The sequence below is a fragment of the Hyperolius riggenbachi genome, chromosome 8, assembly GCF_040937935.1.
Source record: "Hyperolius riggenbachi isolate aHypRig1 chromosome 8, aHypRig1.pri, whole genome shotgun sequence".
In the NCBI taxonomy this organism is placed as follows: Eukaryota; Metazoa; Chordata; class Amphibia; order Anura; family Hyperoliidae; genus Hyperolius; species Hyperolius riggenbachi.
In genome coordinates, this window is record NC_090653.1 from 263,507,207 (window position 1) to 263,794,103 (window position 286,897).

General features: G+C 46.6%; 1 protein-coding gene across 2 annotated transcripts; it reads left to right on the forward strand.

Moving 5' to 3' along the window:
* Positions 1-56,723: 56,723 nt before the first annotated feature.
* NPDC1 (neural proliferation, differentiation and control 1) lies at positions 56,724-236,151 on the forward strand. Of its 2 annotated transcripts, XM_068248766.1 has the most exons (9): positions 56,724-56,936; positions 160,278-160,403; positions 209,357-209,446; positions 213,316-213,441; positions 219,820-219,886; positions 221,660-221,744; positions 224,030-224,109; positions 226,479-226,578; positions 230,701-236,151. In XM_068248766.1, exons 1-9 carry the CDS (start codon positions 56,849-56,851, stop codon positions 230,773-230,775), a joined length of 837 nt encoding a protein of 278 aa, XP_068104867.1. In that variant the 5' UTR covers positions 56,724-56,848; the 3' UTR covers positions 230,776-236,151. The 2 variants fall into 2 exon arrangements, with proteins under 2 accessions (XP_068104867.1, XP_068104868.1); XM_068248767.1 differs by lacking the exons at positions 56,724-56,936; positions 160,278-160,403 and adding an exon at positions 169,938-170,091.
* The last annotated feature ends 50,746 nt before the right edge of the window (positions 236,152-286,897 follow it).

The window sequence follows — 286,897 nt, forward strand, 5'->3', positions numbered from 1 at the left end:
GTTCACTGAACAGTAAAGGTACTTAAGATGCAGTGAGGTGGGTTCTCACTCAAAACAACAGGTAGTTAGATGCAGTGAGGTGGCCAGGTGGGTTCTCACTCAACACAACAGGTAGTTAGATGCAGTGAGGTGGCCAGGTGGGTTCACACTCAACACAACAGGTAGTTAGATGCAGTGAGCTGGGTTCACTCAACACAATGCTAGGTATATGCAGTGATGAGGTGAGTTAGGTAAACACAACAGGTACTGGGTAGTTAGATGCAGTGAGCTGGGTTCACTGAACAGTAAAGGTACTTAAGATGCAGTGAGGTGGGTTCTCACTCAACACAACAGGTAGTTAGATGCAGTGAGGTGGCCAGGTGGGTTCTCACTCAACACAACAGGTAGTTAGATGCAGTGAGGTGGCCAGGTGGGTTCTCACTCAACACAACAGGTAGTTAGATGCAGTGAGGTGTCCAGGTGGGTTCACACTCAACACAACAGGTAGTTAGATGCAGTGAGCTGGTTTCACTCAACACAACGCTAGGTATATGCAGTGATGAGGTAGGTTAAGTAAACACAACAGGTACTGGGTAGTTAGATGCAGTGAGCTGGGTTCACTCAACACAAAGCTAGGTACATGCAGTGATGAGGTGGGTTAAGTAAACACAACAGGTACTGGGGTATATGCAGTACTGGGTAGTACAATGTGCAGCTCCCTGTCACACACACAGGTAGTCACTGAATGTGCTGGGCTGCTGGCAGTGGCACACACAATATCAATTAGCAAGGCTGTGCATGCAACAGAAGTGTCAGTTTGACACACAGAAAAAAAAAATGTACAGGTTGAGCCAGGGGGCAGCAGAGCATTCTTTTTAAAAAAAAAAATTTAAATCATGTAGCGCGCTGTGCAGCGGTATCCCCCTGCCCTCTTCCATCGCCTCCGGCGATCTCCGATCAGGAAATCCCGTTCAAGGAACGGGAATTCCTGGAGGGCTTCCCCCGTCATCGACGTTGTGACGTCATTGGGAGTCCCGATCTACCCCTCAGCGCTGCCTGCTCAGCACGGGCTTACCGCCAGGGAGGTTAACACTGCTACTGCCTACTGAGTGCGCTCTAGTGGCTGCCTCGCAAGCGCTTTGAGTCCAACAGGAGAAAGGTGCTATACAAATACTGCAATTATTAATTATTATTACTACTTACTATAGACTGTAAGCTCATAAGGGCAGGGCTCTCTCCCCTTTTGTGTCTTGGAATTCATTATGCATTTTATTTATCATGTTACTTTTTATCACTGGCATTACCAATTCTGTATTTTGTTCCCAATTCTGTATTTTGTATATTAGTGTACACCATTGTCTGTCTGTATTATTAAGTACCCCTTGTTTTTTATTACTTTGTACAGCGCCACAGAATATGTTGGTGCTTTATAAATCAATAATAATAATAATAATAATTCATAGTATTATTTTCACTACAGTTCCTTTTAAAACTGATGGGGCCCAACGCAGTACAAATCTACGTCCAGCAGGTGGTGCTGCCGCTCTGACTGGACGTAGATTCAAAGTAAATTAAGCGTCCCGCCGCGATCGTGTGCACCTGAGAGGGGAGATTAGGCTGTCATATGACAGCTGACATCTCCCCTCAGTGAGCCAGCGTGCTAGACTCCAGATCACGTGATCACTATGATTGCCAGCGGATCGTAGTGATCACTATTAGAGCTGCAGTGGTAGGAGGGGAAGAAATGGATCCACCCACCTTCCTGACGTTCCCCCGGCGATCGTCGCTCCCCTCCGCTCTGGCAGGCATCCCCGCTCGCTCTGACGTAAGTATCGGGTCCCGGCTTGATGACGTCAAGCGGCACTGAGTGGCAGTACGAGCGGGGATGTCGGGCAGAGCAGAGGGGTCCACAGCTGCTCATCGCTGGAGCCTGGGAGGGGAGTAAAGACTGCCTACAATATGGGAGACACCTGGCCACAGTGGGGACACCATGCCCAGCTTAACCCTACCAGGGATCCGGATGCCTGACCCCCCCAAATGCGCCCCGCCCGCCCATGCAAAATTGCCTGGTCCTTAAAGAGGAACTCCAGTGAAAATAATGTAATAAAAAAAGTGCTTCATTTTTACAATAATTATGTATAAATGATTTATTCAGTGTTTGCCTATTGTAAAATATTTTAAATCCCTGATTTATATTCTGACATTTATTACATGGTGACATTTTTACTGCTGGCAGGTGATGCAGCTGCTGCTTGCTGTTTTGGCAGTTAGAAACAGCTGTAAACAGCTATTTCCCGCAATGCAACAAGGTTCACAGACAGGAAACTGCCAGGAGTACCACAGTCCTCAGTTTCTTGTGGGAGGGGTTTCACCACAATATTAGTCATACAGCGCCCCCTGATGGTCTTTTTGTGAAAAGGAATCGATTTCTCATGTAAAAGGAGGTATCAGCTGCTGATTGGGATAAAGTTTAATTCTTGGTCGGAGTTTCTATTTAAGGGGGGTTAGGCAGCCGGTCCCGAAGGGGTTAAAATCTATAATTTCCTTTATGTAATAAGGCGGCTAGTTGCTGCTCTGGCATAATAAAGACTGGGAGACCCTTCTTCACACACTTTGATCTTCAGACAGGAGCATACGATGATACTATAAAGCTTTGAGGTAGCAGAGAGCTCTATAGACAGAGAGTTCTAGGCCTTGTAGGGTCATACTCTATACATTACTATGGAAACCTACATCAGTGTGATCTTCCTTACATGCAGCAGATTAAAGGAACACAATTTTCCCTCTGATAATTACAGCAGCACAAATTACAGAAATAGAACAAGACAATCTATAATGCCTCGGCCTTCAAAGCCATTCGAGGACTTGGCGACCGTCTCGCCGCGTCTAATCCAGGTAACCAGAGCCGGGTAATGACGCCCGTTACATGGAATCATTATCTTTTCCCATCTTCAGAGAAGCTCTCTGATAATTAATGAGAAAAGGTCATTGTGACTTCTACTGCTCCTAAGGGGATTGTAGTGCCATTATTTGTTGTTTTAGTTATTTATTTAAAGCGGACGTGACCTCAGAGCTTCCTGGATGCGCTAAAAGATAAGCAACAGCATAATCAGCTTTAAAGAAAAAACATGTATTTGTTACAGCTGATAGAAATCCTGACAATGAATCTGCAGTGTGACTAGTTCCTGCTTTCATGGATGCAGACATAGGGCTAACATCCTGTGTTTACGAGGTTGCCCGAGATTCCTGAGCTGACAATGCTGAGAGATCAAATTACAGTTCTGATTAGTCACAGATGAGGGGGAATTAGACAGGCTACATTCAACCCTCTAAATACATACAGGGTGCATTTCTCTGTGTTTTCCTTCCGTACTGTGCAAGAGTTCAGGTCCACTTTAAAGAGGATCGGTAGTGAAAAAAGCATAATAAAATTCCTTATATATATTTTTTTTTTACAATATTTATGAATAAATGATTAAGTCAGTGTTTGCCCATTGTAACATTTTTCCTTTTCCTGATTTACATTCTGATATTAATCACAGGTGCCGACATCTGTACTGCTGTCAGGTGCAGCTCTGCAGAATGTTTGTTTATGAGAATTCCAAAGCCAGTGAAAATAATGCCTGGTCTCCCAGAATGCTCTGGAAGGAGAATTCTGCATAGCTAAACAGCCTAGGCAAAGCGTCACTGGAAAGGCGGAGCTACATACCAAAACACAGCAATATATAGATCTAGGAAGTGTTTTTAATGCTGAAACCACGATAAATGATGAAAAAGTGGGTATCCTGAATCATTTACTACATTCTACTATATGTCACTACAGGGCCTCTTTAAGCCCTAGTTCAGGCCTGTGTTTTGAATGCATGTTGCGCTGAGTATATCATAATCAATTATTATAATAAGCAATATGTTTTCTGCATTGCATATAAACAATTTTTGTATTGTTTACATTTGTATTACCTGGCTGGCTGAGTTTGAAGCACACCATGATGATGCTGCTGGATAAATAAACAGCAGATACAGATGAGCTTGGGACACCGTAAGGGGAGCACAGTGACAGATTCAGGGCACCGGCCCCATCCACCCCTAAGCACGCACCTAATATAAAGCTTGGGTATATCTGGCAATAGGAATATTGATAGAGAGCGATCTGTGAGCCTATGGGAAGAGTCTACTTCCTGTAGAACAGTCCTGGGTAGAAAGACAGAAAGGAAAAAAGCTCACACTATGATGGGTGGTGTATAAAGGGCTTCTGCCCAATAGGGGAGGTCTCACCTATTTCTGGTGGCTGGGATGACCCTTACGGGTAAGCCAGCAATCTCGCTTGTGTCCCTTTTAAACCGGGTACCGGCTGTTGACTGCTGGGTCCTTGTGGAAGGTCGTCGTGCCCAGGGTAGTGCCAGATGGTAGCTATGGGCAGATAGGCAGTTTGAGACTTTCACACATAGCCGGGGAACCCGCCTATACTGGTCAGGAGCAATTGGTCCACACTCTCGCAGCGTATCTGCACATCCCTACCATCTGGCACCACCCTGGGATGATGACCTTCCACAAGGACCCACCAGTTGATAGAGTTGGGCCGAACGGTTCGCCTGCGAACGGTTCCATGCGAACTTCCGTGGTTCGCGTTCGCGTCCCGCAGGCGAACTTTTGCGGAAGTTCGGTTCGCCCCATAATGCACCATGAGGGTCAACTTTGACCCTCTACATCACAGTCAGCAGGCCCAGTGTAGCCAATTAGGCTACACTAGCCCCTGGAGCGCCACCCCCCTTATATAAGGCAGGCAGCGGCGGCCATTACGGTCACTCGTGTGCCACTGCCTGCCTGCATTAGTGAGAGTAGGGCGAGCTGCTGCACTGTCTCTCATAGGGAAAGATTAGTTAGGCTTAGCTTGTCCCTGACTGCATACCTGTTCTGTGAACCCACCACTGCATACCTGTTCTGTGAACCCACCACTGCATACCTGTTCTGTGAACCCACCACTGCATACCTGTTCTGTGAACCCACCACTGCATACCTGTTCTGTGAACCCACCACTGCATACCTGTTCAGTGAACCTGCCACTGCATACCTGTACTGTTCAGTGAACCCGCCACTGCATACCTGTTCTGTTCAGTGAACCCGCCACTGTATACCTGTTCTGTTCAGTGAACCCGCCACTGTATACCTGTTCTGTTCAGTGAACCCGCCACTGCATACCTGTTCTGTTCAGTGAACCCGCCACTGTATACTGTTCTGTTCAGTGAACCCGCCACTGTATACCTGTTCTGTTCAGTGAACCCGCCACTGCATACCTGTTCTGTTCAGTGAACCCGCCACTGCATACCTGTTCTGTTCAGTGAACCCGCCACTGTATACCTGTTCTGTTCAGTGAACCCGCCACTGTATACCTGTTCTGTTCAGTGAACCCGCCACTGCATACCTGTTCTGTTCAGTGAACCCGCCACTGTATACCTGTTCTGTTCAGTGAACCCGCCACTGTATACCTGTTCTGTTCAGTGAACCCGCCACTGCATACCTGTTCTGTTCAGTGAACCCGCCACTGCATACCTGTTCTGTTCAGTGAACAGTTTGGTGTGTCAGTGTGAAGCAGTACCTTAATTACACTACCTGATTGATGTATACACATGCAAGATGTTTTAAAGCACTTTAGGCCTGTCATTTAGCATTCAATATGATTTCTGCCCTTAAAACGCTGCTTTGCGTCAAATCCAGATTTTTCCCGGGGACTTTTGGCATGTATCCCACTCCGCCATGCCCCCCTCCAGGTGTTAGACCCCTTGAAACATCTTTTCCATCACTTTTGTGGCCAGCATAATTTTTTTTTTTTCAAAGTTCGCATCCCCATTGAAGTCTATTGCGGTTCGCGAACTTTAACGCAAACCGAACCTTCCGCGGAAGTTCGCGAACCCCGGTTCGCGAACCTAAAATCGGAGGTTCGGCCCAACTCTACCAGTTGACAGACCGGTGGTAAAAAGTCCCCAATTTAGACAGTGGCGTAGCTAAGGAGCTGTGGACCCCGATGCAAGTTTTACATTGGGGCCCCCCAAGTACTCTATACATAACAATTAATACGGCGCACCAAAACCTGCCAATGGCAACTACAGTATCAGAGGTGCAAGAAGGGGATGGGGAACAGCTTGTTAATGATTATTACTATTCAAAGTATCTATAGAAGTAATTATTATGATCACAGGACCAATAGAGAGCTAATACTGAAGTTAAGGGAGGGCCCTTTGGGGCCCCTCTGGCCCAAGGGCCCCAATGCGGTCGCTACCTCTGCACCCCCTATTGCTACGCCCCTGAATTTAGATCCTTAACGTAACCTCAGTAAAGGGAAGCCTCTGGACAATACAGAGGCTTCCCCCGTCCCCCCTTCACCTCGCCAATCCAGCCTCCACCACCAGGGCAGGATTTGTACTTTTTACCGCCCAAGGCCACTTTCACCAACCACCCTCTGGCAAACTGCAAACCCCGTACCATATACACACACTGTATTGGTCCCAGTAATCAATATAATTAAAGATGCTTATTAACAATTTTACTGAACGATCAACCTTCCGATTGATTGGATGGGACAGTGTTGATTACACAGTCGACTAAAAATGACCAATTTTTAAATCGTTTTATCAATCTGTTTTGTGGATCAATTACATGTGAAGTGATCATGGTTATAAATGTTATTCCATTTATGGGCTTTGCTTTGCGCTCTTGTAGGTTGGAGCTGGGTGGAGGGCAGAGTTGGACTCAACGAGAGGCCAACAGTGATAATTGAGTAACAGTTCAGGTCACAGGCAATAAGCTGCTTACATGTGCTGCCCCTTCATCCCCAGACACTTGCCCGACTGCTGCAGTTCACATGTTTGGCAGCTTTACTGCATGAGTCTGCCAGCCTGCTGCCCGCCCCTTGTTTCCTGGTGCCCTAGGCCATGGCCTATGTGGTCTTGCCAGAAATCCGGGCCATGTCCACCTCAGCAGTCTCAACTTCATCTAGAAGGGTTTGTTGATGAAGAACGGCCACAGTGCGCGGATGCAGATGACTTGCACCTGCACTGTTGCACAGAGCTAATCGGATTTGCCTTTTTTCACCGAGCCCGATGGGCTCTGTGCTACTGCACATGCGCAATCCATCCAGCTTTCAGAGGGTCCCGGTAAGAAATGGTGGTCTGCAGGGGTATCAGGTGAATAAGGCGCATGTGGTTTCTGGACAAATCCTGCACCCAATTTTCTATGGTGCCCCAAATTCACTTACGCGTCTGGAGGAGGACATGGGAAGTTTCTGGAGGATCAAGGTAAGTATCTAACTTTTCCTTTTGCTAAACTGACAGGTTTGCTTTAAAGAGCAGTACTGTATGTATGTTGGTGCTCTATAAATAATAATAAAAAGTAAAACCCATTTTCTGCCTCTGATAATAACAATGCTGAAACATGAGTAGGGTGCATTGATGCTGCTGTGTCACTAGAGAGCGCACAGAGTCAAGTGAAAGCTGAGACAGTTCCCAGTATATCGCTGAGATCATTGCTTCTCAATCAATCTCATGCACAGCAGATTTACGATGCAGCTATACACTGATCAGCCACCACATTAAAATATCTGACAGGTAAAGTGAATAACATAGATTATCTCATGCCAAGGGCACCTGTCAAGGTGTGAGATGCAAAAGGTGGCAAGTAAACAATCAGTTCATGGAAATTACATGTTGGAAGCAGGGAAAATGGGTAAGCGTAAAGACTTAAGCAGTTTTGACAAGGGCCAAACTGTGATGGACACAGTGGCATACCTAGGGTATTTGGCACCCGGTGCTCATTATCCACAGACACCCCCCCCCCCCCCCCAAATCAGGAAGACAACGTGCGGCGCGCCTAGCCGAAAAATGGGGCTACATTGTGCGGCTGCGCTGAAAAATGGGTGTGGTCATGGACCAAAATGTGGGTGTGGTCACAGGTGGAGACAAATTTACATGAACTTAGCAATGGTGGGACATTAGATTAGGACAGTGGTGGCGAACCTTTTGGAGGCTGAGTGCACAAACTGCAACCCAAAAGTCACTTATCTATTGCAAAGCGCCAACAGCAATTTAACCACTTGCCGCCGCGTGGCCGCGGCGGTAGCCCCAGGACCGCCTAACGCCGATTGGCGTAAAGTCCTGGGGCTTGCATTTGCAGGAGATCGCGCGCACGCTGCGCGCGCATCTCCTACTTGGTGGGCGGAGCAGAGCTCCGCCTTTAGTCTCCGAGTGGCGATCGCCGCTTGGGAGACTGTAACAGCGAAACCGCCGCTTAATTGCATTGTACAGCGCTGCGATCGGCAGCAGCGCTGTACTGGGGACAGCCGTGTGACACGGCTGTCCCCCTGGAGGGCAAGAGAGCGATCGGCTCTCATAGGCTGAAGCCTATGACAGCCGATCGCCGCTATTGGCTGCCTGGGGGGTGGGAGGGATGGAGGGAATAAGATACATTAAAAAATACAGAAATTTAATAAAAAAAAATAACATAAATATTTATATAAAAAAAAAAAAACACTGCAGGGGCGATCCGACCCCACCAATAGAGAGCTCTATTGGTGGGGACAAAAGGGGGGGGGGAAATCATTTGTGTGCTGTGTTGTGCGGTCCTGCAGCTTGGCCTTAAAGCTGCAGTGGCCAATTTTGAACAAACTTGCCTGGTCACTAGGGGGGTTAAAGCCCACGGTCCTCAAGAGGTTAAACTAAATACAAACATTTTAACTCATACGTGAACATTATGGAAAATCCAAGTTGAAAATAAACTGTGAAGATAAACAATTTCATCCATCCTATTCCTGAAAAATGTATTGTTTTAGAAACCCCCTCCCCCCAGTTTTAATTTTCTGTTTTAAAAAGATAAAAAAGTAGGTTTAAGGCTATTGTCTCATATGAATATGATTCAGCTTTTCCCATAGTCTCACAGTTAGCAATCATGAGGCCCCCAACAAGACAAATCCAGCAATCATGAGGCCCCCAACAAGACAAATCCAGCAATCATGAGGCCCCCAACAAGTCAAATTCAGAAATCTTGAGGCACCTAACAATATGAGGCCCCCAACAAGACAAATTCAGCAATCATGAGGCCACCAACAAGACAAATTCAGCAATCATGAGGCCCCCAACAAGTCAAATCCAGCAATCATGAGGCCACCAACAAGACAAATTCAGAAATCATGAGGCACATAAATAGACAGCATTTCACATAAATGGGCAGAATGCCCCCTTAATATGGTAGACACCTCTCACCTGGCTTCTGAATTCTCCTCTACTGGCTGCTGTGCCTGGCTGGCAATACTGTTTTTGGCTGGATTGGGGATGATGTGTGGACTGAAAGGCCTGGCAGTGATGCTGTGGCCTGACTGGCGGTGATGCTGTGGCTGGGCTGGCTGGCGGTGATGCTGTGGCTGGGCTGGCTGGCGGTGATGCTGTGGCTGTGCCTGGCTGGCGGTGATGCTGTGGCTGTGCCTGGCTGGTTGAAGTAAATGCTGGCCTGACTGGGGGTGATGCTGTGGCCTTTTTGCCAGTGATTCTGGGCTGGTTGGCTGGTGGTGATGTTGGGCTGGCTGGCCTAGATAGTTTAGGTAGTGTAGTGAGAGGTGCCCCCTAGTTTAGGTAGTGCCAGGAGCCAGTGTAGGTAGTAGAGTAGTCCCCAGTACAGCTAGTATAGTGGCCCCCAGCATAGGTAGTATAGTGGTCCCCAGTATAGCTAGTTTAGTGGGCCCCAGTATAGGTAGTATAATGGTCCCCAGTATAGCTAGCATAGTGGCCCCCAGCCAGTATAGCTAGTATAGTTTCCCCCAGCCAGTATAGCTAGTATAGTTTCCCCCAGCCAGTATAGCTAGTATAGTTGCCCCCAGCCAGTATAGCTAGTATAGTTGCCCCCAGCCAGTATAGCTAGTATAGTTGCCCCCAGCCAGTATAGCTAGTATAGTTGCCCCCAGCCAGTATAGTTGCCCCCAGTAAGTATAGTTGCCCCCAGCCAGTATAGCTAGTAGTTGCCCACAGCTGGTATAGTTGCCCCCAGTAAGTATAGCTAGTATAGTTGCCCCCAGCCAGTATAGCTAGTATAGTTGCCCCCAGCCAGTATAGCTAGTATAGTTGCCCTCAGCCAGTATAGTTGCCCCCCATAAGTATAGTTGCCCCCAGCCAGTATAGCTAGTAGTTACCCCCAGCCAGTATAGCTAGTATAGTTGCCCCCGGTAAGTATAGCTAGTATAGTTGCCCCCAGCCAGTATAGCTAGTATAGTTGCCCCCAGCCAGTATAGCTAGTATAGTTGCCCCCAGCCAGTATATTTGCCCCCAGTAAGTATAGTTTCCCCCAGCCAGTATAGCTAGTAGTTGCCCCCAGCCAGTATAGTTGCCCCCAGCCAGTATAGCTAGTATAGTTGCCCCCAGTAAGTATAGTTAGTATAGTTGCCCCCCGTAAGTATAGCTAGTATAGTTGCCCCCAGTAAGTATAGCTAGTATAGTTGCCCCCAGTATAGCTAGCTAGTATAGTTGCCCCCAGGAGGGTGAAAACAGCGCTAGAAGGAGGGGCTGTGGAGGCAGCGGTGGGGAGGGGGGTAATATCCCCCCCCCTCCCTCACCTGGGACCCCTCCTTCTGCCTCTCTCCCCCTCCATAGCTAACTGTCGGGCAGTTCAGGGGCGGCCGGAGGCGTGCTAAGAGTTACTCACCTCATTTCCGCGTTCCAAGCGTGGAGCCGGAGCGCAGCGTCATGTCGTCACAGGTCTGTCTTCAACGCCGCCCACTGTGCTTCCTAATTAGCGGAAGCACAGTGGGCGGCGTTGAAGACAAACCTGTGACGACATGACGCTGCGCTCCGGCTCCACGCTTGGAACACGGAAATGAGGTGAGTAACTCTTAGCACGCCTCCGGCCGCCCCTGCACTGCCCGACAGTTAGCTATGGAGGGGGAGAGAGGCAGAAGGAGGGGTCCCAGGTGCGGGACGATATTTCCCCCCTCCCCACCGCTGCCTCCACAGCCCCTCCTTCTAGCGCTGCTTTCACCCTCCTGCTGTGCTGCTATGGGGGGTCGTGGTGACACCCCCCTGGGTGTCTGTCACCCGGTGCACCACGCCCCCCTGCGCACTATGGTAGGGACGCCACTGGATGGACAAACTGTGATGGATAAACAAATGAGTTAGATCCATTACAAAATGGCTCATGTGGTAGGGCGAATACAAAAATCAACTTACCAGGTTGCAGGCTTGCTCTCCAGGACTCCCGAATGCGAATTTACCTGAATTATTCGGGTACATTTCAGCGTTCCCGAAGTCGAAGCTGAAGCCGAATGCGCCGGACCCGAAGCCGAAGGCGGGCGAATGTGCGCATTTGAATTCGGCCGGATGACGCGTTGGGTTCGGCTTCGGGATTCGGGAGTGACGCGGGCCAATCAGAATTCCTCCAGCCGAGTCCCTGGCAACGCTAGCAACCAATCAGAGGAGGGGAGCCTGGCCCTCCCCTCCTCTATATAAGGCGGCGGCCATTTTGCGGAGCTACGCACTTGTGTGACTGAGCTGGTACTGAGAGCATCTCCAGTGCTGTGCTGCGTGTCTGATCAAGTGTATTCTGTGGTAAACCTAGCGTTTTGCTTCCTAAACACCTCCTAAACATTGTACTGTTATATAGATAGATAGTAATTTGATTGTTTGTAGTCAGCTAGTGTGTACTGTATACTGTGCTAGGCCTGCTAGCCTAGGGCAGCATTAGCCTACTACTGGCGTAGGTAGGTTAGGGATTCTAGTTAGTTGTGTACTATAGTAGTTTAGTTAAATTGTACTGCTGCTGTTTGCTGTAGTCTGTTAGTTTATAGCTTCAGTACTGTTAGTTAATACTAGTTAGTTACTGATTGACTGTGTACAGGCCAGCATCCCTTGTTGTCACCTGCTGTGTGACTGACATTTGCCGACCCACCCTGTTGATTGCGTCTGACTGTGTGTGACCGACCGACTGTAATTTGTTACCCACTGTCTGGCAGTTAGTTATATTGTTTACTGTTTAGTACAGCAGGCATTTAATAGTTACTACCTGCGCATACAACCGTACTACTACTAGTTAGGTGGTAGTCTTCCACTACTACTACCACCACCCACCCCTTCATTTAATTTTTTTCATTTGTTACTGTGTGATTTATTACCTTTTTGTAGTAAATTGTTACATTCGCAGGCCAGCATCCCTTGTTGTCACCTGCTGTGACTGTCATTTGCCGGCGCACACTATTGATTGCGTCTGACCGTGTGTGACCGACCGTAATTGTCACCCACTGTCACACGAGTTAGTACTGTAGAGACTCACTGTTAGTAGTACTACTACTACTTAAAAAAATGTTTTCATTTTTTGTTGACACCACCAGTCAGTCGCTCACCACCACCACCAACCCAGACTTTATTAAAGTTTACACCCTTTCCCGCCGTTTTCTACACATTTGTTTATTCGTATATAAGTGCAAAATGACTGGCAGAGGTAGAGGACGAGGCACCACCAGGAGAGGCAGCGCCATTGCAGCAGCCACTGCCAGCAGCAGCAGCAGCAGGTCTGTGACTGGTCCGCCGCCAGCCCCTGACCGCAGAGTTGTGGAGGAGGGAGCAGAGGCGCAACAGCAGCACGTTGCGCCCATCTTTGAGACGGGTCATCGCCCCCGGCCCATTAAGGAGAGTCAGGCACAGGCTGTGGTGGAACTGATGGTGGAGCAGGATGCCACCGTTTCCAGCCAGGCCTCCAGCAGCAGCAAGACCAGTGCCACCAGCACTCCGGTCCGCAGCAGGCCTCCACCACCGCTTGAGGTCACGGTGACCCCATTGAGCAGCCTGCCCTCACTGAGCTCGGTCTTCACCCCAGTGACTGCAGCCATGTACAGGGATGTTGTGGAGAAGTTTGAGCAGGAGATAATGGGGATATCATCGTGCAAGGAGGAGGAGTTGGAGGTGGAGCAGTTTGTTGTTGGCGCTGATGAGGAGGGGCATGATGCAGGGGATTTTGGGCTACTGGATGTGGTTGAGGCGGGCTCAGAGGACATGTTTGGGGATGATGATGACGTGCTGGATCCTCCCTATGTGCCACCACCAGTACCACCAGCACACTTGCTTGAAGGCAGCTCGTCATCGGAGGAGGAGGCGTCTCTGGTGCAGAGGCATGGCAAGCACAGGGCATGGAAGGCAGGAGCCACAGCCTGCTGCTTCAGCCGCTACCACCACCCGCAGCAAACCTCCAACCAAACCAAAAAGGCACAAGCCTCAAAGGCCACCAAAAAAACCCAGCCCTCTGCCCTCAAGCTCAAAGGGCAGGTTGAAGTCCCCAGTCTGGAGGTTCTTCACTAAGTGCACAGAGGACCCAACGCGTGCAATTTGCAACAGTTGCAAGGTCAGTCTCAGCAGAGGTCGCGATCTCCTCAAGCTGAGTACCTCGTGCCTGTCGACCCACTTAGCGACCAGGCATTTTGAGGAATTTTGTGAGTATGAGAAGCTGAGTGGCGCAGGCAGTGGTGGTCAGAGCCAGAGAGCCACTGCACAGATTTCAGCAGCAGCAGCAACAGCATCCCACCCAGCAGCAGCAGCAGGAGCACAGCAGCAGCAACTCACTCCGCCCCCCCCCCCCCCCTTCCTTGGGCAGCCAGTCCTCAGTTGCCTCATCAGCTCCCTCCACAGTGGCCTCCTCATCCTCCCGCGCCACCAGACCCTGCTCAGCAAGTCCTTTCCCGGTGTGACCAAGGTGTTGCCTCCCGCTCACAGGCGCATCCGGGTGCTGAACGGGTTGCTTGCCCGGGCCATGTGCTCCCAGCTCCTGCCATATTCCTTCGTGCAGGAGGGGAGTGACATGAGAGCGCTGCTGCATTTTGGGATCCCGGAGTGGCAAGTCCCCAGCCGCCACTACTTCTCCTGCACGGCGATCCCAGCACTGCACCGGTTTGCCATGGCGAACGTGGGCCGCACACTCGATCACGCTGTGAGTGCGCGGATCCACATAACCATGGATTCATGGAGCAGCCGTTTTGGGACAGAACGCTATCTGTCCTTTACGGCACACTGGGTCAGCCTGGTGGAAAGCCCAAGCGAGGAAGCAGCAGGTCCACCCTCAAGCGCAGCAGCGGCACCAATCGCCCACTATGTGGTGCCACCACGCGGGGTCAGGGGAGAAGCAGCAGCTCCCGCCACCAAGTGACAACGCAACAGCAGCGTGAAGGCCCGCCACTGCCAAGCGCTGCTGGAGATGGTGAGCCTGGGGAAGAACAGTCTGACAGCAGACAATGTGCTCCGCTACCTGAGGGAGCAGGAGAAGACGTGGCTGACCCCCAGAGGCCTCCGAGTCGGATTGGTGGTGTCCGACAATGCCGCCAACCTGCTGGCTGCCATAAGCAGGGGACACTTATCCCACATCCCCTGCTTGGCCCACGTCCTGAACCTGGTGGTGCAGAAGTTCCTGCGCACCTACCAGGGGATGGAGGAGCTGTTGGAAGCGGGGCGGAAAAATGTGCGCACTTTAGGCCGCTCAGCTGCTGCTGCATCAAAGCTGGCAGAGATCCAGCAGCGCGAGGACCTGCCACCACACCGCCTTGTCATCGATGTGCCGACTCGCTGGAACTCCACTCTGGCGATGTTGGAGCGCCTGGTTGAGCAGAGGAGGGCTGTCAACCGGTACATCGTGGATTGCAATCTGTTTTTAACCACTTCAGCCTACAGGCCGTTCTACCCTTATGGCCAAGAGCCATTTTTCCCTGTCAGTGCTCCTCCCATTCATTTGGCCATAACTTTGTCACTGCTTCGGAAGGGACTCATTTTATTAATCTCTTATTAAAAATGTATGGTGACTGTACCATACTGGCGCTATAAACACTATTCTGGGTTACCAGGAAGTGTTCTTTTTTTTTACACTTTACTGTCATTATTATGAATGGACATGGCCCCTGATCGGGGTCAAGTCCATTCATTCCCAGCACTGCGATTGGCTCGGAGAACACTAGTCGCCCTTCACCAATCGCCACCATGTAAATGCTGCCAGCATTGAGTGGCATGCGTGTGCACCCTCCACAGTAACACTGGAGGCATATACGACTATAGTTGTCCAGATAGACGTAAGTAATTAAAGATGAACTCCAATAAAAAATAATGTAATAAAAAAAGCGCTTTATTTTTACAATAATTATGTATAAATGATTTAGTCAGTGTTTGCCCATTGTAACATCTTTCCTTTCTCTGATTTACATTCTGACATTTATCACATGGTGACATTTTTACTGCTGGCAGGTGATGTCAGTGGAAGGAGATGCTGCTTGCTGTTTTGGCAGTTGGAAACAGCTGTGATCAGCTGTTATTTCCCACAATGCAACAAGGCTCCCACAGCGTGATGTTTGAACCATGGTCCTGACACCACACTTTGGGAGGGGTTTCACCACAATTTCAGCCATGATGCTCCCTTTGTAAAAAGGAAAAGATTTCTCATGGGAAAGGGGGTATCAAGCAGCTACTAATTGGGATGAAGTGCAATTCTGGGTTACGGTTTCTCTTTAACCCAATCGCAAATGTAGTGCATGCTGTAGTTTTCCTGTGCTTGCGATTAGGTTACATGAATTGAAGAGCAAGAAAACACGGTGCTGTGCAATATGCTGTGCAATCTAATTAGGAAAACTTCCTGTAATTGCCACACCCATAATCCTGGCAAAATGCACTCTCAAAAACAAGTGAAAATATTGTTCGGAGCGCACAACAATTCTCAGCCTGGAAGGACCCTTATTATTAGCAATGGAATATCTCGCAGACACCCCGTCCCGCGCGTTTGTAAAACATTACATTTTTCTGCACCGCTGAATATGGGATTCCAGAAGCTTCAAATTAACAAAGAGCAGATGTAATACAATCAGGTCTAATTAGCAGCTGAATGTTACCTGTCACCCAATTATCACGCAAATCAGGTCATCGTTGTTATGGTAATCGGAGGTGTTAGCGAATCACTGAGCTGGGGACGCGTTTCACCACGCATGGGGACTTTTCATTGCTAAATCTACACTGAGGTTCCATCATAAATTACGAGGCTGAAAAATATTTAGGTTAGATAAACAGTGCAGTAACTGAAGTAACCCACTCCACCGAAATAGATTTATTGTAAGAATACAATCATTATACCGTTCTAAATGAAAGACTGGGCGATATGCCAAGTTACAGAAAGAGGCGACGGTGGGAGAAGCTTACATTAAAAAAGTGTAAGTTGAAGTAAGAGGAATATGTAGGCTGCCATATGTTTTCCTGTTTCCTGAAGTACTCCTGGGGCGCAGCTTAGCTTCCAATTGGAGGAAGATAGTGGAGGTGGGGAGTGTCAGGGGAAGCCACAGGGCTGTATTTACCATAAGGCACTGTAGGCACGTGCCTACAGGCGCCTGATGATGGAAAGGCGGCTCACTCCCCTCCGCAAGCTCCTCCCTCTCTCCTTCTCTATGCAGAGTCCTGAACGGAGTGTAAATGAGAGGTTACTCACCAAGGTCTCTGCATTCTATTGACTAGATCTCCCTTAAAGGGAACCAGAGAAGAACGAAGCTTAAAAATGAAAAAAAGATGTTATACATACCTGGGGCTTCCTCCAGCCCCATAAGCCTGGATCGCTCCCACGTCGCCGTCCTCCGCTGCCTCTAATGCCGGTACCGGGTCCCGTTACTTTCGCCAGACGCAGCCTGTCTTCCGCATGCACAGGGGCTCCCTCCGGCTCTGTACGCATGCGCCTGCACAGTACGGAGGGAGCGAACTGCGCTTGCATCGACTGGCTTGACTGGCCGAAATGACGGGACCCGGTACCGGCGGACAGAGGCAGCAGAGGACGGCGGCGTGGGAGCAATCCAGGCTGATGGGGCCAGAGGAAGCCCCAAGTATGTATAAATCTCTAATGTTCGTCCTCTCTGGTTCTCTTTAAGTCGGGGCACCTCTAGATACCTAATACTTGGGGGCACCTCTGGTTACTTAATACTGAGGATAGCTCTGGCCACCTAATACTAAGGGGCACCTGTAGCTACCTATGATGGGCAAAGGAAGTGAGGTAGAAGTGACAGCTGGGCCGGCCAGCACACTTGTGGTGCAGTTCGGCGGGTGTTTGTAGGTTCATAGAGAGCGAAGTGTAGGGTTCCAGGACATTTATAACTACAATCAGAGAAAGAACATGTGTGCATCAACCAAGTGAACCTGGCAAATCTGGCTTTGCAAATTTGGCCTATTGGCTAATCACGAGACATTGCTCATGCAAATAAGCATTTGCTTTCGCATGCCTAAATATGCAGGGTCAAAACCAAAAACCGCAAAACAATCGCCCTGCGGGAATTAGTTCATGCTACACAGCACTATCCAGGGGCGCCACGAGGAGGCTTCCCATTTGCGCCTGTCCGCCCCTTATGTGTCGCGCCCAGGTTATGCGCATATAGCAGAACGCAATGGACGTTGAGGTAAGTGCCTGTTTTTAATCCTGGGAGGTGTGTGCGGGCGGCTCTTCCCGGCACTGGCCACGCTGGGGAGATCGCCTGCACCCCCTGGCCTCCACCTCCGGGGTGCCGCTGTGTGGGTTCCAGGCGGTGAGAGTGCCTGGGACTAGTGTTGGGCGAACATCTAGATGTTCGGGTTCGGGCCGAACAGGCCGAACATGGCCGCGATGTTCGGGTGTTCGACCCGAACTCCGAACATAATGGAAGTCAATGGGGACCCGAACTTTTGTGGTTTGTAAAGCCTCCTTGCATGCTACATACCCCAAATTTACAGGGTATGTGCACCTTGGGAGTGGGTACAAGAGGGAAAAAAAATTAGCAAAAAGAGCTTATAGTTTTTGAGAAAATCGATTTTAAAGTTTCAAAGGGAAAACTGTCTTTTAAATGCGGGAAATGTCTGTTTTCTTTGCACAGGTAACATGTTTTTTGTCGGCATGCAGTCATAAATGTAATACATATAAGAGGTTCCAGGAAAAGGGACCGGTAACGCTAACCCAGCAGCAGCACACGTGATGGAACAGGAGGAGGGTGGCGCAGGAGGAGAAGAAGGCCACGCTTTGTGAGACACAACAACCCCGGCCTTGCATGAGGGCAAGAAGCGTGCGGATAGCAGGCTTTGTACCGCCATGCAGTCATAAATGTAATAAAGATAAGTGGTTCAATAAACAGGGACCACGCGGCAACGCTAACCCAGCAGCAGCAGACGTGATGGAACAGGAGCAGGCGCAGGAGGAGAAGGCCACGCTTTGTGAGACACAACAACCCAGGCCTTGCATGAGGGCAAGAAGCGTGCGGATAGCATGCTTTGTACCGCCATGCAGTCATAAATGTAATAAAGATAAGTGGTTCAATAAACAGGGACCACGCGGCAACGCTAACCCAGCAGCAGCAGACGTGATGGAACAGGAGGAGGCGCAGGAGGAGAAGGCCACGCTTTGTGAGACACAACAACCCAGGCCTTGCATGAGGGCAAGAAGCGTGCGGATAGCATGCTTTGTACCGCCATGCAGTCATAAATGTAATAAAGATAAGTGGTTCAATAAACAGGGACCACGCGGCAACGCTAACCCAGCAGCAGCAGACGTGATGGAACAGGAGCAGGCGCAGGAGGAGAAGGCCACGCTTTGTGAGACACAACAACCCAGGCCTTGCATGAGGGCAAGAAGCGTGCGGATAGCATGCTTTGTACCGCCATGCAGTCATAAATGTAATAAAGATAAGTGGTTCAATAAACAGGGACCACGCGGCAACGCTAACCCAGCAGCAGCAGACGTGATGGAACAGGAGGAGGCGCAGGAGGAGAAGGCCACGCTTTGTGAGACACAACAACCCAGGCCTTGCATGAGGGCAAGAAGCGTGCGGATAGCATGCTTTGTACCGCCATGCAGTCATAAATGTAATAAAGATAAGTGGTTCAATAAACAGGGACCACGCGGCAACGCTAACCCAGCAGCAGCAGACGTGATGGAACAGGAGCAGGCGCAGGAGGAGAAGGCCACGCTTTGTGAGACACAACAACCCAGGCCTTGCATGAGGGCAAGAAGCGTGCGGATAGCATGCTTTGTACCGCCATGCAGTCATAAATGTAATAAAGATAAGTGGTTCAATAAACAGGGACCACGCGGCAACGCTAACCCAGCAGCAGCAGACGTGATGGAACAGGAGCAGGCGCAGGAGGAGAAGGCCACGCTTTGTGAGACACAACAACCCAGGCCTTGCATGTGGACAAAAAGCGTGCGGATATAGCAGCAATGCTTTTTGCCGCCATGCAGTCATAAATGTAATACAGATGAGAGGTTCAATAAACAGGGCCCGGAAACGCAACACCATCCCAGATGTTCATTGGTCATGTTACTTGGTTGGGGTCCTGGAGTGTTGCGTAGTCATTTCCAATCCAGGATTGATTCATTTTAATTTGAGTCAGACGGTCTGCATTTTCTGTAGAGAGGCGGATACGCCGATCTGTGACGATGCCTCCGGCAGCACTGAAACAGCGTTCCGACATAACGCTGGCTGCCGGGCAAGCCAGCACCTCTATTGCGTACATTGCCAGTTCGTGCCAGGTGTCTAGCTTCGATACCCAATAGTTGAAGGGTGCAGATGGATGGTTCGACACAGCTACGCCATCTGACATGTAGTCCTTGACCATCTTCTCCAGGCGATCGGTGTTGGAGGTGGATCTGCACGCTTGCTGTTCAGTGGGCTGCGGCTGCATGGGTGTCAGAAAATTTTCCCACTCCAAGGACACTGCCGATACCATTCCCTTTTGGGTACTAGCTGCGGCTTGCGTTGTTTGCTGCCCTCCTGGTCGTCCTGGGTTTGCGGAAGTCAGTCTGTCTGCGTACAACTGGCTAGAGGAGGGGGAGGATGTCAATCTCCTCTCTAAAGTCTCCACAAGGGCCTGCTGGTATTCTTCCATTTTGACCTGTCTGACTCTTTCTTCAAGCAGTTTTGGAACATTGTGTTTGTACCGTGGATCCAGAAGGGTATAAACCCAGTAATTGGTGTTGTCCAGAATGCGCACAATGCGTGGGTCACGTTCAATGCAGTCTAGCATGAATTGAGCCATGTGTGCCAGAGTCCTACCAGAATCCTCATCATCCTCTTGTGAGCGTTGTGATAGTTGTTGTGATGCATCATAGTCGTCACCTTCCTCCTGGTCTGCTTCTGCTGACCATTCGCGTTGAATTGTGGAAGTCCAACGTGCACCGCTCTGGCCCTCGTCAGTGGTGGCATGAAATTCCTGCTCCAACTCCAGCTGTTCCTCCTCCTCTTCTTCGTCATAGCTGCTGGGGCCAGCGTTCCCTGAGGCGGATGGCCTGATGTTGGTACCATCACGCTGATCGTTTTCTCCTTCAGATTCCCCCAGTTGCATCATGACAGCTGTTTCCTTGATTTTTAACATCGACCTCTTCAGTAAACACAGCAGTGGTATGGTAATGCTGACTGAAGAGTTGTCACTGCTCACAAGCAACGTGGATTGCTCAAAATTTTGGAGGACTTGGCAGAGGTCCAACATGTTGGCCCAATCGGATCCACAGAAGCTTGGCAGCTGGCCGGATGCGCCTCGGTACTGCGCCGTCATGTACTGGACCACTGCACTCTTCTGCTCGCAAAAGCGGGCTAGCATGTGCAGCGTAGAATTCCAGCGCGTAGGGACATCACACAGCAAGCGATGGTGGGGGAGATTGAAGCGCTCCTGCATCTTGGCGAGTGCCCCCGAAGCAGTACTGGAATTTCTACAATGTTTGGACACTCGACGCACCTTCAACAGCAGATCGGGCACGCCTGGGTATGTCCTCAGGAACCGCTGAACTACTAGGTTCATCACGTGCGCCAGGCAAGGGATGTGTGTCAGCTTAGCCAACCTTAAAGCGCGAATGAGATTACTCCCATTATCACACACAACCATGCCCGGTTTCAGGTCCAGCGGTGCCAGCCACAAATCCGTCTGTTCCTTTATTCCCCTCCAAATTTCCTCCCCTGTGTGCTGCTTATCCCCAAGGCAGATTAGCTTCAGCAACGCTTGCTGACGCATGCCAACAGCTGTGCTGCACTGCTTCCACGATCCTACTGCTGCTGGGTTAGCGTTTCCGGATGAGGTACAGCTTTGAGATGCGTTGGAGGAGAAGGAGTCAGAGAGGTAGGTGCTGCTGTTATCCAGTGGGAGGGACGGCGGTGCAGCTGTTTGTGGCGTGGGCAACACCCGTGCCGTAGCAGGTGAGGAATCGCTGCCAGGCTCCACAAGGTTCACCCAGTGCGCGGTAAGGGAGATGTATCGACCCTGGCCGAACGCACTCGTCCAGGTGTCAGTGGTGAGGTGAACCTTGCAGGCAACGGCATTCTTCAAGCTTCGGGTTATTTTGCTGACCACGTGCTCATGCAACTCAGGCACTGCAGAGCGTGCAAAGTGGTAGCGGCTGGGAACCACGTAACGTGGGATGGCCACTGACATCATGCCCTTGAAGCTGTTTGTCTCCACCAATCGATATGGCAGCATTTCGCAGGCCAGAAGCTTGGCTATGCTGGCTGTTACTGCCACGGCCCGGGGGTCATTTGCTGGCAATTTCCTCTTGCGCTCAAACATCTCCGACACAGACAACTGAACCGTAGCGCTGCACACGGAAGGGCTGTTGGTTGTTGTGTTTGATGAACACTGGGAGACCTCAAGAGCACTACTCCGGAAAGTGACAGTGTCAGCGTCGTCTGATGTTTGTGAATGTTGTGAACCACGCAATGGCTGGGCTACTGCTGCTGCTGAGGCGGGTCTGGTGGTGAGTCTGGTGAACCCAAGGGAGGCAGTGTTGTTTCTGGTACCCTGTCCTGACGCGTTTGCCCAAAGAGTGGGATGTTTGGATAGCATGTGACGGCTCATGCTGGTGGTGGAGAGGTTGTTAATATTTTTCCCCCTGCTCAGGCGGGTCTTGCACACCTTGCAAATCGCCATGGTAACATCCTCAGTGCAGTCTTCAAAGAAAGCCCAGACTTTGGAGCACCTGCCTCCTTGCTGGCGATTTCTGTTTGCTCCTCTTTTGCCTCTCACTTGAACTTCCACGCTTGTGGTGCCTGAAATTGCGCGCCGCCTACCTTGTGGCACAAGGCGAACTCGTGCAGCAGTGTGTTCTTCAACAGACTCATCTGTGCTGCTGCTACGACGGCGATGTTCTCGTTCACAAACAAAATCTGGGTCTCTGTCCACATTGTCCATACCCTCCTCTTCCATCTCCTCAAACTCGTCATATGTCATTGTGGGCCACCGCCGTGGAGTAGAGCTCCCCACAACAACCTCTGCGCAGCACACTCCAACGTCGTCTTCCAGATCTTGTCGGCCGACCTCCTGCAATTGCAACCCCTCCTGCCCAAATTGCTCTGGGATTTGGGTTTCCGAGTCCTCTTCGGACTCGCCTTGTATTTCAGTGCGCGGTGCATTTCCCACAGTTAACGGTTGTGAATCCAGGCACAACATTTCTGGCTGTTCCTCCATTGACCTTTGAAAGGTGGAAGTTTGTTGGGCTGGGAATAGCTCCTGCGAATACCCCATTGTGTCCTGAGGTAATTCATCGGACTGGTTATCTGGCAGTTGTGTGCGTGGTGTCGCTGCCGGTTGTGTCAGCTTTGTGCCCACTGGCTCCTTGTAACTGGCTGAGGACTCGGACCTCGTGCGTGATGTGCTGGTGCTGCTTAACCCACTGCTGGACGCTTGAGAGGTCATCCAAGTAATTATCTGGTCCTGTTCTTTTGGATTTGTGAGGGTTGTTGTCCTGGACAACATGGGCGGTATTGAGTGGGTTTTCTTGGGTGCTCCCCTGTGGCCTGTACGTGAACCGTCAGGGGAAACACCTCTTCCCTTGCCCCTCCCTCTTTCACCGGATTTCTTCCTCATTTCACTTATCCTTACAGTACACGCTGACTGGCAGCAGTACAGTGGCAGTACAGAAATGCTATACAGTACCACTATTCCCAGCAGCGACACAGAGCACAATGCTATACAGTGACGGGTGAGCGGTGTACCACTATTCCCAGCAGCGACACAGAGCACAATGCTATACAGTGACGGGTGAGCGGTGTACCACTATTCCCAGCAGCGACACAGAGCACAATGCTATACAGTGGCGAACGAGCGGTGTACCACTATTCCCAGCAGACACAGAACAGTACACAGAATGCTATATAGTGTGGCTGAACGAGCGGTGTACCACTATTCCCAGCAGACACAGAACAGTACACAGAATGCTATATAGTGTGGCTGAACGAGCGGTGTACTACTGTTCCCAGCAGACACAGAACAGTACACAGAATGCTATATAGTGTGGCTGAACGAGCGGTGTACTACTGTTCCCAGCAGACACAGAACAGTACACAGAATGCTATATAGTGTGGCTGAACGAGCGGTGTACTACTGTTCCCAGCAGACACAGAACAGTACACAGAATGCTATATAGTGTGGCTGAACGAGCGGTGTACCACTGTTCCCAGCAGACACAGAACAGTACACAGAATGCTATATAGTGTGGCTGAACGAGCGGTGTACCACTATTCCCAGCAGACACAGAACAGTACACAGAATGCTATATAGTGTGGCTGAACGAGCGGTGTACTACTGTTCCCAGCAGACACAGAACAGTACACAGAATGCTATATAGTGTGGCTGAACGAGCGGTGTACTACTGTTCCCAGCAGACACAGAACAGTACACAGAATGCTATATAGTGTGGCTGAACGAGCGGTGTACCACTATTCCCAGCAGACACAGAACAGTACACAGAATGCTATATAGTGTGGCTGAACGAGCGGTGTACTACTGTTCCCAGCAGACACAGAACAGTACACAGAATGCTATATAGTGTGGCTGAACGAGCGGTGTACTACTGTTCCCAGCAGACACAGAACAGTACACAGAATGCTATATAGTGTGGCTGAACGAGCGGTGTACTACTGTTCCCAGCAGACACAGAACAGTACACAGAATGCTATATAGTGTGGCTGAACGAGCGGTGTACCACTGTTCCCAGCAGACACAGAACAGTACACAGAATGCTATATAGTGTGGCTGAACGAGCGGTGTACTACTGTTCCCAGCAGTGACACACAATGACTGGGGGGGACCCTGGCTAGCGTGGCTGGAGCGCGAACTACCCTGCCTGCCTACCCAAAGCTAAACCCACAGACAAATGGCGGAGATATGACGTGGTTCGGGTATTTATTTACCCGAACCACGTGACAGTTCGGCCAATCAGAGCGCGTTCGGGTCCGAACCACGTGACCCGTTCGGCCAATCACAGCGCTAGCCGAACGTTCGGGGAACGTTCGGCCATGCGCTCTTAGTTCGGCCATATGGCCGAACGGTTTGGCCGAGCACCGTCAGGTGTTCGGCCGAACTCGAACATCACCCGAACAGGGTGATGTTCTGCAGAACCTGAACAGTGGCGAACACTGTTCGCCCAACACTACCTGGGACCCCCGCGGCCCCCCGGGTGTATGGGGGCAATGGGAAGCCTCCTCGTGGCGCCCCTGGATAGTGCTGTATAGCATGAACTAATTCCCGCAGGGCGATTGTTTTGCGGTTTTTGGTTTTGACCCTGCATATTTAGGCATGCGAAAGCAAATGCTTATTTGCATGAGCAATGTCTCGTGATTAGCCAATAGGCCAAATTTGCAAAGCCAGATTTGTCAGGTTCACTTGGTTGATGCACACATGCTTTTTCTCTGATTATAGTTAGCATTGCATTTCTTTCTTCTGAGGGCAGGTAGTGAGTGGCTTGTTTTAGGAGGTGAGAGCCCTGGAGCAGGCTATTTGCGCCTGTCCGCCCCTTATGTGTCGCGCCCAGGTTATGCGCATATAGCAGAACGCAATGGACGTTGAGGTAAGTGCCTGTTTTTAATCCTGGGAGGTGTGTGCGGGCGGCTCTTCCCGGCACTGGCCACGCTGGGGAGATCGCCTGCACCCCCTGGCCTCCACCTCCGGGGTGCCGCTGTGTGGGTTCCAGGCGGTGAGAGTGCCTGGGACCCCCGCGGCCCCCCGGTTGTATGGGGGCAATGGGAAGCCTCCTCGTGGCGCCCCTGGATAGTGCTGTATAGCATGAACTAATTCCCGCAGGGCGATTGTTTTGCGGTTTTTGGTTTTGACCCTGCATATTTAGGCATGCGAAAGCAAATGCTTATTTGCATGAGCAATGTCTCGTGATTAGCCAATAGGCCAAATTTGCAAAGCCAGATTTGTCAGGTTCACTTGGTTGATGCACACATGCTTTTTCTCTGATTATAGTTAGCATTGCATTTCTTTCTTCTGAGGGCAGGTAGTGAGTGGCTTGTTTTAGGAGGTGAGAGCCCTGGAGCAGGCTATTTGCGCCTGTCCGCCCCTTATGTGTCGCGCCCAGGTTATGCGCATATAGCAGAACGCAATGGACGTTGAGGTAAGTGCCTGTTTTTAATCCTGGGAGGTGTGTGCGGGCGGCTCTTCCCGGCACTGGCCACGCTGGGGAGATCGCCTGCACCCCCTGGCCTCCACCTCCGGGGTGCCGCTGTGTGGGTTCCAGGCGGTGAGAGTGCCTGGGACCCCCGCGGCCCCCCGGTTGTATGGGGGCAATGGGAAGCCTCCTCGTGGCGCCCCTGGATAGTGCTGTATAGCATGAACTAATTCCCGCAGGGCGATTGTTTTGCGGTTTTTGGTTTTGACCCTGCATATTTAGGCATGCGAAAGCAAATGCTTATTTGCATGAGCAATGTCTCGTGATTAGCCAATAGGCCAAATTTGCAAAGCCAGATTTGCCAGGTTCACTTGGTTGATGCACACATGCTTTTTCTCTGATTATAGTTAGCATTGCATTTCTTTCTTCTGAGGGCAGGTAGTGAGTGGCTTGTTTTAGGAGGTGAGAGCCCTGGAGCAGGCTATTTGCGCCTGTCCGCCCCTTATGTGTCGCGCCCAGGTTATGCGCATATAGCAGAACGCAATGGACGTTGAGGTAAGTGCCTGTTTTTAATCCTGGGAGGTGTGTGCGGGCGGCTCTTCCCGGCACTGGCCACGCTGGGGAGATCGCCTGCACCCCCTGGCCTCCACCTCCGGGGTGCCGCTGTGTGGGTTCCAGGCGGTGAGTGTGCCTGGGACCCCCGCGGCCCCCCTTTGTATGGGGGCAATGGGAAGCCTCCTCGTGGCGCCCCTGGATAGTGCTGTATAGCATGAACTAATTCCCGCAGGGCGATTGTTTTGCGGTTTTTGGTTTTGACCCTGCATATTTAGGCATGCGAAAGCAAATGCTTATTTGCATGAGCAATGTCTCGTGATTAGCCAATAGGCCAAATTTGCAAAGCCAGATTTGTCAGGTTCACTTGGTTGATGCACACATGCTTTTTCTCTGATTATAGTTAGCATTGCATTTCTTTCTTCTGAGGGCAGGTAGTGAGTGGCTTGTTTTAGGAGGTGAGAGCCCTGGAGCAGGCTATTTGCGCCTGTCCGCCCCTTATGTGTCGCGCCCAGGTTATGCGCATATAGCAGAACGCAATGGACGTTGAGGTAAGTGCCTGTTTTTAATCCTGGGAGGTGTGTGCGGGCGGCTCTTCCCGGCACTGGCCACGCTGGGGAGATCGCCTGCACCCCCTGGCCTCCACCTCCTGGGTGCCGCTGTGTGGGTTCCAGGCGGTGAGAGTGCCTGGGACCCCCGCGGCCCCCCGGTTGTATGGGGGCAATGGGAAGCCTCCTCGTGGCGCCCCTGGATAGTGCTGTATAGCATGAACTAATTCCCGCAGGGCGATTGTTTTGCGGTTTTTGGTTTTGACCCTGCATATTTAGGCATGCGAAAGCAAATGCTTATTTGCATGAGCAATGTCTCGTGATTAGCCAATAGGCCAAATTTGCAAAGCCAGATTTGTCAGGTTCACTTGGTTGATGCACACATGCTTTTTCTCTGATTATAGTTTCCAGGACATTTATGCCTACAGGCTCCTGTGATGTACATCCAGGCCCGGGGAGCCATGTAATGGACGAGATACTGATTGACACACGGCAGGTAAACAGCAGGCTAGTGACCAGCAGACCAGTAGGGGGGGGGGGGTCAGCAGAGCCCAGGGGGACTAGCAGCAGCAGAAGGAAACAGAAGCATGTCATTGTGTACAGTACATGCCTCTGTGACCTAATAAGATTTTAAAAATCCACCTTGGATTCTCTTTAAGGTGCATACACAGCATTGATTAATGTTGGGATTGGGAACCGATCCCCTTGGGCGTTATCGAAGGGCCAGGCTGCACAGATGTGAGTCAGCTGTGTAGCTGGCAATGTGTACTGTTGCTATGCAGGGGGGAGGGGGAGGATTGGTGCGTGTGTGCGTGCATGAGTGCATGAGTGCATGCGTGCCATCGGCGGTCGCTGGGGGTGAGTTGATCCACCAGGTTGGGGATCGGGCGTCACGACATCATTATCGGCTACCTCAGCCGACTTTACTCAGGTGTGTGTACGAGGCTTAAAGCTAATGGGAATCGGTTATTAAATAAAAAAAAAGTCAGATACTCACCTAAGGAGAGGGAAGGCTCGGTCCTATTTAGTGTTGGGCGAACAGTGTTCGCCACTGTTCGGGTTCTGCAGAACATCACCCATGTTCCATCAGGTGTTCGGCCAAACTGTTCGGCCACATGGCCGAACTAAGAGCGCATGGCCGAACGTTCCCCGAACGTTCGGCTAGCGCTGTGATTGACCGAACGGGTCACGTGGTTCGGACCCGAACGCGCTCTGATTAGCCGAACGGTCACGTGGTTCGGGTAAATAAATACCCGAACCACGTCATATCTCCGCCATTTGTCTGTGGGTTTAGCTTTGGGTAGGCAGGCAGGGTAGTTCGCTCTCCAGCCACGCTAGCCAGGGTCCCCCCCAGTCATTGTGTGTCGCTGCTGGGAACAGTAGTACACCGCTCGCTCAGCCACACTATATATAGCATTGTTTACTGCCACTGTGTACCTCGCTCAGCCACACTATATATAGCATTGTGTTTACTGCCACTCTGTGTACACGGCTCAGCCAGACTATATAGCATTGTGTGTACTGCCACTGTGTACCTCGCTCAGCCACGCTATATATAGCATTGTGTTTACTGCCACTCTGTGTACACGGCTCAGCCAGACTATATAGCATTGTGTGTACTGCCACTGTGTACCTCGCTCAGCCACGCTATATATAGCATTGTGTGTACTGCCACTCTGTGTACACCGCTCAGCCAGACTATATAGCATTGTTTACTGCCACTCTGTGTACACCGCTCAGCCAGACTATATAGCATTGTGTGTACTGCCACTCTGTGTACACCGCTCAGCCAGACTATATAGCATTGCGTACTCTGCCAGTCAGTGTGTATATTGCTGGGATCAGTAATACTCCACTCACCGCCAACCACTATATGAGCTCACCATGAGTTCCTCAGAGACCTCCGCTGTGAGCAGCACTCCCAACAACAGCAACAGCCAACGCCCCACGCAAGCTATAAAATCCACCCCAGCAGCCAGTGGTCAGCAGCAGCCCTCCCCGGAGGAGAACGTTGTGTCCATCGGTCCGTCGCCAGAGCGATTAATGAGGGCTGCCATTGAGGAGATGATGGGGCCTGATGTGGAGGAGGAGGTCTGGCTCAGGCCAGCATCCCAAGTTAATGTTGAGGACGATGAGGGGTCTGTGTCTGGGGATGTTGGGGTGGCAGAGGTGGTGGGTGGGTCAGACTCAGGAGAAGAGTTGTATGATGAGGATGATGATCGGGACCATCTGTATGTGCCTCAGAGTCCGACCCCGGAAAACATGTTGTATCGTGTGTTTATGTACTAAAATCTGCGTTCCCACTTCCCAGTACTGCCCGCAGTGCCCGGGTCCACGGATCCATATAATTTTTTGGGCAGCACTATCAAACTGTGGTACTATGAGTGAGTTGCCATGGTCCTTCTGTGCTGCCTGTCACACTCACCGTCTGTCTGCAGATGGATTGTTCAACACAGCTACGCCATCTGACATGTAGTCCTGGACCTTGACCATCTTCTCCAGGCGATTGGTGTTGGAGGACGTGGAACTGCCCGATTGCTGTTCTGTGGGCTGCTGCATGGGTGTCAGAAAATGTTCCCACTCCAAGGACACTGCCAATACCATTCCCTTTTCGGCACTAGCAGCAGCTTGTGTTCTTTGCTGCCCTCCTGGTCCTCCTGGGTTTGCTGAAGTCAGTCTGTCGGCGTACAACTGGCTAGAGAAGGAGGAGGATATCAATCTCCTCTCTAAAGTCTCCATCCTCAAGGGCCTGCTGGAATTGTTCCATTTTTGACCTGTCTGACACTTTCTTCAATCAGTTTATTAACATTGTGTTTGTATAAACTGGGTATAAACCCAGTAATTGGTGTTGTCCAGATTCCAGAATAATGAATAATAATGAATAGTGAATAATGCGCGGGCCGTGTTCAATGCAGTCTAGCATGAATTGAGCCATGTGTGCCAGAGAGTCCTGCCAGACTCCTCTGTCTTCATGTTCTTGTGAGCGTTGTGATTGTTGTGATGCACCATATTCGTCACCAGCATCACTTTCTTCCTCTTCTGCTGTCCATTCCCGCTAAATTGTGGAAGTCCAACGTGCACCGCTCTGTCCCTCGGCAGTGGGGGCATCCAATTCCTGCTCCAACTCCAGCTGTTCCTCGTCCTGTTCTTTGTCATAGCTGGGACCAGCGTTTCCTGAGGCAGGTTGCCTGATGTTGGTATCATCACGCTGATCGTTTTCATCTTCAGAATCCCCCACTTGCATCATGCCAGCGGTTTCCACCTTCAACATTGATTTCTTCAGTAAACACAGCAGTGGTATTGTAATGCTGACTGTAGAGTTGTCACTGCTCAGTCACGCAACGTGGATTGCTCAAAATTTTGGACGACTTGGCAGAGATCCAACATGGTGGCCCAATCAGATCCACAGAAGCTTGGTAGCTAGCTGCTGGAATGCGCCTCGGCACTGCGCAAAAGCGTGCTAGCATGTGCAGCGTAGAATTCCAGCGCGTAGGGAGGGACATCACCCAGCGAGCGATGGTGCGCTAGATTAAAGCGCTCCTGCATCTCTTGGTGAGTCCTTCAGAAGCGGTACTGGACTTTTAACAATGTTTTTTTTTTTTTCCTTCAACAGAAGATCTGCCAGGTTGGAGTGAGGAGGACGCCGCCGACCCCGACACCAAGCTGAACCCCGGCGAACTCCAAGCAGAGGATCTTCAGGAACCCTCAAGGCTTTGAGCAAGCTGAGGAGGATCAGCAGTCCCGACGAGACCTCTCCTCATATGCGACTGAGTGCAGTGGAGCTCCCCAGAACAACCTCTCAATTGTCACTTTGTCACTGGTCACTTTGTCACTTTGTCATTTTGTCACTTGTCACTTTGTCACTTGTCACTTGTCACTTTGTCACTTGTCACTTTGTCATTTTGTCACTTTGTCACTTGTCACTTTGTCACTTGTCACTTTGTCATTTTGTCACTTTGTCACTTTGTCACTGGTCACTTTGTCACTTTTCACTTGGTCACTTGTCACTTGGTCACTTGGTCACTTGTCCAGATGATCTCGGTACACCTCCTGCGATTCAAATTCCTGCACACATTGCTCTGGGATTTGGGTGTGATGAATGATGCATCTAACTGGCCACCGGAGGCAATTAAGGCCTTCAAAACATTGAAAGCAGCTTTCTGTTCCGCCCCCATTTTGCGTCATGTTGAGTTGTTGACGTCATGTTCATCCTCGGCCTCGCCTTGCATTTCAGTGCGAGGTGCATTTTCCACAGAAAAAGGTTGTGAATCCGGGCACAACATTTGTGGCTGTTCCATTGACCTTTCACAGGTAGAAGATTGTGGGGGTGGGAATAGCTCCTCCGAATAGCCCATTGTGTCCTGAAAACTACTCATTGCATTGCTTTGCGCACACTTTTTTTGTCCTCATGCAAGGCCTGAGTTGCACCTGAAAGCGTGGCCTTCTCCTCCTGCGCCTCCTCCTGTTCCATCACGTCTGCTGCTGCTGGGTTAGCGTTGACGCCCGGTCCCTGTTTATTGAACCTCTTATCTTTATTACATTTATGACTGCATGGCGTTAAAAAGCATGCTATCCGCACGCTTCTTGTCCTCATGCAAGGCCTGGGTTGTTGTGTCTCAAAAAGCATGGCCTTCTCCTCCTGCGCCTGCTCCTGTTCCACCATCACGTGTGCTGCTGCTGCTGGGTTAGCGTTACCGGTCCCTTTTCCTGGAACCTCTTCTCTGTATTACATTTATGACTGCATGGCGACAAAAAGCATGTTACCTGTGCAAAGAAACATGACATTTTCCACATTTAAAAGACAGTTTTTCCTTTGAAACTTTACAATCAATTTTCTCAAAAACTATAAGCTCTTTTTCAAATATTTTTTTTCCTCTTGTACCCACTCCCAAGGTGCACATACCCTGCTAATTTGGGGTATGTAGCATGTAAGGAAGCTTTACAAAGCACGAAAGTTCGGGTCCCCATTGACTTCCATTATGTTCAGAGTTCGGCGCGAACACCCGAACATCGCGGCGATGTTCGGCGAATGTTCGCGAACCCGAACATCTAGGTGTTCGCCCAACACTAGTCCTATTGAGCCATCCCTCTCCTCTCCCGGTGCCCCCGGTGCTGCGCTGGTTCCTCCGTTCACATCCCCCGCCAAGGGGACTTCGGAAGTCTTCGGGAGCCGAGTCCTCCCGAAGACAGGCAGCGCACACCCGAGTGCGTCATAGCTCGCGAGTGCGCAGTGTAGAGCGGCCCGTCTTCGGGAGCACTCGGGCTCCCAAAGCATTTCCGAAGCCTCCCTTCGGCCGGAAGACAGCGGTATTGGACCGAAACGGTCCAATACCGCTGCGGGGGAGCCAGGAAAGCAGCAGGCACCAGGAGAGGAGAGGGAATGCTCTATGGGACCCAGAGCCTCCCTCTCCTTAGGTGAGAATCTTACTTTTTTTTTTAATACAGGTTCCCATTCACTTTAATAGTGTAAATAAAATCAAATTTTATACAAAGCATATGTATAAAAGACAGCTAGACAATCAATATAAAAGAACAAGCAATCATGGGCAGGTACAGCGGGGTAACTAGGGGGGAGCAGCCCGTGCGACTACAGGGGGCCCAGAGGGGTGTGTGTGTGGGGTGGGGGGCAACTACTATCCTTCCCTTTATCTGATACTCCAGGTCAGGTGTTTTTGTGGCTATACATGTTATGGGTGTGAAGGTCCTGATGGTCACACTTGTGTTCGGAGGGAGGGAGGCTTGTGATTGACACACTTCCCAAGGGGACACCCTCGCTTTCTCAAAATTTCACAGCAGTTGAATAGGGTCAAACTGGGTAATTGCCCAGGGCCTCACAAATTAGGGACAGTAGGGGTCATATTTATTGTCAGTACAGTATAAATGTTAGAGATTTAACATTACTACCTTAAAGAGGAACTTCAGCCTAAACAAACATACTGTCATTAAGTTACATTAGTTATGTTAATTAAAATAGATAGGTAATATCCTGTTTTAAAAGAACAGGCAAATGTTTGATTTCATGAGGGCAGCCATCATTTTGGTTGAAAGGAGGTGACAGGGAGCATGAGACACAGTTCCAACTGTCCTGTGTACTGATCACCCCTCCCAGTTGCTAGGCAACGTGAATAACAACATAGCAAATCCCATCATGCTGTGCACAGCATCAAGGAAAAAAAGCCCGGTCAGTTTTCTTTGATGGGCAGAGCTTAGCTAAAAATGCAGCTAAAAATGATGCTTTGGTAAGAAAAACAAAGTTCTGATGCTGTAAAACTGTTAAAGAAACACCAAGCCTTTTCAGTGCTGCTAAGTAGATGTTTAGTCCAGAGGTTCACTTTAAATGACAATATAGTAAACCAACCACAAGATGTCACTGTGTGTAAAATGTGATGATGATCTTTGTGGGATTGTTACTTTCTGTATTCTCTGTGATCCTCTCTGTTCTAAAAATAAAAAAAGATGCATTTCCTGATGGCGGTGTATGATTTATTTCTGTATGTTTCTCTTGAAGGACATCCGAGGTGACATGTGACATAATGAGATAGACATGTACAAATAACTATACTGCATTCCTTTTTTTCTTTGTTTGCCTGAAAGAGTTAAGAATCGGGTATGCAAGTGACAGTTTCTGTTCTGGTCAGGACTGGGTCAGACTATAGCGTAACCCTGATGAGGAATTATAGCCATAAAACATTTTCCTGGCAGTAAATGGTTTCTGAGAGCAGGAAAGAGATACAAAGGGTGAATAGTTAATAGATTTTAGCTCTGGCATATTTCAATGAATGTGTCATTGAGCAGATACAATGAAACAGTAATAACTTAAAAAGTAGATTTCATCTTAAAATAAAACCGTGGGATCAGGGCCGGCCCGCTCATGAGGCGGGGTGAAACATTTGCCTCAGGCGGCAGATCTGGGGGGCGGCACCCGCCTGTCCCTGGGTGGGGGGCCGCCCGCTGAGCTGGAGGGGTAGCGGGCAGAAAGGGGGTATTGGGCCTAGCGGCAGGGAGGGGGGTCGGACCCCCCCCTCCCTTGCCTGGGTCCCCCGATCTGCGCTCCTCCTCCAGCGTTAAGTACAAGCCTGCAAATGATGAAGAGGCAACGGGCGGGGGAATCACTCACCTCTTCCGCGTTCCATCGCGTGCTCGACTGACGTCACTTTCGGCAACGCCGCCCACTGTATTGTAAGTGGACGGCCTTGCAGGAAGTGACGTCAGTGGAGCGCACGATGGAACGCGGAAGAGGTGAGTGATTCCCCCGCCCGTTGCCTCTTCATCATATGCAGGCTTGTACTTAACGCTGGAGGAGGAGCGCAGATCGGGGGACCCAGGCGAGGGAGGGGGGGCCCGACCCCCCTCCCCGCCGCTAGGCCCATTACCCCCTTTCTGCCCGCTACCTCTGCAGCTCAGCACCTCCCCCCAACCCACGGCTGGGGGGGGGCGGCGATTTTTTCTAATTTTGCCTCAGGCGGCAAAAAGTCTAGGGCCGGCCCGGCGTGGGATGTCTTAAAAAGTAATTTTTAGGGGAAGGAAGATAGATTCAATTGATTATCTCATCAGTCTATTTTCACATCGGATATCCTTCAGTAAAGAGTTCTAACTTGTTATACTGGGTGCCTATCTGCGTGTACAGAACACTCTGCTCCATCAATAAAAATGTAAGGGCCCTCACATCAATTTTTACCCACGGCCATCTTTACCTAAAAGGTTTCTAAAGACTACAATTTGTCCCTGCAGGTTCATCCCAAGAGCCCACGCAAGAGGATGAAAGGGTAGCTCCTCCCACTACTGACATCAAAGTGTGCGAGGCTACCGTCAGAAAGCAGCTGCATAAGGGCCGGTTCACATTACAAACGCGGACGGTCACGCATGCGGAACGCAACGCGTACGAACGCACGCCATCCGCGTTTGTATGCGTTGCGTGGCTGATCCCATCACTGAAAAATGAATGGGACAGCCGCGCGTTTTTGCTAAATCTGCGTGCAGCATGCGTTCCCGGGCCGCACAGGTCCGGAACGCATGCAGTGTGAACATCAGACAGTGCACTCTATGCACTGTCTGATGTCGTGCGTGTTGGCCTTCTGCACGCGTTTCCAAAACACGGCTGGAAACGCGTGCAGTCTGAACGGGCCCTCAATTAGATGAGAGTTGTGCTATCAGGTAACCTTTGCTTGTAGAAATAAGAACATCAGGACAAGACAAAACTTTGCTTATGAACATCTAGGACTGGGACATTCTGGAACAATATGTTCTGAGCAGCCAAGGCAAATATACAGTAATACGTTTGCAGTACCAGAAAACACAGTTGACAAAACCAACAGACAGCATTTCAGCAAAGGAACCTGATACCAACTGTGAAACATGGCGGTGGAAATGTAGTGCTTTGGGTCTGATTTATTGTATCTGGGCCTGGATAGCTCACCATCATATAATCAGCTTTCTTTGTTGTACCAGAGGGTGTGTGAAGACGAGATAATCTGGAGGAAGACTGACACTGAACTGACAGAGGACCTGGCTTTGTAGCAGTGACTGTTCGAAACTGGGCCATGATAGTATCTGCCTGGAGTTTGTATGGGCTCCCTGTGTGCGAGTGGGTTTCCTCCGCAGGGCCCATTCAAGTAACAATTGGGCCCAGGGATGCTCAACTTCGGATTTGGGAGATACCCGGATAGTTGCTATCCGGATATCTCCCAGTAAACCTGTGCGGCTGGGGGGGGGTCAAGCTTACCTGTCTGACGTCTTCTTCGGTCCGTCCCTCGGCGCCTCCTACGATGCGTTCCACGCAGCGGTCCTGTGACTACAAACACTTCCTCCTTCCGGGTTGAAGGAGGAAGTGTCTGTAGTCACGTGACACGCGTGGAACGCATCGTAGGAGGCGCCGAGGGACGGACCGAAGAAGACGTCAGACAGGTAAGCTTGACCCCCCCCCCCCCCCCCTCAGCCGCACAGGTTTACTGGGAGATATCCGGATAGCAACTATCCGGGTATCTCCCGAATCTGAAGTTGAGCATCCCTGATTGGGCCCTAGGGAAAAATTAACCTGGGGGTCCCCCCAACAGACCCCCCCCCCCACAAAAAAGCATCATTAGAGGCCCTTTGTTGCAGCCAAATTTCCCTCCTGGGCCCCTGAGCTGGCTACTGACCCTCCCCCAATCACCTCCCAACTTAACAGACTCTGCAAAGTCCCTGGGGAGCAACAGTTAAGATGGGGGAAGGACACCTTGGGGGTCCCTACAGGCTCTGGGGCCCTGGGGCAATTGCCCATTTTTTCCTATGGTAGCTCCGGCCCTGTTCCTCCGGGCACTACAGGTTTCCTCCCACATATCAAAAACAAACATAAGTTATTTGGCTTCCCCAGATTTTTTCCCATGGTATGAGTCGATTGTGAGCTCCGAGCAGTAGCGTCACTAGGGGGGTGCGGTAGGTGCGGACCACACCAGGTGTCACCAGCAGAGGGGGTGACAAAAAAGCTCCAGGCTAAGTTAGAGTGCAGTAGGCTATGTAAATACAGACCAGGCTAGTACATGATGTACTTCTTGCTCCTGTTCTTTTCCCTTCTGACTGCTCCATGTTGAGCTGATAACGGAGTTCAGAGGCCACCAGAGCCAAATGGTGATCATCTTAACCTCTCCCTATAACAAGCAACGTTACTACCTGGTGTTGTTGAAGGTTCAGGGGGTGACACCATGAGTTTCTGCAGCGGGTGACACCAACCCTAGTGATGCCTTTGCCTCTGAGGACAGTCATTGATAAGGCTGAGCTCTCGGATTCCGAATTTCGAGTTTGCCATCGGAATTTGGCAGTTCCGAGTAAGCACTCAAAACTCGAAAATTCGGCAATTCCGAGTACCGAATTCGCGTTTACATTGAAGTCAATAGTGCTACATTCCGTGGCTAATTGTGATGCCCCCTTACATGCTATCATCACCAAATTTGGCATGTATTATAAAGAGACTCTGAAGCGAGAACAAATCAGAGCTCATAGTTAGCAGGGGCATGTGTGCCCCTGCTAAACCGCCGCTATAGCGCCGCTAAACGGGGGTCCCTTCACCCCCAAACCCCCCACTGCGACACTTGGTCGCAGACTTGGTCACTCCTGGAGGCAGGGCTAACGGCTGCAGCCCTGCCTCCAGTCGCGTCTATCAGTGGCGCATCGCCGCCTCTCCCCCGCCCCTCTCAGTGAAGGAAGACTGAGAGGGGCGGGGGAGAGGCGGAGATACACCCTGACAGACGCGCGTGGGGCAGGGCTGCGGCGGTTAGCCCTGCCCCAACCAGGAAGCGCTCCCCCGCTGCACCGAGGGAATTTGGGGGTGAAGGGACCCCCGTTTAGCGGCGCGATAGCACGTGCCCCTGCTATCTATGTTAAGCGATTTATTCTCGCTTCAGACTCTCTTTAAGCAGATGAGTAGGAACATGTTAAAAAAAAGACCTTATAGTTTTTGAAATAAACGATTTTAAAGTTTCATAGGAAAAATGGTTTTTAAACTGTGTAAAATTACACTGCTGCAGTACAGGTTATTGCATTCCGAGTTCTGTATACATATTGTATACATTTCATGAAAACAGACAGCGTGGGGTCCCCCATCCCAAGCCTCCTTAACCCCTTGTCCCCCATGCAGGCTGGGATAGCCAGAATGCGGAGTCCCGGCCATGTGGGTCTTCGCACCCTGAGCTATACCAGCCCGCATGGTCCATGGTATGGGGGAGCTCTGGAGGAGAGGGGCGGCCAACCTCCCCCTCTCCCCCAGAGCCCTTGTCCAATCCATGGATAAGGGGCTCTTCCCCACCTCCGGTGCCCCAGGAGGAGGTGGGGGCCGCCGATGTCCTGGGGGGTTCATGGTGCCATCCGGGGGTCCCGTTTAACAAGCAGACTCCGGAAGCCGTCCCCTCCCCAGGAGAAATGAGTATAGGGGTACACGGTACCCCTTACCCATTTCAGCAGAGAGTTAAAAAAAGAAATAAAAAGTCCTTTATTGCTCTGGATTAACCAGGGATAGTTACCTTGCAATAATCCCACACCAGTATCCTCAGGAGTGGTCCCAGGCACCCGCCCAACTCCCGAGGCTGAATGGCTATATAGACAGCCTCTGCAATCTGTATTGCATAAGCTAGAAACACGAAAATTGTTTGCTAAAACAAGAATTTTCGGCAACCAGTGTCATAAACAAAATGGCTGCTGGGGAATTCCCGTTCCCCGGAGGCCACCTCAGAGTGTCAGATTGAGAGTTATTTCACATAAATAGGTGGGTCCAGGGGACCAGGGCACCTCCTGCTCTGGTCACCTGGACCCACCATCTATGTGAAAAATGGCTGGTTTCGCCACTCTAGTGTGGCCTCCAGCGTTTTCCGGGATTTCCCAGTGGCCATTTTGATCGCATCACTGTTTGCCGAAATTTCTTGTTTCAAAGCAGTGGTGCTCACCGCCAGGTCGTGATCACGCTTACGCGTGGATTCACGACCATTTTGACGCATTCCGCCCCGGACAGGCTAAGCCGTGAATAGATTTTCAACCACGAAAATCTGCTTCAGCTTCGCGTGAATGCGGACAGAAATCCGCATTCACGCTCGTGAAACCCGGCGCTGAAGTCGTGGTTTGCGGAAATGAGTCAAACTATGCGGAAGTAACACATTGCAGGCCAATCAGAGTGCCCCAGCCAGGCCCTAGCAACCAATCACAGGAGGGGAGCTATGCCCTCCCCTCCTGAATATAAAGCGGCGGCCATGATGGAAAAGCTCTGTCCTTGCTAGACTGTGGTGCTGAGAGGATTATCTCCAGGCCATTGTTGTTTGAGCAAGTGCATTTATTGTGTTAAAAACAAAGCGTTTTTTTTTGCTAACACTGCTCTTATACTGTACACAGTTAGCTAGTCAGTGAGTGATTGCTGTAGTTAGTTGTAGTCAGTGTAGTGTAGTGGGAGTGTGGGAGTCTAGTGATTATTTAACTGTGTGTAGTGCAGGCAGGTTCAGTGCTGCAGTGTAGTCAGTGTAGTGGGAGTGGGGATTATCTGTGTGTAGTGCAGGCAGGCAGGTTAGTGCAGCTGCAGTGTTCACTTGTATATTCCAGTGACAGTTATACACTTGTACTATTTGCAGGCAGCCAGTCACACCGCCGGCGCCGCCACTCTCTGCCAGCGCTGTTCATTCATTCTGTCAGTGACCTTGTGCCGTGCCCAGTGCCCACTGCTCGCTCGCTGGCATATAAGCATCTCATTACACAGTGTGACATCCTTGTGTGCCCACTGCATCCTTCAGTGACCTAGTTGTATATCCAGTGCCCACTGCATCCTTCAGTGACCTTGTACTGTGCCCACTGCATCCTTCAGTGACCTAGTTGTATATCCAGTGCCCACTGCTGTGCCCACTGCATCCTTCAGTGACCTAGTTGTATACCCAGTGCCCACTGCTGTGCCTACTGCATCCTTCAGTGACCTTGTACTGTGCCCACTGCATCCTTCAGTGACCTTGTACTGTGCCCACTGCATCCTTCAGTGACCTAGTTGTATATCCAGTGCCCACTGCTGTGCCCACTGCATCCTTCAGTGACCTTGTACTGTGCCCACTGCATCCTTCAGTGACCTAGTTGTATATCCAGTGCCCACTGCTGTGCCCACTGCATCCTTCAGTGACCTTGTACTGTGCCCACTGCATCCTTCAGTGACCTAGTTGTATATCCAGTGCCCACTGCTGTTCCCACTGCATCCTTCAGTGACCTTGTACTGTGCCCACTGCATCCTTCAGTGACCTAGTTGTATATCCAGTGCCCACTGTTGTGCCCACTGCATCCTTCAGTGACCTTGTACTGTGCCCACTGCATCCAGTGATTCATTACTAGCAACATGTCTGGCAGGGTTTCGCGGGGTGAGAGGAAAGGGAGTTCAATTGCCTCGGCCACTTCTGGGACTGCTCCACGTCCAGGGAGAGGACGCCCATCTGTACGTGGTCGTGATGCAGCAGAAAGGGGGGAAGCAAAGCCTGGGCCGAGTCAGCGGACGCCATTGTCCAAATATTTTAAAGTTTCTGGTCCCCGTGTGGTGGTTGAGCAAATGGAACCTGACGTACTCATGGACATCATGACTTACTCCCAGACCTCTACTGTGAGCACCACTCCAAGCAGCAGCAGCAGCAGCCAACGTTACACGCTTGTTGTGACATCCACCCCAGCACCCACTGGTCAGCAGCCCTCCCAGGATGACAGCGTTCTGTCCCTCAGTCCGGCATCTGGGAACCTGCTGATGCAAGAAGCTCAGGACTTACTGGGGACTGATGTGGCAGAGATTGAGATCGGGCCACAATCACAAGCGTTGTTAAGTTCTGGTGATGAAGAAGATGGGTCTGTGTCTGGGGATGTAGGGACAGAAGAGGAGGCGGGGGAGTCAGAGGAAGAGCTGGATTATGATGATGCTGCTGATGATGACGACGTTGTGGACCCTAACTATGTGCAGCCTGCTGAGTCCGTGGAAGAATGGTCAGAGCAGGATGACGAGTCACCTCGGCCTAGGCAAGGATATCGCCATATGTCAGGCAGGGGCAGGGGCATCGGCAGCAGTGGGCGTGGAGGAAGTAGACAGGACACTGCTTCAGCCGGCACCACCACCATGCAACCCCCGGCACCTACTACCACACATTGTTCCGCTGCACCCTCTGCTAGTGGGGGCCGCAGTAAATTAAAGTCACCAGTGTGGGATTGCTTTGACGAATGTGCTGATGACAAAAGGTATGCGGTGTGCAGGTTATGCAGCAAAAGATTGAGCCGTGGGAAAAGTCTGAGCAAGATGGGTACCTCATCCCTCCAGGGCCACCTGAGAAGCTGCCACTGCCGCGAGTATGCGGACTTTAAGAGGAAGCAGGCACTGCTGTCAGGGGTTCCTGAGAGCAGAAGGCCCACCAGCGCAGCAGCATCATCCCTCCCTCAGGGTCGTGAATCCCCCACAGCAGCAGCAGTAGTAGCACGCAAGCGCTCTTCCACCTCGGCTACTCAGGACACAGACATTGAGGCTGGCAGCCAGTGTTCGTCTCTCTCCTCTGTCTCCCCTGCATTCCAGCGTCGTCAGACCCTGCTGAGCGACACCTTTCAGGGTCTGACCAAGCCTCTGCCTCTAAGCCACAGGCGGATCCGCAAACTAAATGGCTTGCTGGCCCGGGCCATGGCATCACAGCTGCTTCCCTACTCCCTGGTGCAGGAGGGGAGCGCTAGTGGTGCTCAAATACCCCTTTTCAAAATTCGAGTTAGGTCGAATTCGAATAGTAAATTATTCGAGATCAGTCGAATATTCGAGTCGAATAATTTTTACTATTCGATTCGACCTCGGAATTCGAGCTCACTATTCGAGTCGGTATTCGAGCTCATTATTCGAGCTGACTATTCGAAATGGCCTTAAATAGCTTCCAACACTTGTTTTGAGGGTGAATGATGCAAGAAACCTCTTTTTTTCCAAGTAACAACAGCAAGTGATTATGTGGGGATGTTCCTTTAAAAAAAAAAAGTTGAAAAGAGAAGTTGTGTCCAGAAATTTGTTCAGTACTGTATATACTTCTTCTTCTTCTTCTTTATCTTCTATATCTTCTTCTTCTTCTTCTATATCTTCTTCTTCTATATCTTCTTCTATATCTTCTTCTTTTATATTGTCTTCTTCTTCTTCATCTTCTTCATCATCATCTTCTTCTTCTTCATCTTCTTTTTCTTCATCTTCTTCATCTTCTTCTTCATCTTCTTCATCTTCTTCTTCATCTTCTTCATCTTCTTCATCTTCTTCTTCTTCTTCTTCTACATCTACTTCATCTTCAACTTCTTCATCTTCTTCTTCTTCTTCATCTTCTTCATCATCTTCATCTTCTTCATCTTCTTCATCTTCTTCATCTTCTTCTTCTTCTTCATCATCTTCATCTTCTTCTTCATCTTCTTCTGCTTCATCATCTTCATCTTCTTCTTCTTCATCTTCTTCATCTTCTTCATCTTCATCTTCTTCATCTTCTTCTTCTTCTTCTTCTTCATCTTCTTCATCTTCTTCTTCATCTTCTTCTTCTTCTTCATCATCTTCTTCTTCTTCATCTTCTTCATCTTCATCTTCTTCATCTTCTTCATCTTCTTCTTCTTCTTCATCATCTTCATCTTCTTCTTCATCTTCTTCTTCTTCATCATCTTCATCTTCTTCTTCTTCTTCTTCTTCTTCTTCTTCATCATCTTCATCTTCTTCTTCTTCATCTTCTTCTATATCGTCTTCTTCTTCACTTATTTCTCTTTTCAAATTTTTTTTTTTAAAGAAATGCAGCTATTTTTGAGCGTAACAAATAGCTGGTGGCGCACGCATGTTGGAAGCGCCATTGTATGTGCTCCCTGGCAGTGGAAACACACAGACAGCAGGAGGTAAATTCAGCAGCAGGAGGAGGAGGATGAGTGTGTGGCAGCAGGCAGTCAATGAGGCAGGCAGCGTGACATAATAGCCCTGGTACCTAGCGGTGATACCAGGGCTGTAAATAAACACAGCAGGCAGGAGGTCCCAGACAGCGGTCGTGCAGCCCACATTGTGTCCAATACACAACTGGGACAACACAGTTTTCAACCCGGGCACCTCAGAAAAATTAAACCTTTTTTTTTTTTTTATGGTTTTGTAGTTTTGGTTTTACAACCAATTACACAGATATAGCTATTTTTTGACGTAATAGCTGGTGGCAGAGTGGCAGCAGAAGGTAAATCTGTGTACCCTGGCGTTGGGAAACACAGACAGACAGACAGCAGCAGCAGGAGGAATGGAGGAGTAATGTGAGCAGCTATTGTTTGACGTAATAGCTGGTGGCAGAGTGGCAGCAGAAGGTAAATCTGTGTACCCTGGCGTTGGGAAACACAGACAGACAGCAGCATCAGCAGGAGGAATGGAGGAGTAGTGTGAGTGTGGCAGCAGGCAGGCAGCGTGACATAATAGCCCTGGTACCTAGCGGTGATACCAGGGCTGTAAATAAACACAGCAGGCAGGAGGTCCCAGACAGCGGTCGTGCAGCCCACATTGTGTCCAATACACAACTGGGACAACACAGTTTTCAACCCGGGCACCTCAGAAAAATTAAACCTTTTTTTTTTTTTTATGGTTTTGTAGTTTTGGTTTTACAACCAATTACACAGATATAGCTATTTTTTGACGTAATAGCTGGTGGCAGAGTGGCAGCAGAAGGTAAATCTGTGTACCCTGGCGTTGGGAAACACAGACAGACAGACAGCAGCAGCAGGAGGAATGGAGGAGTAATGTGAGCAGCTATTGTTTGACGTAATAGCTGGTGGCAGAGTGGCAGCAGAAGGTAAATCTGTGTACCCTGGCGTTGGGAAACACAGACAGACAGCAGCATCAGCAGGAGGAATGGAGGAGTAGTGTGAGTGTGGCAGCAGGCAGGCAGCGTGACATAATAGCCCTGGTACCTAGCGGTGATACCAGGGCTGTAAATAAACACAGCAGGCAGGAGGTCCCAGACAGCGGTCGTGCAGCCCACATTGTGTCCAATACACAACTGGGACAACACAGTTTTCAACCCGGGCACCTCAGAAAAATTAAACTTTTTTTTTTTTTTTATGGTTTTGTAGTTTTGGTTTTACAACCAATTACACAGATATAGCTATTTTTTGACGTAATAGCTGGTGGCAGAGTGGCAGCAGAAGGTAAATCTGTGTACCCTGGCGTTGGGAAACACAGACAGACAGACAGCAGCAGCAGGAGGAATGGAGGAGTAATGTGAGCAGCTATTGTTTGACGTAATAGCTGGTGGCAGAGTGGCAGCAGAAGGTAAATCTGTGTACCCTGGCGTTGGGAAACACAGACAGACAGACAGCAGCAGCAGCAGCAGGAGGAATGGAGGAGTAATGTGAGCAGCTATTGTTTGACGTAATAGCTGGTGGCAGAGTGGCAGCAGAAGGTAAATCTGTGTACCCTGGCGTTGGGAAACACAGACAGACAGCAGCATCAGCAGGAGGAATGGAGGAGTAGTGTGAGTGTGGCAGCAGGCAGGCAGCGTGACATAATAGCCCTGGTACCTAGCGGTGATACCAGGGCTGTAAATAAACACAGCAGGCAGGAGGTCCCAGACAGCGGTCGTGCAGCCCACATCGTGTCCAATACACAACTGGGACAACACAGTTTTCAACCCGGGCACCTCAGAAAAATTAAACCTTTTTTTTTTTTTTTTTATGGTTTTTTGGTTTTGTTTGTAAAACAAATTACACAGATATATAGCTATTGTTTGACGTAATAGCTGGTGGCAGAGTGGCAGCAGAAGGTAAATCTGTGTACCCTGGCAGTGGGAAACACAGACAGACAGCAGAAGGGCAGTACACAGCAGCCCACTGTAGGTGTAAAATGTGTGGCTGCAGGCGACGTAATAGTCAAAGTGAACCAGGCTGGCTTAGTGAGCAGGAGCCAGGAGGTGGTAAAGGGTGGTAAGGCACATTAACGATGGTTCTTAGCCAGTTCATGTCCCCCTCTCGCCGACAACAGGGGCCAGGAACTCGCCTTCCACCCACGCCTGGTTCATCTTGAGAAACGTCAGTCTGTCCACAGACTTGTGAGACAGACGTGAGCGTTTCTCGGTGACCACACCACCAGCTGCACTGAAGCAGCGCTCGGACAGCACGCTGGAAGGGGGGCAGGACAGCACTTCCAGGGCGTACTGCGCCAGCTCGCTCCAGATCTCCAGGCGCTTGACCCAATACTCCATGGGATCAACAGGGGCATCGCTGTCAAGCCCGCTGTAGGACCCCATGTAGTCAGCCACCATGCGGGTCAGGCGCTGGCTGTGACCGGTGGAGGATGCTGCTGCATGCACCTCCTCTCTAGTCACTGCTGCCGGAGCCTCTACAGTCCTGTAGAGCTCGTGGCTGAGAGACAGCAGGTCTGTGGGGCGCTTGCTGCTGGATGCAGGCACCTGCTGCTGCCTCTGTGTTGGCTGCTGGACAGTGGGGGTGGAAGGCTGGGGGAAGGCTGGGGGAAGGCCTACTCCAAGCGCTCAACAAGGGCCTGCTGCAAGCTCCTTATTTGTTGCGCTGGGTCTCCTCCTGCAGGCGGCAGGAACTGGCTCAACTTCCCCTTGAGGCGTGGGTCCAACATCATGCTGATCCAGATGTCCTCCCTCTGCTTCATCTGGATCACCCTGGGGTCTCTGCGCAGGCACGTCAGCATGTGCGCTGCCATTGGGAAGAGGCGGGCCACGTCTGCTGGCACATCGACGGCAGTGCTGCTGTCCTCATCCTCCTCCTCTGCCTCGTCAGCCTCATCCTCTCTCCACCCCCGCACCAACTCAGCTGCACTGTGCTGATCCCCCTCATCAGCAGCAAGGTCAGGGACCTCCACCAAGTCCTCCTCCTCCTCCCCCTCAGAGGTGGACTGTGCAGCTGCTTGCCGCTCCTGCTGGTCCAAGGCTGCCGCTCCCTGTTCCAGCAAAGCATCGAGGGCCCTGTTCAGCAGACAAACCAGGGGCACCCACTCGCAGACCATAGCATGGTCCCTGCTCACCATGTTAGTGGCCTGCAGAAAGGGAGCCAGCACTAAGCACACCTGCTGCATGTGCCTCCAGTCATCATCGGGGACGATGGACGGGATGTTGCTGGTCTTGTCCCTTCTCTGAGCGGCGGAAACAGTGGCCAGGGCAAGGTACTGTTTGACAGCGCGCTTCTGTTCAACCAGACGCTCCAACATCGCCAGGGTGGAGTTCCAGCGAGTCGGAACGTCAAGGATCAGCCGATGGCGTGGCAGATCCAGCTCCTTTTGCACGTCTTCCAGGCTCGCACAGGCTGCAGCCGAGCGCCGGAAGTGACGCACAACTTTCCTTGCCGTTTCCAGCAGTTCGCCCATCCCCTGGTAGGTGCGCAAGAACTTCTGCACCACCAGGTTCAGCACGTGGGCAAGACAGGGGATGTGGGTCAGGTTTCCCCTGTCTATTGCGGCAACCAGATTGGCCCCATTGTCGGCCACCACCTCTCCGACTCTGAGGCCTCTGGGGGTCAGCCAAATCCTCTCCTGCTCCTGGAGTTTGGCCAACACATGGGTTGCCGTCAGCTTGGTCTTCCCAAGGCTGACCAAGTGCAGCAGCGCTTGGCAGTGGCGGGCCTTCACGCTGCTGCTGAGGCGGGGGGTTTGGCCAGGTGTGCCGGAGGATGGCAGAGGATCTGAGGAACCTGCTGCAGTTTCCCTGACCCTGCGGGGTGGCACCACCCACTGTGTTGCTGCTGCTGCTGTGCCTGCTGCTGCTCTCCCATCCTCACCCCCTTCCACCAAGCTGACCCAGTGGACAGTGAAGGACAGGTAGCGGCCTGTCCCGAAGCGGCTGCTCCAGGAGTCCATGGTGACGTGGACCCTTTCACCAACCGCGTGCTCCAGCCCTCGCTGCACATTGGCCATCACAAAGCGGTGCAGTGCAGGAATGGCCTTGCGGGAGAAAAAGTGTCTGCTGGGGAGCTGCCAGTCTGGGGCTGCGCAAGCAAGCAGCGCACGAATGTCGCTCCCCTCCTGCACGAGCGTGTACGGCAGGAGTTGGGAGCACATGGCCCGTGCCAGCAAGCCGTTCAGCTGCCGCACGTGACGGCTGCTGGGAGGCAGAGCCCTAACCACCCCCTGGAAGGACTCGCTCAAAAGGCTCTGGCGTGGCCTTTTGCTGGCACGGGAATCAGCAGACACAGCGGAGGAGGCCACTGAGGACTGGCTGCCAGAACAGGCCTCAGTGTCGGCGGCAGGAGTTGCAGAGGGGGGAGGAGCAGTGCGTTTCCGCACTCCTGCTGGTGCTGCTGGAGGAGCAGGAGGGCGGGTGGCTGCTGTTGCTGCTGCTGCTGAAGGCTGTGCAGTGATGGGTGTGGTGCCACTGTCAGCACCAGATGCCTTCAGCCTCTGGAACTCCTGATGCTGGTGGAAATGTTTCGCAGCAAGGTGGTTGATGAGCGAGCTGGTGCAGAACTTTAAGGGGTCTGCACCTCTGCTCAGCTTCCGCTGACAGTGGTTGCAAGTGGCGTACTTGCTGTACACTGTGGGCATGGTGAAAAAGCGCCAGATTGGTGACAGAAACATCCCCCTACGGCATGGAAGCGCTGCTGCCTGTCTCCCTGTGGTGGTTTGGGGGGGGGCTTGGGGGGCTTGGGTGCGGCTGGTGGTGGTACTGGCAGATGCTGCTGCTGCTGCTGCTGAGCCTGAGACACCAGCAGGCTGTGGGACCTGCCTACTGCTGCTGCCAATGCTTGCAATGATGCGCCTCCTTGCAAGGCCCACAAGAGCATCCTCCTCCTCCTCCTCAGAGCTGCTGAGGACGACATCCCCTGGAGGTGGTGGCACCCAGTCTCTGTCTGTCACCGGGTCATCAACATCCTCCCCCTCCTGAAACATGTCCTGCTGGGATGAGGACCCCCCAAACTCCTCTCCTGATGCATGGATGGGCTGCTTGACTGTCGCCACAGTCTTGCTGTCCAATCCCTCATCCCCCAAAGTGCCCATCAGCATCTCCTCCTCAAGATCGCCAACAACAGCAGACAATTTACTCATGATGCCTGGGGTCAAAAGACTGCTGAATGACAGGTCGGCGAGTGACGGTGAACTGGCCTCCTCCCCAGACCCTGCTGGGCGGCTGCTGCGAACAGGGGTGGTGGTGGTGGTGGTGAGGGTGGAGGCCTCACCAGTAACAGTCAGTAAGTACAACTAACTAATTACAATAATCAATCAGTTATCAGAAGGAAATAGAGTGTGTGTAGTGTGTACACAGACAGTGAGTGCACACACGCAGGAGCTAGTAGCCTATGAACAGTGACTGAGTGTCCTAGACTCCTAGTACAGTAAGTAGTAACAGTAAGTACAACTAACTAATTACAATAATCAATCAGTTATCAGAAGGAAATAGAGTGTGTGTAGTGTGTACACAGACAGTGAGTGCACACACGCAGGAGCTAGTAGCCTATGAACAGTGACTGAGTGTCCTAGACTCCTAGTACAGTAAGTAGTAACAGTAAGTACAACTAACTAATTACAATAATCAATCAGTTATCAGAAGGAAATAGAGTGTGTGTAGTGTGTACACAGACAGTGAGTGCACACACGCAGGAGCTAGTAGCCTATGAACAGTGACTGAGTGTCCTAGACTCCTAGTACAGTAAGTAGTAACAGTAAGTACAACTAACTAATTACAATAATCAATCAGTTATCAGAAGGAAATAGAGTGTGTGTAGTGTGTACACAGACAGTGAGTGCACACACGCAGGAGCTAGTAGCCTATGAACAGTGACTGAGTGTCCTAGACTCCTAGTACAGTAAGTAGTAACAGTAAGTACAACTAACTAATTACAATAATCAATCAGTTATCAGAAGGAAATAGAGTGTGTGTAGTGTGTACACAGACAGTGAGTGCACACACGCAGGAGCTAGTAGCCTATGAACAGTGACTGAGTGTCCGAGACTCCTAGTACAGTAAGTAGTAACAGTGAGTACAACTAACTAATTACAATAATCAATCAGTTATCAGAAGGAAATAGAGTGTGTGTAGTGTGTACACAGACAGTGAGTGCACACACGCAGGAGCTAGTAGCCTATGAACAGTGACTGAGTGTCCTAGACTCCTAGTACAGTAAGTAGTAACAGTAAGTACAACTAACTAATTACAATAATCAATCAGTTATCAGAAGGAAATAGAGTGTGTGTAGTGTGTACACAGACAGTGAGTGCACACACGCAGGAGCTAGTAGCCTATGAACAGTGACTGAGTGTCCGAGACTCCTAGTACAGTAAGTAGTAACAGTGAGTACAACTAACTAATTACAATATTCAATTACAATAATCAATCAGTTATCAGAACTTGGAAATAGAGTGTGTGTAGTGTGTACACAGACAGTGAGTGCACACACGCAGGAGCAGCTAGTAGCCTATGAACAGTGACAGTGAGTGTCCTAGTACAGTTACAGTATATAACTACAATACTAATACAATCAGTAGTAAAGGACAGCAGAAATACTGGTATAGAATAGAGAGAAATAAACAGAGGACAGGAGGACAGCTGCCCACACAGGCAGGCCCTGAGGCCTAAAGCTGTAAGCCTGCAGCAGCTGGCCTGTCTCTATGTAACACAAAAGCTACTAACTAAAATACAATGTCTAACTAACTAACAACAATATAGGTGTGTATAGGAGGTGTATGTGAGCAAAAACGCTAGGTAAATGACCACAATAAAGCTCTTGCTAAGCCAAAGCACAAAGGAGCAACTCTCTCTCTATGCAAGTCTCAGGCAAGGACGGAGAAACGTAACATGGCGGCCGCTATTTATAGGGTAGGGGCTGGCCAGGGTCCCCCTCTGTGATTGGCTGCCGTCAGAGGGCCTGGGAGCCCTCTGATTGGCTCTAAGGACATCAATCTGGGCTATGACGCTATTCGAGCTCGGTACCGAGCTCGAATAGCGCCGTTTGCTCGAATAGCTCGAATAGTGAATGGGCTATTCGAGTGTACGCGAATAGCCCATTCGAATAGCTGCAGCTATTCGGAGCTCGAATACCGAGCTCGAATAGCTGAAAAAGAGCTCGAATATTCGAGCTACTCGAATATTCGAGCTCTGCTGAGCACCATTGGGGAGCGCCATGCGGACGCTGCTCCAATTTGACATCCCCGGGTGGCAAGTCCCCAGTCGCCACTATTTCAGCAGGAGCGCGATCCCAGCACTCCACAAGTTTGCGGTGGAAAACATGGCCCGTTCCCTGGACTACTCTGTGGGCAAGCGGGTCCACGTGACCATGGACTCGTGGAGTAGCAGATTTGGGACAGGTCGCTACCTGTCCTTTACGGACCACTGGGTGACACTGATGGTAGGGAGGGAGGACAAGAGCGCATCAGCCCAGCTAGTGGTGCCACCACGCGGGATCAGGGGGGATGCAGAAGGGTCCTGTCACGACACTCCCTCTGCACCCGGAAAGCAAGCCTGCCTCGGCAGCAGCAGCGCCAAGCCTCGGCACTGCCAAGCCCTTTTAAAATTGGTGACCCTGGGGAAGGAGAGGCTTACGGCCACCAACGTCCTGGCCGCCTTCAGGAAGCAGGAGCGGAGGTGGCTGACCCCCAGAGGCCTGGAAGTGGGGTATGTGGCAGCCGATAACGAGGCAAACCTGGTGGCAGCAGTGCAGCAGGGAAACCTCCAGCACATCCCCTGCTTGGCCCACTCAATCTTGTGGTGCAGCGCTTCTTGCGCACCTACCAGGGGATGAGCGAGCTGCTGCAGGATGCCCGGGCAGTGGTACGCTTTTTCCACCTGTCAGCCACTGCCTCTGCACTCTTGTCCACCTTACAGCAGCAGTATGGAAGGCCACAACACCGGCTGATCATCGACATGCCAGTTCGCTGGAATTCGACTCTGGCCATGTTGGAGCGGCTTTGTCAGCACAGGCTGGCTCTTAGGGCCTACATGCTAGACCTAAGTGTCCCCAGCAACCAGCAAGTCCCCATGATTACTGCCACTCAGTGGACACTGATGCAGCAAGTATGCCTGGTGCTGAGTCCCTTCCTGGAGGCAACCAAGATGGTCAGTGAGGAGCGGGCCTCTGTGTGCCAGTGGGTGCCCTTGGTTTGTCTACTGGAGCAGGCAATGGACAATTTAATTGAGCGTGGGGATGAAGCCCTGAGGCAGTTGGAAGAACAGGAGCAGATGGCAGCACAGTCCAGCTCAGAGGAGGGCTCACAGCAGGTAGTGGAAGAGTTGGCGGTCCCTAACCTGAATGAGGAGGAGGAGGAGGAGCAGAGTGCAGCAGGCGTTGTACGTGGATGGCGGTTTGAGGAGGACAACGACATGGCACAGGAAGAGGACAGGCATGCGTTATGGGACAATGGCGAGGACGAGGAAGATCTTGCTGGCAGGGCCTACTTGTTTCCCATGGCTGTGCACATGTTGCGCTGCCTTCGCAGGGACCCCCGGGTGATCCAGATGCGTTCAAGGGAGGACATCTGGATTACCTTGATGCTTGATCCCCGTCTGAAGGGGAAGCTGGGAGACTTAATGACGCCATCCACCACCGAGCAATGCACAAGGGAGTTGAAGGAGGCCCTTGTGCGCAGACTACTGGAAGCATTCCCCCAGCCTTCCACCCCCACTGTAACTGCTCTGCCAAGCCAGCAAGAGGTGCCTGCCATTGCCACTAGCAGCACAACAACAACCACCAGCACCAGCAGCAGCAGCAGCAACTGGCGCCCCGGAGACCTGAAGAGCCTAAGCAAGAGCCTGTATGCAGTGCAGCAGCCCAGAACAGAGGTGCCCGCAACAGCATCCACCACCAACCAGCACAAGCAACGACTGACCACCATGGTGTCTGACTATATGGGGTCATCCAGCGGGCTCAATGACACCGACAGCCCCGTGGACCCCTTGGAGTACTGGGTCAAGAGACTGGACATCTGGAGCGAGCTTTCCCAGTACGCCCTGGAACTCCTATCCTGCCCTCCTTCCAGTGTCCTCTCAGAGAGATGCTTTAGTGCGGACGGTGGTGTGGTCACAGAGAAGCGCTCTCGGCTCTCCCACGCCTCTGTGGACAAACTCACCTTCCTGAAAATCAACCAGGCTTGGGTGGAAGGTGAGTTCCTGGCCCCTATTGTCGGACACAGGGGGACATGAAGTGGCTGCTGCATGTGCTGTTGTTAACTATGCCTGCCTTTATAAAGACAGTTACTACCTGCCTAGTGCCTACCTTGGTTAATTTTTTGGTGTTATGGTACTACTACCAGTTTGTTGCCATGGTCCTCCTTCTGAGCTGCTGAAATGACCGCCCGCTTTGTCCTCCTGACTCAGTCGCTACTACACTCTGCGTTCACACTGCCCGGGTCACTGGGTGCATTTAATTTTTTGGCCAGCACTATGACGCTGTGCTACTACTACTACCACCAGTATGTTGCCATGGTCCTTCTGTGCTGCTGAACTGACCGCCCGCATTGTCCTCCTCCTCCTGACTCAGTCGCTTCCACCAATGTACTCTGTCTGCGTTATCACTGCCCGGGTCACCGGGTGCATTTAATTTTTTGGCCAGCACTATCACGCTGTGCTACTACTACTACCACCAGTATGTTGCCATGGTCCTTCTGTGCTGCTGAACTGACCGCCCGCATTGTCCTCCTCCTCCTGACTCAGTCGCTTCCACCAATGTACTCTGTCTGCGTTCACACTGCCCGGGTCACCGGGTGCATTTAATTTTTTTGCCAGCACTATGACGCTGTGCTGCTACTACTACCACCAGTATGTTGCCATGGTCCTTCTGTGCTGCTGCTGCTGCTGAACTGAACGCCCGCTTTGTCCTACTCCTCCTCCTGACTCAGTGGCTACCACGGTACCACCAATGTACTCTGTCTGCGTTATCACTGCCCGGGTCACCGGGTGCATTTAATTTTTTGGCCAGCACTATGACGCTGTGCTGCTACTACTACCACCAGTATGTTGCCATGGTCCTTCTGTGCTGCTGAATTGACTGCCCGCATTGTCCTCCTCCTCCTGACTCACTCGCTTCCACCAATGTACTCTGTCTGTGTTCACACTGCCCGGGTCACCGGGTGCATTTAATTTTTTGGCCAGCACTATGACGCTGTGCTGCTACTACTACTACCAGTATGCAGGCCCGTTTTTAGCGCCGTGCGGCCCGTGCCGCCGCCCGGGGCGCTGTTGGGAGGTGGGCGCTGAAATGGAGGGGGGAGCCGGAGCCGCTGGGAGGGCAGCCCTCCCTTTCCCTCCCTCTCCTGGGCCGCCCTCCGTGCTCCCCCCTCAGATGCAGAGCTCAGCAGCAGCAGCAGCAGCCAGGGAGGAAGCGCTGTAAACAACATACCTCCCTGCGTTCCAAGCGCTGCTCTCTCGCCGCCGGTCTCTTCCTCTCTGCCGCCTATACGATGATGCACACACTAGTTCCGGCTAACAGGAACCAGCGTGTGCATCATCGTATAGGCAGAGAGGAAGAGACCGGCGGCGAGAGAGCAGCGCTTGGAACGCAGGGAGGTATGTTGTTTACAGCGCTTCCTCCCTGGCTACTGCTGCTGCTGCGCTCTGCATCTGAGGGGGGAGCACGGAGGGCGGCCCAGGAGAGGGAGAGAGAGGTCGGGCTGCCCTCCCAGCGGCTCCGGCTCCCCCCTCCATTATGGGGGACAGCTACCTATCTAACCTACCCTGGGGGGCACCTACCTATCTATACTATACTGGGGGGCACCTACCTAATCTAACCTACACTGGGGGGCAGCTACCTATCTAACCTATACTGGGGGGCACCTGTCTAATCTAGCCTATACTGGAAGGGGGGGGGGGGGGGGCAGCTACCTAATCTAACCTACGCTGGGGGGCACCTACCTATCTATCCTATACTGGGGGGGCACCTACCTAATCTAACCTACCCTGGGGGGCACCTACCTAATGTAACCTACCCTGGGGGGCACCAGCCTAATCTAACCTATACTGGGGGGCAGCTACCTAATCTAACCTACGCTGGGGGGCACCTGCCAATCTAACCTACACTGGGGGGCACCTACCTAATCTAACCTACACTGGGGGGCACCTACCTAATCTAACCTACACTTAGGGGCACCTACTTAATCTAACCTACGCTGGGGGGCAGCTACCTAATCTAACCTATACTGGGGGCAGCTACCTAATCTAACCTACACTGGGGGGCACCTACCTAATCTAACCTACACTGGGGGGCACCTACTTAATCTAACCTACGCTGGGGGGCAGCTACCTAATCTAACCTATACTGGGGGGCAGCTACCTAATCTAACGTATGCTGGGGGGCAGCTACCTAATCTAACCTATACTGGGGGGCAGCTACCTAATCTCACCTACGCTGGGGGGCACCTACCTATCTAACCTATACTGGGGGGAACCTACCTAATCTAACCTACACTGGGGGGCACCTACTTAATCTAACCTACGCTGGGGGGCAGCTACCTAATCTAACCTATACTGGGGAGCAGCTACCTAATCTAACCTATACTGGGGGGCAGCTACCTAATCTAACCTATACTGGGGGGCAGCTACCCATCTAACCTATACTGGGGGGAACCTACCTATCTAACCTATGCTGGGGGCAACTATTCTGGCTACCTATATTAGAGGCACCCACCTAGCTAACCTGTACTGGGGCACCTACCTAACTAACTGCCTATCTAACCTATACTGGGGGCAACTATACTGGCTACCTATACTGGAGGCACCTACCTGGCTCACCTATAGCGGGGGCAACTATACTGTACTGCAACTATACTGTCTCACCTATGCCTGGCTACCTATACTGGGATACCTATTCTTGGCTACCTATACTGGGGGGACCTATACTAAGTGCAACTAGACCTGGCTAACCTATACTGCGGGCACCCATACCTTGCTTGGGGGGGGGCGCAATTTTTACACCCTCGCCCTGGGTGCATTTTAGCCTAGAAACTGCACTGCCAGTATGTTGCCGTGGTCCTTCTGTGCTGCTGAACTGACCGCCCGCATAGTCCTTCTCCTGACTCAGTCGCTACCACCACTGCACTCTGCGTTCACACTGCCCGTGTCCACTGACAACTCTGCTGCGATGTCACTGCTAATTGCTGCAAAAAAAAAAAAAAAAAAATTACAAAAACCTCTCTGAGGCCTTTTTGGCGTCAGCCACTCATTCTCCTCCAGCGGTACCTTCGCCGCCAAGTGCCATTGGAACTCGCCTTCACCTCTTTGATTGCTTAACGCGTATATCCCTTTTTAAAACCACGTATTACCAATTAATAGCCCCATTTACAGTGGTGATTTGTCTTTAAAAGCCATTAAAAAAAATAAAAAATGTTTTTGAATTTTTTATGTTGAAGTTATGTTGCCCCTTATCACCTCGATAATCCATGCAATTTGGGGGATTGTAGCATGTATGGGGGCTTTGTTATTAACGTTAAAAGAAAATCCGCCTCCGGGCGGGAATCCACTCGTGATTACGCCATTCACGGCAGAAAATCCGCGTGGTTGCGTGGACGCGAACGAAAATCCGCATGCGGTGGGGCCGAATGCGGATTTTTTTTGCAACCACGCGGATTGCCGAATTCGTGGATGAGGCACATCCGAGCATCACTATTTCAAAGGCAACATTTTCATGTTCATAGCCTCTGCTATACAGATGCAGAGGCTGACTGTGACCATTCAGTGGCGGGAGTTCGTCGGTGTGGGAGGGTGGTGAGATGTCCTAAGAGGATACTGGCGTGGGACCACTTCTAAGGATACTGGCGTGGGATTTTCACAAGGTAAGTATCTCTGATTAGTTTAGAACAATAAAGGACTTTTTTCGTTGTCGTGTTTTTATTTCTTTTTTTAACACTGCTGAAATGGGTAAGGGGTACCGTGTACCCCTATACTCATTTCTCCTGGGGAGGGGGCGGCTTCCAGGGGTCCGCTTGTTTAAGGGGAACGCCGGTTGGCACCATGAACCCCCCAGGACGTCGGCGGCCCCCACCTCCTCCTGGGGCACCGGAGGTGGGGAAGAGCCCCTTGTCCATGGATTGGACAAGGGCTCTGGGGGAGAGGGGGAGGTTGACAGCCCCTCTCCTCCAGAGCCCCCCCCCCGGAGCCCCCCATATCATGGACCATGCGGGCTGGTATAGCTCAGGGCAGGGGCGTAACTAGAAATCACTGGGCCCCCTGCAAAACTTTGGATGGGGCCCCCTTTGTATGATACCTTATCAGTGGCTGAGCAGATGCAGTCAATAGAATAATTGTGCAGAGAGCAGAAAGCTTTTTCTCTCTGTGCTCAGACTCCTCAAGCATCACTACAGTACACAACACTTGCAGAGGGGTTGGGCTGGGGGCAGAGCAGTGCTGAACACAAGAACCTGCTGCACACTGATACTGAATAGGGACTGTCTACAAATCATTGTCTGCAAAACTTTGTGGGATTCCTTATCAGTAGCTGAGTAGATGCAGTCATTAGAACAAATGTGCAGTGAGCAGAATGTTTTTTTCTCTCCATGCTGTTATTTGTCAGTCTCTCATGACAGGGAAAAGAAACTTCTCCCCCCACAGGGCCACCTATGGATACTGGGCCCCCCTGCAGCTGCATGCCTTGCAGGGTCTATTGTTACGCCCATGGCTCAGGGTGCGAAGCCCCACGTGGCCGGGACTCCGCATTCTGGCTATCCCAGCCTGCATGGGAGACAAGGAGTTAAGGAGGCTTGGGATGGGGGACCCCACGCTGTCTGTTTTCATGAAATGTATACAATATGTATACAGAACTCGGAATGCAGTAACCTGTACTGCAGCAGTGTCATTTTACACAGTTTAAAAACTATTTTTCCTATGAAACTTTGAAATCTATTTGCTCAAAAACTATAAGGTCTTTTCACAAAACTTTTTTTTTACCATGTTCATACTCATCTGCTTAATATACATGCCAAATTTGGTGATGATAGCATGTACAAGGGCTTTACAATTAACCGCAGAAGTTGGCACTATTGACTTCAATAGAAATGCACTCGGAACACGAAAATTCGGAACACAAAATTCGGTTTTCGCATGCGGTACACGAAATTTCTACAAAATCGGAATTCAGCTGTTCCAAACAGCCTTAGAAGCGATCACCTGCGCAGAAGCGTATTGCAAAAATACGCTTCCGCGCAATACATAAAACTTGCGTGGCTAACGTGACTTACGGTCCTCCGCAGGAACCGCGTGGTGACAAACGTATGCAGTCGCGTGAGGGATGCAGCAAAAACGTCACTTCCGTCACATAAAGCCGCACTTCGGCAGTATAAAAAAAACACTATGTGGGCGTAAGTCCCTTTTTTTTTTTTTTTTTTTTTTTTTTTTAATGGGACCTAGGGATTCACCTCTCCCCTCACACCCACATATTTAATTTTATGACGAGTCAATTGCTATTTATACCCCCATATTTCTGCAGTTTTCACCTTATGGCGAGATATTTAGTTTTACAACCCACACGTAGTTTTACAACCCCCAGGCTACACAGATTCATTAGGGAAGTCTTGATCCTGAATATGTAGCCTAAATCTAATTAAAATTAGAAACGATGGCCCTTAACAGGCAAAACTGGCCAGAGCAATGCACCTGTGACTAATTTGCATAACCCCGCCTCCTCCTGATGCTACCCTTCTGTGGATCTATATCAATACTTCATGTTTGTTTTCATGTTGCGTTGCTTGTCAGAATATATATATATATGGCAGGGTTTAGATTGTGATCCCCTCTGTGACACATAATATATAATTACATCAAGCAGCGCTGACATCACCGCGCAGACTGGGAGGTGCGCTCCCGTTCTCAGTGCGGGCCCCGCCCCGCCCCGCCTCCTGCTGCAAGCAGTGCGCGTCCCCGCCCCCCTCCTCCTACTGCTGGCAGAGCGCGCTCCCGGGCTGCGCTGTCACTGATTGCTCCGGCCGGGGACACGAATCACACGATGCAGTTTCTTCCCGGATCAGCCTGAGAGAGATGGGGGCGCCGAGAGGAGCGGGGGTCCCCCTGGGGGTCACTCTGTGCTGCTGTCTGCTGCTCCTCCGGCTGTGTGCTGCGAGCCCAGGTGAGGCAAGAGGGGGGGAGCTCAGGGGGGGTACAGGTGGAGGCTGGGAGGGAGGGACACTGTGCTGCCTGCAGTCTGTGTACTACAGGGCTCACATATACCCATCATCATCATCATCATCATCTCTATATGTATATATAGGCAGATCTGCCACTGTGATAAGGAGCAATCCATGCATGTGGGCGGGACTCTGATTATTATTATTATTGCAGATGTATTGATTGCTTTATTATGGAGCAGAAAGCAGCAGATAAAAATATGGATATGCAATGATATTGCTTTAGTGTGTTGTAGGGGTTATATATGTCTGTTTAGATACATAGATACTGTATGTGCATACATTGAGATATATATATATATATATATATATATATATATATATAATCTATCTCAATGTGCACACTGATTCCTATATCTGAGTTTAATATAATTATCTGAGTCTGATTCCGTCTATTATATTTATATGTTTATATTTATAAATGGTAAGTCCTCGCTGGCTCATGTATCACAAGATCTGTCGTACGTGATTTACCCGCTGATACAGAGCGCGCAGCCAACCCACCTCCTGACTTATGTTATGGTGGCGTAGTTTTGTATTTACTTGGGATGAGAGAGGGGGTAGCATGTGGCTCTGCATAGGCCTCAATTCACGGAGCTTTATCAAACACTTTATCAAACGTTTGATAAATGTTTGATAAATTACCTCATGGGTAAAATCTAATTTTGAATTCACTAAGGTGTTAAATATTTATTGAACGTTTTATCGGTAAAACATTCAATAAATATATAACACCTTAGTGAATTCAAAATTAGATTTTAGCCATGAGGTAATTTATCAAACGTTTGATAAAGTGTTTGATAAAGCTCCGTGAATTGAGGCCATAGAATCAGCTCAGCCATGCTTATGGATTAGTGATGTTCCGGGTAAAAGTGAAAGGACAACAGAACCAAGAGGTATATGGAGGCTGCCATATTTATTTCCTTGTTAACAATACAAGTTGCCTGGCAGTCCTGTTGGTCTTCTGGCATGCATACTGTTAGTCAAAACCCTGGATCAAGCATATGGTGAATCCAGTAAATGCATCAGAGTACCCGATCTGCTGCATGATTGTTCAGGGTTTATGGCTAAAAGTATTAGACATACAGGATCAGGAGGAATGCCAAGCAACTGGTATTGTTTAGAAGGAAATAAATATGGCAGCCTCCATATCCTTCTCCCCTCAGGTTCACTTACAATACCAGTTGCCTGGCTGTCCTGATGAATTCTTTGGCTGCAATAGTGTTTGAATCACATACCTGTAATAAGCATGGAGTTACTCTTGTCAGATTTGTGTCAGAAATGTCTGATTGGCATGTTTGTAGGATCTATGGCTAAAAGTCTATCACTTGATTGTGCGAGAGTGATTTTGTCACATTAGAACGTATTTTATGCAGTACAATGTTTTTGTGGCACAATGCTGATCGCTGGTCTACTTTAGGGCACCCAGCAGGAAACCTCATAGGGAACAGTCCAGCAATCACAATAGTGTGGGCGTAGTTTACTACAACCTATTGGAAACCTAGCAGTTTGAGAGGGTGCTGTCCACCCAATCACGTGACCTGAATTTCCCTATGAGGATTCCTGCCGGGTCCCCTAAACTGCACTAGCGCCCAATGCTGATGTCAGGTGTTGGTATAAAAATTGTAAATAAGGGCTATGTTCACAGCTGGCCTTTGCGGTGTGGCATACAGGGCGTATTGTGGCCTAACATGCGGGTTAACAGTGAAGCCTACTTTTCATTCACTTTATGCTTCACTGTATGCCACTCAACACATGGATAACGTGTGGCACAATTTTGTCGTTCTGTTTTGTTCTTGCTTTTACAGGGAGTGTGGGCGTTGTACCCACTAAGAACCTTTCGTTTCGTGGCCAAAGCTCACCCTTTCCTCAGTGTAGAATACAGTGCACGATACGCAATACAGGTGTACAGTATTTAGCACTGAGGAAGGGGTATGCATCGGCTCCGAAACAATGCTCAGGAATACAAATTTACAGCTGCTTGTAATGAACCTGCCTGGTTGAAATGGTGTGCGCACTTCATTTCAGGTGTTGGTATAAGTGACATATCAACAGAGAGTCGCGAATATTTTTGTATGCGAAATTTATATCTGTAATGCTGGGCATACACGGCCTCGATTATGCTGGCTTGATCCCGGCGCATCCCCGCTCGTCCCCGCCGGCTCCTCTATCGATCCCCGCTCGTCCCCGCGGGCGCTCCTTATCTTCCGCTCGATTCCCTGCTATTGTCCGCCCGCGGGGATCGAGCGGATCTATCTGGCGGGTCATCGGACCTGTCGGATATTATCAATCGAGCCATCAGCGGCTCGATTGATAAGGAGAAAACGCTCCGTGTATGCCCAGCATTAGGTTGGCCGGAAGTAAATATTGAAAGTGGTTACTGCACTCATTTACAGTGAGGATGTTTGTTTTTTGAGCGGGTGGCGGTTTTGGTTTATAGAAAGACACAAAAATGTGTTCATCTTTTTTAAATGCGCCATTGTAAAATAATCATATTTTATTATTGATTGTGCTGTTGTACAGTGTTTATGATGCTGTTATGGTTTGATTTGTGATTGTAGGTTTAACATAAGCCATTGTATTCCCAACAGCATTAGGAGATTACTTAAAAGCTGTAGCCAAATTATGTTACAGATTTGATCTCTCAACAACTGTGTAGATTGCGTAGTGCGAGCGCATATTTTACTTTGCACGGACCTTTTAAGAGAGACCTTCACACTGTTGGTCAATAAAGTTTCACAAAAATTCGGATTTGGAACAAGATTGGAGACAGCTGAAGTGAGAAGAATATGGAGGCTGCCATATTTATTTCCTTTTAAACAATACCAGTTGCCTGGCAGCCCTGCTGATCTATTTTGCCACAGTAGTGTCTGAATCACACCAGAAACAAGCATGCAGCTAATCTTGTCAGATCTGACAATCATGTCAGAAACACCTGAAATACTGTATGCTTGTTCAGGGTCTATGGCTAAAGGTATTAGAGGCAGAGGATCAGCAGGATAGCCAGGCATCTGGTATTGCTTAACCCCCTTGGCGGTATGAAACATTCCGCCAGGGGGCAGCGCAGCAGTTTTTTTTTTTGTTTTTTTTTAAATCATGTAGCGAGCCCAGGGCTCGCTACATGATAGCCGCTCCACAGCGGCATCCCCCCGCCCGCTTCGATCGCCTTCGGCCATCTCCGATCAGGAAATCCCGTTCAAAGAACGGGATTTCCTGGAGGGCTTCCGACGTCATTGGGACTCCAGATCCACCCCTCGGCGCTGCCTGGCACTGATTGGCCAGGCAGCGCACAGGGTCTGGGGGGGGGGGGGGTGGTGGTACGCGCCGCAACGAATAGCGGCGATCGGGCGCGCGGCAGCGGCGGCGATCGGGGTGCTTAAAATTATTTAAATCGGCCCAGCAGGGCCTGAGCGGCACCCTCCGGCGGCTTACCCCGTGTCACACACGGGGTTACCGCTAAGGAGGTTAATGGGCGCCGAACAGGGAAAAAAAGGCGCCAGAGATTATGCCGCGCAGGGGGAGATCTCAGCCCCTGGTGGGGCGATTTTCATTTTGTAAATTGCTGTGCGCGCAGCCAGCACTTTGCTAGCCGCGCGCACAGCTTGATCGCCGCCGCTCTGCGGCGATCGGCCGCACGCAGCGGCTGAAGAGGGCCCCCCCCCCTGCCAGAGCCCTGCGCTGCCCGGATCAATGAGTTCCGGGCAGCGCTATGGGCTGGATCGTGTGTCCCTGACGTCAGGACGTTGGCTGACGTCCATGACGTCATCCCGATCGTCGCCATGGCGACAGGAGAAGCCAAGCAGGGGAACGCGTTATATACGCGTTCCCCTGTTTGCTTTAGATGCCGGCGACGATCGGACTAGAGGGCCACATGCGCCCTCTAGTGGTGTTTCATGTAGCTACCACTCTGGTAGCTTTACATGAAACATTAAAAAAAAAATTAAAAAAAATTGGAATTCTGCAATTTTTGCAGAAAAAATTAACCGCCAAGGAGGTTAAAAGCAAAAATCAATATCCTTCTCACTTTAGGTTCCCTTTTAAAAGGAAACAAATATGGCAGCCTCCATACACTTCTCACTGTAGTTGCCCTTTATGCTGGGCACACACGATACATTTTTCCGCTCGATTGTTCGCTTGATTCTGCGCTCGATTCTGTTATCTCTTACTCGTTTTTCTTATTTTTATCCATTCACTTCTTTGAGAAATCAAGCCAAAAAAACGATTGTAAGGAATATTGGACATGTCGGAAATTATCTATCGAACCTATCTATCGGGAGTAAAAATATATGGTGTATTCCCAGCATTAATCTATTTATTGTAGTCAAATAGCATATGTCCATATAAGTAATGCTGCATACACACTTGAGATAAAAGTCTTTGGAAAAGGCAAGATCACAGACCAATTATACCCCGTTCCATGTAGTATGAGTGCCATACTCTACACAGTCTATTCTATTGAGCTGAACTCCCCATCAGATAAAATCTTTGCAAGATGCTGCACACACAGATGCTGTACACCAGGGGTGCCCACACTTTTTCGGTTCGCAAGCTACTTTAAAATTTGCCGAGGCCAGGAGATCTACCAACGTCCCAAATGCTAAGCACGCGCCCCCCCCCCCCCCCCGCGTTAGCCAGGTATATGTGCCTGCAGCATAGGTTACATGCCCTCAGTATAGGTTAGCCTGGTATTTGGGCCCTCAGTGTAGGTTAGCCAGGTATATGGGCCCTCAGTGTAGGTCAGCCAGGTATATGGGCCCTCAGTGTAGGTCAGCCAGGTATATGGGCCCTCAGTGTAGGTCAGCCAGGTATATGAGCCCTCAGTGTAGGTCAGCCAGGTATATGGGCCCTCAGTGTAGGTCAGCCAGGTATATGGGCCCTCAGTGTAGGTCAGCCAGGTATATGGGCCCTCAGTGTAGGTCAGCCAGGTATATGGGCCCTCAGTGTAGGTCAGCCAGGTATATGGGCCCTCAGTGTAGGTCAGCCAGGTATATGGGCCCTCAGTGTAGGTCAGCCAGGTATATGGGCCCTCAGTGTAGGTCAGCCAGGTATATGGGCCCTCAGTGTAGGTCAGCCAGGTATATGGGCCCTCAGTGTAGGTCAGCCAGGTATATGGGCCCTCAGTGTAGGTCAGCCAGGTATATGGGCCCTCAGTGTAGGTCAGCCAGGTATATGGGCCCTCAGTGTAGGTCAGCTAGGTATATGGGCCCTCAGTGTAGGTCAGCCAGGTATATGGGCCCTCAGTGTAGGTCAGCCAGGTATATGGGCCCTCAGTGTAGGTCAGCCAGGTATATGGGCCCTCAGTGTAGGTCAGCCAGGTATATGGGCCCTCAGTGTAGGTCAGCCAGGTATATGGGCCCTCAGTGTAGGTCAGCCAGGTATATGGGCCCTCAGTGTAGGTCTGCCAGGTATATGGGCCCTCAGTGTAGGTCTGCCAGGTATATGGGCCCTCAGTGTAGGTTTGCCAGGTATATGGGCCCTCAGTGTAGGTTTGCCAGGTATATGGGCCCTCAGTGTAGGTTTGCCAGGTATATGGGCCCTCAGTGTAGGTTTGCCAGGTATATGGGCCCTCAGTGTAGGTTTGCCAGGTATATGGGCCCCCAGTGTAGGTTAGCCTGGTATATGGGCCCCCAGTGTAGGTTAGCCAGGTATATGGGCCCCCAATTTAGGTTAGCCAGGTATATGGGCCCTCAGTGTAGGTTAGCCAGGTATATGGGCCCCCAGTGTGGGTTTGCCAGGTATATGGGCCCCCAATTTAGGTTAGCCAGGTATATGGGCCCCCAGTGTAGGTTAGCCAGGTATTGGTGCCCCCAGTGTAGCTTAGCCAGGTATTGGTGCCCTCAGTGTAGCTTAGCCAGGTATATGTACCTGCAGCGTATGTTAGCCAGGGTCCTCTGGACTCCTGGAACCTCCGGCAGGCAGGCCGCTGGCCAATATGAATGTCGGGGAGAAGACGGCAAGAGGCGGCGAGGAGAGAGGCGGCGCGGCCGCTACGTCATGGCTGGGGGCGGCGCCGGGCATGTTACCAGCACGCATGTTGCAGGCTGCCGGGCGCCGCCCCCAACCATGACGTAGCGGCCGCTCCGCCTCTCTGCTCGCCGCGTCTTCTCTCCCTGTCTCCCGTGCATTCTTATTGGCCAGCAGCTAAACATGATGAGCTGCTGGCCGCAAAATTTAATGAGACGCGGCCAAGAGGCCGTGATCTACCGAGGCGGTCGTCGCGATCTACCGGTAGATCGCGATCGACCTATTGGGCAGCCCTGCTGTACACATTCAAAAGATCATTATCTGCAAAAGATCTCTTCTTGCAATAGATCCATTCCTGCAAAATGCATTCATAGTCTATGAGATCTGCAGATCCTCATACACACCTTGTTTAACAGGCAATCATCTGCAGATCAGATCCACCAGGATGGATTTTCAGATCTACAGATGATTGCCAGATATGCAGATGAAGTCTGTTAAACAAGGTGTGTATGAGGATCTGCAGATCTCATAGACTATGAATGCATTTTGCAGGAATGGATCTATTGCAGGAAGAGATTTTTTGCAGATAATGATCTTTTGAATGTGTACGGGCATCTTTGTGTGCAGCATCTTGCAAAGATTTTATCTGATGGGGAGTGCAGCTCCATAGAATAGACTGTGTAGAGTATGGCTCTCATACTACATGGAAGGGGGTAAAATTGGTCTGTGATCTTGCCTTTTCCAAAGACTTTTATCTCAAGTGTGTATGCAGCATAAGGACTGCCAGTCCATTGACCTTTTTGCATTTAATTGTGTAATATTTATATCGGAGGCTGTTTGATATGTAAATATGGGAAGGGTTTAGGACTACAAGTTCATTCACTGGTGATCAGATTGTCAGTTAGATGCTAATATTTTCAGCATGAAAGGGATGTAAAGTGAATGCAGAATAGATCAGTGACAAGCAGAAGCACTTGTCATTGGTCCAGTTATAAGCAGAAAATGATTTGCATACAATTTACATGCTAGACGAACTTAACATTTCTTTGAAGGATTCATCTGGTAATGAAACAGAAACTTCAACAGAACTATCTTTATCGTCTTGAAAATATTACACAAAAATACCAGTTGCCTTGATATATATTTATAGACAGTAGAATGCCTTTATAGTAAACTTCTTAGGGACTTGGCCCTATATCTAGTGATTTTGGCGGCCGATAGACCAATAGACAGATCTCTCTCTGATCGAATTTATTCGGAGAGAGATCTGTTGTCCGCCATAAACCACAGGCTGATTCCCATTCCGATTTCAGCATGAAATCTCTTGGCAATCTGCTTCGTGACGCCGCCTTATTGCCTCGCTACCCCCAGCCACGTTCCCTAGTGTAAATGTACCCCCCCCCCCCAGTGCCCCTGCATTGAAGAGGAGCTGTCAGCCATACTATCTCAGGAAAAAACAGCACATATATAAGTAGATAAATACTTGCTGTACTTACATATGTATTGCATTGTCCACATTTTGATTTTAGTGATTTTTCTACAGAAATAAAAAGAGAAAATCCTTCTTAGCATTTCCCATTTTAAGGGTGGCTATTTTGAAGCTAATCCTGATGTCATTTCCTCCCTTAAAGAGAACCCGAGGTGGGATTTTATTGTGCTAGTGGGGCACAGAGGCTGGTTGTGCACACTAACACCAGCCTCTGTTGCCCCATGGTGTGCCTCTAAGACCCCCCTGCGCGCCGCTATACCCCCGCAGTGCTGGCGACACGCAGCATGTCGCCAGCACAATGTTTACCTAAGCGCTGTCTGTCAGCGCCGCTCCCCCGCCTCCTCCGTATCGGCGCTACCCGTCCGCGTCAGTTCCCTCCAATCAGCGGGAGGGAAGGGACACAGAACACTGCGGGGGTATAGCGGCGCGCAGGGGGTCTTGGCGGCACACCATGGGGCAACAGAGGCTGGTGTTAGTGTGCACAACCAGCCTCTGTGCCCCACTAGCATAATAAAATCCCACCTCGGGTTCTCTTTAAGGTCATACACCTGTCAGATTTTTCCAAACGACCCGTCAAAACCCGCCAAGCGGATCCGCCAAAACCAGCGTTATCAGCTGAACGACCGACTGTACACACACCGGATTTGACGTCCAAACGACTGGTCTTTTGGAAAAATCAGACGTGTGTATGTACCTTTACTCTCCTCTGCCTGATTGTGTACGCATAGCCTGCCCTTCACTATAGAAAGTGCATTGTCTCAGCATGAGAAATATTGGCCAATCAGAGAGGAACAGAGGTGTGGGACTCCAGATATTCCAAAATTTCTCCGACTCCAAAGCCTTGCTTGAAATGATCTAATCATTTGCTCCATCAAAGTAGGCTTTGAAGTGAAAATTGCGCGGTGTGAACTTGGCTGGTCAAAATTGCCAGGAAATGCCTGTGTTTGCCTCCATGTCAAGCTGCTAAAATCTGATCCCGACCTGTGTAATTCAATGTAACGGTAATTAATATTTATATTGATTCAGAAGCGGCAGCAGGTTCTGCTCTGCTGCATATTTATAAAAAGGCCATTGGGTTTATCATTGTGACGATCAGTCCTGTTTTGATTGTGTTGTGTTATAGGGTTTAATCCGTTATTGCGTTGTTCCATGCCATGCTTTATGCCAAGACTTAAAGAGACTCCGTAACAAATTGCATCCTGTTTTTTATCATCCTACAAGTTCCAAAAGCTATTCTAATGTGTTCTGGCTTACTGCAGCACTTTCTACTATAACAGTCTCTGTAATAAATCAATGTATCTTTCCCCTGTCAGACTTGTCGGCCTGTGTCTGGAAGGCTGCCAAGTTCTTCAGTGTTGTGGTTCTGCTATGAACTCCCCCTTCCAGGCCCCTCTATGCACACTGCCTGTGTATTATTTAGATTAGAGCAGCTTCTCTCTTCTCTCTTATCTTTTACAAGCTGGATAAATCGTCCTCTGAGCTGGCTGGGCTTTCACATACTGAGGAATTACAGACAAAGGCAAAGCTGTTTGCAGGAAGAAACGAGCAGCCTGAAACTTCAGTGCATGAGAACAGGGGGAAAGAAACACACAAATGATCTCTTGAGATTCAAAAGGAAGGCTGTATACAGCCTGCTTGTGTATGGATGTATTTTCTATGTGTGGACATACTGTAAATCAACCTACTTCCTGTTTTGGTGGCCATTTTGTTTGTTTATAAACAAACTTTTTAAAACTGTTTTTAACCACTTTTAATGCGGCGGGGAGCGGCGAAATTGTGACAGAGGGTAATAGGAGATGCCCCCTAACGCAATGGTATGTTTACTTTTATGCTATTTTAACAATACAGATTCTTTTTAAGGGTAATCTTAAAAAAATGAGTTTAACTTACCTATGGGTTTCTTGCAGCTCCCTGGAGTGATACTGTTCCCACAAATGTCCTTCTGCGTCTTTCTGGCCAGCAGCAGCGACCCCCCCCCCCCCCCAAACCTGGCCGGCTGCGCACCTCCTCACCGCTCCCCCGATGTTGGGTGCGCGAGGCTCGTGGCTGCACATGCGCAGTAGTCACTGTTTGGCGGGCATCGGCCAGCTTTGAGGGGGGTTGCTGCTGTTGGCCGGAGGGACTCAGGGCACAGGATCACTCCAGGGGCTGCAAGAAGCACCAGGTAAGTTAAAGGTAAGTTGTGTGTTTTTTTTTTTTTTTTGTTTTTTTTTTATTTGTTTTGCACTTAAAGAGAAACCGTAACCAAGAATTGAACTTCATCCCAATCTGATACCCCCTTTCCCATGAGAAATATTTTCCTTTTCACAAACGGATCATCAGGGGGCTCTGTATGGCGGACATTGTGGTGAAACCTCTCCCACAGTGTGATGTCAGGAGCATGGTATATGTTTTTTCTGCCTATGCCTTGACAAAGGGGACCCCTAATAGCCCCGAAACGATCGTCGACCAAAGCGGTCAGATGAACATTGCATGTGTGTAATGGAGCAATAAAAACTTGCACTTTTTGCTTCACTAAGGCCTAGTGCACACCAGAGCGTTTTAGCTGCGGTTTGCGATCCGCATGCGGGTGCGGATCCGCTAGGGTAATGTATTTCAATGGGCTGGTGCACACCAGAGTGGGAGGCGTTTTGCAGAAACGCATACTCCCGGGCTGCTGCAGATTTTGGATTGCGGATGCGTTTCTGCCTCCATGTTAAGTATAGGAAAAACGCAAACCGCTCTGAAAAACGGCACTTCAGAGCGGTTTGCCAGGCGTTTTTTGTTACAGTAGCTAGCTATTCAGTAACAGCTTTACTGTAACAATACATGAAATCTACTACACCAAAAACACTTCACAAAACCGCAAAATGCTAGCTGAAACGCTACATAAAAATAAGAAAAAGCGTTTCAAAATCTGCTAGCATTTTGCGTATCTGCTAGCGTTTTTTGGTGTGCACCAGGCCTAAGACTGTGCGCGGACCCGTCCTTTGAATACTTGCTTATGCTGCCTAGGAGTCCTGCACCAGCACTCGCACAATAAGGTGTGCGGTTCTTTTTCTACGTAGGACCATGGTCCTGACAGTTTCCTGTCTGTGAGCCTTGTTGCATTGTGGGAAATAAAAGCTGTTTACAACTGTCAAAAAAAGCAAGCAGCATCTCCTTCCACTGACATCACCTACCAGCAGTAAAAATGTCACCATGTGATAAGTCAGAATGTAAATCAGGGAGTGGAAAGATTTTACAATGGGCAAACACTGACTAAATGATTTATACATAATTATTATAAAAATGAAGCACTTTTTTATTACATTATTTTCAGTGGAGTTCCTCTTTAAGTCTTCCTTTTTAAGGTGCCCATACACTTATCAATTTTTCTATTCAATACACAACAGACTTGATTCATCTGTTGGGAAGCGATTCCCTAAAATGTCAGATCGATTTTTGAAAGATTTTCACCAAAAATGGATTGAAAGCATTACATAGTGTCGACATCTTCCGCAGCGCTGTACAGAGTATATTGTTTTGTCACTAACTGTCCATCAGAGGAGCTCACAATCTAATCCCTACCATAATCATATGTCTATGTATGTATCGTGTAGTGTGTATATCGTACTCTAGGGCCAATTTAGGGGGAAGCCAATTAACCTATTTGTATGTTTTTGGGATGAAAGGAAACCGGAGTGCCCGGGAGAACATACAAACTCCTTGCAGATGTTGACCTGGCTGGGATCTGAACCAGGAACCCAGCGCTGCAAGGCGAGAGCGCTAACCACTATGCACCGTGCTGCCCCCAGGTGGTGGTGGTGGTGGGGGGGGGGGTAGCACGGGGAAAGCGTCATTCAAACAGGATGGAAACATTTTGTTTGATTGGGGGCCAGCTGAGAGCGTGGGCAGATCAATGGCCTATAGCTTTGCACTGCATCGACCAGTGCAACGCCTCTATCTCGCCTGTTTTTCTACTCCACAGCGCCACCTACCAAATGGAGGCCATTCCATCCGTGCTATTGATGGTACATGCGCAATCTACACAACTATGCTACACATAGCGCCCTATGGAGTGGGTGCGGGGGAGGAAAAAACTGGGACAAGGTGGTTGGCCAAGGAATTCTTGTGAGACTGATTGCTTATCTCTTGTGTTTTGATGGGCAGCACAGAAGGCGAGAGATTCTTGTACAAACACCAAAATGTCCACTAACAATATTGCATCAACTGATTGCCGCAAGAAAAATAATTACTGAATAAGACACTGACAGCTGCTTACAGCGGACCTGAACTCAGAACTTCCTTTCTGCTCTTAAAGATAAGCAACAGCATAATAACCTTCAAAGAAAAACATTTCGTTTTTACTGTTGATGCAAGTCCTGCAATAAATCTGCAGTGTATCTACATCCTGCTTTTATGGAAGCAGACATAAGGTTGACATCCTTTGTTTACAAATGAACAGCTCTGCAGTGGCTGAGGAGATTCCTGAGCTGCCACAGCTGAAGAGATCAAATGACAACTTGTGATTAGTTAGAGATGAGGGGGAATTAGACAGGCTAAACTCTCTAAATACATACAGGGTGCATTTCTCTGTTTTCCTTCTGTCCTGTGCAGGAGTTCAGGTCCACTTTAAAGTGCACTGGACAAGGCAAAGATAAAAACCACACAGGCCCAATAAAGGCAGCTTATCCACATGGATGGGTGTCACCAACACATGCACCATACATACGCTAGATGAAATGCGGCCAATAATGACCGCATTTGACAAGAATCTATTGTGTGTGTACAGCAGCCCCCGACCCTCAGCCGCTCCAGTTCGGATCCCCGCTGGGCAACATCTAGCGGGGGTGTATGGCTTTACAGTTCCCTGAGAAGGTTGCCTTTGGTTATGAAACACATATAAGTATGTGTTTGGTTAACGTCTTTAAAGCAAACCTGAAAAAGAAATAGACTTATGAGATAATAAATTGTATGTGTACCTTATATACTTGCTTATACTGGTTGGCTGGTACTTAACACAGCAAAGACTGTCGAGCTAATTGTGGACTTCAGGAGGTCTGCTCCCACCCCACCTCCAATCTATATTGATGGCACCGAGGTGGCCAGAGTGCCCTGCGCCCGCCTTCTGGGCACTACTATCTCCAGCGATCTCAGCTGGAAGCCCAATATCGCGGCCATCCAACGGAAAGCACAGCAGAGACTTTACTTCCTTCGGCAGCTAAGGAAGGTCGGCATGACCCAAGAAATTATGACCAGCTTCTACTCCGCCACCACTGAGTCAATCCTCTGCTCTTCCATCTTGGTCTGGTATGCCGGCGCCATCGCCAGTGACAAGTCCAAACTACAGAGGGTCATCAGGTCGGCGGAGAGGGTTATCGGGTGCCCCCTCCCCTCACTTGCACTACTGCACAACAAGAGACTGAAATCCAGGGCATTGAGGATCGCCAATGATCCCTCGCACCCAGGCCACCGTTACTTCAGTTTGCTCCCTCTGGGCCGGAGACTTCGAGCCATCCCCACAAAGACCACAAGACACAGGAACTCCTTCTTCCCATCGGCTGTCAGCCACCTGAATTCCCTCCACTTACTCCCATCAGTGCAAGCCCAAACAAGCTGGGGGGCAGCGCCTTGCCCGATCAGTCAACTGAAGCAACCACCTCACAAGGCTAATGGCCCGTACTCACGGGCTGCAAATGTTGCCTGTCGCCAGCACACGTGAGCGTGTGGGCGACAGGCCGGCGACAGCTCCTCGCCAGGTCCCTCCGCGTACACACGCGGAAGAGGGACCAGCGGCGAGGCGGAAGCTGTCGCCGACGTTCCTCCTCCCTCCGCCGGAAGCTCCATATACTTTAATAGAGGTTGCTGTCGCTAGTCTGCGTACTCACGCGGACTAGCGACAGTTGCGGCGGAGGTGCGGCGGCGACTGTCGCCATGCGATTGAAACTTTCAATCGCATGGCGACATGAGCGACGGGCGACAGTTCGGGGTGCGCATGCAACGGCCCATACTCACGGGCGACCTGTCGCCGCAACACGCGCGCGCCGCGTGTTGAGGCGACAAAAGTCCCTCGTGAGTATGGGCCATAACTGCTGGCCATCTTTAGGCCACTCAATGAACTTTGATGTATGTATGATGTAAAACGCACAATGTAATGCAATCTATCTCTGTCGCTACGCATTCTTCTGTCTTCTTACTGAGCTATATGTATGTGCCAAAAATAATTCCGGGCATGATCGCTCATGCTTGGCGAAATAAATGATTCTGATTCTTATAAGCCTAATTTTTCAGCACAAAAAAAGTGCTGAGAAGTTACCCTCTCGGCTTATATGCGAGTCAGTGGAGCAGAACGGATGATGGAGCAGGTTTTGTTACTGGCAAAGGAGCGTAAAGATTGTGCACTACTGATCCTGCTCTTACCAGCTGTGTCCCTGCTGTGTCCCTGCTGTGTACGTGATGCAATGTTAAAAAATAAATAAATAAAAAAAAAGCGGTGTATCTGAAAATAAAAATATGAGACTCTTTTCTTTGCTACGAATGTTCTATTCATTATCCGTGCTACACATACAATTCATTATATCATAACCTTTCGCTTCAGTTTTGCTTTTTCATCTTCACATTGCTTCAGACTCATTTAGAACTTTTTAACCTACCCGCTTGTGACTATTCTTTTCATCTGTGTCAGTTACCTTTTGGTACCTCTATGTAGTCTTTTTATTTCAGAGTCTGTCATTTGAGATAAACCTTTTTAGAAAGAATCCCTGGATTGTGACTTTAATGAATTGCGTTCGTAGTGATTCTTGGAAAAGGCTATTGTTAGTATATATTGAACTATAAAGGTAGTTTATGTCTTCTTGTAATAGGAGGGATGGGTTTGATGTAATTTGTTTTTATGGAGCTGTCCGCAGTCTTGTCAGACATTTGATGGGACTTGTAAAGTGGAATCACTGTTCCGAACTGCCGCTATTATCATCATTATGCGTTTATATATAGCGCTGACACATTTTCCACAGCGCTGTACAGAGAACAATGAGCTATTAATGTCCCGACCGCTAAGCAGAGGCCGCATCATGTTTACCTTAAAAGTGGACCTGAACTCTTGCACGAGACACAAGGAAAGCACAGATTAATACACCCTGTATGTATTTAGAGAGTTTAGCAGGTCTAATTCTCTCTCCTCTATGACTAATCACAGATAAGTGTAATTTGATTCCTCAGCTGTCAGCTGGCTGCCTCAGCAGAGCAGCTATTTGGAACACACAGGATGTTAACCCGATGTCTGTTTCCATGAAAGCAGGAAGTAGGAACGCTGCAAATTTATTGCAGGATTTGTATCAGTTGTAACAGAAATGGTTTTTCTGTAAAGGCTATTATGCTGTTGCTTATTTTTTAGAGCAGAGAGGAAGTTCTGAGTTCAGGTCTGCCAGACATGGTTGTGTACAGGCAGCGATATGTCTGCAAAACCATGAGGTCTATTGTGAAAGGAAGGGGGGGGGGGGGGTATTGGTAGGAAAATGCCTGTTATTTTTAATAAAGCTGTAAACCTGTGACCTCGCCGTCCAGCACTGAGGCCCCCGAAGATCGTGGTTGCGTTCTCGTGTGAGTACAGCCACACTGCGCAGGACAGCTCGAACCGGGGCAGTAGCAAAGATCCACTGTTTGGGCTTGGTGGGAAAAGATGAGCCCGTTAGACCTCTGGGCTGGCGCACAGGCTTGAGGTGACTGTGCCTCTGCAGTGCTGCCGAGCTCCGCCCACAAGCCCTTGTCCACGGGTTTAGAGAATCCCAGCACTGGAATGGCAAGACGGAGGGGGGTCCAGAGGCTTCCCTCTACCAAGGTAAGTATGGCCATTTGTTTCCCTTTCGGTATACTTTTACAGAAAACCTGTAACGAAAAAATCCTCCCCTAGGGGGTACTCAACTCGGGTGGGGGAAGCCTCCGGATCCTATTGAGGCTTTCCCCATCCTCCTGTGTCCCACGGCGGTGGCGAAAAAGCTCCCCGAACAGCGGGAATGTAAATATTTACCTCCCCGACTCCAACGCAGGCGTGGTATCTGCTCTCCGCTCTGAGATAGGCGGAAATAGCCAATCGCTGTCGGTCCGCTGTGCGCAGGCACAAGTAGTAGAGCGGACCCAACAGAGATCTGCTATTTTCGCCTATCTCCATGCAGAGAGCCGCAACAGCGCCCCCGCTGGATCCTGGCAAGGTAAATAAATCAGCGCTTGTCAGGCTTGTCGGGGGAGGATTGTGGGACGGTTTGGGGGAGCCAGCGCTGGACTGACTGCAGCTACAGGGGAGGGGGAAGCCTCATTGGGATCCTGAGGCTTCCCCCTCCCAAGGTGAGTACCCCCCCAAGGTTCTCTTTAAGTCACATGTTTTCCAGTTTGCCACATTTATAAAAGCAGTGACAGGCTGTAAAGATCGAATATCTTTAGGTGGCCATACACTGGCAGATGGCCACTCGATTTGACCAACAGATCCCTCTCCGATCAGAATCTGATCTATTTTTGCAACACACTTCAAGGAGCGCCTCCTCTCATCCCCCCCAGCCCCTGGTGATGGCGGGGGTTGTTGGGGTTATTGTTAAAGGAAACCTAAAGTAATTTAAAAAAGCCAGTTTAACTTACCTGGGGCTTCTAACGCCTCCCCCCCCCCTGGTCGCTGCGGGGACCAGAGGATCAGTTTGTTCCAGCACGGGCTCTGGGCGGCTGCAGTGGGGTGGGGTGGTATAAACTCCAGGTAAGTTAAACTGGCTGTTTTTGAATGGATTTTGTTTTCTTTTAGTCAGTCCTCTTGATCCTCTGCCTCTAATACTTTTAGCCATAAACCCTGAAAAAGCATGCGGCAGATCAGGTACTCGGACTCCGCTGTCTCAGGTTTACTGGATTAGCCATACGCTTGTTCCAGGGTTTTGATTCAGAAACGACTTATGCCAGAAGATCAGCAGGGCTGCCAGGCAACTGGCATTGTTTACAAGAAAGTAAAGATGGCAGCCTCCATATGCTCCTCACCTCAGGATTACTCTTTATGTACCGGTAACCATTGTTATACCGTATTTATAGTGTGGTGGTGTTTGTTGTGTAGTTGCAAAGACTAATTCTTGACCGATCATAAACGAGTGTGATTGTGATGTATAGAGAATATCCAGGGGCGGGGCGTCGGGACATCCGCTCAGTGTGTGTTGTGTCACCTCCATCAAGGCGATTCGATTGCTGTGAAGTCTGAAGATGAAAGCCTCTGTCTGCTGCCGGGAAGATCTGATCTCTTGCAAACAATTCCTCAAGCTGCACTTCCTCCTCCTCATGTGTGGCGGAGGCCTGAGAGAGCCGCAGCCAGCCAGATGCCATCATGTCCTCAGTGTCAGCGCTATACTCCCCTCTGGGACTGCGGACTACAGCCGCGAATTACCCGATAAGCAGAAAGACGTTTGCCTTGTCATCCCGCTTTCTTGTGTGGACTAATCCTGGATTATCAGCGATTACCAAACACATTTATTAAAGAGGAAAAATTAGTAACATTGCTTATTTTTTTTACAATATTGATTTATAGATTATTTAGTCAGTGTTTGCATATTGTAAAATCTTTCTTCTCCCTGATTTACATTCTGAAATGTATCACTGGTGGTGACATCTTTAGTCCTGTCAGGTGATCTGTATCACTGTTCATTACTGAGAATTCTATGCACAGAGGGAGATAGTGCTTGCTTGGCAGTTGGAAAAAGCTGTTCTTTCCCACAATGCAACGAGGTTCAAAGACGGCAAACTGTCAGGACCATGGGCATGACATCACACTGTGGGAGGGGTTTCCCTACAATAATAGCCACACAGTCCCCCCCCCCCCCCCCCTCTCCCCCCGATGATATGTTTGAGAAAATGTTAAGGTTTCTCATGGAAAACTGGGCATCAGCTACAGATTGGGATAAAGTTTATTCTTGGTTAAAATTCCTCTTTAATTATATTTTTTGTCATATTTGTATTTTTATTATACTGCTAACCAAACACGCGTTGATTGCTGTTATTAATGCTTTGTTATTTAGCTCTGTTTTAAGGTGCCCATTAACGATCCAATTTAACGACCAACCTTCCGATCGTTGCGATTGATTGGAACTGACCATTTGGGCCCACCAATGGAGGGGGAAATGATAAGCAGTCCGATCAGACTAAAATAATTGTTCCTAAATTTGGATTGATGCAACAATCGATAGGACAATCATTCGTCGTCGATCTCCACTATTAGCAACACCTGATCTAATAGATCAACAGAGATTGGGCACCTTAATGCAGATCCAATCAGAATGTCTCGGTCTGGGACCTCATTTAGGGCTGGTTCAGACGGGCGCTTGGTGGCGTCGCGTTCGTTGGCGTGGCGGCGGCGGGCTTTCAGCAGCGTTCGGATGCAGTCGCATTTTTTCTTCCCCTAGGGGGACATTGGCCGTCGTAGTTAACCGACCCTGGAAGCTACATGTAGCTTCCAGGGGCTCCTTGTACGTCAGGAAAAATCGGGACCCGAACGCCGCGTTCGTGTAAACGCGTGTGAAAGCTTGGTACAAACGCTCCCATTCACTTGAATGGGAGCGTTTAACACCGAGCCCCGAACGCTGGCTGTAAACGCTCCGCAAGCGTCGGTCTGAACCAGCCCTTAGTAATGGACACAGCAGAAGGCCACTAATACGAGGGTATAAGGCCCCATTCTAACTTAGAAGCGCAAAACGCTGGCGTTTTGCGGGAGTGATTTTTACGTGGAAAAATTACTGGACAGTACAGTGATTTCTCCGCAATCGCGTTTAGCGCTTCTATAGCACTGAAACGCGATCGCCGAGAAATCGCCTGAAAATGGTGCAGGCTACGCGTTTGCGTTTCGCGATTTTGGGCGATTTGCGGCAAATCGCCCAAGTAAGAACGGGCCCACAGAGTTTTATTACACTTGCGCTTTCAAAAGTGCTAGCATTTGAGCGTTTAGCCGAAATTGCCAGCGTTTTGCTCGTGTGAATGGGGCCTAGAGGAATTTTTTTTTAGACCCTTGTAGTTGTCCATAATCATCATTATTATGTGGGAAAAATACTTTTAAAGCGGACCTGAACTCAGAACTTCCTGTCTGCGCTAAAAGATAAGCAACAGTATTATAACCTTTAAAGAAAAACAATTCTGTCACAGCTGATACAAATCCTGCAATAAATCTGCAGTGTGCCTACTTTCTGCTTTCATGGAAGCAGACACAGAGTTAACATCTTGTGTTTACAAATTAGCTGCTCTGCCGGGGGGTAAACAGCTAAAAGATCAAATTACAATTTGGGATTAATCAGAGATGAGGGGGAAATAGACAGGTAAACTCTCTAAAAACATACAGGGTGCATTTTTCTCTCTGTTTTCCTTCTGTCCTTTGCAAAGTTCAGGTCCACTTTAAATATGGTACCCGCGTGCGGGAGAAAAAACGTACTGCCTGCAGCATAATGTCGCACTCTGCGTGCGATTTCATATTTCCGCAGCTGCTGTCAGCTGACCGTGGATGACATGCGTGTAATATTGTGCGTTACAAACAGGAAAACGGCAGTTTTTCCGAGAATGTTAGCGATTCCCGCCCCTTAGGGGAGAGATTAGAGTTAGGCGTGGAGAATGGGGAGAAGTTATGTGGTCATCAGTTGCGAATGGCCCTCACGTGTCCACCCTTTGCACGCTCCCACTGGCATTTGTCTGAAGGTGCACATTAATGATACAAATTTAGCAAACAATCAACCTTTCGATCTGATAATTGCGAAGAAATCGATCGAAAAGAATCAGTCGGGCCCATAAACAGAATGAAAAATTTAACCAATCCAATAATTTCAAATGGAATCTCTCCCAAAAACGAATCCATGAAGCGAGAATGAATTGTTTGAATGACGATTGGCACAATCTGATCGGACAGTCGATCTTTCGCTAAATTGTATAGTTAAATGGAAACCGATGGTAAAGATGAGGGGATATGGAAGCTGACCTGTTCATTTCCTTTTTAAATAATGCATATTTCCTGGCTGTCCTGCTGATCCTCTGCCTCATCCTGGGTGTTTGGTAAAACGAGATCTGTGAAGAGGCTCTGAACCCACTTGAGTAAAACATTAAAACATCGCAGGAACCGAGAAAACAGCACTTCAACAGACAACAAGTGTGCGCCCTCTTATAAACCCTCGTGTCACGCGATGAAGAGGACCCATCAATGCCCTGCAGAGGCTGGAAAAGTGCCTGTTCTCGTAAAATAAAACGTCTATTCCTTGAAAATAACACTACAATAAAAAATACATTATTTCCCACAATGCAACGAGGTTCACAGGTGGGAAACTGTCAGGACCAGGGTCATGACATCACACTGTGGGAGGGGTTTCACCACAATATCAGCCATACAGAGCCCCCTGATGATCGGTTTGAGAAAAGGAATAGATTTCTCATGGCAAAGGGGATATCAGCTACTGATTGGGATGAAGTTCAATTCTTGGTTACGGTTTCTCTTTAAAGTTGCTATAAAAGAAAACTTGCCAGCATGACTTATCTGCAGAGATGAAGCGTATATCTTGTGAATATTGTCAGCAGTCAGAACGAGGTCTCCATGTGGAATCGCTGCGAGGGCTTCCTGTGAAGCGAGCGGGGAAACCCGGCTGTCTGCGGATCGCGGGAGAATAACCTGCTTTGATCAGGTGACAGAGGCAGCAGCTTCATCCTCAGGATTCAGGAAGGGCCTGCAGATTTGGCTGAACGCCGATTACGTCCTCAACACAAACAGGGAAAACGCTTCACTACTGAATACATTTCTGGAGCAACCGCACTTCCAAGCGGATCTGAACTCAGAACTTCCTCTCTGACGAAATTCCTGTGCTGCGACAGCTGAGAGATCAAATTGCAGTTCTGATTAGTCAGAGATGAGGGGGGATTAGACAGGCTAAACTCTCTAAAAACATACAGGGTGCATTTTTTCTCTGTTTTCCTTCTGTCCTGTGCAAAGTTCAGGTCCACGTTAAATATGGTACCCGCGTGCGGGAGAAAAAATGTACTGCCTGCAGCATAATGTCACACTCTGCGTGCGATTTCATATTTCCGCAGCCGCTGTCAGCTGACCGTGGATGACATGCGCGTAATATTGTGCGTTACAAACAAAAAATCGTCAGTGGAAAACAGTTTTTCCGAGAATGTTAGCGATAACCGGCCCTTAGGGGAGAGATTAGAGTTAGGCGTGGAGAATGGGGAGAAGTTATGTGGTCATCAATTGCGAATGGCCCTCACGTGTCTACCCCTTGCACGCTCCCACTGGCATTTATTGTCTTAAGGTGCACATTAATGATACAAATTTAGCGAACGATCAACCTTTCGATCTGATAATTGCGAAGAAATCAATCGAAAAGAATCAGTCGGGCCCATAAACAGAATGAAAACGTTAACCAATCCAATCATTTCAAATGGAATCTTTCCCAAAAACGAATCCATGAAGCGACAATGAATTGTTTGAATGACAATTTGCACAATCTGATCGGACGGCCGATCTTTCGCTACATTGTATAGTTAAATGGAACCCGATGGTAAAGATAGGCGGATATGGAAGCTGACCTGTTCATTCCCTTTTTAAATAATGCATATTTCCAGGCTGTCCTGCTGATCCTCGGCCTTTAATACTTTTAGCAATCATGAAGATCAAATGTCTATGACAAATCTGACAAGATTAGCTGCATGCTTGTTTCAGGTTAATGATTTAGACCCTACTGACCATAAAGATCAGCAGGACAGCCAGGCAACTGGTATTGCTTATGCTGGGCATACACTGCTCGATTTCGCCGCTCGAATCTCCCGCTCGATCGTTTCGCCACTCTATTCTGCAGGCGAGTCTCTTATCTTCTGCTCATTTTTCTTATCTTTTTGAATTGTGCTCAATGCGGAATCGAGCGGCGAAACGACCGGGCGGGAGATCGGACGTGTTGGAAATTATCTATCGAGCCATTTAAATGGCTCAGAAGCGAGCCGTGTATTCCCAGCATAAAAGGGGGATTTCAGCCTAAACAAACATACTGTCATTAAGTTACATTAGTTATGTTAATTCAAATAGATTGGTAACATAATCTCTTACCCACCCTGTTTTAAAAGACCAGGCACATTTTTGTGATTTCATGGGTCAGCCATCTTTTTGGTTGAAAGGAGGTGACAGGGAGCATGAGACACAGTTACATCTATCCTGTGTCCTGATCACCCCTCCCAGCTGCGCACGCTAGGCTTCAAATCTCAAATTCAAAAACATTTTTTGCACCAAAGCAGCAGAAGAACGTCATCAGAAATCCCATCATGCTTTGCACAGCATCAGGGAAAAAATGCCCGGGCAGTTTTCTTCTTTGCAGCTAAAAATGAGGCTTGTATAAGAGAAACAAAGTTCTGATGTTGTGAAACTGTTAAAGAAACACCAGGCATTTTCATTGCTGCTGAGTAGATTTTTATTCTAGAGGTTCACTTTAAAAGGAAATAAATATGGCAGCTTACATAGGTCTCACACCCTCGGGTTCCTTTTAATGGGCAACATTAGCAACTGACGCATCCAATCAACATTCAGATGAGATTTTGAACGAGTACTGCCCTACATTTCAACAGATTTTTTTTTTTCTAGCTTTGATGTTTAATTTTAATGATTTAATACAATAAAGAAATAAAATTGCACCGGTAGTGGGCAGCGTTAGGGCCTTTGTACGCTGTGCACCTTGTATAACGCACCTGTTATATTGTATGTGAACTGCAATGGAAACTGGAATTAGACTTTCAAGGGGACCTGAACTCTTGCACAGGACAGACGGAAAACAGAGAGAAATGCACTCTGTATGTAGTTAGAGAGTTTCGCCTGTCTAATTCCCCCTCATCTAATCACAAGTTGTCATTTGATCTCTTCAGCTTTGTAAGCTCGGGATTCTCCTCAGCCACTGCAGAGCTGTTAATTTGTAAACAAAGGATGTTAACCCTATGTCTGATTCCATAAAAGCAGGAAGTAGACGTACTGCAGATTTATTGCAGGATTTGTATCAGCTGTAACAAACGGTTTCTTTTTTTAAAGGTTATTATGCTGTTGCTTATCTTTAAGAGCAGAGAGGAAGTTCTGAGTTCAGGTGCGCTGTAAGCAGCTGTCGGTGGCTTATTCAGTAATTACTTTTCTTGTGGCAGCAGTTCAGTAAGTGGCACAAACAGAAATCTTTTCCTGATGCAATATTGTTAGTGGTTATTTTGGTGTTTGTACAAGAATCTCTCGCCTTCTGTGCTGCCCATCAAAACACAAGAGATAAGCAATCAGTCTCACAAGAATTCCTTGGCCAACCACCTTGTCCCAGTTTTTTCCTCCCCCACACCCACTCCATAGGGCGGTATGTGTAGCATAGTGGAGTAGATTGCACGTGTACCATCAATAGCACGGATGTATATATATAATTTATTGGCTTTATATAGCGCCAACATATTACGCAGCGCTGTACAATACATAGGTTACAAACAATGATAACAGGGGTGACAGCACAATACAGGTAATAGACAATAGATACAACAATACAGGTAATAAGCTATAAGATACACAACACAGTGCAGATAGTAGTACAATGCAGATCATAGGGAATTAGAGTATTAAAACAAAACCAGAAAAGTATTTGGCTTGAGGAATGCCCTATAAACAATAGGAAAGGAACACAATTATGTAATGAGTAAAACTTCATCTGGGATCCACTTTAACCTGTACGGGTGACCCTATAAGACCCTGGAAGCTTCCCTCACACCTTAGGCCAGCTTTCTCTGCAGATTGGCGGCTCCCGGAGGTGGCACAGGCCGTTCTCTCCACACACAGGCTGCAGTGTTTGTCATGGGAGGCAGCCATTGGCGTGTGGACAGCCATGACTGCTGGTGACTCACATGGGGAAAGGCGCAGAACCTGTTCTCTGCATGTTTTCCTGAACCATGTGTGTCTGTGTCTGTTTATTTAGCTTGTACAGTGACTCTGTGTTGGGTTTTCCTCCCTCCACAGCTTCAGCGACTCCAGCAGGAAGAGAGACTTCTCTTCGGCATTTCCTGCTATTCAGCCGCTCTCCTCCTCATGTTCTGTTCTTTATAAACAGAATATTAGCAGGGTCAGTCACGGGGGGGGGGGGGGGGGGGGGTGCCTGGGAACAATGGCCACAGTTATAGAGCAGGATGACTGGGAAAGTTACCATATAGTCCACACTATCCATGTACTAACCATGTATTCCACACACTACATGCCAGGTGATGTCTGCATCCACCAAGTGCTCGATAACATAAAAGCACATAGGACAACTGAAGCAAGAGGGATATGGAGGCTGCCATATTTATTACCTGGCTATCCTGCTGACCCTCTGACTCTATTTTTAGCCATAGCCCCTCAACAAGCATGCAGCAGATCAAGTGTTTACTGTCAGATCTGATAAGATTAGCTGCATGCTTGTTTCTGGTGTGATTCAGGCCCTACTGCAGCCAAATGGATCAGCAGGGCTGCCAGGCAACTGGTATTGTTTAAAAGGAAATCATATGGCAGCCTCCATATTCTTCTCACTTCAGTTGCCCTTTAAGATGTAACCATTGTATCTACAATACACTAAAGGTCTCGTGTAGAAAGGTAGACAGATGCCTAATCATCAGTTCCCGACCGGTTTCGGCATTCCACTATCGTCAGGGGCAACTAGAGACTGAGCTGAGGCAGTAAATGTAAGGGCAAATGTAAAGGCATATATTCCATGCTGGCTGGCCTATCGGATGTCAGCTTCCTTCTTTACACTAGAAGTGTGGCTGGAGGACTCTGATTGGCTGCTGTGCTCAGATGTAACAATTCCTGTTTTTTACATTAGCATTATCCCTTTCCATTCCTCTGGCAGACTTGTTCCGATAGTGGATTATTCCCCTCCTGCTCCGATGTAATGCCTAGTAGCATAAGGCACGTTGTCAATGCAGGGCAGAGCTACAGTGCGGAAGCTGGCGCTACCCCCCCCCCCAACCCCCACTGATGGATGGTTCACTGCCTGGCACTAATGCAAGGAACAGGGCAGGTCCTAGCTACAACGGGGCAAAATTCACCTGGGGGCCCCCCCCTGACAGATCTAACCCCACCCCCTCACCCCATCCCTAAAGTGGCATTAGGACCCTTTTGTTGATGCCAAATTGCCCCGACCATCTCCCTCCCCCACCTCACCACCTCCAGAGTTTGATGCTTGATGCTTGGCCTCCCCAGGTCTCCAGCAATTTAGCTGTTGCGCCTGTGCAAGAGTTTCTTCTGGGACCTTGCAGTATCTTCGGCAGAGTAGCATCTCCACCCGCCGCTGGCTGCATTTCTCTGTGTCCTGCGGCATGTTATCTCATAATAACATGCGCCAGGTCATGGAGGAGAAACGCCCCTGTGAGGATGAAGACGGGAGTGCACAGAGCCAGGACAGTTGAGCCGCTACTCTGGTGAGAACTCTCCAGCGGCTCTGCAGAGCACCAGTGAAGTTGGGGGTAGACCTGTGGGTGGGGGGCAGCAGCTGGCTTGGGGCCCTGGGGCAATTCTCCACGTTGCCCCTATAGTAGCTTAGGCCCTACAAGGAGGTAGAGACCCCACCGACACCCACTGCAACAGGCAGCACTGGCAGATTAAGAGGCACCCACTCTCACTGCTGCAGACTTAGGCACTTTGTTATTGACCTGAGGCAGCGGGCTAGCACCCGTCAAACGCGTTGTTTTTTTTGTGCATCATTAAATTTATTTTAACCCATGTGGTTTGTTCATAGAGTTAGGTAAGACCAATTTACTTCTATACTCTATGATTTAAAGTTCAATTTCCATCCTGGGCGCCTCCTACAAGTTTTTTTCACTGGCAGAGACGTCACCCTTGCGCAATGATGTAAAATTGAGTGCTGGGCAGTGGGGACGTGGGTCATCTGAAAATTGAATTATTAATGCCATGAAAATGGGGGAATCCTGAACCAAGGTACGCAGTGCTGCCCATACGTCCCTCGATAACTTTATTGAAACGGTGCTGCGACATGGCTACCCGATTTAGTGGTCATAAGTGCTTTATTGGGTACGCGATGGTAGCGACGTTCGATATCGCGACGGACGTACCCGATGGACACCCAGCTGGTGTCCCCAAGTTTAAGAGTATCCTCCCTGTGCCTGTGTGCTGTGTAAATGTCTCGCCGACGTGACTCCTGGCCTCCTCCGGTATAAACGAGTGTCTGTACTACGTGGCACCAGGCTCATGTGTGGCCTTACTACACCTACCTGGTGTCTGATGTAAGGAAGAGGCAAAGTGTTCAATAAAATCCCTTTATTCCGATTGGGAGAGCAAGGTACAAAGCAGTGGGGGTATTCAAGTGCCTGACAGCTGTTTCGCTGGTTAAACCAGCTTCCTCAGAGGCAGAATATGCACTGAACATTCATAAAGGCCTTCCCCGGAACTCGTACTGTCAGCGTTTTTGCACACATGCCAAATGGAGGGTGGAGCGGTAAGTGGCTATGACTGCTCTATTTAAGAAATGTTTTTATGAATGTTCAGTGTATATATTCTGCCTCTGAGGAAGCTGGTTTAGCCAGCGAAACAGCTGTCAGGCACTTGAATACCTCCACTGCTTTGCAGGGCTGTGGAGTCGGTCCAAAAATCCACCGACTCCGACTCCTCAGTTTAGGATTCCACCGACTCCACGACTCCGACTCTAATTTGCATATTACAATTTTGTTGATTAAAAGTATGTAACATGAAATTCGTCTCTTAACTGCCAACGCTTAGGAATTTTACAAGACAACTGAAGTGAGAAGGATATGTAGACTACTATATTTATTCCCTTTAGACTAAAACTAGTCCTTGGTAAGAGTACTTGTAAAAGGTACAAACCGGAACAAAGAACATCTATCAGGCCCTAGGCAATGTAAGTGTGGGTACATGTAAGAATGATGTGCAGGTACTCTGCAGGGGAATGAGGAGATTGTAAACAGACAACACCTCTGTGTTCAATGTGCACAGCATTCTCAGTGGATTCCCTGCAGCTCTGTTGGGAGTGCATATGTAGAGTATAGTACTACTGTGTAACAAAGTAAACCTGAGACAGATGAAATTCAAGTTTTATACATACCTGGGGCTTCCTCCAGCCGCCTTCAGGATAATCAGTCCCTCATTGTCCTCCACCACCTGGATCTTCTGCTATGAGTCCAGGTACTTGAGCCAGTCAGGCGTAGTGCGCATGCACACACTCTGCCGCCAGGAGCATACTACACCTGTGCAGCACTATTGCGCAGGTGCAGAATGTTCCTGGCTGTGGGAGCGGCATGCGGCCGGACAGCGCTGACTGGCTGAATTACCAGGACTCATAGCAGAAGATCCGGGTGGTGGAGGACAGCGAGGGACTGATTAGCCTGAAGGGGGCTGGAGGAAGCCCCAGGTATGTATAAAACTTTACTTTTCATCCGTCTCAGTTACCCTTTAATTTGTAGTCACCAAACCAAATTTTAATAACCTATCACATTATTTGATTTCATCAGCAAAGGGAGTGCATACATTTGCATAAATCAGCATCAACGCAGAATTATTTCCATCTCGTTGACCATCTCTATTAGTGACACAGCTACACATCAGGCTTTATTCTTACAGCATAGATGTTATTTAGTATAAATAAGAGATTCCTGTGTACACATCATATATACAGTCACAATCCGATGTGTATATCTGACCTTAAAAATACGGGGACTGCTTTATTGAAGCAGCACAAGTAACTAATTTTGATTAGTTTATTTCATTTTTGTGGACTAAGCACAGCTATTACTGTATATATACATTATTTTTAATGACTATTATCCGAGAAATAGAACATTTTATCATATTTTCTATTTTAATTACAGTTACAAATTCATTAGGAGTCGGAGTCGGTGCATTTTTTCCTGACTCCGACTCCGACTCCAGGCACCCAAAATTGCCCGACTCCACGACTCCGACTCCACAGCCCTGCTGCTTTGTACCTTGCTCTCCCAACCGGAATAAAGGGATTTTATTGAAGTGGTGCTCCGCTTTGCCTCTTCCTTGCATCAGATGTTCATAGTCGATTGGATGTGGATGCTTCCTGTCCCTGCTCTGGTTTTCCGCCCTGTAGCGTTTGGTGCCAGGTACTGCTTTTCTTCTCATTCTACCTACCTGGTTTCAGGTGATACAGACACTCACCGTGACGCTGAACACCAGAGAAGACTAGGAGTCAAGCCAGCAGACAGGTGAGACTGTACAGAGCATAGGGGCCTGGAGGGGACACTTGGGGTGCGGCCAGGCAGGTGGTGGCGCTAGGCCAGTTTCTGATAGATTTTATGTTGACAACAGATGTCAGATTAGATTTGATCAGGAGGGATCTGTCTCCTGATTGATCTGGCCACACACTAAGTGATCTATGGCTACCTTAAAGGGAACCTAAACTAAGAAGGATATGGTTTTTAAATGCCAGTTGCCTGACTCTCTTGCTGATCCTGTTTCTCTAATACTTTTAGCCACAGCCCCTGAACAAGCATGCAGATCAGGTGCTCTGACTGAAGTCCGACTGGATTAGCTGCATGCTTGTTTCAGGTGTGTGATTCAGCCATTACTGCAGCCAAGGAGACCAGCAGGACTGTCAGGCAACTGGTATTGGTTAAAAGGAAACATCCATATCCCTCCCAGTTTAGGTTCCCTATAAAAGGATCTCCAGGTGAGAGGGATGTGGAGGCTGCCATAATTATTTCCTTGTAAACAATGCCTTGCAGTCCTGTTGCTCTTCTGGCAAAAGTAGTCAAAACCCTGGAACAAGCATGTGGCTAATCCAGGAAAACCTGAGTCAGCTGAGTCAGAGTACCTGATCTGCTGCATGCTTGTTCAGGGTCTATGGCTAAAAGTATTAGAGACACAGGATCAGGTCAACCAGGTAACTGACATTGCTTAAAGGACAACTAAAGTGAGAGGTATATGGAGGTTGCCATATTTATTTTCTTTTAAACAATACTATTTGCCCGGCTATCCTGCGGGTCTATTTGGCTGCAGTAGTGCCCGAATCACACACCAGAAACAAGCATGCAGCTAATCTTGTCAGATCTGACAATGTCAGAAACACCTGATGTGCTGCATGCTTGTTCGGGGGCTTTGGCTAAAAGTATAAGAGGCAGAGAATCAGCAGGACAGCCAGGCAACTGGTATAGTTTAAAAGGAAATAAATATGGCAGGCTCACATGTCCCTCGCACTTCAGTTGTCCTTTAAGCCAGCAGAGCTCCTCCTCTTCCCGGTGGTCCCCCTCACCTCCTCCTCTAAACAATCTAGCTGTGGTTTTAGTCACGGCCCAGAGTTTGAAGGTTTTTGCTGTGAAATAATCAGCCTGGCTCTCCCAGGGCTGCTCTTCCTTCCACTGAATCATCACTCCACCCCCTCCCCCCAGCTTTCCTGTTACTTAGCATTGTGGTGAAATATTGCCATTTTCCTGAGAATCAGCCTCCGGCTGTATTAAGGCACCTGCGAGAGTAATTGAGGGGAAGAAACACTTTTAAATTATGTTTGGCAGATCAATGACCAATTTTACCACCTCCGTGTAGTATGAGGTAACCTACAAAACCTGCTTGTCGTACGGTATTTACCGGTAATCTCTTTTGACCATTATACTACATGGAGGTGGTAGAATACTACATGGAGGTGTACTGTTTAAGGGCTCTGCCTCTGACACAGGAGACCTTGGTTCGAATTTCGTCTCTTCCTGTTCAGGCGCCAGAACCTATTCAGTAAGGAGTCCTTGGGCAAGACTTCCTAACACTGCTACTGCCTACTGAGTACGCTTTAGTGGCTCCAGCGCTGACACTTTGGGTCTGGCAGGAGAAAAGCGCAATATACATGTTCTGTGTCTTGTCTTGTGTCATGTTTGAAAGTGTGTACCAAGTTTTAGGGTTAGTATTGGATTGGACTCTCTTAGAGGCTTATATATGCTTTTATTCCCATACGAAATGGCCTTTATCATGGATAGTCCCCGGTGGCCGGATACAGAACTAGAATGCGTTTTCGCTGTTGCCGGGCGATGGATATTGCCTTGTGGTGATGAGAAATTACTGAATGGAACAGTAACCCTGCAGGTCCCACCAGTGTCACCTCTGTCACCAAGTGCTCATTGCAGAGGGGCCTTCCTCTGTTAATACTTAATGAAGCAATAAACCTGTTCTCAGAGATGTCATCTATTATACGCCTGATGAAGGGATCTCCTGGTTTTAATTCTGCAGAAGCCACCTTAAAAAAATGGGGTAGGTGTGATTGAAAGTGCGTCTTCAAGGACAACTGAAGTGAAAGGGGTATGGAGGCTGCCATATTTATTTCCTCTTAAAGAGACTCTGAAGCGAGAATAAATCACGCTTCAGAGCTCATAGTTAGCAGGGGCATGTGTGCCCCTGCTAAACCGCCGCTATCCCGTGGCTAAACGAGGGTCCCTGACCCCCCGAAATACCCTCCGAGCAGCGGGGGATCTCTTCCGGATTGAGGCAGGGCTAACCGCCGCAGCCCTGCCCCACACACGTCTGTCAGCGCGTATCTCCGCCTCTCCCCCGCCCCTCTCAGTCTTCCTTCACTGAAAGGGGCGGGGGAGAGGCGGCGATGCGCCGCTGATAGACGCGCTGAGAGGCAGGGCTGCAGCCGTTAGCCCTGCCTCTAGGAGCAGCAAAATCCACGACCAATTTGGTAGTTGATTTTGCCGGGGGGGTTTGGGGGTGAAGGGACCCCCGTTTAGCCTCGGGATGGCGGCGTTTTAGCAGGGGTACACGTGCCCCTGCTAACTATGAGCTCTGAATCAAGAATTATTCTCGCTTCAGTGTCTCTTTAAGCAATACCGGTTGCCTGACAGCCCTGCTGATCCTCTGTCTTTAAAGAGACTCTGTAATATAAAAAACATCCCCTGGGGGGTACTCGCCTCGGGAGAGGGAAGCCTCAGGGTCCCAATGAGGCTTCCCCCATCCCTGTAGCTGCAGGCAGTCCAGCGCTGGCTCCCCCAAAGCCTCCCGCAATCCTCCCCCGCCAAGCCTGACAAGAGCTGACTTACTTACCTCTCCGGGATCCGGAGCACTGGCGGTTCTTCCTTCAGGTAAGGCGGAAATTGCCAAACCTGATTGTATCCGCTCTGCTGTGCAGGTGCTAAAGGACTCGCGCCTGTGCAGCAGAGCGGATCAGTCGGTTTGGCTATTTCCGCCTTACCTGAAGGAAGACCCGCTAGTGCGCCTGCGCAGGATCCCGGAGAGATAAATATTTACATCACTGCACTTTGGGGACCCGGGCAGGCTAGCGGAGGCACGGAGGAGGACAGGGGAAGCCTCCTTAGGATCCAGAGGCTTCACCCTTCCGAGGTAAGTACCCTCCAGAGGGATTTTTTCTTTTATTACAGTATTTCTTTAATACTTTAAAGGGAAGGTTCAGGGACTATCTAAAAAAAATAAAAATCCATTTCCACTTACCTGGGGCTTCCTCCAGCCCGTGGCAGGCAGGAGGTGCCCTCGGCGCTGCTCCGCAGGCTCCCGGTGGCCGACCCGACCTGGCCAGGCCGGCGGCCAGGTCGGGCCTCTTCTGCGCTCCATGGTGCGTTCCACGCCGGCGCGCTGACGTCATCGGACATCCTCCGGGTTGTACTGCGCAGGCTCTAGAACTACTGAGCCTGCGCAGTACAGCCCGGAGGACGTCCGATGACGTCAGCGCGCCGGCGTGGAACGCACCATGGAGCGCAGAAGAGGCCCGACCTGGCCGCCGGCCTGGCCAGGTCGGGTCGGCCACCGGAGACCACCGGGAGCCTGCGGAGCGGCGCCGAGGGCACCTCCTGCCTGCCACGGGCTGGAGGAAGCCCCAGGTAAGTGGAAATGGATTTGTATTTTTTTTAGATAGTCCCTGAACCTTCCCTTTAAGCCATAGACCCCGAACAAACATGCAGCAGATCAGGTGTTTCTGACATTACTGTCAGATCTGACAAGATTAATAATAATAATGGCAGTATTTGTATAGCGCCTTTCTCCTGTCGGACTCAAAGCGCTTGCGAGGCAGCCACTAGAGCGCACTCAGTAGGCAGTAGCAGTGTTGAGACTTGCCCAAGAAACTCCTTACTGAAATAGGTGCTGGCTTACTGAACAGGCAGAGCCGAGATTTGAACCCAGGTCTCCTGTGTCAGAGGCGGAGCCCTTAACCATTACACTATCCAGCCATTGCTTAGCTGCATGCTTGTTCCTGGTGTGATTCAGACACTACTGCAGCCACATAGGACTACTGCAGGCAACTGGTATTGTTGAAAAGGAAATGCATATAGCAGCCCCCATATCCCTCACACTTCAGTTGTCCTTTCCTGAGAAAATTACCCCAGGGGCTTTTTTTTTTTTTTAAACAGATTCTCTTTAATCTTAAAGGATACTTGAAGTGAGTGGGGGATGGAGGTTGTTATATTTATTTCCTTTTAAGCAATACCAGTTGCCTGGCTATCCTGCCCACCCTCGGCCTTTGATACTTTTAGCCATAAACCCTGAACAAGCATGCAGTGTTTGGCGAATGCGCCACTGTCAGCCGGCCATGAGTACCGGCCCATAGGGGTTCCCTTTAATAGGGACAGGTCAGCTTGAGGTTGTAACAACATGGCAGCAGTCAGGTCAGGGATATTCAGCTTCTGTGCGTCTTTTGCTCTTGTTGATTATTGTATATCTGCCATGTATTCTGTAGTGGACAGCAGGCTGATGGGAACACCACAGCTTTCTCCCTCTCTCTCCGCTCTGACCTCTCCCTTTCGGGATTCCGCTTCGTCACTAACTAGTCCAACCTGTCCGGCCCTCAGCGTGTCACACAAAGGCTTTTTTTTATGTTTGCTGCCGTGTTTATGTAGTTTTATATACAGTCTCCAAGGACAGTTTCAGCACGAGTTTGATGGGTGACATTTCTGACATTTTTCTCTTTGTGAGGTGGCGGCCCAGCCCGCTTCAGCCAATCGCTGGGGATCACAACGCGATGGGCTCTCCCCTTCTGCAAGCATTCCACTGATTTATGATCTGTCTCTGAGGAATTGTTCACACTGACATTCACGTCAAGGAATAGGGAAAAAGGGCCAAACAGGATTTTTTTTTTTTCCCTTAAAGTATTTTTTAACTCGTATGGTGCCCATACACTTACTCGATTTCCCGCAGATAGACAGCAGATTCGATCACTGTGATAGAATCTGCAGTGAAATCGATACGCAAACGCTGACCGATCGACTGATTTCCGTCCCAAACCGATCGATCCAGTTGATCTTTCCGCGCAGTAAATTTCACTCGATCGCCGGCGGGTCAGGAGTGCGTCGATATCGGTGTTCGAATGTCCGACGACCAACGCTAGCGGCAATACATTACCTGATCCGGCCGGTGCGTGTCCCTGAGGTCCCTTCTCCACGCTGGGCTCCAGCTGGCTTCACTTACTTCCTGTCGGGGGAAGTTCAAACAGTAGAGCGCCCTCTACTGTTAAAACTTCCTCCGACAGGAAGTAAAGTGAAGCCGGAGCCCAGAGCAGAGAAGAGACAGCGGAGACCAGGAAACTCGCGCCGGCCGGATCAGGTAATGTATGCTGGGGGCAGCGGCAACTCCACAGATTGTGAATCGATTTCATAGTGAAATCGATTCAAAATCTGTGTGCAGTGTAGGCAGCCAAGAGAGCCCTCTGTGATCAGATTAGATCACAGAGGGATCTATCTGCTGGTCGATGTGGTGGCAATCGACCAGTGTATGGCTGCCTTTAGTTAGCAACTGCTATTGCTGAATGCCGGTGTGACTTGTTCCATTAAAATGGGTGGGAATTTCATACCTGGGTGTCTGGCTTCTTCCAAGAAACCTAAAGCTGACCTGAACTCTTACACAGCACCCAATGAAAAGTATTTATTTCACACATAGTTGCTGAAGAAATTCACTGCACTGTGCTCCCTCAAAGTGTTTAATTAGGTCTCATCAGCAACTGTGGGTAGACTGCAGGCAGCTCTTCCAATACAGTAAAGGCTGAGCCTTAAAATCCTTTCAGCCCCCTCTCCTCTCCCCCCCCCCCCCCCAATGCTCCCCTTGTTTGTTTACGCATGCCATGGAGCAGTAGTATCTCTTAAGACAACAGAAGCGAGAGGGATATGGAGGCTGCCATATTTATTTCTTTTTAAGCTATTCCAGTTGCCTGGCTATCATGCTGATCCTCTGCCTCTAATACTTTTAGCCATAGCTCCTGAACAAGCATGCAGCAGATCAGATGTTTCTGACAGTATTGTCAGATCTGACAAGATTAGCTGCATGCTTGTTCCCGGTGTTATTCAGACACTACTACGGCCAAATAGATCAGCTAGGATGCCAGGCAACTGGTACTGTTTACCGGGAAATAAATATGGCAGCCTCCATATACCTTTAGTTTTCCTTTTAAGTCTTTATGTGAACCAAGTCAAGGAGTATCTGGAAGGTGGAGTTCTCCTTTAAAGGGAACCTAAACTGAGAAGGGATATGGATTTTTCCTTATAAAATAATACCAGTCGCCTGACTCTCCTGCTGATCCTGTATCTAATACTTTTAGCCACAGACCCTCAACAGGCATGCAGATCAGGTGCTCTGACTGAAGTCAGACTGGATTAGCTGCATGCTTGTTTCAGGTGTGTGATTCAGCCAATACTGCAGCAAAAGTGATCAGCAGGACTGCCAGGCAACTGGTATTGTTTTAAAAGGAAACATCCATATCCCTCTCAGTTTAAGGTTTCCTTTAATTCCTCTGTGTGGTCCAGTGAGTGATATACGCCTGTTTTTTTTTTTTTTTCCATATTTACTTTTCTGCTTGTTGACGTGTTTTTTTTGTTTCATAACCCGCCAGTCTTTTCCCATTTGTGGGCAGGAAATGGCCCTGTTTACTGGATCTGCTCAATCGCACAGGGAAAATGTCCGGATCCTGTTACATAAACCCATTAATGTCTATTAATCTCCTGCATCCATTCATGTGGTCTCCAGACTGCGGATACTGGTGTTCCCGGGGGGCTCAACATCCACAGCTAAGAGATGGGGGGTCCCTTCTGTAATGTTTGTAAAAGAGGAGGGGAGGGGGATGTGGTACCTGTTCACACCAGTTGCTTTACCCAGATATTTTTATTTAAGTATTTATATAGTGCCGACATATTACACAGCACTGTACAGAGTCCCTACCATAGTCCTATGTCTACGTATGTATTGTATGTATCATAGTCTAGGGCCAATTTTAGGGGGAAGCCAATTAGCTTATCTGTATGTTTTTGGGATGTGGGAGGAAACCGGAGTGCCCGGAAGAATCCCACACAGACACGGGGAGGACATACAAACTCCTTTTAGATGTTGACTTGGCTGGGATTCGAACCAGGGACCCAGCGCTGCAAGGTGAGAGCGCTAACCACTATGCCACCGTGCTGCCCACAACATTAACCCTCCTGGCGGTTTGGCAAAATCCGCCAGGGGGCAGCAAATACGTTTAAAAAAAAAAACAAAAAAAAAAAATTCATGTAGCGAGACGAGGTCTCGCTACATGATGGCCGCCGGCGATCGGAGATCAGGAGATCCCGTTCAAAGAACGGGATCTCCTGGAGGGCTTCCCCCGTCGCCATGGCGACGGGACGGGATGACGTCATCGACGTTGTGACATCAAAGGGGACTCCGATCCACCCCACAGCGCTGCCTGGCACTGATTGGCCAGGCAGCGCACGGGGTCTGGGGGGGGGGCGGCTGCGGCGACGCGTATAGCGGCGGCGATCGGGCACTGCACGTAGCTAGCAAAGTGCTAGCTGCGTGCAGCAAAAAAAATTATGCAAATCGGCCCAGCGGGGCCTGAGCGGTGCCTCCCGGCGGCATAGCCCGTGCTCAGCACGGGCTTACCGCCAGGGAGGTTAAAGGGGAACTTCACTAAATATAATTTAATCATTTTCTTACATTTTACATATTCATAAATTATTTAGTCTTAAAGTAAGCCTGTAACTTAATGGTGCCGATGGTCTCGCGGGTGGGACCACAGCACCATCATTGGGCCAATCATTGCACTCAAACAGCAGCAGTGACATCTGATAGGTCACTGCTACTGATCAAGTGCTGTGATTGGCCCAATGATAGTCCTGGTGGGGGGAGTTTCTGCATCCTCCAAAGTTTGCTTCAGACGACACCAGAAAGTCTAGAACTAGCCCTGCCAGACAGCGCTGTACAAGAGGGACGTAGCGAGACCGGGGAAGCTTCTGGACCATCCACAGGCTTCCCCCCCCCCCCCCCCCTACTGAGGTCATTTAAGTTTACAGGTACCTTTTATCACAGGTGGCGACATCTTTACTGCTGGCAGGTGCATCTCTGCAGAATGTTTGTTTGTTGCGAGTTCTAAAGTAAGCAGAAACACCTGGGCCCAGATGCAGTTCACTTTATGTCCCGAGTTTTCAGCTAGGTCTTCTCTTCACATCTTGCCATAAAATGCCTTTTACCCCCCTTGGCGTTATCCTTCTTTCTGGATTTTACAGTCTAAAAGCGGCCCATTTTTTTTCATGCTTTTTAGATCCTAAAACCTGGAAAAAATGCTGCTGCTAGGGAGATCTGCAGCAGCTCAGCACTGGCCTCCCTGGGATCCAGCGCCGCAGTTTTCCCTCCGTCCTCCGGGTGGCGCTGTAACCCTATAGTGAGATTGCTGGATGTTGTCATGACAACAGACAGCGATCTCACCAGGGGGAAGCAGAGCTTTGGAGGAGAGGAAGAAGAATGGCGGCCGACCTCGGGATCCCCCGGGAGGTGGGTAAAAACGCCCGCTGCGCACATTGCTCTGCACCGACCTCCCGGCGGCTTCCACGAGTTCAGCTCGGGATAACCGCTCCTTGTTTTTTCCACCCCGAGCTGAACTCGCAATTACTGCTAAGGAGGGTAAACCACCAGCATGCAAGAAAATACTCCAAATCATTTGGATGGTAGCTTTCCACCAACTCTTGGGTACTTTTTCAATTGTAAAATACTTGAAAGTTATTTTAAGGAGAATATAAAAATAATCTCCTAGGTCCAGGAGATAACTCAGGAGAAAAAGTTAATTGCATAGTGCTTTGGGAGAAGAGGTCTGCATAGCTAAACAGCCTAGGCTAATCATCTCTGGGAGGGCTGCGCTACAACCTATATACAGCAATGCTTAGATATAGGAAGTGTTTCTGATGCCGGGATAATTAGACTGCGGCAGGGGCATTGTACTAGGACTGAGGCAGCACGGTGGCGTAGCGGTTAGCGCTATCACCTTGCAGTGCTGGGTCCCCGGCTCAAATCCCAGCCAGGGCACCATCTGTACATTTGTATGTATGTTATCCCCGTGTCTGTGTGGGTTTCCCCCAGGCACTTCGGTTTCCTTCCCATCCTAAAAACATACAGATAAGTCAATTGGAATCCCCCTAAATTGGCCCTAGACTACAATACATACACTACACGATACAGACATAGGACTATGGTAGGGATTAGATTGTGAGCCCCTCTGAGGGACAGTTAGTGACAAGACAATATATACTCTGTACAGCGCTGCGGAAGATGTCAGTGCTATATAAATACTAAATAATAATAATAACTGTTTAATTCATCCTGTAAAATTCCTCAGAAAATGTGTCAGCTCTATATAGATATATAATGAATCTGTTTTTCTACATTAATTGTCCTTTCTGCAGAGGCTGGCATTGGATGTGACACAGATTTGCTCTTTTATGAGTGGCTGGGTGCTGCTGCTCTCTATGTATAATATGTATAATTACTGTTACAGAGGGTGTGTACACCTGGCTAGCCTCACTTTATCTGCAATGCCTGGCTGCTCTCTTACAGGAAGGGAAGAAGCAGCTATTGCAGCGCTGGATAAACCTGTATTGTTGTGAGTCAGGTTACCTTCAGCTGTGACTTTTTACTTACTGTATAAAATTACTGCAGTGACTGAAAACACAATAATCTATTGTAAACTCGGAAACGGGCAGTGTAAACCTTATTGTTCCACTGACAGATTGCTGTTTTTTCTGTGGAGCTTGTGGGAGTCCCTGGTGTGTATGAGATAATTAGATTTTCCTGATTTAAAGGGAACCTAAACTGAGACAGATATGTCTTTTTCCTTTTAAAATTATACCAGTTGCCTGACTCTCCTGCTGATCCTATGTCTCTAAAGCCCCATCTACACGATACGATTCTTTGTGCGATTAAATTACGATTCTATTTACGATCCGATTAAATCCGACATGTCCGATCGGGATTCAATTCGATTTGCCATTGTTTTGCAATTGCGAATCGAATCCCGATCGGACATGTCGGATTTAATCGGATCGTAAATATAATCGTAATCGAATCGTACAAAGAATCGTATCGTGTAGATTGGGCTTAATATTTTAAGCCACAGCCCCTCAACAAGCATGCAGATCAGGTGCGCTGACTGAAGTCAGACTGGATTAGCTGTATGCTTTTTTTAGGGGTGTGATTCAGCCACTACTGCTGCCAAAGAGATCAGCAGGACTGCCAGGCAACCGGTATTGTTTAAAGGCGTCATCAGGGAAAATTAATAAAATAAGTGCTACTTACGGGGGCTTCCTCCAGCCCCAAGCTCCCAGTATGTCCCTTGCCGCAGCTCTGCAGTCAGCCGTTCGCTGCAGCTTCCTCCCAGTCCCCGGCGATGACGTCAGGGCGGCCTCCAGGACGGCCTGTACTGCGCCTGCGCGAGCGGCGCTGTCAATCACCGCCACGTGGGCCGGAAGGACTGCGCAGGCGCAGAACTACTGGAGGTTGGCCTGACGTCATCGCCGGGGACCGGCTGCGGGGAGAACTGCGCCGAGGGACATGCTGGGAGCTTGGGGCTGGAGGAAGCCCCCGGTAAGTAGCATTTATTTTATTAATTTTTCCCTTGATGACTCCTTCAAAAGGAAACATCCATATCCCTCTGTTTAGGTTCCCTTTAAAGGAACAGGACGTGAGAGGGGATATGGAAGCTGCCATATTTATTTTCTTTTATATTATACCGGTTGCATTTTACTCTGGGAGAAATGTACATTTGTGTTTGTATTGTAACCTCCCTGGTGGGATGATTCCTTCCTGATTTTAGGGTATAAATGCAGTACAATTTTTTTCATTAGCTTTTAGACCAGGCATGGGCAAACTCGGCCCTCCAGGTGTTAAGGAACTACAAGTTCCACAATGCATTTGCCTTTGAGTCATGACTGTGGCTGTCAGACTCCTGCAATAATGCATTGGGACTTGTGGGACTTATAGTTTCTTAACAGCTGGAGGGCCAAGTTTGCCCATTCCTGTTTTAGACCCTAAAAGCAAGAACAAATCATACTCCCATAGAGCCTACAGCAGCCCCAACACTTACCTCCCTGGGATCCAGCGCTGCAGTTCTCCCTCCATCCTCCGGGTGGGGCTGTAACCCTATAGGGAGCGATCGAGACCCTCTGAAATCCTGAATAAGAATGGCTGCCGGCCTCTGGATCTTTGGGGAGGTGAGTTGAAACGCCCACTACGTGCAATGCTCTGCCTATACCTCCTGGAGGCTACCACAAGTCAGGCTCAGGGTTACCGCTCTGAGCTGCAGTTTTCCACCCCGAGCCTGACTTGGGGTTACCGCTAAGGTGTTAAAATGTTCTCTTTTAAGGTGCATACACACCGCAGACTATAGTCTTTGGAAAATGATAGATCACAGACCAATCTTACCCTCTTCCATGTAGTATGAGAGCCATACCTTCACAGTCTTTTCTATGGAGCTGAACTCCTCATCAGATAAAAATCTTTGCAAGATGCTGCACATACAGATACTGTAGAGACACAAAAGATCCATTTCTGCCAAAGATCCGTTCCTGCAAAATGCATTAATAGTCTATGAGATCTGCAGATCATCATACACACCTTGTTTAACTGACATTCATCTGCAGATCAGATCCACCAGAATGGATTTTCAGATCTGCAGATGAATGTCTGATCTGCAGATGCATGTCTGTTAAACAAGGTGTGTATGAGATCTGCAGATATCATAGACTCTGAATGCAGCTTGCAGGAACGGATCTTTTGCAGGAACAGATCTTTTGCAGATACTGATCTTTTGTGTCTGTACAGCATCTGTGTGTGCAGCATCTTGCAAAGATTTGTATCTGATGGGGAGTTCAGCTCCATAGAATAGACGGTGTAGAGTATGGCTCTAATACTACATGGATGGGGGTAACATTGGTCTGTGATCTTTCATTTTCCAAAGACTTTTATCTGACGTGTGTACCCACCTTAAGTTGTACTCTAAGTTGCATAATAACTATCACTAATGAGAAGTACACTTGTCCTATAGTTACATAGTTACCTTGGTTGAAAAAAGACATACGTCCATAGAGTTCAACCAGTATAAAGTACAACACCAGCCTGCTCCCTCACATATCCCTGTTGATCCAGAGGAAGGCGAAAAACCCCACAAGGCATGGTCCAATTAGCCCCTAAAGGGAAAAATTCCTTCCCGACTCCGGATGGCAATCGGATAAAATCCCTGGATCAACATCATTAGGCATTACCTAGTAATTGTAGCCATGGATGTCTTTCAACGCAAGGAAAGCATCTAAGCCTCCTTTAAATGCAGGTATAGAGTTTGCCATAACGACTTCCTGTGGCAATGCATTCCACATCTTAATCACTCTTACTGTAAAGAACCCTTTCCTAAATAAATGGCTAAACATTTTTTCCTCCATGCGCAGATCATGTCCTCTAGTCCTTTGAGAAGGCCTAGGGACAAAAAGCTCATCCACCAAGCTATTATATTGCCCTCTGATGTATTTATACATGTTAATTAGATCCCTTCTAAGGCTTCTTTTCTCTAGACTAAATAAACCCAGTTTATCTAACCTTTCTTGGTAAGCGAGACCTTCCATCCTACGTATCAATTTTGTAGCTCGTCTCTGCACCTGCTCTAAAACTGCAATATCTTTTTTGTAATGTGGTGCCCAGAACTGAATTCTATATTCCAGATGTGGCCTTACTAGAGAGTTAAACAGGGGCAATATTATGCTCGCATCTCGAGTTTTTATTTCCCTTTTAATGCATCCCAAAATTTTGTTAGCTGCAGCGGCTTGGCATTGAGTACGATTATTTAACTTGTTGTCGATGAGTACTCCTAAGTCCTTCTCCAAGTTTGATGTCCCCAACTGTATCCCATTTATTTTGTATGGTGCTAGACCATTAGTACGTCCAAAATGCATGACTTTACATTTGTCAACATTGAATTTCATCTGCCATGTATGTGCCCATATAGCCATCCTATCCAGATCCTGTTGCAATATGACACTATCTTCCTGAGAGTTGATGATTCTGCACAATTTTGTATCATCTGCAAAAATAGCAACATTGCTCACTACTGCATCTACTAGGTCATTAATAAATAAATTGAAGAGCACTGGACCCAGTACAGACCCCTGTGGGACCCCACTGCTAACAGTCTCCCATTTTGAGTACGATCCATTGACCACAACTCTGTTTTCTGTCCATTAGCCAGTTCCCTATCCATGCACACAGATTCTATAACCGGGGTATAATGTGAACACTGATTTCGGTGGGTTTGCTGCTATAAAGTGTATGGAATACTGTGGCGGACCCTTTTACCAGCCTTGCTGTAAGGCAGCCCATTGTTCACACAGATTACTGAGGCAGTACCTGGGAGCGTTGTGCGCGGCGTCCCTTTATTCGCACGCTCAGAGATGTACGGCTGGTTACATAAGCGACACAATGGAGGATGCTTTCCATTAGCTCAGTCTTTTGTCTCCTGATCCGCAGATAATCTAAAAGACCTCTGAAATATTTATTGTTCCAGCTGCCTCCGCTTGTTCGACGGTGACAGCGACTGAGGCGGCATGATCCGCTAATAACCGATTTAAACGCCTGGCTAATTGTTGTCTTTTAGTGTGTTGTGTTTATTGTCTAATTAGCCGTTCAGCCCTCTCAATTACAGATGTAGGTGGGAAAGGGGGCTGTAGATCTGTGAATAGCATCCCTTGTTGTGCATCAACTAGTGTTGGTCATGTCTAGGAGAACTCATGGAGAAGCAAGTGATTTGTTTGATCAGCTGATAGATTTGCAAAGCTCTGATTTGCTGTGATAACATCCTGCTTTAGCACATGATCATGACTAGCGAATCAGAGCCTTGCATACAGTATCTATCACCTGACCAAACTGATCACATGCCTCTCCATGAATTCTCCTACAAATGACCATCACTGGTATCAACAGGTACAAGACAGAAGACTTCTTCATATCTGGGGTAGCCAAAGGCTCTACAGGATTTGTAACATAAATGCTTCCCTTCTTATATCATTAGTGTAATGCTAGGTACACACGATGCGATTTCCTGTCAGTTTTCCATCATGTCCAATCTGCTCCCGATTATATGATAACAGGTCAATTTTGTGCAATAGTGATCTGAAAATTGATCCCGTTGTCAATCAGGAGCAGATCGGACGTGTTGGAAATTAATTCTGCGAGACGGCTGGCGGCGGAGCGTTCAGCCAAAGATAAACGATACGGTGCAGCTTAGCAGAAAAACGTTTAGCATTGGTTCGGCATTTTATTGTCCGGTTTGGAATCCTAAAGGGGGCACAGAACCGCGCCAACGCATCCGACACTGGCCGCTACACATGGTGTCCAGACCGAGACGAGATGCTGAGGTCTACTGTGATGTTTTCGCAAACGACACCAAAACCTCTTCCATTTATTTGAATGGAGTGGCTGTTGCTGATGGCGCTTTCGTTGCCTGCCAAAATTTTAAAAATAGTCTAGTCACAAGCCAAATGGTTAAGATTTAAAATTTATTGAACAGTCTGACGCCTCTTGCACACTACAAGCGATTCTGATATTTAAGATGATCCGATTTTTGATTCAGATTAAAAAAAGTACTGCATGCTGCTACTTCTTTTAATCATAATCAAAAATTGGATTGCACTAAAAATTGTGTGTAGTGTGCATGAGGCCTAAAACAAAGTGACATAACTATAGCAACCGCGAGGGGCCCGCTTCTTTCCCTTTTGCAGTGGAGCAGTTTAATATTTGCCTGCTCCAGTGCTGCTTCGTGTCTCCTCTGATCCTCCTGACAGGCACACACTCTATGCTGCATGCCTCTGGCTCCTGAGACGTGTCACGTGATCAGGAGAAGGTCGTATGGAAGCACAGAGTGTGCAACTGCCAGGAACAACAGAAGAGACACAATGCTGGAGCAGGTAAATATTACACTGTTAATGGATCTAACCCTATGTCTGCTCCCATGAAAATCAGGAAGTAGACACACTGTACAATTATTGCAGGATTTTTATCAGCTGTAACTAAGAAATGTTTTTCTTTAAAGGTTACTATGCTATTGCTTAGCATTTAAAGCAGAGAGGAAGTTCTGGATTCTGGTCTACTTTAACCTCTTAAGTGGTTATAGACGGTATATCTACGACCCGCAGTACTTCAGTTCCTACCCAGGGACGTAGATCTTCGTCTGTTGCAGCAGTTATCCGCTCGCTCCTGCATGGGTAGTCCAACGCAGTTCCCATTCATTAATCTAAGTCCCAATATCAATGATCGCTGGCATCAATGAGATGTTCTTCTGGAGTGACACGGGAGCGCATTACTTACTGTTTAGCGTACTTATAGTAATAATGCACAAGGACATCTTGTGGCCAAATAGTAAAATTACATCTATTTTTTTTTATTTATTTATTTTAATAAAAAGACCCATATATACATTTAAAGTTAACTCCTTCCCTCTCACCCTCTCACACTCTACCATTGTACATTAATAAATTATATACATATAAAGTGAAAAAAAAATGACAAAAAAATAAATACATAGTTACCCTCGGGACTGAACATTTTTAATATGCATGTCAAAAGGGTACATATTATATTATTTATAAAATTATGGGCTTGTAAATAGTGATGGACACAAAATTGAAAAAAGGCATCTTTGTTTCCAAATAAAATAATGGCGGCACACATTGTACTTTCCCATTAAAATGCATTTAGAATAAAATAATTTTTAGAAAAATGTAGTACCCAAAGAAAGCCTAATTGGTGGTGAAAAAAACAAGATATAGATTGTTTTGTTGTGATAAGTAGTAATAAAGTTATTGGCGAATGAATGGAATGAGCGCCGGAAGGTTAAAATTTCTCTGGTACAGGAGGAGAAAAACCTCTCAGTAGTGAAGTGGTTAAAATGACTGTAGTGGCAAATTGTAGAATGTAGTAAATTAGTGGTTGGTATTGAATGGCTGAGTCCAGTGTGTGTCTCACAGCAGGGCCACACATGTCACACCACCCACCAGGGCACAGCAGGTCAGTGTGCCCAATCCACGCAGGCAGCTGTGTGTGCCAGAGTATAAGACCCATAATCCGCTTACAGATCAGTCCTGGAAGACACAGAAATACATACAAGCCAGCTGGAGCTGCCTACCTTCAGTGTGTATGTGTGTGTCTGTTATTCCACCGGCCCACATAGCAGGACAGAAAGGTTGGGGTTTCCTAGTCTCATACAATACAATACAATAACATTTCTATTGCGCTTTTCTCCCATAGGACTCGAAGCCGATTTATTGGCCGAGCTTTTTATATGTATAGAAACATCTTAATAGATTGCCGATTTTAAACAATTAACTTTTTGTTTTCAAAACATTTTTATTAAGGTGCCCATTAACTGTACAATTTTTTTCACCAAATGTGAGCTTTTGATGCGATTTTAATGATCTAATTGTACAGAAAACTTCCCATTTATGAAGGCAATGTACAGTCTAAGGAACGATTCTTTGGTTGTTAAATAGGATAAAATCGATCTGAAAGTTGGATTTTATGATCGCATTGAAGAAAGAATAGTTCAGTAAGCGCTTATTCACACTATGGGCGCTTTTGGAGTTTTATAAGCGCAGGCAATTTTCAAAATCGCCCTAAAAGCGCTTGTGCAATGATTCCCTATGAAAGTGTTCACATCTGAGCGATTCGATTCCGATCCGCTCACCAAAGCGCTGCCTGTACTATTTTTCGGGGCGATTTACCTCAATGGGTGGTATAGGGAAATCGCAAAGCACTTGAAAAAGCGCTTTGTATAGCGATTTCCCCCGCGCTTTCATGAATAAAAACAGTATTCATTACCGGGTGAAAGAGTTCACTGACGTCAGGAAGTGAAAAAACAGAATCACTCTGCAAAAGTGCTTAGAAAAGTGTTTTATAAAAAACCGCAGTGCGCAGGTAAGCGCCGGGAGGGGCTATAAAAAAATTGCTCACAAAATCGCAAAACGCTGGCGCCAGCAATTGCGATTTATGATGTGAACAAGGCCTAAATGTGAACAATTGATAATTGCCTACCGATTAGTTATGATTATTTAAATCACGTGGAAAGATTGCATTTGGTGAAGAAATTTTACTGTTAATGGGCATCTTAAAGGATACCTGAAATGACATGATAAGATAGACATGTGTATGTACAGTACCAATTACACAAATAACTATGCTATGTTCCTTTTTTTCTTAATCTGCCTGAAAGAGTTAAATATCAGGTATTTAAGTGGCTGACTCAGTCCTGACTCAGACAGGAAGTGACTGCAGTGTGACCCTCACTGGTTACAAAACAAAGTTCTGATGCAGTGAAACACCAAGTCTTTTCAGTGCGGCTGAGTAGATTTTTAGTCTGGAAGTTCACTTTAAAAAAAGCATTTTATTTACAAGGTGAGAAAATATCACCTAGGTCCAGGAGAAAGCTCAGACATCTGATCTGCTTGCCTGTTCAGGGTATATGGCTTAAAGTATTAAAGGACCACTATTGCGATAAAAGCTAAAATTTAAAATACATGGAAACACAAACAAATAAGAAGTACGTTTCTCCCAGAGTAAAATGAGCTTTAAATGACTTTTCTCCTATGTTGCTGTCACTTACAGTAGGTAGTAGAAATCTGACAGAACTGACAGGTTTTGGATTTGTCCATCTCTTCATGGGGGATTCTCAGCATGGCCTTTGTTATAAAGACACTCCCTGAAAAGGATTTATACAAAGATGCTGACCAGCCTCCCTGCTCGCTGGGCACTTTTTGGGTAGTTGAGCAGAGCAACTGCCATTCACTAAGTGCTTTTTGAAAGTAAAAAAAACCTTGAGTCTCCCCCATGAGGACATGGGGTAGTTTGAAAACCTGTCAGTTTTGTCAGATTTCTACTACCTACTGTAAGTGACAGCAACATGCAATATAAGTAATTTATGGCTCATTTTACTGTGAAAGAAACTTCTTATTTGTATGTCTACTTTTTGTATGTGTCTAATTTAATTTTCAATTGTAAGATTTTCATGATAGTGGTCCTAAAGGTGGCCACACACACGATACAATAAAATGATCCGATTTTACAGCAATTCGATAAAAACGATCGTATCTCCCGAAAAAATCGAAAGCTTTTTTTTTTCATTCGACTGAAAAATCCGATCAGATTTCCTGTTTTCTTCGATTTTTATCGATCCGGAATGCCAGATATTTTTCTTCAAACTTTCTAAAGATTGTATGGTGTGTGTTGGATTGTCAATTTATTAATATACACACCCAAGCAATTTTGTCAGAGTTTCCAATCATTTTTTATCATAATTGGGGAAAAATGGAACACAGGTGTGTGGTACATTGGTCATATTTTTGAAATGTTACAATCAGTCAGAAAAAGTGATTGCAATTCTTAAATTGAACAGATATTTAAAAAATTATATGGCGTGTGGCCACCTTTAAAGAGACACTGAAGCGAAAAAAAAATTGATATAATGGTTTGTAGGTGTCGAACAGGTAAGAAATAAACATTAGGAGCAGAGACATAAGTCTAATATTGTTTCCAGTACAGGAAGAGTTAAGAAATATGAGAATATTTTCTTTGCTACTAATGTTCTAGTAATTATCCGTGCTACACAACCAATTCATTATATCGTATATTTTTTTTTCGCTTCAGTGTCTTTAAAAGAAAATCTAATGTGATTTAAAAATTAAAAAAAACAAAACAGATCCCTATCTGGGTCCTATAGAGCCTTCCCATTTCTCTCATGGTCCCGGCATTCCAGCGCTAGATACTCTGTTCAAATCTTCCTCCATGGGAGGCTTTGAGAGCCTGAGTGCGGGTGTATGCGAGAAAAAAATTGACAGCATTTTACCATGTTTTTGTGGGGTTTTTTATTTTTATTTTTTTGCGTGTCTTTTCTTACTGAGGCTCCCTATGCTAGATGATCTTTATTTGGCACTTTTACTGGCCTGATGAAGCGGGCTGAAACCCGCGAAACGCGTTGTCTGTGCTAAAAAAAATCCCTTGTATTAACTACAGAGGTTTCGTCATTGAGGTAAGCTCTCCTATTACTTTTCAATATTAAGCTGATTTTAGATGCTTTTATTACACCAGGGCGCCTCTTTCCCTCTTTCGAACTTGTCATATTGTCACCGGTTAGAGCATGTAAATTGGGACAATTGCGAGAAATCGCACTTGAAAATGTGCATAAATGGCAAATAAAATACCATTTTTTCTTTTTTTACCACTCTCAGAAACCTTGCATGTGATTTTCCTAATGTGAAAATGCAACACTACATTGGAAACGTAGCCTAAGATGTAAGAGTGTTGCATCAGGAATGTGAAATGGAGAATTTAGTGCTTTCGGGTGGCAAGATTGGTTCCTCTGTGTGACACCTTTATGTGCGAGGCGACGATGAGGTTGTTAACATCACTCTGCGGTCTTTATAGTCCATATGAGAAGTTCTGGAAGGACAGCGACACGCCACTTACGGATTAATGGCTTGATACGGCCGAGCGGAGATGTATTTAGCCCGCCGGTGCTGCAGGAGGTTAAAGAGAAAGTCGGCAGAGGATAATTGAGATATTTTCGGTCACTAGACAAAAACATCCTTTTGCAGCTATTTTTAATATTCCTTGTTTGCAAGCCCATGTGTCACGGTGTGCCTACAGGCTTCTCTACATGTGAGAGATGTTTACCTCATACATATGCAGCTTTATAGTTCAGATTCCTCCTTTTTCGTTTTTATTCCCCCTGAGGTTTGCATCTGTCATATCACTGTGCTGCATTGTGGCTGGAGATTAGCGTGAGGGCGGCCATTTTGTTTGCTGCTATGTGGTCTTAGTGACTACAGTTAGGTAGTTGATGGTTGGTATTATTTCTTGTTATTTTTTTCTACTTCCCCAGTTCAATTATATTTTCAGTACGCTTCCATGTACGGTAGTAATAGATGTGGAGAAGTCTGACCGTGAATTGGCCATTTTAGCTGCAGAAATTTTGATACAAGGAGTATCCTTAAAGAGAATCTGTATTGTTAAAATCGCTCAAAAGTAAACATACCAGTGCGTTAGGGGACATCTCCTATTACCCTCTGTCACAATTTCGCCGCTCCTCGCCGCATTAAAAGTGGTTAAAAACAGTTTTAAAAAGTTTGTTTGTAAACAAACAAAATGGCCACCAAAACAGGAAGTAGGTTGATGTACAGTATGTCCACACATAGAAAATACATCCATACATAAGCAGGCTGTATACAGCATTCCTTTTGAATCTCAAGAGATCATTTGTGTGTTTCTTTCCCCCATACACTGAAGTTTCAGGCTGCTCTTTTCTTCCTGCAAACAGCTTTGCCCTTGTTTGTAATTCCTCAGTATGTGAAAGCCCAGCCAGCTCAGAGGACGATTTATCCAGCTGATTAGAGCAGCTTCTCTCTTCTCTCTTATCTAAATAACACACAGGCAGTGTGCATAGAGGGGCCAGGAAGGGTGAGTTCATAGCAGAACCACAACACTGAAGAACTTGGCAGCCTTCCAGACACAGGCCGACAAGTCTGACAGGGGAAAGATACATTGATTTATTACAGAGACTGTCATAGTAGAAAGTGCTGCAGTTAGCCAGAACACATTAGAATAGCTTTTGGAACATGTAGGATGATAAAAAAACAGGATGCAATTTTTGTTACGGAGTCTCTTTAAAGTGTACCAGAGACGAAACGTAAAAAAAAATTCACACATACCTGGGGCTTCCTCCAGCCCCCTCCGGCCTGATTGCTCTCACGGCACTGTCCTCCGCCTCCTGGATCTTTGGTAAGGGGTCCCCGGTATCTTCTGCCAGTCAGGGAAAGTCGGTGCGTGCGCAGTGTGGCTGCGTGTACTCCCGCAGCCAGGAGAGTTCAGTGCCTGAGCAGCAGTACTGCGCAGGCGAAGAAAGCTCCAGGCAACGGGAGCGCGGTGTGGCAGGTGCGCGTGGCCGGGGCTGCGTATGCCCAGTAAGCCCTGACTGGCCGAAGATACGGGGACCCCGTACCGAAGATCCAGGAGGCGGAGGACAGTGCCGAGGGGGCTGGAAGAAGCCCCAGGTATGTATGTATTTTTTTTTTTTTTTTTGTGCTAGTCTGTTTTTTTTTCAAAAAGAAACCCAATGTGAGAGGAATATTTTGGCTGCCATATTGATTTTCTTTTAACCAATACCATTTGCCTGGCAGTCCTGTGGATCTTTCAAGCATCAGCAGTGTTTGAATCACACACCTTAATCTAGTCAGATCATCTGGGCTCTCTTTCTCTCTCTACCATCTTGTGTGCTCTTCCTCCTCTCTCTCTCTTTGTCTGGGCTCTCTTTCTCTCTCTAACATCACCTGGGCTCTTCCTTCTCTCATTCACTCTCTCTCTCGGCTCTTTCTCTCTCTCTCTCTGGGCTCTTTCTCTCTTTACCATCGTATGTCTTCTTCTCTCTCTAACATCGCCTGGGCTCTCTATCTACCATTGTATGTCTTCTTCTCTCTCTACCATTGTCTGGGCTCTCTATCTACCATCCTATGTCTTCTCTCTCTAACATCGCATGGGCTCTCTATCTACCATCGTATGTCTTCTTCTCTCTCTACCATTGTCTGGGCTCTCTATCTACCATCCTATGTCTTCTCTCTCTAACATCGCATGGGCTCTCTATCTACCATCGTATGTCTTCTTCTCTCTCTACCATTGTCTGGGCTCTGTATCTACCATCCTATGTCTTCTCTCTCTAACATCGCCTGGGCTCTCTATCTACCATCGTATGTCTTCTTCTCTCTCTAACATCGCCTGGGCTCTCTATCTACCATCTTATGTCATCTCTCTCTACCATTGTCTGGGCTCTGTATCTACCATCTTATGTCTTCTTCTCTCTCTAACATCGCCTGGGCTCTCTTTTTCTCTCCCCAACGTCTGGGCTCTTTTTCTCTCTCTACCATTTTGTGTGCTTGTACGCAGTGAAGATAATTTTTTTTCAATTTTGGGAAGCAGACGGTTGACTTTAATACATGCAGTACGTCCGTGCTGTGTGCCGTGTCCTGAATTTTAGCCCTGCAGATTTCAGCAGACAGTACTGTGTTTCCTCCTTGCCTCGGCTGTGCGTGTGGTGCGCAGGCGGGCGTTGGGAACCCGGCTCGCTGAATAATGTACGACCCACCAGATGAACATTCTGTCCCCGATGAGCGGCCGCTGGAAGCTGCACGTAGCAGCCGGCTGACAAGAATCTAGCTCAGCATCCCCACGCATACTCCTTCAGCAGGTTTTAATATAGCCGATCTGGATGAATGAAGCACCGGGACTTCTGGGAATTCCCATCAGCCTCTGGGATCGCTCTACTGAAGGGAAGGCGTCATACACAGCGTAGGCCAGACTGACGATGAATGTATAGATCTGCTCCTGTGGTGGGGAAACAGCTTTTTAGCCGGTTACGATAAGCTGGTTAATTGGATTCATGGATAATTAAATGGTGTGTTAAATTGGAGCGCTATGGAAGTATGAAGAATACAATGCTAATCTGTGGAGAGGGGTGGGCTAAGGCAATCTGTGGACTAAGAAGACACAAGAGAGAGACAGAATACCAGGAGCCGATAGTACAGTATAGTAAAATACCATGATAATGTAAAGTGAGTTACTCACAGTTTTCTGATTGCAAAAGAACTGCTACCACCAACGAGGCTTACGCAGGAATTCACCTCCCCCCCCCCCCCCTTTTGGGTGACCCAATCCTGGTAGTTAGTTTGGTCCTGGGAACAAGAGATCGAAGCAGGTTACTTCGGAGCTCAGCACCGTCATGGCACTAGTGCTATGATGCGCACCCTGCGCAAGAGTAATTTGGGGTACAACACGTACACACAAGAGATACACTAAAAATACAACTTCCCAATAAGTAACAATTGGTAGATAGAGACACCCAAAACTTATAAAACTATTAAAAATTGTGTAAAAAGGACAGGTATAGTTGGCTTACCTCTCCTATGGATTTCAAAGCAGTTAATGTAACTCGTTTGAGATTAAAGAGTTTATTACACAAAGACAGTCAGACAACGCATTACACAGGCATTTCCCGCTTCATCAGGTTAATAATAACAAAAAGTGTCTTTTAGCCTCCGTAGGTTTTTTCTTTTTAAGCAATGCAAATTGCCTGGCTGTCCCACTGATCCTCTGCCTTTAATACTTGTAGCCACAGCCCCTGAACAGGCGTGCAGATCAAACTCTGACTGGATTATCTGCATGCTTGCTTCAGGGTTGTCACTCAGACACTACTGCAGCTATGAAGATCAGCAGGACTGAAAAGTAAATAAATATGGCAGCCTCCATATATTTTTAACTTAAGGTGTCCTTTAAGAGTAGATTTCAAGCATGGTAGTGCATCACCTTAAGTATTATGATAACTGATGTTTAGTTGCTAGGGGCAACATAGTCACATTTGCGCATGAGACCCGGGAAATGCACCTCCTGTTTGCCTTTCAGCTGCAGTGCTTCAATCGGTAAAGAAGTATTTTCACAAAAGTGACATTTACCAGCTAACAAGACCAGTAACGTCTTCACCCCCCAGGGGGCTTGTTGGATAACAGGTGAGATCAGAGGGTAATGTTTTCAGGTTGATTCATCTGCGTCTGATAGGATTCTGATAGTAAATACAGCTTTGGTTCCTCCTTAGTCTCTGTAGTACAAAGAAATATCCTGGGGTGTAATTCAGATAATAGCATTTTTTTCGCACTTAAAAATAGACAGAAGAGGGCAAAGCCTCATCATGTATAGATACGACCCAACCTTCTGCTTTGCTTATAGCTGAACGTGATTGGTAACTTGATCATTTTAATCGTGTGATCGAGAACGTAGAAAGAATTTCTGTTACATTTATTCTCATTTGATTGTTATGGACGGCACCGAAAAAAAGTACAGAAAAAAAACCACACAGGGCTGATAATTCTCTAGATACGAAAACAAATACTTGTGACATTTTGATGACAGATCTGTTTCCTCAATCGATGGCAAGCATGCGGTGTAAAAAGATGTCATCGCCGAAATCGTCAGGATGGTTTTTATAACCCAAACCTGTAAAAGTTTGAGTCTGAAGGCTGTAGCTGTATTAGGCTGGGCTTTTGCTTTATTAAAGTGTAAAACCCTCAAAAAAGTGATGCTGGGAATCCACCCTTTTTTAGGCAGATAAATGGCTCAATAGATAATTTCCAACAAGTCCAATCTGATTTCGAAGTCGATCAGAAAATCGACTGGTCAGTAAATCTGTTAAAAAAATTAACACAGGCAGTGGTGGACTTACCTCCTCTAAGTAGACACAGGATACTGTTGATAATGTTCAACAAAAGTATTTATTTACATACCCCAAAAGTGCAGTGCAATACGTTTTGCAGGTATATCCTGCTTCATCAGGCAATAAAAGGAACATATAACTATTGCAGGTCTAGTTCAAAGCCAAGATCCTCTGTCAGAGTCCACCCTTGGGGAGGGGTGTAACCCCTTTCCTCCGATCTACAGAGAGCAACTTCTTAACCTGAGTGGGGTCAGATCTAATCTCCCCACCTGCCCTTACAGTGGTTGCTTGTATGGTAACCCTGGTTTGTGAGTATAATTGTATACTTGCTCTATCATAGGGGTGCCCATTAGGTAGATCACGAAGGCCTTCATGGTAGATCCCGACCCCACTACAGTTTCCATTCTGTATATATGTTACGGCCCGAAGTTTGACCACTTCGCGTTCTTGCTGGCCACTTCGGGTTCTGGCCGGTCAATGTGCGAAATGGCAGCTGCGCTGCGGCCAACGATGGAAATGAAATGATTCCTGAGAGTTTAATGTATTTTCCGCACGTCTTGCTGCGGCCAAATGTATGAAAAGTGCATTAATTTAATGAAGTGAAGCCGCCGGCAATGTAGCAGATGAAGCCGCCGGCTTCAGCTCTCTCTCCTCCCCCTGCCTCTCTCTCTCTCCTATGGACAGCCGGCGGGGATATGCATGTCCCCGAGAGTCGTTTGTCGCGCCAGGGAAGCAGAGCGGGGAGGCTGCAGACATTGCTTCTGCCAGCACCCGCTCTGCAGGAATGAACGGCAGGATTCCCCTGCCGCGACAAACGACTCTGGGAGGACACGCATGTCCCCGCCGGCTGCCAGGAGAGAGAGCTAAAGCCGGCGGCTTCATCTGCTACATTGCCGCCGGCTTCATTTCATTAAATTAACGCACTTTTCATACATTCAGCCGCAGCAAGACGGACGGAAAATACATTAAACTTTCAGGAATAATTTCATTTCTAACATTGGCCGCAGCGCAGCGGCCACTTCGCACATTGGCCGGCCAGAACCCGAAGTGGCCAAACTTCTGGTTCTGGCCGTAACGTATACAAATGTGCTCCTAAAATTGTACATAGGTAGATCATTTTGACTTGCTAATTTTTAAAGTAGCTCACAAGCAGAAAAAGTGTGGGCACCTCTGCTCTATCACATCCAATTGCCAGTACATACTACACTATATTGGGCTCTCGGTGTCCTCTTTTTGTGAAATTTAACAAAGGTGTCTATTAGCTCAAAGGACCTTTATTTTGAAATCTATCAAATATCCGTTTGCAGTGTATGGGCAGGCAACAGGTCCCTCTCTGATTGGATGAGAGAGAGAGATCTGTGTTATGGTCAATCTGCCCAAACATCGCTCTATGTATGGGCACCTTAAAGAAATCATCAATCAAATCATGCCACCCTTAAATCTACTTACCGGGGCTTCCTCCAGCCCCTAGAAGCTGCTATGTCCCTTGCAGCAGCTCCACACTCAGCTGCTGGCTCACGGTCCCCGACCGTGCGCAGGCCGGCCTCCAGGTCATCTTCTACTGCACCTGCGTAAGCGCCGCTGCAATCAGTGATTGTCAATCACTCGCACGTGGTGTGGAGTGTACTGCGCAGTAGTAGTTGTGCGCCTGCGCAGTACACTCCGTACCACGTTGAGGTGATTGACAGCGGCGCAGGCGCAGTAGAGGACGACCTGGTGAGGCACCGTCGCAGAACGGAAGCCAGCGGCGGAGAGCGGAGCTTTGGGGAGGGAAATAGCGGCTGCCAGGGGCTGGAGGAAGCCCCGGGTAAGTAGATCTAATGATTTGTAGCATGATTTGATTGACGATTCCTGCTGTATTCCCACTTGTGACGGACCTGGTGCGGCCAGCGGGGGGGGGGGGGGGGGGGGTGGACAGTGTAGGGTCCGCTACAGTGGTCCGGAGCAGATGCGTTACTTCCATAGGCTTCAAGGAGAACACATCCGTCTGTCTGGGATTATCACGGGCTGCTCAGATCCCATAGATCCATTGCAGAGCGAAAAGTGTCAACTGCTCCCAAATATAAAATATTAGCTGTTCACTGTCAGTTTAGCAATGAGCTGAGAACAGACAAAAAAATGTCCGTCCTCCACTAAAGTGAGAACACAGCCTGACTCTCCCATCCCAGGTAATGCCTCCATATGTCACACAGATCTACTTATCCTTGTGTTGAGTAACTTCTCCTGAGCATCTCCAAAGGTCCAGGTGGCCTCCAGGGCAATGTCTCGCCCAGGTAGGGTTTGGCAGAAGAAGCTACTAATTAACATTGATTAAATGGTTTGTAAACAAATCAGAACATCAGTTTTATGTAATGCCAAATAACAACTACTGCTTCTCATTAAACCTCCACACCTATTCAGAGATGAGATAGCCTTGGTTAGTGTAATCTTGATGAGTCACGTTTAAAGTAAACCCAACAACAAATTGCAGAGAGCATATTTTATCCATCCGTTCCGTGATTAAGTTTGCTGCTGATTTGCATATTTTTGAAGTTCTCTGGGCGAATGGAATTCCAACCATTGATATTGGACCGTAAAGCATGTTGACACCTCTGTGCCATACCCGTCAAAAATAAATCGGTAGGTGCTGTCACCATAGAGGAGCAGCAATGGCTGCTCTACCTGCTTCTCAGGGCTCCTATAAGAATTGATCTTTTGAATTCCAGACCCAGCCCACTAACATACCTCCCAACTTTTTGAGATGAGAAAAAGGGACGCTTAAGCCATGCCCCTGCCACAACCGTGGCCACGCCCTCACCACGCCTCTAGTCATGCATACCATAAAGATTTCATAAGAAAAATATGTTGTTTTATAATTCAAAATACACTGGTCCTTTCTATCCTGGTTCATTTTCCTTCATATTAACATTTTAAAATTAGTAATATATCAATTTAAAGGATGGGAATAAAGTTTAGAGTCAATCAAACACATTTTTAGTATAGAAATATATATATTTACATAGAAAGAGGGACAAAGTCCTGAAAGAGGGACAAATGAGGGGGAAAGAGGGACAGAGGGACAAAAAGGGACTGTCCCTCCCAAAAAGGGACAGTTGGGAGCTATGCCACTAACAAGTGCAGTGCATTAGGGGAAATGCAGTCCTCTCGATGTCACTCAACTCCTCCCAGCTTCAAACAAACCCCGCCCATTCTTTCCTTCTGTGACAGATTTCCTATGGAAACAGAGGTAGGAAGTGGTCATGTGATCTTCTCTTGTCAACAAAATCGGCTCTGCTGTGGAATTTGTGGTAATGTGTGGGATTAGCAGAAAACACTTCCTTTTTAGTTGTAACAGCCACTTCCTTCCCCAGTTCCATGTCCTCCTTCAGGTGATTTGAGTTACACCTCCTACACACTGTGTAGACCATTGTTGTGTGAAGCAATTGTTCATGTTCCTTCAAGGGTTGCCTTAGCAAACCAGTTTGTCCTTTCTGTTGGTACTTTATCCCTTTAAGCACAGAAATGAGACTGCATGGCTTTCAGTATAGCCAAACTAGAAACCAACAGCCTGTTATTATGTCATTGTTTGTATAACATCATGTAGCTATGCTCCCTGACCCCGAATTACAGCTTCCATAGCTGTAGATAGAGCAGGTCTTAGAATCTCTCCACCCATATTTTTCCTGAACGGAGGGAGGAGCCTGAGCTGGGTTTAGCTCTCTTCTTGCCCCGCCCTAAGAGCCAACCACACGGCTAAGCCTTGTACATATGTACGAGGCATGTCACCTGGATGGGACCAGTGGCATTGCAGGGCCGGAGTAGTATTGCTAGCCTATAGGCTAGTGACGAGTTGTGTTTCTATGTAGGGGGGCCGAAGGCAGACAGAGGGGCATGCGAGTGAGGTCATGCAGCAGGCACGGTGAGTGGAGAGAACAATGCTCTCGGATATCGCTTGGTCAAATCGATCTGCTAAGCTGGTCGCTGGCTGAGGCATCGAGTGGCATCCAGGGCGGGGCAGGTGAGCCTTCAAACTCACCTTGGGTAGGGGCGGGGGGAGACACGGGACACATACATTTGGGGGGGACACCGGCCAGGGATCTGTCAGGCATCAGGAAATCGATAGTAGTTACCGCCGCACACCTGATCATTCACATGCGACGGAGATTTTCCAGCATGTCCGATTGATCCATACAAGTCATTTCAGCCAGAAACCGATCAAAACGATCGGTCTGGTGCCCATGTTGTGGCATCAGTATTTGCCAGATTCGATCATTATGGATGAATCTGCCAGAAATCAATGCCAGAAATAGAGTATGGTCACCCTTAGTGACCTGGACCCGCCTAGTCCTACTGGTCTGACCTTGTCTATCTTTCGGCTTGAAGAGAGCGTTCTCAAGTAACTTAAACAACAAATTTGGACATCGGTATTTCTTTTAAAAAATGAAAGGAATTCAAATATGTTGACTTCCTCGTCCTTCTGCCCCTCTGTTTTAAAGTTATTTCCTCCATTCCTGAAACTTGATGTTGTGGATTGAAGTCCTACTACAAAAGTGCATCAAAAGCCTCATATGAGGCTCAGCCAAAAACTTTCATGCCCCCCCCCTTGTCACGTGAGGTCATACCTGCAAAGAAGACCTCACATCAAAGTTACTGCATGTTGTTTCAAAATGAGCAGCTGTTGCGAAAAGGAATTAACATGTACTTTACTTTCCTGGGAGACGGGACAGCTGGTGGTTGTGGCAAATAATACCCTGGATTAGGCTGTGTCTTTGGCTGCCACCTCAGCAATCTGCTGCTGAATATACAGATTTGGGGCCTGGTCACATTATCTCCGCTGCCTGTCTCGATGTGCTTTGTGGCGTGGCAGCATTCAGCACAAGCAAAAAGGACGGCTGACACACGAGTCATACCTAAATTCCTTACAGTTACATCGAAGTGAAAAAGTATGATATAATGAATTGTATGTATAGTTCGGATAATTACTAGAACATTGGTAGCAAAGAAAAGTCATTTTTATTTTCAGTTTTTATATATAACATTTTATCATTCTTTAACCTGCTGGGCGTTACGGACGAGCTCAGCTCGTCCAGTAACGCCGCAGTGGATTGCTCAGGCCCTGGTGGGCCGATTTGTATAATTTTTTTTAATACACACGTAGCTAGTACTTTGCCGCCGCTACCCGCCGTGATACAGGCCCCCCCCCCCCCGCATACCCCTTGTGCAGCCTGGCCAATCGCAGCCAGGCTGAGCTATGGGGTGGATCGGGACTCCCTGTGACGTCATGGCAACGGGGGAAGCCCTCAAGGAAATCCCGTTCAGAATGGGGTTTCCTGATGGGGATGATCGCCGGCAGCGATCGGAAGGGTGGGAGGGATACCGCAGGGAGGGGGAATCATTTAGCTAACGCTAGGCTAGCTACATGATAAAAAAAAATAGCTGCAAAAAAACGGCCGCGGGTAATCAGAACGATAGGGAGGCTAATATTTGCAGTTTACAAATTACACTCTGTGTTTTAAATGATGAAACAGAGCAGAGCTAATGACACTTTGAACTTCCCTGCAGTAAAACCTTCAACAAACAAGAAACAGTGAGAGGCAGGTTGAGATAAATGCAGATAAGTGCTTCAGAAAACAGCACTGTAGTTGACTAAATAAGTCAGAGAGCTCAGAGAAACTCTTTTGCATAGATAAATGGTGGGGCTGATTGGGGCTCGTTGGAAAGACCCTACTGCACCTGCGTGCATTGCTGACAAGCCCTTTGTAGGCAGATCTTCAGGGGTTCCAGCCACGGATCCCCTCTGGTGAGGATGAGGGAAGGATCCAGAGGCTTCCCTCTCACACGGGTAAGTACTTTTTTTCCCCTTCAGGTTCACTTTGAAGAGACACTGAAATGGAAGAAAAATGATGATATAATGAATTGGTTGTGTATTACGGATAATTACTAGAACATTAGTAGCAAAGAAAATATTCTCATTTTTATTTGCAGTTATATAATTGTTTTTTTTTTATAATATTGCATCATTCTCTAATGTTTGCAGTTTACACACTACTCAGCATTCTAAATGATTTTACAGAGCAGTCTTGTGAACTTTTGACCTGTCCTCTGTAGAAAAAAAACCAATACAGTTAGAGACACTTGAGATAATAGGCTTAAGAAGACAGAGCTCTCTGTGACTTTGAAAGTCGTGGCGCTCAATGGCTCTTTTGCATAGATAGAAGTTTTTTAACTCTCCCTGTACTGGAAACAATATGAGACTCATATCTGTGCTATTTATGTTCTAGTTCTTCGCTGTACTACACATACAATTCATTATTTCATACGTTTTTTTAATCACTTCAGATTCCCTTCATAAGATACCAGAGCCGAATAAACGTAGAGAAACGGGGAGACAATATATGGTCACCTGTCCTGATGCCCTCCCCGTTCTCCTCTCTGCCCCCCCAGGATGCTCTTCCAGGTTGCCAGAGCCAGGCTTTCCTGCACAGACGCTGGCCGGGAGCACTCTGTGAATGTGTATGATGTCACTACGTCATGCACGTGACATCACATGTGCAGTGCGCTCCCGGCATGGTGTAGGACCCGCGACCCAGAAGAGGATCCCGGGGGCTTTTAGGTAAGATACAGGGGAGCAGAGAGAACGGAGGGAGCCGTAGACATCAGGACAGGTGACATTATGTGCCTGCTCCCCCCCCCCCCCCCCCTTTCTCTAGCTTTATACGGCTCTGGTACCCTTCAACTTATAGCTGGGGATCGGGGTGCCTTCTTCTGTTAGCTCCGGCTTAACCCCCCTCCCCACTCACTCTCCTTCTCCTCCTTACATTGACCTGACTTTAGAACTTTAAGAACTCCCCATCCTCCCGGCCGCCCGGTTGCCCCCCTGCCCTTCCCTCACCCTCCGTGTGCCATGCATGGAGGCAGAGTGTGAAAGCAGCGGAGCGGACACACGTTACCTAGTCCACCGCTGGGCTCTGTGTCCTTTATTCTCCTCTTCCACGTGTCGCTGAGCGTGCAATACCGTCACCACGGAGTCTGGCTCCTGGTGTCACGTGACATTAAAAGTCACGTGACACCACTGTATTGCACGCTCAGCGGCATGTGCAGGAGGAGATCGGAGGACACAGAGCCCAGAGGTGGACTAGGTAATGTATGTCCGCTCCGCTGCTTTCACACTCTGCATCCATGCATGGCAGGCAGGTGGATGGCCGGGAGGTTGGGGAGATCTTAAAGTGGACCTGAACTCAGAACTTCCTCTCTGCTTTAAAAGATACACAACAGTATAATAACCTTTAAAAAAAATTCTGTGTTACAGTTGATACAAATCCTGCAATAAATCTGCAGTGTCTACTTCCCGCTTCGCTTCCAAGAAGCAGACATATTGTTAACACCCTGTGTTTACCAATTACCTTCTCTGCCATGGCAGCCAGCTGATACAAGTGAGAGATCAAATTACAGCTTGTGTTAAGTCACAGATGAGGGGGATTAGACAGGCTTAACTCTCTAAATACATACCCCTCCTGGTCCACAGGTTAAGCCAGTATCCCTCATGGCCCCCAGTTGTAGGCATTCATTTTCTTGGGCTGACTTAGGCCACATACACACATCAGACCATAGTCTTTGGAAAATGAAAGATCACAGACCAATCTTACCACCCTTCCTGTAGTATAAGAGCCATACTCTACACAGTCTTTTCTATGGAGCTGAACTCCACATCAGGAAAAAAAATCTTGGAAAGATGCTGCACACACAGATTCTGTACAGACACAAAAGATCAGTATCTGCAAAAGATCGGTTCCTGCCAAAAATCCATTCCTGCAAATTGCAATGATAGTCTATGAGATCTGCAGGTCATCATACACACATGATTTAACTGACATTCATCTGCAGATCCGCAGATCTGAAAATCCATCCTGGTGGATCTGATCTGCAGATGAATGTCAGTTAAATCATGTGTGTATGATGATCTGCAGATCTCATAGGCTATCATTGCAATTTGCAGGAATGGATTTTTGGCAGGAAGAGATCTTTTGCAGATACTGATCTGTTGTGTCTGTACAGCATCTGTGTGTGCAGTATCTTGCAAAGATTTTTTTCTGATGTGGAGTTCAGCTCCATAGAAAAGACCGTGTAGAGTATGGCTCTCATACTACATGAAGGGTGGTAAGATTGGTCTGTGATCTTTCATTTTCAAAAGACTATGGTCTGATGTGTGTATGTGGCCTTATACTTGAGTCTTTAACCTCCCTGGCGGTAATCCCGACCTACACTCGGGGTAGCCGCCGCAGAGGATTACATGGCCCCAGGAGAAATTTTTTGAATAAAACTTGTTGTAAGGCTCCCTGCACACTGCAAATCCGTTTTCCGATTCCGTTTCCGATTCCGATTCCGTTTCCGATTTTCCTTGAATACATTCAACAGAAAAACGGATCAAAAAACGCAGCATGCAGTTAAGATTAAAAATCGGAATCGGAATCGGATGTAAAAACAGATTAAAAATCTGAATCTGAATCTGATTTGCTTGCAGTGTGCAAGAGGCCTAAACCTTGTAGCTAGCTACCTTTGTCCCCAAAGTCCCTCCGCTCTGCTCCGATCCCCCTGATCGCCGCCGTTATAAGTACCACCCCCCGGATCCCATAATAGCGCAGCCTCTCCAATCACCTCCAGGCTTCGCTATGGGGAGGATCGGGACTGGGCATGACGGTGATGACGTCATGTCCCATCATCGCCATAGCGACGACTGAAGCTGATTGGGGAGGCTGCGGCTCTCGCGGGATCGCGGCTGGGTAAATATAAGCCCCGGCGATCGGGGGGATCAGAGAGGTGCGGGGGGACTTGGGGGGACAGGTAGCTAGTCTTGTGCTAGCTACAAGGCTTACAACAAGTATTCAAAAAATTACTCCAGCGGGTGCAACCACCGAAACTGCGTACCGCCAGGAGGGTTAAATAATAATTCCAGCTTAAGTGGGTCAACTTTTGTGGTTGACTTATATTTGAGTATATGTGGTGTGTATAATTTCGCCAACACAACTTTATACAGCTCCAAAACCATCTACACACCACAGCACTATATGCCACTAAATTAGCATCGGATAGAAGGGAAAAGAGCTTTCTTGTGGTGATTGGGACGTATTCCACACAAATTAAACCATCCATGCATAGGTTAAAACATTTAAAGAGAACCTGAACTGAAAATAAAAAAGTCAAAACAACCATACACAGGTCATACTTGCCTCCCGTGTAGTTTACTCCTCAATTTCTTTCTCCTCTCCGGTCGTCCCATTTGTCCACTGTGATCAATGGAATTCTCCGTCCTCCATTTTGAAAATGGCCTTTACCCCATAACAGCTTCCTGATCAGCACACTGTTACACTGTAATATTACCCACTTGAGCCATAGGGAAACATGGACGTTACCTTGTAAATTCAGTTGTAACTGACAGCAGCTGGTATATTTCAGTTCTGACAAAGGCCTCAATTCACTAAACTTATCTCCTGTCTTTAATAACTCTTCTAGAGTTGTTACCATGGTGATAAGGCATGTAGTATTCAGGAAACATTTTACCTCAGGCAAGCCTAAAGTTAACTCTTCTGTCTTTAAATTAACTCTCCAATCCTTAAAATAACTCCAGAGTTAAAGACAGGCTGTTAATTAGCTGCATGTGAAAATAACTACAGAGGAGGTAAAATAACTACAGAGGAGGTAAAATAACTACAGAGGAGGTAAAATAACTACAGAGGAGGTAAATTAACTACAGGAGAGGTAACTTAAGGAATGAAGAGGTAAGATAACTCTCTCACGTGTGGAGGTAAGTTTTCTCTTGCCTTATTATCTCCAGCATGATCTTAGTGAATTGAGGCCAAAGTATTGTTAGAACTGGAAAGGGATCACTGTAAGAAGAAAATGGTGAGCTTCTGAGAGGAACTGACAGTGAGGTAAGGATGTAATATTTGCAGCTACATCATGTGTTTATTTTAAATAATTTTACTCACTTCAGGTTCCCTTTAACATTGACAGAATTTCGGTACAAAATACACATACAGTACATGACATAGGAGTGAGGAGACGAGCGGCTCTGTCGAGTGTTTTTTTTCTTTTTGATGCAAAAACAAACACACAGGGGACGGCTGTGGGTCCTATAGAACCTCCCCTCTCCTGTCCCAGTCCCCGAGTTCCAGCTCTGTCTCCCCGGTAACAGTATTCGGGCTGGTGTTCACCAGAGCGGTTCTGGAGCGTTTTTTAAAAATGCTAGCAGGTTAAAAACTGCTTGGGTAATATATGTCAATGGGCTGATGCACACCAGAGCAGTTTGTTTTTCAACAAACGCAAACTCAGGGGCTGCAGCATTTTTTTAGATTTCTGAGGCATTTCTGCCTCAATGTTAAAGTATAGGAAAGTGGAAAACCGCTCTGGAAAACGCTAGATCAGAGCGGTATTCCAGGCGTTTTTGTTACAGAAGCTGTTCAGTAACAGCTTTACTGTAACCATGGGCGTCCACACATACGGCAAAACCGGGCATCTGCCCGAGCCTGGCCGCCCGCTGCCCCCCCCCCCCCCCCCCCCGGCCACGTGCCCGTGCAGCCAGAAGGAGGGGAGCAGCGCAGAGAAGAGAGAGAGCTATGGGCACAGTGGGGAAGGGCGGACGTCCCCCCCCCCCCCTTCCCTCACCTTAGGGGGCTCTCTCTCCCTCGCTGTCCCCTCCGGAATGAAGTGTGCAGCGGCTGGCAGCGGGCGGAACTTACCTCGTCTCGCTCCTGCGCCGGAAGTTGTGGTGCCGCACTCTGGTTTGGATCAGACCAGAGTAGCGGCTAATCCATCCGGCGCGTGTGACGAGAGGAGGTAAGTTCCGCCCGCTGCCAGCCGCTGCACACTTCATTCCGGACTCAGGCGGCTCTCCCTCCCTCTCTCGCTCTCCCCTCCGAAGGTGAGTGCCCATAGCTCTCCCTCTTCTCTGCGCTGCTCCCCTCCTGCTGGGGCACACATGGCCACTTTTTCTGGGGACATATACCCCTGGCTACATATACTGGGACATATCCCCCTGCCTACATATACTGGGACATATACCCCTGCCTACATATACTGGGACATATACCCCTGCCTACATATACTGGGACATATCCCCCTGGCTACATATACTGGGACATATCCCCCTGGCTACATATACTGGGACATATACCCCCTGCCTACATATACTGGGACATATACCCCCCTGCCTACATATGCTGGGACATATACCCCCTGCCTACATATACTGGGACATATACCCCTGCCTACATATACTGGGACATATCCCCCTGGCTACATATACTGGGACATATACCCCCTGCCTACATATACTGGGACATATACCCCTGCCTACATATACTGGGACATATACCCCTGCCTACATATACTGGGACATATCCCCCTGGCTACTTTTTCTGGGGACATATCCCCCTGGCTACATATACTGGGACATATACCCCTGCCCACATATACTGGGACATATACCCCTGCCTACATATACTGGGACATATCCCCCTGGCTACATATACTGGGACATATCCCCCTGGCTACATATACTGGGACATATACCCCCTGCCTACATATACTGGGACATATACCCCCTGCCTACATATACTGGGACATATACCCCCTGCCTACATATACTGGGACTTATCCCCCTGGCTACATATACTGGGACATATACCCCCTGCCTACATATACTGGGACATATACCCCCTGCCTACATATACTGGGACATATACCCCCTGCCTACATATACTGGGACTTATCCCCCTGGCTACATATACTGGGACATATACCCCCTGCCTACATATACTGGGACATATCCCCCTGGCTACATATACTGGGACATATTCCCCTGGCTACATATACTGGGAGATATACCCCCCTGGCTACATATACTGGGACATATACCCCCTGCCTACATATACTGGGACATATACCCCCTGCCTACATATACTGGGACATGTACCCCCTGCCTACATATACTGGGACATATACCCCCTGCCTACATATACTGGGACATATACCCCCTGCCTACATATACTGGGACATATCCCCCTGCCTACATATACTGGGACATATCCCCCTGCCTACATATACTGGGACATATCCCCCTGCCTACATATACTGGGACATATCCCCCTGGCTACATATACTGGGACATATCCCCCTGGCTACATATACTGGGACATATCCACCTGCCTACATATACTGGGGACATATATCCCTGCCTACATATACTGGGCACATATATCCCTGCCTACATATACTGGGCACATATACCCCTGCCTACATATACTGGGCACATATACCCCTGACTACCTGTTCTGGGGACATCTCTACCTCTGGCTACCAGTTCTGGGGACATCTATACCGCTGGCCACCTATTCTGGGGACACCTATAGACCTGGGGCTACCTATTTTTGGGGAACCACTGCTGTCAGATTGAGTGTATTTTGGGGAACTGCTGCCAGGTGAGAGGTGTCTACATATTAAGGGGGCATTCTGCCTATTTATGTGAAAAGCTGTCTATTTATGTGCCTCATGACTGCTGAATTCGTCTTGTTGCGGGCCTCATGGTTACTGACTTTGTCTTGTTGGGGGCCTCAAGATTGCTGAATTTGTCTTGTTGGGGGCCTCATGATTGCTGAATTTGTCTTGTTGGGGGCCTCATGATTTCTGAATTTGTCTTGTTGGGGGTCACATGATTGCTAACTGCGAGACTATGGGAAAAGCTGAATCCTTATCATATGAGACAATAGCATTAAACCTACTTTTTCCGCTTTTTAAAACAGAAAATGAAACTGGGAGGTTCTAAAAAAAATGAATACATTTTTCAGGAGTACGATAAATGAAATTGTTTATCTTCACAGTTTATTTTCAACTTAATTTTCCATAATGTTCATGTATGAGTTAAAACGTTTGTATTTAGTTTAAATTGCTGTTGGCACTTTGTGATAGTAAAGTGACTTTGCAGTTTGGACACTCGACCTCCAAAAGGTTCGCCCCCACTGTCCTAATCTAATGTCCCACCATTGCTTAGTTCATGTAAACTTGTCTCCACCCACGACCACACCCACATTCTGGTTCATGACCACACCCATTTTTCGGCGCGGCGCGCTATGCGTGCTGCATGACGTAGCTCCACACCAACCCAGATTTGCGCTGCCCCGCTTTTTGCTCCTCACTTTTTGCCCCCCCCCCCCCCCCCCCTTGAAAATTTTCTGCGGACGCCCATGACTGTAACAATATTTGTAATCTGCTACACAAAATGCTTTAAAAACGCTAGGCATGTTTAGAATACCTCTCTAAACATGCCTAGAATCGCTCTGAAATCTGCTTCAAAAACCTCTAGCGTTTTGCGGATCTGCTAGCGGTTTTTGGTTGGCTTTAAAGGGAAATAAATATGGCAGCCTCCATATCCCTCTCACTTCAAATATCCATTAACTTAATGTAACAGAGGTATATTACTGTGTAAGGAAGTGTAAAAGTAGATTTATGCATCCTTCAAGGCCAAAATTATTTTTTAGTTACTTGAAACTTCTAGTTATGCGAGTTCTGGGTAGGTTAAAGTACCCCGTATGAAATATTTTTTATAAATGTTTCTTTGCGGAATGAATTATTGCATTAATTCTTATGGGGAAATTCTCTTTGATATGAGTGCTTTGGGTTACAAGCAAGTTTCCGCAACATATTACGATTACAAATTCAGGCCCCACCCCACCCCCACCTCCCCAAAAAAATGATTGAAAAAAAAGGCCTGATTTTAACAATATAGCTTCTGCAGCAGCTCATAGAAGGCCTTGACCGCCAGCAGCGTCCGTCTCTTCCCCACCGCTGATGTTGGTCTGCAAGCAGCTGTACACACGCTGGATGCTGATATGGCTCATAATGCTAAACTCTGCCAAGGATGATGCAGTGTTTGCAGAAGGCTGAAGTCAGACACCAGCACCAGAGCTCTATCATATCCAAACAGCTTTCCCTGCCTCTTATCTTAACCTTCCTGGCGGTAAGCCCGAGCTGAGCTCGGGCTATGCCGCGCAGGAAGATATCTCAGCCCCTGGTGGAGCGATTTGCTCCATTTAAAATGCTGTACGCGCAGCTAGCACTTTGCTAGCCGCGCGTACAGCTCGATCGCCGCCGCTCTGCGGTGATCGCCCGTACGCAGCGGCGCAAGAGGCCCCTGCCAGAGCCCTGCGCTGCCCGGGCCAATGAGTTCCGGGCAGCGCTATGGGCTGGATCGGAGGTGTCTGACGTCAAGACGTCGGCTGACGTCCATGACGTCATTCCGATCGTCGCCATGGCGACAGGAGAAGCCAAACAGGGGAGCGCGTTATATACGCGTTCCCCTGTTTGCTATTGATGCCGGTGACTATCGCACTAGAGGGACACATGCGCCCTCTAGTGGTGTTTCATGTAGCTACCACTCTGGTAGCTTTACATGAAACACAAAAAAAAAATTTAAAAAAAGGATTTTTGCCAATTTGGCAAAAAAAAAAAAATTAACCGCCAGGAGGGTTAAAGAGAACCTGAGATGAAAAGAAATTAAAAAAACATACCTGGGGCTTCCTCCAGCCCCCTCCGGCCTGATCACAGATAAAAAAAAAAGCCCCCCAAAACAAGCAATCTTATTCATCACGTTATTTCTACTATAGTCCCTCTTTAAAGGATACCTGAGGTGACATGTGACATGATGAGATAGACATGGGTATGTACAGTGCCTAGCACACAAATAACTATGCTGTGTTCATTTTTTTCTTTCTCTGCCTGAAAGAGGTAAATATCACGTATGGAAGTGGCTGACTCAGTCCTGACTCAGACAGGAAGTGACTACAGTGTGACCCTCACTGATAAGAAATTCCAACTATCAAACACTTTCCTAGCAGAAAATGGCTTCTGAGAGCAGAAAAAGAGATAAAAAGGGTCAATAGTTCATAGATTTTAGCTCTGGCATACTTCAATGAATGTGTCATTGAGCAAAAACAATAAAACAGTAAAAACTTAAAGTAGATATAAATATAAAATAAAACTGTGGAATATCTTAAAAGGTCATTTTTAGGAGAAGGAAGATAGATGCAATTGTTTATTCATTAGTTTACTTTCACCTCGGGTGTCCTTTAAAGGGAACCTGAAGGGAAAAAAAAGTACTTACCTTGTGAGGGGAAAGCTTCTGGATCCTTCTCTCGTCCTCACCAGAGGGGATCCATGGCTGGGACCACTGAAGATCCGCCGACAAGAGCTTGTCAGCGGTGCGCACAGGTGAAGTAGTAGCTTTCCGGTGGGCACCAATCATTCCGCTCTACTTTGTGCAGTAAAGCAATCCTGATCGGGCTGAGCTATTTCCGCAGGAAGCTGCTACTGTAAAGATTGTAAATGCTGGCTGATGAGGATGCTGGTAGCCTTATTAGGATACAGAGGCTTACCTCTTCTCAGGTAAGCATGCATTTCATACCCAAGGTTGCCTCCTGTACACTTTAAAGTGGAACTGCGCTCTTGCACAGGACAGAAGGAAAACAGAGAGAAATACACGCTGTATGTATTTAGAGAGTTTAGCCCAGGCATTGGCAAACTTGGCCCTCCAGCTGTTAAGGAACTACAAGTCCCACAATGCATTGCAGGAGTCCGACAGCCACAGTCATGACTCATAAAGGCAAATGCATTGTGGGACTTGTAGTTCCGTAACAGCTGGAGGGCCGAGTTTGCCCATGCCTGGTTTAGCCTGTCTAATTCCCCCTCATCTCTGACTAATCAGAACTGTAGTTTGATCTCTCAGCTGTGTCAGCACAGGAATTTCGGCATAGTCAGCTAATTTGTAAACACAGGATGTTAACCTTCCGTCTGCTTCAATGAAAGCAGGAAGTAGACACACTGCAGATTGATTGCAGGATTTGCATCAACCGTAACAAAGAAATGTTTTTCTTTGAAGGTTATTATGTTATTGCTTATCTTTTAGAACAGAGAGGAAGTTCTGAGTTCAGATCCGCTTGAAAGTTAGTGCGGTTGCTCCAGAAATGTATTCAGTAGTGAAGTTTTCCCTGCTTGTGTTGAGGACGTAGTCCTGAATCCTGAGGATGAAGCTGCTGCCTCTGTCACCTGATCAAAGCGGGTTATCCTCCCGCGATCCGCAGACAGCCGGGTTTCCCCGCTCGCTTCACAGGAAGCCCTCGCAGCGATTCCACATGGAGACCTCGTTCTGACTGCTGACACGGCAGTTCAGTATTCACAAGATATACGCTTCATCTCTGCAGATAAGTCATGCTTGCAAGGTTTTTTTTATAGCAACTTTAAAGAGAAACCGTAACCAAGAATTGAACTTCATCCCAATCAGTAGCTGACACCCCTTTGCCCGTGAGAAATCTATTTCTTTTCTCAAACGGATCATCATGGGGCTCTGCATGGCTGATATTGTGGTGAAACCCCTCCCACAGTGTGATGTCATGACCCTGGTCCTGACAGTTTCCCGTCTGTGAACCTTGTTGCATTGTGGGAAATAATGGCTTTTTCTAGCTGCCAAGCAAGCAGTTTCTCCTTCTGTGCATAGAACTCTCAGTAACAAATAATCTATAAATGAATATTGTAAAAAAATAAGCAATTTTATTCCGTATGTTACTTTTACTACAGTTCCTCTTTAAAGAATAAATAGCCTGCTGATCTCTTCCGGTCCTCTGCAGTTCTTGGCGTCTGATAATGTATTTTTTATTGTAGTGTTATTTTCAAGGAATAGACGTTTTATTTTACGAGCACAGGCACTTTTCCAGCCTCTGCAGGGCATTGATGGGTCCTCTTCATCGCGTGACACGAGGGTTTATAAGAGGGCGCACACTTGTTGCCTGTTGAAGTGCTGTTTTCTCGGTTCCTGCGATGTTTTAATGTTTTACTCAAGTGGGTTCAGAGCCTCTTCACAGATCTCGTTTTACCAAACACCCAGGATGAGGAGTTCCACTCTCTGTGCCAGCCAAGTTTTACTGCAGACTTACAGTCATAGCCCTGCTTCAGTAGATTTTCCTTTATTTAGGCAGAGCATGGGATGAGATTGATCAACAAACAGAGCAGGGAGCTTATTTAGGTGGCTAAGCACACACTCTAGAAGTTGTTGTCTGTGTACAGTTACGGATGAATGATGAACATTTGTGGAAGATGATGCGCAGTGGGTGGCAATGTTGGCGTAGTCGGCAGAACTCTCGCTTTGAACCTCCTTTTTTCCATAGATGCAGATGCATAGCCGAGGGACATGCCTGTGTACCGCAGTGCCGCCAGAAGGGTCAAGCTCGTTTCTGACAGGTGACACTTATTGAGTGTGTGTACATAACTTAATGGACCACTATCGCGCAAAATTAAAAAAATACATGAAAACCTATAAAAAGTATATTTCTCCCAGTGTAAATGAGCTATAAATTACTTTTTTCCTATGTTATTGTCACTTACAGTAGGTAGTAGAAATGTGACAGAACTGACAGGTTATGGACTAGCCCATCTCCTCATGGGGGTAGGATGAATAACTTACCCGTTGGCCTAGTATTCATTAACCACTTCCCATCCACAGGTTTTTTCCCCCCTAACCATTTAATGGCATTCTAACATATTAAAACGTCATCCCCTGACAGGTGAAAATTGCTCTGGTCCGTTAGGGTAAAAAACCCTTGGGGGTTAACTGTTTAAAAAAAATTTTCACATCTTGCTCCTCCCATTCAATTGCCAATATCTTTAGTTACTGCACCGAAATGAGCTATATATTTTTTTACCACAAATTAGGCTTTCTTTGGGTGGTACTTTGTGCTAATAATTTTTATTTTATATGCATTTTAAAGAGAATAAGAAAAAAAATCGTTATTTCTCAGTTTTCAGTCATTATCGTTTTAAAATAAAATGTGCTACATTAGATAAAACCCACACGTTTTATTTGCTCATTTGTCCTGGTTATTACAATCTTTAAATTGTACCTAGCACAATGTTTGGCAATAATATTTTATCTGGAAAAAAAGGTGTATTTTTTCGTTTACTTATTTTTTAATACTATATCAATAATTACAAGCCTTTGTTTGCAAAAATAACAGTATTCTACACGCATGTCATACATATTAAAAAGTCCATAAGGTAAACAGTACACGGAAAGTATTACGCATATCTGTTTACTTTCACTTTAACGAATGCCGGCGTCTCGCTGAGGCCGGCTTTCATTCATCACAGGCACTGTGATCGGGTTTGGTAACAAGTTATTCCCATTCACCAATCATGGAATTGCGACGGAAACGAACGGCATCGATGTGGCGATCGGGAACGTCAAGGTAAATAAACAAATCTGTATATCTATGCCCTTGGTGCGGAAGTGAAGTCCACAAGGGCCTATATATGCATAGCTAAGTGCTAAAGTCTTCCGAAGCTCTGGGGCCACCCCCACCTGCTAGCCACTGCCCGCCCCGCAACAGCAAGCGGGTAGGAGTGGCCACAGAACTTTGGAAGACTTTGGGAAAAACGGCTGCAGCTTTCTTACAACTGAAGGGGGTGGTGTTTCTGTTAATGAGGAATTGCAGGCAAGTGGGTGAGTGGCTGTCATGGCAGGGCAGCTAGTTTGTGAATACAGGATGTTAACCCTATGTCTGCTTCCAGGACATTTTTTATTGTAGGATTTGTATCAGCTGTAACAAAAATGTTTTTCTTGAAAGGTTGTTATGCTGTTGCGTATCTTTTATAGCGTGGAGTGGAAGTTCTGAGTTCAGGTCCGCTTTATTGCTAGCATTAGATACCCACATCTGTGGGGGAGAGCGATCTGGTACCCGAGAACACAGTAAAAATAAAGATTTAGTGTAATAGCAGAGCAGCCTGCATAGTGTAATTTTGCTCCGCAGATGCAGTTTGTAGCTTGAGTAATTGGCGTCTTCATAATGAGCGTGAATTAAGCTAGGCCTTCTTGTTCCGTTGAGTAAGAGAATTATCCATATATGTAAATAGGTACTGCTTCACCTCACTTGCACCCATGAAATCACGCGGAGTAGTCTCTAGGATACGAAAATAAAATGGTTCAGTGGAAGCTGCCTTCTGTTCCTTAGGATATAGTCAACAATGCCTTGAAGCTCGGCTTGCAACAGGCAGTTTCGCCTGTTGTGAGCCGAGCTTCAAGGCATTGTTGACTATAATTTGGGCGCTGGAGGCGGTGGGAAGGTTTGGGGACCGCCATAGGCGCCCATGTTAATAGCCACGATTACCAGCTATTATTGGAAATTTGGCCGCTTCAGGCTCCTGATAAAATAGTAGGCCCCTGGGCCACCCGCTATACAAACTGCGGCTTCAAATTAGCTAGCTATTTATTTATATAGCGGCGACATATTATGCTGCGCTGTACAGAGTGTAGTCACGTAACTGTCCCTCAGAGGAGCTCACAATCTAATTCTTACCAAAGTCCTATGTCTATGTATGTGTCGCGTAGTGTATGTTTCATTGTCTAGGGCCAATTTTAGGGGAAGCCAATTAACTTATTTGTATGTTTTTGAGATGTGGGAGGAAACCGGAGTGCCCAGAGGAAACCCACACAGACATGGGGAAGAACATACAAACTCCTTGCAGATCTTACAGACCGGGGTCCCAGTGCTGCAAGGCGAGAGTGCTAACCACTACGCCACCGTGCTGCCCATAATGGGCCCTTCCGGCGACCACATTTCCAGTTAGAGCTGATTATCCGCTGGGACCTCGTATGTGCAGTAATCCCCAACTGGTTCAGTGGAGAGCAATGGTGAGGGAGCAGATGGACTATAAGTGGCTGGTGGAAGCCTCAGGCAAGTATAAATCCTTTTGTTTGGAAATGTCAGGTACACTTTAAAGCAGGGGTCTCAAACTCGCGGCCCGCGGGCCATTTGCGGCCCGCGATACAATATTTTGTGGCCCCAGGGCCCCAGAGCTTGTAGGGGCCCCCAGTGGCTACAAGAGGAAAAAAAATTTTTTCAAATCGGCCTTATAGTTTTTGAGAAAATCGATTTTAAAGTTGCAAAGGAAAAAAATACACATTTAAAAACCCGCCGACTTTAATGGTTAATAGCAAATCCACCTTAAATGCTAGAAACCCTAAATTTGCAGGATATGTTAAGGAGATCATTAGGAATAAGAGGAAAAAACAATTTTTCAAAAAGACCTTATAGTTCTTGAGAAAATCGATTTTAAAGTTTCGAAGGAAAATAGTATACTTTTAAATGCGGTAAATGTCACTTTTAGTAGCAAGCCTAACGGTAGTGTAATTTTACATGTATCAAAAGAAAGAGCAATACATTTCCTGACAGAGTTTCCAGGGGGTCCATATGCAGCCGCAGCGCTTTGGCCAGGGATCGCTATACAGCCGTAATATGGCTGTATGAAGATTCCGGGCATTTTTTCCTATTTTCCCAATTTTTTTTTTTATGTTTAGAGTGGGCGGGCAGAGGCGGCGATCCGCCGCGATTGACGTCAGGAGGGGCAGAGCTGAAGCTGAAAGCTCTGCCCCTTCCAGTAAATGCCGGCGGATTGCCCCCGGGGCGATTTGGGGGCTCTGCAGCCCTCGTTTTGCGGCGGGGACACGTGAACTCCCTTATGCGGCCCAGCCTCATCCTGACTTTGCCTCCTGCGGCCCCCGGGTAAATTGAGTTTGAGACCCCTGCTTTAAAGTCATAAGTTGTGGAATAGATCAGTTTTATAGATAGGTCAGGAATAAAGATTAGGGTGAGGCTAGGGTCAGGGTAAATAAAAATGATATTTTTACAGATATCAACGTAAAAGTGAACCCGAGGTGAGAGTTATATGGAGGCTGCCATATTTGTTTCCTGTTAAACAATACCAGTTGCCTGGCAGCCCTATTTGGCTGCAGTAGTGTCTGAATCGTGCCATAAACAAGCATGCAGCTAATCTTGTCAGATCTGACAATAATGTCAAAAACACCAGCTGCATGCTTGTTCAGGGGCTGTGGCTTAAAGTATTGAAGGCAGAGGATCATCGGCAGGACTGCCAGGCAAGTTGTATTGCTTAACCAGCCGGGCGGTATGGACGAGCTCAGCTCGTCCATCACCGCCGGAGGCTGCCGCTCAGGCCCTGCTGGGCCGATTTTCATCAAATAAAAAGCAGCACACGCAGCCGGCACTTTGCCAGCCGGGTGTGCTGCCTGATCGCCGCCGCTCTGCGGCGATCCGCCGCGAGCAGCGGCGAAAGAGGGTCCCCCCAGCCGCCTGAGCCCTGCGCAGCCGGAACAAATAGTTCCGGCCAGCGCTAAGGGCTGGATCGGAGGCGGCTGACGTCAGGACGTCGGATGACGTCACTCCGCTCGTCGCCATGGCGACGAAGTAAGCAAAACACGGAAGGCCGCTCATTGCGGCCTTCCGTGTCACTTTTGGCCGCCGGAGGCGATCAGAAGAACGCCTCCGGAGCGCCCTCTAGTGGGCTTTCATGCAGCCAACTTTCAGTTGGCTGCATGAAATAGTTTTTTTTTTTATTTAAAAAAAAAACCTCCCGCAGCCACCCTGGCGATCTTAATAGAACGCCAGGGTGGTTAAAAGGAAAAATAAATATGGCAGCCTCCATATATAACTCTCACCTCGGGTTCACTTTAAATCTTGAAGTTGATTCTACTATATACAGTACTGTGATATCGACATAATAAGGAAAAACACCGAAATGCGTGAGCAGAGCCAGCAAAGACTGGATGGTAAAGCTAATCAGAGGAACAGAAGCCAGTTGTTTAGCATGTTGGTCTCTATCAGGTGACTAGGCTGTTATAAATGTGAATGCCTGTCATTTCTTAGTAGATTTGAGCGGTAATGGTTCATACGTCACATCACCCACAGCATTGCTGCCCCATTATAAGTCTCTGACTGATCGCTGAGTCATGTTACAGCTGGCGCTCATCACAATTTTGTTAATTTTCATTCAGTAAATGATATTCTGGGAGGTACAGGAGAGTGCTTTGCATTTTTACAGGATTTATCAGTGAGCTCAGTGTGAAGGCGTGGTGTATCCATGTGTAGTGAGAACATCCTGCCACGTGCAGGCGCATTTCCCCTCCCCGTGCAGGGAACACCCCACCCCCTGCAGATGGCCACCCCCCTTTTCCTGCAGGCGTGCACCTCCTCACCACACTGATGCACACCCCTCCTCGCCCCGCCCCTCTTGCAGGGACTTACCTCATCCTCTTGCAGGCACACATCTCCTCCTCCTCTTACAGGTGCACACCCCCCGCCTCATGTAGCCCCACCCTGTGCAGGCGCACATCTCCTCCTGCCCCGCTCCGTGCATCCCCCCCACCACACCCCTGTGGCTTTGCACACCCCTGCCCTGCACAGGCACACACCCCCTTGCCTGTTCAGACTCTCACCCCAGCCTCATGCAGGCGGACAACCCCGCCCCGTGCAGGTGGTCATCCCCCTCCACCCGCATTCCCACTTCCCCTCATCCTACAGGTGCACACACATTCCCCCCTGTAGGTGCACTCCTACTTTTGTTTTGTATGGTATTTTGACATGCATGACCAGGCCCAGATTTACCTCACAGGAGCCTGTAGGCACAGATGTCCTTGTACCTTATACTTCCCCCTTAGACTTCTCCCTCGGTGAACCTACAAACCCCTACCGAACTGCACCACAAGTGTGCTGGCTGGCCCAGCTGTCACTTCCCCCTTACTTCCCTTGCCCGTCATAGGGGAGCTACAGGTGCCCTTTAGCATTAGGTACTGAGAAGAACCCTTACTATTAAGTAGCTACAGGTGTCCCTCAGTATTAGGTAGCCAGAGGCACCCTCAGTATTTAGCTACAAACGCCCCTTTGTATTAGATAGCCAGAGGTGCCCCCGAGTATTAGGTAGCTAGAGGTACCCCTCACTGAAGGGAGATCTGGTCAGTGGAATGCCAAGACCCGGGTGAGTAACCTCTGATTTACACTCATCGGGATTGCATAGGGAAGGAGAGAGAGAGGCACTTGGGGAGGGAAGTGCGCTGCCTTTAACTCATCAGGCGCCTGTAGACATTTGCCTACTGTGCCTTATAGTAAATATAGCCCTGTGTATGACCAGTTTAAAATGTTGGTTCTAGTAAATGCTTAAAAAGGGGTCTAAAAATCAGCTTTGAGGCCTCTGTGTCTGAATGTTGTGAGTGGCGGCCATGTTTGTTGTGCTGTCAGTGACCATGGATGTATTGCTGCCCACACGTGCAGGTTCCGGGAATGCTGACATTTCTGAAGAACAACACCAGCCTTTCTTTATTTCATAATACATTGTTACCGTTGGCAGGGAACTCTTATTTGTACCGGTCAGGGCTGTACCTCAGCGGCCAGCTGGCACGTACCGGCAGAGCGGGACGCGGATCTGGCTGCCATGCCATAGGATTAAAAGAAAAAATAATGAACTATTGTGTATTGTCCGCTTGAAATAATGTTCTATGCAGCGTGGGAACGTTCCTTCCTGTTTGTTACGTCTCTTATCTATATATTAATATCGTCTCCGCACATGTTTGTCCCGGTTGTGTGATTCTGACCGCAAGTTTCCCCAATCCCATCATGGAGTCTGAGGATTTTCCCTCAAAACACAAATCTGCCGCTGTCAGAATTAAAGTGTACCTGTTGTGCATGATGCGTGGAGGCTGACATTACTGACCTGCTTTTGTAAGTCATGTCATGGTTTCCTGGCTGCTATGCGAATACTTTGGCTGTAATACGTTTGAAGTTTCTCACGTGGAACCAGTATAGTGATGAGGGAAGGGGAACCTCTGACCATTGTGTTGTAACCTTGTTCCACCCATCATGTGGTAATGTTCCCCTCGCTTTGTGATTGTGCAGCCATAATGTCCTCCCCCCTCTAGTAAAGCATCCCTGCTATAGCAGCTCAGCTGTATTTTTCCACATATAACAAGCTCTGTTTCCCATAGAATAACCTTTGACTCGTTTGTAAGATACAGGGAGGCAACACCCGTAATGTGCAATAGCATCTGTTACTCTGTGCCTGTACTGATAGCAAACTAGCTGCAGTGTGTGCTGATCTCTGCTACCTCCAGTATGTAAGGTGTAAGCTGTTACTCTGTGCCTGTACTAAGGCTACGTTCACAGTGGGACGTTGCGGTTTGATGCGACATTATCGCAACGCAAACTAACAGCACAAACTCCCAAGAATGTCACAACGCAACTCTATGCCCGTTATCGTGGCATACAGTAGGCATACAGGCAATAAAAAGTATGTCTCCAAATCATTACTGAGCATGTGCAAACAGTCCAACGCACTGGTATAACACACAGTATGCAGAACTTTCTAATAATGTTACACACAAACGCAACGTGTGCACTGTGAATGTTGCACAGACTTTAGTATTGCTGTGCGTTAGTACACGTTAAAACTTTTTCTAACGTGCAACTTTAACGTCGCTCTGTGAAAGAGGCGTTATAGGAAAGTAGCTGCGGTGTCTGCTGACACCTGCTTAAAGTGAACCTCCAGACTAAAAATTGACTCAGCAGCACTGAAAAGGCCTGGTGTTTCTTTAACTGTTTCACAGCATCAGAACTTTGTTTCTCTTATACAAGCCTCATTTTTAGATGCACAAAAGAAAACTGCTTGGGCATTTTTCCCCTGATGCTGTGCAAAGCATGATGGGATTTCTGATGTTGTTCTCCTCCTGCTGTTTTGGTGCAATTGTTTTTTTTACATTTTGAATTTGACATTTGAAGCCTAGTGTGTGCAGCTGGGAGGGGTTATCAGGACACAGGACAGTTGGAATTGTCTCATGCTCCCTGTCACCTCCTTTCAACCAAAAATATGGCTGCCCCATGACAAAGATGGCTGCCCCCATGAATCAAAAACATTTGCCTGTTCTTTTAAAACAGGGTGGGTAAAAAATTATATTACCTATCTATTCTAATTAACATAACTAATGTAACTTAATGACAGTATGTTTGTTTAGGCTGAAGTTCCCCTTTAACCTCTGAAGGACCACAGGCTCCCCCTACCCAGTGACCAGGCTATTTTTTGCAAATTAGGGTTCTTCAGCTTTAACTGTGTGCTGCAGAGCCGTACATGTCAGCACACATATGATACCCCCCGCCACCACCACTTTTCTGCCCACCAACACAGATTTCTGTTGGTGGGCTCTGATCACTGCTGTGTTGTTAGTTTATTTATTTGTCTTTTTTTAAATACATTTTACTATTTTTTACTTATTTTTACAGCGATCACTCTCTGAGCCTCCCAAGGGGACAGCCGAGTGACACGGCTGTTCCCAGTACAGCGCTGCCGTAGATCGCAGCGCTGTACAGTGTAAATGGCAGTTTCGCCGTCTAATGGTCTCCTAGCAGTGATCACGCTGTCAGACTGATGACGGAGCTCTGCGGGGATGCGCGCACATCAGCGCACGCGATCCTCTGCACTCTCCGCCCCCAGGAATTTATGCCAATTGGCGTTGAGCAATCCTAGGGAGCCGCAGCGTTAATGCCAATTGGGTGGGGCGGTCGGCAAGTAGTTAAAGAGGAACTGTAGTGAACATAAACATAATGAGTAAAATGGCTTATTTTTACACTGTTACATTATAAATGTTTTATTTAATTTCCCCATTGTAAAATCTTTCCTCATCCCAATATACATTGTAAAATGCATCACAGGTGGTGACATCATTAGTCCCACCAGGTGATCTATGCATAGAATACTCAGTGAACAACATTCCGTAAAGGGAGATACTGTATGCTGGGCAGTTGGAAACAGTTATTAATGGCCTCAATTCACTAAGCAGTTTAGACTAGTCTACAGATGGTTTTTAGTCTACTGATGGTTTGGTGTAATGTTTTAGACCTGTTTTTAGACCTGGTGTAACATTCAGTAATTACACAGTTCACAAAGGCAAACAAGGAGTAACCACGCCCACTTTTTCTGACTGAGATTAGACCAGCTGATTTCTTGTAGGTAAAGTAATTCTGTGAGGTATTTTAGATGTGAGGATGGAACCTTTTGAATTAATTATGCAGGAGTTTAATTGTATGCAAAGGAGAGCTCATCAGAGAAGGATGTCAGTCATAGCTACCCGTTTGTGAATTGCATCTTTTGATCATTTCCCCCGCTTTACCCACCTAATTACCAAATGGTTTAGGCCAGGTCTAAAAACAGGTCTAATGCTACGTACACACTTACGATAACTATTGTTTGCAAGGAACGATAGTTACCAGACGAACGATATTGGAAAGATTGGAATGCAACGATGGGATGCAGCGATCATCATACACATTTTAACGATCGTTCTCGCAGAAAAGAACGATCAGAAGGAAATGTTGCGTACATATTTATATACAATAAAAAAAATCCCACTGACATGGAGCTACAATAGATACAAATATATGATTGTTAACTTGAACACAAAGTTTAATTGAAACGAGCAATGTAACAATCTTTACGGCCGCGCTACAAAGGAAGTACTGAAGCTGGGCAGAATTCAACGCAGGCGCATTGGCCCTTGTAACGATCGTTCTCGGCCGATGTCTGTACACACTATAGTTTTGTAACGATTGTCGGGAGATACGATCCGTCAGGTTGGATATTTCCATCTTCCCGATGTCGTTCTTTTGTCGTTCGTGTTAATGATCGTTGGGTAAAGTTCTTTCCCCGATTGTCGGCGGAACGATCGTTAATGAGCTGTTTCAAACGACCATAGTCACCAGTGTGTACGCAGCATAAAACATTTGGTAATAATGAATTCCCCTTTGATGCAACTGACCAAACCATCAGTAGACTAAAAACCATCAGTAGACTAGTGTAAACTGCTTAGTGAATTGAGGCCATTGCAATGAGGTTCACAGACAGCAAGCTCCTGACATCACACTGTTTCACCACAATATCAGCCATACAGAGGACCCTGATCTATTTGAGAAAAGGGAACGATTTCTCATGGAAATGGGGTATCTACCAATTGGGAAGAAGTTCAATACAAAATTATATTTCCTCTTTAAAGCACACCTGAACTAGTTATAAAAAAGTGGATTTCCACTTACCTGGAGCTACGTCCAGCCCCCTGTAGTGTGTCAGGTCCCTTGATGCGTCCCACTCTACTGAGACGTGCCAGCTGACGTGCCTATCTGCGTCCGGAACTCCAGTCGCGCCGACTGCACATGTGCAGTCCAATCCATGTGACTTCACGATCAGCTCCCATCGCGGAGAAAGACCGGTAATGCAAGTCAGGGCCAGTGCACACCTAAAAGCCCTAGTGCAATCGCAAACGCTAAGCGTTGTTTGAAGCTATTTTTCAAAGCGATTTCAGGCATGCGCCTAGCGATTATCTAGGTATGCCGAGCGTTTTGGTGTAGATATTCATTTTTTTTTTGTACAGTAGAGTTGGAAGTGAACAGCTTTTGTAAAAAAAAAGCGGTTGGAAAATTGCTCTGTTAGGCCTGGTGCACACCAAAAACCGCTAGCAGATCCGCAAAATGCTAGCAGATTTTGAAACGCTTTTTCTTCTTTTTCTGTAGCGTTTCAGCTAGCATTTTGCGGTTTTGTGAAGCGTTTTTGGTGTAGTAGATTTCATGTATTGTTACAGTAAAGCTGTTACTGAACAGCTACTGTAACAAAAAACGCCTGGCAAACCGCTCTGAAGTGCTGTTTTTCAGAGCGGTTTGCGTTTTTCCTATACTTAAAATTGAGGCAGAAACGCATTCGCAATCCAAAATCTGCCTCACCCCGGGAGTATGCGTTTCTGCAAAACGCCTCCCGCTCTGGTGTGCACCAGCCCATTGAAATACATTACCCTAGCGGATCCGCACCCGCAAGCGGATCGCAAACCGCAGCAGAACCGCTCTGGTGTGCACTAGGCCTCAAAGTATTTTTAGAGTGATTTTCCACTTTCCTATACTTAACCCTCAATGTTAAGTATAGGAAAGTGGAAAATCACTCTAAAAAATGCTTTAACAGAGCAATTTTCCAACCGCTTTTTTTCTCAATCGCCTCAGAAATGCTGCAGGACGAGCGTTTGCGATTGGGAAAAAATTCCTATCGCTCTGGTGTGATCCATCTTATTGAAATACATTAGCCAAGCGCTTTTCAAAGCGCTAGCGTTTTAAAAAGCGTTCAGATGCGCTCTTGGTGTGCACCTGCCCTCAGTTAGTCAGTGCCTCATTCAACGGTTTTAAAAAACAATTACATATAAAAATGTTAGTTTTCTTTTTTTAAAGAAAGATTAATTACAGTGAGTGGAAGGTCATGTAGAATTTTTGCTCAATGTCAAAGCAAGTGAGATAAAGCAGTTTTGGAACAGCTGCAGTGTCTGTCCTTCTCGCTGGAATCACCGCAGCCCCGAGGTCACACTCCATCTGGAGCCGCCGTCATCAGAGCCGCTAATTTAACAAATAGCAGAAGAATATTCTGGAGTGCTTGAAAAACAATGGAAAGTGCTGCAGGGGAGCGCTGTAATAACCAGGGAAGTGGAGTCAGTACAAAAATCATCCAACTCAGACTCCTCAGTTTATGAAACCTCCGACTCCAGGTACCCAGAATTGCTCCGCCTCCTCGGCTCCACAGCCCTGGTAATAGCGCAGGAGATTTGAGTGCAGCTGGTGCCATCATAGGCCGTAATAGGAATTTCGGCTATAGCGGAGCTCAGTGAGGGATTTGGGCGCCGTCAAAAGCGCAAAATGCCATAAAACACTGTAATTCGGCCGCCAGCAATAGCAGGAAGTGACCACAAGCGAGCATCCGTCACTTCCTGTTTGGATCCCGCCCAGAAGGGAATTACCGCATACTGACGCGGTGATCCCCCGAAGGCCTGTTTTTGGCGGTGCAACGCTTCTGCCAATACACAGTATGAAGCCGGCCTCAATCCTGCCTTGCCAAATCAGACTAATTACATTTAGGCAGTGCGAACACCAGTGGAGGTATTTCTGTGGCCGGGTCACGCTGGTTTCCAGTCCTATTTGTGTGTTGTGGTGAAGGCTGAATACTATCTGGGAATAAGATACACACATCCGCCTTCTCAAACACTGGGACAGCGCAGCAGCCACGTCAGCTGCGTAAAGAAACAGAGATCAGACCGCCCTGCGCAAACATTGCAGCAGCACCTGGGAGTAGTGTCTGAGATGGTTGCGCACACACGCCCAGTCTCCGGAGGTGGCCGCGCTGTACCGAACTGTCATCGTCAGGACCGCTCAGCAGAGTTTGTAGCCCTTGTCTCTCCGCCCCTTATCTGCATTGTGTTTTTGCCACAATTATTCTATAATAATAGCTTTTCCCAAACGCCCAAATCATCAATCAGCTGCCTAAGGGCTGGGACCTATTACAGTGAATTTGGCAGCATTTTTGAATCGCTGGTGAATCTAAAAAGTGCTTTGCCAATGTACAGTATTTAAATGTATGGAAACCCACTGGTACTATTGCAATTGGGGTTACTTGCCTTCGCAGGACATGCAGCATGTAGAGTGCATGTTCGCTCACTGCTATGTATAGAATAGATAGATTTGGGGGCCAAGCATTTGATTTTTAAATAAAGTTAATTTATACTAAGGCATCGTTCACATTAGGCAACGCGTATGGACGTGTGTTCAGGAAGCAAGCACACCCGATCGCACGCCATCTGCGTTGAGCTGCTGATCCCATTACGGTGAATTAGATCAGCGATGCGCTTTGCCAAAAACGTGTGCAGCGCGCATGTTAAAGGATAGATTGGGGAACGATTGTCGGTGGAGTTCTCCGATCTCCCCTTTCCCTGGGTATTTAGCTCTACATGTAAATTGTATGCAACGTGTTGCTGGAATAATCAAACGCACTCCCTGCTGATTTTGATTGGCCTAATTCCAAGTTCAGACAATTTAAATTAAAGCAAATCTGTACGAGAAAATTCTGATACTTACCTGGGAAGAGGCTTCCGACGTCATCCTCAGACCGCTGCCTCCCGCCGGGACTCGTTGAGCGGTTGCCGTGCACAGACGCAGGACCGCTCACGTCTGCATATTAGCATGGCACAAAAAGCCTAGCCGGAGCGGCTCTGTGCTAATGAATAAAAATGTAACTCGATCAGGCATGCATTGGATACGGCGTTCGATATTGCAACACTATGCCCCCCAAGTGTATGTTTGCCCCCCCCCCCCCCATTATGCGGCTCACCTATCCGCCAACGCATCTCCTGGCCTCTTCCGGTGTCACCCCGAGCACCTCTTCCTCGTGACGCTGGCGTTGTGCCGTCACTATATGCCCCGAGTTTTGTGGTATGGGGCCCGCACAGCCTGTAGCAATGATAAACTGTAATTCAAGTGAATCTGAAATCTTGCTCAGGACACAAGGAAAAATGCACCCTTATTGTATTTAGAGAGTTTAGCCTTTCTGCTTCCCCCTCATCTGTGACTAATCACAACTGTAATTTGATCTCTCCCCTGTGTCAGCTGGCTGCCTCAGCAGAGCAGCTAATTTGTAAACACAAGATGTTAAAGGGGTTCTCTTGCACCTGTTAAAAAACAAAAACTGACACTTACCTGGGGCTTCTATCGCCCCCTGCAGCTGGAATGTCCCGCGCCGTCCTCCTCCGATGCTCCATTTCCCGCCGCTGGCACTGCCGGTGTAATTATTTTTTTCTCTAACTAGACGAATAGAACTGTGGCCGTGGAAGAAGTCCCAGGCAAGTCATTTTTTTTTTCTTAAGATTCCCTTTAACCACTTCACAGCTTCTGTACAGTATATCTACTCCCCTTTAAACTAAACGCCCAGGGGAGTAAATATACGTACCCCCGCTGTCCGCGCTCCCGCTCACTTGTGCGCTCGTTCACGTTGCCGTCCGTTTGCCAGGAGATCAATGAATGGGAAAACAATTCCCATTTATTGATCTATGTCCCCCGTAGCAATGACCGGCGGCTTCTACGGGAAGCTGCGCGATCATTCTAATAAATAAAAGCTTCTCATCCTCAGTACACTTCCTGTAAGCGTACATATTTCATTTACAGAACCCAATAAAAAAAAGACTGAGGCCATTGTGGACAAATAGTAAAACTACATCTAAAAGCATTTTTTTTTTAAATGCAAAGACCTATTTTTACATTTGTTTTTTGTAAAAAAAATAAATAAAAAAAAATTACTATTTAAAAAAAAATACATAGTTTTCTTAGGGACTGAACTTTTTTTTTTTTTTATTATGTATGACAAGAGGGTATATTACTGTTACTTTATAAATGATGGGCTTGTTATTAGTGATGGACACAAAACTGAAAAAAATGCATCCAAATAAAATATTGGCGCCAGACATGGTGATAGGGACATCATTTAAACGGTGTAATAACCAGTACTAGTGGGCAAATGATGTGGATTTTAATTACGGTAGCATGCATTATTTAAAAACTATAATGGCTGAAAACTGAAAATATGGATTTTTTTCTTACTTTCCCATTAAAAAACATTCAGAATAAAATAATTCTTGGCATAATGTACCACCCAAAAAGCCTAATTAGTGACAAAAAAAACAAGATATGGTTAATTTCATTGTGATAAGTAGAGATAAAGTTATAGGCAAATGAATGGAAGGAGAGCTGAAAGGTGAAAATTGCTCAGATGCTGAAGGGGTAAAACCCCTCAGTTGTGAAGTGGTTAATGCAGCTTGGAAATAGACCCATCGAATGCAGCAGCTGCCCTTACATTTGATTGGTCCATTTCTAAGCTGTATGATTGCTGGCCTCTCATTGGCCCTCCCTGCTCATGTCTGGTGACCTCACTGTGACAGTGTGAGGTGGGGAAGGTCAGGGATTGTCATGCAGCGCACATCATCAGTCTGTGTCATGCTGACCTCGGGCTCCTGTGCTTCCTGTGTGCAGATGGCAGATGTGACCTCGGGTGTCCTCTGTGCTGTCCTCTCCTCCTATTCCTTCTCGTCAATTCACAGCAGCGTCTCCACAGCTCAGAGCTGAAGAGAAACTTGCTATTTACATAGTCCATGTGCTTTTATTTGAATACATCTCTGGTCAATAATGCAATAAACTTGCTTCATTGATTTTTTTTTTCTTATTTTATAATAGGTCAACCAGTATGAACATCATAAGCTGCTGCTTCTTGCTTGTACCAGTAGTAAACTAGCCAAAGTGTGTGCTACCTCCAGTATGTACAGTATAAGCTGTTACTCTGTGTCTATACTGATAGTAAATCAGCTGCAGTGTCTGCAGATATCTGCTACTTCCACTTTGTACTATACAAACTGTTACTCTGACCTTATACTGTTAGTAAATCAGCTGCAGTGTGTGCTGATCTCTGCTACCTCCAGTATAAACTGTTACTCTGCGCCTGTACTGATAGTAAATCAGCTGCAGTGTGTAATGTCCTTAGCTACCTTCAGTATGTACAGGATAAGTTGCTACTCTGTCCTTATACTGATAGTAAATCAGCTGCAGTGTGTGCTAATCTCTGCTGTCTTCAGAATGTACAGTATAAGCTTGTACTAATAGTAAACTAGCTGCAATGTGTGGATTCAGTGTGTGCTGATCCCTGCTACTTCCAGTATGCACAGGATAAGCACAGGACACACACTGAGCACTTTCTGAGTGCTTTTCTGACCATCAGTGCTGTCTGAGAATTACAAAAACAAAAAAATGCTCCCATCGACTTAAATTAAAATCACAGCGATCATAATGTCATATGTCATAATGTCAGAAAGTCAGTGGGAGCGGGCTTTTTTTTTTAACCGCTTAGCCGACACTGATGGTCAGAAAAGCGCTCACATTGTGCCTCAGTTTTACTCGGTCCTTATTCTGATTGTAAACTAGCTGCAGTGTGTTCTTATCTCTGCTACCTCTAGTATGTACAGTATAAGCTGTTACTCAGACTTATGCTGGGAATACACGGGTCGACCGGCGGCTCGATTAGCCGCCGGATCGACCCCAGCCGCGTCCGTGCAGATCGATTACCGATCGTCCCCGCCGGCGCTTCCTTATCACCGCTCGATTCCCTGCCATTGTCCGCAGGCGGGAATCGAGCGGGCGCGGGTCGAGCTTTTTGATCGGGCCAGCTGAATATTATCAGCTCGCCGGATCAGCTGGTCGATACACGGTACAGAAACCTACCGTGTATCCCCAGCATGACACTGATAGTAAACTAGCTGCAGTGTGTGAGATACTTTCAGTGCATCTAGCTGCCAATTACTGGAAATGAATTAGCATTAAATAGTGAGAATAGGGATTGGAAACGGTGATATTTGTGTTGTCCATGAAGTGATGGCTCCTTACCTGGTATGGTCGATGGGATGCAAAGCACTCCAAGTTGATGTAAGTTTTATGTGACTTGAAAACAGTCAAATAGGACTGCTGCTGCACTCAATTGGTTCATATCCAAGTGGCATAAATTTGCTCAAAATATGCATAAAATCTAAATTATTTGCATCACTTTTACCATCTCTGGCCCTTAGGTAAGAGATGGTTAATGGTATTCCAATAGTTCTGTTGTATTGCAAATATTGTGCTAATTTTATTCAGCTTGGAAGAGGGTGGATCATACTCAACCATCGCCATATTGGATTGGTCCCTTTTCAAGTTGTGTAAATTTGCATACATTTTGCATGTACTCAGAATGACAGTATTTGCATCCCACGAACCATCCCTATACATCGTCAGTCTCTTTATCCTCTGGATAAATGAGGTGTCACAGAAATCTCTGCATGCTGCGTTTCCCCTCTATACACATCAGATAATCGGAATGATGATGTGTTCATCGCCGCTGTGGATTGGAGCAGCGTGTCGCTATATCACAGGCCGCAGACGTTGTACGGTTATCTTGACTTAGGCAGGGAGAACACTTATTGGATTTTTACGCAATTTGCCACGCAGGGCAAACGCAAACTGCCAGAATTATTATTATGTAGTGTTTATATAGCACCAACATCTTCTGCAGCACTGTACAAAGTATATTGTGACTAACTGTCCCTCAGCGGGACTCACAATCTAATCCCTACTAAAGTGATTTTCTATGTATGTATCGTGAAGTATTGTAGTCTAGGGCCAATTTAGGGGAAGCCAATTAGCTTATCTGTATGTTGGGGTGTGGGAGGAAACTGGAGTGCCCGGAGAAAACCCACGCAGACAGGAAGAACATACAAACTCCATGCAGATAGTGCTCTGGCTGGGATACCAACCTGGGACCCAGTGCTGCAAGGCAAGAGAGCTAACCTCTATGCCACCGTGCTGCCATTATAATCAATGACCCGCTCGACAGTCGCACTTTATTCGCATTTCCCCCGCAATTTTCAATCAAGCGGCTTTCTACTCCCCCCCCCCCCCCCCCCAACACATACGCTCGCAAATAGCATGGATTCCGCCACATCAAAAAATCACATGCAGGAAAATGCGAACGCAGAATGGTCGAAACCCGGTAATTGTGCGCAAAATGCATCGTCACATGTGCACCCTGCCTCTGGGCTCGTTTCCACTATGAAACGCGATGGCAATTGTGCTGCGATCCCCTTTTAAGCTAATTTATATTAGCTCAGTCACCTCCAAAACGCAGCAGGGTGACGTTTACGCTCAGGACAAAATCGTAGTGCAATTGGATCGCACTAACGGAAACCCTCGCTACCGTTTCCATTTGTTTTACTGTAGCCTGCATTTTGAGATCCATTAGCGGTTGGAATGTGATCGGGAAATGCAGGGCAGTGGAGAAGGGCCTTTAGTTTTATCAGCGGTGGACAGGTAAACCACGGGTTAATCCGTCAGTTATTGAAAACACTGTCGGCCCCTTCCCCCACCCCACGTAAAGTTAGATTAATGCCGCCTGACGATCCTGCATAGCAACACACAATCCCTGCAGGTTGTCATGGTTTCATTGATCCTTGTATGGCTCCAAAAGGTATAAACAAACAAGCATCTTCACTAAACCTGTATGAGGGTGCCTCCTGGTGTACAGAGCGGTGCACTACACCACAGTTTTTTGTTTTTATGAAAAATTCAAATTGCTCTCTCTGCAGTCCTGGAGGCTGAACTCAGGGCTGGTGCACACCAAGAGCGGTTCTGAGCGTTTTTAAAAACTGCTTGGCTAATGTATTGCAATGGGATGGTGCACACCAGGGCGGTTCGCTTTTTTTACCTCAACCGCAAACTCGGATCCTGCAGCATTTTTGCTGATTTCTGAGGCGATTCAGCCTCAATGTTAATTGTAGGAAAGTAGAAAACCGCTCTGAAAAATGCTAGATCAGAGCTGTTTTCCAGGTGTTTTTGTTACAGAAGCTGTTCCGTTACAGCTGTACTGTAACAAAATATAAAATCTGCTACACAAAAATGCTCCAAAAAACGCTAGACATGTGTATAAAATCGCTCTGCGCATGCCTAAAAAACCTCTACGAAAACCGCTAGCGTTTGCGGATCCGCTAGCGGTTTTTGGTGTGCACTGGCTCTTACTGTGTTGGGTGTATACTGCCCAGAATCTCCCTATCTTGCTGCAGACGTAATATTTCTATCTTTCTGCAGGAGTAAGCTGGACAGAGTAGGAGCCCTTTTTATTCATTTACGGCACCTGCATAAATGCAGCAATTGGCAGCAGGCTTGGACACTCCCTGCTGATCGAATCAGTAAAATAATTGCATGTGTACAATGTCACACAGTACACATGAATGCCTCATCCTCCTTCATATATTATTTCATTGCTTCCTCCCACCCTGTGACATAAGATAAGTTTTAACAATAGCAATGTGGTACAATGCCCTTAAAGGACCACTTCAGCAAAAAAAGTAAGCAGTTAAAATCTGACAGAACCATCAGGTTTTGGACTAGTCCATCTCGTCATGGGGGTACTCTGGGTTTTCTTTGTTTTCAACAGCATTTCCTGAACTGCAGTATAACTGCCACAATAGTAATATAACAGCCAGCCTCCTACTCACTTGCACACTATTTTGGCAGTTAGACTCAGCAACTGTCATTCAGAAAATGCTTTTGAACGCAAAAGAAAACCCTGAGAATCACCCATGATGAGATAAACTAGTACAAAACCTGTCAGTTCTGTCAGAAATTAACTGCTTAATTTTTTTTGCTGGAGTGCTCTATTAAAGCGGATCCGAGATGAAAAACTAACTATAACAAGTAACTTGTCTATATATCTTATCTAAAGTTTAGATTTAAGTTTAGTTTACAGAGCAAACCTAGCTGCAAACAGCTTCAACAGTTCATGATTATTTATTCCTGTGATACAATTAGAGCGGCCATGTTCTGTTTGTCACATTACACACAGGCAAGCTGATCTGTATCTCCAGCCCTCAGCCTGTGAAAACTTCACTCCCCTCTCCTCCTCCCCTCTGCCTCTGAAATCTTTGGATAGGAACCTCCTCCTTCTCCTGCCCAGTCTGAGCTCCCATAAGCCCTTGCTACATGGGTCTGAGAGTGCCAAGGCACTCTGGAGAAGCTGTGGACGAGGCTTGTTTAGTTTATAGGAAATTAGAGTATTAAAACAAAAAAAAGTATTTGGCTTGAGGAATGCCCTATAAACTATATGAAAGAAATACAATTATGCAATGAGTAAAAGTTTATCTCGGATCCACTTTAACCACCTTGCCGGTTATCCCGAGCTGAGCTCGGGGTAAGCCACCGCGGAGGTTTCCCCTAGTGGTCCGATTTGCATAACTTTTTTTTTCAAACGCGCAGCTAGCACTTTGCTAGCTGCGTGTTTGTTCTGCTCGCCGCAGATCCGCTGCTACCCGCCGCGAAAGAGGGCCCCCCCGCAGACCCGTTGCGCAGCCTTGTCAATCAGCGCCAGGCCGTGCTATGGGGTGGATCGGGACTCCCTCTGACGTCATGATGTCAGTCCGATCATCGCCATGGCGACGGGGGAAGACCATACAGGAAATCCCATTCAGAACGGGATTTCCTGTTGGGTATTTGCGCCGACGGGGATCGGAGGGGTGGGCTGGATACCGAAGGGAGGGGGGAAGCATGTAGCTAGCGCTAGGCTAGCTACGTGCTAAAAAAAAAAAAAAGAATAGCAAAAAAAACCCCTCCCGTGGCCGTGCGCCGCATAGAATCAGAACGGCAGGGAGGTTAAGGAAATATTGGCTGTCATGTGACCGGCGCAACCCCTAGTTGCTTCCTCACATAGTGCTAGATTGTATGCATGGGCTGGACAAACAGAATTGTAGTCATCCATTCAGAGCTGTAATTGCATTGAGAGCTGTAACTGTTTAGTTGTTGTTTTGTTTTGTTTTTCTTACTTGGTTATGCTATGGAGCTCTGCACGTTTTAACTATGAAAGCTGCTTTGCGTAGCTAGCTGTCTCTGAGAAGGAAGTGATTTTTTTTTTTCTCAAAACTTCCTTTGCAGAGCCAGCATCGCTGGGGAGGTGTAGAATTCATCCTTTTTGCAGAGGTTTTCAATGTTTTTTTAAATAACTTTTTTTATGGCTATTAAATCTGTGCAATGTGGAGTAAGTGGATTACCTGTGCTGCCCTGGGTATCTCCTTCACTCATTAGACCTACAAAACATGCTCTGTTCCAGTTCAAACTTCTTTAGGCTTGGAACCTACTACAAATCGCTATCGCTAATCGCAGTCGCTAGCGTTTTGTATGAGCGGTTTGTAAGCGATTCCATGAGTGATTGCGGTAGAGTTTTTAAAAAGTGTCAGCTTTTTGCCCGCAATTGTGTAGAGATTAGCGTTTTCAATTCTGATTGGTTCTTTCAGTTAATTTTAATTTTGTTACAGCATGCAGTCATTTCAAAACGCTAGCAAAATCGCTCTGTGTGGGTTTTGATGAGCGATTACACCAGCGTTTATATACTTTACATTGCAGAAACGCTAAAAATGCTGCATGCCGTGCGTTTGCGATTTTGGTAATCACAATCTTTCCAGTGGAATTTGGCCCATCCATTTACATTAGCTGAGCGTTTAGCAAAATCGCTATGGTGGGTTCCAACCCTTATTCTGTTTGTGGAGAAATGACAATGTTCACAGAAATGGCTGTGTGAAATGTAACCACTTTATCAGCAGTGTATATAGACATATAAACCATGACCAGGAATTGAACTTCAGCTGATACCCCCTTTCCCATGAGAAATCTATTCCTTTTCTCAAATGGATCATCAGGGGGCTCTGTATGGCTGATTTTGTGGTGAAACCCCTCCCACAGTGTGATGTCAGCGCCTCAAGCACTGAGGTACTGACATAAATAACAGCTGTTTACAGCTGGGTCCAAATGCCCAAAAAAAACCAAGCAGCATCTCCTTCCAGTGACATCACCCACCAGCAGTAAAAACGTCACCATGTTATAAATTATTATTATTTAGTATTTATATAGCGCCGACATATTACGCAGCGCTGTACAGTGTGTGTGTGTATATATATGTGTGTGTATATATATATGTATATATGTATGTATGTATGTATGTATGTATGTATGTATGTATGTATGTATGTATATATATATATATATATATATATATATATATATATATATATATATATATATATATATATATATATATATATATATATATATATATATATATATATATATATATATATATATATATATATATATATATATATATATATATATATATATATATATATATATATGTATATGTGTGTGTATGTGTATATATATATATGTATATGTATATGTATATATATATGTATATATATATATATGTGTGTGTGTATGTATATATGTATATATATATATGTATATATGTATATATATATATATATATATATATATATATATATATATATATCTATCTTGTCACTAACTGTCCTTCAAAGGAGCTCACAATCTAATCCCTACCATTGCCATATATCTATATTATGTAGTGTAAGTACTGTAGTCTAGGGCCAATTTTAGGGAAAGCCAATTAACTTATCCGTATGTTTTTGGAATGTGAGAGGAAACCGGAGCGCCCGGAGGAAACCCACGCAGACACGGAGAGAACATACAAACTCTTTGCAGATAGTGCCCTGGCTGGGATTCGAACCAGGGACCCATCGCTGCAAGGCGAGAGAGCTAACCACTACGCCACTATAAATGTCAGAATGTAAATCAGGGAGATGACAGAATTTACAACGGGCAACACTGACTAAATAATTTATACATAATTATTGTAAAAATGAAGCACTTCTTTTTATTACATTATTTTCACTGGCGTTCCTCTTTAATCTCGGTGATCAGAGCACATGGTGTCTGCTGCATGTGGAGCTACTTCCCACACAGGACTGCAGTTCTGTTCTCAGAGGGGCCTCCAGCTTCCCTCTCCATGGTCCTGATTCTGTGACGTCACACAGCCGGCCCAGAGATCAGATATTCTCCTCATAGAATCTTATGCAGCAGACAGAGTGGCTGTTCTCCTGTGGAAGGGGAGGCGGTGGACTTCTCACGATTAGGGCTGGCGCCCACTACGGAAGTGCTGCAATTTCTCAGCGATTTCTGAAGCAATCGCAATTTCGCTACCGTAGCTGACAGCTTATTTTTTTTTATTTCAGCCAATAAATGGTATCATCCTGATTCAAAATGTCTTGCTGCCCTGGAGGTAGCCACTGATGCGATTGCTCTGGAATTGCTCCCAAAATGCTGCAGTTTTGCGATCACTGCTAGTGAGACCACGCCCATAAGGTTCCACTGAAGCAACGCTTTGCCGATCGTCTGCGATCAAGAAGTGCAGCAAAAGTACTCCTATTGAGCCCAACTCCTTAAAGTGGACCTGAATTCTTGCACAGGACAGAATAAGTGTGACTAATCACCACTGTAATTTGATCTCTCATCTGTGTCCGCTCAGGAATCTCTGCTGCCTCAACAGAGCAGCTAATTTGTAAGCACGTGGTGTTAACCCTATGTCTGCTTCCATGAAAGCAGGAAGTACACACTGCAGATTTATTGCAGGATTTGTATCAGCTGTAACAAATAATTTTTTTTTGTTTTTTGAAAGGTTATTATGTTGTTGCGTATCTTTTAGAGCAGAGATGAAGTTCTGAGTTCAGATCCGCTTTAAAGTGAACCAGAGACGAAGTACCCTCATGTATTTTACCATATATAATAATAATAAATAATCCGAACATTTGTATAGCGCTTTTCTCCTGTCGGACTCAAAGCGCTCAAGAGCTGCAGCCACTGGGCGCGCTCACGAGGCCACCCTGCAGTGTTAGGGAGTCTTGCCTTGAACTCCTTACTGAATAGGTACAGACCCTAGCCAGGATTTGAACCCTGGTCTCCCATGTCAAAGGCAGAGCCCCTAACCAGTACACAATCCAGCCACTATCATCTATATATCAGTGGGAACATTAGAGAAAACACCTACCCTGCTCTCTGTTTCATCCTTCACTGCTCAGCTTGCTTCTTATCAGCCCTGATTAAAATCCCTGACTGAGCATTCAGTCTGGCTTTGCTCAGGAATCATTATAGCTGAGTCATTATAGCCGAGCCAGAAGGGGGCAGGCTTGGGCTTGAAAAGACATCAGAGAAGACAGACTCTGCTATAATGATTCCTGAGCAAAGCCTGACTGAATGCTCAGTTGGGGATTTTATCAGGGCTGATAACAAGCAGGCTGAGCAGTGAAGAATGAAACAGAGAGCAGGGTAGGTGTTTTCACTAATGTTCCCACTGATATATATGGTAAAATACATGAGGGTGCTTCGTCTCTGGTTCCCTTTAAAGGGAAGATCCGCGCTGAACATAAGAAAACCCCTGCACTTACCTGGGGCTTCCTCCAGCTCCTGGCAGTCGATCGGTGCCTTCGTAGCAGCTCCTCTCCCTCTCGGCGTCCAGTGGTGAAGAAGCCCACCTCGCCAGGTCGGTTTGCGGGTCGGCTTCGTGTACGCTCGACGGTGCAGACGTCATCGGGTCTCTAGGGACCCGAAGATGTCCCTACACCACGTGACCCCCCGCCGTGGAGCGCACATGAAGCCGACCTTCACCACTGGACGACGAGAGGGAGAGGAGCTGCTACGAGGGCATCGATCGACTGCCAGGAGCTGGAGGAAGCCCCAGGTAAGTGCAGGTTTTTTTTTAATGTTCAGGTTCTTCCCTTTAAGAGCTTATACTGGAGGAAGAGCAGAGATTGGCACACACTGCAGCTAGTTTACGATCAAGAGTAAAGGCCACCCATACATTTACCAATTGTGGCAAAAGATAGATCCCTCTCTGATCGGAATCTGATCACAGAGGGGGATCTATTCCTTTCACACACGCTGCCCATAGATATTCAGTAGATTTCAGCATGACCGCACAGAACGCTCTGATTTTGCAGTACAGAGCCATCTCACCCACACAGTTAGCCTTTATCCCCCATCTCCTCGGAGACCGGCGCACGTGTGTGTTCTGAGACGAGGCCACGTGAATGGCCGCTCTCAAGGTCGGCAGTTAGCTCGCACGCGTTCGCTCGCTCTCCGCATCCTCGTCATCTTCAGCTATTTGCAGCGATGAGAGCGGAGTTACAAGGTTAGGAGCTTGCGTCTGTTTACAGCAAAACACTCTCCTCCTAAACGGTTTTTCTGCCGGCATCCTAGACGGGAATGCGGCGTTTTGTGGTACAGCCTGGCTCAGCGAGGCCTCGCTTACATCACAGCGGCGAATATTTACAGGCGGTGCGCTGACGCACTTATTATTGAAGGAGGATTTGAAGGATCTTCTTAAACTTAAAGGAACTCTCAGTGGGTGGTGTTTCCCATTAGGGAATGGTTGAATCACAAATAATTTATGTTGTGGGCTACAAGTGACTAAAAGTCTCGAAAGGCACAAAAAATGCTGCAGAGTACTCAGAACAGGAAATTACTTCAAATTCTTTTGATTTTGGGTCTCTAGGCTTCAGTCTGTCTTTTAAGCTATAAACCAAAGCAGAAATAATGACCCTTTAAACCAGGGCTGTGGAGTCGGTACAAAAATCATCCGACTCCAACTCCCGACTCCTCAGTTTATGAAACCTCCGACTCCAGGTACCCAAAATGCCTCCGACTCCAACTCCACAGCCGTGCTTTGAACTTTCCTGCAGTAAAACCTCATCTCTATTAGCCTCTCAGGGGCGTAACAATAGACATTGCAATGGATGCCTCCGCAGGGGGGCCCAGAAGCTTCAGGGGGCCCCGTGGGGGAAAACTTTTGAGAGACTGACAAGCAACTAAGGGCATGGAGAGAAAATGTATTCTACTCTCGTACCATTGTTATATTGACTGCATGTGTCTACCAAACATATAAGGAATCATACACACTTTGGAATTTGTACACTGTCCCTGCTCAGTAGGGTTCGTAAAAAAAACATCTGTCTCACACTGCAGCAGTTCTGATGACTTCATGTACAACATTACAAACAAAGGAGTCACAGTTGGAAAAAGAAGTTGTAGACCTTCCCTCAGAAGAGATTCCTAGATTCTTATCACACACAGGCTAGTGATATGACCTTATGGTGTCTGATTACTGGACACAGTGGAATAGGAAGGATTGATGTCTGACTGTCGCTGCCTCATTGAGAGCTTGTTGTCTCATACAGAGTCCGAGATCCCCAGTATCAATCAGTGACATTCTAAATGTTTTGCCAAAGTTACAGTGAATACTATATGTTATGTTCAGAATGTCATTGTTGTTCCTCCATATAGCATGTGCTCTCATGTAGTAAAATAATACTGTGTGACTATGTATGTACTTAGAGCAAAGCTGCAACGAGGGACTTATTGGCTGCAAGGGGCTGGAGGAAGCCTCGGGTAAGTAGATCTGGGGGTAGCATAGATTGCCTGACATTTCCTTTGTCTAAGTGTTTTTATCTGTATGGGGAAAACACATTGGTCCTTTTCCTGTGCTTTGCTACTAATGTTCTGTTTTTTAGCTGTACTACACAGACTATTCATTAGATCATGAGTTTATTTTCTCTTCAGAGTCCCTTTAATAACTGTCACATATAAATACAGGTGCTCTTTACCAGTACAATATTTTCCTCACATGTGATCATTCCATCAGATTTGTGGGATTGTAAGTAATAGGAAGGAAATTATCGATTGTTCCCATAAATGGGTCGATTAGGGTGCTTTGTTCAGATACCATCATAAAATTCAACGCTCTGATTGTCAAAATTCTGTATTCCAATCGACCACAGAATCGTTTCACTGAATTCTCCACATACTTTGTGGTTTTTGTTGCAATTTGATCGTAAAAATCTGATCGAATGATCACATCTGTGGAAAATATTGTACTGTTAATGGGCACCTTTAGGGGGCGTGTACACATTCAATTTTGAGGGCTGTGGAGTCAAAGCAATATTTGGATACTCGGGGTCGGAGCCAGATGTTTTTTGTATGGAGTCGGAGTTGGGGTTGGAGCATTTTTGGGTACCTGCTGGAGTCGGAGTTGGAGAGTCGGTGGTTTCATAAACTAAGGGCCTCAGGGTTGGATGATTTTTGTACCGACTCCACAGCCTTGCCAAGTATGATGTCTCCCCATTCATGTGCAGCAGCCTCCCTTCCTTTACATTTGCAGCCCCCTCTTCCATAAATATCATCCGTGTACTATAGCCCCTCCCATTCCATGTGCTGCCCCCTCTTCCATGTGTATCATCCATGTGCAGCACCCCCCCATTCCATGTGCAGCCCTCTCTTCCATGTGCATCATCCATGTACAGCACCCCCCCTCCCATTCCATGTGCAGCCCTCTTCCATGTATATCATCCATGTACAGCAGCCCCCCTCCCATTCCATGTGCAGCCCCCTCTTCCATGTATATCATCCATGTACAGCAGCCCCCCTCCCATTCCATGGGCAGCCCCCTCTTCCATGTGTAACATCCATGTACAGCACCCCCCTCCCATTCCATGTGCCGCCCTCTCTTCCATTTGTATCATCCATGTACAGCAGCCCCTCCCATTCCATGTGCAGCCCCCTCTTCCAGGTGCATCATCCATGTACAGCACCCCCCTCCCATTCCATGTGCCGCCCCCTCTCTTCCATTTGTATCATCCATGTACAGCAGCCCCTCCCATTCCATGTGCAGCCCCCTCTTCCATGTGTATCATCCATGTACAGCACCCCCCCCCCTCCATTCCATGTGCCGCCCCCTCTTCCATGTGTATCAGTGTATCATCCATGTACAGCAGCCCCTCCTATTCCATGTACAGCCCCCTCTTCCCTGTGTAACATCTATGTACAAACCCCCCCTCCCAGTGCAGTCCCCTCTTCCATGTGTATCATCCATGTACAGCATCCCCCCCATTCCATGTGCCGCCCCCTCTTCCATGTGTATCATCCATGTACAGCATCCCCCCCCCCCATTCCATGCACCGCCCCCTCTTCCATGTGTATCAGTGTATCATCCATGTACAGCAGCCCCTCCTATTCCATGTGCAGCCCTCTCTTCCATGTGCATCATCCATGTACAGCAGCCTCCTCCTATTCCCTGTGCCGCCCCCTCTTCCATGTGTATCAGTGTATCATCCAATTACAGCAGCCCCTCCTATTCCATGTGCAGCCCCCTCTTCCATGTGTATCATCCATGTACAGCAGCCCCTCCTATTCCATGTGCAGCCCTCTCTTCCATGTATATCATCCATGTACAGCAGCCCCTCCTATTCTATGTGCTGCACCCTCTTCCATGTGAATCATCCATGTACAGCAGCCCCCTCCTATTCCATGTGCTGCGCCTTTTTCCATGTGCATCATCCATGTACAGCAGCCCCTCCTATTCCATGTGCTGCGCCCTCTTCCATGTGTATCATCCATCTATGCAGCCCCTCTCGTTCATGTACAGCTCCCTTGGTCATCAGCTTTCCTTTTTCAGTTGCTCCTTATTTTCAGCCTCCTCTTTCACATGTAGCAACCCCTATTTCATTTCCAGCTGGCCCCTTAAGTTTCAGCCGCCCAAGGCCTGGACCTTTGTGGCATTTCCAGAATTCCCGGCCCTGCATAGTACCGTATTCAAAATCTGTTGGGCCTCATACTACATGGGTCTCACAGGTGGCAACATCTTAACTGTAAAAGTGGAATGAATCATTTACTGCATTCTACTACCTGTCACTACAGGTTCTCTTTACTACTAAAATCAGGGAATTACGGATCAGCAATCCATGATAGTGTCAGAATATAGCATGTAAAACATGTATGTGATGTTACTGTGATGAATGGTAAACATGAGATTTTATTGTCTGAATTATGAAGAGTTTGTGTTGCTGAGCGCCGGCGAATGGCATTCCTACGTGACACTGACAGCGAAAGGGGGGGGGGGGGCGCTCTTGTGTTGAGTGTCTGAACATGCATTCAGTGTCACATGTCCGTGTCCCTCTCAGGAACGTGACAGGGAATGTGGGTGACTTGATGGTCTCCACAGCATATGGGCAGATAGGAACCGACTGATTTTACTAACATGTCCCTCTCAGGAACGTGACAGGGAATGTGGGTGACATGACAATATCAACAGCATATGGCAGATAGGGACCGACTCATTTTATTAACATGTCCCTCTCAGGAAAGTGACAGGGAATGTGGGTAACATGACAGTATCCACAGCATATGGGCAGATAGGGACCTGCTCATTTTACTAACATGTCCCTCTCAGGAACATGACAGGGAATACAGGTGACATGACTGTCTCCACAGCATATGGGCAGATAGGGACCGGCTCATTTTACTAACATGTCCCTCTCAGGAAAGTGACAGGGAATGTGGGTAACATGACTGTCTCCACAGCATATGGGCAGATAGGGACCTGCTCATTTTACTAACATGTCCCTCTCAGGAACATGACAGGGAATACAGGTGACATGACTGTCTCCACAGCATATGGGCAGATAGGGACCGGCTCATTTTACTAACATGTCCCTCTCAGGAACATGACCAGGAATACAGGTGGCATGATGGTCTCCACAGCATATGGGCAGATAGGGACCGGCTCATTTTACTAACATGTCCCTCTCAGGAAAGTGACAGGGAATGTGGGTGATATGACTGTCTCCACAGCATATGGGCAGATAGGGACCGGCTCATTTTACTAACATGTCCCTCTCAGGAACATGACCAGGAATACAGGTGGCATGATGGTCTCCACAGCATATGGGCAGATAGGGACCGGCTCATTTTACTAACATGTCCCTCTCAGGAAAGTGACAGGGAATGTGGGTGATATGACTGTCTCCACAGCATATGGGCAGATAGGGACCGGCTCATTTTACTAACATGTCCCTCTCAGGAACATGACCAGGAATACAGGTGGCATGATGGTCTCCACAGCATATGGGCAGATAGGGACCGGCTCATTTTACTAACATGTCCCTCTCAGGAAAGTGACAGGGAATGTGGGTGATATGACTGTCTCCACAGCATATGGGCAGATAGGGACCGGCTCATTTTACTAACATGTCCCTCTCAGGAACATGACCAGGAATACAGGTGGCATGATGGTCTCCACAGCATATGGGCAGATAGGGACCGGCTCATTTTACTAACATGTCCCTCTCAGGAAAGTGACAGGGAATGTGGGTGATATGACTGTCTCCACAGCATATGGGCAGATAGGGACCGGCTCATTTTACTAACATACTAATGACATGTCTGGGGAAGATTCTCATTTGTCGCCCCCGTTCTGTATATCTCTGGTAATTGTTTCTATGAGAGTCAAGCACTCACACACACGCTACCTAGCAATGACTAACCCTTTCCCATGCAATGTACGTGTGCAGCAGCCTACACGGCTTCTCTGAGAGAAAAATCAGATTTATACGCCATGCTCTTAAAGAGGCCCTGTAGTGACATACAGTAGAATGCAGGAAATTATTATTATTTTCCTGGTTTCAGCATCAGTAACATTTCCTACAGCTATATATTGCTATATGTTTGTATGTAGCTCTGCCCTCTCAGTGATGCTTAGCCTAGGCTGATTAGCTATGTGGAATTTTCCCCCACAGAGCATTCTGGGAAACCAGGCATAGTTTGCACTAGCTTTTTAACTCACTGCTCACAAATCTGCAGTGTCTATTTCCTGCTTCCATGGAAGCAGACATAGGGTTAATATTCTGTGTTTACAAATGAGCTCTCTGCCATGGCAGAGGAGAATTCTGAGCTGACACAGCTGAGATATCAAATTACACTTGTGATTTAGACACTGATGTCTAAAAAGCGCTAGTGCAAGCCTTAAAGAGACTCCGTAACAAAAATTGCATCCTGTTTTTTATCATCCTCAGTGTTCTCCCCAGAATTTTTTTCCAGCCGGGTGGCATGAAATAGTAGCCGGGTGGCATGAAAAAGTAGCCGGGTAGGTCAAGTTGAAAATGCAGGGCAACTCTGCTTACAGCATAGGAGGAGGTGAGGAAGTGAGCCGATGACAGCCGGGTGGTCATCAAATCTAGCCGGGTGGAGCACCCGGCTAAAAGAGCCTGGGGAGAACACTGATCCTACAAGTTCCAAAAGCTATTCTAATGTGTTCTGGCTAACTGCAGCACGTTCTACTATCACCATCTCTGTAATAAATCAACTTATCTCTCTCTTGTCAGACTTGTCAGCCTGTGTCTGGAAGGCTGCCAAGTTCTTCAGTGTTGTGGTTCTGTGATGCATCTCCCCCCTCCAGGCCCCTCTCTGCACACTGCCTGTGTATTATTTAGATTAGGGAAGCTTCTCTCTTCTCTCTTATCTTTTACAAGCTGGATAAATCGTCCTCTGAGCTGGCTGGGCTTTCACATACTGAGGAATTACATACAGGCAGAGCTGTCTGCACTCTGCAGGAAGAAACAGCCTGACACTTCAGTGGAAGATAGCTGCAGGGGGAAAGAAACACACAAATGATCTCTTGAGATTCAAAAGGAAGGCTGTATACAGCCTGCTTGTGTATGAATGTATTTTCTATGTGTGGACATACTGTACATCAACCTACTTCCTGTTTTGGTAGCCATTTTGTTTGTTTATAAACAAACTTTTTAAAACTGTTTTTAACCACTTTTAATGCGGCGAGGAGCGGCGAAATTGTGACAGAGGGTAAAAGGAGATGTCCCCTAACGCACTGGTATGTTTACTTTTGTGCGATTTTAACAATACAGATTCTCTTTAAAAGCGCTAGTGCAATGGTCGCTTAAGTGAGTGTTCTCACTTAAAGCAAAACTCCAACCAAGAATTGAACTTTATCAAAATCAGTAGCTGATACCCCCTTTTACATGAGAAATCTATTCCTTTTCACAAACAGACCATCAGGTGGCGCTGTATGACTGATATTGTGGTGAAACCCCTCCCACAAGAAACTCTGAGGACTGTGGTACTCTTGGCAGTTTCCTGTCTGTGAACCTTGTTGCATTGTGCGAAATAGCTGTTTACAGCTGCCAAAAAAGCATGCAGCAGCTACATTTCCTGCCAACAGTAAAAATGTCACCATGTGATAAATGTCAGAATGTAAATCAGGGAGAGGAAAGATTTTACAATGGACAAACACTGACTAAATCATTTATACATAATTATTGTAAAAATGAAGCACTTTTTTATTACATTATTTTCACTGGAGGTCCTCTTTAAGTGATGAGCTTTCTATCCAATTGCAAACGCGGCTCCTGCACCATTTTCTGAGCATTTGTATACAGAAATCGCTTAGCGCTTTGAAAAGCGATTTCCCGAGCGCTTTCATGAATAAATACATTGTATTTATTCATTTCCGGGTCAAAGAGTTCACTTCCTGACCGACGTGATGAAGTGGAAAAAAATCATCGCTGCACAAAAGCACTTTTCTAAGCGAAAATCTTTAGAAAGCGTTTGGAAAAGCGCTTTAAAAATAGCCCTATAAATCGCTCAGTGATTGCGATAATGTGCACAAGGCCTAAATACATACAGGGTGCTGAAGAGTTCAGGTCCACGTTAACAGACCGGGGGGTATTGGAGACGGCTGCCAATAACTCTGCTCCTTTGCCTGGCATTGAAAGACGAGAAGCTGCTGCTGAGCTCTCCATCTCTGGGAGACACAAGACAGATGCTGGCCATGTATCCGGGGCTAATGTACTGGCTTGGCTCTTGTGTCTGTGCGGAGCAGCAGCCTGCCGCAGGCGTGGGAGGAAGTACGGCGCCCAGAGCACATTTGTTTTCTTCAGGGACTGCACAGAACCAAGGAGGGAAATCTGACATCCTTTCCCCTTCCTGCCTTCACATCTAGATTTTTCTTATACTGTACCTGAATTCTAGCACAGGACAGAAGAAAAACACAGAGAAATGAACCCTGTATGTATTTAGAGAGTCTAGCCTGTTTAATCCCCACCTCATCTGTGACTAATCACAAGTTGTAATTTGATCTCTCAGCTGTGGCAGCCGGCAGAGCAGCTAATTTGTAATCACAGGATGTTAACCCTACGTCTGCATCCATGAAAGCAGGAAGTAGTCACACTGCAGATTTATTGCAGGATGTGTATCAGCTGTAACAAATATTTTTCTTTAAAGGTTATTATGCTGTTGTGTATCATTTTAGAGCTGCGAGGAAGTCCTTAGTTCAGGTCCGCATTAAAGGGAGCCTGAAGTGAGAGGTATGTGGAGGCTGCCATATTATTTTTCATGGTGCCTGGCTATCCTGCTGATCCTCTGCCTCGAACACTTTTGGCAATAGCTCCTGAACAAGCATGCAGCAGATCAGGTGTTTCTGGTGCAGCCAAATAGATCAGCAGCGTTGCCAGGCAACTGGTATTGTTTTGAAGGAAAGTGAATGTTTGCCTCCATATCCCTTTCACTTAATGTGTGCTTTAAAGGACCACAATCACTAAGAATTGTTAAAGAGACCCTTGGTATGTAGCCCCGACGTCCCAGTGATGCTTAGCCTAGGCTGTTTAGCTATGCAGAATTCCAATCCCAGAGCATTCTGGGAGATCCAGTATTTTCACTTGCTTTAGAATTCTCAGACATAGACATTCTGCGGTGCTGCACCTGACAGCAGTAAAGATGTCACCTGTGAAATTTTAGTATGCAACATAAAACCGCATTGTGCAGGCCAATCCCTATAGCCATGCATGGCCCGGCTAGAAGGATTCAACACCTGTCTCTGTCACATTCGCGGCCTTTCACTGCTGCTGCCACCGCCGCTCCGTATACAGATTACTTAGTGCTGGTGTACAGATTGGAGCACCAGCAGAAGCATTGAGGATTTGCATTCCATTGCAGCAGACCAATGGGAATCCTCACCCAAACCAGGGAGGATTCTGATTGGTCTGATGCAATCCAATGGGAGCCTGATGCTTCTGTTAGGGCTCGTATCTGTATGCTGGCGCTTCTCTGGTGCAGTGAACCTGAGGTTACCGCGGCGGAAGAAAATGTACGTGTTCTATGTTCTCGTAGGCTTTCCATCAGCATCCGCTTTGTCCAGCAGATCCGGAACAATCGCACAGGACTTGCATTTCGCTTTTTGGCACACATCCAACTGATCTTTTCCAAATGGACTGATGTGAATGGATTCTATTGCATTGTAGAAGCTCCCTTCGCATTTGTGCCGATCCAGTCTGTTAAGTTCCGCTAAAAACTGAACATTTCATATACAATGGGAACCCAGCCTTAAAGGATACCCGAAGTGACATGATGAGATAGACATGGGTATGTTCAGTGCCTAGCATACTAATAACTATGCTGTGTTGTTTTTTTTTTTTTCTTTCTCTACCTGAAAGAGTTAAATATCAGGTATGTAAGTGGCTGACTCAGACAGGAAGTGACTACAGTGTGACCCTCCCTGATAACAAATTCCAACTATAAAACACTTTCCTAGCAGAAAATGGCTTCTGAGAGCAGGAAAGAGGTAAAAATGGGAATTTCTTATCAGTGAGGGTCACACTGAGTCACTTCCTGTCTGAGTCAGGACTGAGTCAGCCACTTACATACCTGATATTTAACTCTTTCAGGCAGAGAAAGGAAAAAAAAGGAGCACAGCATAGTTGTGTTTGTACAGTGCCTAGCACACAAATATGTCTATCTCATCATGTCACATGTCACTTCAGGTATCCTTTAAGGTGGCCACACACCATACAATTTTTTAAATCTCTGTTCAGTACAAGAATAGCAATCCATTTTTCTTTCACATTGTAACCATTCAAAAATCTGTCCAGTGTACCACACACTATGTTCAATTTTTCCCCAATCATGAATAAAATAATTGAAAGCTCAGAAAAAATTGATAGGAACTGTACAACAAATAATTGACTATCCATCACACACCATACAATTCTTGATAAAGTTGGTCTGAAATTTCCAACATGTCCAATCTCTAAAAATCGGAAGAAAAAAAAACGGGAAATTCGATCGGGTTTATCGATTGAAAAACAAAGAAAAGCTTTCGATTTTTCGATCGAAATGATTGAACTGGTAAAAGATTTGGATCTTTTAATTCTATGGTGTGTGTTAGTATTTCTCAAAACATTTTGCAGGATGAAAATGAGCTTTTTGACTGTCAAAAAAAGGGAAACCTTCTGCCCCTCTTTATGATTCATGTATTATAATATCTTGCTTAGTAGCTGATTCGTGGCACATTGTTTGATTTATCGTGTTTTTTGTGTGTTTGTTTTTCAGGCATCCACAGATGTAATTCTGTAACTTGCGTCTTGAACAACAGAGCTTTCTGCCCGAAGGGTTCCACAGAATGTGGGCCATGTATCGCCAATTACAAGGATACTGGCGTCCCACGTTGTGTACCAGGTACTGATTCAATGCTGCTCTCTGATATAACTGTGTGTCTTTTCAGAGCAGCCAATCACATTCTTCCTTGTAATTTCCAAAGGATTCCGAATTTGGGGTTTTAAAGGATACCCGAAGTGACATGTGACATGATGATAGACATGTGTATGTACAGTGCCTAGCACATAAATAACTATGCGGTGTTCCTTTTTTCTTTCTCTGCCTGAAAGAGTTAAATATCAGGTATGCAAGTGGCTGACTCAGTCCTGACTCAGACAGGAAGTGACTACAGTGTGACCCTCACTGATAAGAAATTCCCTTTTTGTTACCTCTTTCTTGCTCTCTGAAGCCATTTTCTGCTAGGAAAGTGTTTTATAGTTGGAATTTCTTATCAGTGAGGGTCACACTGTAGTCACTTCCTGTCTGAGTCAGCCACTTACAGTGAGCAGCACGGTGGCGTAGTGGTTAGCTCTCTCGCCTTGCAGCGCTGGGTCCCTGGTTCGAATTCCAGCCAGGGCACTATCTGCAAAGAGTTTGTATGTTATCTCAGTGTCTGCGTGGGTTTCCTCCAGGCACTCCGGTTTCTTCCCACATTCCAAAAACATACGGATAAGTTAATTTGCTCCCCCTAAAATTGGCCCTAGACTACAGTACTTACACTACATAATATAGACATATGGCAATGGTAGGGATTAAATTGTGAGCTCCTTTGAGGGACAGTTAGTGACAAGTGTGTACTGTGTGTGTGTGTGTGTGTGTGTGTGTGTGTGTGTGTGTGTGTGTTCAGTGTGTGTGTGCAGTGTGTTCAGTGTGTTTGTGTGTGTGTGTACAGTGTGTGTACAGTGTGTGTACAGTGTGTGTTCAGTGTGTGTACAGTGTGTTCAGTGTGTTCAGTGTGTGTGTTTGTGTGTGTGTGTGTGTGTGTGTGTGTGTGTGTGTGTGTGTGTGTGTGTGTTCAGTGTGTACAGTGTGTGTGTGTTATACAGAGAATGGTGATGGAAGAGGATACTGATAGATGGACAGAGTGGTTGCATACCCCTGTAAGCAGAAATGTGGTATTCAGTGGTAATTGTAATGATAAACACAGAATCCGTGTTCTCCCCAGGCCCTTTTAGCCGGGTGCTCCACCCGGCTAGTTTTGGTGAGCACCTGGCTACCTCCTCCTATGCTGTGAGCAGAGTTGTGTACAGAATTCTCTCAAGGCCCTGCATTCTCTCATCTCGCCCCACCGGCTACTTTTTCATGCCACCTGGCTAGTAAAAAAATTCTGGGGAAAACACTGAGAATGATGATTGTACAGAGATGTTGCATTCCCCTGTGGTAATTGTAATGCTAAACAGAGAATGATAATGGCATGAGATATTGATACATGTACATAGATGTTACATCCCCTTGTAAGTAGCAGTGTGGTGTCAGTGGTAAGTGGAATGCTATACAGCAAATGATGATGGCAGGAGATACTGATAGATGTAACGAGATGGAATCTGGTGATAAATGCCACAGTGGAAAATGTAGTTCTATGAAATTGCAAAATGATCACAAGTTGATTGAGTGAAAGGTTGCCACCAACTGTTTCTGGTTTTTTTTGTCTTCAAAATTGCGGCAATCTCGAACACACATGTCTTAAATCTAATTATTTTTTTCAAAACTTGCATTGGTCGAATTGAATCAAATTAAAAAAATTAATGTGTGTGGCCACCTTTAAAGTTTTTTGTGATCGCAAAGGCAGACTGTGGGCTTAAATCTTACAATCTCTTCAAAACATATCAATCGAAAGATTGGATTGGTTTGGTTGAATTGAATCAAAATTTAAAGAAATTAACGTGTGGCCACCTTTAGAGTTCCTTGTGACTGCAGAGGCAGACTGCGGGCTTAAAGTGAACCAGAGACGAAGCACCCTCCTGTATTTTACCATGTATATCAGTGGGAGCATTAGAGAAAACACCTACCCTGCTCTCTGTTTCATTCTTCACTGCTCAGGCTGCTTGTTATCAGCCCTGATAAAATCCCCGACTGAGCATTCAGTCTGGCTTTGCTCAGGAATCATCATAGCTGAGTCTTTTTCTCTGATGTCTTTCCAAGCCTGGCCCCTTCTGGCTCTGCTTTCCTGTTATGTATAGTACTTGCAGCATCACAGAGAGCTGTGATGAGATGGGAGGAGCTGCTAATGTAAGGGTATATTGAAAAAGGTTTTTTTTAGTCTATATTTGTTAATCATAAGAGGTTTTTGTAAATGGCGATTTCGTCTTGCACACAGCCCACTAAATAATATGCTTTTCTGATGAACTGTGTCTTGCATGGAGTTTTAGTAAAAAAACACAAAAAGCGGCACACCAGAGCAGCAAAAATACCAGATATAGTATTTGTTTTGTAAAATCTATTGGGGGATCTGTTTATTTTGCGCCAAAGCGTTCATCTCTGGTTGCGCCAAAGCGTTCATCTCTGGTTGCGCCAAAGCGTTCATCTCTGGTTTCCTTTAAAGTTAATCTTGTGTCGAGGATTTGTACAACATAAAACAGCCGCGTATTCCCCAGCTACAAACAAGACTTGTCGCTGGCCTGAGAAAAGGGGCACGATTGCGTTTCTTATCCCAATCGCCGAACTGAAAGCTGCAGCAGGCGCTATGTTTGTGATTGGGCCAAAAACGGATCGCACCACTCTGTACAGAATACTACATTCCTCTGATAATCACGGTGCCCTTGCAATCGGCAAAACACGTGTGCTTTGAAAATCAACGAAGCACATGCAGTATGGAAGGGTCTTTGGGTGGAAAAAAACAGTACTGTGGAGTCGGAATCGTAGAGCCGAAGAAATTTTGGGTACTTGGAGTAGGTGGTTTCATAAACTGCGGAGTCGGGTGATTTTTGTACCGACTCCACAGCCCTGGAAGAAACGGGCAGGATTGTGCCAGCAAAGGGTTAAAAACTGCAGTTTACATTGTTTACCAACAATGTGTCTAGCTCTGTGCTGATGTGCTCTTCTACCAGTGCTGCAGTGCCACCTAGTGGCTGGCACAGCTCCCTACACGCTGCTTGGGATTGTGCCACCTCCCTGTACATTCGCAGTTGCAGCAGGTTCCAAACTGTTAACTGCCCGACAGATGCTGAGAGAAATTTGCAAACAAATTGTCAGGGGCTGGTGGGAGTCGTAGATCTAAAGATGGCGGCGGGGGCGGCATTTCACGTCTGCCGCAAGCCTGGGGGTTGCACTGTACTGCTCCGCGGCCACTTTAAAGAGGAGCCGTCGTGTAGTTTTGTCCATTGTAAAGTCTTTCTTCTCCCTGATTTACATTCTGAAATGTATCACTGGTGGTGACCTCTTTAGTCCTGGTCGGTGATTTGTACGGAATGTTCATTACTAAGAGCTCTATGCACAGAGGGAGAAACTGCTTGCTTGGCAGTTTGCAAAAGCTGTTATTTCACACAATGCAACCAGGTTCACAGACAGCAAACTGTCAGGACCATGGTCATGACCTCACACAGTGGGAGGGGTTTCACCACAACATCCGCCATACAGACTCCCCTGATGATCTATTCTAGAAAAGGTAAAGAGTTCTCATGGGAAAGGAGGTATCAACTGCTGATTGGAAGGATATTTAATCCTTGGTTACAGGTCCTCTTTAAGACTGTCAAGCTATGAGGACACATTAGTCATTGTCACTGCAGGGATTTTACTATACATCGCAGGCTGCTTGCTTCATTTGACTCTAGCTCTGCTGTGAAGGGTTAATCTTGCTGCCGGAGGCTGTTGTTCCACGTGGAGCTCTATCAGTGGCACTTAGCTTGATATGGAAGGTTTGGAGCCATTGTCGCCGGCTATGCATTATGGATTGATGGGATTGTTATGTTCCTGAGCGGCGGAGACCCACCGGGCGCATGAAACATTAATAAGAGCCTTGCCTTTGTTGTACATCTGTGGCCGGGGGGGAAGTGCGGAGGGGGACTCTGCCGCCATCCCATCAAAGAGTGTCGCTCTGGATAAACCTGCAGAGCTGCTGCTGTTTGGTAATGACGTCATCCCTTTGTATGGAGATTGTAGTGTTTGTGTACTTACAATTTAATATGCTTATTATATTATTTAAGTGTGTTTGTGGGTGGGAGGTGAAGTAGTAATTAAAAATGCAGTATACAGGTAGTCCCTGGTTAATAAATGAGATGGGGACTGTAGGTTCATTCTTACCCTGACTGTATCCCCCTCTGTATCACCTCTGTTCCCCTGTGCCTTCCTCCATCCTCCTGTGCCTCCACCGTGCCCCTCTGTGCCTTCAGTGTCCCACTCTGTACCACCTCTGCCCCCCTGTGTCCGTCTGTATCACCTCTGTCCTCCTGTACCTCCCTTCACCTCCTTGTGCCTCCACCGTGCCCCTCTGTGCCTTCAGTGTCCCACTCTGTACCACCTCTGCCCCCCTGTGTCCCTCTGTATCACCTCTGTCCTCCTGTACCTCCTTCCACCCCCTTGTTCCCTTACTGTGTCCCTCTGTGCCTTTAGTGTCCCCCTCTGTATCACCTCTGTCCCTCCTTCCACTTCCTTGTGCCTCCACTGTGTCCCTCTGTGTCTTCATTGCCCACTTCTGTCCCACCTCTGTCCCCTCTGCCTCCTTCCCAGCCCCTGTGCCTCCACTGTGTATCTCTGTGCCTTCATTGTCCCCCTCTGTATTGCCTCTGTCCCTCTGTGCCTCCTTCTATCCCACTGTGCCTTTACTGTGTCCCTCTGTGCCTTCATTGTCTCCTGTGCCTCCTTCTACCCTCTTGTGCCTCCACTGTGTGTCTCTGTGCTTTCATTGTGCCCCTTTGTATCACCTCTGTCCCTCTGTGCCTCCGTCCACCCCCCTGTGCCTCCACTGTGTGTCTCTGTGCCTTCAATGTCCCCCTCTGTGCCACCTCTGCCCCTCCATGTCCCTTTGGGACACCCCCCCCCCCCTCCCGTTCCTTCTTCCATCCCCCCTGTTCTGTTCCTCCTTCCATTCCCCCGTGCCTCCACTGTGTCCCTTTGTGCCTTCACTGTTCCCCTAATTTGCTTACTTTAGAGGGGACAGGTCAGGGGTTTTCGTTGCGTTCATTGCTCACGGTTACCACACGTCATTACTACCGTACACCCGATCGAGCCTGCTGGCCTGAGATTTTCCACCATGTCAATCAATACATGTGACCAATTTCAGAACCGCTGATCAAGCATGCTTTTGGCGGCACTGGTTTTCATCTGATTCAATAAATATCTGATTAGATGGTCAATCGGCCACCAAATCCACAGGTGTTTGACCACCTTTCAAGTATTACAGACAGAGAATCAGCAGGACAGCCGGGCAATGTGCATTGTTTAAAAGGAAGTAAATATGGCAGCCTCCCTATCCCTCTTGCTTCAGTTGTCCTTTAAAGCGGACCTAAACTCAGAATTTCCTCTCTGCTGTTAAAGATACACAACAGCATAATATCCTTTAAACAAAAAAACATTTCTATGTTACAGCTGATACAAATCCTAAAATAAGTCTGCACAGTTTCTACTTCCTGATTCATGGAAGCAGACATATAATTTACAGTATGTACTTTCAAATGAGCTGATCTGCCATAATCAGTCATGTGACACATGGGGAGAGATCAAATTACAACTTGTGATTAGACACAAATGAGGGGAAAATAAACAGGCTAAACTCTCTAAATACATACAGGGTGCATTTCTCTGTTTTCTTTCTGTCCTGTGCAAGAGTTCAGGTTCACTTTAAACTACACCCATTGCCTCTGATAAGGAGTTTTGTTGTGGTTCCTCAGGGACAGCGGTGGTACTCTTTAAATAAAGATTTGCTTAAAGGTAGCCATACACTGGTCGATTTGCCATCAGATTCGACCAACAGATAGATAACTCTCTGATCGAATCTGATCAGAGAGGGATCGTATGGCTGCCTTTACTGCAAACAGATTGTGAATCGATTTCAGCCTGAAACCGATTCACCATCTGCTGAGCTGCCGCTGTCGTCTGTGTCCTCTGCCCCCCCCCCCCGCATACATTACCTGAAGCCTGGTCCTGGGCATCTTCTCCGCATCACGGCATCCGCGTATAACTTTCTGTCACTCCAGTGACAGCGGAAGTTCAAATAGAGCGCCCTCTATTTGTACTTCCGCTGTCACTGCAGTGACACAGGAAGTTATACATGGATGCCGTGATGCGGAGAAGATGCCAGCCGGGAGCCGGCAGGTGATACGGAGAAGATGCCGGGAGCCATATACCTGCGTCGATCGTACGCCGCTAGCGATGCGCTCCCTACCCGCGGGCGATCTACGGTAATTTCGCACACGGAGCGATCGACGGGACCGATCTATTTCGGGGCGAAATCAATCGAAGTTTAGCATTAACGATTTGACAGCAGATTCGATCCCAGTGATCGAATCTGCTGTCGATCGGTGGGTAATCGGCCTAGTGTATGGCCGGCTTTAGGGCATGATGGCTGATCATCCAGAAACGTTACATTTGTCTCGGTGATGAGAGATGTGACATCTTTCAGGCTTGTGCGCCACGGGAGCCCCCACGAGCGAGTGACTCAGTCCACTCCTACCAGAGAGCCGCAGCCAAGTCTAGGCGGGAATGTGACTGCGATCTCTGTGTATCGGGACTCTGCACTCGCTGCGTGCTGCCTTCTTCACCACAACCAAGCTGTCTCCCAGAAGCTGCTCGCTGAGCAGAGCCAGGCATATATGAATAGGCGATGAGAGAGCTCTGAGTCACTGAGAGGACTAGAGTTCTAGAATATCTCTGATGTGTGATTGACGGGAGCTGAGTCAGCGGTCACAGCTGCTCCAATCTGAGCCCAAGGCCAGACAATAGTTTCTAGATGGAGTAGGTGTCGTGTTGTAGTGCTTTCATAAAACCTACGTTCAGAATTTTTTTTTCTTTTTTGGATGCATTTAAAGCGGATCTGAACTCAGAACTTTCTGCTCTACAAGATAAGCCACAGCATAATAACCTTTAAAGAAAAACATTTTTTTGTTAGAGTGGAGTACCAATCCTGCAATAAATCTGCAGTGTCTACATCCTGCTTTCATGGACGAAGACATAGGGTTAACATCCTGTTTACAAATTAGCTGCTCTGCTGAGGCAGTCAGCTGACACAGCTGATAGATCAAATTACACTTATTAGTCACAGATGAGGGTGAATTAGACAGGCTAATCTCTCTAAATACATACAGGGTGCATTTCTCAGTGTTTTCCTTCTGTCCTGTGCAAGAGTTCAGGTCCACTTTAACCACTTCCCGTTCCTGGGTTTTCCCCTCGTGCGTTCCTGACAATTTTGACACTTTAGCCGTCTCACTATTGAAACAGCAATAACTTTTTCGTAACTTATAACACCCAAGTGATGTATACTGTACAAATTGTTTTTTTTCAGGACAATCTAGGCTTTCTCTGGGAAATATTTATTTTTCCACAATTTTTTTTTGTTTTATAGTCATTTTTTACAGGGAAAAATTAGGTGTAAATACAGAAAATACACTTATTTTTTCAGTTTTCACTCTTCATGATTTTCACATGACCTACAGCTATTAAACCCATAACAATATATTATTTTGCCCTTCCCGATTAAAATACCACCTTTATATGCCTTATTTCACTACTAGCTGGGCATGCGGTGGACCATTATTCCCAGCCTGCACGTCAGTAGGGATAGGATACAACAGTTTGGGAGCCCCAGTGCTGTACAGATGCATCGCTAGGCAACGGCAGAACAATGCATCTCTGAAGCATTGGGGTCCTAAACTGGCCATCCCAACCGATCGCTACCGGCGGCAATCATTACAGGTGTAGTTACATGTATAGGTATTACAGGGGTTAAAAAGAGGGTTAATAGGCTAATTAGGAGTTAAAACTTTACTGAAAGGAAATGCTGCTATTTGCAATCGTAATTTCCCACAATGCCACAAGGTTTGCAGGCAGAAAACTGACAGGACCTAGGTCGTGACATCACACTGTGGGAGGGGTTTCACCACAATATCAGCCACAATAGTCCCCTGATGATCTATTTGAGAAAAGGTAAAGATTTCTCATGGGAAAGGGGGTATCAGCTACTGACCGAGACCTGAACTCAGAATGTCATCTCTGTTCTAAAAGATACGCAGCAGCATAATTCTTTGAAGAAAAAACATTTCTTTGTTGCAGCTGATACGAATCCTAAAATATATCTGCAGTGTTTCTACTTCCTGATACATGGAAGCAGCCTGTGCTTTCAAATGAGCTTATCTCCCATCTCTGCCACAGGCAGTCATGTGACACGGGAGAGATCAGATTACAATTAGTGATTAGACACGAGGGGGGATGAAACATGCTAAACTCTCTAAATACATACAGGGTGCATTTCTCTCTGTTTTCCTTCTGTCCTGTGCAAGAGTTCAGGTCCAGTTTAACCTCTTGAAGTGGTAAGCCCCCCTAAAGACCAGGGCAATTTTCAGTAAATTGGCCACTGCAGCTTTAAGGCCTAGCTGCAGGGCGGCACAACACAGCACACAAGTGATTTCCCCCCCCCCCCTTTTTCTCCCCACCAACAGAGCTCTCTGGTGCCCCAGGGGGACAGCCGTGTCACACGGCTGTCCCCAGTACAGCGTGCTGCAGATCGCAGCGCTGTACGGGTAAATAGACGGCGGTTACGCCATCTAACAGTCTCCCGAGCGGCAATCGCTGCTCGGAGACTGAAGGCTTCGCTCAGCCCACCGAGCAGGAGATGCGCGCGCAGCCGGCATGCGATCTCCTGCAAAACAGAGCCCCAGGACTTGACGCCAATTGGCGTTAGGCGGTCCTGGGGCTGCCACGGCGGCCACGCCCAGTGCCGTGGGGCAGTCGGCAGGTAGTTAAAAGATGCCTGAGGCGATATGTGACATTATAAGATAGACATGTGTATGTACCCTGATAAGCATACAGGAATATACTGAATTCAATTGTTGTTAGGGTTTGTTTTTTCGACCAGAGATATCTCATCAATTTTTCTGCTTGATCGAATAATTAGAAAAATCTATCCAATATACCATACACTTGTGATTGTTTTTTTTTTTTTTTTTTTCGAAAATATCCAACCATCAGTTATACTTTTTATAATCTTCTATCTGATTTTTCCAACACATCTGATCAGATTTTTGTAGAAAAAAAATTGTTTTCAATTTCTTATACACTCGGTCGATTTTATCATAAAAACTGTAAAATCGATTGATTTGATTGTATGGTGTATGGCCACCTTTAGGGAGCGATTTCTCAGCCTGGCAGGAGAGAGGCGTTTAGCGTTGCAGCGTCTGGAGGACAGACAAGTTGTCAGGCCGTCCTTGAACGGCGTGCCTCGGCACACAGCACACCCTGCGCGTACGCCTGGCTGCACTCTGACATCACAAATGCCACGTTACCGCTGCGAGCTGGAGACCTTCAGCTTTGTTGATGTATTGGAGCTGGTGTGCTCTCGTAGATGCTGTGAGCCGTGATTGGCTGCTGCAGAGGTTGCAGTGTGCGTGGGTAGCGAGAGTTCCCTGCTACCCACACAGTCTGTGCTCGCAGTCACATCTCTGGACGCTGATGCTGCTGCAGCACTGCCTGTGCCTTACCTCCATACACATCGCCTGTTCTTCCCCCCTGGGCACCATGAGAGCCTCGTCCATCACCTTCACCAGCTGCCTCTGCGCCCTCTGGTCACTGGGCACCGCCTACCACTTGCACTATAAGGAGCCCAGACTCAGACACCATCAGGGTAAGTGAGCACGGGGCAAGCTTGCACAAAGGGTCCCTGTCAAACTGCAGAAACCGTTCTGCCGGGCTGTCATTCTGTAGCCGTGGTTACTTGGACTAAACTGAAGGGCTGTCGATTGCTGGACTTGTGCATGTTTCTTAACGCATGCAAATTATTACCAATTAGTGCAGACCTGAACTCACAACTTCCTCTCTGCTGTAATGCTGGGGATACAGAATTAGTTTTTTTGGGGCAGATTTGTTTTCCAATCATTTTTCTGAACGATTATCCGATCGTTTTGCATTTACTTCTATGAGAAAATCGATCAGAAAAACTATAGAAATTTGATCTGTTCTGTCGGCAATATCGAATGTCGAATATCGAGCCATCTATGTGCCGAAAAAAAGCTCATCACGTGTTCCCAGAATAAAATATAAGCAACAGCATAATGACCTTAACAGAAAAAAACATTTATTTGTTGCAGCTTACAGAACACCTGCAATAAATCTGCAGTGTGTCTACATTCCGCTTTTATGGAAGCAGACAAAGGGTTAACATAGCCTGTGTTTACAAAATGGCTAAGGCTGCTGAGATTCCTGGGCTGATGCAGCTGAGAGATCAAATTACAACTGTGATTACTTGCAGCTCAGGGGGGGAATTAGAGAGGCTCTCCACGCTAACCGGGTGGATTAATTTGTGTTTTCTTTGCGTCCTGTGCATGGTTACAGGTCCACTTTAAATATTTTCAGAAGACACGGGAGCTAGGCATTGATGTGTCAGTTTTTCCTGACCAATTCAATCACTTGGATCAAATCTGCAGTACCTCTTTTCCCTCCAGCGCATCCAATTGGTTTTGGGCAGTTTATCCATCGGATGTTGGATTGGACATGTTGGAAAATTTGCAGTTTGCGCAGGCGGTGCGGAATCGATGGCTGTATGTTTTCAGATTGTTTAATACTCGGTGGAACCCTCCTTATGGTGCTCCTACACGATACGATAAAAACATTCAATTTTCACGTTTATTTGATCTAAATTATCGAATCGTATGAAAGTTGAAAATCTTTTTTTTTCGATCACGAAATTCGAACGATTATCCTGTTTTTTCGAGAAAAATCTGATCGGACAGGCTGGAAAAATCTTTATATTCGATCTAATGGAATAATCGAACTAAATTATCTAATCGGAAATAAAAAAAAAAGAAAAATTGTACCATGTATGGGCACCTTGAGATCTATTAAAGGAGGACATGACATGACATGTGGCATAATGAGATAGACATGGGTATGTACAGTGCCTAGCACACAAATAACTAGGCTGGGTTCCTTTTTTTTCTTTCTCTGCCTGAAAGAATTAAACATCAGGTATGCAACTGTCAGTTTCTGATCGTGTAGGACTATACAGGGCTGTGGAGTCGGTACAAAAATCTTCCGACACCGACTCCTCAGTTTATGAAACCACGACTCCAACTCCGACTCCGGGTACCCAAAATGGCTCAGACTCCGACTCCTCGACTCCGACTCCTTAGTCTAATACTTAACAGGGCTGTGGATTTTGTACAAAAATCATCCGACTCCGACTGCGACTCCTCAGTTTATGAAATCCACGACTCCTAGTGCCCAAAATTGCCCTGACTCCGGGTGCCCAAAATTGCCCCGACTCCGGGTGCCCAAAATTGCCCCGACTCCGGGTGCCCAAAATTGCCCCGACTCCGGGTGTCCAAAATTGCCCCGACTCCGGGTGCCCAAAATTGCCCAGACTTCGGGTGCCCAAAATTGCCCCGACTCCGGGTGCCCAAAATTGCCCCGACTCCTCGACTCTGACTTCAACTCCGACTCCACAGCCCTGGGACTATAGCATAACCATCACTGGTCAATAGTTCATAGATTTTAGCTCTGGCATACTTCAATGCATGGGTCATTGAGCAGAGACAATACAACTGTAAAAACTTAAAAAAGTAAGTTTAAATATAAAATAAAATTGTGGGATATCTTTAAAAGACATTTTTAAGAGTAGGAGGTTAGATACGAATGTTTATCTCACCAGTTTATTTTCACCTCGGATATCCTTTAAAATTAAGCATACAGTGTGATGTATGAATTGACCGCTATCCGATCGATTTCCAATAAGTCCATTGGCATGGATGTGGTGGTGGTGTGGCGGGGGGGGGGGGGATTTGTGGTGGAGGAGGGGATTGAGTGTTAGGCTTCGGAAAAGGAAGGAAGTGGTTGGTGCAAAGCGTGAGGTTAGCAGTCATGAATGGGTTAATGTTGAGGGGAATGTTAATGAAAACCTGGAGTGTAAATATACTGAAGAGATGAACCGTTGTGTAGTCCTCAAATAGGACTTTTCTTGAACCCCACATTCTTTTTTTACATCTAAAAGTAAAAAATGTGTATTATTGTTTAGCTCTTTAACCACTTTATGACAAGCTGACTTATAAAAACATCCTGCTAGAGCCTATTAATGGCTCCAGGATGTTTTTATAAGTCAGATAGTGCTGCTGTGCGTGTGCATGTGCGCGCTCCCGCTCGTGCACATGAAAATTGTGGGGAAAAAAATCCACCAAAGAAAAATACACCTTTATTTCCAAATACTATATTGTCACCATACTTTGTACTAGGGACATAATTAAAATCTTGTGATAACCAGAACAAATAGGCAGATAAAATGTGTGGGTTTTATGCACAGCAGCAGTGTTTATATTAAAACCAGGGCTGTGGAGTCGGTACAAAAATCTTCCGACTCCAACTCCGTCTCCGACTCCTCAGTTTATGAAACCCCGACTCCGGGTACCCAAAATGCTCCGACTCCTCGACTCCGACTCCTTAGTCTAATACTTAACAGGGCTGTGGATTTTGTACAAAAATCAGACGACTCCGACTCCCGACTACTCAGATTATGAAATCAACGACTCTGACTCCAACTCCGACTCCGTTCACATCACAAACGCGGATGGCCATGCGTGCGGAACGCAACGCATGCGAACGCACGCCATCCGTGTTTGTGTGCGTTGCGTGGCTGATCCCATCACTGAAAAGTGAATGGGACAGCCACGCGTTTTTCCCAAAAATGCGTGTAGCATGCGTTCCCGGACCGCACAGGTCCGGAACGCATGCAGTGTGAACATCAGACAGTGCACTCTATGCACTGTCTGATGTCGTGCGTGTTGGCCTTCTGCACGCATTTCCAAAACACGGCTGGAAACGCGTGCAGTCTGAACGGGGCCTAAAACTATAGGGGATGAAATTGGAGAAATGGTGTATTTTTTTTTCTTTTTTTCCCCCTTGTTTTCCCTTTGAAATGCAGAGAAAATAAAGTGATTATTGAAAACAAATATCAACCCCAAAAAGCCCAATTGGTGGTGAAAAAAATAAGATATAGATAATTTCATTGTGATTAGTAGTGATTAAGCTATTGGCAAATAAAAGGGATGAGCACTGAAAGGTGAAAATCGCTCTTGTCCGTTAGGGTAAAAACCGCTTTGGGGTGAAGTGGTTAAAGCAAATTGCAACAGTTTCAGCTCCCACATAGACAAATCTTTATTTTTTTTTCTTTATGTGTCCCTTGCACACACAGAGTTGTATCACTTCTTATTTGTTGCCAGTGAGAGTTATGTTAGATTGCAGTGTCATTTAAAGTGTACCTGAGATGGGAATGTAAGAAACAAAAAATATACATACCTGGGCTAATCGTTCCCTCGCCGTACTTTTGCGTCATCAGGCTCTTCGCCAATTCACCCCGGAATGTCCTCCATTCGGCGCAGGCGCAGTCCAGCCCCGCACGCTCCCCCATCCTGCTCCTATGGCTAGGAGCGTTCTGCGCCTGCGCAGCACCTATCCAGTGAGGAGACCTTGGGCTAGACTTCCTAACGCTGCTACTGCCTATAGAGCTGCAGCTCTGACGCTTTGAGTCCGACCAGGAGAAAACTGCGATATAAATGTTCTGTGTCTGTCTGACTTAGTTTAAAGGGAACCTGAGATGGCGTGTGTGGGCCAATTAATACTTACCTGGGGCTTCCTCCAGCCCCATGAGCTGCCTGGAGTCCCTCGCCACCATCCCTGGCTACTCAGTTCTCTTAGAATCGTTCCCAGTAGACTGGTCAGTCACTGACAGATGTGTTTTAATTTAAGAAAATAAAGCAGAGGGACACCAAGAGCCCCAATAGTGTAATTCGTCTTGGGGACAACAAAATAAATGAGAAGTTAAAATTATACTTACAAACCAGGGTTACCAATAGGCAACCACTGTATAGGCAGGTGGGGAGAACAATCCTGACCCCACTCAGGAATAAAAAGTCGCTCTCTGTAGACAGGAAAATAGGGTAACAACCCTCCACCCAGGGTGGACTCAATGTAGTGTACAAGATACAGAGGCGCCAAAAGAATAAAAGGTAATTAAATGAACTTAAAAAACCAACTGGTTAAACAGAGGAGGCAGCGGTGGTCTTACCCCCTCCAAACAGACACAGAGTGTGAACAGAGGCGCCGAGCTCGCTGATATAATACAGATGCTGTGACTCCTACTGTATTTTGCCTGAGGAAGCGGGATGTATGGCCCGTGAAACGCGTTGCATTGTTTTTTGGAGTTCCGAATAAATTGTTGACTGTCTGAATCGCAGTCCTTGCCTGTGTCTGTTTGGAGGGGGTAAGACCACCTCTGCCTCCTCTGTTTAACCAGTTGGTTTTTTAAGTTCATTTAATTACCTTTTATTCTTTTGGCACCTCTGTATCTTGTACACTTTAAAGGGGAACTGAAGAGAGAGGTATATGGAGGCTGTCATGTTTATTTCCTTTTAGACAATACCAGTTGCCTGGCAGCCCTGATGATCCTCTGCCTCTAATACTATTAGCCATAGCCCCTGAACAAGCATGCAGCAGATCAGGTGTTTCAGTGGTTCAGACTTATAAGTCTGATCTGACAAGACTAGCTGCATGCTTGTTTCTGGTTTTAATCAGATACTACTGCAGAGAAATAGACCAGCAGGGCTGCCAGGCAACTGGTATTGATTAAAAGGAAATAAACATGACAGCCTCCAAATAGCTCTCTCTTCAGTTCCCCTTTAATTTAAGAGGACCTGTAATGTAAAAAAAATTCTGCTGGGGGATACTTGCCTCGGGAAGGGGTAGCCTCCAGATCCTAACGAGGCTTTCCCCGTCCTCCGGTGGCCCGGCAATCTAGCACTGTGTTCCCCCAAAGTGCGGCGAGGTAAATATTTACCTACCGTGATCCTGTGCAGGCGCGGGTCCTTTTGCACCTGCGCAGTAGAGTGGATACAATCGGGTTTGGCTATTTCCGCCTTACCTGAACGTAGAGCCGCTGCGTTGGATCCCGGAGAGGTAAATAAATCTTTTCTTGTCAAGCTTGTTGGGGGAGGTTTCGGGGTAGTCAGCGCTGGTTTCCTGCAGGCTTCAGAGGTCGGGGAAGCCTCATTGGGACCCTGAGGTTTCTCAATCCAGAGGTAAGTATCCCCCAAAGGGTTTTTTTTTTTTTTACATTAGTCTCTTTAAAAAAAAAGTCCAGTACCACTAGATGGCAGTGCAGTACAGAGCTGGGACAAGGTCCTCCAGCACACAAGGCTGAAACACCAAAGTGCGCCCCTCTATCCCTCCAACCCCAGTCTTCACACACTGATTGTTATTGAACTAAGAGGCACCCCAGGGCCCCCAACCTCCCCAACAACTTAATCTCTAGTTATCTGGCTTGCAGTCACTGCCATGTATCCCCTTTTCTTATTTCTCTCTGCTTCAAACACAATTAGGAATGATAGCTGAGTGAGTTGTGCGCCCATCTTACACTGCGCCCTGAGGCTGGAGCCTCTCTCGCCTCTGCCTCGGCCCGGCCCTGGTGCAGTAACAGGGTTCACATAGCTGTCTGCCAGGAGCGGTAATTGAAGTTGTAGTTTTACAGTTGGCCTCAAGAGGGTGCATTAGTAATGCCAGTATTTAGAAGAATTATTACTACTATCTGAAGCATTTTCAAGCCAACATCGTAAGGTTTCTTTAGAAGCGACACCATCTTATATTGTTTAGTATGTATATAGCGTCAGCATCTTCTGCAGGGCTTTATATACAGAGCATGTTTAGTCATGTTAATACAGTCCCTTCCAATTGTGGCTCCATGTTGAAAAGTCATACCTGGTCGATGTGCCATTAGATCGACCAGCTGACAGATCCCTATCTGATCGAATCTGATCAGAGAGGGATCGTATGGCTGCCTTTACTGCAAACAGATTGTGAATCGATTTCAGCCTGAAACCGATTCACCATCTGCTGAGCTGCTCCTGCCGCCTTCACTGCAGTGACACAGGAAGCGCCGGGATGGAGCCGGAACAGAGCCATGCAGCGCGGAGAAGACGCCCGGGAGCCAGCCTCAGGTAATGTATACTTGATCGGATCGGCCGCCGCTAGCGACGCGCACTTTACCCGCGGGCGATCGAGGGTAATTTCCCGCACGGCGCGATCGACGGACCGATCCGATTTCGGGAGGAAATCTGATCGGCGGCTGCGTTTACCGCAAACGATTGGCAGCAGATTCGATCCCAGAATCGAATCTGCTGTCGAAACGGCCGGGAATCGAGCCAGTGTATGGCCTGCTTAATGCTGTATACACACCATGCAGATTTCCTGTCCTGATCAGTTCCAGCACGTCCGATCTGCTTCCAATTGTTAAAGACATAGATCGTGTGCAGTACTGATCTTAAAATCGATCCCTTTCTTGATCAGAAGTAGATTGTGTATGCCTGAAATTATCGATTGATCTGACTAGAAAATTACATGATGTGTATACAGCATTAGTTGAAAAACTACTTGGTGGACTCATAAGGTGTGTCCACTCCTTTGATAGATTTCTGTTGGGGATTGGGTGAAATCAGTGGACCGGGCTGCACAGAGGCGTGTCAGCGCTGTTGCCGGCGATGCGTACTGTTGCTATGCAGAGGAACGATGCGTCGTGCATAAAGGAATCGGCTGTTGCTGGGGGTGAGTTGACCCACTGGGCGGATCGCTTGCAGATCAGGGATCGGGCGGCTGAGGCGATCGTTATCGCCCTCCTCAGCCGACTTTAGTCAAGTACGTGTATGATGCTGTAGGAAGGGCAGATATACATAATTAGATCAGGGAAACAATATGTACCTGATAATATTATGGTGGCCATACACTGATAGATTTGCAGCAGATTCGACCATCAGATAGATTTCTGTCAGATGCCTGTCAAGTCGAATCTGACAGGAATCTATCTGATGTGTGCCACACACTAGAAACAGATTTTCATTAGATTTCAGAATTAAATCTATTGGAAATCAATCTAAATACATTATTGGACCATTAGATCCAATGCAACTCTATGAGCCATCGATCTGCTGCCAGCAGCAGATCGACCTAGATCTTCCATCCTGTCGGATCAAATCGATCAAAATCGGCTGCAAATTGATCTATTAATAGATTTGATAGAATCGATATCTGATTGATGAATCAATTCCATAGAAATCGACCAGTGTATGGGCCCATTTACTGTAGATAATAGGACAACAGAGGCACCAACAAGATAAAAAACACTAAAAGAACTTAAAAACCCATCTTGGTAATAGAGGAGGTAGTGGTGGAATTACCTCCTCCAAGCAGAACGTACGACTGTGGATTTTCAGTCAAAACTATTTTATTGCATACTCCAAAGACAGTGCAACGCATTTTGCGGGATACAAACCCGCCTCATCAGGCAATAACAGATAGGAGTAAACAGCATCTGCCAGTATCATCAACACTGAGCACCTCTGTGACCGACAGAGGCGCTCAGCGTTGATACTGGCAGATGCTGTTTACTCCTATCTGTTATTGCCTGATGAGGCGGGTCTGTACCCCGTGAAATGCATTGCACTTTATTTGGAGTATCCAATAAAATTGTCCCCTAAACTTATCACAAAAGATTGTTTCAGTCCATAATTATCTTCAGTAACTAGAAATCCTTAAGCCTCGCACATGCTTGATCCCTCAGGTGACATCACCAGCCCGAAGGCTAGCAATGCATCTGTTACCATGGAGGCGGTACAATGCACAATGGAGCAGCCTCAGGTGGGCGGGATGAGTGGGAGAAGAGTGCGCTCAGGGGTCACTCTGTTGTTGGACTTCGCTAAATATTCCCCATGCCCAATCATCACATGACATCGGGGAGGCTCCCATACACAAGCTAGAGTCTTGTCCAATTAATTGGCCGCCCCTGCTGAGTTTAATCTCATGTTTGCCTTAAAGTGCACCTAAACTGAGAGGGATATGGATGTTTCTATTTAAACAATACCAGTTGCCTGGCAGTCCTGCTGATCTCTTTGGCTGCAGTAGTGGCTGAATCACACACCTGATACAAGCATGCAGCTAATCTAGTCTGACTTCAGTCAGAGCACCTGATCTGCATGCTTGTTGAATGGCTGTGGCTAAAAGTATTAGAGACACAGGATCAGCAGGAGAGTCAGGCAACTCAAAAATCCATATCCTATCAGTTGAGGTTCACTTTAAAGGCTTGAGCTCCATACACACAATTGACCGCAGTTACCCAAAATGAACGGGCCGCCATGCAGTTATCGTCTATACAGAAATATCCGCCATGGTGGATCAGTTCAGATGATCGCTCCATTCAGCAGCACTGAGACTCTTCGAAGCTTTGCGCTCCCACACGTGATTGAGCACGGCCGCACTGCGCAGGTGCAGGATGGCTCGCGCAATGCAGCGCAGTAGCACAGAGCTGCTTCTCAGGCTCGGTGGAAAAAGCTGAGGCCCTTCGGCTATGTGCTGGTGCCCAGGTGCAAGCCTGCAGGTACACTTTACATATCAGAACATTTAGTATTATTAGAGTGCTGTCTCCATTGTCGGCCAGTAGGGGGTGCTGTAAGACCACTGTATCTTGCACACATGCCACCTGCTGCTACACTGAAAAATGAAGGTCCTTTGCATTATCTGCACATTGTCCTGTTCATTATATAGTAAAGGCCGATCGACCAAGAGACAGATCTCTCTCTGATCGAATCTGCTATAAATCGCAGAAAGCGGAATCCCGATTGATTTTAGCATTTCAGGAATCGTCCTTGTGACGGCGCCTCACTGCCCCAGCTGCTGTCCCTCTGTTTCCATCCCTGGAATCCCCCCCCCCCCCCCATCTCTGTCGTTAATGCTGCACTCTTGTCGGCCAGAGATTTTTCAGCATGTCCAATCAATACATGCAAATTGGTCGAACTATTATTATTATTATTTAGTGTTTGTATAGCGCTGACATCTTCCGCAGCGCTGTACAGAGTATATATTGTCTGGTCACTAACTGTCCCTCAGAGGAGCTTACAATCTAATTCTTACTATAGTCATATGTCTATGTAATGCCAATTAACTTATCTGTATGTTTTGGGGATGTGGGAGGAAATCGGAGTGCCCAGAGGAAACCCACACAGACAAAGGGAGAGCATACAAACTCCTTGCAGATGTTGTCCTGGGTGGGATTCGAACCGGCAAGGGAAGTGCACTCTTTACGTATCTCTACAGCAGCCGCCGTAGAGTGCGCACTTCTCTTGCGCAGACTGGCTGCGACTGGAGGAAGTTACGGGACCCGGTACCGGCGCAGGAGAAGACTGAGGACGGGGGCATGGGAGCGATCTGTACCGCATGGGGCTGGAGGAAGCCCCAGGTATGTATAAAACTTATATTACAGGTAGTCTCTGGTATAGTGACCACCAGAGGGAGCATGGTGATTTGGTTTCCTTACTTCAATGTGTCTGTTTTTTTGAGCCCTGCAGCAGATCAGGTTTTTCTGACATTATTATCAGATCTAACAAGATTAGCTGTATGCTTCTTTCTGGTGTGATTCAAACACTATTGCAACCAAATAGACTAGCAGGGCTGCCTGGCAACTGGTATTGTTTAAAAGGAAACAAATATGGCAGCCTACATATTCTTCTCACTTCAGTTGCCCTTTAAATATTTTCATTATTTTTTTTTCCATTCCACTGCAGAGTGAAAGGCAACAGCTTATGGTCACTATTTTGTTGAACTTCTTATAATTCATGAAAATCCCAGTTATTTCGGGGAGTAGGATGCCACAGGGAGGGGTTGAGCCTTTGAGTCAGTGAAGGAGCTCTCAGTTCCCAAGACTTGTCACATCCACCAGTAACACTCAGGCAATCTCTAGAATCTGTCTGTCTAAAGACCTGGGTGGATTCACCAGTTAATTAAATTATCTTTTGACACAACATCAAAGGTGTGCAGCAAGATGTTGGCCTCTCTCTGGTTCCTGGGCTGGGCAGCCTGCCTTCCCTCATGTCTCCCCATGTTTACTGGGACAATAATGAGGGGATGTGTATTCCCTGTCTCCAGAAAGGTGCTATCAGGTGATTAAGGTGAATCCTTTGATCATTCCTTCAGCTGAGCACAAATGTGTCACCTGGCCTGACTGTCATGCTCTCAGGTTGATAAGTGTCACCAGCTGGAACTGTGAAGTTTGGTTTCAGGGTAAACCTTGTTTGCCTTTGAAGGACCAAGATCAGCTGTGTGGAGACCTGGAAGTTCTGCCAGGCTGGGCTCCCATCGGCCACTGGACCAAGTAGGGCCAGCGGGAGTGGACAGCGTAGTGTCCGCTCTGATCTGTAGTGGACAGTGTAATGTCCGGGGAGTGGACGGTGTAATGTCCGCTGTGGTCTAGCTGGAGGCCGGGGCAGATGCGTTACCACCATAGACTATATGGGAAATGAATTTGCCAGACTGGAATTATTGCAGATGGCACAGAAGTGCAGTTAAGTTGCCGCAACGGATTATATATATATATATATATATATATATATATATCTATAATAAATATATATATATATATATATATATATATATATATATATATATATATATATATATATATATATATATATATATATATATATATATATATATATATATATCTCTTTCTCTCTCTCTCTCTTTCTCTTTCTTTCTCTCTCTCTCTCTCTGTCTATCTATCTATATATATATATATATATATATATATATATATATATATATATATATATATATATATATATATATATATATAAAAAATCAGTGGCTTGCAAAAGTATTCAGCCCCCTTGAAGTTTTCCACATTTTGTCATATTACTGCCACAAACATGAATCAATTTTATTGGAATTCCACGTGAAAGACCAATACAAAGTGGTGTACATGTGAGAAGTGGAACGAAAATCATACATGATTCCAAACATTAAAAAAAAATAACTGCAAAGTGGGGTGTGCGTAATTATTCGGCCCCCTGAGTCAATACTTTGTAGAACCACCTTTTGCTGCAATTACAGCTGCCAGTCTTTTAGGGTATGTCTCTACCAGCTTTGCACATCTAGAGACTGAAATCCTTGCCCATTCTTTTTTGCAAAACCGCTCCAGTTCAGTCAGATTAGATGGACAGCGTTTGTGAACAGCAGTTTTCAGATCAATTGGATTTAGATCTGGACTTTGACTGGGCCATTCTAACACATGGATATGTTTTGTTTTAAACCATTCCATTGTTGCCCTGGCTTTATGTTTAGGGTCGTTGTCCTGCTGGAAGGTGAACCTCCGCCCCAGTCTCAAGTCTTTTGCAAACTCCAAGAGGTTTTCTTCCAAGTTTGCCCTGTATTTGGCTCCATCCACCTTCCCATCAACTCTGACCAACTTCCCTGTCCCTGCTGAAGAGAAGCACCCCCAGAGCATGATGCTGCCACCACATTTGACAGTGGGGATGGTGTGTTCAGAGTTATGTGCAGTATTAGTTTTCCGCCACACATAGCGTTTTCCATTTTGGTCTCATCTGACCAGAGCACCTTCTTCCACATGTTTGCTGTGTCCCCCACATGGCTTGTGGCAAACTGCAAACAGGACTTCTTATGCTTTTCTGTTAACAATGGATTTCTTCTTGCCACTCTTCCATAAAGGCCAACTTTGTACAGTGCATGACTAATAGTTGTCCTATGGACAGATTCCCCCACCTGAGCTGTAGATCTCTGCAGCTCGTCCAGAGTCACCATGGGCCTCTTGACTGCATTTCTGATCCGCGCTCTCCTTGTTCGGCCTGCGAGTTTAGGTGGACGGCCTAGTCTTGGTAGGTTTACAGTTGTGCCATACTCCTTCCATTTCTGAATGATCGCTTGAACAGTGCTCCTTGGGATGTTCAAGGCTTTGGAAATCTTTTTGTTGCCTAAGCCTGCTTTAAATTTCTCAATAACTTTATCCCTAACCTGTCTGGTGTGTTCTTTGGACTTCATGGTGTTGTTGCTCCCAATATTCTCTTAGACAACCTCTGAGGCCGTCACAGAGCAGCTGTATTTGTACTGACATTAGATTACACACAGATCCACTCTATTTAGTCATTAGCACTCGTCAGGCAAATGTCTATGGGCAACTGACTGCACTCAGACCAAAGGGGGCTGAATAATTACGTACACCCCACTTTGCAGTTATTTATTTGTAAAAAAAAAATATTTGGAATCATGTATGATTTTTGTTCCAATTCTCACGTGTACACCACTTTGTATTGGTCTTTCATGTGGAATTCCAATAAAATTGATTCATGTTTGTGGCAGTAATGTGACAAAATGTGGAAAACTTCAAGGGGGCTGAATACTTTTGCAAACCACTATACACACACACACTCCTGATAAAGGCAGCACTGTTCACGAAATGGATACTTTCAGTTATTTAGGAGTCTTTCCACCCAACTTGTTTTTTGTTTGTATTTTCCAACCAGATTCACGCTGTGCAGATTGCTGTGAACTATACTGGTGACTCTGCATTCTGATAAACACCAAGATACATTTATTCTGTAAGAAGTGTGGTTTGAACGCCCACATTTAGATAGCTGTCTTTTTAAACTTTTAGGTGGCCGTGTCATTGCATGAGATTCACCAGTCTTTGTTACTAGGGGGCGATCTCCCTTCCTGTGCAGGAGATGTAATAAACTAATGGCAGAACAGACAATAAAGACAAAGACAAACTTATATAGCGCTTTTCTCCTGGCGGACTCAAAGCGCCAGAGCTGCAGCCACTAGGACGCGCTCTATAGGCAGTAGTGTTAGGGAGACTTGCCTAAGGTCTCCTGCTGAATAGGTGCTGGATTACTAAACAGGCAGAGCCAAGATTCGAACCCTGGTCTCCTGTGTCAGAGGCAGAGCCCTTAACCATTACACCATCCAGCCACAATAGACAACACCGAGGCCTTCATCTTTCTCCGCAAGCAAATCAATAACTATCCATTAGCATTTGATGATCCTAATTACAGCGATCAGTCACCTCTAGAAGCACAGATAGATGTTATAGCTAACAAGGAGCTCCATGCAAACCACAGGACAGCACTTCCCATACGCCTACAAAACATGTAAAAAGCTTACCTGCCAAGGAAAAGTTGTGTTGGGAATACACGGTTCGTTTCTGCTCTCAATTCTCTTATCTTCTGCTCGTTTTTCTTATCTTTTTCCATTCACTTCTATCAGAAAACGAAAGGGAGATCGGACATGTCGGAAATTATCTATCGAACCATCTAATCAGCTAAATAAGGAACCGTGTATTCCCAACATAAGCTACAGATACATCTAGAGATTTTGGCATCCGATCAACCAAGAGACAGGTCTCTCTGATTAGAGAAGGTAGTAGATTTGGAGTGGCAAACCTTGCCGCTTGAGGGAGTGGGGGCATCACCTGGGTGTCAAGTCACAAGGTCCAAGGTCGGTTAGCACACCAATTGTAAATCCAGAAGTAACAATTGGTGTGCTAACCGACCTTGGACTCTGCTCTCTGATTAGAGAGAGAAAGATCTGTTGGCCTCCATAAACCGCAGGCTGGTTTCCAATCGATTTCAGCATGAAATATTGCGGGAGCTAACCTTGTCACACAGCCTTGCCACCCCCCAGCGGCTGACAGCATGTCTGATCGATACATGCAACCAGTTTCAGCCCACAATTGGTCACATCATCGACTAGGCATGCTCTTGGTGGCACCGATTTTCATCCGATTCAATAATTATCAAATCAGATGGTCGAGCGGCAGTCAAGTCGAGAGATGTATGCAGTGCTGGTCGTAATGGAAAAATCTACGCTTACGGATCATTACGCGTAATTTTACGCTATTACGGTTAGGGCGTAGGAAATTATCTACGGTACATCACTGTAATTACGCGTAAACTTACGCAATTACGCGTAAGGATACCGTAATGAAGGCGCTTACACTACAATGTTACGCGTAGTGCCGTAATACCCATTAATGCGTATTTTTTTACGCATGCGGACGATATGTACGCAATAGCCGTCAATGTGACAGTTATTGCGTACATATCATTCGTATGCGTCAAACCGTACGCTTATACTGAAGGGCGGGAGAAGATACTATTGGTTGCTTAGGATGTTGACTGATTGGCTACTCTTAGAAAATGGGAGATTTTATGTTAGTAATTACGCGTAAAATTACGCGTAAGTGTTCGTAAAATTACGCATGCCTAGCAATTACGGTAGACAGTGTAATTACGATACCACTTACGGTCTTACGCGTAAATAATTACACGTAAGACCGTAAGTTACGCGTAACGCTTACGCGTAAATTTACATTGAATTACGATGCGTAATTACGCTCATGCGTAATTTCGGCCCAGCACTGGATGTATAGCCACCTTTAGAGAAAAAGTGAACTGAATAAGGACCGATTGTGTATTTCTACTATTCATTTTCTAACATCGCAAAATGAGCAGTTTCAAAATCTTTGCTTCTCATAGTCTGAGGTGACCGTAAGGCCTTATTCACACTTAAATAGCGCAAAGTGGTAGCGCTAGCATTTTGCGCTGGTGATTTTATAGCGATTACCGCGGTAAAATCACTGTATTCTCTTGCGATTTAGAGCGATTGCGATCAGCGCTTTTATAAGCACAGTACCGCAATCGCTCCAGAATCGCGTGAAAATGCTGCAGGTAACTTTTTTTCTGATTGCCGTTAATCTCGAAACGCCCGTGATCAGTGGCTATTGCAGCAGTGAGATCACTGCCGTAGGGTTCTACTTGCACTAGCGATTTAAAGAGACACTGAAGCGAAAGAAAAAAATGATATAATGATTTGTATGTGTAGTACAGCTAAAAAACAGAACATTAAGAGCAGAGACAGAAGTCTAATATTGTTTCCAGTACAGGAAGAGTTAAGAAACTCCAGTTGTTATCTATGCAAAAAAGCCATTGAGCTCCATGACTTTCAAAGTCGCAGAGAGCTCTGTCTTCTGAAGCTTGTTATTTCAACTGTCAGTCACTGTATTGTCTTTTTCTCTCCAGAGGACAGGTCAAAAGTTCATTTAAATCCTTTAGAATGCTGAGTAGTGTGTAAACTGCAAATATTAGAGAATAATGCAATGTTATAGAAAACATAACTGAAAATAAAAATGAGAATATTTTATTTGCTACTAATGTTCTAGTAATTATCCGTACTACACAACCAATTCATTATATCATAATTTTTTTTTCGCTTCAGTGTCTCTTTAAAAAGCGCTAGCACTTCAGCGATTAGGGGGAATTGCCCACTAATCGCCCTAGCGTGAGTGGGCCCCAAGAAGGTCTTTTACACCCATAATTAAAAAAACAAAACCCAAATCAATATTGCTTATTTATTGTAGCTTTATAGGTAAGGCTCCATAGTATCTGTTCAGCTGTTGTAGCTGCTGTACTGTGACATAGGTGGCCAGAAATGTTGCCTGCTTACAATTGGACACCTTCAGGTAATGCCTGGGTGACATCAGTGTTGAAGCCTCAGCTACCTCTCCATGTGTCTTCCAACCTGTCTATTATATCCATTGTTGAAGCTGTACTATTCAGGTATTCAGACCTGATCAGAATGCATCTTCAGTCATTGTTTATTTTTTGCATATGGGGGTAAAGGAACCTTCCTGCTAATACACAAATACACAAAGACTTGCACTTTGCAGTAACTTAAAATATATATTAGATGTAGTGCATGAGGCAGACTGGCCGGAGCCGGAGGGGAGGTACAGCCATGTTGACTGCAGCAGGGATTGTGGGAAATGCTGGGAAAAAAGTGGTTTGACTGGTTTTCAACTTAATTAACTTTATCTTGCATTCCCTCCCACCGCCCCCCCCCCCCCATCCATCGCACACACACACAATCAACCCCCCCCCCCCCCCCCCCCCCCCACATGCCCCACCCCTGCAATAGGCTATGTACACATGTTCCTTTTTGTCTTGGCCAAAATCGTTTCGATTTTTGAACTTAAGTGTTTACAGGGGTCGCCCCGATTTCAAAACTTACACCCCAATCTTGTAAACATCTCTTATTCCAGTCCTCTGGTTTAGTCATTTTTAACTTCTTCAAGTTTATTTTAAGCCCTAAACCTTTTGCTTCTCTTTCCATTAGACAATACCTCTTATGTCTTCTTCAGATCTTTTGATGGGCACCACATCATCAGAACAACCGTTTGACGGAATTTACTTTTACCGTTATTGCTTCCAAAACAAGAGTAAATAAATGTACAGAGAATATAGACAATGCTTCTCTCTGTCTTAAAGCCTTAAGGCTTGTACACACGTGCAACTTTTACGCCCAACTATCGTACCAACTTATCTGTTGGGCGTGTGTACGGGCAGTAAACGTGTAGACGGGCAGTAAACGTGTAGACGACCAACTGATAATGGACGGTTTGCCTGATCCAACCAGCGGATCTACTGACTAACTATCATGCAGGTTGGCCACATGCGTACAAGTCGTTTCAACAAGTCCTTGTTTTTTGAATGCGGAGTATGGTGCACGCTCAGTATTTAAATTATTTGGTTGTTTAGTTGATCATCGTGCGTGTATGTAATGGTCGCGCAAACAACAAGTTGTCGAAACAACAAGTTGGTCATGCATTCATTTGGAAGTGTGTACTTACCTTTATGGCTCGTACACACGTCTGCCCAACTGTCTTGTAAACTTGGTGTGTTGGAAGATAGTTGGGTGTGTGTACGGCTGGCAAACAACAACAACTCTACAAATTGATAACAGGTGGTTTGCCAGGACTCCAACTGTCGTGCAGGTTGTTTTTGAATGCAGACATGTTGTACAGTATGTTGTTTAGCTTGCGCGCATAGTATTTAAGTGGGTTGGTTGTCGGTTGGCTTCTGTGTACGTACTTGTCGTGTAAACAACTTGTGTGTGATTGGTCATGTTGTGCAGTTGGTTGTGCATTATACTGGATGTGTGGATGAGCCTTTACACATGCTATAATCTTGGCCAAGACAGCAAGTCGAGAATCCAGCTTCTGTACTGCAGCCCTGGTTAAACACTACCCACCCACCCCCCCCCCCCCCCTTTACACACAGCATCAGTGAGAAGTCCTGACAGGCGGATTGTATTGCCAAGACTATCGTTCTGCTCACCTGCCCAATCTGTCCTGCTCTGTAGTGCACTTGCTGTCGCCCCCTCCATACTATAGAGTTTGGGCCCAAGTTGTCACCCAAGGGATCAAGCCCCAATACCTGTGCTCACCAGTAACTGTGCATGTATACGCATCTTAACATTGAACAGTGGTTAGGACCGTATTTACAAGAACTTTGTAAACTTTTTCTGAGTTTGTGTGGGTTTCTCCCAGGCGCTCCGGTTTCCCTACATTCTCCAAAAACATACTGCTAGTTTAATTGGCTTTATGGCAAGAATTCATCTGTCAAATGACAGAGGAATGATCATTTCAGTTGACATCATGTATTCTTTTTTTAAAAAGCAGTAAACGATAGTTACAGATGGCCGATGCACGATGATGCTTGTACATTTTGTAAGACCGTCATGACGGATCAAATCAGATCAATTCATTCAACGTCTCCCGTCTGTACAGATCTTTAAACGATCTGTCCGATTAAGTTTATGGAACTTTCCACTGCATCCTTCTTTGTTTAACTATCATTGGCTATCTACTTGTGGACTATTGCTGCTGTCCACATTCCATTGGGAAAGATCTTTTGTGTAAAGATCGTGGAAACCTCGTTCATCTGCAGTTTCCAGCTCTATGCTGGAACACATGATGCAACTTCCTGCCCAATCGGCAGGAATCGGACAATTATTTCCGACCTTTCCGATCTGTTTCTGATCGATAAAGGGATAGATTTTGTGAAGTTATCATCAAAAAAAAGCAATCCCTTTATCGACCGGGAGCAGTTTGGACATGTACGCATGATACACCTTCCCATAAGATTGCCTGTCAATGGGATGGGAAATTGCATTGTGTGTTCCCAGCATTAGACTATTGGAGGGACATTAAAGTGAACCAGAGACAAAGCACCCTTGTGTATTTTACCATAGAAATCAGTGGGAACATTAGAGAAAACATTTACCATGCTCTCTGTTCCATCCTCACTGCTAAAAGTGTCTGTTATCTAGCTGAGATAAGAATCCCGGACTGAGCATTGATTCTGGCTTTGCTATAATGACTCAGCTATAATGATTCCTGAGCAAAGCCAGCAGGGGGCAGGCTTGGACTTGAAGACAGCAAAGAACACAGTCTCAGCTATAATTATTCTGTAGCAAAGCCAGACCGACTGCTTAGTCGGGATTCTTATCTTAGAGGTGATAACAGGCAAATTAAACAGAGAACAATGTAACAAAGAGCAGATTAGGTGTTTACTGTCATGTTCCCACTGATTTATAAGGTAAAATACATGAGGTTGCTTCATCTCTGGTTCTCTTTAAGCTGAATACTTACCTGATGATGGATCAGGGACCTCACAGCGATGCCTCCCGATAAATGAGGATCCCCGATGAATCCTCCAGCCCGCCTGAACACGCAACGGCACATGATGGGCATGAACGAGGATTCAGAATGATCCCAGAGTCATTGGGATCTTAAAGATCTGATCTGCCGTGTTGGTCGTTATCATGGCACATGGCAAACCATCGTACTAATCGTGCACCTGTACCCACGTCACGAGACCACAGAAACAGTCGCTCAAAAAAATCGTTGGTTATCTAAAGAATTGCAGACAAAATTGCGAGGTGGATACAGGCCTTTGGATTGTGAGCTGCTCTGAAGGACAATTACTGACATGAACTATATATCGTATTCTGCAAAGTGCTGGAGAAAAGGTGGACACCATGTAACAACACATAAGGCCTGATTCACAAAGCGGTGCTAACAGTTAGCACGCTGGTGAAAAGTACTTTATCACGCCTAAACTCAGTTTAGGCATGATAAGTTTAGGTGTGATAAGTTTAGGTGTGATAAGTTTAAGCACCAACTGGGTTAGCACCGCAGTGCACAGCTGATCAAAAGTTTTGCGCTAGCAAAGTCTGGTGCACTTCGAATAGAGTTTAATTGCGCTGCTTTGCGTGTGGGACTTTGTGCGCGATCTAAACTTATCTAAACTTATCATGCCTAAACTTATCATGCCTAAACTTATCATGCCTAAACTTATCATGCCTAAACTTATCATGCCTAAACTTATCATGCCTAAACTTATCACGCCTAAACTTATCACACCTAAACTGGCTTTTCACCAGCATGGTGCAAAGGTTATCACGCCTAAAGTCTCTAACTGGGTTAGCAGCACCGCTTTGTGAATCGAGCCCATAGTCTTATAAAGTCATTACATCATTTTACACTGATGAAGGCCACATTCCTGAAACTGCTGTCTACAAGCTGGAATATAGGAGTCTGTAAAATAAGCTATATTTGAGCCATGGACTTGTGATTCTCACCATTCACTTGAATGCTTTTCATTGCCCTGCCTTGTGGGCACTGCCTTTAATTAATGCATTATGGAAATAACGTTTCTTCTTTCCCGTGACAGTGACATTGGCCAATACCTTTTTTTCTTTAACAAGACAAAAGTTACATTTTTGCATTCCTTGATTGCGCTGACATACGGTCCTCTGCAGGACAATGAATGAAGGCTTCGCATAGTCACCAGTAATGCAGAGCAGACACACCGGAGCCATCTCAAGGGAGCGCCATAGGCCTCTCATCCCACTGTTTACAGTATCTGGTCGATTGTGGGAAGGCATGCAAAGTAGCAACCAAGTTGGATGAGCAGATTGTCATGTAGACTGCTGTAAGTAAACAGCCTTGGTTAAATTATGGAGCCACTTAGACATTTATATGGTGTGATACTTACATACTGCATTGTATAGACAGTGGGTGTGCAGGCTTTTTTAATTTTCCTTTGTCCCCTTTCAATGCTTAGATAATGCTGCCTAGCACTCTGGACGTGCACGTTAACAGGGGAGAAAGAAGTACGTAAATGAATTCCATTTAATCCTAAAGATCTCTGCAATTTATTAGGAGTCAATGAATTTTTTTTACGACTCTAGGTACCCAAAAAATTCTCAAACTCCTCAACTGCAATTCCAAAGCCCTGCCCAAAAGTGGTGTAGGGTTCCATTTTGTGGGTCCGTAACATGGGAGATTTAACAACTTGCATCAGAATTTTGAGTCCCTGGGATCCTCCAAGGCCCCATTGGGGACCTCTTGAATGCCTTCACCCCCACATGGAGAAAGCCAACTGTGCTTGCCCCATAATGATGATGGATCTTCCGTATAATATTGACCATTCATCCCCATGACGCACAGCCCAAAAAGATAAGTAGGCCCTATCTCTAGTATGTGTACAGATGCCATTTTTGGAATCTGTTTTGGAAACACAAGCATTAAAGATGAGTTGGCCACTAAGAGGCACTCTGTTAAAAGCTCTTGGTGGAGAACGTATTACATGACAAAATTCTATGGTCATTATCTCAGTATCTTCTCCTATTGTGCCCTGGTTGAAAGCACATCATGAATGGGAGGAGACCTTGGAGTTGAGCTCATTCTGTGCTCACCAGAGACCTTATTGGTCTCATGTGTTTGCTCACCATGCCTGGTAATTGTTAATCAAGTACTGTTCCTTGTAGGCTGAAGCTCAGAGGGGGGTGCTGGTCAATTTAGCTCCATCCATCTGGAGTGTTCCAGGCTTTCCAATCTGAGCACACGTTAGCATTTCTATAGCTTGGAAGCTGTTTTCAGCTCTGTTCCAAGGGAAGACTCACCTCTTGCAGTTGGAGGTGTGATTTGTTAAGGACCCCTGTTGAGTTTTAAGAACTCTATATTTAGTCTTTTTACTCCAGTATACAAAAATAATGGTCTTGCTGCACCAATACTGTTTTTATTTTGTCTGCCTCCCGTATTGTATCTAGATGGCAGCTGCTACCAACATCCCCCAACAGTTGATATTCCTGTTTCCACGTTCCAACATATACAAGTAAAGCTGCCCATAGGTCTCTAGTGATGATGAGCACATTCAACCAAGAGACATTTCACTCTCCCACTGATGGAATCTGATCAGAGAAGGTTTTATTTGGCTTCGCATACACTGCAGGCCAGTTATCGATCTATTTCAGCATGAAATCTTTTGAAAAAATTGGCCTTGTGATGTTGCCCCCAGCTGTGTCCCCCGCAAAATTCCCCTGGTGGCCGTACATAAAGATAGTTTACCTTTCACTCCGTCTGCTGTATTTCCGTATTGGTGCTTCAAATGGCTGCCGGTGTTCTAGTACGTGGGGTGGGTGTGTGAATTCAAACACGCCCCATGTGGTAGGTGCCGGTAGAGCCAATGCGGACGTACGGCGGATACATCGGTAGATGCGGATACATCGGTAGATGGCATGACAGGTAAAGTATCTTAATGCAACATATTACACAGGGCTGAACACTAGGTAAGGTTACAGACAATATTTAGGGGTGACGTACAGCAATGCAATAATCCAATACAGGAATACATGCAAACCAGATCACACAGCACAGTATGAGCATAAGGTAATGCTTAGTCAGTCACTGGATAGGAGCATGGAGATTAGGCAAGTGGAGTTCTCTCAGATCCATAAGATGGGTGTACAGTAATGGAGGTGCATGAGCAGGTAGGAGGCATAAGGAGGAAAGGAGGACGACCCTGCGCAAAGGCTTACAATTCTAGAGAGAGAGGTAGGGACATGAAAGGTAGGGAACCAGAGTTCAGCTATGGGTTTAGGGGGGGGGGGGGGGGGAATGTAGGCCAGAGTGAAAAGGTGAGTTTTGAGGGCCTTCTTAAAGATGTTGGAGGGGGAAAACGTAATGGTGGGAGTAGGGAGTTCCATAGTGTTGGAGCAGCTCTTGAGAAGCCCTGGAGGCGTGCATGGGATTGGGTGATGCAGGGGGCAGTCAGGCGTAATGCGTGGTAGAGGGCGGGGGTGTATTGTGGTAGGTGGTGGAGACCTGGAAACTGAAGGTGTATTGCTGTAGTTAGTGGAGGACTGAGAGTGAAACTTTGCAGGAGGAGGAGGACTGAGAAGCTGGGTGTAGCATGGTAGGTTTTAGAGGACTGAAAATTGGTGTCTGGTGTTACACATGGCAGGAGTTTAAGGTCTGAGAAGGGGGGGGGGGGGGTAGCGTGGTAGGTGTTGGAGGACTGGAAACTAGAGGTGTAACATGGCAGGAGGTGGAGGACTAAGAAGAGGGGGGGGGGTGTAACATGGCAGGTGGTGGAGGACTGAGGAGGGGGGTTTAGCATGGTAGATGGTGGAGGACTGGAAACTGGAGGTGTAACGTGGCAGGTGGTGGATGACTGAGGAGGGGGGTGTAGCTTGGTAGGTGGTGGAGGACTGGAAACTGGAGGTGGAACATGGCAGGTGGTAGAGGACTGAGGAGGGGGTGTAGCATGGTAGATGGTGGAGGACTGGAAAGTGGAGGTGTAATGTGGCAGGTGGTGAAGGACTGAGGAGGGGTGTGTGATAGGTGGTGGAGGACTGGAAACTGGAGGTGTAATGTTGCAGGTGGTGGAGGACTGAGGGGGGTGTAGCGTGGTAGGTGGTGGAGGACTGGAAACTGGAGGTGTAACCTGGCAGGTGGTGGAGGACTGAGTAGGGGGGAGTAGCATTGTAGGCATGGGCGTCCGCACATATGGCAAAACTGGGCATCTGGCCGCCCGCTGCCCCCCCCCCCCCCTCCTGGCCGCATTCCCGTGCAGCCAGCAGGAGGGGAGCAGCGCAGAAGCTATGGGCACAGTGGGGAAGGGTGGACGTCTCCCCCCCCCCCCCCCTTCCCTCGCCTTCGGGGGCTCTCTCTCTCGCTGTCCCCTCCGGAACTAAGTGTGCAGCGGCTGGGCAGCGGGCGGTACTTACCTCGTCTCCCTCCTACGCCGGAAGTTCTGGTGCCGCACTCTGGTCTGGACCAGACCAGAGTAGCGGCTAATCCATCCGGCACGTGCGACGAGACGAGGTAAGTTCCGCCCGCTGCCCAGCTGCTGCACACTTCGTTCCGGAGGGGACAGCGAGGGAGAAAGAGCGGCCTAAGGTGAGGGGGGGGGGGGAGATGCCCCCCCCCTCCCCACTGTGCCCATAGCTCTCTCCTCTGCGCTGCTCCCCTCCTGCTGGGGCACACCTGGCTACTTATTCTGGGGACATATACCCCTGCCTACATATACTGGGGACATATACCCCTACCTACATATACAGGGCACATATACCCGTGCCTACATATACTGGGCACATATACCCCTGACTACATATACTGGGCACATATACCCCTGACTGCATATACTGGGCACATATACCGCTGCCTACATATACTGGGCACATATACCGCTGCCTACATATACTGGGCACATATACCCCTGACTGCATATACTGGGCACATATACCGCTGCCTACATATACTAGGCACATATACCCGTGCCTACATATACTGGGCACATATACCGCTGCCTACATATACTGGGCACATATACCCCTGACTACATATACTGGGCACATATACCGCTGCCTACATATACTGGGCACATATACCCCTGACTACATATACTGGGCACATATACCGCTGCCTACATATACTGGGCACATATACCCCTGACTACATATACTGGGAACATATACCGCTGCCTACATATACTGGGCACATATACCGCTGCCTACATATACTGGGCACATATACCCCTGACTACATATACTGGGCACATATACCGCTGCCTACATATACTGGGCACATATACCCCTGCCTACATATACTGGGCACATATACCCCTGCCTACATATACTGGGCACATATACCCCTGCCTACATATACTGGGCACATATACCGCTGCCTACATATACTGGGCACATATACCCGTTGCCTACATATACTGGGCACATATACCTCTGCCTACATATACTGGGCACATATACCCCTGACTACATATACTGGGCACATATACCTCTGCCTACATATACTGGGCACATATACCCCTGACTGCATATACTGGGCACATATACCGCTGCCTACATATACTGGGCACATATACCCCTGACTGCATATACTGGGCACATATACCGCTGCCTACATATACTAGGCACATATACCCGTGCCTACATATACTGGGCACGTATACCGCTGCCTACATATACTGGGCACATATACCCCTGACTACATATACTGGGCACATATACCCCTGCCTACATATACTGGGCACATATACCCCTGACTACATATACTGGGCACATATACCGCTGCCTACATATACAGGGCACATATACCCCTGACTACATATACTGGGAACATATACCGCTGCCTACATATACTGGGCACATATACCCCTGCCTACATATACTGGGCACATATACCCCTGACTACATATACTGGGCACATATACCGCTGCCTACATATACAGGGCACATATACCCCTGACTACATATACTGGGAACATATACCGCTGCCTACATATACTGGGCACATATACCGCTGCCTACATATACTGGGCACATATACCCCTGACTGCATATACTGGGCACATATACCGCTGCCTACATATACTAGGCACATATACCCGTGCCTACATATACTGGGCACGTATACCGCTGCCTACATATACTGGGCACATATACCCCTGACTACATATACTGGGCACATATACCCCTGCCTACATATACTGGGCACATATACCCCTGACTACATATACTGGGCACATATACCGCTGCCTACATATACAGGGCACATATACCCCTGACTACATATACTGGGAACATATACCGCTGCCTACATATACTGGGCACATATACCGCTGCCTACATATACTGGGCACATATACCCCTGACTACATATACTGGGCACATATACCGCTGCCTACATATACTGGGCACATATACCGCTGCCTACATATACTGGGCACATATACCCGTGCCTACATATACTGGGAACATATACCGCTGCCTACATATACTGGGCACATATACCGCTGCCTACATATACTGGGCACATATACCCCTGACTACATATACTGGGCACATATACCCCTGACTACATATACTGGGCACATATACCGCTGCCTACATATACTGGGCACATATACCCCTGCCTACATATACTGGGCACATATACCCCTGCCTACATATACTGGGCACATATACCCCTGCCTACATATACTGGGCACATATACCGCTGCCTACATATACTGGGCACATATACCCGTGCCTACATATACTGGGCACATATACCTCTGCCTACATATACTGGGCACATATACCCCTGACTACATATACTGGGCACATATACCCCTGCCTACATATACTGGGCACATATACCCCTGACTACATATACTGGGCACATATACCGCTGCCTACATATACAGGGCACATATACCCCTGACTACATATACTGGGAACATATACCGCTGCCTACATATACTGGGCACATATACCGCTGCCTACATATACTGGGCACATATACCCCTGACTACATATACTGGGCACATATACCACTGCCTACATATACTGGGCACATATACCCCTGCCTACATATACTGGGCACATATACCCCTGCCTACATATACTGGGCACATATACCCCTGCCTACATATACTGGGCACATATACCGCTGCCTACATATACTGGGCACATATACCCCTGACTACATATACTGGGCACATATACCACTGCCTACATATACTGGGCACATATACCCCGCCTACATAAACTGGGCACATATACCGCTGCCTACATATACTGAGCACATATACCCCTGACTACATATACTGGGCACATATACCCCTGGCTACATATACTGGGACATATACACCTGCCTACATATACTGGGCACATATACCCCTGCCTACATATACTGGGCACATATACCCCTGACTACATATACTTGGCACATATACCCCTGACTACATATACTTGGCACATATACCCCTGCCTACATATACTGGGCACATATACCCCTGCCTGCATATACTGGGCACATATACCCCTGGCTACATATACTGGGCACATATACCCCTGGCTACATATACTGGGCACATATACCCCTGGCTACATATACTGGACACATATACCCAGGGCTGTGGAGTCGGAGTCGTGGAGTCGGGCAATTTTGGGTGCCTGGAGTCGGGGTCGGGAAAAAATGCACCGACTCCTAATGAATTTGTAACTGTAATTAAAATAGAAAATATGATAAAATGTTCTATTTCTCAGATAATAGTCATTAAAAATAATGTGTATATATACACTATATATATATATACAGTAATAGCCGTGCTTAGTCCACAAAAATGAAATAAACCAATCAAAATTAGTTACTTGTGCTGCTTCAATAAAGCAGTCCCCGTATTTTTAAGGTCAGATGATCATATCTGATTGTGACTGTATATATGATGTGTACACAGGAATCTCTTATATATACTAAATAACATCTATGCTGTAAGAATAAAGCCTGATGTGTAGCTGTGTCACTAATAGAGATGGTCAACGAGATGGAAATAATTCTGCATTGATGCTGGTTTATGCAAATGTATGCACTCCCTTTGCTGATGAAATCAAATAATTTGATATGTTGTTAAAATTTGGTTTGGTGACTACAAATTAAAGGGTACCTGAGACGGATAAAAAGTAAAGTTTTATACATGGGGCTTCCTCCAACCTCCTTCAGGCTAATCAGTCCCTCGCTGTCCTCCACCACCCGGATCTTCTGCTATGAGTCCTGGTAATTCAGCCAGTCAGCGCTGTCCGGCCGCATGCCGCTCCCACAGCCAGGAACATTCTGCACCTGCGCAATAGTGCTGCACAGGTGTAGTATGCTCCTGGCGGCGGAGTGTGTGCATGCGCACTACGCCTGACTGGCTCAAGTACCTGGACTCATAGCAGAAGATCCAGGTGGTGAAGGACAATGAGGGACTGATTATCCTGAAGACGGCTGGAGGAAGCCCCAGGTATGTATAAAACTTTAATTTCATCTGTCTCAGGTTTACTTTGTTACACAGTAGTACTCTACATACGCACTCCCCACAGAGCTGCAGGGAATCCACTGAGAATGCTGTGCACATTGAACACAGAGGTGTTGTCTGTTTACAATCTCCTCATTCCCCTACAGAGTACCTGCACATCATTCTTACATGTACCCACACTTACATTGCCTAGGGCCTGATAGATGTTCTTTGTTCCGGTTTGTACCTTTTACAAGTACTCTTACCAAGGACTAGTTTTAGTCTAAAGGGAATACATATAGTAGTCTACATATCCTTCTCACTTCAGTTGTCTTGTAAAATTCCTAAGCGTTGGCAGTTAAGAGACGAATTTCATGTTATATACTTTTAATCAACAAAATTGTAATATGCAAATTAGAGGAGTCGGAGTCGGTGGAATCCTAAACTGAGGAGTCGGAGTCGGTGGATTTTTGGACCGACTCCACAGCCCTGCATATACCCCTGGCTACATATACTGGGCACATATACCGCTGCCTACATATACTGGGCACATATACCCCTGCCTACATATACTGGGCACATATACCCCTGCCTACATATACTGGCCACATATACCCCTGCCTACATATACTGGCCACATATACCCCTGACTACATATACTGGGCACATATACCCCTGACTACATATACTGGGCACATATACCCCTGCCTACATATACTGGGCACATATACCTCTTGCTACATATACTGGGCACATATACCCCTGCCTACATATACTGGGCACATATACCCCTGGTTCTGGGGACATCTCTACCCTTGGCCACCTATTCTGGGGACACCTATAGACCTGGGGCTACCTATTTTTGGGGAACCACTGCTGTCAGATTGAGTGTATTTTGGGGAACTGCTGCCAGGTGAGAGGTGTCTACATATTAAGGGGGCATTCTGCCTATTTATGTGAAATGCTGTCTATTTATGTGCCTTATGACTGCTGAATTTGTCTTGTTGGGGGCCTCATGGTTACTGACTTTGTCTTGTTGGGGGCCTCATGATTTGTTGGGGGCCTCAAGATTGCTGAATTTGTCTTGTTGGGGGCCTCATGATTGCTGAATTTGTCTTGTTGGGGGCCTCATGATTGCTGAGTTGGTCATGTTGGGGGCCTCATGATTGCTGAATTTGTCTTGTTGGGGGTCACATGATTGCTAACTGCGAGACTATGGAAAAAGCTGAATCATCATCATATGAGACAATAGCATTAAACCTACTTTTTACGCTTTTTAAAACAGAAAATGAAACTGGGAGGTTCTAAAAAAAATGAATACATTTTTCAGGAGTAGGATGGATGAAATTGTTTATCTTCACAGTTTATTTTCAACTTGGATTTTCCATAATGTTCATGTATGAGTTAAAACGTTTGTATTTAGTTTAAATTGCTGTTGGCACTTTGTGATAGTAAAGTGACTTTGCAGTTTGGACACTTGACCTCCAAAAGGTTCGCCACCACTGTCCTAATCTAATGTCCCACCATTGCTTAGTTCATGTAAACTTGTCTCCACCCACGACCACACCCACATTCTGGTTCATGACCACACCCATTTTTTGGCGCGGCGCGCGTAATGACGTAGCCCCATTTTTTGGTGCACTACGCGCGCCACACAACACCACCCCAGATTTTCGCTGCGGCGAGCTGCACGCCCCGCCCTGCTTTTTCCTTCCCCCTTTTTGCCCCCCCCTGGAAAATTTTCTGTGGACGCCCATGATTGTAGGTGGTGGTGGACTGTAAACTGGGGTGTAGCATGTTAGGGGGCAGGAGACTAAATTGATAACTGTGGATGTAGTTTGCTAGGTGGAAGACAAAGGAAAACTGTGGGAGTCACGTAGTAGATGGTGTTGAGGGGGGGGGGGGGGGGGGTTGAGGACTGTTCTGGTAGCTGGTGCAAGACTGAGAACTGTGGGTTGGCGGAGAACCATAGCTCAAATATGACATAGGACTGAGAGCTATGGTTGCAGAGTGTTAGGTGGCAGATGACTTGTTGTAGACTGGTTGTTGGGGGTTGTGTGTGTAGTGTAGCATGGGACTGGGAGCTGTGGGTGTAGTATGCCAGGTGGCAGAGGACAGACTGGTAGGTGACAGAAGGTGGAGATATTTGTGTGTAGTGTGTGGTTGTTGGTGCAGTACTGAGAAATATGGGTGTAGTATGGCAGGTGACAAAACTTAGAGCCGTGGGTGTAGCATGGTAGTGGTCTGAGAACTGTTAGTGGCATCAGGCAGAGAAGTGCGAGTGTGGTAGGTCATCAAGGATTGAGAGCTGTTGGTCTAGAGTGATAGGTCATAGAATATTGAAATCTGTGGTTGTAGCTTGGTAAGTAGTGGAGAACTGTGGGTGTAGTAGGTCACATTGAAATGTAGGTGTAGCCTCCTAGGTTTTGGAGGACTGACTGACTTGAATTTAGCATGGTAGATGGTGGAGGACTGAGCACTGTGGGTGTAGCTTGGGAAGGGACGAAGAACTGTGTGTGTAGTGTGGTAGGTGGCAGAGGATTGAGAAATGTGGATGTAGCCTGGCATATAGGAGAAGAATGAGAGCTGTGGGTATAGCATGGCGAGTGATGGATACCTGAGTGTGTAACCGGGCAGAGGGCCTAGAACTATAGATGGAGAGTGTTGGGTGACAGTGGACTAAAAGCTGATGGTGTAGGCTGCAGAGAACCACGAGCCATGGTTGTAGCGTGGCAGGTGTCCGAGGACTGAGAACTGTGTGTAGCGTGGCAGGTGTCCGAGGACTGAGAACTGTGTGTAGCGTGGCAGGTGTCCGAGGACTGAGAACTGTGTGTAGCGTGGCAGGTGTCCGAGGACTGAGAACTGTGTGTAGCGTGGCAGGTGTCCGAGGACTGAGAACTGTGTGTAGCGTGGCAGGTGTCCGAGGACTGAGAACTGTGTGTAGCGTGGCAGGTGTCCGAGGACTGAGAACTGTGTGTAGCGTGGCAGGTGTCCGAGGACTGAGAACTGTGTGTGTAGTGTGGCAGCTGTCTGAGGACTGAGAACTGAACTGTGTGTGTGTGTGTAGTGTGGCAGCTGTCTGAGGACTGAGAACTGTGTGTGTAGTGTGGCAGCTGTCTGAGGACTGAGAACTGAACTGTGTGTGTGTGTGTAGTGTGGCAGCTGTCTGAGGACTGAGAACTGTGTGTGTAGTGTGGCAGCTGTCTGAGGACTGAGAACTGAACTGTGTGTGTGTGTGTAGTGTGGCAGCTGTCTGAGGACTGAGAACTGTGTGTGTAGTGTGGCAGCTGTCTGAGGACTGAGAACTGTGTGTGTGTAGCGTGGCAGGTGTCTCCGGACTGAGAATTGTGTGTAGTGTGGCAGCTGTCCGAGGACTGAGCACTGTGTGTGTAGTGTGGCAGCTGTCTGAGGACTGAGAACTGAACTGTGTGTGTGTAGCGTGGCAGGTGTCTCAGGACTGAGAAGTGTGTGTGTGTGTGTGTCATGTGTCTTAGGACTGAGAACTGTGGTTTTAGCTTAGCAGGTGTCTCAGGACTGAGAACTGTGTGTTTAGCGTGGCAGGTGTCTCAGGACTGAGAACTGTGTGTGTAGTGCGGCAGCTGTCCGGGGACTGAGAACTGTGTGTGTAGCGTGGCATGTGTCTCAGGACTGAGAACTGTGTGTGTAGTGCGGCAGCTGTCCGAGGACTGAGAATTGTGTGTGTAGCGTGGCATGTGTCTCAGGACTGAGAACTGTGTGTGTAGTGCGGCAGCTGTCTGAGGACTGAGAATTGTGTGTGTAGCGTGGCATGTGTCTCAGGACTGAGAACTGTGTGTGTTTAGCGTGGCATGTGTCTCAGGACTGAGAACTGTGTGTTTAGCGTGGCAGGTGGTACAGGAGAAAGATAAAATTACTGACCGTAAATAAGGACAGGTGTCATTTTATAGAACCTATCCTCTGGTACAGGCATTCTAAATTCTGTTTTACAATATTATGATTCCCTATCAGTGTGTCAATTCCTGTCCTCTAATAACTTACCGTATTTAACTGTCCTAACTTGAGGGGGATGTGCCTGGATATATGTATCTCATTCCTGTCCTGTGTCTCCCATCTGTCTAGTGCCTTGCGGTATGTGCGGACATCTTGCCATTGGTCTGTGGTGAAAGGAGATGCTCTATTATGTTTTATAGCTGTTTGTTGTGCTCTTCCTCAGACCCAGATGCTGTGTGACACTTTTACTGTCAGCATGCGTGTCATCCCCTTGTCTTCTGAGCTGGCGTGTGTGTCATCCTCTTGTCTTCTGTGACTTTATGACCTTCCAGTTCCTGCAGTGTCCTGTGACAAGATTTCAGTATCTTCTTTTCTGGGAACAATGGGAGAATAGGATCATCACCTCTCATTGACAATAGGATTAGTTGTTAAACCTTGCTGGTGCTTCTGGCAGTCGCCCACTGCTGGGCATTGTGGGATACTCCTGTACTCTAAAGACTCCACAATGGGCAGATGTGACAGAAAAAGACGTGTGGGGGAAACCTATTGCTGTACACTGTTCTATTCAGTCAGCTGGAGGAGGCCGGGGGTTGGGGGGATATATTAGCACAGCACACGGGTAATCCGAAACTCTTGATATATGGAGGCTGACATATTTATTTTCTTGCCTGACTGTCCTGCCCCTAATACATTTAAGCATATTTTTATTATTATTTATTTATAAAGCGCCAACATATTCCGTGGCGCTGTACAATGTAAGAAAACAAACAAGGGATACATAATGATACAGACAATGATATACATCAAATATGAACACTGAAACAAAATACAGAACTGCTGATTACAATTACAAATTTAACATGACTAAAATGTATAAATGTCTAACAGTGTGCAAGCAATTAAATAAATAACATTCCATGACACAAAAGGGTGAGAGCCCTGCCCTTGTGAGCTTACAATCTAAAGGAATGGAGTGGAAACACGAGGTGGGGGAAGTATACAGTATATGTACAGGCAGTGCGTAATTAGGTTATTTAGTGGGTGCATGGCCTAAGCTAGAGAATATGCTTGTCGGAAAAGGTGGGTTTTGAGGGAGCGTTTAAAGATTTCAAAGGTGGGAGAGTGGCGGATGTGCTGTGGAAGGGCATTCCAGAGGAGGGGTGAGGCACGTGAGAAGTCTTGTACACGTGAATGTGAGGAGGTAATTGTAGAAGAGGATAGAAGAAGCTAGTGTGCCGATCTGAGATTGCAGTTGGGTTGGTATCTGGAGACTAGTGAGGACCTGTACAGGGGAGAGAGATTGTGGAGAGCTTTGTAGGGTAGGGTTAGGAGTTAAGCATAGACCCTGAACAAGCATGCAGGTCCGATGTTTTTGTCTGAAGTGTGAATGGATTAGCCACATCCTTGTTTCAGGTGTGTGATTCAGACATTACTGCAGGACAGCCAAGCAACTGGTATTATGTAAAAGTAAATAAATATGGCAGCCACCATATGCACTTTAGGTTCCCTTTAAAGGGAATCTGAAGAAACTTATGATATAATGATTTGTATGTGTAGTAGAGCTAAGAAATAGAACATTCGTAGCACAGACATGAGTCTCATTGTTTCCAGCAGGGATGCTCTCCGGCCTCAATCACGAGTGTCCAAGCCTCGCTGCCGTCACTTCCTCCTTCAAGCCGGAAGGAGGAAGTGACTGTAGCGATGCTTGGACACGACTATTAGGACACTTGGAGTGCGGGGAGAACGCAGATTTATGGGTAAATAACCCTTTCATCCCCCGCCGCACACCTGCTGTAATTAAACCTCATTTTACTCGTGATTGAGGTTGGAGAACATCCCTGGTTTCCACTACAGGAAGAGTTAAGAAACTTCAGTTGTTATCTATGTAAAAGAGCTTTTCTGAGCTCTCTGACCCAACTTGGGTTGGCTACAGTGCTGTTTTCTGAAGCACTTATGTCTCCCCTGTCTCTCATTGTTTCTTGAGTGTACACTCTACAGAGTGTAGGTTGTTAAGTGCAAATATTAGAGAATGATGCAGTGCTTTATGGCAGTCATGTCAATAATAGTACCCATAAACTAGGTAAACAGTATCTTCCAGATATCTATGGTTTTCTTTTTCTAGCACTTTGTAAAGTTCTGGAATTGGATAAAATTGCTGCAGACATTTTGTCCAATATCCATCTGATTGCTGCATCTGCTACTTTCATCCTGCCTTCTGTCCGTGCTTTCCCCACTCATACAAAAAAATAACGTCCCATCAGTATTGGATCAATATTTTAATTGTGATATTGAGTGAAAAATGCCATAGTTTTTATACTTCTTGTTATCTATGGTAATTTTATTGATTCTTCAGCTTTATGTGTAGCTATGTCCATGGTCAACCATTGCCGGCCCTACAGCTAGGTCCATGGCCAGCCTCATGACAAAGTCCATGGCCATCTGTATAGCTAGTCTTCACAACTCTTGCAAGCAATGTCCCATCAGGACGGAGTGATGTCATGTGCCTTTGCTATAGCAGCTGCAGGAACTGGATATTCTGGAGTGGGCGTCTGGCCGTTGTCATTCTCTGGAGACACTTTTGGTTCATAGTGGGAGAGTAATTGCGCAGTACTGAGATAAGTTTTTTTTCTAGATTTGACCGTTTAATTGTACATCTCCCCTTAGGCTAAATTCTCAGCTCAAAAGCTCTTTGTTAAATGAAGGAATGTTCAAACTTTCTGGAGATCTCTCCGCCCATCAGGCTTGCTCCCACCATCAACATCTTCAACACATAACATCTTCTTAGTACCTGTCCCCTTCATGGATTTACCTAATGTGTTCTTACACCCCCTTAGATTGTAAACCTGTTTGGCGGGGCCCTCCTCTCCGTGTTTGCTTCTCCACGACCATATGGACTTATCCAAAGACATAACTGAAGATTTTTAGGTGATACCTTTAATGACTAACTTTACAAGATTTCTTTGCAAGTTTTCAAAACTTTACGTTTCTTCTTCAGACACGATGCAGAACTGGGTAAGAACTTCTGACCCAGTTCTGTATTATTCCTAGTGGTTTGGGTCACCCTGAGCTGCTTGGTTACTCTGTATTCCTGAAGAAGAAACTTAGTTTTGAAAGCTTGCAAAGAAACCTTGTACAGTTAGTCTTTAAGGTATCACCTAAAAAACTTTTATGTCTTTGGATTCTCTCCATGACTTAGTGATTCACACCGTTGTTTTGTGTATTACTGTTTAACGTTGCAGTGTCTCCCCTTCTATTGTACAGCGCCGCGTAATATGTTAGCGCTTTCTAAATAAAAGTCCATAATGATAACACCTTGCTTGTTTCAGGACAGCCAAGCAAGTCCTACTTTTCAGGATGTCACCACCAGCACCTTCAGCTTTCCTCACACCAGGTTCTTTTGAAGCCTTTACTTAAGTCAGTATGTAGCCTTATTAAAGAGATCCTGAGTAATCAATTAGACCCCTTCTTGTGAAGCCACCTGTTGACCTGCTTTTCCCACTCCAAGGCACCCCCCACCACCATTGCCCTGAGGCTGTGGTCTCTCTTTTAAGAAGTAATTACATGTTGCCAGTGCTCCCTGCAGGAGAATGGAGTCTATTATCTTCAGCAACAATAAGGTGGACTTTTGCCCTCTGCCACCAGAAAAGCAGCTTTTAACCCCTTCCCCATTGACTGTAGAAAGGAGCTTGAGGAGTTGCCTTCAGAATCTGCTACTCCTGATTCATAAACCATCCCTGTGTCATTGATAGATCACTGCAGACCAAGTGTGTTTATTGGCTTGTATAGGTATCCATTTCCTGTGGTTAAACTTGGCCAAGCACAAAATGGCTGACAGTGATTTATTGCCTGTCCAGATTGTATCTGGAAGGGAAGAGAAGGAGAACTTGAAGGGTAAAAATTGCTTCAGTGAGTCCTATAACCATCTTTTATGCTAGGTACACACTATTAAAATTTTTTTTGTCAGATTTACTGGCAGAACGATTATCTCCAACATGTCCAATCTGGTTACCGATCAATTTCTGAGGATTTTCCAATCAATTTCCGACTTGTTTCCGTTTGCTTCTATCGGAAACCAGATCAGACATGTTGGAAATAATCGATCTGACAGTAAAGGCCCATACACACGTCGATTTTTGCGAACGACCCGTCGTTTGAACGTTCCGTCGGTCGCACGTCAAATCCGGCGTGTGTACAGACTATCGTTCAGGTGATAAGAAAACCAGTCTTATCACCCGAACGATAGTCTGTACACACACCGGATTTGACGTGCGAACGACGGAACGTTCAAACGACGGGTCGTTCGCAAAAATCCGACGTGTGTATGGACCTTTAATCTGACAAAAAATCTCATAGTGTGTACCTAGCATAAGATGATAGGGCACTTAAAGAGGAACTTTAACCCAGGACTTCATCTCAATCAGTAGCTGATACCCTTTTTCCCTGGAGAAATCTTTACCTTTTCTCTGATAGATAATCAGGGGGGTTCTGTATGGCTGATATTGTGGTGAAACCCCTCCCACAGTGTGATGTCATGACCAAGGTCCTTACAGTTTGCGGTTTGTGAACCTCGTTGCATTGTGGGAAATAAGCAACCAGTATCTCCCTCTGTGCATAGAACAAACATTCCATACAGATCACCTGACAGGACGAAAGATGTCACCACCAGTGATACATTTCAGAATGTAAATGAGGGGAGAGGAAATATTTTACATTGGACAAACACCGACGATTAAATGAATATTGTAAAAAAAAAAAAAAAAACTTTTTTCACTACAGCTTCTCTTTAAAGCTGCTTTGTACTTGAACTACAGTCAAAGAAGTCTTCATGTGTTTCTTGTCACTGGAGTCTTCTGAAAAATGCAACAATTATAAGAGAAAAGCAAAACAAAACTAAAAACGACCTTATTTGTTTTTTAAAATTGTTCGATCGGCAGTTACTGGTTCAGAGCCTTGTCTGCCTTGTATTCTGGGGATTCTACAGTAAATTCTCCTACGCCAACTACATACTGTATTTTTTGGACTAGAAAACTCACTTTTTCTCCCTCAAAAGTTGGGGGGAAAAAGTTCACTGCGTCTTATAGTACAAATGCAGTACCTGACTTGTGAAAGCTGCCAATACCAACCTCCAACCTGCCGCACTGGACTCCCTGTACTGTGATCATGCAGAGGAGGACACGGGGGCAAATGGGGGACACAAAGGGGCATAGAGGACGACACAAAGGGGACAGAGGAAGACACAGGGAGACACAATAGGTACAAGGGGGCATGAGATATAAAGAGGGAATAATCCCCTTCACCATGGATGCACCAGGTTTAGTATATATTTTTTCCCCTAGTTTTTGTCCTCTAAACTCAGGTGCATCTTATGGTCAGGAGCGTCTTATAGTCCGAAAAATGTGGTAAGGCACCTGAAGCTAATGGCCCATACTCACGGACTACAATTGTCGCCGCAACATGCGGGGCGCGCGTGTTTCGGCGACATGTCGCCCGTGAGTATGCGGCGTTGCACGGGCGTGCACCCCGAACTGTCGCTAATGTCGCCAGGCGATTGGCGCGGTCAATCGCCTGGCGACAGTCGCCGCCGCAACTGTCGCTAGTCCGCGTGAGTACGCGGACTAGCGACGGCAACATAATTGCTAATAGACGGTGCTTCCGGCGGGGGAGGAACAACAGCGACCGCTTCCGCCGCATCCGTTGCCAGGTCCCTCCGCCGTGTGTATGCGGAGGGACCTGGCGACGAGCTGTCGCCGGCATGTCGCGCACACGCTCCCGTGTGCTAGCGACATGCCAAAAAGTTGCCCGTGAGTATGAGCCATAAGACCCCACAACCTGTTGTTAGACAGTCAGTTCTTTTACAACGGCCCAGCAGCTGTTTAATCAGAATGGAAGTTGTACCCGGAGTTGTTTCTGGCAGATTCAGGGTCGGTGATGGTACATTACAGAAAACATACAAGTACAAGTTGGATAACAGAAAAGTAGTCATATACACAACCACAGAAACATAGCTGAGGAGGACCAGAGAGGTAGTCTGAGTGCTGTGTTGACCGGAGCTGCCACTATACCAGCGACGTTTGACTGCTCTGCAGCTATTCAGATGCTCCACAAAAGGTCCTTGAAAAAGAAGAGACTGAGAGAAATTTAAAATAAATGTAGCCCCCGGCTTGTGGCCTAGGCCAATGTGGAAAAATCAAATAACCCTTCACACACTCACATGCAAATGTTCAAACAAATGCATTCACGGATTCACTCCTCCAGGCACCACTGCTATCCCTACAGCTAAGTTAAAAGCCGGGGTCTTAGTTCACAGAAGAATGCATTCTTATGTTTAGTCACCTATACTGCGCAGAAGTACCCAGGTAAACATAGGTGTCCTAACTCTGGCCCTGTAACATGCATAGTGCAGACATGCAAACACATTCATTGCTTCAAACCTATCTAGGGATTAGGAGCACACATCCTGACGTCCTCTCCTGGGACAGACAGCGCATCTTACCAATCGCACAAGGGAGCTAACGTAATGTATCCATGTGCACCATGCACATACACCAGCATAAGCTGTGTGCATGCTGACAAACACATACAGGGGAAGGAGGGAGTGCACTGAATTAGACCCTAGCCACAGGGGTCAGTAACAAGAAAAAATTACATATATCCAGGCACAATCGCCTCTAGTTAGGACATTAAATAAGTTATTAAGGAAAGGAAGGTGCTGAAGGGGGTGTGGCCAGAATTTTTCCGGTTACACCCCCTTCAGCACCTCCCTTTTCTTAATAACTTATTTAATGTCCTAACTAGAGGCAATGTGCCTGGATATATGTGTTTTTTTTTTCTAGTCCTATGTGGGCCGTTGGGGGTCTAGAGATCAAGCAAGCGGTGATTGCAGGCGGCATGCTGGGACAGAGCAGTAGTTCCTAGGATCATACTAGGCTACAGAGCTGTACAATTCAGATCTGAGTGGGTGGCAGTGCCGCTGTCTGCAGCTGCGTATTTGACGAGTGACGTCAGGTGTATGGGGAGGCTCCCCAGGGGAATCTCATGCTGGCATCGGGGGCTGCACTGTATGCTGTGCTGTTATTCTAATCTGGGGACTGTCATTGTTGTTTGTTGGTTAATAAACAATGGCCCATCTATGATGAAGTTTCTCAACTCAGAATCACTGCTTGCCTGCGAAAGTTAATATAGGGGCCTGAGCAGCCATACCATTTTTAAAGGTCGTTCATGAATTATGTCTAGAGCTCAGATTAAAGCACACCTGACATGAGAATAATATGGAGGCTGCCATATTTATTTCCTTTTAAACAATACCAGTTTCCTGGCATCCTGCTGATCATTCTGCTGCAGTAGTGTCTGAATCGCACACCTGAAACAAGCATGCAGCTAATCCATTTAGATTTCTGTCAGAAACACCTGATCTGCTACATACTTGTTCAAGGTGTATGACAACAACAACACAGAACATTTATATCGCGCTTTTCTCCTGGCGGACTCAAAGCGCCAGAGCAGCAGCCACTAGGGTGCGCTCTATAGGCAGTAGCAGTGTTAGGGAGTCTTGCCCAAGGTCTCCTACTGAATAGGTGCTGGCTTACTGAACAGGCAGAGACGAAATTCGAACCCTGGTCTCCTGTGTCAGAGGCAGGGCCCTTAACCATTACGCTATCCAGCCACTAAAACTATTAGAGGCAGAAGGTCAGCAGGACAGCCAGGCAATTTGCATTTTTTAAAGGGAACCTGAAGTGAGAAAGATATGGAGGCTGCCATAGTTATTCCCTTTTAAACAATACCTGTTGCCTGGCTATCTTGCTGATCCTCTGCCTCTGTTTTTAGCCATAGACCCTGAACAAGCATTTAGCATATCAGGTGTTTCTAACATTATTAGCTGCATGTTTGTTTTTGGTGTTATTCAAACACTACTGCAGCTAAACATATCAGCAAGGCTGCCAGGAAACTAGTACTGTTTAAAAGAAAACAAATATGGCAGCCTCCGTATCCTTCCTTTTTAGCTCAGGTGTCTTTAAAGTGACCACGAGAACCAAATTCTAGTCACTGCTGTGGTTGTAAAAAAATAAATATAAAACAGTGATTAGCATTTTACTTTGCTGTAGGACTTTCACTAATAGGAATCTTGTTTTTCTTTTCTAGTGTCTGCAAATGTTGAGGACAATCCTGATTACAACATAGACTATCTGGCTGAAAAACTTAAAGAGAAGAATCTAAATTATGCTGAAGAAGGTAAGCAGGGTGTTGTACTTGTGTGCTGCCTGTGTGTTTAGTACAACAGAGGTAAAATGCACGTACATGGCATTTTTGATCAAAGCCTAATTTTAAAGGATCTTAACCAGCTTAGCGGTATGTACAAACTCAGCTCGTCCATGACCGCCGCACTGGATTTCTCAGGCCATGGTAGACCGATTTTCACAATATTATTTTTTTCAAACACGCAGCTAGCACTTTGCTAGCTGCGTGTTTGTACCGCTCGCCGCCGATGCGCCGCTACCCGCCACGTTACAGGGCACCGCCAAGCCCCCCCCCCCGAAACTTTGTGCGCTGCCTGGCCAATCAGTGCCAGGCAGCGCTAAGGGGTGGATCAGGACTCCCTCCGACGACATGACGTCGATGACGTCATCCCGATCGTCGGCGTGGCGACGGGAAAGCCAAACAGGATTCCCATTCTGAACGGGATTTCCTGTTTGCTCTGATCGCCGGAGGCGGCTATCATGTAGCTAGCGCTAGGCTAGCTGCATGATTTGAAAAAAAAAATTTAAATTGTGCTACGCAGCCACCCTGGCGCATTTAATAGAACGCCAGAGTGGTTAAAGAGTCGCTGCAGAGACATGAACAAACAAACACAGAACACTTATATTGCGCTTTTCTCCTGGCGGACTCAAAGCGCCAGAGCTGCAGCCACTAGGACGCGCTCTATAGGCAGTAGCCGTGTTAGGGAGACTTGCCTAAGGTCTCTAACTGAATAGGTGCTGGCTTACTGAACAGGCAGAGCTGAGATTCGAGCCCTGGTCTCCTGTGTCGGAGGCAGAGCCCTTAACCAGCACACTATCCAGACATGAAGTAGAATACAGTCCGTTATTCAGGAGACCCACTTTTACGGTCATTTTCCTGGTTTCAGCTTCAGAAACCTTTCCTGGTCCTTCAATTTCCTTTTTTTTCCTTAGGAAATCAATTTTTTTTTCCTGTTTAAAATAACTTTATTGATGAGTTGTAAAAAAATCACCTAGGAGAAAACTCAGGAGAAAAAGTGAATTGCATGTGGCCCACAGTATCTATATATTGCTGTATATTAGCATGTAACCCCGCCCTCCCAGTGATGCTTAGCCTAGGCCGTTTAGCTATGCGGGATTCTCCTCCCAGTGCATTATTTTCACTGGCTTCGGAACTTTCAGAAACAAACATTCTGCAGAGATCACCTGACAGGACCAAAGATTGTCTCCACCCGTGATAAATCGGGTGAGGAAAGATTTTACAGTGAGCAAACGCTGACTAAATACCGGTAATTTCTAAAGCAATATTGTAAAAAAAAAAAAAAAAAAATTTTATTGATTACATTATTTTCATGACAGGTCCTCTTTTAGCAGATTTTGCGTTTAGACATCTTGTATAAGTGGGGCCGATCGGCTGCAGGGTCCTCCTGGGCCCACATACCATAAATCTGTTGTGAACAGCTCCGGATGATGAGCCTGACCCTGGACAAGCGTCATATTGTCAGGCGCGTGCCGCCACTTGAGATCAATGACCCATAAGACACAAAACACACAGGGAGGTGCTGGTGTCATCTTGTTAACAGCCCCAGGTCTGTGAATATCCAGTGAAAGCTGCTCCTTTGTCAGGCCTCAGTGTCATGTTACTTGGCTGGCTGCTGGGGACAACCAAGTACTAATCACATTCTGGATCCCCACCACCATCCCCCCACTGGCATTCAGCAGGTGACTGAGATTACATGGGCCTTTTCTTTGCTGGAGGCATTCCCTAGTTTGAAGTATCTCTGCAGCTGATATTTCGGAGTTCGACGGTTAAGGGCTCTTTTCCACTATGAAATGCGATTGTGATCGCGATCACAATCGTGTTTCAATTTCCACCATGCGATTGCGATTGAGCTACTATACTCATTATAGTCCAGCTCAATTGCATACAAAACGCGGCAGGACGACGATTGCGCTTTGACCAAAATCGCATCGCAATCGGATCGCACTAAGAGCTCTTTTCCACTATGGAATGCGATCGCAATCGTGTTTCAATTTCCACCATGCGATTGCGATTGAGCTACTATACTCATTATAGTACAGCTCAATCGCATACAAAATGCGGCAGAATGACGATTGCGCTTTGACCAAAATCGCATCGCAATCGGATCGCACTAAGAGCTCTCTTCCACTATGGAATGCGATCGCAATCGTGTTTCAATTTCCACCATGCGATTGCGATTGAGCTACTATACTCATTATAGTCCAGCTCAATTGCATACAAAACGCGGCAGGACGACGATTGCGCTTTGACCAAAATCGCATCGCAATCGGATCGCACTTAGGGCCTTTTTCCACTGGCCTGCGATTTGCTTCTGATCGCAAATCGCAAGGTACATTAAACTAATGGAAACTGCAGCAGCAATTTCCATTAGTGCGATCCGATTGCGATGCGATTTTGGTCAAAGCGCAAACGTTGTCCTGCCGCGTTTTGTATGCGATTGAGCTGGACTATAATGAGTATAGTAGCTCAATCGCAATCGCATGGTGGAAATTGAAACGCGATCGCATTTCATAGTGGAAAAGAGCCCCAATGGAAATTGCTGCTGCAGTTTCCATTAGTTTAATGTACCTTGCGATTTGCGATCAGAATCAAATCACAAATTGCAGGCTAGTGGAAAAAGGCTCTATAACGGACCTGAACTCAGAATTTCTTCTCTGCTCTAACAGATAAGCAATGGCAAAATGACCTTTACAGAAAAATATTTCTTTGTTACAGCTGATGCAAATCCTGCAATACACCTGCAGCGTTTCTACTTCCTGCTTTCATGGAAGTGTTAACAAATTAGCTGCCCTGCCGAGGCTGCAAGCTGACACTACTGAGAGATCAAATTACAGTTGTGATTAGTCTCAGATGAGGGGTAATTGGACAGGCTAAACTCTCTGTAATGCTGGGTACACACGATGCGTATTGACGGTCGATTTTCCGTTTAATAGATTTTCCGATTAGTTTTTCCGCTGCATTTCGCGCTCAATTTTCTTATCTTCTCTTACAATTTCTATTCACTTCTATGAGAATTCGAGCGGTAAAACGTTTCAAAGTAATATCGGACATGACGGAAATTATCTATCGAACGCAAAGACGTATCGTGTGTACCTAGCATAAGATCCACTTTAATTTGAGCATCTAAATCTGCCTATATAAATACTAAATAATTACATGAAAACACTATTTGCTTAGAATATGAATTGACCATCTTGTTTCCCTCGGACTTCACTAGAATACAGGCCATACACTTGTTGATTTTTTTGCATAGATTTCCAGCTATATCGAATATGCTAGAAATCAGTGCCACAAATTATACCCGATCTATTGTTTTTGCTCGATTGGTATTGGGCCGGAGTGATTTTGTGATGAAAAATGTAGACAGCAAAGTTTAAACTCGCCTGTCCAATCCACGGTTCCTGTGTCTTCTGTCCCCGCTGACTGCTCCTTCCTGTCATTTCACTCACCACTTCTGGGGCGCCCATGTGATGTAACAAATGCTAGAGGCCTCTAGTGGTTACGTAAGGTACTTGCCACGGTGCCCTTGGTGTTTGGCCTCTATAGCATTTGTTGCATCACACCGGGGCACCCTGGAACTCCAGGGTGAAGTGACAGGAAGAAGCATCCGGTGGGGAGAGAAGACCTGGGAGCCATGCCACAGACAGGTGAGTGTAAGCTCCGGCTGCACTGTGCACAGGCCCGGGGGGAGGGAAGGGGGGATTCCATCCTCTCTGAGCAGGTAATGATCTGAGAGGGGTCCAGCTGAGGGCCACATTGACCTGTGTATCGCCACTGTAGGCCACCTAAACAAGTTTCACCTGTTTGAGATGAATCAACTGTATTTTCTTTTTCCTTCACAGCTAATACACCGTCCAACCCACCAGTTCCACCCAACCCACCAGCCACAGGACCGTCCGAACGAAACGCTGGCCCAGGATCGCCAAAATCAACGATCAGGAAACCCCCCAGTGATGCCCTCTTATTAGGTGAGGTATTGACCATTCCAGAGTGCTCTTATAAAGGCCAAATCTTTTCTTAGTTTCCATTTTTCTTTATTTTTCTCTTGGTGGATGAGGTCTGAGCAATATCTTTGCAAGTTTTTCCACAGGAGCACACTGGGCAATAGTCCAGGCTCAACGATCTCCAGGGCCCTCCAAGTAGGAAATTGTGGAGGTCAGAACAACATTACTTTCAGGGCACGGCCTCTCCTTTACTTTTGCCCATGGCCTTTAGCCTGGTACACACCTTCAACTTTGATTGGCCAATCAATGACTAATTTTACCACCTCCATGTGGTATCAAAATCTCTTGACCCCGATACTGCACAGAGGTGGTAAAATTGTCCAATCAAAATGAAAGGTGTGTACCAGGCTTTACTTCAGCTAAAACTGCCCCTGTGAAGGATAAGTACCTCTGTGTCACTTGTATTGCTGTCTTTGTTCTCATCAGAAAGATGTAGCTTTGGTTCCTGCCCAGTTGCGTGTGGTCCGGTATTCGTCATGGAGAGAATCCGAAGACATAATAACTAAAGTTGTTTAGGTGATACTTTTAATGACTAACAGTTTCAGAACTAATGGTTCTGATCCAGCTCTGAAACATGCCTGAAGAAGAAACTTAGTTTTGAAAGCTTGTAAAGGAATCTTGTACAGTTAAGGTAGCCATACACTGGTCGATTTGCCATCAGATTCGACCAACAGATAGATCCCTCTCTGATCGAATCTGATCAGAGAGGGATCGTATGGCTACCTTTACTGCAAACAGATTATAAACCGATTTCAGCCTGAAACCGTTCACAATCTGTTGTGGTGGTGCTGCCGCCGCTCCCCCCGCCCGCATGCCCGCATACATTATCTGCTCCGCCGGCACGACTCCAGTCCCCAGGTCTCCGCTGCTCCGTGTCCGCGCTGGTCTCCAGGTCCAGCATGCTTTACTTCTTCCTACCCGGCAGGAAGTTTAAACAGTAGAGCGCCCTCTACTGTTTAAACTTCCTGCCGGGCAGGAGGAACTGAAGCATGCCGGAGACCACAGCGGACACGGAGCAGCGGTGACCGGGGATAGTCGCGCCGGCGGAGCAGGTAATGTATTGCCGCTCTATTGCGTCGGTCGTTGGGCACTCGAACGCCGCTAGCGACGCGCTCCCTACCCGCGGGCGATAGACGGTAATTTTCCACACGGAGCGATCGACGGGATCGGACGAAATGGATCGAAATTCGGCGTGTAGCGCGAACGATTGGCAGCAGATTCGATCCCAGTGATCAGCGGCAAATCGGGCCAGTGTATGGCCAGCTTTAGTCATTAAAGATGTCACCTAAACAACTTTTGTTGTTATGTCTTCGGATCCTTTGGTTCCTGTCAATGTGACAATTAAAACCATGACAGGAAGTGGGGTGTGCGTTGCAGGCTGACAAGTGTGAACAGCTCCTATTTATAAAATGGGATCCGTTCAGTCAGTTTTGCGATGTTGTTTCTTTTTTTTCCGCTGAAGTGGGAACACAGCCTAGTCGTGAGCATGTGACACCTTTATCATCCTGCTTCAAGATATCATCTTGTGTATTGGTTTTCTTTTTGTTTTTATTATTTTTAATTTGTTTACCAGCTCTGCAAATAGGTTTTCAGTTGTTAGTAATCAAATCAAACCTGAAATAAGGACAGCAAATGAGATAAGGGGAACAATTATAAATAAAGAAATCAGCTCTGATGTAATCAGTAAGCAGCCGCCCGCTCTGTCTGACTTGTGCCTGACTGACTGAATTAGCCTGCGATTCTAAGATTCTGCTGATAGGTCGGCTGGAATCTGTCCTTGAGAATGTCAACCTCTTAAAGAATAATCTGCAAGTGACAATGAGGCCTAATTCGATTACTGATAGCAAAGCTGGCATCTGGGGGTCATTAGCAGGATTTTCTTCACAAAAACAATAAACATGGAGACTGTTGATAGCACAAATGGCTCCTATCATCATATTCATATAATCACACTGGGGAGCTGAGAGATGTAAGCACTAGGTGGCGCTTTAGCAGGTATGGCTTGACACTGAAAGCATTTAGCAGTGCCGATTGGCACTTTACTGCATCCGCTGGCGCCATCTCCGCACTCTTGCACACATTCTCCACATGGTTGCCAGCATATTGCGCATGGGCACATCTGTGACATCACACACAACCCCATTAGCAATACGCCGGAAAACCACGTGGAGCGAGTTTATGAGCAAAAGTGCGGAGAAAGAGCCAGGGGCGGACGACAACAGGTAAAGTATTCACACACAGGCACCCATTACTCCATAACAGCTTCCTGGTCAGCATGCTTGAAAGAACAAAGAGAAATCGAGAGCCCAATATGATGTAATATTGTTAAGTTGGTTGTGGTTTAAAGCAAAATATTTAGATATACTCACAAACATGGGTTACCCATAGGCAACCACTTCAAGTTCAGGTGGGGAGTATTAGAACCTGACCCCACTCAGGTTTTAAGGCCCCGTTCACACTGCACGCGTTTCCAGCCGCGTTTTGGAAATGCGTGCAGGTGGCCGACACGCACGACATCAGACATTGCATGCAGTGCAATGTCTGATGTTCACACTGCATGCGTTCCGGACCTGTGCGGTCCGGGAACGCATGCTGCACGCATTTTTTGTAAAAACGCGTGGCTGTCCCATTCACTTTTCAGTGATGGGATCAGCCACGCAACGCACACAAACGCGGATGGCGTGCGTTCGTACGCGTTGCGGTCCGCATGCGTTGCGGTCCGCGTTCTGCAGTCTGAACGGGGCCTAAGATGTCGCTCTCTGTAGATAGGAAATGGGTTAGCACCCCTCCACCAAGGGTGGAATCAAGATTTCAGCAAGGCTTGGTGTACAGAGGCGCCAGAGTAGAATAAAAACGTTTAAAAACTGTCTAAAAGAGGGGGATGTTCAGGTGGACTTACCTCCCTTGAAAATATAAAACTCAGTTGATTCACAATATATCAACACAAAAATGTTATTCAACTGCACTTAGTGCAACACGTTTCGCAGGTGTGATCCTGCTTCATCAGGCAAACAGGAGCATAAAAGAGAGACGCTCACTTCTGTGGTTGCCTGATGAAGCAGAACCACACCTGCGAAACGCGTTGCACTAAGTGGAGTTGAATAAAATGTTTGTATTGATATATTGTGACTCAATTGAGTTTTATATTTTTGAGGGAGGTAAGTCCACCTGAACATCCCCCTCTTTTAGACTGTTTTTAAACATTTTTATTCTACTCTGGCGCCTCTGTACAGTGTACACCAAGCCTTGCTGAAATCCTGGTCAGCACACTGATAAACTGTAACCAGGGCTGTGGAGTCGGTACAAAAATCTTCCGACTCCTCAGTTTATGAAATCATGACTCTGACTCCAACTCCGGGTAACCAAAATGGCCCGGACTCCTCAACTCCGACTCCTTAGTCTAATATTTAACAGGGCTGTGGATTTTGTACAATAATCACCCGACTCCGACTCCTCAGTTTATGAAACCACGACTCCAACTCCGGCTCCACAGCCCTGACTGTAATGGCCCGTACTCACGGGCTGCAAATGTTGCCTGTCGCCAGCACACGTGAGCGTGTGGGCGACAGGCCGGCGACAGCTCCTCGCCAGGTCCCTCCGCGTACACACGCGGAAGAGGGACCAGCGGCGAGGCGGAAGCTGTCGCCGACGTTCCTCCTCCCTCCGCCGGAAGCTCCATATACTTTAATAGAGGTTGCTGTCGCTAGTCCGTGTACTCACGCGGACTAGCGACAGTTGCGGCGGAAGTGCGGCGGCGACTGTCGCCATGCGATTGAAACTTTCAATCGCATGGCGACATGAGCGACGGGCGACAGTTCGGGGTGCGCGCGCGTGCAACGGCCCATACTCACGGGCGACCTGTCGCCGCAACACGCGCGCGCCGCGTGTTTAGGCGACAAAAGTCCCTCGTGAGTATGGGCCATTACATCACCCACTTGAGCCATAGGTAAACCTGGACATTACCTTGCTCATCAGTTGTGCTTTCAGTTATAACTGACAGCATCTGATATATAACCAACAGCAACTGATATGTTTCAGTTCTGACAAAATCTTGTCAGAACTGGAAGGGATTAGAAAATGGTGAGCTTCTGAGAGGAACTGACAGCGAGGTAACTATGTAATATTTATTTGCAGGTACATCGTGTTTATTTAATTTTACACAGTTCAGGTTCACTTTAACACTGAGTAGATCAGAGAAGCCCTCAGACTCTTTGGTTGCTGCCTGTGCTGGATAGATAGGATGTCCATGAGGGTCTGGGCAGAGTGTGAAATAAAGAGGACCTGCTGAGCCAGCCTGATCGCTCTCTCCTGAGCTTATTATGTAACAAACCCCTCCAATCTCTTCCCTGACTTAATTGCTGTATTGTGTCTCCCAGCAGCCAGTCCTGCAGTCTGTGCCTTTGACTTTACTCAGGAACAATACAGGAGCTGTCAGGCAACAGGACAATGCATTGTGGGGAATGATTTATAGCCTCTTTACAGTTCAGGTTGATAGGCCCATGCTGTGCGCACTGCTGGTGGGGTGTCATTTTACTGTAAACAATTTCCCTCTTGCTTCACCCAGTGACATCATTGCCTGTGGGGGGTCAGGGAAATCTCCTGTAGCTAGTATGAGGTCCATCAACCTCCCCCCTCCCCCTTCCCAGGGTTCCACAGTCCACTTAGAGGGTCTGCTGGAGGATGTGTCAGCTTAGGCCTAGTACAATGAGGGGATCTGTAGGTAATCTTCTGGGCAACTGATCCATGCAATCTATCTCCTGGAATGTAGGTGATACAACTGGAATGACAGCAGCAGTTATATCACATGGCAGCTGCAGCTATACCCCGCCCACATGACAGCTGCAGCTATACCCCGCCCACATAACAGTTGCAGCTGTACCCCGCCCACATAACAGCTGCAGCTATACCCCTCCAACATGACATAGCAGCAGCTGTACCCCGCCCACATAACAGCAGCAGTTGTACCCCACCGACATGACAGCAGCAGCTGTATCCCCCCACATGACACGTGCCTATGAATCTGCCGCCGTAATGCCGATAAACTGCTTACCCTGCTCCTGCATATGTCCCGGCGGCGTTAATTATTATTGACACATGACAGCAGCAGCTATACCCCACTCACATGACTTTAACCGGCCCACATGACAGCAGCATCTATATTCCACCCACATGACTGCTGCAGCTTTAGTCTGCCCACATGGCGCCAGCAGCAATATCCAGCGCACATGACAGCTGCTCCCCATGGTGGTGGCAGCAGCAAAAATGTCGCCCACATGGTGGTGGCAGCAGCAATATATTTGCTTACATGGCAGCAGCAGTATCCCGCCCATATGGCAGCAGCAGCAATATCCCACCCACATGATAGCAGCAGCTATATATCCTGCCCACATAGCAGCAGCAATATCCTGCCTAAATGACAACAGCAGCTATATCTCGTCCACATGGCAGCAGCAGCAGTTGTATCCGCTCATATGGCAGCAGCAGTTGTATCCGCTCATATGGCAGAAGCAGCTATATCCTGCACATGTGGCAGCAGCAGCTATACCCTGCCCATATGGTAGCAGCTATATCGTGTCTCCTTGACAGCAGCAGCTGCAGAGGCATATCTAGAGGGGTACAGGCATAACTCGTGCCACAGCGACATGGGCGCCTGCCCCTGTGCTGCACTGCCAAGCCTGTCCCTGTGCTGCGCCCCTATGCCTGCTGTACCGGCCCATTATCTGGGGAAAATGGCTACTTAACTAATGTATGTAGGGCACATTTGGTTTCGTGTTGGAAAATAGGACTGCAAGGGAATAAGAAGAGATATTTCCAAAAAAGTAACTTCAGCAACTCCTGAGCCCAAAAACACATGTAACCATAACACATGTACACGAGAAAGGATGCTGGTTTAGAGAGGAAGGGGGCTCTGACAGGGGTTGGGAGGGGGGGGGGGCTTGCGCAATTTCAGTGTTTGCCATAGGCTCTATATTACCCAGAAACGCCCCTGAGCAGCTGTATCCCGCCCACATTACAGTAGCAGCTATACTCCGCCCACATGACAGCAGCAGTTGTGTCCACTCATATGGCAGCAGCTGTATCCCGCCCACATAACAGTAGCAGCTATACTCCACCCACATGACAGCAGAAGCAATATTACACCCACACAACAGCAGCAGCTATAACCCGCCCACATGACAGCGCCCAAATGACAGCGTGACAGAGAACGGTATTTAGAATTTAAGAATAGTATAAAACAGCATTGTAATACTGTAATGATGTATGAAATACATTTTATTGACTAAATGTAATGGATTAGGTCATGTAATTTGTTGTTGGTTTTTCTCCTGTGTGTGTCTGCAGGGGTGGTGGTGGGGTGTGCTGTCGCTGGTCTACTGGCTTTGATGGTTGCTGGCATATGTTGGTGCAGGTAACGTATATCTTATTGCATTAATCTGTTATATAAGCAGTCTTCTGTATAGTAAGTGGTGGCACTTAGATTCTGGGTATCCCAAAGCCTCCATCATTTCCCCAACAAGTTATAAAACAAACCCCTGGCATGTGATTGACTAAGCAGTATAAACATTTTCTGCCACGGAGGCTGCGTACCTGTAAAAGTAGCCGTACATCTACTGATGTTGGGCAGATTCGACCAAGAGACAGATTACTCTCTGATCAAATCTGATTACGGAGAGATCTGTCAGCTGCCCATACACTGAAAGCCGATTCCCAATCGATTTCATGCTGAAATCAATCAGGAATCAGCCTTGTGACGCCGCCTCGCTGGCCTATCGCTGTCCCCCCTAATATCAAATGTGCCCCCCTCCCCGGTGCACTATATTTTACCTGTCCGTGTCTGATACTAGCTCCATCCTCTGTCCATAAACGTGCCCCACGTGTAACCTCACACACGCACTTACGTTACTCTGGCAACCACGTGGGGTGTGTGTATGGATGGAGGGCGGAGCCAGCAGCGGACAGGTATGGTTATTGCCTTTTTTGTTTGACTAGAATCGATCTCTTGTATAATCGGACCCCTCCCAACCCAGGACGGCTTTAAAGCCTCGTACCGACGCCTGACTAAAGTCGGCCGAGGCGGGTGATAACAACCACTTCAGCAGATAGTCAGGCGTATGCACAGAGGCCCCCAACCAGCGGCGGCCGCTCGGCAAGCGATCTGCCTGGCGTATACACTTAGCCAAATGGCGGACACGTTCTTTGAAGACGCCGCTCGACCACCACATGACGTCACATTTGCCGCTCGGTTGTCCCTCTGCTCCCCCCATACACATAGCAACAGAAGGTGTTGTCAGCTACACAGTACAGGCCAGCCCAGCGATGTCGCCCAAGGGGATCGGGTCCCCATCCCCGACGGGGATGGGGACCCGATCAATTGTTAGGTGTGTACGCACCTTAAAGAGAATCTGTATTGTTAAAATTGCACAAAAGTAAACATACCAGTGTGTTAGGGGACATCTCCTATTACCCTCTGACACAATTTCGCCGCTCCCCGCCGCATTAAAAGTAGTCAAAAACAGTTTTAAAAAGTTTGTTTATAAACAAACAAAATGGCCACCAAAACAGGAAGTAGATTGATGTACAATATGTCCACACATAGAAAATACATCCATACACAAGCAGGCTGTATACAGCTTTCCTTTTGAATCTCAAAAGATCATTTGTGTGTTTACCTTCTGTCCCCTTCTGGAGTGTGCATAGAGGAACAGACCAGCACGGATGAGTTTGCAGCCTTACAGACACAAGCCGACAAGTCTGACAGGGGAAAGATACATTGATTTATTACAGAGACCGTGATAGTACAAAGTGCTGCAGTGAGCCAGAACATATTAGAATAGGTTTAGGAACTTGTAGGATGGTAGAAAAAACGTTGTAATTTTTGTTACAGAGTCACTTTAAGGCCTGGTGCATGCCATGCAATTTATTTTTTGAAGATCCAACTTCCAATCACAATATATAAGGACAATATTTTATTTGGAAATAAAGGTATCTTTTTCAGTTTTGCATCCATCACGAATTACAAGCCCTTATTTGCAAAAAAAAAATAACATTAATATACCCTCATGACATACATATTAAAAAAAGTTTGGTCCCTATTTATGTTTTTTTTTTTATGTATTACTTTATATATAAATATATACAGTATATACATATATATTGATTTTTCCATTTCTTTGGTTCACAGAATGCGTAAAGAGATTAAACTAGCAGAGAAGACGGATTATCCAGCATACAGAGAGTCTCCGCCTCCGCCGTACGAGAAGACATCGGTATGTCCTATGGCAGCGAATAATATATGGCTGTGCTACCTGTGATCGCAAGATTGCTGGGCACAAGCCAGCCAAACCAGAATCCATTTCCTGCCCATAGTCTAGAAATCCTAAGTCTTTCTAAACGTGCCCATTAACTGTACAATTTTTCCTTCAGATTCAATCTTTCGATGCTATTTTTATGATCGAATTATAAAGAAAACTGCCGTGTGTGACGCAAATAGATGTGAAGCGATTCTTTGGTGATTGGAAAAGGAAAAAGTATCGACCCAAAAGTTGGAGCGAATTGGAATGTAAAACCTTCTTAAATTCTTGCATTAATGGGAACAATCGATAATTGCTTTCGAATTAGTATCATTTGTTCAAATTGCGTCTAAAGATCGAATCTGAAGGAAAAGTTGTACAGTTTATGGGCACCTTAAAGGTAGCCATACACCCAATGTTTCAAAAAAAAGATCAATCCCTCTGTGATTCTGATCAGAGAGGGATCTACTCCTTCCACACACTGCACATTGATTTTCAATAGATTTCAGCATGAGATCGAGTTTCACTTCTCAGCTCTTTCTGCTTCTCAGCTCAGTTTCAGCAGTTTGCCAACGTTTATTAAATGTATCTGACAAAGGAATGTAAACAAAAGATAATGTCATCACCTCTTCGGATGTTGCCAGAAGCCGAGGGCTGGTTCACACTTGACGATTTTTGAGCACTTTGCTGACCGCTGGTGATCAGCAAAGCGCTGCTACTAATGTATCCCTATGGATACATTCACACTGCAGCGGTTGACATTTCGATCAATAGCAAACGCTCTGCATGAAGCGTTTCAGGGGCGATTGCGTTGTTATTCTCATTCTATTGAACGGGAATAACTAGCGCAAGTCGCGCTGAATCGTGAGATTTTGGAGGCAAATCGCGATTATGGAGCCAATCGCGGGCTAGCGGCGCTCCATGCGTCGAGTGTGAACGAGCACTGAAGCCAGGAGCTTTTCACTGAAGAACAAAGTGCTGTGTTTAACCATTTGTGTACTGTTCTGCTAAAAAAAAAAAAATTGCGGTAGTAGATTTTATGCTTTAAATAATCGTTTAGAACAAAGAGGAAATGACGAGTTTCATAGTACTTTAATTTTAAAGTGGACGTGAACTCTAAACACATAGAGGGTGAATTTCTCTCAGTTTTCCTTCTGTCCTGTGCAAGAGAGTTTAGCCTGTCTAATTCCCCCTCATCTGTGATTAAGCAAAAGTTGTAATTTGATTTCTCAGCTGTCAGCTGACTGCCAGAGATCTAATTGGTAAACACAGGATGCTAACAGTATAGGGGCCCATACACCTAACGTTTTTCCCACCGATATACAGCAGATTGAAATCGTTGCGCAAATGCTGACAGAACGATCGATTTCTGTCCGAAATCAATCGTTCCCGTCGATCCGTCCGTGCGGAAGATTTTGCTCGATCGCCGGCGGGTCGGGGGTGCGTCGATAGACGACCGACGCTAGCGGCAATACATTACCTGATCCAGCTGGCGCGAGTCCCTCGGTCTCCGCTGTCGTCTTCTCCACTGGGCTCCGGGTTCCGGCTGGCTACACTTCCTGTCCCGGCAGGAAGTTTAAACAGTAGAGCACCCTTTACTGTTTAAACTTCCCCGCACAGAAAGAAGTGAAGCCAGCCGGAACCCGGCGCCCAGCGGAGAAGACGACAGCGGAGACCGGGGGACTCTCGCCGGCCGAATCAGGTAATGTATAGCTGGCGGGCAGGCGGCTTCAGCGACAGCTTCACAGATTGTGATCGGTTTCAGGCTGAAATTGATTCACAATCTGTTTGCAGTAAAGGCAGCCATACCATCCCTCTCTGATCAGATTCGATCAGAGAGGTATCTATCTGTTGGTCGATCTGATGGCAAATCGACCAGTGTATGGCCAACTTATGTCTTCTTCCATGAAAGCAGGAAGTAGGCAAGGATTTGTATCAGCTGTAACCATTTTTTTTTCTTTAAAGGTTATTATGCTTTTAGAGCAGGGAGGAAGTTCTGAGTTCAGGTCCGCTTTAATCATCTAATGGTAATCAATTACAAATGGCTGGTGCAGTTATAATGTATGTTATACGGATTTTTATGCGGAGTCATTCCATAAGTCGTGTACAGAGATCAGAATGTTGCCAGCCGCAGCTATCCTGTGTGATTGTTTCATGCAGTAGACCCATCCGTACTGGCAGCATGCCTTGTTTTATTTCAAGTAATTATACTTTTCATGTTTGCTTTATCGTATCTTACATATATATGTATTTATTTGCAGCCCGGTGATAAGAAATTGGCTCAGAATGCCCAGATGTATCACTACCAGCATCAGAAACAGCAGATGATATCCATGGAGAAGTAAGTGATGGTCGCACTGCGATTTTGATTGTGTCTGTGCTTTAAGGTGGCCACACATCAGGCGACTTGGAGGCAGATCGACCATCCGATTCAGTTATTATAATCACATCTGATGAAACTTGGTGCAGCCAAGAGCATGGCCGATCGACGATGCAACCAATCTCATGCTAAGTATAGAGTACTGGGAAAAGAAAACCAAGACGGGAGCCCAAATTGTGCAGTATGTCACAGGTAGAGGGATAAGTAGGAGTGCTCGAGAAAGGAATACTCACAAAGGTGGGTTGCACACGGGGCAGCCGAGCACTTTAAGCAGGTGGAGTGTCTTATACCCGACTCCACTCGTGTATGCCAGCAATCCTGGAGGCGGTCGCTCTCTTGATCAAGAATCTTATGAACTCTAAAACCATAAGGTATTGGGATTCCACCTCAGGTTTGGTGCATGGGACGCCCCTCACTGGACCGTGGAGAGGAGTATGACACAGAAGGGGGTAAAGAGGCGCCCAATAGAGTATAAAAGCGCTAAAAACAATAAAGGATTGAGGTGGCTTACCTCATGGATGACAACTCACTTTAAGTGGAAATATTTAATGATAATAAGCACAGGCAACGCGTTTCGTGGGACCTAACCCACTTCCTCAGGCCAAATAAAGTGCCGCTGCAGTCAAAAAGCTGCATTCAAAAAGGCACTCCGAATACTGCTTTTTGACTGCAGCGGCACTTTATTTGGCCCGAGGAAGTTGGCTAGATTCCACGAAACGTGTTGCCTGCGCTTATTGTCATTAAATATTACCACTTTAAGAGGAACTCCAGTGAAAATAATGTGCTTCGTTTTTACAATAATTATGTATAAATTATTTAGTCAGTGTTTGCCCATTGTCAAATCTTGTAAATCCCTGATTTACATTCTGACATTTATTACATGGTGACATTTTTACTGTGGGCAGGTGATGTAGCTGCTGCTTGCTTTTTTGGCAGCTGTATACAGCTATTTCCCACAATGCAGCAGGGTTCCCAGACAGGAAACTGCCAGGAGTACCACAGTCCTCAGTGTCTTGTGGGAGGGGTTTCATCACAATATCAGCCATACAGCGCCCCCTGATGGTCTGTTTGTGAAAAGGAATAGATTTCTCATGTAAAAGGGGGTAGCAGCTACTGATTGGGATAAAGTTCAATTCTTGGTCGGAGCTTCTCTTTAAACTGAGTTGTCGTCTATGAGGTAAGCCACCTCAATCCTTTATTGTTTTTAGCTCTTTTATACTCTGTTGGGCGCCTCTGTACCTCCTTCAGTTTCATGCTAAAATTGGTCGCATGTATTGATCGGACATGCTTTAAGAAGTAGGGACAGCTTGCTCAATCAGGTGCATGGCGGTAACAGCGAGCGATATTGGGATGAGCAAGAGAATCACTGGCGGTGTCCCCCAATGTAAAATGTTCCCGCCCAGAGCAGTATACTTTACCTGTCCGTTGCTGGCTCCGGGCTCTGTCTACATACATGCGTTCCACTTGGTTGCCGGCGTCACACCCTTACCCATGTATACTCCGGCAGCACGTAGGGGGCATGTATACGGATGGAGCCTGGAGCCAGCGACGGACAGGTGAAGTATACTGCACCGGGCGGGAACATTTTACATGAATAGGGGCAGTGCACGAGGCAGCGGATGCTTGGTCACAAGGCCGATTCCCTAGAGATTTCATGCTAAAATTGATCGGTGTATGGGCATGTGGTGTATGGCCAGCCGACAGATCTCTCTCCAATCAGATTTGATCAGATAGAGATCTTTCTCTTGGTCGAACCTTCCCTCTGATACAGCCCATGTTCCCCCATAAAATGTTTTGTTCTGGACATAGTGGCCCCACTGTTACTGGGGTGGGGTTTCCTAGTGGCCACATTCGTTACTAGCAGAGTGGACTTTGGGGGCTAGTGGCTGGAAAGTGTAATGGTTAAGGGCTCTGCTTCTGGAACGGGAGTCATGGGTTTGAATCTCATCTCTTCCTGTTCAGTAAGCCAGCACCTATGCTGTAAGGAGTCCTTGGGCTAGACTCCCTAACACTGCTATTGCCTATAGAGCGCCAGGAGTAAAGCTCAAAATATATGTTCTGTATCTTGTCTATCAAAGTGGTATCATGGCTCCTAAGATTTGTAGTATAGTTAATCTATACGTCTGGCAGCATACCAAACACATATGAAAATAATATCGGTAGTTTGAAGTGTTCCTGAACTTTTATATATTATATATAGCTTTTATATATTCTTCTTCCAGACAGTTTACTGTACACCAAGTTTTTGCGTTTTGTTTTTTGACACAATAAAGTTTTTTTTTTTGTATGCAATAACTTTAGTAAAATGTGTCTTTTATTGCTCGTTTTAGAAATAAAGATGACCCGAAGCATTCAGACTCAGCCGTGACATCAGACGAGGAGAATGAAGATGGGGACTTCACTGTGTACGAGTGTCCAGGCCTGGCCCCGGTGAGTTTGTAATGCAGATATGAGATTGCTGCTGGCCCACTTAAAAGGAATCTAAGGGTAGCCAGATCGACCATTACATCGATCCCTCTCTGATGGAATCTGATCAGAGAGAAATCTGTTGCCTGCCCACACACTGCACAGCGATGTCCAGTAGATTTCACCAAGAAATCGGCCTAGGGTTTCCGCCTCCCGGGCCGCCCTCTAAGTGTATACCTGTGTGTGTCTACAATACCTCCCCCTTTGCAACCAAGATTTTGCCAGCATTCCCGTTTGATCCTTTCGGCTCAAAATCAGTTGCAAGATCAGTCAGCTATGTTGCAACACCGATTCTCTTCTGAATTCATAAAATTATTGAATTGGAAGGTCAATCAGGCTACAATATCAAGTATTGTATGGCCATCTTAAAGTGTACCAGAGGCGAGCGTTGCTAAATGTTTTATACGTACCAGGGGGCTTCCTCCAGCTGTGTCCGTGCAGATTGCTCCCCCGCCGCGGTCTAAAGCCTCCTAGATCGTCCGCTATCAGCTCCATTCTCCGCGGCTCGCTCCCACGGCTCTGCAGTAGTAGTAGTAGTAGTAGTACTGGGCACAGAATGGTCCTGGTGACAGGAGAGCAGCAGGACATGCGATGTACGCCCAATACCGGACGATCTAGGAGGCTTTAGACTGCGGAGAGGCAGCGATTTGCGCGGACGGGGCTGGAGGAAGCCCCAGGTAGGTATAAAACTTTTAGCAACCGTCCACACAGGGCCACCTTAAAGGGGAACTTTTACCAAGGATTGAACTTCATTCCAATCAGTAGTTGATACCCCTTTTCCCACGAAAAATCTTTACCTTTTCTCAAATAGATCATCAGGGGACTATGTGGCTGATATTGTAGTGAAACTCCTCCCACAGTGTGTTGTCATGACCATGGCCCTAACCGTTTGCTGTTTGTGAACCTTGTTGCATTGTGGGAAATAGCAATTTTTTTTAACTGCCCAGCAAGCAAAACTTCCCTCTACTAAAGATGTCACCACCAGTGATACATCTCAGAATGTATATCAGGGCGAGGAAAGGTTTTACTATGGGTAAACACTGACTAAATTTAATGTTGGAGTATCAACAGTATTATTACCTTAAACTGCAGTATAGTAAAACAACCACAAGATGTCACTGTGTGTACAACTTGATGGTGATCTGAATTGTCATTTTCCTGTATTCACTCTATATTCTCTCTGTTCTAAGCAAGCAACACTTCCTGATGGTTGTGTATGATATATGTCTGCATTAGAGATGGGAAGTCCGGATCTTTTCAATGATTCGGATGATTCGAATCGGATCATTGAAAAGATCCGGATCTTTGATCCGAATCTCGAATCATTTTACTAGGGAAGCATTCGGGGGTGAAATGACTAGCAGGACAGGACTTTCCCTGCTGTGGACAGAGAAGGGCAGGGAGTGGACAGAGAAAGGAGGAGGTGGACGAAAAGGGGTGAGCAGAGAGCACAAATGTTGTTTTGCCCACATTACCCACATGTTGCAATATATTTCACCTATGTGTGCATCTGTATACTTTGAATGCAAACGTCTCACAGTGAAGGAAAGCATTCCCCTTCTCACCTCCAACACTCATCATAAATGTAGGGAGAAGTTAAGTGCAGCTGTATAGAGCAGAGTGCAGGAGGATCATATTGCACAGCAATCACAGTGCCTGCCCTGTCCTAGCCCAGCACGCTGTCTACAAAGTTACTGAGCTGTGCTGTGCTGAGCCAAAAGCTTCCAATGTGTTCACTGCACAACTACGGAACAGACAGCCTATAATGAGCAGCACATTTCAGCCAGTATGTGTGCTCTACACATATCTGGCAGTGGCACCCATGTCCCCTCTCTCTCATCTACCTGTCTCCCTGCAAGGCTGCCTCCCCTTCAACAGAGCGATCCATCTCTGTTCTGCTTCCAGGACCCCCCCTGCTCGCTGAGAGGGGGCGTGCCACTCCTGGCTCCACCCCCTTTGTGATCCGAATCGTTCACCTTGATGATCCAGATGATTTGACTCACAAAAGAGATTCGGATCAAAGATCCGAATCGTTTATGATCCGGACAACACTAGTCTGCATATTTTCCTTCAGTAGAGAGTTCTAACTTGTTATACTGGGTGCCTATCTGTGTCTACAGAACACCGTGCTCCCAACCAAATAATCTATACATTGATATTGTAAAAAATAAGCAATTCTATTCATTATGTTTTTTTCCACTACAATTCCTTTTTTAGATACAGTTAAGTAAATTGAAAAAAGCAAGCTTCCCTGTGCCTGAGACTTTTGGAATGCGCTAATTAGAAAAAAAAATTCTACAGGTGTCCTGGCCAATAAACTAGTATTTATATATAAATGCGGTCAGGTCCAGCTGCTACCCTCCCCTCCCCGTCCCTTGGTCTTTGTAGTATCGATCACCGGGGCCGCCGCGCACCTGATCAAGCACCTGCTTCTGAGATTTTTGACCGACTTCGGCCTGAAATTGATTGAAACATCGACCGGGCTGACATGTTTCAGCACCAACTTTCATTTGATAATTTTATTGGTCTATCGGCCTGCAAAATTGTCTGTCTTAGCCACATTTGGGTTGATGGCTGCCCGATTCTGGGCCAGCAGAGCGGTACAGTAATGAGGCTGCATTAGCTTCTCATCTCTGCTGTGGTCTCCTGTAATATCAGCGGGGCAAGGTGGCAAACAAGGTATATCAGGTACATATTGACTCTTTACTATCTGGTTGCCATGGATGCTTCACCACATGCATTCCTCTATGCCTGCCTGTATTTGCATTGGAGGACACTGGCTGAATCCTGATAGGATGCACTGGGATCAAATAAAAGGGGTTTTGCTCCCTCTGTCACTTGTTTGCCAACTTGCCTGGTGACATTTGTACCTGACATGAACAATGCAGCCTTTGATTAGGCTTGTCACAGAGTAATTGCTGCAGTGACAAAGGCTCAGCAGGAGGGCCCTGATATATGGCTGGGACAGGATCAAACCAGACTGCTGCATGGGAAGACCTGCAGCTGTTTTGTCTTTGGGATGAAATGGCCATCCTCCTCCTCTGTTTATTGATGTCAGTGAGATGCTGACAAGATCAATTTTTATGTATTTATTTTAGTATTTATATAGCGCTGACATCTTCTGCAGCGCAGTGCAGAGTATAGTATATTGTCTTGTCACTAACTGTCCCTCAGAAGGGCTCACAGTCTAGTCCCTACCATAGTCCTATGTCTATGTATGTATCGTGTAGTGCATGTATCATAGTCTAGAGGCGCGTACACACGCCGGACTTTTTCAAACTACGGGTCGTCAAAACTGTCCGTGGGGTGATCGCTCTGATGACAATTGCACATGAGTACAAGCTTTCGCCGGACTGTTAAGACTGGTTTTGACAGTCTCATCAGTCTGATTAACGCTGGTACTCGCATGCAACTGTCGTCAGAACGACCACCCCGCGGACAGTTCTGACGACCCGTAGTTTGAAAAAGTCCTGCGTGTGTACGCGCCTTAGGGCTAATTTAGGGGATAGCCAATGAACGTATCTGTATGTTTTTAGGATGTGGGAGGAAACCGGAGTGCCCGGAGATCACTGTCTTTTAACTAATGTATATGATAATTAATTCATACCAGATATGTGCTGCCCAGCTAGGCAATGGATAATGGACCATTACCTCTCCATAAGTAATGGAGAGGTAATGATATTTAAGAATATCAGGTTGGAAAGGTGGGGGTATAGTTAGGTTATACAGTGGGAATAGTATTTAATAATAATGCTGGGGGGGGTGGATTTGAAATTCCACACACACGTCAATTTGAAATAGTATTCAGCTTTTTTTTAAAATACATTTATAAAAACGAACCTTAACATTTGTTAAAAAAAAGTCCACTCAGTCTTATAAGTTTATTGATAAAAAGATATATTGGGGACAGTGGTGAATTTTTATTGAGCATGCAGTGTCCATATCTGATGGTTCTCCTACAATCTTAATGTATCAGCTGCAATGTTATAGTTAGCAATGCAACCTACGGTACATGAAGCCTGCATCTTGTATATGATATAAATCCAATGCATAAATGTTAGTGTCTTATTTCATTTTTGTTTTCAGACGGGAGAGATGGAAGTGAAAAACCCACTTTTCGATGACTCGTCCCTTCACCACTCGTCTCACCATCCTCATTAGCCACCTCCAGACTCAAACTCAAAACCAAAACCCACGTCCGAAAAGGATGTCCACCAAAATGGACCCGCAGAGAATTCCAAAACACAATTACCGACTTCTTCGGCAAAAAACAGACTTCTTTCCAGCCAGTCCGCCCTGCCGATGGTGGTAAATTAAGACTGTTATACCAGTGACAACATTACCTGTGATCGGGATATCGATACTTCTTTCCTTTCTTTGTCTCCGAGGGATGAGGGACTTCACCGATCTGCTGAGACTGTGATTTTGATTTTCCTCTAATCATTCAAAAGTACTGGCTTTTCCATCATCGGCGTGTCATCGAGTCTCCAATGAAGCCGGTCTCCACCGCAAACCTGAGACTAACGTCTAGATGAATACAAAACCAGAACTGAGTTTAAACCCCTCCTGAAATCATCTGTCCATTCTTATGGGGAGGTGCAATTCAACCTACCTTACGATACCTTTGCACTTTTATATGCGTAAATATTGTGTATGCTAAGGCTGTATTCGTTAATTATATTCTTTTTCAGCTCAGTTCCATCTGTACTTATGCAAAACATTTTGTTGATTCAACTTCAGTAGGCCATGTGGATAAATAGGAGCCATTTTGTTCTTGCGTGGTGGGCTCGGACATCACATGCACCATTCAACGAATGGTGTAGAATGTATTAAGGACGTGCTATTGTACTTCAAGCAAGATTTGTTATTTGCAAGGCATGGCCACCCTTAAAATGCGTGTATATGCCGAGATCCTTGAGATTCCTGAGGTTTGGGGGGAATGTCAATAGAAGTGGTAGGCTCAGAAGGTTCTGAAATGGTTCTTCCTCCTAGAAACCACATACACCATGGTTTATTTCCCATAATGCTTTGTTCAGCATAAAGTCTGGTACATCTGTTTCTTCCAAGAAAACCGTAATGGGTACATGAACATTTCCTGAAATTCAAAAGTGTTACATACTTAGAAGACCAAACTTGATAAACTCACCAAAGCCACACCTTAAAGTAGGAAAAAAAAACTCTACCATGCTTAAAAATGTAGGGCCCAATGGAATGACTGCAAGTAGAGTCAACCTTTGAAATAGTTGTGAATGGAAAATATGGGTAATTTTATGCCTCCTGGCATCTGATATAAGATCTGTCCTAGTTTGTCAAGAAAATGTCTTTAAGGGATTGGCTGCAGAAAGTTCTAGGTTATTAGTCAGCCATGATGGACAAGGTGTAAATTGGCTCTCATTGGTACCAGTAAGTTTACATTGGCCAACCAAGATGGCAGAGAAGGGTCGACCTGTATCCATTCAGCCCATAAGCCTAAACAGTATGTGTTTTCTTGTGGCACCCTAGTAACTGGGACTCTGTAGCTCAGTCTACAGACTTGTCCTCCTTGACCAAAAGAAGAGTTTTTTTATGAGGGTGGGCTATGTTTTACAAGAATACCTATTACCGTTGTTTCACATTGACATCAATGTCTCCCACCGAATTGGTAGGAAGCTCGTATCAGTCAACCAAAATGGATGCCTTTGCTATGAAAAGATTAACTGGAAACTTGTGGCAGAGTGGTACAGTTCTTAACTTGCTAATAAGCTGGCAACAACTTCAGTCCAATCTCATTGGTTCATCCATGGCCACATGATTGGATTTTTACCACAATGCACTTTCTGTAGATATCGCCCCCTCCTGGTAGGTGACGGTAATGCAGCCCTCCTCTCTTTATTTGCACTTGTATCAGAATTAATCAGCGATCTATACTTGCTCATTGTCTGTCTGTCCTCTCCTTGTAATCGCTGTTGAGCTTTTCTCTTGATATTGCTATTAGATGTTTTATTTATCGTCTTGAAAGACACGTCTAATTATTACCGATTAAGCAGAATTGGGTGGGTAGCGGCAGGGTTTAAACACTCACAGGCTGTTTACACCTCTCCAGTGGTCCCCACTCCCCATTGGAGGAACCAGCTCTGCCTCCTGAGGCACTGCATAGCGGTTGCCACAATGGAAGAGGTGGTGGGAATTTCTAACTGGGAAATCTTGCTGCTGGAGCCTTCAAAAATGATCTGTGGAGTTGGCAGGACCTTAAATCCATTGGCACCTACCAGACAACCAATGATAAGTTTTGGCTGAATTCAAACTTTATTTTTTTTTTATTTTTACATTTAGTGTAACTGTTCACTAAGGTTTTGGAGTCGGGAGGATTGGAAGTTTTGTACTCACACCGTTCACAATAAAGATTTGGTCACATGACTGATTCCACGTGGTGTGAGATGTATGTAGACTACACAAATAAAAAGGACTGTTCTTGAGAAATGTGTTTGCATTTTCCCCAAAGTTTGAAAGGCACAACTTCGCTACTTTTTTTTATAGAGAAGATCAGCCAGCTAGGGTAGGCTCCCCTGCCATGTCATGTGACTACGTGTCACATTTGCTACCTGTGTGGGCTGTCCTGCCAATCAGAGCAAAAACTCTGGGTCTTCTCCACAAATTCTCCTTGCAGACAGTCTGTATTGATCAGGTTCGCGATTGGCTATTGATGGCTGTCTGGTGTCCACAATAATGGATCTCAATTTAAAGTGTACCCGTGACAACGTGGTGACACGTGACAAATATATTCTCTAAACTGCAGTAATCAGAATAACATGCTTAAAGTGATGTGAAACTCAGAATTTCCTCTTTGCCCTAAAATATTATTTACAGCATAGAATCTACTACCACAAAAGAGCATTGTCGCAGAACAGCATTCAAATAGTTAAGCACAGCACTTTGTTCTTCAGAGGAAAGCTCCTTGCTTCAGTGGAAAGCTTCTGGTCACATCCTAAGAGGTGATGACCTCTTTTATTTACATTCCTTTGTCAGATACATTTAATAAACATTATCAAACTGCTCAAACTGAGCTGAGGAGAAGAAAAAGCTGAGAAGTGATCACTTGATAGATTTTAATATATAAATACAGCAGCTATGAAATAAAATGCAATGGCAGCTTTTAGAGCAGATAAACTGTACTTTGGGAATTTGTAATTTGTAGACAGACAATATTAGTTGTGCTCAAAAGCAAATATGATAACTGTATGGGTAATAAAAAGTAGGAAAACACATTTTTATTAAATGGCATATCAGAGTTTTATCCCACTTTAAAGACTTGCCACATGATGGGTAGAGCTGAATGCAGTACATTACATGCCATGCGCTATGCTCTACTCATCGTGTGGTAAACCTTACGCACGTTATTCTGATTACCGCTGTTTAGTAATTCTAGCCCACAATGAGATGGGCCATGTGTATGTACAGTGCCAAGCATACAAATAACTAGGCTGTGTTCCTTTTCATTTTTTCTGCCTGAAAGAGTTAAACTTTCAGGTATGCAAGTGACAGTTTCTCTCCAGGATTATAGAATGATACTCACTGATAAGGTATTACAGCCATAAAACTCTTGCCTGGAAGAGTACAAGGGATAGATAAAAAAAGGTTCAGTAGTTTATATATTTTAGCTTCTGGGACACTTAAAGACTGCATCAGTCATATGAGATCTACCACTAACTGAATAGTGTATGGGCCTGTACGATTATTTTCTAAGTTATTGGAAATTTAAAGGCCAGAATTTCCATTAACTTAGCTCATTTCCATTAAGCCTTGTACACCTGCCCAGTTTATGTTGCCCTTAAAGTATACCTGACCCAAGGCAAGGTTACCTAAGATAAGCACATAGGTATGTACATGCTGGAGCCACATACCTCTGTGCATTGTTCGTTCCTCCCCTCCCCCATCCTCTCCGCTGCAGTGATTTCACCTCCCATCACGCTCCCATTCGTTCCCCTTAGTGTGATTACGGGAACTGGGGGAGATCAAGGAGAGGAAAGGATAACGCACAGAGGTATGTGGATCCAAGATGAACATACCTCTGTGCTTACCTTAGGTAGCTATGCCTCGGGCCAGTTGTCCTTTAATTATTGTTGGTTGATCGTCCGGGTGACTTTTCTGTACAAACACGCTGCTCAGCTATAGCCTAGCAGCACATACCATTCTATGAAGAGGGGGTGATGAATGAGCCAGCAGCTTCCTGCGGAGTGAGGAACAAAAGGCAACAAAGCGTTGTTCATCATTTAGCAACCCACTTTGTGACCACTGTGCAAGTTGGATTTTTGACCACGATGGCCCAAAACTATCATCTTGGCCAAAAATTCTGTAGCATGCTTGAGGCTTTACTGTATATTATTAAATACGGATATTTGCATATCATCGTTTGCATCACCTTTTTGAGAAGACTAGTTGTTCGTTGACTATTATTATTATTATCATTATTGACTTGCCTGTTGGATTCACTATAGTGAAAGTGGAAGAGATCACTGCACCATCACCAATTCATGATGATGGTTCTAAGAAACTGAAGCCTCCACATTTGTCCTTATCCCACCCATTGTTTGTCCAATATGCAGATGTCCAGTCTGTCTGCTCATCAATGAAGTCATCATTCATAGGCTCCACTCAAGAGCAGTTCTTTATTCCCTTCCGTATTCTATCCTGGAAAGGAAATATGGTTTGGGAATAAAGTCACGTCTGTAGATGGACTTTTTTATCTTATTGGATTCCAAAATGGATTTAATGATTGAGTCTTGACATTGATTTGCTTATTTTTAGACAGCTGCCGTAAATAATGGTCAATCGTGGAGATGGAACAAATCCCACATTTCCTTGAATTTGAATCCAAAAAGATTCTCAATTTTCTCGAAACCTTCAAATCTAACGAGTCCTGTACGTAACAATTGTGTGATCCATGTAAAAATAGTTATAGTACTATTACACAGATCACACAATTCTTATGTTCAAGATTCAACAGATTTGAGATTTTGTGGGGATTCTGATTTGAGGAATTTTAGGATTTGTCCCATCTGCAGTCAAAGGGAAAGTGGGTTTTCCCCAAAGCAACTTAGATCCAAGCCGTCAATCTTCCAAAGCAAGTAGAAAAAAATAATAGGTTCCAACTCTAGTTCTGTTTGAAAGTGGTCAAAACAACCCTTTGGGTAATTATTACGGCCATACAATACATAGACGTTTTCAGGTTTGTGCAGACATTTCAGTATAAGCACCAATTCTGAGATGGGGAAATAGCTTGTGTTGTCTATTATTGGTCAGCTAGGAACAAGAGAGGTCATTAATCGGTGAAATATCACAAGGGCTGTGCTCCTAAGCATGCTTCTCGTCCATGGCTGTCCAAACTCCACTGTTGCTTCTAAAGAATGGTTGGGTTTGCTTAATTTCGAGCACCCATCTGTGTACCAAAGTTCAGTTAGTGGACTGTGTGTGGAGGTGTCCTTTATTGAGTTCTGTCTGTGAAATGTGTCGTCCTCTCTGTCTTCAATTTATTTTAATAAAATAATTACTTCCCTCTCATCTTCTGAGTCCTGTATTTCCTACAAAGACAAAATGATGGACCTCAAGGTTGTTCAACTATCAAGTGAGGAACCCAAATGTACCGTAGTTTTTTTCATGTCTCAGGGCCTTTTTCCACTAGCCTGCGATTTGCGATTTGCTTCTGATCGTAAATCGCAAGGTACATTAAACTAATGGAAACTGCAGCAGCAATTTCCATTAGTGCGATCCGATTGCGATGCGATTTCGGTCAAAGCGCAATCGTCGTCCTGCCGCGTTTTGTATGCGATTGAGCTGGACTATAATGAGTATAGTAGCTCAATCGCAATTGCAATCGCATGGTGGAAATTGAAACGCGATTGGGATCGCGATCGGAATCGCAATCGCGATCGCATTCCATAGTGGAAAAGAGCCCTCAGGACTTTTAGGTGTCATTTGTCACTGGAATTTAACAGATTAAGGTGGCCATACATACTGTAACTTTATTTGCCACCAGATCGACTATAAGATAGATCCCTCACTGACTGAATCTGATCAGAGAGGGACCTATTGGCTGCTCACTCAATGCACACTGATTTCCAACAGATTTCAACATGAAATCTATTGGAAATTGTCCTCTCGCCACCACTGCTGGCCCCCAAGTGTATGTATGTGTGTGCACCCAGTGTTAAAGGCTCACCTCATGCTGCCGCAACTCCTGGTGTCCTCCGGTGTTCTAAGTCCCCGCGAGTGTCTGTACCATGTGACACCAGTCATGTAGTGACGTTGCTACATGCGCCGGTGGTACAGGTGCTCGCAGAGACCCTGGAGGAGGTCCAGCATTCACACTGGTGTGAAAAGGGAGCCTTCAACGTCGCACACAGGCACCGATCCCCGGCCAGTGTCCCCCCAAGTGTATGTGTGTCCCACTGTGCCCGTGTGCAGCTGTGAAAACTAACTTTTTACACAGGTGCGAATAATCGAACACTATTACCGCCATGCACTTGAAAACCCTTGCGACCAAGATTTTCTAGCATCCTTTGATCAATTTCCATCCAGATGATCAAGCAGGTGGCCATGTTGAGGTAACGGTTCTCCTCCAATCCGATAAACTTACCGCATCGAAAGGTCAATGGGTCCGCAAAATCGAATAATGTATGGCCAAGCTTTCTTTTGGTGCTGGAAGACCTGATAAGCCGATGTATGCGGACCCTGAAAAATGTCATGTTGGCCAACGACATGGAAGCAGCCATTACAGCTTCCTAGAAACTGGTGAGGAACTCTAGGCCAGTGTTCCCCCAACCTTGTCCTCAAGGCAACAGTGCATGTTTGGTGGAAATGCACAGAGGCAGTTAATCAGCTTGGCTGAGACACTAATTACCTCATCTGTGCATGTTTGTGGTTTTCTGCAAAACGTACTGTTGGTGGGTCTTGAGGACAGGGTTGGGGAACTCTGCTCTAGGCCACTCATACCAGGTGATTCACTTTCATGAAAAGTACAGTTATTGGTAGCACAGGATGCCCATCTGCCCATGCACAGCCAAGGGCAACGTAGGGGTTGGGAACCCATGAGAAAGGCATACATGTAAAAAGGGTGCAGGGTAAAGCCAAAAAATGGCTCAGCCTGCTGTGGTAAATTTCCAGACAGCAGTAATTACTATTCCCCCTCCATTGCCCCTTATAGTGGGGGTAAGATGCAATTCGGCTTCCAGCTATTGCTGGTGGACAAGTTGTGCTGTTTTTATAGTAATTTGGGCTCTGTCTTTTGCCTGCGCCCATATTCAGTCATTGAGTGCCGCCATAAGAACCGCGCTGCACACTTTTTACCTGACTCGATGAGAAAGACCCTCTCCAAAATATGTTATTGATTGAACAAAGCACCCCAACACTGCCTTTCTTTGGTATTTGGGCAATGGTACGTAATACTTGTAGAAAAGAGGAGAGATCCTCTCCACTGGCAACATTAAAAATCCAATCTTTATTCAGAAATCAACACGCTGGACATACAAATTAGCCCACGCGTATCGGAGCCACACAATCGCTTCTTTGTAGGTGTTAAAATTCTCCTGCCCATTGAAGCTTAACTATGACTAAGACTTTCTGACCACAAAAGTGATGGAAAAGTTGTTTCAAGGGGTCGAACACCTGGACTGTGGCATGCCAAGGGGGATCCATGGCAAAAGTCCCACCAAAAATTATGGAGTTGACACAGTCGGGTTTTAATCCCTAAAGGGCAGAAATCACATTATGCACAGCTCTGGGTGTCAGTGGGCTGTGGAGTGTCACACACAGAGAAATTCAATAGTACTAGCAGAATACAGTGAAATAATAATGCACAGGAGTGGTACTGTCTGCAAGTTAGAGTGGAGCCCTGCCAAGCGTCTCCTTTCTTTGCATTCCCATCTACAATTGCGCTATTGCAGACTGGAATGCGAAGAAAGGATACGCATGGCCAAAGCCGCACAGGCTCAGTGGCAAAACCAAAAGTAGCTGGCGGCAGGAGAACGGAGGCTCATGGAGGATTGCCGTGGGACAGGATGGCTGCTGGGGGCTTGCAGAAGCCCCAAGTAAGTTAAACAGTTTGTTTTTAACCTATTTACAGTTCCGCTTTAATGTAGCAACAGCAGTAGTGTGCACACAGCTCTGGGTGTCAGTGGGCTGTGGATTGTCACACAAAAAAAAACAAACAGGAGACTGATGTGCTAGCCCTCAAAAGGGCTGTTTGGGGCGCTTTCACAGCAAGTGAGGAACAAGAACACAGGCCTAGCTAATGCTTTCCCTACTTATCTGCAGCAAGTCTGACCCTGCTCTTACTGAGGCCCAGTGCACACCAAAACCTCTAGCAGATCCTCAAAACGCTAGAGGCTTTTGGAGCAGATTTCAGAGGGATTCTAGGCATATTTAGAGGGGTTTTCTAAACTTGCCTAGTGTTTTTTGGAGCATTTTTGTGTAGCAGATTACAAATATTGTTACAGTAAAGCTGTTACTGAACAGCTTCTGTAACAAAAACGCCTGGAAAACCGCTCTGATCTAGCGTTTTCCAGAGCGGTTTCAGCTTTTGCTATACTTTACATTGAGGCAGAAACGCTTCTGCAAACGGCAAAACTGCTGCAGGACCCACGTTTGCGGTTTGCTAAAAACCTCAAACCGCTGGTGTGCACCATCCCATTGAAATACATTAGCCAAGCATTTTCACGGATGGAAGCGGTTTGGAAAACGCTACAAAAACTGCTCGGTGTGCACCAGGCCTGACAGTCAGCAGCCAGCATAGAATGAATGCAATATTCCAATATACCACCGCAACTGCTTTTTAATAGGAGGGGGGTCCAGGAGGGAGTGCTAGCTGATTGGCTGCTATGTGTCTGCTGACTGTGAGGTAAGGGGTCAAAGTTTGGCTCCATGATGATGTATAGGCGGCGGGTCGAACACGCTATATGTTCGCTGAGAATGCGAACAGCGGAAATTTGCCGAGAACTCTGCCAGCAAACTGTTCGGGCCATCTCTAATCCTCACACAGTGGTATATAAGTCCTGTCGCACCAAACCAAATTTTCCCTGATAGACGCTAAATGCTGGCGATGTCTCCGAGAAAGAGGTACATTATCTCATATCTTGTGGCAATGTCCGGTGCTTATCCCTTTTGCAAGAGAGTTGAAAGATTACCAAACACATCACAGATAGAGAAATTTAATTTACATTTGAATTTCATCTTCTACAATTGAATAGCTGGTCCATGAAAGTGTACAAAACAATCAATGGTCAAACACATCCTAAATGCTGCTATTGGTAGCGATACACTGATAGATGTGCAGCAGATTCGATCATCAGATAGATTCCTGTCAGATGCCTGTCAGGTCGAATCTGACAGGAATCTATCTGATGTGTGCCACACACTAGGAACAGATTTCCAATAGATTTCACAATGAAATCTATTGAAAATCGATCTAAAGGTGCCCATACACTGTGTCGAATTTACGCCGATACACAGCAGATTCGATCACTGTGATCGAATCTTCTGTTAAATCGATAATGCAAACACTGACCGTCCAAAATCGATTGATCCTGTCGATCTCTCCCGGTGGAAAATTTCTCTCGATCGCCGGCGGATCGGTAGCGCGTCGATAGCGGCGTTCGATTGGAAGACGACCGACACAGCATAGCGGCAGCAATATATTACCTCTCCGCTGGCGCGAGTCCCCGCTGTCCCTTCCCCGGCTGGCCATCTTCTCTTTACTTCCTGTCCCGTCCTGTCAGGGGAAGTTCAAACAGTAGAGCGCCCAGGCCTGGATTTATATCACAGGAGCCTATAGGCACAGATGTCCTGGCACCTCCTTTACTTCCCTTGCCCTTCATAGTAGGTAGCTACAGGTATACCTTAATATTGAGGATACTTCTGGCTACCCAATACTAGGTAGCTAGAGGTGCCACTGACTAAAGGGAGATCTCACCAGTGGAATGCTGAGAGCCAGGTGAGTAACCTCTCATTTACACTCTCATCAGGACTCGGCATAGGGAAGGAGCTCAGGGAAGGGAGTGAGCCACCGTTTTATCATGAGGCGCCTGTAGGCACGTGCCTACAGTGCCTTATGGTAAATCCAGCCCTGAGAGCGCCCTCTACTGTTTGAACTTCCGCTGGTCACAGGAAGTAAAGAGAAGGTGCCCAGCGCTGACAGAAGGAACAGTGGGGATTTGCGCCGGTGGAGAGGTAATGTATAGCTGGGAGCGGCGGGCAGCGGCAGCTACACGGTTTGTGAACTGTGTATGGGATCTCTGTGATCAGATTACATCAGAGAGGGATCTATCTGTTGATCAATCTGGTGGCTATCGACCTGTGTCATGCTGGGCATACACAGCTAGATAGTACTTATCAATCGAGCTGCTGATGGCTCGATTGATAATGATAATATCCAACCTGTCCGATTCTGCGCTTGATTCCCCCACGGGCGGACAATGGAAGTAAAGAGCAGCTGATAAGGAAATGCCCGCGGGGACGCGCCAGCATCGAGTCAGCGGCTCGATTCCGCCGCATAAACGCACCGTGTATGCCCAGCATAAGGCTGCCTTTAAGGCATTACTGCACCATTAGATCCAAAGCGACTCTATGGGACATTGATCTGCTGGACCTATATTTTACATCCTGACAGATCAAATCGATTGAAATCAGCTGCAAAAATCGATCGATCGACCGATCAACCATGCATTGATTGGCAATCGATCGAACACTGAAACCGACCAGTGTATGGGCCCCTTAAGAGTAGTTACGGGCTGGAAGATGGGTTCGTAAATCTGGCACTTGGGGGTATCGGTTAGAGTTACGGTGCCCATACATGGTGCAATTAAAACATTCAAGTGAAAATAAAAAATAATCTTTTTTTCAATATAGAAAAAACAAACAATTATTCCATTTTTTTCAATAAAAATCTGATTGGACATGTTGGAAAAATCTGGGTGATTGCTTGTGAAATTGTATAGTGTACAGTAGGTTGTATAAGAAAATACTATTAGATAAACCAACTTTTTCTTCATATCAGATAACACTATAACCAAGCAGCTCGGGGTGACCCAGAACCACTAGAAATGTATAGGGGGATAAAAGAGACTGAAAAGCCCTCCTACTAATAAGCAATGCTTGGTGGAATTTGCCTACTTTAAAGTGAATGGGAACCCATATTAATTAAAAAAGTCAGATACTCACCTAAGGAGAGGGAGGCTCTGGGTCCCATAGAGCTTTCCCTCTCCTCTCCCGGTCATCGTCATGGCGCTGGCTCCCCCGTAGCGGTATTCGACCGTTTCGGTCAAATACCGCTGTTTCCCGGCCGAAGGGAGGCTTCGGAAATGCTTCGGGAGCGCGAGTGCGCCCGAAGATGGGCTGCTCTACACTGCACCCGCGCGAGCGCCCCCTATGACGCACTTGTGCATATGCAGTGTGGAGCTGCCTGTCTTCGGGAGGACTCGGCTTCCTGAAGACTTCCGAAGTCCCCTCTGCGGGGCATGTGAACGGGGGAGGTGAGCCTTCCCTCTCCTTAGGTGAGTATCTGACTTTTTTTTTTAATTTAAATATGGGTTCCCAATAGCTTTAACCTCCTGGGGACTGCCGAACGCCGATGGGCGTGGCCACAGTGGCAGCCCCAGGACCGCCTAACGCCGATCGGCGTCAAGTCCTGGGGCTGCATTTTGCAGGCGATCGCGCGCAGGCTGTGCGCGCATCTCCTGCTCGGGGGGCGGAGCTCCGCCCCACCTTCAGTCTCCGAGCAGCCATTTCCGCTCGGGAGACTGTTGGATGGCAAAATTACATATACAGCGCTGCGATCAGCAGCATCGCTGTACCGGAGACAGCCGTGTGACACGGCTGTCCCCCTGGGGAACAAGAGAGCGATCAGCTCTCATAGGCAGAAGCCTATGGCAGCCGATCGCCAGGATTGGCTGGCTGGGGGGAGGGAGGGATTTAAAAAAAAAATGAAAAAAATAGCAAAATGTAATACAAAAATAATAACAAATATTTATTTTGAATAAACAAACACTAGGGGGGGGGGGGGGGGGCGATCAGACCCCACCAACAGAGAGCTCTGTTAGGGGGAGGGAGGGGAGAGATCACTGTGCTGTGTTGTGCGGCCCTGCCATTTCATTAAAAATGTGCCTGGTCTTTAGGGGGGTTTACCACTGTGGTCCTCAAGTGGTTGAACAGAAGGAATTTACAATAATTCGATCTTTTACTTCATGTATGGTACCTCGAAAAGAGTTTTAAAAACTATTCAACCAAACACACTACAATACATACACTACACGATACATACATACATAGACATATGACTGTGGTAGGGATTAGATTGTGAGCTCCTCCGAGGGACAGTTAGTGACAAGACAATATACTCTGTGCAGCGCTGCGTAATATGTCAGCAGCACTTTATAAATGCTAAATATAACATAGCTCCCAACTGTCCCTCTTTCGGAGGCACAGACCCTCTTTGGGAGCCCTGTCCCTCTTTCCTCCTCATTTGTCCCTCTTTCAAGACTTTGTCCCTCTTTCTATGTAAATATAGATATTACTCTACAAAAAAAATGTGTTTGACTGTAAACTTTATTCCCATCCTTTAAACTGATATATTTCTTATTTTAAAATGTTAATATGAAGGAAAATGAACCAGGATAGAAAGGACCAGTGAGGTTTGAATTATAAAACAACATATTTTTCTTATGAAATCTTTATGGTATGCGTGACTAGGGGGTGTGACGGGGCGTGATCAGGGTGTGGCAGGGGCGTGGCTTAAGCATCCCTCTTTCTTTTTTCTTCCAAGTGCCCAGGAGCACTCACAGTGGCTTTAATGCAGGAAAGTGTGCCTAGGTCCTCACCCCAGTACCAAGGGGTCACAACATAGAATCTCGCCAAAGGACCGGCACCACTCGATGTATTTAGAAGCTCTTTATAACTTTATTGGCATCAATATGATAGCAACGACAGACGCTGTTTCGGCCCCCATGGGCCTTTATCAAGTTGCACAGGATGATCTTGTGCAACTTGATAAAGGCCCATGGGGGCCGAAAAGCGTCTGTCGTTGCTATCACATTGATGCCAATAAAGTTATAAAGAGCTTCTAAATACATCGAGTGGTGCCGGTCCTTTGGCGAGATTCTATAATAATAAATATAGACATGTAACAAGGAAAATCTTGTTATGTAGGTGATGGCTATTGGCAGGTAGGGAGGAGCAGGTAATGGCTAGTAGTGACAGCTAGAGGGCGATGGCATCAGGTGATTTCTAATGTCTAGCAGAAGCAGTAAGGTGTTGTACCGTGTTAGCCATGAGTAAAAGCAAGAAGTTTTGAATCAGGATGATACCATTTATTGGCTAACTTAGAGATGAATAAACAGTGAGCTTTCGACTTATAAAAAGCCTTCGTCGGACGAAGGCTTTTTATAAGTCGAAAGCTCACTGTTTATTCATCTCTAAGTTAGCCAATAAATGGTATCATCCTGATTCAAAACTAATGTCTAGCAGGAGATAGCACAGCAATTGGTGGAGTTACAAGTACTCCCATGTTCCCATAATCAAAGGGTACATTTATCAGCCGATGCCCATAAGACCGCCTTGTGGCTGAGATTATGTCTCCTCCCTTCCCTCCTGGTTTCTTGTAACATATGCAGGGGGTGGGGCATCTTCCTGCTGTTCGCCTGGCACCTCCTCCCAATGTCAGGACATAATCTAATCACACAGAAGTGGAAGAAAGTGACAGCAGCTGACAACAGATGAAGCAGACCTGAACTTATAACTTCCTCTCTGCTGTAAGGGCCGGTTCCTACTTGCGCGGTTTCCGCGCCGAATCCGCAGAGTTTCCCCACAGGCAAATTACGCGGGGAAACTCTGCCATAGGGATCAATAGCGCCGCCGGCCGAATCGCCGGCATCTCCATCCGAAATGGTGCGGGAGGCTGCGAATCCCATAGCCGTGCATAGCATGGCTAATGGATTTCGACTGCTTCCCTGCAGACCCGGAAGTGCAGACGCATGCGGCACAAGTGGAAACGAGCCCTAAAAGATAAGCAACAGCATAATAACCTTTTAAGGAAAATATTTATTTGTTACAGCTGATTCAAATTCTGCAATAAATCTCCAGTGTGTGTACATCCTGCTTTAATGGAAGCAGAAATAGGGTTAACATCCTGTGTTTACAAATTAGCTGCTCTGCTGGGGCAGCCAGCTGACACAGCTGAGAGCTCAAATTACAGTTGTGATTATTCACAGGTGAGGGGGGATTAGACAGGCTAAATTATACACATACAGGGTACATTTCTATATGTTTTCCTTCTGTCCTGCGCAAGAGTTGACTCAGGCTTTCCTGGGTTGTCTCTGTGTAATGGGTGGCAAGTATAATGGCTCTATATGATGTCTGGGAATAGACCGTGGCCTATACCCAGATCTACCATGTAACTGTATCACTTTGAGACATACAATATGAACCCTCTAATCCAGGGGTCTCAAAGTCGCGGCCCGCGGGCCATTTGCGGCCCTCGATACAATATTTTGTGGCCCTCACTGGCAAAAGCTTCCTTATAGTTCGCTTCAGTGCTCCCAAGTAATCCGCCGCATCCCCGCACTAAACGAGGGCTGCAGAGCCCCTAAATCGCCCGGGGGGCAAACCGCCGGCATTTCCTGGAAGGGGCATAGCTTTCAGCTTCAGCTCTGCCCCTCCTGACGTCAATCGCCGCACAGATCGCCGCCTCTCCCCGCCCCTCTCTGTGAAGGAAGAGTGAGAGGGGCGGGCAGAGGCAGCAGTGCGCCGCGATTGTGAAATTCCTTATGCGGCCCAGCCTCATCCTGACTTTGCCTCCTGCGGCCCCCAGGTAAATTGAATTCGAGACCCCTGCTCTAATCTGTGAGCATTAAGCCTCAGCTATTTGATTTCTGACATCCAGGGCCGGTTCTAGGTGAAATGGGGCCCTGGGGCAGAAGAAAAATAGGGGGCCCCCTAGATGACACTTGCTAACATTACAAAAAAAAAAACCCACAATCAACTAAACCCCTATCACCACCAAAGCCCCCCCCCCTCCCCCCGCCTAACCCCCCCCCTCCCCCCCTCCCCAGGCATGAGGCATCAGGATCTCCAGGGTGGCAAATGGGAATCCCCCTCCCTCCCCAAGTCCCCCCCCCCCTTACACATAATTAAAAAAAAAACCACAACCAACTAAACCCCTATCACCACCAATGCCCCCCCCCCGGCTAACGCCCCCGTATTCCCGCCCCCCCCCCACCGCACATCCACATGTTATATATTAACTGGGTCTGGATTGCCTGACTGACTTACCCATTAATGTATGTCACTGTCAGTCAGGCTCCGCCGCTCTCCAGACAGTCCGCAGACTCCTCACGCTGATGCCGCCACCCGCCATCCAGTCTTGTTGATGAAGTCACGAAGGTCACGTGACGACGTCCTCTTCTCTTTCCTCGCAGGCATGGACGTCCACGCACTGACGTCCATGCCTGCGTCACTGTGTGCATCCATCCAGGACCAGGAGGAGGTGGAGCCGGCAGCGCAGAGTGAATGAAGAAGGCTCAGGAGGACGCCGGGCGGGTGGTATCCATGGAGACCCGACGCTGGAACCGGCGGTAGTGGTATGTATGTCTTCTTCCTCCCCGCTCCCCAGCTCTGGCGGCTCAAATTTAACTCGCGGTCTCCGCACCGCACCGGCACCTGACCCACACACACCAACAGGACAGAGTCAGCAGCCCAGGAGACACACAGGCAGCAGCACAGCAGACATATGTGTGTCCCAGGCTGCGCAGATTTTTTATGTTTGCTGCCAGCGGGGGCCTGGGGCCCCCCAGGTGGCTGGGGCCCTGGGGCAGCTGCCTTCCCTGCCTTAATTATAGCGCCGACCCTGCTGACATCTAAGCTCACATGGCCCTGTGTTTATGTGGGCAGAAAATGTTTTTTTGTAGTAATGTTTTATGTAGCAAGTATTTTATGTGCTCTCTTCCAATTATCTGCTGCGCCGATTGTTGCAGTTCTGTAGGTAGTTATTTTGTGCATATTTTGTTTTTATTCCAGTTGTGCTCCCATTTTTGCCTGAAAAAGCCAGGTCATGCCCGCGAAACGCGTTGCATTTGTGGAGTTGAATAAATTATTTGTCAATTTTGTTTTATCGAGACTCAAGTGAGTTTTCTTTTTTTTGTAAGAGGGAGGTAAGTCCACCCTAACATCCCCTTCTGCTTGTAAGCTGTTTTTAAAACGTTTTACTCTACTCTGGCGCCTCTGTATACTGAGTTTTTGCTGAAGAGTTGACCCAGGCTTTCCTGGGTGGTCTCTGTGTAATGGGTGGCAAGTATATGGGCTGCCCTACAATGGTCGAAAAAACATTATTTCCGCACATATTACCAACCAATTACTGCAAAGTTACCGAACACTTAACACATTTACTGCAACATTACAGAACGATTAATGTTTATCGACCGTTTTAACACAATTTTTTTGTGAATACTCAAAAAAGTCACTAATTAACACTGGAGGTAATTTTGTGACCAAAAAAGAGGTACCGCGCATGTTATTGTGAATAGGGCCCAATGGGCTCTATTCATAAAACTTTACCGCAAGTTTTCCGCTCAAAACAGCGGACTTTCCCGACCATTTAGCAAAGTGGGCATTCATAAAGGCTGTTTCCGCAAGAAAAGTTACAATTCCCCAGCAGAGCGAGAAATTTCCGCCTTGTGCTGTGTTTTTGTAGATTTATCTAGAAAAAAGTAACAAAATGTCCATTCATAAAGATTAGAGGATGGGAAATACCGCTTCCTCTGATGTAGCGAGAAGCCTGTGGATTACATACAAGTGAATGGGACAGACCTCCCAGAGAGAGCAGCACACGGAGGGACTCTGCCGGCTTAAGTGTTTCCGCATGCCTTCCGACAGCTTACCAGCAGCCTTCAGCGGGAGATCTCCGCTCTGCGATCGCAGCTGCCAACATTTTTATGAATGCCCACCCAGAAGTCTAAAATACTGATGCAGTATTTTCCCTCCACGAGTATTTTCGCCACAAATTTTTTAGGAATAGAGCCCCATGTGTTCATAGTATTCAAAATCTGTTGGTCCTTATACTGCATGGAGGTTGAGGTGGTAAAATGGATCAGTCACAATTGGATGGATCACTACACAGAGAATTAAATGTGTGCATTAAACACCAAGTGAACACCTGACAAAACCGGCTAAGCAAATTTGGCCTAATTGGCTATTCATGAGGCAATGCTCATGCAAATATGCATTCGCTTTCGCATGCCAACTTATGCAGGGTCAAAAACCAATGCTGCAAAGTGGTTGCCCTGCGGGAATTAGTTCATGCTGCAATAGCACTATCCAGGAGCACCACGGGGAGGCTTCCCATTGCCCCCATACAACCGGGGGGCCGCGGGTGCTCTCACTGCCTGGGAACCACAGCAGCACCCCGGAGGGATGTGTACCAGGCTTTATGCCTGGTATACACTATGCAATTTCCCATCAGATCGATCAGGGTCGAATCAATTATTTCCAGCAGGTCCAGACTGAGGCCCAGTGCACACCAAAAACCTCTAGCAGATCTGCAAAACGCTAGAGGTTTTTGAAGCAGATTTCAGAGCCCTTCTAGGCATGTTTAGAGAGGTTTTCTACACATGCCTAGCATGTTTTGGAGCGTTTTTGTGGAGCAGATTCCAAATATTGTTACAGTAAAGCTGTTACTGAACAGCTACTGCAACAAAAACGCCTGGAAAACTGCTCTGATCTAGCGTTTTTAGAGCTGTTTTCCACTTTCCTATACTTTAACCAGGGGTGTCGCTAGCCCTGTTTTGGGGGGGCACGTGCCCCCAATCTGTCCTGGGGTGCCACGGATCTCCGCCCGGCCGCCCCCTCTGGCAGCGGCTCCCTCCAGCCGCCACCGCCGCGTCACTCAGACCTCAGGATCAGGCGGCGAGCCGGCGACCAATCGTGCGGGCACTAGGACCCAGCGCCCGCACTGATATGTGGAAGTGACATCACTTCCGCATATCGAGCAGCTGCGTCCGGCGCCCGCTCTTACTGGTCGGGTCGCCGCTGATCCTGAGGTCTGCTACGAGGTAAGGGGGGTGGGAGGAGCGGCGGCGGCACTCACTCCCTAAAGGGACTCCCTGGCACTCACTCACTCCTTAAAGGGGCTCCCTGGCACTCACTCACTCCCTAAAGGGGCTCCCTGGCACTCACTCACTCCCTAAAGGGGCTCCCTGGCACTCACTCACTCCCTAAAGGGGCTCCCTGGCACTCACTCACTACCTAAAGGGCTCCCTGTCACTCACTCACTGCCTGAAGGGGCTCCCTGTCACTCACTCACTGCCTGAAGGGGCTCCCTGGCACTCACTCACTGCCTGAAGGGGCTCCCTGGCACTCACTCACTCCCTAAAGGGGCTCCCTGGCACTCACTCACTCCCTAAAGGGGCTCCCTGGCACTCACTCCCTAAAGGGGCTCCCTGGCACTCACTCACTACCTAAAGGGGCTCCCTGGCACTCACTCACTCCCTAAAGGGGCTCCCTGGCACTCACTTACTCCCTAAAGGGGCTCCCTGGCACTCACTCTCTCCCTAATGGGCCTCCCTGGCACTCACTCCCTCCCTAAAGGGGCTCCCTGGCACTCACTCACTGCCTGAAGGGGCTCCCTGGCACTCACTCACTGCCTGAAGGGGCTCCCTGGCACTCACTCACTGCCTAAAGGGGCTCCCTGGCACTCACTCACTGCCTAAAGGGGCTCCCTGGCACTCACTCACTGCCTGAAGGGGCTCCCTGGCACTCACTTACTGCCTGAAGGGGCTCCCTGGCACTCACTTACTGCCTGAAGGGGCTCCCTGGCACTCACTCACTACCTAAAGGGGCTCCCTGGCACTCACTCACTACCTAAAGGGGCTCCCTGGCACTCACTCACTACCTAAAGGGGCTCCCTGTCACTCACTATCGGGGTCCCTGTCACTCACTACCTAACTGGAGGCGCCTGTCACTCACTAGCTAACCTGGGGGTCCCTGTCACTCACTACCTAACTTGGGGGGCTACCATATTAAGGGGGCATTCTGCCTATTTATGTGAAATGCTGTCTATTTATGTGCCTCATGACTGCTGAATTTGTCTTGTTGGGAGCCTTATGATTTGTTGGGGGCCTCAAGATTGCTGAATTTGTCTTGTTGGGGGCCTCATGATTTGTTGGGGGCCTCATGATTGCTGAATTTGTCTTGTTGGGGGCCTCATGATTTGTTGGAGGCCTCATGATTGCTGAATTTGTCTTGTTGGGGGCCTCATGATTTGTTGGGGGCCTCATGATTGCTGAATTTGTCTTGTTGGGGGTCACATGATTGCTAACTGCGAGACTATGGGAAAAGCTGAATCCTTATCATATGAGACAATAGCATTAAACCTACTTTTTTAGCTTTTTAAAACAGAAAATAAAACTGGGAGGTTCTAAAAAATTGAATACATTTTTCAGGAGTAGGATGGATGAAATTGTTTATCTTCACAGTTTATTTTCAACTTGGATTTTCCATAATGTTCATGTATGAGTTAAAACGTTTGTACAGTATTTAGTTTAGTTTAAATTGCGGTTGCCACTTTGCGATAGATAAGTGAATTTTGGATTGCAGTTTGGGCACTCGGCCTCCAAAAGGTTCGCCACCACTGTCATAATCTAATGTCCCACCATTGCTAGGTTCATGTAAATTTGTCTCCACCCGTTACCACACCTATATTCTGGTCCATGGCCCACCCATTTTTCGGTGCAGCGCACAACGTGATCCTCATATTTTTGGCACGCTAGCTGCAGTGTGCTGAATTCTGCTGCCTACAGTATGTACAGTATACGCTGTTCTCTAGTGCTTGCACTGTGTGCTGATTTACCTCCAGTGTGTACAGTGTAAGGTGTTACTCTGTGCCTTTACTGATTGTAAACCAGCTATATTGTATGCTGATCCCTGCTACTTTCAGTATGTACAGTATTAGCTGTAAAGCCTGGTACACACATACAATTTTGATTAGCCAATTTTAGCTCTGTTCATAAAATTCATTGTCTGTTGGCCCACTTACTGCACGGGGGTGGTAAAATTGGGGGTCAGTGATTGACCAATCAAAATTGTATGTGCGTATACATCTTTGATCTATGCCTATACTGATTGTAAATTATCTAAATAAAGGACAGGGGGCTCCATCCAATATTTCGATGGGCAGGCCCGTTATCTGTAGCTTACACCGCTGCTAAGTTCATGTACATTTGGCCTGACCCATGGCCACGCCCACTGACCGCATGGCCACACCCATTTTTTGCCGCTGCGCGCCCCGCCTGGTGCCCACAGGTGCCCCCGATCTCCAAGGACCCTAGAAACGCCCCTGACAGGCGCGTCGCTATCGTCACATATCGGTGGCACGTGCCACGGATATGGCTTTGGGGTGCCCCTAATGACTGCTCTGGGGTGCCCAACGGGAGTGCCACGAATGTTTTTACTTTGCGCGGCCGCCGTTTACACAATACGGTGGCCGCCATGTTGTGGGCGGTGCTCGCCGCTCAGAAGCACTGCTGGTCCCCTTGTCCATCCGCCCCCTGCCCAATCAGGAGCACCAGGCAGGGGGCGCGAGATTGAATGAATAGGCAGGGGGCTGGAGAGAGCGTGAGTAGCTCCGCCCCCTGCACGTGTAGTGAAGCCATCTCGGAGGAGCCAGTTTTGAATTGCCCGCCCGGTGCCCGCTGACCCTCGCTGATCCTCCGCATGCCATGCCACCAAGAGGGGCTAACAAGAAGCCTCTGCTGCAGAGAGTGAGGGGGAGAACTGCCAGAGCCAGCCTGGAGGTCGGACTCCGGACACAGGCAGGATGCAGCCGCGGAGGCGGCAGCTAGATAACCCCGTGCGTGGCAGACTGCAGTCTGCAGACTCCAGACCAGGGAGGAGGTAGTAATGTACTGTTTAGTGTGTGTGTGCGTGCGTGTGTGTCAGTGCCCCAGCCTCTGTGCCCCATTACAGTCTAGGCTGTTCCTATGTGCCTGTACTGATAGCTGCAGTGTGTGCTGATCTCTGCTACCTCCAGTATGTACAGTATAAGCCGTTACTCTGTACCTGTACTGATACTAAACTAGCTGCAGTGTGTGCTGATCTCTGCTACCTCCAGTATGTACAGTATAAGCCGTTACTCTGTACCTGTACTGATAGTAAACTAGCTGCAGTGTGTGCTGATCTCTGCTGCCTCCAGTATGTTCAGTATAAGCCGTTACTCTGTACCTGTACTGATAGTAAGCTAGCTGCAGTGTGTGCTGATCTCTGCTGCCTCCAGTATGTACAGTATAAGCCGTTACTCTGTGCTTGTACTGATAGTAAACTAGCTGCAGTGTGTGCTGATCTCTGCTGCCTCCAGTATGTACAGTTTAAGCCGTTACTCTGTACCTGTACTGATAGTAAACTAGCTGCATTGTGTGCTGATCTCTGCTACCTCCAGTATGTACTGTATAAGCTGTTACTCTGTGCCTGTACTGATAGTAAACTAGCTGCAGTGTGTGCTGATCTCTGCTACCTCCAGTATGTACTGTATAAGCTGTTACTCTGTGCCTGTACTGATAGTAAACTAGCTGCAGTGTGTGCTGATCTCTGCTACCTCCAGTATGTACTGTATAAGCTGTTACTCTGTGCCTGTACTGATAGTAAACTAGCTGCAGTATGTGCTGATCTTTGCTACCTCCAGTATGTACAGTATAAGCCGTTACTCTGTGCCTGTACTGATAGTAAACTAGCTGCAGTATGTGCTGATCTTTGCTACCTCCAGTATGTACTGTATAAGCTGTTACTCTGTGCCTGTACTGATAGTAAACTAGCTGCAGTGTGTGCTTATCCCTGCTACTTTCATTATGTACAGTATTAGCTGTAAAGCCTGGTACACACATACAATTTTGATTAGCCAATTTTAGCTCTGTTCATCAAATTCATTGTTTGTTGGCCCACTTACTGCATGGGGTTGGTAAAATTGGTCAGTGATTAACCATTCAAAATTGTATGTGCGTATACATCTTTGATTTATGCCTATACTGATTGTCAATTATTTAAAGGACATGGGGCTCCATCTAATATTTTGATACACCGCTGCTAAGTTCATGTAAATTTGGCCCCACCCACGGCCACGCCCACTCACGGTATGACCACACCCATTTTTTGCCATACCCCCTTCGCCTTGTGCCCACAGGTGCCCCCAATCTTCAAGGACCCTAGGAACGCCCCTGGTAGGTGATAAAAAAAAATCGGTAAATAACAACGAAATGATGCGCCTGAACATTTTTGAGAATTGATTTTTTTATTGCGGAAAATACCGACTTTTTTCTGCATGAATCCCGCACGAATGCATGAATCCCGCACTTTTACCGCACTTTTTCCGCATGCGGAAAAAACATGCGGAACATTTTAAGAATGTCAACTTGACGGTATTTTGGTCGCAAACTTCCCACATGTACTTTACTGCATGCGGGAAGTCTTTGAGAATAGAGCCCAATGTGGACAGACCAAATTCGATCAGCTGGACAGTCACTGTTCTGTCATTGAGCTACCTCAGCCTGGCGACCATATGGGCTGGAAAGCCGACATCACCTTTCGCCATGGTGCACACCAGTCCAGCACGGCCATCACTACACAAACAGCTGTGTGCGTTACACAGTGAGTTTGGTGTGTCAGTGTGAAGCACTACACTAATTACACTCCCTGATTGATGTATACACATGCAAGATGTTTTAAAGCACTTTAGGCCTCCAATTTAGCATTCAATGGTCTCTATTCACAATAAGCAGTGCAGTAAAAAAAAAGTGGAGGTAAAATACCTCATGCGGTATTTTACACTTTTTTTCCAAATTCACTAAACTTTTCCCCTATGAGGCAGAAGTTCGGTAGTTTACCGAACAAACATGCCTCAATTCACTAAGCCCTCAGGGCTGAAGGTAGGGATCTGTTTGTGTGACTACGTCTCCCCTTTAGAACTGCTGCAGCCACCAGGGGGAGCGCTTCTACCGCACAGAGACAGCATGTGGAGAGCGGGTTATCATCTGCTGTGGGCTGGCGAAAATTTACTGACACTTTTGGCCGGTAAATCAAGTGCGGGAATATTTGTGAATTGACATTAATTGACATTTCCTGAGGTAATTAGCACAGAAGTCAGTAAGTTACCGCACTAGTCGGGAACTGTAATTTTGTGTGCGGTAGCAGGTTTAGTGAATTGTAACTTGGGAAGGTGATGGGTAGAATCAGCTGTTTTCAGCATTACCGAATGCGGTAATGCTTTGTGAATAGAGCCCAATGTGATTTCTGCCCTTAAAAAGCTGCTGTGCGTCAAATCCAGATTTTTCCCCGGGACTTTGGCGTGTATCCCACTCTGCTATGCAAAAACTCAGATGTTAGACCCCTTGAAACATCTTTTCCATCACTTTTGTGGCCAGCATAAATGTTTCTAGTTTTCAAACTTCGCCTCCCCGTTGAAGTCTGTTGCGGTTTGAAAAGTTTGCGCGAACCAAACTTTTTGCAAAAGGTTGCGTTCGAAGTTTGCGAACTGAAAATCGGAGGTCCGAGCCATCTCTGATGTCAAGATGGTCTTATTTCAGTCGGATATTTACCGCAAGTGCATTTCCATTCCGCATGCGGAAATGCACTTGCGGTAAATTCCCAACTGAAATAAAACCATCATGGCATTCACAAAATGTTACGCATGATCATTTACTGCATGCGTAAAATTGTACGCATTGTTTACCCACATGTGTCAAAAGTGCGGCAAAAGTCTACAAAAGTCGGTAATTCCCCCAAAAATCTAAATTCACAAACAAAAAGGGGCGCATTATTTCTGAGGGAGGGCTCGTTTCCACTAGTGCGGTGCGGAATTGCCTGCATTCCACCGCGGACGAAATCCCATGCGGGTGCGATTCCGCATGCGTTTTTGCCGCGATTTCACATGCGATTCCGCATAGGTAAGGTATATGCGAATTTAACCATGTCACTGCCTGTGTAAATTAACATTAATACCTATGCGAAATCGCATGCGATTTCGCGGCAAAAAACGCATGGTCACCACGCATGCGATTTCCCTATTAGATACATTAGCGGCCATTCGCGCACATTCCTTCTGCACGCGAAATCTGACGGCTCTGCCGTGCAGATTTCTGCCGCACCAAAAAACGCTCCCACAGCCGCACAAGTGGAAACGGCCCCATCCACTTACATTGCCTATGCGAATCCGCGTGCAGTGCCCGCATGCGGATTCGCTATAGTGGAAACGAGCCCTTACACTACCGATTTTATGTCACCTACTGGTACATGGTGATATATTTTGCTTCTGTCTTTGAGTCTTCAGCCTTGAGCGCTGTGTTTGCTGGACTTTTTAAGTTTTTTTTATGCCACTTTTTCCTCATGGTTTCCGCATGTTTACTATGTAATTACACATTTCCCTAATTTTTTTATGCATTGTTCCCGCATGCTTAAAACATGCAGAACATTTTTAGTGAATGTGGAAAAAAATGCGGAAAGTATCACTGGCGGTAATATAGTGGTAAAAAATCTCTTACCGCATGTGTGATTGTGAATAGAGCCCAATGAGCCCTGGACTTATGATAGATTAAGGTTGTACCTTTAACCAGGAAGGACTACATAATTATATTACACAAGTAAAAAGGCCCGCCGTTAAAAACTGGGCGCTAGGCTATGGCCGCTACCACCTCCCCCTGCAGCTCGCACAGACGCGTCCCCCACCAATGTCTGAAGTACATGCACACAGGGAGAAGTTGATTGATTGGCAGTTGGAAAAAGCTGTTATTTCCCACAATGCAATGAGGTTTACAGACAGTGAACTGTCAAGTCTGGAAGCACGGACTAGTGATGGTCAAGTAGATGCAAATAACGGTACTTGTGTATTATCCCGTCTAGCAGGACAGCTCGTCCGTTAGACAGGCTTAAAAAGTCTGCACTGTGTTTCTTTAGCAGCTGATTCATCACAGATCAGCTGCTCTGTTTGTTCTGCACGCCTAATGACTTAACGAGCTGAAAGACGTTTGTGCTGGGTGAAAGGAGAGGGTGTCCCGTGAATTTCTATCACATCTTAATTAGCCACTTAGCTAGAAAGCAGTTCCTTTGACACGAAGGCTCTGAAGTCCGTCCTCCTCCCTCCTCTCAATGGGCTTCAGATGGCTTTTTGATCCTTTTTTTTCCACACAAAACAAACGCCAAACCCCCCTCAAAGGACGGAGACATGAAAGCGCCCGGGCCGCCCCGCTGTCATGAGGAAAGCTGTGTTATTAGCCCCTCTAGCAGAACGGCTCGGGAGCAGCAGCTGATCTGTGGTGAATCAGCTGATCAGGTAACAGAGTGCAGACTTTTTCAGCCTGTCTAGCTGGTGCTCACACAATCCTTACTGGGCATATGTGTGTAATATTGTGAGTGTACAAAGAAGCATTTCATACTCTACTATAAGAAAACACATTTTGTCTCGAGCAGAGTATTACAGCAATCATTAACATTGAAAGATCTACATTTGTACCTTTACATTGACTCATGATTTATTGCTCTCCTTTCACCCAGCACAAACGTCTTTCAGCTCGTTAAGTCATTAGGCGTGCAGAACAAACAGAGCAGCTGATCTGTGATGAATCAGTTGCTAAAGAAACACAGTGCAGACTTTTTAAGCCTGTCTAACGGACGAGCTGTCCTGCTAGACGGGATAATACACAAGTACCCAAATAACTTAGAGTTGATGCAAATTGATGCACATTTTTATGCAAATTTATGCAGCTTGAAAATGAACCAGTTGAATTTTACCTCCGCAGGATTTGATCGGTTCATTTTCAAGCTGCATAAATTTGCATAAAATGTATATAAATTTGCATCACCTCAAAGCTATTTGCATCTACTTGATCATCACTAGTAGGGACACAGGAGGACGCAGAGACACAGGGCTCTATTCATAAACCGTTACCACAAGTTTTCCGCTCAAAACAGCAGACTTTCCCGTCCATTTAGCAAAGTGGGCATTCATAAAAGCTGTTCCCGCATGAAAATCTACAATTCCCCAGCAGAGCGAGAAATTTCCGCCTTCTCCAGTGTTTTTCTAGATTTATCTAGAAAAAAGTAACAAAATGTCCATTCATAAAGATTAGAGGAAGCGGTATGAGGACGGGAAATACTGCTTCCTCTGATGTAGCGAGAAGCCTGCGGATTACATACAAGTGAATGGGACAGACCTCCCAGAGAGAGCAGTGCACGGAGGGACTCTGCCGGTGTAAGTGTTTCCGCATGCCTTCCGACAGCTTACCGCCAGCCTTCAGCGGGAGATCTCCGCACTTGCATCGCAGCTGCCAACATTTTTATGAATGACCACCCAGAAGTCTAAAATACCGCTGCGGTATTTTCCCTCCAGGAGTTTTTTCGCCGCAAATTTTTTTATGAATAGAGCCCACAGGGGTTTTATGACGTCTTTGATTTAACATTCTCAGTTTCATGCTGTGATTGCAATGCCATTTATCTCCATTGGGGGGTGTTTTGACTTATGGATGTGATGCTGCTGCCAAGCTCCAGTCAAATGATATGTTGAATTAATTCACACATGCATAGCTTTGATTTAATATTGTCAGTTTCATGCTATGATTGCAATACCATTTATCTCCATTGGGGGTGTTTTGACTCATAGATGAACTTCTGCTGCCAAGCTCCAATCAAATCACACTTGAGGCAATTCAGCTGCTGCATAATTATTCAGATTAGCAGATTACCCTCCCCCTCCTCCTATTAGTGTGTATATATATCTCCAAGTAGGCCACATTCAGTTACAGGGGCTTGGTAAAGCTTGCAGAGCTGGTGGAGAGAGTCACAATGATAACCTGATCCCTATTTGTATTCCTGGGTGATGTATAATGTTCTATCATGCTTAGTCACCAGCCAGCATCATATCCATTAGCCATAGCATGGCCTAATATAGTGCTTTATTCATTCTGTATGCTAGTTTGTTTGCACAATTTTTTTTCAGGTTTTATGCTGAACATAGTTCCATGACAGCACACTTGATATGTTTATTGTATGTAACTGAGCCTGGATTTGCACTCTGTCTGACACACTATCTTATTTGCAGTGGCGTAGCTAAAAAAAAACTGTGGGCCCCGATGCAAGCTTTACAATGTGCCCCCCTCTAGACATAACAATTGAGAAGGCGCACCAAATCCTGCCAGTGGCAACTACATTGTCAGAGGTGCAAGAAGAGGACAGTTAACAGTAGACAGTTAACAGTTTGTTAATGACTTGCCACTATTCAAAGTATCTATAGAAGTGATTATTATGAGCACAGGACCAATAGAGAGCTAATACTGTAGTTAAAGCGGATCCGAGATGAAAAACTAAATACAACAAGTGACTTTGTCTATATATCTTATCTAAAGTTTAGATAGTTTACACAGCAAATCTATCTTCAAACAGCTTCAACAGTATATTAATATTTTTTCCTGTGATACAATGGGAGCAGACATGTTTTCTGCTTGTCACTATTACACAATTACACACACAGGCAAGCTTATCTGTATCTAGGCATGCTAATCTGCATATTCTGTGAAAACTCCACTCTTATCTCCTCCATTACACAGGCAACTGATCTGTATCTGCACTGCAGCTCTCAGATTGTGAAAACTCTGCCTCTGAAATCTATAGCTAGTAACACCTTTTTCACCTGCCCAGACTGAAATCCCACAATCCCTTGCAAGCGCCAAGGCACTCTGGAGAAGCTGTGGGTGTGGTTTGTTTAGTTTATAGGAAATTGGGGTATTAAAACAAAATAAAACAAGTATTTGGCTTGAGGAATGCTCTATAAACTATATGTAAGGAACACAATTATGCAAGGAGTAAAAGTTCATCTCGGAACCACTTTAAGAGAGGGTGGTTGGTTGCTACCTCTGCACCCCCTATTGCTATGCCCCTGCTTATGTTGTGCAGGTGATTGATTCACTGGATACTAGGTATACTAACTACAGATTCAGTTACACTATATTTCAATAATATAAAAGCTGGATCAGTGTCTGAGGCTTGAGTGGGTTTTTTTTTTTTTTTTCTTCTTTCCCCTGCTACTAACTATATGGCTTTAGGTACTTATCCGTTAGCCGGGCGCATCCTCTAGGTGGCGACAAAACTCCACCAGAGTTACATATTTCCCTACTATCCATGTCGGCCTGGAGGGGGAATAGTAATTAGCGCCACCTGCCGGATGCGCCCGGCTAACGGACAAGTACCTGGCTATATATGTTATACTATATCCAACCTAAATACTATTTATAATTGCACTATACTGTAACTATGTAATCACTTTATATACCTATGTAATCATGCTACTGTCATGATCTCTTATGTATCCTGTTGGTTGTATAGTTTTGCTTGTGTTTGCAATAAGTCTCATTGCAGTCAGAGCAGCTCAGGTGACTGACATAAGTCCGCTTAAGGCCTCTTTTGTACATGCAATTGAACTGTGTGCTCAGCGAGCAGTGAGCAGGCAGCAGTGAGCAGGCAGCAGTGAGCAGGCAGCAGTGAGCAGGCAGCAGTGAGCAGGCAGCAGTGAGCAGGCAGCAGTGAGCAGGCAGCAGTGAGCAGGCAGCAGTGAGCAGTGAGCAGTGAGCAGTGAGCAGGCAGCAGTGAGCAGGCAGCAGTGAGCAGTGAGCAGGCAGCAGTGAGCAGTTGTGAGTTTGAGAGGCATTTCACTGCCTATCAATAGTCTATGGAAAAGGGGCTAGGCTTGCTGCAGCTAGACAGTGCTGAATTCCATGTATGAATGCTTCATGTATTTGTAATGATCCATCTGCAGGCTTCAGAGAAACTCAGGATTGAGTGATAACCATTCAGCTGTGTTGGAATTTGCATGCCTGCTCATCAGGTGTCCATATAAAAGCACCCTCCTCCCTTCACACTTGGCCTGTCATTACTTTCAGCTTTGCCATAGCTGCTGGGTCATGTGTCTTGATTGTGATCTTGCTTCCTTGTGAATGGCTGCTGTTCCTGTGTGAGCAAATGGCAAAGTCCTTCCAGTCCAGCTAGTCGGTAGGGATGATAAATGATATGCAAATACTTCCAAGTTGATGCAAATATATAAAATGTACCAACTAATTTAAATCTGGATATAAATGGGCTAATCCATTTTCAAACTACAGTGGAACCTTGCTTGTAATCCAAAGCACTTATATAGCAAAACAACCCATAGTATAAAATCAAAATGTAAAGACTTTCACTATAAAAGAATTGCCATGTGTTGGCTTGCCCCAACAAAATGAGCTAGAAATTACTCACCTTTTATGTTGCTGTCACTTACGGGTTTTGGACTAGTCCATGACAATCTCTTCATGGGGATTTTCAGCATGGCCTTTATTCTTTATAAGGACACTTCATCAAAATGATTTGTAAAAAAAAAAAAAAAAAAAAAAAAAAATTAACGGCCAGCTTCCCTGCCCTGCTTGCTGTACACTTTTTTTTTTTTTTTTTTTTTTTTTTTACGGAGCAACATCCATTAACTGAGTGCTTTTGAAAATAAAGGAATCCCCCATGAGGAGATGGCCTAGTCCAAAACCTGTTGGTTCTGTCAAACTTCTACTACCTACTGTAAGTGAAAGCTGCATAGGAGGAAAATTGTCATTTTACTCTGCAAAAAAATGTACTTAATTTGTATATTTAAATTTTTTTATTTTTCACGATAGTGGGCCTTTAAAGGGAACCAGAGAGGAAGCACCCTTGTGTATTTTACCATGTATATCAGTAAGAACATTAGAGAAAACACTTACCATGCTCTCTGTTTCCTCCTCACTGCTAAAAGTGTCTGTTAACAGCAGTCACAAGAATCCCAGACTGAGCAATTAAAGAGAACCAGAGATGAAGCACCCTCTTGTATTTTACCTTATAAATCAGTGGGAACATGACAGTAAACACCTAATCTGCCCTTTGTTTCATTGTTCTCTGTGTAATCTGACTGTTATCACGTCTGATAAGAATCCCCGACTGAGAAGTCAGGCTGCTCCGTCTAGCTTTGCTACAGAAAGATTATAGCTAAGTCTGTCTTCTGTGGTGTTATTTCAAGCCCAAGCCTGCCCCCTTGTGGCTTTGCTATAATGACTCAGCTATAATCATTCCCAGCAAAGCCAGATTTAATTGCTCAGTCTGGGATTCTTGTGACTGCTGTTAACAGACACTTTTAGCAGTGAGGAGGAAACAGAGAGCATGGTAAGTGTTTTCTCTAATGTTCTTACTGATATACATGGTAAAATACACAAGGGTGCTTCCTCTCTGGTTCCCTTTAAATCTGGCTTTGCTGGGAATGATTATAGCTGAGTCATTATAGCAAAGCCACAAGGGGGCAGGCTTGGGCTTGAAATAACACCATAGAAGACAGACTTAGCTATAATCTTTCTGTAGCAAAGCTAGACGGAGCAGCCTGACTTCTCAGTCGGGGATTCTTATCAGACGTGATAACAGTCAGATTACACAGAGAACAATGAAACAAAGGGCAGATTAGGTGTTTACTGTCATGTTCCCACTGATTTATAAGGTAAAATACAAGAGGGTGCTTAATCTCTGGTTCTCTTTAAACTCGGAAGTATTTGCGTCTTTTTGATCATCCCTACTAGTTGGGATGCAGCCATCATTGCAGAAGTGATTAGTTAGCTCCTTCTGCTAGTCCTGCTCTTGTGGCTGTGAGTATAGCAGTGGAGTATAGCAGTGGTTGCTAATAGTTACGCTCCTTGTTCTGTCTTGTTTGTGCCTTTGCGGATGTTTGCCGTAGCGATTAGATTGGCAAACCTTCCTGTCCTTGTCTTATTCAGTGTGGCGGACAACAGAAGCTCAGAGCTGTGGTCGGCTGGTCGCCAGTGGCGTAGCTAAGGAGCTGTGGGCCCCGATGCAAGTTTTACATGGAAGGGGGGGGGGGGGGGGGGAGGGCCCGGCCCGGCCCGGCCCGGCCCTAAGTACTCTATACATAACAATTGAGAAGGCGCACCAAAACCTGCCAAGGACAACTACAGTGTCAAGAAGGGGATGGGGGGGACAGTTTGTTTATGATTTTCACTATTCCAAGTGTCTATAGAGGTGGTTATTATGAGCACAGGACCAACAGAGAGCTAATACTGTAGTTCAGGGAGGGCCCCTCTGGCCCAAGGGCCCTGATTGCTACGCCCCTGGTGGTGGCTCTTAGCAACCTTACTCCCTGCCTCAAGTCTACAACTCCCTGCTGTGAATCTGTGTCGTCTCCCCCCACAAGTGCCTCTGCTCTATTTCCTGATATCATCCAGTAACGTTTATCTTATTATGTAGTGGGCTCTGGTAGTACTCTTGTCTTCTAGGCCTCACCTTGCACACTGAAGTCCTGCGGGTAACTGTAGTCTGGTAGGCATACTGGTCTCCCGTTCACGCTGGGGCTTGGCGTATAAGTGAAGAGCATGGTATTAGATTGGGGTATAGAGGCTGAAGGAAGATGTTTGCCAGGCCTTACAGCAGCCCTACTGATCTATTTGGCTGCAGTAGTGCCTGAATAACACCAGAAACAAGTATGCAGCTAATATTGTCAAATCTGACAATGTAAGGCTACGTTTCCACTATAGCGTTACATTTTCGCCTGCAAAAAATCGTCTAAGATTTTTCTGATTGGTGAAAATTCGCACGTAAATTTGTATGCGTTTTTATGCGAATTTTCTTACGCTAAAATTCGCATTAGTTAAATATACATAATCTGCCTAGTAACAGCTTAGTCATGACTGCTGGCAACTTCCTGTAACCATGGCTCTAATGCGAATTTTCGCGTAATAACGCGAAAATTCGCATTGCCTATACAAAGCATTGTACGCGAATCGTATGCGGTGTCTGAAAATCTGATGCAGGACCTAAGATTTTTTCACGCGTACGAACGCTAACGAAAATTCGCAGAGTGGAAACGGCTACATTGACTATTAGTTACAAAATCTATGCGAATTTTCTGCCCAAAAAAACTGACACAACGCACAAGTGGAAACATAGCCTTAGAAAGAAACATGTCACCTGTTGCATGCTTGTTCAGTCAATGGCTAAAAGTTTTAAGGCTCGTACACATGTCGGATTTTCGCAAATGACCCATCGTTTAGACGTCAAATTGGGCATGTACAGTCTGTCGTTCAGTTGATAAGACTGAATTTGACTGATCCGCCAAGCGGATTGCTCAAATCCAGTCTTATCAGCTTAACGGCAGACTATATACACACACCCGATTTGACGTTCAAACAATGGTTCGTTTGTGAAAATGTACCTGCAGAGGATCAGGACAGCCAGGCAACTGGTATTGCTTAAAAGGAAATAAACCTGGCGGTATCCATAGCCTTCTCACTTCATTTGCCTTGGGGTTTTTTTGTGTGGCTAGCTTAATAATAATAATAATAATAATAATAATAATAATAATAATACATTTTTCACATTCCTGTTGCCTGTTCAGCAGACCTTTTTCTGTTTAAGGTTTGCAGAAATGGCAAAATGTCAACCGAGCATGCTTGAGGCATATGTATGTGAAAATAGAAAACCTCTAAGTGAATTGTCACCAGTTGTGAACACATTTTTGCATATTTGCACTAACCATATAATTACAATTTTGCATTTTCACAATAAAGTCAATGTACCAACCTCTGACAAAGTTGCTTGGAATGCCAAATGGCGGATTCAGAGTTTTGCGATTCCAACATCCCTGTTGACACAAATAAAATGCTAATTTTCCAGTGTAACTATCTTGGAGGAAATGACAGAACATTAACCATAAATACAAAAGTTGAGGACACATTTGTTGCGTCAAGTTCAATAGCCTCAGTTTCTGGACTAGAAACATGTTATGACACTGCCTGGGTTGAATTCTGGTGAGGGTGTAGCAGCGACTGGGTTAACTTGTGAGCCTTCACTGGTGGCACTTGGGGCCAGTGCATGCCCGCAGGGGCAGGAACCGCTGCTATAGCAATTACACTTTCTACAAACTCATGGTCAACTATTAAAGTCCAACAGCAGCATAGTCCGTAATGTCTGCTTGTGGGCAGTTTAACTGATGGACCTGCTCTAGCTAAGCCACCACCCACAGATCACCTTCACATGTAGGAAGGTGGTTCTGTAAGGGAGCAAGGCCCCCCCCCCTATGAGAAGATGGGCTAGTCTAAAATCTGTTGGTAATGACAGATTTCTGCTTCCTATTGTAGGTGACATAGGAGAAAAGTAATTTATGGCTCATTTTACTCTGGCAGAAATGTACTTATTTGTATGAGTTTTTGGAATATTTTTTTTTTTTTTTTGCGAGACCGATCCTCTTTAATGTGTCAGTTTCCCTGATGGCCAAATCAAGTTCGCGTTCACTGGTGGCACTTGGGGCCAGTGTATGACCTCAGGGGCAGGACCCTCTGCTATAGCAATTATACTTTCTACAAAATCATGGTTAATATTGCTCACTACAAAATCCATGAGCCAGCTTATCAAAGTCCTCAACAGCAGCATAGTCTGGAATGTACGCTTGATGGCAGCTTAACACTTTATTTTTTTATTTTTTTTAAGAAGCACAAGTTTCTTCAAGTGACTGTGCTTTAGGTTTCTTCAAGTGTTGGGTGGTAATGCAGTGTTGGACCTGCTCCAGCTAAGCCACCAGCCATGGATCACCTTCACATGTAGAATGCTGGTTCAGTAGGGGAGCAAGGATGGAGAAGGTTGAATCTTCACCTGAATAAAGAATTGCAATGCACTGACTGCATGTTATGTGATTCCAATCAAGTTACAAATAACCACTAGTATAACAATCTCTTGGTTGTGTCCTGAGTTTTTCACTTTATAAAATGGAAATCTAACTAGATTTCCAACTTATTTTCAACAAAAATACAATGACCATACAGTAAATTCAGCTCAACTCAAACACATTTTTGGCATCCAGTCCAGTAGCCTCACTTTTACATTTTTAGCATGGGTGTTGACACTGCCTGGCTCAATACAAGGATGGCAGGGTCTCTGGACTACCCTATGGGCTTCCACTCAGGCTGGCATTCATTGGTTGTATGTGGGGCCAGTGCATGTCCTCATGGGCAGGTACCTCTGGCATTGAAATCAACTGCTCTTCATAATCCTACTTGACTGGATAAATATTGGATGGTTCTCTGTAAAGGCCTCTAAAGCAGCATAGTCCTGATTGAAAGTCAGATTGTAGCTGAACATTTTTATTGGAAGATTTGTTTAAAGTGTATTCACAGGACTGTACTTTAACCTCTCTCTTTAGTAGTGGTGTTACCTGTGACTTTTTCTGGTGCCTATTTAGAGATGACACCAGTAGCAGCTTGTAGGTTCCATAGGAAGAGTGAAGTAAGTTTGATCTTTAACTTCACAAGTCCATAAAACGTTGGCTTTGGTAGGAAAAACAAGCTTTCCTTCAGATGGTCTTCCAAGAGAAGACTATGAAGTCTAAGCTGAAGAACCGGGGTTGACCAAAAGCAAGCAGACCAAAATAAACCTGCTAAACTTCAAATAAGCTTTGCTCTTCCATTATTGGGGGGGGGGGGGGGGGGGGAGGGGGAGGGAGTGGCTAAATGACTCCTCCCACTCCAGTCATTGACTCCCTTGTTCGATTACTCCGGATGGTAAATGTCACACCTTACTCCTCCCACTCCACTCTTTGTTCTCCCTGCTCCAATCCCTAAGGAGGATAAGGGCAAGTATGACATCACTGATTCTCATGAAACTTCAAGCTGAAGGCTTGCTGAAAAGCCTAGGGAATTTATTTTATTTTTTTAAAGTGGACCTGAACTCATGTACAGATCAGAAGGAAAACTGAGACCTGCGCCCTGTAAGTATTGAAGTTTAGCCTGTTTAATTCACCCCTCATTTGTGGTCAATCACAAGTTGTAATTTGAGCTCTTCCCTGTCACAACTGCCATGGCATAGATGTCAGATAATCTCATTTGAAAGCACAGGCTGTTAATGTGGTGTGTTTGCAATTACTCAAAAATCACAAAGCACCCGCCAATTGTGGCAGTGATGAAATTACTGCCATATACTCTACATTACACTAGAGCTTTTGTGATCCCTGGCAATTCTGTGATTAGTAGTAAATGGCCTCTTATCACCCCAGTGTGGATGGGCTCCAAGTTCTAATCCTACCTACTAAGAGGATAAACCCCACAGGGGTACATTAATACTTTAAGATATGGTAGGCTTGCTGCCCTGAAAAAAACTTTGCAGCAAAATGTGTAAAAAATCCTTAATATGAACTGCAGTAATGAGTTGTAATGACACAGGAGGGGATGTGGACCTGTGCATGGCAGGTGCTACCATAGAAGCAAAAGGGAGGCCCTTGAGCCTGTAGGGGGGGCCCACTGTCCACAGAGCGCCTGCAATGTCTTCAGCAGAGTAGCATCTCACCTGTCCCAGTGGCGTGACAGCAAAAGGAGCCCACAAACAGTCCTGTACTGCTCAACCACAAATTACAGGATCAGGATAACAATCAATTTGCCACCCTTCTGTATGCCCTAGAAGAGACACAGCTATGGTTGTGCAGGTAGATGTAAATCTCGTGTTTTCCTCTCTTCCTCCCCCACCCCAATCTTTAAAACACCCAATTTTGGTTGGCTGTTATGCTAGATTACACATGATACAATTTTCTGGCAGATTTACCTGCTAGATCGACTATTTCCAACATGTCCATTCCGAATTTTGTTCAATTTTCCAATTGGTTTTCATAGAGGTGAATGGAAAATTGATCAGAAATAAGATTGCACATGTTGGAAATAGTCAGTCTTACAGGTAAATCTGCCAGAAAATTGTTTAATGTGTACCTACCTAGCATTTGGATTAAAACTTGATCCTGTGGCGCTGGTGGCTGACACTGTGGGCTGTACAGATCTATTGCTGGGTAAAATCCAAGCAGGTCTCAGCTGGGCTGCTGCTGTCGCTATGGTGAGTGGGGAGCACCTGTCACTACCTGACCTGGGGCTCCCTGTCACTACCTAAACTATCCAGGCCAGCCAGCCCAGCATCACAACCAGCCCAGAATTGCTGCCAAAAGGCCACAGCATCACCACCAGCCAGGCCAGCATTTACTCCAACCGGCCAGGCCAGCATTACTGCAAGGCCTTTTGGCCCACACATCATCCCCAAGCCAGCCAAAAACAGTATTGCCAGGCCAGCCAAGCACAGCAGCCAGTAGAGGAGAATTCAGAAGCCAGGTGAGAGGTGTCTACCATATTAAGTGGGCATTCTGCCTATGCGAAATGCTGTCTATTTATGTGCTTCATGACCACTGAATTTGTCTTGTTGTGGGCCTCATGACCACTGAATTTGTCTTGTTGGGGGCCTCATGATTGCTGAATTTGTCTTGTTGTGGGCCTCATGACCGCTGAATTTGTCTTGTTGTGGGCCTCATGACCGCTGAATTTGTCTTGTTGGGGGCCTCATGATTGCTGAATTTGTCTTGTTGGGGGCCTCATGATTGCTCAATTTGTCTTGTTGGGGGTTATATGATTTCCAACTTTTCCCATAGTCTCGCAGTTAGCAAAGTCATCATATGAGACAATAGCATTAAACCTACTTTTTTAGTTTTTTTTTAAAACAGAAAATTAAAACTGGGAGGCTCTAAAAAGATGAATACATTTTTCAGGAGTAGGATGGATGAAATTGTTTATCTTCACAGTTTATTTTCAACGTGGATTTTCCATAATATTTGTGTATGAATTAAAACGTTTGTATTTAGCTTAAATTTCCATGTTGGCACTTTGCGATAAGTGACTTTTGGGTTGCAGTTTGGGCACTCGACCTCCAAGAGGTTCGCCACCACTGTCCTAATCTAATGTCCCACCATTGCTAGGTTCATGTAAATTTGGCTCCACCCGTGACCACACCCACATTCTGGTCCATGACCACGCCCATTTTTTGGCGCGGCAAACTAGGCGCCGCACCACTACCCCCCCCCCCCCCCCCCCCCCCCTCTTTGCCCCCCCTGGAAAATTTTCTGTGGACGCCCATGCCAGCGGGCGTGCTCCTGTCAGTCTGGCTCCATGCCCTCCATCTTCATCCACCGCTGGCTGCATCTTTTCTGTGACCCGTGGCATGGTACAATCTAATGTGCCAGGTCACAGAGGAGATGCACCCCTGTGCGGATGGAAGTCAGGTAGTACAAGGAACCAGAGAAGCGTGTCTGCCGGAACAGGTGAGATGCTACTCTGCTGAAGACATTGCAGATACCCTGGGGGGGCACAGTTAACCACTTCCCGACCGCCGTATGTACAATTGGCGGCCGGGAAGTGCACCCTGCAAGGACCGCCGTATTGACAATTGGCGGCGGTCCTTGTAGGGGCATGGGCGGAGCGATCGCGTCATCAGTGACGCGATCCTCCGCCTGGCACCGCTCACCCGCCGCAACATCCCGCCGGCTATACGGAAGCGCCGGCGGGATGTTAACCCCGCGATCGCCGCATACAAAGTGTATAATACACTTTGTAATGTTTACAAAGTGTATTATACAGGCTGCCTCCTGCCCTGGTGGTCCCAGTGTCCGAGGGACCACCAGGGCAGGCTGCAGCCACCCTAGTCTGCACCAAGCACACTGATTTCCCCCCCCCCCCCCTGCCCCAGATCGCCCACAGCACCCATCAGACCCCCCCCTGCCCACCCCCCAGACCCCTGTTTGCACCCAATCACCCCCCCTAATCACCCATCAATCACTCCCTGTCACTATCTGTCAACGCTATTTTTTTTTTTTTTTATCCCCCACCCTGCTCCCTGCCCCCTCCTGATCACCCCCCACCCCTCAGATTCTCCCCAGACCCCCCCCCCCAGACCACCCCCCCTGTTTACTGTATGCATCTATCCCCCTGATCACCTGTCAATCACCTGTCAATCACCTGTCAATCACCCGTCAATCACCCCCTGTCACTGCCACCCATCAGCCAGCCCCTAACCTGCCCCTTGCGGGCAATCTGATCACCCCCCCACACCAATAGATCGCCCGCAGATCCGACATCAGATCACCTCCCAAATCCATTGTTTACATCTATTCTCTCCTCTAAACACCCACTAATTACCCATCAATCACCCCCTATCACCACCTGTCACTTTTACCTATCAGATCAGACCCTAATCTGCCCCTTGCGGGCACCCAATCACCCGCCCACACGCTCAGATTGCCCTCTGACCCCCCCTTATCAATTCACCAGTGCATTAATTACATCTGTTCTTCCCTGTAATAACCCACTGATCACCTGTCAATCACCTATCACCCATCAATCACCCCCTGTCACTGCCACCCATCAATCAGCCCCTAACCTGCCCCTTGCGGGCAATCTGATCACCCACCCACACCATTAGATCGCCCGCAAACCCGCCGTCAGATTACCTCCCAAATGTATTGTTTACATCTGTTATCTTCTCTAAACACCCACTAATTACCCATCAATCACCCCCTATCACCACCTGTCACTGTTACCTATCAGATCAGACCCTAATCTGCCCCTTGCGGGCACCCAATCACCCGCCCACACGCTCAGATTGCCCTCAGACCCCCCCCCTTATCAATTCGCCAGTGCATTAATTACATCTGTCCTTCCCTGTAATAACCCACTGATCACCTGTCAATCACCTGCCAATCACCTATCACCCATCAATCACCCCGTCACTGCCACCCAACAATCAGCCCCTAACCTGCCCCTTGCGGGCAATCTGATCACCCACCCACACCAATAGATCGCCCGCAGATCCGACATCAGATCACCACCCAAGCGCAGCGTTTACATCTATTCTCTCCTCTAAACACCCACTAATTACCCATCAATCACCCCCTATCACCACCTATCACCACCTGTCACTGTTACCCATCAGATCAGACCCTAATCTGCCCCTTGCGGGCACCCAATCGCCCGCCTACACGCTCAGATTGCCCTCAGACCCCCCCTTATCAATTCGCCAGTGCAATATTTACATCTGTTCTCCCCTGTAATAACCCACTGATTACCTGTCAATCACCTATCAATCACCCATCAATCACCCCCTGTCACTGCCACCCATCAATCACCTGCTGTCACTGCCACCCATCAATCAGCCCCTAACCTGCCCCTTGCGGGCAAACTGATCACCCACCCACACCAATAGATCGCCCGCAGATCCGACATCAGATCACCACCCAAGCGCAGTGTTTCCATCTATTCTCTACCCTAAACACCCACTAATTACCCATCAATCACCCCCTGTCACTGCTACCTATCAGATTAGACCCCTATCTGCCCCTAGGGCACTCAATCACCCGCCCACACCCTCAGAATGCCCTCAGACCCCAGCCCTGATCACCTCGCCAGTGCATTGCTTGCATCTATTCCCCCCTCTAATCACACCTTGAGACACCCATCAATCACCTCCTGTCACCCCCTAGCACACCTACCCATCAGATCAGGCCCCAATTTGCCCCGTGTGGGCTCCTGATCACTCGGCCAATCCCTCAGATCCCCCTCAGACCCCCTTCCGATCACCTCCCCAGTGCATTGATTGCATCTATTTTCCCCTCTAACCACCCCCTGAGACACCCATCAATCACCTCCTGTCACCCCCCTAGCACTCCTATCCATCAGATCAGGCCCAATACAACCTGTCATCTAAAAGGCCACCCTGCTTATGACCGGTTCCACAAAATTCGCCCCCTCATAGACCACCTGTCATCAAAATTTGCAGATGCTTTTACCCCTGAACAGTCATTTTGAGACATTTGGTTTCCAGACTACTCACGGTTTTGGGCCTGTAAAATGCCAGGGCGGTATAGGAACCCCACAAGTGACCCCATTTTAGAAAAAAAGACACCCCAAGGTATTCTGTTAGGTGTATGACGAGTTCATAGATTTTTTTTTTTTTGTCAAAAGTTAGCGGAAATTAATTTTTATTGGTTTTTTTTTCACAAAGTGTCATTTTTCACTAACTTGTGACAAAAAATAAAATCTTCTATGAACTCGCCATACACCTAACGGAATACCTTGGGGTGTCTTCTTTCTAAAATGGGGTCACTTGTGGGGTTCCTATACTGCCCTGGCATTTTAGGGGCCCTAAACCGCGAGGAGTAGTCTAGAAAACAAATGCTTCAAAATGACCTGTGAATAGGACGTTGGGCCCCTTAGCGCACCTAGGCTGCAAAAAATTGTCACACATGTGGTACCGCTGTACTCAGGAAAAGTAGTATAATGTGTTTTGGGGTGTATTTTTACACATACCCATGCTGGATGGGAGAAATTTCTATGTAAATGGACAATTGTGTGTAAAAAAAATCAAACAATTGTCATTTACAGAGATATTTCTCCCACTTAGCATGGGTATGTGTAAAAATACACCCCAAAACGCATTATACTACTTCTCCTACGGCGGTACCACATGTGTGACACTTTTTTACACCCTAAGTACGCTAAGGGGCCCAAAGTCCAATGAGTACCTTTAGGATTTCACAGGTCATTTTGCGACATTTGGTTTCAAGACTACTCCTCACGGTTTAGGGCCCCTAAAATGCCAGGGCAGTATAGGAACCCCACAAATGACCCCATTCTAGAAAGAAGACACCCAAAGGTATTCCGTTAGGAGTATGGTGAGTTCATAGAAGATTTTATTTTTTGTCACAAGTTAGCGGAAAATGACACTTTGTGAAAAAAAACTATTAAAATCAATTTCCGCTAACTTGTGACAAAAAAATAAAAACTTCTATGAACTCACCATACTCCTAACGGAATACCTTGGGATGTCTTCTTTCTAAAATGGGGTCATTAGTGGGGTTCCTATACTGCCCTGGCATTTTAGGGGCCCTAAACCGTGAGGAGTAGTCTTGAAACGAAATTTCTCAAAATGACCTGTGAAATTCTAAAGGTACTCATTGGACTTTGGGCCCTTTAGCGCAGTTAGGGTGCAAAAAAGTGCCACACATGTGGTATCGCCGTACTCAGGAGAGGTAGTATAATGTGTTTTGTGGTGTATTTTTACACATACCCATGCTGAGTGGGAGAAAGATCTCTGTAAATGGACAATTGTGTGTAAAAAAAAAAAATTAACAAATTGTCATTTACAGAGATTTCTCCCACCCAGCATGGGTATGTGTAAAAATACACCCCAAAACACATTATACTACTTCTCCTGAGTACGGCAATACCACATGTGTGGCACTTTTTTGCACCCTAACTGCGCTAAGGGGTCCAAAGTCCAATGAGCACCTTCAGGCTTTACAGGGGTGCTTACAATTTAGCACCCCCCAAAATGTCAGGACAGTAAACACACCCCACAAATGACCCCATTTTGGAAAGTAGACACTTCAAGGTATTCAGAGAGGAGCATGGTGAGTCCGTGGCAGATTTCATTTTTTTTTTGTCGCAAGTTAGAAGAAATGGAAACTTTTTTTTTTTTTTTTTTTTTTCACAAAGTGTCATTTTCCGCTTACTTGTGACAAAAAAATATCTTCTATGAACTCACTATGCCTCTCAGTGAATACTTTGGGATGTCTTCTTTCCAAAATGGGGTCATTTGGGGGGTATTTATACTATCCTGGAATTCTAGCCCCTCATGAAACATGACAGAGGGTCAGAGATGCTTGAAAATGGGAAAATTCACTTTTTGCACCATAGTTTGTAAACGCTATAACTTTTACCCAAACCAATAAATATACACTGAATGGGTTTTTTTTTATCAAAAACATGTTTGTCCACATTTTTCGCGCTGCATGTATACAGAAATTTTACTTTATTTGAAAACTGTCAGCACAGAAAGTTAAAAAAAATCATTTTTTTGCCAAAATTCATGTCTTTTTTGCTGAATATAATAAAAAGTAAAAATCGCAGGAGCAATCAAATAGCACTAAAAGAAAGCTTTATTAGTGACAAGAAAAGGAGCCAAAATTCATTTAGGTGGTAGGTTGTATGAGCGAGCAATAAACCGTGAAAGCTGCAGTGGTCTGAATGGAAAAAAAGTGGCCGGTCCTTAAGGGGTAGAAAGCCCTAGGTCCTCAAGTGGTTAAGTGTGGGGGGGTGATCAGATGGGGGAGGGCCCGGGGGATGTTGGCTGCAGCAAGGGGCCTCTAATGCCAGGTTTTGGTTGGGGGTCCCCTGGGTAAATTTTGGTCAGGGGCCCCATCGGCAAAGCAGGTTATTTTGGTGCTCAGTGCCAAAACTAGATGCCCTATAGCAGTAAAGTTATACTGCGTAAGGGTAATCCGGGGAACTGGCTACATCTCCCTCTGAGTAGCATCAACTCTGAGGGTAAATAGTATTTAACACCACCGGGGATTTGAGCGGAAGCAGGGAGAGCAGTCATTCAGCTCACCCTGCGCCCAGCTCACTGGCAGCTCAATGACCCTTCCACCCCATCAGTATTATAACTGTCCGTGGACCTGTGGCGATAATAGAAAATTATATACTTGCCTTCAATAATTTTCCTTTCCTGATGCATCCATGGCAGCACCAATGGGTTGTTGCCCCGCCCCCTACCCTGATAGGACAGGTATATAGATAAATGTAGTCCCACTCCACCCTGCTTAACTTTTTCAGACTTGCCCAAGACATGGGTGGGGTCTCCCATGCAGCCATGGATGCATCAGGAAAAGAACAATTGTATATTTGCCTTCGGTAATTTTCACTTTCCTTATGCCTCCATGGCAGCACCAACTGGTATTTAACTAGACAAAAAAAAGGAGGGAGAGTCTTGCAGGTGCAACCAAAGAAAATCTTTTATTCAGCATTATAATGGCCAACATAAGTGTGTACAAATTAGTTTTCCAAAATTAACTGTAGTTTGCAGCAGGATCCACTCTGTAATGTTGCATAAACATGTGGATTGACCTCCAATTCGCCGCCTGGCATATTTGGCCCACCTACTCGTATGCCACCCAAGACGTTGCAATGGACCTAGTTTAATGCGCCGTCGGATGTGCAGGAGGATCCTGATCGTTCTGGATGATGCTGGCTCGCCTTTACAATATCCACTTGGTATAATAGTCCAGTTTTCCGGAAGGGTGAAGCGATATCCTAAGCACCTTATGAACATTCTACCCACATCCAGTTTGGGTCTCACTGTCCTGGAATGTGGGGAGTGTCCAATCTTGATTGAAGTGGTACAATGTCACCACCATCGGCATGAAGTGTTGAAGAGGCCTAATTACCACACAATCCGGGAAAAAAACCATAAAGGTTCAAACTGCTTGGAGCTCTGAAACCCTCCTCGCTGATGATACAGCCATAAGGAATACCGTTTTAACGGTTAATTTCCACAAAGATGTCTTCAAGGGGCTAAATAGGAGGGCCTGTTAGGGCTTCCAAATCAGTTGGTAGATCCCACTTGGGGAATAGTTTGTTTTTCTTGGCGGTTTGAACTTCATGACGCACTTTAAGAATTGGACAACCAATGGATTGAATGCCTCTGGAGTAGCTTGGTTTTCTCCAACCCTGTTTGCAGAAAAAGTATGACAGGCTTCTGGTTGTGCATGACTGAAATTGTTAGCATCAGCATAGTCCATAAATTTACTCCAAATCCTGTGATACGTCTTGTTCGTTTAGGGTTTTCTGGATTTCAAGATTGTGGCTATCGCCTGTTCTGAGAATCCGGCTCTTTTTAACCTTTCCTCCCTCAATAGCCAGGCCATCAAATGTAATCTTACTGGGTCCGTGTGACTAATGTGTCCTTGCATCAATAGTCCACCTGGGACGTTACCAGTAACACAGGAGCTGACTTTCAGGTCCCAAAGTAGTGGGATCAAAGGGCAATAGCTCCAGGATGGTATAATAGCTATGACTGTCAGTTTCCTGTGCTAGCCTCCTCAATCGACGCATCATCGGTGTGGGAGAGGAGACCTAACCCCACCTGAACCTCCAAGCTGCTGTGAGAATGTCTGTCCTCCGCTAGTGGGGATGGACTCTCGAGAAATCTCTTGAGTTCCTGTTGGTTGCAGTCGCCATCAAATCTATCTCTGGCGTGCCCCACTGTCTGCACATGTCCTTGGAAAAAATTCTGACTCAGTACCCACTCATAGTCTTATTAGGTTAAAACTGAGAATCTGCCTTCTGATTGGAAATTCCCAGGATATAAACTGCCTTGAGACTCATAAGATGTTCTTTGGCCATCTGCATTATCTGTGAAGTCTCTTGAAGCAAGCTCAGGCTGAGTGTACCTCCCTGCTTGTCTACATATGCCACTGCCGTCATGTTGTCCATCCTGACGAGGACTGATCTGGCCACTATCTGAGTTTGAAATAATTGTAGGGCTTGATAAACCGTGCTCAATTCCAGAATTCTCTCGTTGTGATGGAAGTTTCTTGGTCCCATAGGCCCTACGCTGTCTGTCTCCAAGTATGCCCCCCAGCCTCTGGTACTGGCGTCTGTGGTTGTCGAGTTGTTTCTCCATCTGGATTGGCATATGCTTCGACAGATTTTTCTGGCCTCAGCCACCAGAAGAGGCTGTTCTCTGTTCATTGTAGGTGATATCTGGATTTTCTGATGTAACTTCTGTCCAACTGTGTCAAAAAACCCCATTGAAATGATCTCGTGTGCCATTGAGACCAGTGAAGCATTGGAATAGTCAACGTTAATGATCCCAGAAGGCTCAGACATTGGTGTGTAGGAATGGTGATGCAATGACATGTTGAACTTTGTTGAAGATCTGTTTTCTTTTCCTCTGGTAGTTACTGCATTTAGGCATGTTTGAAACCTGGCCCCAGAAAGATTGTCTTGAGTCGGTTGTAATTGGCTTTCGCCAGCTGATTAGCCACCTGAACTCTTGCAAGGTCTGTAACAATATCTCTGTTGGCAATCTTGCGTAACAGGATGATGTCGTCTAGATGATACATCCTGACTCCCTTGACTCTGAGTAAGGCTATGATCTAAATTAGTACTTTCGTGAAAGTCCTTGGAGCTGTACTTATTCCAAAGGGCAGTAAGGAGAATTGAACATGGAGCGCAATGTGGAGGAACAGTTAATCTTGGATGTATGGGGATGTGTAAATGGGCATCCTCCAGGTCTATTGACAGCATACAATCCGATTTTATTTTTGTGGTGAGTATTATGGATTGTATCGATTCCATCTTGAAATGGGTAGCTTTATTAATAGTTTGAGACAAAAGGCAGGAGAACTGAGACCAGACCTAGATCTTCAGGTACTCAGCGGTGAATAAATACCTTCAGTATCGTCTCCTGAACATAATTTGCAAGAATATCTCTCTTCACTTCCAAGGCTGGGATCCTTCTTGAAAGTCCATCCTGTGATCCCTCGATGTTGTGTTCACTACCATGAATGTTTCTTTCCCCCCCCCCCCCCCCCCCAAAAGGACATATCTGGGCGGACGCACCATTAAATCCCTTACGAGCAGAGCTAGATGTGTTAGAGGTCTTCTGTTTAATTTCTGAAGGGCTTTTTGGCCTCCCTGTCAATTTCTCTGGGATTCCCTGCCAGGCCAATATTATCATGAAGTTCTAAATCTGGACTGCTGGAGTCTATTCTGCTGTGGGATGTGAAGGATTTCTTGTCTTGCAATAGGTTTTTTTTTTTTTTTGTGTTCCCATCGGTCACACTTCTTAGCTGTGTCCTTGCATTCGCCAAAAAAAAGTTCATACCGTCAAAAGTGATCTTGCACCAATTTTGTCTAGAATTCTGGTCAGCTGACAAGGACCTTAGCCATAGTGCTTGACAGGCTGTAACAGTGTACAGCATGGCTCTTGCTTGTAGATCTTGCAATGTCCACTGCTGCTTCGACACACACCACACACCACGTTTAAATTCTTGTAGTGAATGAAGTAAAGCCTCCTTCTGTATCCTCACAAATGGCAATCTCTAAATTCTCCATCCAGGTGCGTATATAGCTTTCCCTCTGAGGTCAGTGCTATCGCTGGCTTCATAGCATCTCCTGATACTGTGTAGGGATTTTTTTTTTTTTCCCTAAAAATAAAATCCTACCTTGGCCACCTTACCTATCAATGTGGTCTTGATCTAAATTGGGCACTATAGGGGCCTGGCTACCTCAGCTGTCATTTCTCCCTTACTTCCCTTGCCCGTCATAGGTAGCTACAGGTGTCTTTAATATTGAGGGTACTTCTGCCTACCTAATACTAAGTAGCTAGAGATGCCCCTGACTGAAGGGAGATCTGGACAGTGGAATGCAAAGAGCAGGTTAAGTAACCTCATTTACCCTCTGCTTGGAACTCTGCATAGGGAAGGAAGCGCTCGGAGAGTGAGCTGCCTTCCCATCAGGTGCCTGTGGGCGCATGCCTACAGTGCCTTATAGTAAATCTAGCCCTGGCTTCATGCTTGCTTCAGATGTGTGATTTGGACGGTACTGATATCAGATTAGTAGACCTGCCAGGAAAATATTATTTAAAAGGAAATGTAGAAGCCTCCATATCTCTTGCTTTGGGATTCCCTTAAAGAGACACTGAAGCGAAAAAAAAATGATATAGTGAATTGGTTGTGTACTATGAATAATTACTAGATGATTAGCAGCAAAGAAAATATTCTCATACTTTTATTTTCAGGTATATAGTTTTTTTTCTAACATTGCATCATTCTATAATATGTGCAGATTACACAACACTCAGCATTCAAAATAGTCTTTCAGAGCAGTCTGTGAAGTAATGACCTCTCCTCTAGCAGAGGAAAAGTAAATAGTCCAGGAACAGTTGAGATAATAAAAGTCAGATAACAGCCCTCTCCACGACTAACTTAGTCGGAGAGCTTAATGGCTTGTTTGCATAGAGATAACAGCTGGAGTTTCTCAACTCTTCCTGTACTGGAAACCATTACACTGATGTATCTGATCTTAATGTTTTATTTCTTAGCTGTGCTACACATACAAATCATAATATCATTTTTTTTTTTTCCGCTTCAGTGTCTCTTTAAAGGGAAGTTTCAGGGTGAGGGGGGGGGACAAAAAATAAAACAAAATCCACTTACCTGGGGCTTCCTCCAGCCCGTGGCAGGCAGGCTGGGCTTCTTCTGCGCTCCAATCGGGCACGCTGACGTCGTCGGACGTCCTCCGGGCTTTACTGCGCAGGCTCAGTACAAACCCACAACTATAGGTTTTGAAAAACTCCATTGGGGGAAAAAATATATCTATTTAGACTAAAAATCCTTTGAAGAAATGGCTGAAAAGATTGTTTAACCCTTTATGGCTGTGGCATGGATTGTATACATTAGCTTGATGTCATTAATACCATAATATAAAATGCATGTCAAGGGATGTAAACACCTCAGTCATTAGTAGCAGCAGTCCAAGCAGCTTGAACCATCAAAGCATAATTTGCGCACATCTTCTTGAATTTACACGTTTACATTGCTCTTCGGTATTCCCACCCCCACCTGCTCCACAGTTCTAGGAAGTGCACTGGAAGGTGTACTAATAGCTTGGATGTTCTCCAAGGGGCATAATATGTGAGTGAAACTGATGGAAGATCTCATTCCTGGGAAACGACTGTAAGGTACTTGGATGTGAGGAGTCTCTTTGTATTCTGGTCGGATTCCAGGAACAGTCACTTGTTGGAAATGCATTGGCATAGCTATATTGCCCATAGGGTGTCTTCCAGTGTCATTTGTGTGGCTCAAATCCTAATATAATTTTTCACATCTGTTACAGAACCAGAACTTTTTCTGTAGACACAAATAAAAAAAAAAAAAAACCAGACAGCAGACATTTATCCTCATTCTTAGCTCATCATTTAGTGATCTGGTGTGACCAATTACTAAACATTGCTTAAAGAGAACCAGAGATGAAGCACCCTCTTGTATTTTACCTTATAAATCAGTGGGAACATGACAGTAAACACCTAATCTGCCCTTTGTTTCATTGTTCTCTGTGTAATCTGACTGTTATCACGTCTGATAAGTATCCCCGACTGAGAAGTCGGGCTGCTCCGTCTAGCTTTGCTACAGAAAGATTATAGCTAAGTCTGTATTCTGTGGTGTTATTTCAAGCCCAAGCCTGCCCCCTTGTGGCTTTGCTATAATGACTCAGCAATAATCATTCCCAGCAAAGCCAGATTTAATTGCTCAGTCTGGGATTCTTGTGACTGCTGTTAACAGACACTTTTAGCAGTGAGGAGGAAACAGAGAGCATGGTAAGTGTTTTCTCTAATGTTCTTACTGATATACATGGTAAAATACACAAGGGTGCTTCCTCTCTGGTTCCCTTTAATGATCCCCTCAGCCTAGATTCTTCCCGCATGTGTACAAGTTTTTTTTTTGTTTTTTTTTTTTCTTCTTCCTAGAAGCAGAAAATGTTGGTGCCTGCTATCTGCATAAATTTAGGCCGCTGCCAAAGGTGCCATTATAAATTATGGCTATACTGTGGGCACCTGCTACATATGATGCGATGTGGGCACCCAAATTTCACAGTATGGGTTGTAAGGTGGGTGGGCGTGTCTAAGGCTAGACATTGGTAAGGGAGGGTTCTGTGTAAGAATAATGTATTTGGTCAAGTTGTACCAATATTTTACACTCTTAAAATGCAGACGATCAGTACATTTTACCAAGATTCTTCTAGCTGAAATTGGGCAACCAAATTTCTCTATGCCTTAATGTTTTGGGGGACCGCCATAGGTAAATTCTACACCGCACTTGAGGCTGTCTAAGCCTGATGCGGCGTAGGATTTACGCCGCCTGCCGTTTCTGCACCCGGCGCGATCATGTGCACCCAAGAGGGGAGATTAAGCCGTCGTGACAGCTGACATCTCCCCTCAGTGGTCAGGAGCCATGGCGATTGGCTCCACCTGATCACTATGATCACCAGCAGAACATAGTGATCACCATTAAACCTGGGGGGGGGGGGGGGGGGGTGTGAAGAGGATTCACACCTTCCTGACATTCCTCTGGTGCTCGGCACTCCCCTTCACTCTGGCTGGCATTCCCTGCTCACTCTGACATAAGTGTCAGGTCCCGAGCTGCGACCCAAAACTTAGCGTCAGTATGTATGCCGGCTGTAGTAGAGGGGTCCACAACTGCTCATCCCTGGAGCCTGGGAGGCGAGTAAAAGCTGTTGGCTACATGAGGGACAAAATGCCCCGCTAGCCCTACCTGGGATCCAGCTGCCCCATGCAAAATCACCTGGTTTTGTTAGGTGGCTGGTCCCGAAAGGGTTATTGCGCACTTAAAATTAATATCATCCAGTTATAGATCAGGAGCAGTTTGGACATATACACGATGCAACTTCCTGTCAGATTACCCATCGATCAGACAGGAAATTGCATCATGTGTACCCAGCATAAGACTTTATCAGGCAAAGACGAGGTCAAAATTAATTGTTGGTCTCCCACTCCTGTAATTGACAGCACCCTGTACTGCAGAATAACCTAACGACTCCACCTCTGAGCTAGAATCTACAGTACGACATACTATATGACAAATACTTACATTATCCGGTAAATTCAGTTCCTTGGCAATTTGCATCATTTTCTGGTTTTCCAGGTTTTGGGCAGCATTGAAAATGTAACTCTAGCATGAGGGTTTGATTCTTGTCAATAGTCCTTCGTATTCTTCTCAGAGGATCGTGCACAATACGAATAAGCTAAAAGAAATATGGATAAAACGCAGCTTTCCTTGCTACCAATGTTTTCATTATCCATTCTACCCATACAAGTGTCGCAAGCCTATTTTACTGTATTTGCCTTCAAATGTTTCCCTTTTTTAAATTTTTGTTCTGTAGGTCCCTGCTTGAGCCCTTTCCTTGTTCAGTTAGCTTAATCAGAAGAAACCTGAGGTGGGACACCTGTGGAAGCGGTCATATTTCCTATACCAGTTGCCTGGCAGCAGAGGCATATCTGGGTAATATGGCGCCTAGAGAGCGCATGGTAACCGCGCAGACACAGCGCTGCACATGCGGAGGTTACTAATGACATCACTTCAGCATGTGCTGTGTCCGCGCGGTTACCATGCACCCTCTTAACACTTTGTTTGCCTCAGAGGTCTAATTCTGTGACCTGAAGGCAGCGCAGTGGCTGGGGATGGGAGACCGGCAGCAATGGCAGACAGCATGCGTGCACGCAGCCACCACGGCAGTGCGGGGCAGGCATGGTGTTCATGGGCACTGTGGCGCCTATGGCATGAGCCATGCCTGTACCCCTCAAGATGCAGCTAATCTTGTCTAACATCTGATCTGCATGCTTGTTCAGGGTCTATTGATTAAAGTATTATGCTAGGCATACACTTGCCCCATCCCCCCCCCCCCCCCCCCCCCCCCAGAGCAATTTCCATTCTCTTCTAAGAATCGTTCAGAAAAATGATCAAAATCAGATTGGCCCCTGTCAGAAATGAAATATTTGCTGCAAGAAGGGCAATACTTTGTAACCGTTATACAGTTCAGAGAGTAGCAGGATAAAAGGGCAACAGTGGCTAGTGGACAAGGGGCGGTGCCATAGATGCTAATGCAACGATCAATACCGTGAAAAAGGGCACCCAATTAACATTGCAAGCTTCTAAAACAATAACGTGCTTCAAATGTTTGTCATTATTTTGTATGTACAGGACTTTACGGTATCAGATTATCGTTTCTGTGTGGGGGAGGGGTTAGGCACCACCAGGGGAGGATTCTGCGGGTTAAGCTATATTTTGCTATGATTTTTTAATCTTAATATAATATCAACCCTCCCAAAAAAGTACAGTAAGGATGTCCATTAGACTGAAATATTTAAGTGGGGGGCTGGTGCACACCAAGGGTGCTTTTCAAATAGTGAGATGAGAAGTGCTTGGCTAATGTTGCCTTATGAGGGTATTCCCACAGCCACAGTAACTTTTTTTTTTTTTTTTTTTTTTTTTTTTTTTTTTTTCCCTCCAAAATCTTAAACGACCATGTAGCTGTTGCATATCAATGATCAAAAACTTGACAAAAAAAACCCTTTCAATAGGTTTAATAAAAAATCTGCTGCCTGAAACTCACAAATTTGAATAAATTACCTAACGAGTCTGTTAGTTCAACACACACAGGGGAAATATAGCCAGTGGCCAACATTTTGAAATTTGACATCCCAAAAATATTTTTTAAACTTTTTTTTTTTTATGGGGCAATTTTAATGTATTCATAGTTATAGTTACATAGTTATATTGGCTGAAAGAAGACATGCGTCCATCGAGTTCAACCAGTACAAAGGTACAACACCAGCCTGCTCCCTCACATATCCCTGTTGATCCAGAGGAAGGCGAAAAAACCCTTACAAGGCATGGTCCAATTAGCCCCAAAAGGGAAAAATTCCTTCCTGACTCCAGATGGCCATCCTTGTGCTTGATGTGCACACCTCATATTAGTTGTCGCTTAAACATTTGTGGCACATGTAGCTCCCTACTAATTTCCAAACTGCATCACAAGACTGCAAGTGTTGTGATTCCAATCAACTTACAAATAACCACTAGAAGGGGGGGGGGGGGGGGGGGGGGAGGGAAATGTATGGATGGATAAACCAAGAGGTTATAAGATTTTCTATATTTTCAGCAGCAAAAAATAAAATGACAAACTGTAAATTCAGACCACTCAGACAGAGGCCTAAAGCAGCATAGTCCTGATTTAAAAGCCAGATTGTAGCTGAATTAATATTATATTAGTATATTGGCCAGTGCATGTCTTCATGGACAGGTACATCTGGCATCAATCAACTGCTCTTTGCAATCCTGCTTGACTGGATGAATATTGAATGGTTCTCTGTAGAGACCTTTAAAGCAGCAAAGTCCTGATAAAAAGCCAGATTGTATTTATTTGCTTCACTTTAAAGGCCTCTAAAGCAGCATAGTACTGATTGAAAGCCATAGTGTACCGTATATACTCGGATACAAGTCGACCTCGTTTATAAGTCGACCCCAATATTTGACCCTCATAAGCTGGAATTTTTCATTTTCCCTACCCATGCTGCCTGTAACTCACCCATCCCTCCCTCCCACCATCACCCAAACACTTGATGCATTTAATTACCATCACCCACATGTTTGCTGCCTCTAAATCGCCCCTCCCACCCACCATCACCCATAGGGGGGTCCCTGACCCTGTCTCCATTGCACCCCTCCTTCCCACTGTCACCCAAGCATTTGAGGCTTATAATTACCCTCTCCCACCCACCATCACCCAATGGGAGCCTCTGTATAAATGTCCTACTTGCGCTTTGTAATCCTGGGAGCCGTCTGCATCAATGTCCTACTTGCGCTTTGTAATCCTGTGGCAAAGTGATTCCCACGGCAGAAGGCTTCACCCCTCATCAGCGTGTGCTGCTTCCTCTCTCCCTTCACTCGCGCTGACCTCCATGCTTTAGCGTAGCTCCGTCTTCTGACATCAGGAGGCGGGGCTACGCTAAAGCACGGAGGTCAGCGCGAGTGAAAGGAGAAGAGAGAAACCAGCGCACGCTGATGGGGGGTGACTGCTTCTGCCGTGGGAATAACTCTGCCACAGGATTACAAAGCGCAAGTAGGGCATTAATGCAGACGGCTGCCATTGGGTGATGGTGGGTGGGACGGAGGGGGCACACTGGCATATTGGCTATAAGTTGGGAAATTTAGGACTACTCACGTATAAGTCCACCCCCCCCCCCCCCCACTTTAAAACTTTGAGTCAGTCCTAAATTTCTCGACTTATAGCCGAGTATATACGGTAGCTGAATTTATTATGGGCAGGTACGTCTGGCATCGAAATCAACTGCTCTTTGAAATCCCGCTTGACTGGATATTATTCGATGGTTCTCTGTAAAGCATGGTCCTGTTTAATAGCCAGATTGTAGCTGAACTATATAATAATTAATATATTGGCCAGTGGATGTAGCTGAACATATTTTTATAATTGCCAGTGCAGGGCTTCATAGACTGGTACCTCTGGCAACTGTTCTCCGTATTCCTGCTTGACTGGATAAATATTGGATGGTTCTCTGTAAAGGCCTCTAAAGCAGCATAGTCCTGATTAAAAGCCAGATTGTAGCTGAATTATTATCTATTATGGCCAGTGCATGTCTTCATGGACAGGTACATCTGGCATCGAAATCCACTGCTCTGAAATCCTCCTTGACTGGATATTCTTGGATGGTTCTCTGTAAAGGCCTCTAAAGCAGCAGTCCTGATAGAAAGCAAGATTGTAGCTGAACTATTGTATAATAATCACAATAACCATAATCCTAATAAAAAAAATGTATTGGATGGTTCTCTGTAAAGGCCTCTACAGCAGCATACTCCTGATTAAAAGCCAGATTGTAGCCGACCATTTTTATTTTTCTCTGTAAAGGTCTCTAACCGTTCCAATAAAATGTTCAGCTACAGTCGAACTTTAAAGCAGAATAGTCCTGTTTAAAAGCCAAAGTATCTGCATAGGACTGTAGTTTAAGCTCTTAGGCCTAGTGCACACCAGAGCGTTCGGCTGCGGTTTGCGATCCGCTTGCGGGTGCAGATCTGCTAGGGTAATGTATTTCAATAGGCTGGTGCACACCAGAGTGGGAGGCGTTTTGCAGAAACGCATACTCCCGGGCTGCTGCAGATTTTGGATTGCGGAGGCGTTTCTGCCTCCAATGTAAAGAATAGAAAAAACGCAAACCGCTCTGAAAAACGGCACTTCAGAGCGGTTTGCCGGCGTTTTTGTTACAGTAGCTGTTCAGTAACAGCTTTACTGTAACAATACATGAAATCTACTACACCAAAAACTCTTCACAAAACCGCAAAATGCTAGCTGAAACGCTACAGAAAAAGAAAAAGCGTTTGCGGATCTGCTAGCGGGTTTTGGTGTGCACCAGGCCTTCATAGTGGATGTACCTGTGGCTTTTTCTGGTGTCTGGAGCCTTTTAAAGAAATGCCGCCAGCAGCAGATCACGCTCTTTGTAGGTTCATAGGAAGAACGAGCGTGGAGTAGGTTGGATTTTCAACTTCACAAGTTCCCAAAACTTTGTCTTCATTAGGAAAAACATGGTTTTCCTTTCAAATGGGATTTCCAAGAGAAGACTATGAAGTCTAAGCTGAAGAACCAGAGTTGACAAAAAGCAAGCAGATAAAAATAAATCTGCCAAGCTTCAAATGTCTAAAGGTAGCCATACACTGGTCGATTTGCCATTAGATCGACCAGCTGACAGATCCCTATCTGATCGAATCTGATCAGAGAGGGATCGTATGGCTGCCTTTACTGCAAACAGATTGTGAATCGATTTCAGCCTAAAACCGATCACAATCTGTGGAGCCGCCCCTGAGTTAAAGTGAACAATTCGGATAAGGATACCCTAGTAGTAGCCTTTTTGCCGTTTACCTAGGTCAGGTGTCGAAGTGGTTGCTCCACTTTTTTTTTGTTTTTGTTTTGTTTTGTCTTGTTACAAAGGCCAGATAACTCATTGGCTTTGAATATCTGGTTGTTAATGGTAGAGTCCCGAACAAAGGGCTGAGCACACTGTATGAATTTTATGGACAGATCTGATTTTTTTTTTTTTTTTTTTTTTGGGGGGGGGGGGGGGGGGGGGTTATAGCCTGGAGATGTGCATTCAAAGACATCTGGATGCCAGCTAGCACAAATGTTCAGCTGACCCAGTTTAAACTGGTATCCAGATGGTACTGTATCCCTGATTGCCAAAAGATGGAAGGAACATGAGATTGGGGTTGCTGGGGATGTGGAGTATGTAGGCTGAATTATAAATATTGGTTCTGGGAATGCAATAAGATTGCGGGTTTCTGGCTAGAGAGAGAACCCTTCATAAGGTGCAGTTTTGACCAAGATTTTAATGGATGAAATGGTGGACTTGTTCAATCAGGCTAAACGGGAAATGAGAAGACCAAAAAGTCACACCTGCTCGCTTATGGCCAGGAAACTGATAATTGAAGAGTGACATGCTGCCTTGTTGTTTTGGAATGGCATTATAGGATGCTATCCCTCCTAAATTTGGAGTCTGGTCAAACTGATCAAGAATCCAATAAGGTTTGTGGTTTTTTTTTTTTTTTTTTTTTTTTTTTTTTTTGGGGGGGGGGGGGGGGGGGGGAAGTAGAGAATGGAGCTAAATTGGACCTATGATGTAAACCAATGCCCACGGACACAGGAGCACAGCTATGAAGTTATTCTGTTTAAGTCCGGGCAATATGTTGAGCTGAGGTCCAAAGAGAACGCTCCAATCCATGCTTTTGATTGGTCGCTGCTTAGACCCGGTAAGGTGCCTGAAGAGATTATTTGAACCTCTGAAGCCATTTTGTTTAGACACCACTTTATATATGTGTAAATGTGAAGCAATTTGCATTCTTGTGAAGTCACTAGAGATATAGGAAATAGCAACTTTCCTTTTGAAGGCTCCGAGGAGTGTCTGAATTTTTAAAAGAATACACTTACCTGGGGCTTCTTCCAGCTCACCATAGGCGGCGAGGTCCCACGGCATCCTCCTGGCTCCTCTCCTGCAGCCTTTGCCGGCCCCTGTTATGTAGACCCCAGGGCCGGGTGTCAGGCCGGCTCTTCCTGGTTAATGATGCAATGCGTCATCACGTCGGCCACTTCACGTCATCACAGCGGCCGAAGTGACAGGTCTGAGCATGCACGGAAAACCAGCGCATGCGCAGACCTGTGATGACACATTGTCGTTAACCAGGAAGAGCAAGCCCTGGTGATGCCAGTAACTGGGGGGGGGGGGTTTAGGCTGCAGGAAATGAGCCAGGAGGATGCCGCAGGACCTCGCTGGCTACGGTGAGCTGGAAGAAGCCCCAGGTAAGTGTATTTTTTTTAAATTCGGGCACTCCTCGGAGTCCCTTTAAACTGCTGTTTGTGTTTTCCACAAACAATATTTCTCTGTCCAGCTGACCAAGGCTGAAAATCACCATCTGGGAATTTCTTTAGTTGTCTTAATATTACATCAAAGTTTCTGGTTTGGGCTATTCAATCTGCTCATAACCGTAAACTGTCCATCATTCGTCACTCCCACCACCTAATGGAGAGCAGCTCACCAAGTTTGTTGGACCACAAATCACAATGGTCAGATGCGCATGTGGGGCATTCAAGGCTCCCCTCGCCTGAACGATCCGTTCCACCCTTGCAGCAGTCACCATATGCATATTGAGACCCAATACTTGCACCTTAGCATTTCCTCAGAATGAAAAAAACAACGCTCATAGTGCAATACTGTATAAAAACTTTAAAATTTATTCCAGTTTTGCACTTACAGATTTTGCAGAGTTTGAAAGCTTACAGTTTTTGCCACGGGCTCTCCCCCCATCTGGCCTCCCGGTCTGGCCAGCAAGTATCCTCAATCCTTCTGTGTGGAGACCCTCCAGCTTCCTCCTCTGGTTTGTAGTGCTTCAAGCATGCCGTTCGTAGCTCCGCCCTATCGATTTCGTCACAAACACCTGACTCATCAGGAGCCCCTAGAAGCAGGAAAT

What these genes read in the sequence shown, in the direction of transcription:
- NPDC1 (XM_068248766.1), top strand. Translation starts at nt 56,849, where the DNA reads ATGGGGGCGCCGAGAGGAGCGGGGGTCCCCCTGGGGGTCACTCTGTGC. An exon ending in CGTCCCACGTTGTGTACCAG is followed by an intron (nt 160,404 to 209,356) that starts GTACTGATTCAA and finishes TTTCTTTTCTAG; the next exon opens with TGTCTGCAAATGTTGAGGAC. An exon ending in CAGTGATGCCCTCTTATTAG is followed by an intron (nt 213,442 to 219,819) that starts GTGAGGTATTGA and finishes GTGTGTCTGCAG; the next exon opens with GGGTGGTGGTGGGGTGTGCT.